We start from the raw sequence: 288358 nt of genomic DNA, 5'->3' as shown, positions 1-288358 counted from the left end.
TATATATACACACACACACACACACACACACACACACATTCACGGATATAAAAACAAAGGTTAAAGTAGTGTTATAGTTAGATAAAAATTTCAGTGACAACTTAAAGGTTTAATTGTACCAAACCGCTGAAATTCAGCAGTTAAAGTTAGCTCTAGTCAATGAAATTCTCATCTAACTATAACGTTACTTTAAACTTTGTTTATTTTCTGTGAATCAATATCAATCACCAGATTATCCCCATTTTAAGACACACTTAAAAGCAGATGAATTCCACAGATTCTTTATTGAAAGAAAACCAGCGTTTTCAGTCAGATGCATTTCCTTGCTTTACGCATTTCAGAGCAGCAGCTCCTTGATCACAGGCATCATGATACAGCGCCGAATAGGTGAAAAGGCTTTCTCTTCTGCATTTCCGTTATTTAATTAGCCCTCAGTGGGCCTCACATGTGAGTTCAACTTAATGTTCCATGCTGGGATCAGTAGTGCACTTTCACAAATTCCTTTCCCCCCAGTAAGTTGGTGATTGGTATATATATATATATACATTATCTACTGGCGGTCGCCAGTAGATCGTTATAGTTAGGACCTATTTTCCATAGGAAATCCGCCACATTCTATTCCCAATAAGTTTGGCGCCGGTTGACGAATCCTCACAAAATGTTCCAAACTTTTGGCCAGCTCCGCTCCGCTCCTACCCTGAATGTTTTGTGGTGATTCGTCAAGGGGGGTCCCAAAACGCGTTTTCCCCATGCAATTTCCCATAGGATCTGTTGTCTCAGCTACAGCCCGAACCGCTGAACGTAATGACACCAAATTTGGCAAAGAGGTAGTCCTCAGTTCAGACTCGTGCCTTTTGCATAAATGGTGTGAATCCGTTAAGTAGTTCCTGAGAAAATTAGAGTTAAAAGTACATAAATATCTATGGCCGGGGAAGATCCGCAGACCCTACACGCACCGTAAGCGAACCCTCCCCGAACCGAGCGCGCACCCTCCCAATCGCGCGCTGGATGCTAATTGGCTGTCGAATGTCTGTCTACATTCGAAACCAGGATCTGTTGGTGGCCATTTTCTGCCTCGGTAGAAGGGAGGCTGAAGAAGCAAGGGGAATAAGTGTGTAAAACATATAAAGGAGGCAGAGTGGAAATACTCTGACCCTCTAGAGGTGCTTAGGGGGTCCCAGAAGGACCCCCTGGGGCCCCCTTTTAAAAAAAATGGCGAAAACCGTGCACGGTTCGCGCATCCTATCGCGTTGGATGCGCGGATCCACAGAATTTTTTTGTTTTAAAAGACAAGAAATCATTGGTTGTATGACTACTTTGTACACTGAAAGGTAGGGTGTATATGTTTGTGTTTTAAAGGTATGATTCTTATTGTTTAACAAAAACAGATTGTAAGGAACATTATATATGATAAGCTGATATGTTGAAAAGTGATGCACACTTCCTCTCTTGTTTAGCAACATTGTGTGCTGAACTTCTGACCTGTGTGCTCAGTGCAGTGTTCCATGACCTGTTTCTATGGTAACAGGCAGAAGGCAGATTGGGGGAAGGGTTGAAATGTATTTCAGTTGGAAAGGGTTGAAATGTTTAACCAATAGAAATGTGTGTTTGCTTTTGAGTTTATGTGTGAAGGATTGTGATTTGATGTTTACATGTATATGTGTGGAAAATGAAGGGGAAATTTTTCCATTCTTTGTTTTTGCTGAAAGGTGCCCAGTGCAGAGATTCTGTAAAAGAAAATATGGTGAGTGACTGATATACTTCTCAATCTACAAAACAAATTGAAAAGGTGAGTTATTTAATTGTGAGGGGATGTATGTAGACTATTTTGATTCTAATCAGACTAATGTATTTCTCCTGCTAAAGTGTAGGGAGTACTTTTTTTTCTCTACAATCTTATTGACAGTGTGTGTGCATGTAGAAACCATTCTGTGATATGCATTTGTGTTTTTCATGTGTTTGCAGACAGATAACTGTGCTGTTTTTATATTTTGGTAGAATTAGAAACCAGTCATTGTTTACAAATTTGTGAAATGAGTTATGTTTCTATACTAAAATGTAGTACTCCTTCTAGATGAAGAAATGTGTTTTGGTATAGTGCAAGGGATAGTGTTGTTTGTCTAGAATCACACAGTGAGTATGTGTGCATTTGAGAACCACTGTGAGAGAAGCATTTGGTAACTTTGTGTATTTGCTGACAGATAAATGTTTTAAAACCTGTATTGTTGTCAAGTTTTAGTAGTGTTAGAAGCAGTCTTTGCTTATGCTTTGATTAAATGAGTCAGGCTTTGACACAAAAGTGCAGTCCTGAAATATGTAGATTGTGTGCAGTTCCCTTACCACTTGCACTGTAGTGAATGAGTTTTGGTAAACTCCTAGGGATAGTGGTGCTTGTCTAGAATCACACTGTGAGTTAGTGTGTATTTGGGATCACTGTGAGAGAAGCATTTGGTAACATCGTGTATTTTCTGACTGATAACTTTTTTAAAACCTGTCATGTTGTCAAGTTTTAGTAGAATTAGAAGCCAGTTTTTGCTTATGCTTTTATTAAATGAGTCAGGCTTTGACAGAAAAGTGCAGTCCTGAAATATGTAGATTGTGTGTAGTTCCCTTATCAGTTCCACAGTAGTGAATTATTTTTGGTAAAGTCCTAGGTATAGTGGTTGTTGTCTAGAATCACACTGTGAGTCTGTGTGCATTTGGGAACCACTGTGAGAGATGCATTTGGTAACATCGTGTATTTTTTAGCAGATAACTCTCTTAAAACCTGTCATGTTGTCAAGTTTTAGTAGCATTAGAAGCCAGTCTTTGGTTATGCATTGATAAAATGATTCTTGCTTTGACACTAAAGTGCAGTACTGAAATATGTAGATTGTGTGCAGTTCCCTTACCACTTGCACTGTAGTGAATGAGTTTTGGTAAACTCCTAGGGATAGTGGTGCTTGTCTAGAATCACACTGTGAGTTAGTGTGTATTTGGGAACCACTGTGAGAGAAGCATTTGGTAACATCATGTATTTGCTGACAGATAACTGTTTTAAAACCTGTCATGTTGTCAAGTTTTAGTAGGATTAGAAGCCAGTCTTTGCTTATGCTTTGATTAAATGAGTCATGCTTTGACACTAATGTGCTGTATTTAAATATGTGAATTGTGTGCAGTACCATTAACTCTTCTAGACTAGTGAATGAGTTTTGGTAAACTGCTAGGGATAGTGTTGCTTGTCTAAAATCACACTGTGAGTCTGTGTACATTTGGGTAAGGATTGTGAGAGAAGTGTTTGGTAACATAGTGTATTTGATGACAGATAACTGTTTTAAAATCAGTCAGGTTTAGAAGCTATTCTTTGCTTATGCATTGATAAAATGAGTCAGGGTTTGACACTAAAGTGCAGTACCATGTACTATTCTATTCACTGTGCCAGAAGTTGAAAATGTAAAAGTTTTACCCAGGCACTAACCTAGTAGTAGTCTGATGATTTAGTCAGTATCCAAGTCCTCATGTTGTGAACCATACATTATCACATAGATTGTTTCAAATGTCCATGCAGTATGCATGCAGTCTTCTAACATACTATACACTTGTCTTTCACATTTTCAATTCGCTAGTCAGTATCCATACACTTCCAGGAAACACCCTGTAACTCCCTTTGCAGTCCTCTAGTGACCCATTCAGCATCATGTACTAATCCATTCACTGTGCGAAAACTCAAACACTTATAAATTCACCAAGATACTATCTTTGCAGTACTCTAATCATTCAGTCAGTGCTTAAGTATTCATGCACTGAGCCAGGCCTTAGCACATGGACTGCTTCAAACCCCTATCCACTATGTATGCAGTCTTCTAACCACCTAGACACTTGTCTTTCACACTTTCAATTCCCTAGTCAGTATTCATACAGTCCAGCAAACATCCTGTCACTGCTTTTGCACTCCTCTAGTGACCCATTCAGTACCAAGTACTAATCCATTCCCTGTGTGAAAAGCCTACCACTTATAAATTCACCTAGGCACTCTCCTTGCTGTACTCTAATCATTCAGTCAGTACCCAAGTAGTCATGCAGTGAGCCAGGCCTTAGCTCATGGACTGCTTTAAATGCCTATGCAGTATGGATGCAGTCCTCTAATCACCTACACAGTTGTGTTTCACACCTTCAATTCTCTAGTTAGTATTCATACACTTCTAGCAAACACCCTGTCACTCACCCAGTGTGTCTCCTTATAGTACTGTAATCATGTAGTCAGTTAGCATGTAATGTTTTAGTGAGGTAGGCTTTAGGGCATGAACTGCTTCAAAGTAGTATGCACTATGCATGTAGTGTTTTAACCATCGTCACACTTGTGGTTCAGGGCTATAGTTTCTTAGTCAGTATTTATATAAAATGTGTTTGTACAGTAATGGAATAGTATACATTTGAAAGTTATTAATATACATTTATTTGTGATTCTTTTTTACAGATACAGAACAGGAGTGTTTCTCATCTGTTTGCACTCTTCTCATGCAAGATGGTTTGGATGAAGGGTCCTTGGGTGTTTCATCATACTTGCTGTGCCGCACGTGAATTTTTTGTTAGGATCCCCTCATAACAGAACTCTTTTGAAAATCTTGCGCATGACAAAGGTGGCATTGGTCTTTGTTTGCCCCTCGAGAAAAGTAGAAAATGTCCACATCACTGAAGGAAAACGTTGTGGGCGTTGTGCATCCTCCAAAAATTCATCTTTAGATTCGGTGAATATTTTAAAGTGACATCATTTACAGTTTTTGTAAGTTAAAGCATGTTGGGTTTTTTTTAACAATCTTTGAGATTGTTTTTTTTTTGCCGCTGTAAAGTGATGAGTATGATTGAAATCACTATTTTTAGTGAAATTTAATATATTCTGAGAACAGCAAAAAAGGCAAAAAATTACTTTGTGGCAATTATGCTGTGTTGTAAAAAACTGTATTATTACATGTTATATTTTTTTTTCCTTTTCTTTCACAGATCCAAATTTTAAAATAAGCAATTTTTATGAATTTAGATTGGAATGAAAATGTGAAAAAAATGTTTACCATTTTTTATTCCTATTACTGTGAAGGTAAGTTTAACTAAGTCTCAATATGCTGACTGAGGAGGTCTGCAAGAAGCTACAAAGTGGAAACATGTTTCTAAAAACACTCTGTTTATACCTATGTTGTTTTGAAATCTGACCATAATCAGATATCATGTGACCTGCAAAAAAAGGGATTTGAGGGGTTCATAATATTTCCTATTTTAGCTATTGAAGGACCGCAATTATTTCAATCATTCTTCTTTGAACATCTTTGCAGACAAAACTCTGTGCTTACCTTTTATCATTTGCAAGGAATTTTAAAAACGGAAATAGGTCACTTTTTGTAACATAGTTATTGTGTAAGATACTCTTTCATATTTACAAAGAGAGGAAAAGGCACTCTGTGCACTTTTTATACTCCATGTAAATACAACCTCATCATGCAGACCACTTTGTTTTGAAAGGGTGTTCTATAAGTGTTGTTGTGCATAATTGCACTGAATACTCATAGAAAAAGACACATGTCTAGATTTATCATAAATCATAAATCTCGATATGTGTGTGAATGGTGCACCATTCTAAAATTGGTGTAGGAAAGCACAACAAGGAGAATTGTTTTCATTTCTCCACATTTTTATATCTTCAATGCATGCTGAAATGTTCAGCATACATTGAAGGAGGAAAATGCATTTTCTCATTGTTTTTGTGCAGAAAGGTGTGTCTTCCTGCAGAAAAACAAACAGCACATGACACAGATATCCTTGCACTATGGTGCAAGTGTGCCTGTGTCACCACATGGCTGCAGTTTAAGCAGCCGTGCAGACAGAAGCATAGATTTGCAACATGTTTATGTACATATGTTGCATCCCTGTGCTTCGCAAGTACTACAGCACACTGCAGTTAAAGAGGTTACTGTGTGATGCTGCAGCACTTCCTCATACTTCTGCACTTATACATTCACCATACGCTACTAATGCATTCATTCAGTCAATTATGTACTACACATACATTCATCTAAACTAACACAAACAAAGAAATTTAGATCTTTTTTTAAACCAGGAAAGTTAGTTCTTACAAGAACTTTTTTTTTCTTCTTTCTTCTTTTATAATCTTTTTGGGGTTTTCTGAACAATTTTGAATTTTTGGGGGTTTTTCTGCAAAAAAACCCAAAAAAACAAAACAGGAGAAACCAAACAATGAACTTCAGGGAACAATAAAAAAAAATAAAAAAAATAGCAAATGTGACTTTCTTGGCGGCGGCAGATCAGATCGATCGACTGCTCACCATGGCACAAAGTCGCATTGCACTTAGTGCAGAGCACTTTTAAAAATTGAAATTGAGGACGGATGTCCAAGGTTTGGGCTGATGGATGCACTCTTGATGTGCTCAGCTGCGATGAGGTGGATGGCGCAGGAGTGTTTCTCATCCGTCGGCAGTCTTCTCGTGCAAGATTGTTTGAATGAAAGGTCCTCATGTGCTTCATCATACTTGCCGTGCCACAAGAGTATTTCTTGTTAGGATCCCCTCGCGACAGGACTCTTTTGCAAATCTTGCACGTGACCAAGGTGGCATTGGTCTTATTCTGCACCTCGGGAAAAGTTAAAAATTTCCACACCACTGAAGAAAAACGTTCTTTGGGTGGTGCATTCACCAAAAATTCATCCTCAGAAGTATGAGGTGATGCAGGTGATGCCTGCTGCCCTGAAGCCATTTTTGGTTGAAAAAAGTTAGAGCTAAGTGTAAACTTAGTCTAAAAAATCTTCTTCTCTCCAAAGAGATGGTGCTCTAAAGAAGGTCAAAGAAGAATGATTGAAATGGGTGGGGTCTTTCAATAGTTAGAAGAGGAAGTGTAATGAACCAATCAAATCTCTTTTTTTGCAGGTCACATGGGATCCGCGCACCCTGCGCTTACGCAGCACGCACCCAGCGCGCATCCGCGAAGTTGAATTTAAAACAATTATAGGATTAGATGTAAAAATATATTAGTTTTAAGACTAGTTTAGAGTTTGTCTTCAATTAATATTCACATGAAATACATATATATATGTTTTTTTAAATGTTAAATATTTTGCGGGATCCGCGCACCTACCACGTCATAGACGCAGATGACGCATCGCGGAAGCGTGTAAACGTCGCATTACGTACATCGAACGTGTCGCGTATATGCTGGGAGTCGCGTACCGGTCGCATTGCGATCGCGCACTAAACACGTACCCAACGCATACCATGAACGGATGCTATCGCGTAGGGATCGGGAACAGTGCGCTTAGGGTGCACGGATCCAAAAACATTGAAAAAAATATATAAAATGAAGTTTTGCACATATAGTTAAAAAAATATTTTGAAAAACCCATTAAGTTCAACTAATATTTTTTAATTTTTAAAAGGATTAATTGAAAAAATAAGTTTAAAAAATGGTGATAAAAATTATTTAAAAAAAAATGTAATTAATGAAATTGACACACTGAATTTGAAAAATATCAGTGATGTCATCAGTGATGTCATTTGAGATGTCATCAGTGATGTCATCAGTGATGTCACTGACCATGTCATGAGTTTTGTAATATGTGACATCATCAGCAGTGCATTGCGGGGGCGCGAGTTATAGTTAGCTGAACTAACTATAACAGGGGGATTTCTAGGGTTTTGTACGAGTGAAATGTCCAGCTAACTATAACACCCCTGAAACCTATGGTTTTTTCAGTGAATTTCTAAGGTTTTTAAAATGCCAAATCCTAACTATAACGCCCCTGAAATCTTTGTTTTTTTCAGTGAATTTCAAAGGTTTTTTAAATGCCAATTCCTAACTATAACATGCATGAAACCTATGTTTTTTTCAGTGAATATATATATATATATACACACACACAAATATACATATATATACATATCATACACACACACCCATATATGATTGCATATGTGTATCCATATGTTTATGCACACAAAGGCATTTATACTTGTGTGCGTGAGAGATGGAGGTGCTTGGTCTCAAGGGGTACCATGGTTATGTTAACATGGGGAACATATTAGATGTATGTGTGAAACAACTTGTGGTGAGTCAATTTGAAGTCTTTGAGGAAACACATGCACAGTATTACTCCTCCATTTAATATATTTTATCTGAATCAACCTATTTTTGAACAACATGAAACTCCAATGAGAGAAGAGCTAAAGGCATGAATACCCTAACTCCACAGTGAAGTGGAATATGATGAAAAATACACTTCCTTACTTAATGCAAGAGCCTGATATTGGAGCGAAGTCCTGCATCATTAACAGAACAGATGCTTTCAGGCAAGAGACCAGCACATGAGATGATGAAGGGGAATGGAAAATTGTTATCTGCTATCAATGTCATTGCTGTGTCCTCTTTGGAAGATATTGTCAGTTTTGTGTCTTTGCAGCTGCCTTCTGTTTTCAATCCTCTTGCCTACCCTTCCCAAGAAAAAGGCCAATATGCTTGGGCTTAGAAGCTACTCAGATGAGGAAAGGCACCACAAAGGTGACAGGAAAAGCAGGTAACATTCAAATCCAACCTGCTGTGACTGACTGACCTTCCAGTTTCACTGTGCCCAGAATGGATTCGGCTAAGGCCACTTTGGTCAATCACCAGAAACCAAAACACTATTTTCTTGATCGTGTCTTGTCCATTCATCTCTTGCACTGATGATTCTCGAACACATAGTACAATGAATGTGGGTCTGAGGCTGGAACCAGACTGTACTGTAAGTAGTGGTGACTATCTGGTAGGAATTCTGGAGCTGACCTCAAGTTGCACAAGCGTGTGTATTGCACTGACACACATTCCAGTACTAGATTTATCTGAGATGTTCTATTTTATCACACATGCTCCACTTTTCAAAATAACCCAAACAAAAGATAACTCTGGTCAGGAACCTTGTTCCAGTAGATTACATCTGAGTCCAATATGAATGGATTGAAGTAGAAATAGTATATTTTTATTCCTTAACAAGTATGGTGGACATCGTGCTGCTTCTTCGGAGCATTCCCTTTTTCTGATGTACCCTGATGTTTTCCAGTGATCTACCCATTTGATGTACAGGGACACATGTTACATTTTCATTGGACCACATTATCCTAACTCTTGGGACATCACCTAAAGCACAGTGCTATGTTTAACAAGAATCAGCAATAAAGTGTTATTTTGTGCATGCAGACAGGGCTGTAATGCAGGCCTACACAGCCCCTGTGGCACAGGAGAGCCCCCTCCCTCCTTCAGGGAACTGGTTTTCAGCCTACGTCCTATAAATATTTGAGAGCTGTGGGAATCTCAGAGTGCCAACCACATTCTGCAGGGGAAGGGGCTGAAGTTTTTATCACACAACTGTATTCAAACCACAGCCAAAAAGAGTTGAAAATAATGTTGAAAATACATCCATTCTAAGCTTCCTCCCATCCACCACCAACAAAGCTGATTTAACAACTGGCAATAGAATAACACAGTGAAAAGACAACCAGCTCTTAAGAGGAGAAAACACTTGTTACATTGAAAGTTCCGCTTTCTTTTCTCTCATGGTTTGGATTCATGAAATGTAAAACAGACATCTCCCATTGGACAAGCTAATCATCAGGGGATAACGTTCTTTTGCAGAGCAGACACTTTATAATATAAGGTGGTTATGTCAAATGCAAGTGCTCCACAGTATGATTATACCACTGAATACAGACACCAACAATATCGTAGCATACTAATATCGAGGACAGACTATTGAGGGACAAAATATCAAAAGGTAATTGCATATAGGGAAGTATGAAGTATTCCTAAGTTCACATCTACGCCCCTTGAAGAGAAATGTACTGTGTAGTTACATATAGGTGGAGTAAGGTTTAGAAAATCTAAACTTACCTACCTGTCAATATATTATTTTTGATATTCTGTCCTCGATAGTCAGTCTCATCGATGTTGTTGATTTGATATAGAGGGGCGCATCCCAAAACATGGAACATCAATGGCACATGCCCTCATGGAAGTTCCAGCAGCTACTCCAGCAGAGCTATGACCAGCCACACCATCAGAATTCTGCTGCTTGGTCTTTTGATGCTTCCTGGTTCTTTATCATGCGGCTTCCATAAAATAAGAATGTGTTAATAAATGATAAATAAATCTACTTGAGATGAGACCATCAAATGGAAAATGTGTGAATTCCAGGGATTACATCCTGAGGGAAAATAGATTCACCATCAGCCTGATACATGAACGAGTAACTATCAATGAAGGCCTTCAAAGGTACCTCTTAATTCAGCCAAACTGCTATGCCCGAACACTATTGACCCGTCTTAGATTTGGCAATTTCTTTCGCATGATTACAGTCCCTGTCTGTAACCTTTGGTCTAATGAAATTTTACTGTGTCCCTGTGACAATATTTCTGTCCAATCAAATATACATTGTATTCTATTTTGTAAATTTTATCAGCTGCCCAGAGGAGCCTTCCTAAAACCGATTTTAAAAGCCTGGGGAATTCGTACCTGCAGACCTGCCATGACTAGGCTCCTACAATTAGAAGATGAATGTGTTACCTCTGCAGTAACCAGTTTTTTAAAGCTGGTCATTAAATTTCGGAACTCAATGCAACCATCCTAAAAACTTTACTATGTCTTTTTAACTTTTTTAACTGTTCTTATCTGTTTTAAACATGTAATGTACTTTTATTCATATGTATGTACGCTTTTATGATTTTACTCTGAAAATCGAATAAAGCTTTCATGACTGACTGACTGACTACATGAACGATTTTCTGGATGACCCCTGATTACATTTACTTTCATTTAGAATCATTTTATGTAATTTTAGTTTATGTGAAAATCAAGCATGGATCCAGCTCTCCTGGACCTTCTTTATACACTCTTTTTACATGTTCTCAGTCTAACTGCAATGAGTTCTGTAGTCCTTCTCCCCATGTAGCACACTTGCAAACATTCCATGTTGAATCTACTTTTCTGAGTTGCTTATAAACTTGCCAAACATAGCTAAACTTTGTGAAGCCTAACTTCCTGGATATTTATGGGATTTCATGTAGACATGCCAGAATTGATATAAAATGACTCCGAAGAGTAGCACTTTTACCTGCAGGGTTCGAAAAGCAGTGCTTCCAAATGGCTTAAATGAAATGATGATACTTCCTACAATGGGAAAGGAAAATGACAGGCGAAGACCACATCCTCTGTTCTAACGTAGACAATGTACTCAAGAAAGTTTAGGAGTAGTGTTGATCCAGGGGATCCAGACACATTACTGATCATCACGGTATTTCCCCGAAAGATTTATTTTCAAACAATTGTTGTGATGCTTACTTACGTTGTCTGTGGCAATCCCAAAAACCTGGCTTGGATATGGCCTTCTTGGAACACTTCCAGACACCGTTGCGATGCACTTTGGAAGTCACACACTAGTCATTTTGCTGCTGAGCCCTTTAGGAAGAACAAGGTTGTGTCAATCTTAAGATGCAGCTTAAGATAAAGTTGTTTTGCCAGACATGTTTTTGAGGCACATGTAATAAGCTACCTCCAATGCTAGCCTTGAGGTTTTTCTCTAAGCTTCATGCTGACTTTTGTCTCTGTTCCTCTTCTGTACCACCATGCAATATGTAGCCACTACCTCTCAGGCACATAGGGCCTCATTCAGAATGCCTCTTTGATGGATGTGATAATCATTGCACCTGATAAAATGCCACACCAAATATTTGGGAATTTAACAGGTGCCATAAATATCATCCATTATGAGATTTGCCAACCAAAATAGCCCATACCATACAGATGTTAGGACTCAGAACACTCAAATCGTTATGCTTAAGTACTAACAGGACATTTTCCACCTAGAAACTTCTGGCAGATTTGACAGTGGTGTAGACTGTATTGCCCCAGGGAAATATCAGTGAGATACACATTGTACCACTTGAGATCCCATTGCAAACAGATGAGGTCAGTGACATCCGTCACTCAGCCCCACCCTGTGGAAATGATGGGCATAGAGCCTGATTGAAGTCTAGCCGTAAGCGCTATAAGACTGAAGCCTAAAGCACAAGGACTTACCTTTATGAGTGACGCTAAAGATTTTAAAAAATTAAGAGAGACCTGGTTATGTCATGTCTCTGAGGCCACGGCTCAGACGTAGTCAGCCCTGGACGATCTGTCTGATGGCTGGTGCAGGCACCTCTTTGTTCCTGCATCAGCCGTTAAACAAATAAATTGATTCAGGATGCCTCTTGACCTTTGCTCACAAATTTGCGATTCTCTATTTTGTGATTGCATTTAAGGAATTGCAAATTGTGATTCCTTAAATGCGATGTAACAAGGACCCAAGTTGTGCGATTTCTCCTTAAGAAATCACAAATTACCAGCAAGTTGGTGGTAATTTGCGATTTTATTGAAAGATGCACTTTTTGGCATTTTTCAAAGTGCCATGTGGCGCACATACATGCCCATAGGGCATGTATGTGCGCCACATGCGCACACATGCTCATTTCAGGGGTGCATCAGGGTGTCTTTATGACACCCTTGCACCCTTGAAATTATTCTCAATTTGCGATTCTCTAATTGCTAATAGCTAATTGAGAATGTCTTCCCATTCATTCCTATGGGCCTCCTGGCCCATAGGAATGAATGGGAAGGTATTCCTTAATTGCGATTCGCAATTTGCTAATCGCAATTAAGGAATGCCAAGGAATCGCTAAAAATTTGCGAATTTTTACTTACATCTCATTTGCTATTCCCAAATAGCGATTCTCAAAAAATCGCTATTTGAGAATCGCAAATAGAGTATTTGATACATATGCCCTCATTTCCAGTAAATGTGTAACTGAAATGTGCCATTCACAATAAAAATGTACCACAAGTGCACACACAACAGAACGCAGGTGGCAAATTTCATAGCCTGCTAAACATAGTCCATGCTATAAATTACTATAACTTTCTAATGTACAAAATAAAAAATACAAACAAAGTTTAACAATTTATAGGTATCACATTTACTATTCCGAATGAAAACTATGCTAGCTTGGAGATAGGGTTATACATTGAGGAAAGTCTAATTTATTACTCCCATTCCAAACTTCACCACATTAGGGAAAATGAACTTTGGGTGGTCAGATTTACACAGAAGAGAGTGTTGGACTTTGTGAGTCCTCACTTGTGCTAATGGTGAGAGCTGAATTGCAATGGGTTTGGCATTGTTTGCGCTTGAATTAAGCCTTTGGGGCATATTTACAAGCCCCTTGTGCAGCCGGTGCTTCACTTTTTCTGACACCCTGGCGGCACATTTTGCTGCCCCATATTTACAAGGAAACGTAAAGCCACCCTGCGTGACTATTTCTGTCCTTGTAAATAAGGCCCCTTTTCAAGCAGCACTTTGTGTGAAAAAGGCGTTCCATGGGTGTTGCTGTGGGTGTTTCCACGCAACACCCATGGATTCTGCCACATTCCCAGATTTATAACCTTTTGTAAACCTCGGAATGCTTCAGAAAACTACACCTCCCCAGGGGAGGCGTATGGAGGCGCAACGAGGAGAAATGTTTTAATTTCTTTTTGTGTTTTTACTCTTTCTATGAGTGCTGCATCCTGCAGCACACATAGAAGAGGAAAACCCCTCTCCTAATTGTTTTTGTACAGGAAGGTGCACCTTCCTGCACAAAAACAATCTACCTGCAATGCAGGCATCTCTTGCATTTGCGCAAGGCAGCCAATTGTGCACCAGCACAGGGCAAAGCACAGGAAAGGGACATATTATTTTAAATGTCACATCCCTGTGCTTTGAAAGTGACTCAGTTTGGCGCAGCCAAATGGCTTGCAGTGCCGCGCTGCGTCACTTTCTTGTAAATGTGTCCCTTTGTGTTTTTTCGTCAGTGAATACGTCTGTCTTTGAACTTCGGTTCATGGATGAATCTATTTCCGGGTTCCTCTTACCGTTTATACAGGCGCACAGTGACCGCTCGCAATGAGAAACTACCAGTCCACGTTGAAAAAACTGCCGCTCGAGTACAAATCTTCTTGAGCGGCAGAAAACGACAGCTTGCACTATGCAAGATGCCGTTTGCAATGATTGCACAGTGCGAACAAGCATCCGGCACTGTGCAATCAGTGCAAACAGCATTTTCCCTACCGCAATACGCAGCTCGCGTAGAAACACGTAGCTTGCGTATTGCGAAGTGCACTTTGCGTAGTGTAGCGCAGCGCTACTATGCAAACTACGCCCAGGGTTAATATTTACATCAATCAATCACACAAGACCCTGACCTCAACAAATTTCTCTCAACATATTAGTAAACATCTTAGTTGCCTTGCTCGACATTTCGAGAAACAATTATTTTAGAGGGAAAGAGAGGATGTTTGCACACTGCCTGATTCTCGTATGGAAATGCAAATGTTTATGCAACTTATGTACTCCTATGTCATATTGTAAAATGTCCCTTCGTGAAGGGTCTCAAAATGTCTGTGAGTGTAGGATTGGGGGGACTGCAAGTGATGGCAGACCTCCAAATCTGGATTTTCATTACTAAACTAGAAAACTGTTTTTTTTAAAAAGAAATGAAAGCACCACTAGTCAATTCAATTCAATTCAATTCAAAGTAGCTTTATTTCGATATCCAATATATTGAAAGCATTTCCATGGTTACACCACTAGTCCTTAAGTGCTACATTTAAAAAATGTGTCCTTTTGGTGACTAAATGGTGCACAATTCACAAAATCAAAACTGTCTCAGTGGGATTGCTTCCACTTTGTTAATCGGTTATCATCTCAACTCAGGGGTCATTAACTGATCAATGATCTGCATTTGCAATGGTGGTCACAAATCATTGGTACATTCCATTGAGAATGGTAAAGATAAGGGGCACCTCTCTCCTACAACCTTCTATTTACAATACGTAATGGAACACAAAAGTCTGTTTATGATTCAAAAATAGTTTTGTGACCTATTAACGATGTTGATACTGTTTTAAAAGTTGATTTACAGTTGCAAGTCCTAGAAAAAATCTTCATTAGACATAAAATGAATAACATATCTTTCTCTCTCTCTTTCCCTGTCTGTCTCTTATGCCTTCTCTCTGTTGTCTCTCTTTCTCTGATCATGTCAGTGTCTTTCTTTCTCTGTCTCTCTCTCTGTATACATAGATATACACGCACACACACACACACGTGAATGCGAATGTGTGTACATATGTATATGTACACATATGCATTTATATATGTGTCTGTGTGTGTATGTGTGTGTGAGAGAACTGATGGTGCATGGAATCAAGGGGTTCCCAGGTTATGCTGGAATTTGGAACATTATTGATGTATGTGTAAAACAATAGACTACACCAAAATCTACAGAGAAGTTCACTGAACAAACTTCAGAGTATGCTGCATACTGCAGCGCAGAGGTGCCTTAATATTCCCAGATTCCAAATGGGATCCCAGGCCATAAGTAAGCTGCATTGCTGCCTACCGAGCAGCATATCGCCTTTAAGGTTCTCTGCAGAGCATTCAAAGCTCTTCATGGAATAGCCTCTTTCTACCTGCAGACTGAAGAGCAAGATGAAATGGTATTCTCAAGAAGATCCTTAAACACCAGCCACTCCAGAAATCTGGTTGTTGCCCATACAAGCAAGTATCCTGGAGAGGCAGGAGTTTTATCAGATGCACTGCTCTGAAATGGAACAGTCTTCCCCAAAATCTAAAGATTGCCACTACTCTCTTGGCTTTCAGAAAGTCATTAAAAATCTGTCTTTTCTCTAACTAACTGGGCCACTCCCACTGATCACAGACAGTACCAAGAGGCCTCTGGGTATACGCGCACCATACAAATCCTATCTATATCCATATCAAGGTGGGGAGAGTCAATTTAAAGGCTTTGGGGAAACACATGCACAGAAAAACTCCTCCATCTAATGTATTTTATCTGAATCAGCAGATTTGTGAACCTCTAGAAACTCAAATGAGGTAAGAGCTAAGGGCATGAATACACTCACTCCACAGTGAAGTGGAGTAAGATCCATGATGAAAAATATACTTCCTTACTTAATGCAAGTGTCTGATACTGGAGAGGAGCCGTGCACTATTAAAAGAACAGATGCTGTAAGGCAAGAGATCAGCACAAGAAATGATAAAAAGGAATGAAAATATGTTATCTGCTATCAAAGTCATTGTCGAGTGATCTTGGGAAGAGATTGTAATTTTTACGTCTTTGCAGATGCCTTCTGTTTGTGATCCTCTTGCCCACACTTTCCAAGAGAAAGGGCAATATGCTGTGACAAAGCAGCTACTCAGATGAGGAATGAACCAAGATGTTCTACAAATGTGGTGGGAAAGGCAAGAAACAAATCCTACCTGCTCTGAGCTGACTGACTTTCCAGTGCCTCAGTGCCAGGAATGGCTTCGGCTGAGGCCTCTTTGGGTGAGCTCCAAAAACCAAAACACTATTTTCTAGATGATGTCTCGTCCACTCCTTTCTAACACTGAAGATTCTCCAACTTACAGTAAAATGAATGTAGCTCTGAGGCAGGAACCACATTTGCAAAGCTTTTTACTGTACGTAGTGGTGACTTTCTGGTGGAAATTCTGGAGCAGGTCACACCAAAAGCCAGTGAAAATCTTGTGAATTGGGATGACTGTATTCACTCTGCCAAAAGCTTTGCTTCTGCCTGTTGGATTGAGGGTTCGTACAATGCACCAGTGCCTGCTCCTGGAAGAGGCAGAAGCAAGTCAGGGAAGCAGGCGACAGATTTAAGAGCTCTTGAGTCATGTGGGAGCCATCCCCCGGTGACATTGTAATGGAGTGAAGGGCTAGAAGGTGAATATTGGAAGGGAGACAAGGGGGGATTTGGGACTGCTATGTACAGAGAAATCTCAAGAGGGAACTCAGTGAAAATTACTTTGTGCATTACTTGAAATGCTGAAATGAATACAGCGAATGCTTGACCATTTGTCCCAGCATTTGTACATGTGCTCAAGTGGGACGTTGTAGTTGTCACTGACTTTGCTGTTGTTCCTGGATGTCTTCTGTTTATTGAAGCTTCCTTGCCATTTGAACATAATTTAATGAGGAACTTGTTCCCCCAGTAAATATTCATACTGTGGGGCTATGGTCCTTTCAGGGTGCAATTTCCCAATAATTTCAGATTTCAAAACTAGAAATTCGGATTTCAAAGCTGTGCTAATATGGCCACGGAAAGGTTCACCCTTGTTGTCTAATTGATGTCACTTAGAACCCATCAGTGAAAAACATGCCTGTTATTCACAGTTATGCTATCTATAATTCTACATCTTGTTTCAAGTTTTCCTTCTGAGCGGCATGGAGTTGAGATTCTGAGATAGTGGCCTGAACTCAAATTGGGCAAGTGTGAGTATTGTACTGACACACATTCCTGTACTGAATTTATCTTAGAAGATCAATTTTATCACACATTCCTCACCTTCCAAAAGACCCCAAATAAAAGATAACTCAGGAGAAGAACCTAGTTCCATTGGATTGTGGGAGAAATAGTATATTTTTATTCCTTAACAAATATGGAGGACACTGTGCTGCTAGGTTTTCTGATGATTTTCCGATGTTTTCCAGTGATCTTCCTGCTTGTTGTACAGTGACACTTTTTACATTGTCATTGGACCCAGTTATCCTAACTCTTGGGATATCATCTAAAGCCCAGAGTTACGTTTATAAGTCACAACAATCAGTAGTAAAATGGTATGTTCTGCATTGAAGCAGGGGTTTAGTGCAGGCCCATACAGCCCATGCAGCTCACCCTCAGGGTGCTCATTTTCAGCTGTTGTGCAGTTCCTACAAATCGAAATAGGATATACGCATTTAGACAACACAAACTAAGGGATCAGTGTCCAGACTGATTTGGGTGTCGATCAGTTGCCAGATCTCTACGGCGTGTCGGTGCAGGGAGCGCACGTTGAGGAGGATGCATGTCAGTGTTTCGGCGGTGCGTGCGTCAGGCGGGCCGTCGGCAGTAGTGGGTGCTTTGTTGATGGTGAAGAATCTGCGGCAATGTCTGCAGGAGAACTGTCTGCGGGTGGTGTTCGGAAGAGATCTTTCGCAGGTGGCGTGTCTTCCGGTATTGAGTGAGTTGAGGGTGGTGGAATCATAGCGGTGTAGTCTTGGGGGACCAGGGTTCCTGGCGCTGGCCGCGGTCGGGTCGCGGACGGGCGCAGACAGGCTTGCCTTAGGTGAACCTTCAGTGCACCAGTGGTGTGCCCGTTGCACACGTCGTGCAGCAGCTGCCATTGAGTAGGGGGAGGTGGGAGGGGCGTGCTGTAGCTGGGAGGCGGGAGCGAGGGCAGAACGGCTGGAAAAAAACAGGGAAATCAGAGGGCACCAGAGTGAACAGGGCACAGGGGGTACATGCGACAAAGTTAAAATAAAATGAAAATCAGGCAGCAAGATAAGGGAGTACAGGTGAAAAGTACTACAAAAAAACACAGGGCAACAAAGCAGTAGAAGACCAACTCAGAAAGCGACAGCTACGGGCACTGGGTCTCAAACCCTACCAGGGTGAGGCTCTTGAACGCCGCGCGGTGGCAGGGCACTGTGGAGCTGCTGGGGAGAAGAGCGGGCCTCAGACCCATTTCATGTAATTTTAGTTCATGGGGATATAGTGAAAATTAAGCATGGATCCAACCCTTCTGGAGCTTCTTTTGAGACTCTTTTTACAGGCTCTTAGTCTGACTGGAATATGTTTTGTAGTTGTTCTCTACATGTAACACACTTGCAAACATTTGATGTTGAATCTTCTTTTTTTTGTTTTGTTTTTCCAATTTGCCAGTGATAGCTAAACTTTGTGAAGCTTAACATCCTGGTTTTTTATGGGATTTCATATAGACGTGCCAGAATTGATGTAAACTGACTCAGAACACTTTCAGCTGCAGGGTTCAAAAAGCAGTGCTTCCAAATGGTTTAAATGAATTTATGACCCTTCCCACGGGGAGTAAGGAAAATGGCAGGGCCACACCACCCCTCCTGCTGTAGTGTAGGCAATGAGCACAAGACATTTTACGAGTAGTTATAATCTAGAAGAACCAGACTCATTCCTGATTATCATGCTATTTCCCCAATAGATGTACTACCAACAAAGCTATGGTGCTCCTGTACATAGTCTGTGGCAATCCTGAAAACATATCTTGGATCTGGCTTTCTTGGAACTATTCTAGACACCGTTGAGATGCATTCTGAAAGTCACACACTAGACGTTTTAGCAAGGCTCTGGAAGAGCCTGCTGAAGCCCATTAGGAAGAACAAGGTTGTGTCAATCTTTAGATGCTGCCTAAGACAGAGTTGTTTTTCCAGACATTTTTTTAGAGGCACATCTAATAAGCTACCTACAATTCCAGCCTTGAGGTTTTTCTCTAAGCTCGATTCTGACTGTCATCTTTATTCCACTTCTGTGCCCACTTGCAATATCTCTCAGGCACATAGCACCTCATTCTGAATGCCCTAGTGCTGGATGCTATAATTATCGCACCTTATAACATGCCAAGTTTTTGGGATCAAGTGCCATAAAAATCTATTATGAGGTTAGCCCACCTAATATAGCATAACATATAGATGTTAGAACTTAGCAAACCCAAATCGACATGTTCAAGTACTTAGTGGACATTTTCCACCTGTTAATTTTCGGCATATTTGACATGCTAACATTTAACAGTGGTGTAGACTTTATTGCCCTAGGGAAATACAAGTGCAATAAACATTGTATCACGTGTGATCCCCCACAAATAGATGAGATCAGTGAGGCCCCTAACTCAGCCCCACCCTGTAATGAGTTTGGACAGGGTGGGTAGATAGCCTGATTGAAGTGTAGCTTTGGGCACTTTAGGGTTGATGCCTAAAGCACCAGGGGTTTCATTTATAGGTGACTCTAAAGCATTTCAAAAGTAGAGAGGGGCCTGGGTATGTCATGACTCTGAAGCCAGGGCTCAGAGTTCATCAACCATTGACAATCAGTTTGATGGCTGGTCCAGGCATCTCTATGCTCCTGCACCATCCGTCAAACAGATGAATTGCTTCAGGCTGCTACTTGACTTTGTTCAGAGTGACTATTGCAATAACTAGCTATTATTCACTAATGATATAATAAAAAATAGAGTCAGAGAACAAGTAGGGTGAAGCCCCGATGTCCATAGTAGGAAATGAGTTTCACATTAGTGTACATTTGTACATTAACCATGCACACAATTCCATCTTTGAAGAAGAGCTACTCAACTTAGAATCTTGGGTCCAATTTACAAAGGGAAAGATCTTCACACATTTAGATTTTCATCTATGCATAGATGGAGTTTTCTGCCAGTTTTGCCTCTCCAATCCTGGGAAGAACTTTACACTTAGTAGTGGAGAAGGGGAACTCTCTATGACTGAAATGATGGAAGGTGGAGATAGGGAGGAGAAATCTAAATGCAAGGGAATAGGGCATGCAATAACACTGCAATCATAAAATTAGAACCAATACCCAAGACTCCTTTGTCTTCTTCTTGAACTACCTCACTAACCGTGTGCCACACAACAGCTAGAGTTTGCAAGATGCAGCCCTCTCCTGTCATGTGGAAGAGGAGATTCACCAAGGATGAGGCATTCCTTGGAGTACCTTTGTAGTTGATCATCACATAGAACAACATGGTCAGCCTTTGTATGCCTTTAGTGGAGGGGAGAAGGCAGCCCTGTGGTAGAAGTTAAAAGACTATCTCAGCACATTGGTTGTGAAGGCGTACACCATAGGGACCTCAATGAAAAGTGGCTGGATGAAGAAGGTTTCAGGAAAAGTTGTCCGGGAACACAGGTGACAAATGGTATTCCCGTTGCGAGATCGGGATCCTGTTTCCATCTCATTCCCCTCAAACCATCATTTACCACACCCTCCTATATTGCCAGTCTGTTCCAGGGAAAATCAGTGTAGGTCCAGTATGAACTCTTTGCTCTTCTCTTGAAACTGGTTCTTTTATCAGCACTTATTCCCCTCCGACCTCCTCCACCATTCACAAGTAGGCAGCCATTACTAGTATGTCCCACATGCACACACCCTTTTTTCTGAAAGTAAATTGTTAAAATTGTTCTCAACCCACTCTACATTTCTGGCACACCATCCCCATATCTAGTGCATTATTAGCAACAGCTGGAGCGGGAGTACAAACGAACTGCCATAGAACGATAAACTGGCCAGCTTGTCTGGTGACTGTGCCAATACCTGCCACAAGCATCTTGATTAACTTGGCGATGCGATGGCAATGGGTTCTTCACTGACCCTCTGAAAAGATGAATTAACCATGTAATGGAGTGCAGCCATTATTTTGGCATTGTCAGGGATGGCTTGGGAGTGCATTGTAGGTGAATTGACCTTCTGCATCTAGTCTGCCAAAGATCACATCAAATATAGTCAAATACAACAAGAGCAACTCAAATGTCCATGCCAACCTGGGTATCTAAGCAAAACGTAGTTCACATGGAACTCATTTGATACATTTTTCAATAATACAGCAATATAATTGAGTTAAATCAGGAGAAGATCAGCATACTTGTAAGATTTCAGTCATCATAATAATATTTATTACATATTGTAGGAATTTCTTTTTAAAAAGAAGCAGTAAGATGTGTATAGTGAACCACAAGTGACTTACCATGATGAAGAAAAACGTGTGACAGTGAATATGGTACATGGTATATTGTTTTAGCAAACAACCAAATAGTGTATTCTTTCTGGGAAATAAAAAGCACTATGATGAGTTAATATAGTGCTGTGATCATCAGTGCTTTATCTGCAAAGGTGTCCATAGTGTTTTGACCCTATTGGAATCTAGAGGGTCACTTCAGGATGGAGAATAACCTAGGGAAACCAACCACGGAGTTGCAAAATTAGGACTGAAACACTACTAAAGTATAGAAATAGGGGGTAAAAATATGTAAAAAGGAAGTAACATACGGTCTCATTGAGGGATAGCAGGAGAAGGTAATGGATTAGAATGGTCCCTGTTAAGACGTGTATGAGCGCCATTGAGTGTACACATCCTCACAGATAATGTATAATTATAGGGCAGTGCCTAGGAATCAGGGATAAATCAAGAAATAACTTTTTGTGATTGTGAACGCACCACTAAAAAGATTATGGGGGTGTCGGAAAAGGTGCTTACCCATAGTAGTTACAATAAGAAGCCCTCCTGGTACCTTCTGGAAGTCCTACGCAGTGGAATTCCTCAGCACTGGTCGAAGGCCCAGCCCCCTTTCTCCACCTCTCTGCAAACGCCACTACTAGTTAAAGAAGCATTTGCAATGTAATAGGTCAATCAATCAATCAATCAATGACGACATTTGTATAGCGAGGTACTCACCCAGAAGGGTCTCAAGGCGCTGGGGGGGAGGGGTACGTTACTGCTCGAACAGCCAGGTCTTGGGCTCCTTCCTGAAGGAGAGATGGTCTTGGGTTAGCCGAAGGTGGATGGGGAGGGAGTTCCAAGTCTTGGCTGCCAGGTAGGAGAAGGATCTTCCTCCGGCGGTGGCTGTGCAGATGCGTGGTACGGTGGCGAGGGCGTGGCTGGTCGATTGTAGCTGGCGGGTGGGCGTGTAGAAGGTCATGCGGTCGTTGAGGTACTTGGGGCCCAGGTCGTGGAGAGCCTTGTGTGCGTGGGTGCGGAGTCTGAACGTGATTCTCTTGCTGACGGGGAGCCAGTGCAGGTTTCTCAGGTGTCCGGTGATGTGGCTTTGTCGGGGGATGTCCAAGATGAGTCGTGCGGAGGCGATCTGGATGTGTTGGAGTCTTTTTTTAAGTTTGGCTGTGGTTCCGAAGTAGAGGGTGTTCCCGTAGTCCAGTCGGCTGGTGACGAGTGCCTGGGTAACGGTCTTCCTGGTTTCTGTGGGGATCCATCTGAAGATCTTGCGGAGCATGCGCAGGGTGTTGAAGCATGATGAGGAGACGGCGTTGACTTGTCTGGTCATCGAGAGGGAGGAGTCCAGGATAAAGCCCAGGTTGCGCGCGTGGTCCGTTGGTTTGGGAGTGGTGCCCAGGGCAGGGGACCACCAGGAATCGTCCCAGGCGGAGGGGGATGATCCCAGGATGAGGACTTCCGTCTTGTCTGAGTTCAGTTTCAGGTGGCTGTTCTTCATCCACTCGGCGACGTCTTTCATCCCTTCGTGTAGGCTGGCTCTGGCGGTGTCGGGGTCGTTGGTGAGGGAGAGGATCAGTTGGGTGTCGTCGGCGTAGGAGATGATGTTGAGGTTGTGTTGGCGTGCGATGGCTGCGAGGGGGCTCATGTAGACGTTGAAGAGGGTTGGGCTGAGTGATGATCCTTGTGGTACGCCGCAGATGACTTTGGTGGCCTCGGATCTGAACGGGGGAAGGCGGACTCTCTGGGTTCTTCCGGCGAGGAACGAGATGATCCACTCCAGTGCCTTCTCTTGGATTCCGATGTTGCTGAGGCGCTGCACTAGGGTGCGGTGGCAGACAGTGTCGAACGCAGCAGAGAGGTCCAGGAGGATGAGGGCCGCTGTTTCCCCGTTGTCGATCAGGGATCTGATGTCGTCGGTGGCTGCGATCAGGGCGGTCTCGGTGCTGTGGTTGGCCCGAAACCCAGACTGCGAGGGGTCGAGGGATCCGTTCGTCTCGAGGAAGGCGGCGAGCTGTCTGTTGACGGTCTTCTCGATGACTTTGGCAGGAAAAGGAAGGAGCGAGATGGGACGGTAGTTCTTGAGGTCGGTGGGGTCCGCCGTTGGTTTCTTCAGGAGGGCGCTAAGCTCGGCGTGCTTCCAGCTCTCCGGGAAGGTGGCGGTGTGGAAGGAGGTGTTGATGATGTCCCAGAGATGGGGTGTGATGATGGCGTCGGCCTTGTTGAAGACGTGGTGGGGGCAGGGGTCGGTGGGGGAACCGAAGTGGATGGTGTTCATCGTGCGGGTGGTGTCTTCGGTGCTGATCAGGGTCCAGTTGCAGAGGGTGTTGGTGGCGGGCGTTGGTTCGGTGGTAGGGTGCGTGGTCTGTGCTTCGAAGCTGTTGTGTATGTCGGCGATCTTGCGGTGGAAGAGCGAGGCGAGTGAGTTGCAGAGGTCTTGCGAGGGAGTGATGTAGTTGTTTAGTGTTGGAGAACTCTTTGACGATGCTGAAGAGTTCCTTGCTGTCGTGGGCGTTGTTGTCCAGTCATTCTTTGAGTGCTGTCTTCTTGGTGGTGCGGATCAGCTGATGGTGTTTGCGGGTGGCGTGCTTGAGGGTGGTCCTGTTGTCTGTGGTCCTGTCGAGCCGCCAGGCTTTCTCGAGGGTGCGGCAGTTCTTCTTGGAGTCCTTGAGTTCGTCGGTGAACCAGAGGGTTTTCTTGCTGCCGGGTCTGCTGGGAGGGTTCTTTAGTGGTGCGAGGTCATCGGCGCAGGCGGTCAGCCACTTGGTGAGGTTGCTGGCTGCTTCGTTGGGGTCCGTTGTGCTGGTGGGAGGGTTCTGGCTGAGGGAGGCGGTGAGCTGCTCGGCGGTGATCTTGCTCCAGCTCCGGCGAGGAACCTGTTGCGGGTGGTGGTGGGTCGTGGTTCTTCTGAAGCTGAAGTGGACGCAGCTGTGGTCAGTCCAGTGGAGTCCGGTGGAGTGGCTGAAGGAGATGTGCTTGCTGGATGAGAAGACGGGGTCAAGTGTGTGGCCGGCGTAGTGGGTGGGGGTGTTCACCAGTTGCTTGAGTCCGAGGTTGGCGAGGTTGTCCAGCAGGGTGGTGGTGTTTCTGTCATTGTTGTTCTCCAGGTGGAAGTTGAGGTCCCCTAGGAGGATGTAGTCAACGGAGGGAAGGGCGTGCGGGCTGATGAAGTCTGTGATGTCTTCGCTGAATTGTGTGCATGGTCCCGGGGGTCAGTAGATGAGGGTGCCTCTGAGGGTGGTCTTCGGGTCGGTGTGTATCTGGAAGTGGAGGTGTTCGGCGGCGGAGAAGGTTTTGATGAATATAGGCCCCAGCTAGGCCCGCAAGACACAAGGGTTCGCTCTCCTGTAACGGAATCTATAAGGAAGTTGGCACGGAAACTGCAAAGTACAAAAACAGCATTTATTAACCCTTAAGGGTGGTCCTACAATCCACACAACACCCTTCAGTATTGCATAGAGTAGCACAAAGAACTTGCGTACATGGTCCCCTTTTATACACAATAGAGGGGCTCATAAGTGGGTGGATACAACATGAGACCGAAGAACATTACCATTTATGGTCATTTTCGATACTGAATCAATACATGGGCGGAGCTAACACACTCCTTGAGCCCGCGAACACATGGTCAAGCAAGGCTAACTGATAACAGATGTGGTCAAGTCTGGGCATGCGCCAGATGGACAAAGAGCTATTTATAGACTGTTACTGGGCAGATTACAAGAGTAACTAACACAGAGGTTGGACTCTTCTCGTGGTGAACACGTGGCAGCAAGACAATACAAAATGGAGTCCAAACTTCGGTCAACATAACGGAGAAAGCATGATCTAAAGGGAAGGGATTAATGTCTTTAGTAAATGCTTAATCACATGGCTGTTTCAATTTACAACAGACGACCCTTTCAGCATTTACTGAAGACATCCGGCTTACCAGGATAATCATCATATATGTCAATTGTCATCATTCCTTCGACTTCTTTAGCTAAACGCTTCTGGTGAGCAACATCGGCAATAGCTTTCTTATCTGGGATGCAGAATGAAACGCATACGGAACAGAGCAATGGACCACATTGAACACAAATACAGAAAAGGAACAGAATTGCTATAATGATACAGAGACCAGTTAAGACCTTCCATCCCCAGGCAGTAACCAACGCCCAAAACCATCCAGAAAAGGACCAAGTGCCGTTTTCTGTGTGGATTTCAGCTGCAATTTTATGTAGCTTATTAATAGCGTTATAAACTGATGGCGTATGATCAGGGATGAACACACAGCAGCTACTTCCAATAATTTTACAAGCTCCACCTCGATCTGCTAACATGACATCTAATACCATACGATTCTGCAATGCAACAATTCTAGTAATTTGCAACTCTTCCGTAAGATTCCCAAGAGCAGCAGCAGTTTGGTTTGTCACAGCTTCTACCACTCTTGTTAATCTTCGGATCTTCCTACTGTTCAAAGCGGCTCCAACAAAGAAAAACAGTCCTAAGTTAAAATCAATATACTGCTGCAAACTGGTATCAGTCTGATCCACATCACCAATCGATAGAGTACGTTTATACCTATTTACAGTCACATTATTCAACAATTTCAAATCTTTATGATAAGATGCGGGTGCTAGGAATACAGGAGGTAATAGGAATGATACATAGCATACCCCAGACCACCCAGCCGGCAAACGGTAATAACCTTTATTTCCACACACAAAGTAGGTATTATGGGACGCTAGGAAGGTACTATTATTCAATCCATCAATGTTCAGGACAGTGATGCAATCACTGACACCAACAGGAATAAAACCTACACTCTGGACACACAGGTCCGCTTGAGCTTGTGCCACTTGGATCACAAATTTGTCCTTCCCCACAGTGTCTCTGGTGTTCGTGAAGATATAGGGAATGGATTCATTGTCTGGCCGGTACTCTTCCCATTCCCAAATTGTCCCATTCGCTTGCGGATACCCATTTTTATCCTGATGACATTCTTTATTGAGTCTGAAAAGCAATCGTCCCACTGTCGGTTTCTGAGTGGCAAACAGCAAAGTGTACCATGCTCTACAAGAGCCATTATGAGAGAAAGGAAGTGGTATGAATGGCGTACCTCCTTTCTTCTGATGGGCTGGCATCATCCCACATATCCAACAGTTCGTAGCGTTCGTAGCAATGTGGGTATGATGCAGCATCTGAATGAAAGTGTTATTCAAATAAGACTGTCGATGCTTCAACTCTTGATACGGTAATGTATAAAAGTAGTGCTCCGCAGGCACCGGGGTCGTCAACACAAGTGTTTTCCGAGCAGGAGTTACCTCCTCCACAAACCATGTGGTTATCCCAACAATAGCTACTGTCAGCATGAACCCCGATGCACAAAGGATTTTCTTCTTCTCCATGTCAAAAAGAACAATACCCTGATATCTTCCTGAAACTAAAAGGTCTGTCAGAACTCTTCCCCTTGGGCAGCGGTCGATTTCTTCACCAGCGGGCCAAGACGGGTGTCACTACACTAATGCAGGGCTGATCCCCCCCCCTTGCCTCATCGGCTCTCCGTTTCACTAACCCAAGGGCCGTTCTGACGGCATGTCCCGGTACTGGAAAACTCACTTCCTTGGTCGAAGATGATATCGCCTTCCTCCAGGAGTCGCGTGGTCCGGAAAGAGCTCCTCAGTGACGTTTGGCTCCGCAGCACGGCCTGTCTCTGCAGCCAGGATTTCTCGCTGATCGGTCAGCACGGGGGGCTCCACCAATCCGGGCGGTACCTTTCGACAGTGCAAAGAATGGATCCAATTCTTTCTGTTCGAGACTCGCACAGCCGTCCTCGTCGCGAGGAGGACCTGCTCAGGGCCCACCCATCTCGGCTCCAAACTGTTCGTTCTGTCGAAGACTTTCACCATGACATGGTCACCAGGCCGGAGACCATGTCCTTCACCGGTAGACCGATCAGGGAGCGCCTCTCGGACCTGTTGATGAATAGAAACCAAGTTATCCGTTAACTGTGCCAGATAATCACCCATCATCACACAAGGTACATCATACACAGCCTTAGGCTTTGGTGGACCCCAAATATTCATTGGGCGTCCGAAGACAATTTCATATGGTGTAAGGCCAGTTCGAGAGTGCGGTACTGATCTAATTGACAGTAATGCCAGTGGCAGAGCGTCTGGCCAAGTCAAAGACGTCGAAGCTTGAATTTTAGCGATCTTCAGCTTCAGTGTACCATTATACTTCTCGACTAGTCCTGCAGACTGAGGGTGAAACACGGCGTGGAACTTCTGAGTGATGCCTAGGCCCTTCAAGACATACTTTATAACATCCGCTACAAAGTGAGGCCCATTATCACTCCACAGAAGTCTACAGACGCCGTATCGAGGGAAAAACTCTTTCAGCAGCAGCTTCGCTGTAGTCATTGCAGTATTGTCTTTCGTAGGGTACGCCTCAACCCATTTACTGAAGGCGCAAACCACTACTAGAACATACTTCAAATTGTTACAGCGCTCAAGCTGGATGTAATCCATCTGCAGAACCTCAAAGGGTGCAGTGGGTGTCACAAATCCTCCCGCTGGAGTTCGAGTACCCTTTCCTGGGTTATACCTCAAGCAGATCATACAGGTCTGCACCACCCTCTTTGCCGTGCTAGCAATCTCTGGATGCTCCCAGACTTGGGTAAGCAATTTCACAATTGCGGAAGCTCCAACATGTGCTAGCCCATGTGCCATCTGAACCATAGGTTGTACAAAAGCCGTAGGTAATTTCCATCTATCCATCTGCTTATTTCTCCAGCAGCCTTCATCATCCAATTCCCCCTCTCTAGCCCATTGCTCCCGCTCTTTGTCAGAAGCGGTCCTTTGCATTTCTCGCACTTCCTCCTTCGCATCACGCCATCTTTCCACCTGTGACTTTACTACATACATGGCAGTAGCACCGGGCTGCATCGCAGTCTCCCGTGCTACTCGGTCTGCTAACGCATTCCCTTCTCCAACTTTATCAACTACTTTCCTATGGGCGCTACACTTAACGATGGCACTTTTCTTTGGGTATGTCAATGCGGTTAAAAGATTGTGAACTAACTCTCCATGCATTATCTGTACCCCATGTGAGGTTAAAAACCCTCTCTCCTTCCAGAGTAGGCCGAAGTCGTGCGCTACTCCGAAGGCATAGCGACTATCTGTATAAACATTCACACACAATCCTGTACTGAGCTCACATGCTCGTGTTAATGCTATCAGTTCCGCTGCTTGAGCTGACTTCTGTGGTATGCGTGCTGTCTCCACTATCGTTTGTAACGTGGTAATTGCATACGCTGCTGAAGTCGTACCATCTGGTAGCTTCAGGCATGATCCGTCTACCCACAGTTCTCCATCTACATCTGGAAAGGGCGTATCCTGGAGATCAATACGACCCTTTGTTTGTTCCTCGGTCACAAGAATACAATCATGCGCTTTCCGCGCCTCAGGCTGGGTCTCGGGGTATGGCAACAATGTGGCCGGGTTTAACGTTACGCACCTTTTCAACGTAATATGAGGAGCCAAGAGCGTCAACTCATATCCCGTTAAACGGGCACTGGTCAAATGCTGCGTCTTTGTTTGATTAAGCAGGGCATCAACAGCATGGGGAACTAACACCAACAGCTTATGGGATAACACAATTCCTTCACTTTGGCGTATTGACACAGCTGTCGCCGCAACCGAGCGAAAACACCCTGGTAATGCTCGGGCGACAGGATCAAGTACAGCCGAAAAGTATGCACAAGGGCGCTGCTTATCGCCATGCATCTGCACTAAAACTGATAATGCACATCCATCTTTCTCATGCACATACAACGAAAAGGGTTTTGCATAATCAGGGGTCCCTAACACTGGTGCTGAACAAAGGGCCTGTCGTAGTTGCTGAAAAGCAGCATCACACTCATCTGACCAAGGGATTGGGATAAGCGTGTCCTTTGTCAAGAGAGCTAGCAATGGCTTAGCTATGTGTGAAAACCCCAATATCCACTGTCTACAAAAAGAAACAAGACCCAAAAATGCACGCACATCCTTCTGCGTGGATGGTCTCGGTGTGTCCAAAATTACTTGAATACGATCCGGTGTGAGTGCACGCCCCTCCTTAGACAAAAGGTGACCCAAATAAGTCACCTTTGGTCTACAGAATTGCAATTTCTTCCTAGATACCTTATGATTGTGGGATGCTAAAAAGGAAAGTAAGGATAACGGGCTTTGTTCACACAACTCCAGGGTGTCAGCCGCCAGCAAGATGTCATCGACATATTGAATGAGGGCGACCCCCTCGAGCAGAACAAAAGAATCCAACTGTCGTTTCAAAGCCTGACTGTAAATACTAGGGCTTTCTGTGTAGCCCTGGGGGATCCTACAAAAACGATAAGATCTATTATTTAAAGTGAACCCAAAAAGATATCGACTATCGGGGTGAATGGGAATGGAAAAGAAGGCATTTTTCAAATCAATCACTGAGAACATGGTCGCCGTAGGCGGGACCAAGGTAAGCAACGTCGTGATATCGGAAACCACTGGGTACTGAGGTATCACGATCTTGTTTACTTCTCTCAAATCAATTATGAACCGATAAACCTTAGCATCCGTGTCCTTTTTCAGAATGGGGAGAATCGGACTGTTACAGATATTATAGGGGACTTCCTCCACTACTCCTACTGCAATCAAATCTTGCACAATCTGTATGAGAGCCTCCTCGCCCTCCTGGGAAATACGGTACTGTGGGAGGCGTGGTAACACCGCCCCCTCCTGGACACTAATGTGGACCGGAGGAATCACCATTTGTCCCACATCTGTGTCCGAAGTTGCCCACAAAGCACGAGGGAGGGTAGCTAACAACGCATCCTCTGATATCGCACACATCCGCTCAGACCGGGGGTAGTTGTCATTTAATATCACCCGCACACCATCAGGGGAGCAGCGGATCGTAGCCCTAAAATGCTTTAACATATCAAGGCCCATAATGTTATCCGGTGTGTACGGGGCAAGCAGAAACGGACAGGGCGCAGAAAGAGAATCAACCTTAAATGTAAGGGGCTGTGAAAGAGGGCTTCGGGAGAGTGTACCGTCAAACCCTACCGATGTAACCATTAAGCCGGATGGGGGAGCCCCCGGAACCAATTGCCTAGACAACGCACTACGTGTCGCTCCTGTATCCACTAGGAACTGATCGGTAGAGCCTAAAACCTCAGCCGATACATAAGGACCCTTCTGATCGACCGGCACCTCAACTGATTCGAACCCCCATCCAACGCATTCCTATGCATGCTGAGAATCATGATATCCCGATCGGTCAATCTCCGACACGTGATACTGATGCTGGCGATCGAAAACATTTGATCTATCTCGGTGCTGCCCAGCAGTGTCGAAACGGACATTATCGTTAGAATTCCCTCTAAAGCTCGAGAAACCCCCTCTACCTCTCGGGCCACCCGGAGTATGCCCCTGACGCGAAGCACGCAACACTGGGCAATCCCTGGCCCAATGGCCCGACTGTTTACAATACGCACACTGGTTCCTATTCAAATCAGATCGGCCCGAAGGGGGACCATAAGATCCTCCCCTTCCTCTATTATTACCCCGTCGGGGCGGGCCATATACTTGCGCCAACATCACCTTGGTTTTTAGATCTTTCGATTTCTTCTCCTCCTGGCCCTTCGCTTCGTGCTCCTGACGCTCATAATACTGAGCGATAGTCAGGAGGGCCGTCGGGGTCGCAGAGGACCAAGAACTCTCACTCGCTTTTAGACGGGCCGCAACTGCCGGCAGCAGATTGGCCACATATTTATCCGCGAAAAGGTGGCGGCCCGTTTCGTCAGTAAGCGACTGGCCACTAAAGTCATGAAACGTTTCCTCAAAGCGCGTAAAGAAGTCTGCAACTGACTCGTCAGCTGTCTGCTTACATGCAGTTAACATATTCCAGTCAATCTTTTTAGGGGGGATAATTGTCTTCAACTTAGCCACAATAGCAGCAGGGAGATCTAAAATACTCTGAGGTGGTTTCTGCGCGGGCTTCCGTTCCCTATCCTCATCCTCAAGGTCAGACCATCGAGCCTTAAAGGCAACTATATCATCTACCTTTCGGACAGATCGCCACGTGTCCGGTGGTAGAATAAGGCCAAAGAACAGGTCTATATCCGCTAAGGTCATAATGCAAGAATTCAAGGCCCCCTCGACTTCTTCGTAGAAGGCCGCTGGATTCTTGCGGGGGTCAGGCAATGCATTCTTTAATGCCATAACATCAGCCCTATGCCACGGAGTATAAACCCAATTATACACAAAATATCCCTTAGCATCGGCGGAGTTAATGTCCGAGCTAGTCCCCGCTCCTTTAGGAGGAACATACAAAGGCGCCGCCTCTCGCATTGGTTTAACATGCACTACGACATCCTTATCTGACTGGGAGGTGGATGGGTGGCCCTCTGCTGTGCACGAATCCGACTGCTTCTCCTCCTCTGCTTGTTGGCGCGCTTTTTCTCTAAGGGCCAGCACCGTGTCCCGCAAGGCGAACAGCCGCCGAGCCGTATCTGGAGCCTTAGAAGAAGAGAAAACACCATTACGCAATGCTTTAGCATCCGAAGACACTTCGTCAGGCTCAAAGACACCAGAAGGTTTCCGGAAAGCATCAATCACTTCATCCGCGAAATGACTCAGAAAATACAACTTATCTCTCTCCTGCCACGACCCCCAAGTATGGAATAATTCCTCTATGGATATCTTGCCCTTAAGTGCACGGAAGGAATATTGCCGAAGCTCAGCCATCTGCTCGGCCGACAGCATGGACCGTGTATCTACCTTACCCGAAGCCGGGTCGGAATCTTGCGGCCGCGGAGCAGATGCGCCAACATAAGGGGGCGGAGAGCGATCTAGTAAATAAAAATCATCATCAAGATTATTAAGGACAGGATAAAGTGGCTGTCGAACAACATATTGACCCAAAACTTGTAGCCTACGCTCTTTCTCTTGTCTGTCCGTCTGCTCTCTGTCCTCCCGACGCTTCGCTTCCTGTGCTCGCACATGATCATTCTTCCGCTGTTCTTTATCAAACAGCGCTTTCTCACGCTTCTCTCGCTCACGCACTTCCTTCACCCATAACCGCACACACTCAAACATATCCTGACGAGCACGTCGCTTACACATACACTGTTCCACATACTCAATCTTACGTATATCAAACGATCCATACAAAGGCCATCGCAACTCAGGATCTTTTTTTGTATATTTCCTCCATACTGTGCTGTACATTATGGAAGAAAGACCATGCTTCACATACATATCCCTATTAGGAGTCCCCTCTGGGGGAGCTGGAGCAGATTCCTCGAGGTTCAACCGGTTTCCAAAGCAGCAACACCACTTACGGAGTGCGCTAAAAGCAGGCATGCTCAGGAATAATGCAAAATATGCAATATTATAAAGAAAATGGCACTTAATCGTTGCGCCGTTCAAAGTTACACAGCTCCGGAGAAATCTCTCCACATTACCTGCCTATATGTGTTGCAACGCATATATTTTCACAAAGACAAACACAGAATATGACTAGTCATCACAAATCAAACTCAAATAGCCAGACCAGGCTTCAAAAACTCGGAAAAAGTACCGTACAACGGTTCTTACCAATCAAGAGTCCAGATTCCAACTGCCAAGCTCCAAAATCGCCCAAACGGCTCTCACGGCAGGACCGACAGAAGAGGTCTCAGTCGATGACCGGCGCCACCCAGACGGTCAGCTCGGAAGGGAAGGAAGAAAAACCTCGGGATGCCAGGGCTAAGACGCCGCTGGCAGTGATCACGTCCCCGGCCAAACTCCTCACCTTCGTCGCGACCAGTCCTTCGAGCATCCGAGTCGCCGATGAGCCCCACGTGACGGGCGCCAATTGATGAATACAGGCCCCAGCTAGGCCCGCAAGACACAAGGGTTCGCTCTCCTGTAACGGAATCTATAAGGAAGTTGGCACGGAAACTGCAAAGTACAAAAACAGCATTTATTAACCCTTAAGGGTGGTCCTACAATCCACACAACACCCTTCAGTATTGCATAGAGTAGCACAAAGAACTTGCGTACATGGTCCCCTTTTATACACAATAGAGGGGCTCATAAGTGGGTGGATACAACATGAGACCGAAGAACATTACCATTTATGGTCATTTTCGATACTGAATCAATACATGGGCGGAGCTAACACACTCCTTGAGCCCGCGAACACATGGTCAAGCAAGGCTAACTGATAACAGATGTGGTCAAGTCTGGGCATGCGCCAGATGGACAAAGAGCTATTTATAGACTGTTACTGGGCAGATTACAAGAGTAACTAACACAGAGGTTGGACTCTTCTCGTGGTGAACACGTGGCAGCAAGACAATACAAAATGGAGTCCAAACTTCGGTCAACATAATGGAGAAAACATGATCTAAAGGGAAGGGATTAATGTCTTTAGTAAATGCTTAATCACATTGCTGTTTCAATTTACAACAGTTTTGTCAGAGTTGGTTGAGATGTGGATGGTGTTCTTGTGTACGATGGCGATGCCTCCTCCCGTCTGGTTGACGCGGTCCCTCCGGATGATCTTGTATCCGTCCGGGATGGCTAGGGCGATGTCGGGCGCTGAGGAGGCGTTCATCCAGGTTTCAGTGAGGAAGGCGACGTCTGGTGCTGTTGCGTCGAGCAGGTTCCAGAGTTCGACGGCGTGCCTGTGGACGGAGCGGGTGTTGAGCAGGATGCACTTGAGGTGGTTGTTGCTGGTGTCTGGCTTGGCGGGAGCGGTGCAGGTCTGGAGGCAGGTGAATTTGCAGTCTTGGCAGGTGAAGGGTCCGTGGGTGCGTATCGGGGTGGCTCGGTAGCTGGCGGGGTTCCGGCCGGCGTTGAGTGCGTTGAGGGTGGTGGGGTCGTATGTCTGTCGTGTTGGCTGGCGTTCTCGGGGGCCAGGGTACTGGCGCTGGGCGCGGTCCAGGTGCGGACGGGTGCAGACGGGCTTGCCTTTGGCGCGCCTTTGGCGCACAATCGGCGCACCCGCTGCACGTCAACGCTGCGCATGGGCGTCATAAGTAAGGAGCCGGGAGGGCGGGTCAGCTGGGTGGCGGGAGTGGGGCGGCGAATGGGCTGGCGGGGGCGGGGCCACAGGGAGGCAGCGGCATGAAAGTCTGGGGCAGGCGGGCGGCTCAGCGGCGGCTGGGTCGCTCGGGAAGTGGCAGGCAGGCAGGCAGGAGAAGGCTGCAAGCGGCGTCAGCAGGAGCAGGAGGGGGCGACCAGGCCTTGTTACAGGCACAGTGGTCGCTCCCAAGTGGTGTTCGCGGTCCCCTTAAGAAAGGAGCCGGGAGGGCGGGTCAGCTGGGTGGTGGGAGCGGGGCGGCGAATGGGCTGGCGGGGGGCGGGGCCGCAGGGAGGCAGCGGCGGGAAAGTCTGGGGCAGGCGGGCGGTTCAGCGGCAGCTGGGACGCTTGGGAAGCGGCAGGCAGGCAGGCAGGAGAAGGCTGCAAGCGGCGTCAGCAGGAGCATGAGGGGGCGACCAGGCCTTGTTACAGGCACAGTGGTCTCGCACTTGTGAAAGTTAGGGCTATTGGCATTGTAAATGTAAAAGTTTTTTATTAATGTTTTTGGAGTGGAGTGGATATACGTTGTGTGTAGTGGAATTATGTGGTATGTTGTGCATGAAATTATGTAGATAGAATGTATGTGGTATTTAGTGTATAGGAATTATGAAGAGTGGCATTATCTGTTATGGAGAGTAAATAAATATGTGGTATGGTAGTCTGTGTTGAGGAGTGGTAACCTCTGGTTGAGTTTTCCTTGTTTCCATAGAACCTAAACTATAAACTCAATGAGACAAAAAAAGAAGGAACCACTGAGGAGCACTTCTGGACCTCATTGGAGGTATGAACAGGGCCACTGGAATTATGTGACTGTTCGGCTGCCCTGATTTTCACATAATTAGACATTTTCCGCATTTTGCCACATAATCTGCTGTTTTGTACAAAAAATCTTGTTTCTACCTCTAACAGCGACTGGAATGGTCACCTGTTACTTATTGCTATAAGTGGGTGTTAAATTGCTACCAATGATGCACAAAACTTGATTCTTTCTGCGCCTCTCTTGCCTCTTTCTGCATTTCTCTTGCTTCTTTGTGCACCTTTCTTCCTTTTTCTGCACTACTCTTGCCTCTTTCTGCACAACTCGGGTACTTTATGCACCTCCCTTCTTTCTCTTGCAATTTTCTGCACCTCTCTCACTTTTTTCTTCTGCACCTCTCTTGCCTCTTTCTGCACCACCATTGCTTCTTTCTGCACTTCTCTTACCTCTTTCTGCACCCTCTTACCTCTTTCTGTAGCTCTGTTACCTCTTTCTGCACGCCTCTTGCCTCTTTCTGCACTTCTCTTGCCCCTTTCTGTACCCCACTTGCAACTTTCTGCAATTCCCTTTCTTCTTTCAGCACCTCTCTTGCTTCTTTCTGCACTCCTTTTACCTCTTTCTGCACCTCTGTTGCTTCTTTTAGCACTTCTCTTGCCTCTTTCTGCACTTTTCTGTCCTGTTTCTGCACCTCTCTTGCCTCTTTCTGTACCTCTCTTGCATTTTTCTGCAGTTCTCTTGCCTCCTTATGCACCCCTGTTGCTTCTTTCAGCTCTTTTTTTGGCTTTTTCTGCACCCCTCTTGCCTGTTTCTGCACCTCACTTGCCTCTTTTTGAACTTCTCATGCCTCTTTCTGCACCTCATTTGCCTCTTTCTGCACTTCTCCTCCTTTCTTCTGCACCTCACTTGCTTCTTTCTTCCCCCCTCAGCAGTTTCTGCACCCCTCTTCCCTATTTATGTACCTCTATTGCCTCTTTCTGCACCCCGTTCCCTCTTTCTGCACCTCGCCCACCTGTTTCTGCACCTCTCTTGCCTGTCTCTGCACCTCTCTTGCCTCTTTCTGCACTTCTCCTGTGTCTTTCTGCACTGCTCTTGCCTCTTTCTGTACCTCTGTTTCTTCTTTCTGCACTTCTCTTGCTTCTTTCTGCACCTGTCTTGCTTTTTTCTGCACCCCTCTTGCCTCTTTCTGCACCCTTCTTCCCTCTTTCTGCACCTCTCTTGCTTCTTTGTGCACCTCTCTTACCTCTTTCTGTAGGTCTATTGCATTTATCAGCACCTCTTTTGCTTCTTTCTGCACTTCTCTTGCCTCTTTCTGTACCCCTCTTACCTCTTTCTGCACCTCTGTTGGTTCTTTCTGCACTGTCTTGCTTTTTTCAGCACCCCTCTTGCCTCTGTGTGTACCTCTCTTGCCTCTCTTGCTTCTGTCGGCACCTCTTTCTGCATTTCTTATGCCTCTTTCTGCAGCTCTGTTGCTTCTTTCTGCACTTCTCTTCCTTTTTTCACATCTCTTGCCCCTTTCTGCAGTTCTCTTGCCTCCTTCTGCACATCTGTTGCTTCTTTCTGCACTTCTCTTGCCTCTTTCTGCTCCTCTCCTGCCTGTTTCTGCATTTCTCTTGACTCTTTCTGCACCCCTCTTGCCTCTTTCATCACTTCTCTTGCTTCTTTATACACCTCTGTTGCCTCTTTCTGCACTTGTCTTGCCTGTTTCTGCACCTCTCTTGCTTCTATCTCCACCTCTCTTGCCTCTTTCTGCACCTCACTTGCTTCTTTCTGTACCCCTCTTGCCTCTTGCTGCACCCCTGTTTGCTCTTTCTGTACCTCCCCTGCCTGTTTCGGCACATCTCTTGCTTTTTTATGCACTTCTCTTGCCTCTTTCTGCACCACTGTTGCTTATTTATGCACTTCATTAGCTTTTTTCTGCACCTATCTTGCTTCTTTCTGTACCACTCTTAATTCTTTCTGCACCCCTCTTGCCTCTTACTATACCCTTTTTCCCTCTTTCTACACACCTCTTGCCTTTCTGTACCCTTCTTCCCTCTTTGTGCACCTCTCTTGCTTCTTTTTGCACCCCTCTTGCATCTTTCTACAGCTCTGTTTCTTCTTTCCGCACCTCTCTTGCTTCTTTATGCACCTCTATTGCTTCCTTGTGCACCTCTATTGCATCTTTCTGCACCTCTCTTGCCTCTGTCTGCACCCCTGTTTCCCCTTTTTACACCTCTTTTGCCTGTTTCTGCAACTCTCTTTCCTCTTTCTGGACTCCTCTTGCCTCTTTCTGCACCTTTGCTGGTTCTTTCTGCACTTCTCTTGCTTTTTTTCTGCACCTCTCTTGCTTCTTTCTGCCCGCCTCTTGACTCTTTCTGCACCCCTATTTCCTCTTTCTGCAACTCTCTTGCCACTTTCTGCAGTTCTCTTGCAACCTTCTGCACCTCTGTTGCTTCTTTCTGCACTTCTCATGCCTCTTTCTGCATCCCTCTTGCCTCTTTCTGCACCTCACTTGCCTCTTTCTGCACCTCTCTTGTCTGTTTCTGCACTTCTCTTGCCTCTTTCTGCACCTCTATTGCTTATTTCTGCACTTCTTTGCTTCTTTCTGTACCTCTCTTGACTCTTTCTGCACCCTTGTCCCCTCTTGCCTCTTTCTGCACATCTCTTGCTTCTTTCATCAGTTCTCTCACCTATTTCTGCACCTCTTTTGCTTCTTTCTGCACTTCTCTTGCCTCTTTCTGTACCGCTCTTGCCTCTTTTTGCACCTCTGTTGGTTCTTTCTACACTGCTCTTACTTCTTTCTGTACCTCTCTTGCCTCTTTCTCCACCCCTTTTAACTCTTGATATACCTCTCTAGCCTCTGTCTGCACCCCGTTCCTTCTTTCTGCACCTCTTTTTGCCTCTTTCTGCAACTCTCTTGCCTCTTTCTGCAGTTCTCTTGCCACCTTCTGCACCTCTATTGCTTCTTTCTGTTCTTCTCTTGCCTCTTTCTTTACCTCTATTGCTTCTCTTTGCACTTCTCTTGCTTCTTTCTGCACCTCTCTTGCTTCTTTCTGCACCCCTTTTTCCTCTTTTTCTACTCATCTTCCCTCTTTCTACACTTCTCTTGTCTCTTTCTGCACCCCTTGCCTCTTTCTGCATTTCTCTTGCCCCTTTCTGCACATTTGTTACTATTTTTGCTCCTCTCTTGTTTTGTCTTGCTTCTTTCTGTACTTCTCTCGCCTCTTGCTGTATTCATTCATTCTTTTTTTTTCATTCAAAATACTTTATTCGGTATAAAAGAAATACCAAAAAAGTACAGGAAAAATACATTGTGATGTAAAAACAAAACAATTCAACAGCTTAAAATAATACATATTCAATCCATCCATAATTAAGAACCCCTCCTCTCATAAAATTCATATTTAAGCCAATAAAAGACTAACATCACGGACCACAGAAATACGGTAGAATACATCTTGATATGAAAACATAACAATTCAACAACTTAAGATAATACATATTCAATCCCTCCACAATTGAGAACCCCTCCCCTCGTCACGTTCACTCTTGGGGCCATTTACAGGCTAACATTACAGACCACATTTGTTCACCTAATGCCTCTTGTATTTATGAGTCTGACCTCTGCCCTTAAAAAGTTTACAGTACAAAATAGGGTTAATGCTTCTGTGGACAATTTGAAAAATAACAGGGCCACCCTTGCATGTTTGAATTTAGCTTTCCTTAAAATACTTTTTAAAAACAAACTCTTGGGTTGTGAATAAAAAGGACATAATAAAACAAAGTGAAGGGTATACTGTGGAGACCGATGGTCGCAGCCACACGGACCCTTCAACTCTATAGACGATGTATATCCTACCGGGTCAGCTAGTATGTGGTGCAGAAGATTAAACCTAAAGCGTGTCATTATAAATCTATCATGGGCATTATGGAAGTAAGATAGGTAAGGCTCAATACCCAGACATGATTTAATCAGGAGACGTTCTCTAACTGACTGCTTGACCAACTCCCTATCTTCCCTGAGTGATATAACATGCTTCTGGAACCGGTCCTTAACCAGGGCCTTAGCCTGCACAGATATTTTTGTAGGCTTATTGAAAAGATCTACACATCCTATGCCTTCTAGAGTTTCCTTCACATACTTAAGCCATGGGATGTGCAGCCCCCGATCACGGGCAAGGCAATATATTATAATCTGCTTGCTAAATGAGGCCTCTGTGTTTGCCCACATTTTTGCCCAGCAGATTAGGGGTTTGACTTCCAACCTATCTCTGACATAACTGATGCCAAGTTCTTCATGGATGATGTTGGAAGGTGTATTCTGAGGCACTTTGAGTAGGCGCCGAAGATACTTATTTTCCTCAGTTTGTAAAAGCTGGGTGTCAATAAAACCCCATACCTCGCTCCTGTAGAGAATTTTTGCACAATACATAGAGCTGTATAGTCTCAGGATTTGCTCCGGGGACCAATGGCCTAGCCTTTGTGCAAAATTCATGATCGACCCAGAGCAACTCGCTAATGTACGGCATTTCTCCTCTAGGAGAGCTTTAAAATTTAGGCGTCCGTCAAATAAAATCCCCAGGTATGAGAAAGAGTGCACCTTTCCCAGGTGGTGAGAACCAATCAAATAATGATATTTTTTGCTCGTTTTTTTCCCCACCTCCATGATGTACGACTTGGATAAATTAGGGGACAAGTCTAAGTTCTCCATAAAGGAAACAAAGCCGTCTATCAAACCCTGAAGCCCTTTGGGTGTACGAGCAAAGAGAAATGCGTCGTCCGCGTAAAGCAGGACATGAACCCTTCTTGAGCCAATCCTCGGTGTGTCAACCTTTAAAGTGCTAAGTGCCTGATCCAAACCATTTATATAAAGATTAAACAGAAATAGGGCCAGGATACACCCCTGTCTAACCCCGCATGAACATGGGAAAGGGTCGGTGATACTTCCCTCCTGGTTGTATCTAACTGTGGCAGTGGTGTTCTGGTGCAAGAATTTTAAAATGTTGATGAGTCCAGGATCCACACCAAGGCCACCCATAATTGCCCATAGTTTCCTACGATTAACTCGGCAAAAGCCGCCATCAAGTCCATGAAAGCCAAGTACACAGTTTCATGACTGGCAAATGGCAATAGTGTACTTGGCTACCAATAAATATAGATTGAGACATTGATCGGTGGTTGACTTTCCTGGCCTGGAGCCATATTGGGTGTCAGTGATAATATGGTGTTCCTCAGCCCAGTCCATTAACCGGGTGAGGATAGCCCTTCCTAAAACTTTCGCTGAGAAATCGGCCTTCAATTCCTGCCTTGATCTTGCCCAGAGAGAAAATTATCTGGCTGATGGACTGCCCCCCCCCCCTTCAGCTTCCAGCTGGGCCTCAGTCAAGCAATGATTATAAAGCCCAGAAAAATGCTCATGCCATGACTCCAGCAGGATATTATTGGCTACCCGGGGTTTATTTGCCTCTTGGAAGCAAGGGTCATTTATAACTTTCCAGAAGGCAGTGGTGTTCTTTAGCTCTATTGCTTCCCTTAGGTTCTCGCAGGCCTGCTGTTGCAAACTGATTTTACAGCGTTATACTGCCAATTTTTTAATTTGCCCTACATAGGGTCACCCTGCTCTTATCTCTTGGGGAGGACTTTAATGCTAATTTCAACTCTCTCAGGGCGAGAGAGCATTGTTGGTCAAACCACTTTGGGTCATTTGTTCTCGCTTTACGAGTTGTGGTTCTGAGCAGACCATCAATTAAGTGGGCAACACCCTCAAATGCCAAGACCAATTCAGCCCCCTCCACATTTGGATTTAGGCAGTCCGCAATGAGCTGTTCGCCATCTTTCACTAATGCTCTGTAGAGAGCTTCGCTGTTAATCTGTGACCATCTGAGCCTTCTCCCTTGGTCTGTGGCACTTACCACCCCCCACCACCCACTCTAGGTGGGTTCTTGCAGAGATTTAACTCCACGAGGGACATAACTGGAGGATTGTGATCACTGAAGGTGCTTAGACATAGTTTAAAACCTGTGACCCATTTTTTGAGTGTTTTGGAAACAAAAATAATATCAATAAAAGACACACTTCCTCTGCCTTTGAATGTGGGGTATACCATTTTATCTTTCTCAACTTCAGCCAAGTCCATGGTGTGTATGAGGGCATGTGTGTTTAATAGCTTGCCTAGCACCCTTCCCTCCTTTGTGTGTTCCATATGCAGGCCCTCTTCCAAAGTACACGATGACCAATCCCCCCCATTTACTTTCAGGTTTGGGCACAAACGGCAATTGAAATCACTGGCTAAAACCAACTGAGGCAACAGCGCCCCTTGCTCCTGTATACGCTCGAGCATACTCTCCAACTCATCCACTCTTGCAGTACTCTGCCCCGGTAAAATCGCATTATAAAAATTAATAAAATTCAACTTGTGGCCCTTGGTATAAAACCTAATCCCCAGCATGAAATCTGAATTCCAACCCAAATCAGTCCATCTGCCCTGTAACTTAAGGTCGACCTATATAATCAGTCCTCCCCTAGCTCTCCCCGATGCTGCCTTACGGGCTGGTACAAAATGGGTTTTGTAACCCTCATGGTGGAAGGTGCTACTTTCTACCTCCTACGTTTCCTGTAGACAGATGACTTGAAAATTCCTAATATAAACTAGCCAATCTTCGTTTTTGAATTTGGCAGATAAGCCTGCTATGTTCCAGGAAATTGTCTTGAAATCTCTCTGGCTGTTTCCGTCTAGGTTGTCTAATATAGGGCGGGATTGAGGACTATGGGGTTCTGTGAGTGAGTGACTATGCTCTTGCGTACCAGGTACCAGGTGCTCTGAATGGGATAGAATTACAGCTTCCGCATTTGGATTTGCCCTAACTATCCCTCCCAAGTCTGTGTATATAAAATAACTCTCAAGACCTTGAGCACCCCTAGTTGCCCCCGACGAGCCCAGTCAGTCAATATCATTTAGATCCCTTGCATTATTAAGGGGTGTGCAGTAGCGGTCTGTGGAGGGAGTTCGGTGGGGCAGTGAGGCGGGGCAGGGGAGGGGCAGAGTGGGGAAATGTAAACACCGTAATATGGATGAAGGGAGGTAAGTACACATTTAAATAAATAAAACAAATTCCTTTGCGCGCGCTGCATTGCAAAATGCAATGCAGCGCGCGCAACGAAATTCGTTTTATAGATGGTAAACATACTTGAAGAGCTGCTGAATGAAGAGTGTGGTAATCCAGACACTAACTGCTCCTCACATTTTTCAAGAACTTTAAAACAAGAGACTAGTGCAGTGTTGAGGACTGCCTGGGGAGCCCCTCCGTGGCCCATGTGAATAGGAAGTCTCCGTAAAGACCCCTGCTGTATTCAAATGGGTAGTGAAAGCTGTCAAGTTTAAAGGTCTGCATGCTCTTGTGACTGAGGTATATGTCTACTGTTATATGTATTCTCACATGTGTTATGCATCTGAAGATGGTAGCTTAAAAAGTGGGTAGCTTCTTCTATAGCTGGTTAAATGTTCTCAGTTCTGCTCTGTCATTCAGTTGCACAGGCAGACATGTCTTATGTATATTGGTGTTATAGAGCCCCTCAAATATACTATTGAATACCCATCTGCCCTGTATTATGAGCATACACAAATACATACTCCTTCTTGAACACAAGTTTACAGGGTGTGCTGTTTGAAACATGGCTATTCATGTATTTGTATGTTTATTTTTATGTAACATGTCACCAGGTAAAAACACAGACACACGCATGCATACCCTCACAAACTTGGTGAGACCTACAGCAGGGATATGGTTAGGATTGCTGTTTTACATTTGGTAGGGCTAACATTCTGAGCAGTCGATGAATAGTGAACCTTCAAGAGAAAAGTGAGGTTTAAGACATCTTGGGAGAAGGATTAGTGATTAGGCTACTTTGTATGTGGAAAGGTACAGTTGAAGTAGGCCTCTTTCTGCACCTCTGTTGGTTCTTTCTGCACTCCTCATGCTTCTTTCTGCACCTTTTATCCTCTTTCAGGACATCTGTTGCCTCTTTCTGCATTTCTCTTGCTTCCTTCTGCACCTTTCTTCCTCTTTCTGTACTTCTCTTGCCTCTTTCTGCACTTCTCTTACTTCTTTCTGCACCTTTCTTCCTCTTTCTGCACCTGTCCTACCTATGTAGGCATAGTTAGAAATTAGTATTTAAAAAACCTTAGAAATTCACTGAAAAGATCAGAAGTTTCAGGGACAGTATAGCTAGGAATTAGCATTTTTTTTAAACTTAGAAAGTAACTGAAAAAACAGAGGTTTCAGGGATGTTATAGTTAGGTATTGGCATTTAAAGAACCTTAGAAATTCACTGAAAAAAACACATATTTCATTTGAGATGTCATCAGTGATGTCATCAGTGATGTCACTGACTATGTCATGAGTGATGTAGTATGTGGCTGAGTGATGTAATATGTGGCGTCATCAGCAATTCATTGCGGAGGCGCGAGTTATAGTTAGCTCAGCTAACTAAAACTGTAAATTTCTCTGGTTTTGTATTAGTGAAAGGTCAGCCTAACTATAACATCCCTGAAACCTGTGTTTTTTTTCAGTGAACATATATATCCAAAAATCTTGCCAGCTTCAAACTCCTTCGTGGAGAATAACAAGTATGGACCGCAATTCTGTGCAAGTACATATTTTTTATTTAACTCTGTCTGCCATAACAAGTTTTGGCCGTTACCAGCCTTGATCACATGACAACACTGGCTTTCCGGATCGCCCGTTTTAAAGCGACAGTGCTCATAAAACCATTAATGGAAAATAACAACAGACTTCCTCTCTGCTCAATTGTATCGTTATAAAAGTATAAATACCATTAAAAATACATTGCATATATATGATCACATACTGTAATTCCATTTTATACAGGCTAATGCCTTATTGATCACAATAAATATTACATGGCTCAAATGCTTATTTCCCCTTTTGATTTCATTCACCTTACACTAATCCTTTTTATTAAACTATGGTGCCCAAAAGCCTTATTTACACACTCCCCAATCATATCCTTCTGTGATTTCTTCGACAGTTTTTTGGCTTTTGTATAAAGTGACTAGTGCTCAATACATTCCTTTTCCGTATATTATTATATACAATCTTATCTGCATATTGCAATTTTGACCTAGATAGGGTAAGAAATGTTTGTATAAATACCATTCTCATAAGTATGCCTCTTACTGTCTAATCATTTCATTATACTTTCATCTTTGTGTGCAAATAACCATTACTGAATAAAGTGACTAAGTGCTCATAAAATCCTTCCCAGCCAGGATTAACTACAGCGCATAATAATAGGAAAAAGTGCTAGGTGCTTGCTGTTGCCGCCGATACCTATTTTAACCTAATGTATTATTGGCTTACTGGCAGCATCTAATAAAGTGCTTGAAGTGCAAAACAAGATGGAGGTCCAATTAATTAAAGTGCACCAATTATAATCCATGAATAAATTCATCTCAGAGTTATCAATAAGTTGCCACTGTACAAGGTTACCTATCAGTTGAAGTGCATTCTTCTAGATAAATACAATCCATCTAAAATTTGTTATAAAATGTCACATAAAACCTAGGAATGTTAAAACCTTATTTTGTTTACAAAATACTGATGCCCTTGATAGTAAAACCACATCCAATTAATGAAATAGAAAATGTGTACACATGTACATATATGCTACGCCTGCTGCCATGTTGCCTGGAGTTCCTGAATACCTAAAACATGTTATCACAAGTATTTATGCAGATCCTCAATAGTGCTCAGGCCTCCTGGTTGCTTCGTATCCAACTCTAGTATGCATCTTGTTTCTAATCGTCTAAGTTTAGCCTCCCTGTTTCCTCCTCTTTTCTGGGCTGGAACTGCATCAATGATAAAATATTTAAGATATTTAAGATTGATGTTATGGAATTCTTTAAAATGCCTTGTGACCGGGTAGCTGGGATCATTGTTTACAATGGCCTGTATGTGCTGGAGGATCCTCTTATATGCTGCTAGCTTGGTACTGCCTACAGACTGGAGGCCACAGCTGCATTCCAATAGATAGACTACGTGATCTGTTTTGCATGTTAAGTGCTTGTCTATCATCTGTATTTTATTTCCAAATGCAGTCTGATAAGAGGTTTTGTCGATGCCATATATACAGGCTTTGCAGCTCGTTAGCCAGATGCCTGATTGTATATCCTCCAGGCTACTCTTACCCAAGGCATTCCTCATTGATGCAGTCTTCCTATTTGTAATGGCTGGTGTTTTCGGTATGAGGTGACCTATAACTGGGTCATCTAGTACGATTGGCCAGTTAAACCTGATTATTCCTCTGAGCTGTTTCTCTTGCCTAGAGTAAGATAAAATCAGTCTAGTCGGTTCATTTTCTTGATCACTGAGATCCTTCTTGTCTATGTCTTTTTGTTTTGTGTTACATTGTAGGATAAGATAAGATAAGATAATTTGTGTTGCACAATTAACTAAAACCATTGCAATAAGAGCACATATACATATGCAGTATAAAATATTATTCCTTATTCTAGAAGATTAAAAGACAGGTGGTTTCAATCAATTTTGCAAAAGTTAGGAAAACGAAAACACAGTTTTGGTTACTATAAGCATAAAAACCTTATACATAGAGCCGCTTTACAAGTTAGAGTTCTATATGGTGGGGGAGTCCAGAAAGGCCCTTATTGCCATCAAATATTTCAGGAATCGGTCCGCCAGTTGCGCTGATTCACCTGTCATGCTCTCAATTAAGGCGGCGTGACATGTTCAAATATTTAAAATACGCCAGATTAGAGGGTGCCAGTATATTCTCAGAGGACGCAGTTTCAGGCAAATGCACAATATATGGATTAGTGATTCCTCCGCTGTTCCGCAAGCTCGGCACTTGGTAACAATAGACTCTTTATACCCTTGCCTGTACTTGTATGCCAACAGTCGGATCAGATGAACCGCAACCTCATTAGTTGATGCTTCAGCATTGGTTTTAAAGGAGAGGACAGGTAATATGGCAAGGACACATTGACATAGAGGGTTGAGGCCCAGCTTCCATGCTTGAAGTTTTTTAATGCTTGCATATCACAGTCGGCAGACAGTAACTTCGCCTGTTTTGTTAAAAGTCTTGAGGCCACTTATGTGGATATTGAGGCTGACCATATATGTAGGAGGTCCGCCCTAGCTCGTTGCCTAGACTTCACTATCGCTGCATCTATAGTCACAGTTTTATAGCCTCTTGCAAAGAAACGTTCCCTACTTTCTTGTTGTTTCATGGCTAAATCTGCCTCATCAATGCAGATCCGTATTATCCTTAACATTTCTCTGTACGGGATACTCTGTATAAAGTGCGCAGGATGCAAGCTAGTCGCATGCAATACTATGTTGCCTGCTGATGGTTTGCGGTGCAAAGACGTAGTAATGTTGTTAAAAATATGATCCTGTACATCTAAAAATGTCACGCTTTCCGCACTGATGATTAAGGTAAAATTCAAATTGACATTATTTATATTGATCTGTGAGATAAACTCAATGCACTCTGTTCAGTTCCACACCATATAATAAATAAATTGTCGATAAACCTTAGCCAGGTAACTACCTTTTCACAAAATATGTGGCCACATTGTTTCTTAAGGACCAGCTCTTTCCACCAGCCCATGAACAAACATGCATAGCTGGGGGAGAGGCCAGCCCCCATTGGCACCCCCTGGATTTGTTTGTACATCAGATTTTTAAACATGAACAAGTTATTTTCAAGACAAAACAGTAGCATGTTAATTAGCATTATATTGTGTTGGGCATATTTCAAAGGCAGACAACATAGAAAGTGCTCCACTGCCCTGATACCATCATTATTTCATATGCTCGTATAGAGCGATGTCACATCAAAGGCTATTAAAAGGTACCCAGGACTCCACTGAATATCTTCGATTTTGCGTAGGTAGGCACTTGTATCCTGTACATAGGATCGTAGATTTTTTCACTTGTTCCTGCAAAAAATAGTCAATGTACCTTGACATATTTTTGAGAGGGCTATCACAAGCAAGCTGCTATATTCGGCCTCCCTGGTGGCTTTAGCATTTCCTTGTGGACTTACGGAATAAAATATATAACCGGAATGGTAGGATGTTCTTTTTTTCAAATATTTATATTCCTCCAGATTAAGTAAGCTCACACTCTTCCATGCTAAAAGCTTGGCAAAATAGTCATACTGGGTACTTTAATTTTTTAAGCGATCTCTTCCAGTAGCATTCTGGATTGATGAGTTGTGAGAATGCTTCCTCCATAAAGGCGTCAAGTGTTCACAAAATGATGTTCCCTCCCTTTTCAGAATTTCTGACCACTACTTGTTTTTCTTTTTGCTATTTCTCAATCAATTGGAGATATTTCCTTTCTTGATTAGTGAGTTTTCTCTTTGTTTTTTGTTAAGACCAATGTTCAATTTTTTAACCTGAGCTAGCACCTGCTAATTAAATGCGTCCAAAGAGTCTCAAGGCATTATCGGGATAAGTTTGGATTTGATTTTGAGGCACCATTTTTATTGGGAGACCTGGGGGAATGCTGGGTGGTAGGAAATTTGTGTCAGCCCGGTGATGCCACAACTTTCCCACACAAAACTGTGTGGAAAAAGTGATTTTTTCAGCTACATTTGAGGTTTGCAGGGGATTTTGGGTGAGAAAACGTGGTGGGATCCATGCAAGCCATACCTCCCTGGATTCCACTGGGTGTCTAGTGTTAATAAATGTATAGGTTTGCTAGGTTTCCCTAGGTGCTGGCAGAACTAGGGTTCCAAATCTACAGCTAGGCACTTTGCAAAAAAAGGGTCAGTTTTGACTGTGAAAATGTGGTGTGTCCACGTTGCGTTTTAGGCTGTTTCCTGTCACGGGCACTAGGCCTACCCACACAACTGAGGTACCATTTTTCTCGGAAGAAACTGGGAAACGCGGGCTGGGTGGAATTTCGTGGATCCACGCAGATTGCAGAACTTTCCACCACAGCAATGTGAGGATTTTTTTTTTAATTTTGAGGTTTGCAAGGGATTTTGGGTAACAGAACCTGGTGAGAGCCAGACAAGTCACCCCATCCAGGATTCCCCTGGGTGTGTAGTTTTACATAATGTATAGGTCTGCCTAGGTGCCGGCAGGGCTAGGGTTCAAAATCTACAGCTAGGCACTTTACAAAAAAAGGGTCCGTTTTCACTGTGAAAATATGGTGTGCCCACGTTGCGTTTTGGGCCGTTTCCTGTCGCGGGCCTTAGGCCTACCCACACAAGTGAGGTACCATTTTTCTCAGAAGACTTTTGGGAATACAGGGTGCGTGGAAGTTTGTGGATACACACAGATTCCAGAACTTTCCAACACAGAAATGTGAGGAAAGTTTGTTTTTTTGGACAAATTGTGAGGTTTGCAAGGGATTCTGGGTAAAAGAACCTGGTGAGAGCCAGTCAAGTCACCCCATCCTGGATTCCCATGGGTGTCTAGTGTTAAAAAAATGTATAGGTTTGCTAGGTTTCCCTAGGTGCTGGCAGAGCTAGGGTTCAAAATCTACAGCTAGGCACTTTGCAAAAAAAGGGTCCGTTTTCACTGTGAAAATGTGGTGTGTCCACGTTGCGTTTTGGGCCGTTTCCTGTCACAGGCACTATGCCTACCCACACAAGTGAGGTACCATTTTTCTCAGAACACTTTGGGGAATGTGGGGTGGGTGGAATTTTGTGGATCCACACAGATTCCAGAACTTTCTACCACAGAAATGTGTGGAAAATGTGGTTTTTTTTTACACATTTTGAGGTTTGCAAGGGATTCTGAGTAACAGAACCTGGTGCGAGCCAGTCAAATCACTCCATCCTGGATTTCCCTGGGTGTCTAGTTTTCAAAAATGTATAGATTTGCTAGGTTCCCCTAGATGCCGGCAGAGCTAGGGTTAAAAATCTACAGCAAGGCTTTTTGCAAAAAAAGGGTCCCTTTTCACCGTGAAAAAGTGGTGTGTGCATGTTGCGTTTTGGGCCGTTTCTTGTCATGGGCACTAGGCCTACCCACACAAGTGAGGTACCGTTTTCTCAAAAGACTTTGGGGAAGGAACGCAAATGGGTGGAATTTTATGGATCCACACAGATTCCAGAACTTTCCACCACAGAAATGTGAGGAAAATGGGTTTTTTTGGACAAATGTGGAGGTTTTTAAGGGATTCTGGGAGACAGAACCTGGTGACAGCCACAGAAGTCACCCCATCCTGGATTCCCCTGGGTGTCTACTTTTCAAAAATGTATAGGTTTGCTAGGTTTCCCTAAGTGCCGGCAGAGCTAGGCTTCAAAAGCTACAGCGAGGCACTTTGTATTTGTATTTGGTATTTATTAAGCGCATATTTCACCCGTAGGTCTCATAGCGCTAACTAATACTCAGACAAAGAAAGCTAGTAAAATGGGTGGAACTGTACTAGAATAGCCAGGTTTTAAGGGATCTATGACATTTCTTGTGGTCAGTTTCCAAACGGAGAGGTAGAGGCAGTTTGTTCGAGGTTTCAGGTGCAATTCTGGAAAAGGATCTGCCACCATTTCTGATAGTGTGGACCTTGGGTACTGTTAGGAGGTGTTTGCTTGTGGACCGAAGGGTTCTTACAAGTCGGTGTATTGTTAGTTTTTTGGCTAGGTATTGTGGTCCTTTGTCATTGAGGGTCTTATGTACCAGACAGCAGAGTTTGAAATGTATCCTCTTTTTGACTGGGAGCCAGTGTAGAGTCTTTAGACTGGCCGCTGAGGGTGATCGCGGGGGCAGGTTTAAGACCAGTCTGGCCGCAGTATTCAGCAGGACCTGGAGCTTGGCAAGATGCTCTTCGTTAATGGAGGCAATAAGTGAGTTTCCATAGTCCCGGCAACTAATAATTAGTCCCTGTACTAGGGGCATGCAGGAGGATAGTGGAATCCACTTGAATATTTTCCTAAGACTGCACATGAGACTGTTGCTGGTGCGGACCAGGTTGCTGATTTGGTCTGACATGGAGAGTTTGCACGGCACTAAGCGCTAAAATCGCCACGCAGCAGCACCTACCTGGTTTTTGGGCTCCAGGGCAGACTTTCCAGGATCTTTATTTCTGCCTCGTCGCTGTTAGTCTCCCCCGCCACCTCTCGCTCCATCGAGGCCGCAGTAGGGGGGGACTACAGCCCCCAGCGTCCATCCTGCGAACCGCCCACTTCCGGCGGACACCGCGCCCGGAGGCGCTACTTTAACAGAGGCTCTCCCGGTGGAGCTTGGGGACCGCGCACGGCACTAAGCGCTAAAATCGCCACGCAGCAGCACCTACCTGGTTTTTGGGCTCCAGGGCAGACTTTCCAGGATCTTTCTGCCTCGTCGCTGTTAGTCTCCCCCGCCGCCTCTCGCTCCATCGAGGCAGCAGTAGGGGAGGACTACAGCCCCCAGCGTCCATCCTGCGAACCGCCCACTTCCGGCGGACACCGCGCCCGGAGGCGCTACTTTAACAGAGGCTCTCCCGATGGAGCTTGGGGACCGCGCACGGCACTAAGCGCTAAAATCGCCACGCAGCAGCACCTACCTGTTTTTTGGGCTCCAGGGCAGACTTTCCAGGATCTTTCTGCCTCGTCGCTGTTAGTCTCCCCCGCCGCCTCTCGCTCTATCAAGGCCGCAGTAGGGGGGGACTACAGCCCCCAGCGTCCATCCTGCGAACCGCCCACTTCCGGCGGACACCGCGCCCGGAGGCGCTACTTTAACAGAGGCTCTCCCGATGGAGCTTGGGGACCGCGCACGGCACTAAGCGCTAAAATCGCCACGCAGCAGCACCTACCTGTTTTTTGGGCTCCAGGGCAGACTTTCCAGGATCTTTCTGCCTCGTCGCTGTTAGTCTCCCCCGCCGCCTCTCGCTCTATCAAGGCCGCAGTAGGGGGGGACTACAGCCCCCAGCGTCCATCCTGCGAACCGCCCACTTCCGGCGGACACCGCGCCCGGAGGCGCTACTTTAACAGAGGCACTCCCCGCGTCGCGGGACGCGCGCGGGCATCGCCTGGCTGAGCCCGGGCAGAGGGCGTGCCGTCTGTGGCCATCATAGGCCGAAGGAGGCCAGGCTGGCCCACATCTCTTGGCCGCGGACACCGGGTTAGTCTGGACTTCTAATCCCCACTGGTCATTAGATTTTTGTTTTTACATGTAGCACTCAGCCATAAGCTGTGCATAGAGTGTTCTATCTTTTGACAAATACTGTTTAGTTTTTAGTTATTCTTTTGTATAGGGGTTCCTTCCTGCAATATACCAGCTTGTTAGGCTGCACCTGAACTATGGGGAAACACTCTAAACCTTCATCGAGTCGCCCTATGACTAGACAACTAGCCAATTCAAATCCGCCACTCCCAAGTCTTACAGCTATATATAAAATGCTGCAGAAAACAAATGGGGTGGTTGCTACAGCCATTGAAAATACGGAAAGACAGCTGTCCATTACCTCTGCATTTACTATGGCACCCCCTTCTGATGGATTGGCTGATTCGTCTTCATATCAGGTGGACATGGAAGCTATGTCATCTATGTTGCCCTCCTTTACCCATCTACCTTGTGCACAGGCGATAGTAGACGAGTCTGAGCAAGCGGAAGTCGGCCCATTATCATCCTCTTTTGTTTCTATAGTGGCCCCCAAGAAGCAGGTAAAGCCAAGGAAAAAAAAACAGAAATCTAAAAAAAGGAGTATATATCCTGCCCCCCCAGCAGCTGGGCCTGCCCTTCCAGTTCTGGCCCAACACCCTCCCATTTCTAACCCACCGGTCTGGGCTTCTAATCTATTAATAGACCTACAGTCGCATATAGACCACTCCCTAAACCTTCTTTTAAAAACCCTGTCTTCTAAAATCGACAAGTTGGTATCCTTAATCAATACCAAAGGTATTGGGAAGAAGCAGCCAAATCACGATCTTCTGCATAACTCTGGTAGTATGGAGGGCGTTGGTACCCAAGCCACGATCAACAATCCTACTCCACAAGGTCAGTCTATTTTCCCCTCGCACCCTATTCCTTCTGTTTTAGCCCAGCCACCTCTGGCGCTGCTAACTGCCCCTCCTCTCCCTGCTGGTCCCCCTATGCCCCCGATCATCCCCCGAGTTTCTATTGTTTCATCAGCATGTGATCAGTCCCACAGTATTAAGGATCATATTCCACGGAGCCCTGGTGAGGGTAGGCTTCCCTCTAATATGGGTGGGAATTCAGCTCCACGGAGCCTGGCTGATTCCTCTCCCCTTGTACAGCTCCCCCCCGAGGCAGCACCCTATGTGATCGTGCTTACAGGAGTTCCTCCACTAACAAATGCTAAGGGGGAAACATACTATGAACTAAAAAACAAAGTTATCCACTGGTTGTCTAAAAATAGACCATTGAATGGAGTTGGTAGAGGGGAGATCCTTTTTGTTCGCAGGGTTAGCTGGGTAGGGACTCGACCAAAGGATATCGGTGGGGATTGTGTCCTGATTAATTTTAGGGACCCTAGAGTAGTCGGACATATATTGGATCCGGGCGGGAAGTTTAAACTAGGATCCATTGACACTTCTCATCTGGGGTATTTTTACCCCCATCCCAATGTTCTGAACCCTGTGGAACTTCCCTACTTCCACCAAGCCTCTCATAATTCCTACTTTAATATCCCGGTTGTCAACCGCTTTGATGTGCTCAGTTCCGTGGATTGACCATCACCCCTGAGGCATAACAAGGGAAGGCACATGCATACGGGGGGGAGTTTGGGCGGGGATGGCTACGGTATGGAGATGGATCTCTCCTTGGCTGTACTTGGTACCGGGAGAGGACCCACTTCCTCCTCTTCTTTGCTTCTGAACAACAGCTCTACGGAAGGGCGCCCTGAGTTGGGCCCCCTTGAGCATATTGCTTCTCACTGTTCCCCCTTCTCTCTCCCCCTGGTGGCCAGCTCCCTCCGCACACATACACGTAGACCTTTAGTAGGGTCTTGGAATGTGGCTGGATTGGAGTCCAAACTCTCTGACCCTGAGTGGGGAGAGTTAATGGACAATTATGATATTTGTCTACTCCAAGAAACATGGCTACGGCACATTCCAGTGAGGGCGGGCTACGCATCTTTTTCTGTTCCTGCGGTCCAAGGTGCCAGGGGCAGACCTTCGGGGGGGTTAGTTGTCTGGGTTGCAACCCATTTAGGTTGCACTGTAAAGCCCATAGATTCAAAGTCCCCTGATATCTTGTGTCTGTTACTTACCTTTCCTGACGGTTATTCGCTGGTAGTACTAAATGTCTACCTGCGTCCCTATCCGGTACAGCTGGGTCTGTCGATTCTGGGTGCCCTAGATGATGTATTACATTCCCTTCCCCCTGCGTCTCATAAATTAATAGGTGCGGATTTTAACTGTCATTTTGAACCCCTCCTTGGGATCCCCTCCCCTACTTGTGATGAGGACGAAAACTATAAAATCCCAGATCCTACCATCTATCCTGCCAAACGTCTCCTCCCACTAGCCCTTGAGATCAACAAGCTTGCCATTGCACATTCCTTGAGGGCTTGCAATGGTAGACTTTGTCCTGATGTACCGGGTTCTTTCACTTTTAATAGACCCAGGAGTTGTTCGACTATCGACTACATTCTGGTGAACGTGGAATTTTGGGGCTATTTAGCAGCTTTTTCTGTTATTCCGCGGGTCGATAGTGATCACAACCTATTGGCACTGGAACTGGTAAATAATATTGGTGGCAGTGGAGTCCCACAGGGCCTAACACCATCAAGTAGCGAGAACTTGGTGCTAGCTGCAGGAGGTAGACGGATTAGGTGGGCAAGGGTTGGGACCGATGAGACAAAGCTTGCAGCATTATATAGCAGTGTCACTCGCTCCCTGGAGGCGGTTTCCCACCTTTTGAGCCCCAATGGGGATATCCGGCAGAACCATCTCCTAGATTTCCAGAATATTCACAAGGAACTCCTCGGTGGTCTGGTTGGCTTTTTCTACAGTTCTACTGTCCCAAGGCCAAGGGCTTCAAGGCCTGAGCATTGGTTCAATGATTCTTGTAGGCTGGCCAAGACTGCCCTGATTAAAGAGGTAAAAAAGGGTACACAGTCCAGTATCCAGGCTGCGAGGGCCTTCTACAAAAATCTGATTAAGGAGGCAAAATCTGAGTGGGAGGATCTAAGGTGGCAAAATATGAAGCAAGCATTAGCAGATCGTGACTCGAGGGCTTTTTGGAACATTGTACGAACTGGTACGGCAGCATGCAGCCCCGCTATTATCCCCAATCTCAGCGAGGAGGTCTGGCTTGCCCATTTTAAACCCCTTTATTCTCCCAGTAACCCTAGGGGAGGTCTTGACCCGGTAACCCCGCCTAATGTTACTGTAATGAATCAAATGGACCAGGAAGATTTAGTGAGCCGATCCTTCTCCCCTCCAGAAATAGAGTTGGCCCTTAGCACCCTATCAGTAGGGAAAGCTCCGGGGCTCAACAGGATCCCTGGTGACCTGTATAGAAGCGAATTAAAAATTTGGGCCCCTTACATTCGGGTATACTTTAATGCCATTCTGCAGGGCCTTGTGATCCCAGATACCTGGTTGGGAGCAGAAATTATACCCATTAATAAAAAATCTTCCCCTTTGGATCCAGCCAATTATCGCCCTATAAGTTTGATTGATGTCCTACAGAAGCTGTTTGCCCAAGTCCTTTTGACAAGACTGCAGACCTGGATGGAGGACCATCAAATCCTAACCTCCCTCCAGGCGGGGTTTCGAGCAAAGGTTTCTACCATTGATCAATTGTTTAGGCTACAGATTCATTGGAAGACAGTCAGCATGGGTGCAGGCAATCTTTACTTGATTTTTGTGGACCTTCGGTCCGCATTTGATATGGTCCAAAGGGAAAAATTATGGGTTTTATTATTAGAGATGGGTGTTCCCCCCTACCTTTGCCATTTATTCAAACGTCTGCATGAAGGCACTTATGCAAGGGTGAGATTTGGGAGATGCGGGGAAATTTCAGGGCCATTTCCGGTTGAAAAGGGTGTGAGGCAGGGCTGTGTCCTGGCCCCCACTCTCTTCTCCCTTTTTATTAATGGGTTGATTGAGCATCTCTTGTGTGCCGCTAATCTGGATTCCCCTAGCCTAGCGGGGCGTAAGATACCGTCCCTAATGTTCGCGGATGACACGCTCCTGTTGTCTAAATCTTACATGGGCATCCAGCGTACATTAGAGGCCTTTTGCTCCTTCTGTAAAAAAAGGGATTTGGAACTGAACCTATCTAAAACAAAATTTATGGTTTTCGGCTCTAATTCAATCAACTGTCCCCACCCTAAGATGGGAGATGTAGAGCTGGATAGGGTGTCCACTTTTGATTATTTGGGGGTGACCCTCAATGACAAAATGAAATGGGGGTCTCACATGGCGAAGGCAAATTTGAAGCTAGCACAATCAGTGGGGGGTATCCTGAAGGTTTTTAATAACACTTTTTCTAAACCTCTGGGCCCCCCCATGGAAATCTACAAATCCCAAGCAAGAGGGGGTGCGCTTTACGGCGCTGAACTCTGGGGATATTGTACTCCTGCTTCCTTATCGTCAATTGAGAATTCTTTTATTAGGCGATTGCTGAAACTACCTGCAAGTACCCCCTTAATTCCCTTGAGATGGGATCTAGGTTTAGTTCCTATAGAAGAGATTGCCCTGAATCGCCCTCTCCTGTTCTGAAGACGACTCTGGTCAACGCCCGAGCTTGCAAGCTATAGGTATGATCTCGGCGATATACTGTCAAGGGGAAAATCGGAAACAATTCCTTGGTTAACATATGTAAAGAACCTCTGTTATTCCATAGGGGTGGGGGACCTATGGTCCGCACCGGAAGAGACAAGCCGCTCACTATCTAAGAAATCATTGCGGGAGGCTTTGCAATTGTATCGGAAGGAAATTTTACTGCATTCCTCTCTGGGTGGGCTTACTGACACCTTTCTGGACATCAAGATTAGTCCCCAGTTCGAAGTTTTCTTGGATGTTATCCAACCACCTCTGGCAAAGAAACTTTACATTCAGTTTAGACACGGTTCGTTACCACTGAGGGCTTTTACATATAGATGGTCTAACTCATCTGATCCCTTAAGCACGTGTCCTGTATGTACTCATATTTGTGAAACAGAGCTGCATGATGTTCTTTTCTGCCCCCTATATAACAAGGCAAGGAAGAAGTGGATCATCCAGCTCTGCAAGTCTAGGGGTCTCAGGGACTATCAGGAGGTGTTTAGAATTCTGAAGTACGACACTACCCCATTGATAGTGTTTGCAATGGCCAAATATCTTCTTTCTATGTGGTTCACCAGGTCCAAAAATATGCTATTAGCCACACAACTCTCTTGATCCTAGTATTGTTATTACTGTTACTATAGAAGCCTGTGGTGTAGTGAGAACATTTTGGGCCTTGGATACAGTTCCAACAATATGTTCTTATGTGGAAAAATTTTGTTCTCATTTGTCCGTGTAATTTTTACTACATACATTTTAATGTTTTGATGGATTTACTCTATGCAATGTCTATTTAATCATGTTTTATTGTATATAATTATTTATGTCTTTTTATGGTATTTTACCGAAATAAAAGCTTTGACTGACTGACTGGCAATCTAATATTACCCCGAGATTGCAAACAGCTGTCTTGGGCGGATGGCAGTGTCCCAGGGAGGATGGCTAACAGTCATTGGTCCATAGTTTAGGTGCGTCCCCAAAGAGCAGAATCTCTGTTTTGCTGGCATTGAGAAGCAGATGGTTTTTTGTCATCTAGTCGTTGATGGCTGTCATACAGTGAATTAACCGTTTTTTGGTATCGGAGACGTCCGGTCCCAAGGTGATTAATAGCTGCATGTTATCCGCGTATGACACTGTTTGGAAACCAAAAGCTTTGATTAGCTTGGTTAGTGGGGACACGTACACGTTAAAAAGCGCTGGGCTTAGGATGGAACCCTGTGGGACACCCTTGTCAATTGGCTGGCTTTTAGAGGAGAAGTCTCCTATTTGGACCGTGGAGGAGCGGTCCGTCAGGTAGCTCTTGAGCCAGTTCAGTGTGGTGCCCTCGACACCAAATTCATATAGGCGGTCCAGGAGGATGCCATGTGAGATGGTGTCGAAAGCCGCCGACAGGTCAAGTAGGACAAGTATGGCTGATTGTCTTGCATCCAGGGAAAGTCTGATGTTATCGACAATCTCTAGTAAGGCCGTTTCTGTGCTATAAAATGCCTGGAATCCTGACTGGGATGTTTCCAGCAGTTTGTTGTTTTCCAGATGGTAAGTAAGTTGATTGTTTACCAAAGACTCCAGGATTTTGCCGAATAAGGGTAGAAGATATTGGTCGGTAGTTAGCTAGCTGTTTGGGGTCCGCTGTTGGTTTTGTCAGGCTGAGTCTGACGATGGCCTCTTTCCAGAGAATGGGTACCTTGGATTGAGACAGTGAGTGGTTGAATAATGTGGTCAGGTTGGAGAGAAAGACAGGGCCGATTTTGGATAGTACTTGGGCGGGGGCGGAGGCGGGGTCAGTCGGTGATCCTGATTTGGTCCGGTTAAATGTGGACAGTACTTCCTCTTCTGAAGACTGCGTGGAACTCTGTGAGGGGGACTATGTGTTGGAGTGGGGAGTCCGTGTGGCTCACTGTCGGCATTGTGTCGGTCGATTGAGGGAAGAGCTTATGGATGTCAATGATCTTATTTACAAAGAAGGTGGAGATGGAATTCACCCACTCCTGTGACGCAATGTGCGGTTGTTGACAGGAGGAGGGGTTGGGGAATTCCTTCACGATTTTGTATAGTTCTTTCTGAGAATCAGCTGCTTGGGTGATTCTGTTTCCTAAATAGTTTTTTTGGGCTGAGGCTAAATGGTTCATATATAGCTGATGGGTTGTTTTGTAGTGCTGTTTGTCGTCGCTATCCTTTGTATGCCTCCATTTACGTTCTGCCTTCCTGACAGCGAGTTTGTCAATGTTAAGTTTAAGGGAGAACCAGGGAGAGAGTTTATTGGGACATTTGGTTTGTTTCTTGGGAGCGATAAGATCTAGAGTGATACAGATAGAGTGTTTAAGGCCTCTGGCTGCTTTGATTGGATTGGCCAGTTCCGAGGGGTAGATGGGTGTGAAATTTGCACTGAAAGGCTCTATATTGATCTTATTCCAGGGTCTACTTAATTTAGATTTTTTCGTCGAAAGTGGTGCGGTTGATATACCCTGTATGCGGAACCTTATCACATAGTGATCCGACCAAAAGACTGGGTATGGTTGGTCAGTCTCTATTAAGAGAGAGTTGGTGATAAGTAGGTCTAAGGTGTGTCCAGCCGTATGGGAGGGGCCCATCACCAGTTGTTTGAGTCCTAAAGTGTTTAAACTGGAGATAAGGTCACTTGAGTGAGGATCGGATAGAAGCTCTGCGTGATAATTAAAGTCCCCTAATAGGAGGAAGTTGTCTGCGGCCAGGGCATGAGGAGCTATAGCCTCTGTTAGGTTGTTGGATACATGGGCTCTGTTGCCGGGGGGTTGATAGATAAGAGCACCTCGCCAGGATTTGTAGCTGGTTCTTTCAATTGTGAAAATACAAATCTCGCCCCATTCAGCCTGGAAGGTCTCTAAGGTATGGACTTTAGTGTTAGCCCTAAAAGCAATGGCAATCCCTCCCCCCATTTGTCCTTTCTGTCCGATCTGGTCAGTTGATACTCTTGTGGGATGGCTACGGCGATATCGGTTGCGAAGTTTCATGGAGCCATGTCTCTGAGATGTACAGAAAATCAGGTTTTTCTGAGTCCAGTAGGGACAAAATTTCTAAGGCGTGCTTGGGGAGGGAACTGGCATTGCAGTATAGTCCTGCCAGATGTTTGTGGTTAGATGTAACAGAGTTTATGTGAGTGGGTTTGGTAACACCACAGGCTTGTGAAGGTTTTCTGCTGAAGAGAGGTTTTCTGGAGGGTGTGTCATCAAAGGTCTGTGGGAAGAGGCTGTCCTCCTTGCCATGAACGAGTGCTTTGTTGAGTGCGTGAAGCTCCTGACTTGTGTATTGTAAAATAGCCATGGAGAATAAATCAGCAAACGGGCAGAGTGGCTGGCGGCTGGCAGCGGTCTGGCGCAGACGGGCTTCCCTTCGGCGCAATGCCTATGCGCCGCTGCGGGCGTCCGCTCAGCGCACCTCCTTTTGTGAGGCAGGAAGTGGGCAGAACCGTGACAGCGAGTGTAGCGCTGACCTCAGGTGTCTGCGTTGGGGAAGTAGGCTGAAAATGGTGGTGCTTAATTCCCTCCGCTCAATCGGCACTTGTCGCGTCGGACCAGAGAAGAACACTTCTGACAAGGTGAGCGGCGCAAATAAAACAAGGTTGGCAGTGGCTTAAAAGTTTTAAAACAAAGTATACAAGCGACAATTTCACAGTCTGACCAGTCGTGAAGGTTTCTATCTGGTAATTAGTGTTCGCTGCACGTGTCCACTCGGTGCACCTCCTTTTGTGAGGCAGGAAGTGGGCGGGACAACGAGAGCGAGTGTATCGCTGACCTCAGGTGTCTGCGTTGGGGAGGTAGGCTGAAAATGGTGGTGCTTAATTCCCTCCGCTCAATCGGCACTTGCCGCGGCTGACCAGGGAAGCACATTTCTGACAAGGTGACCGGCGCAAATAAAACTAGGTTGGCAGTGGCTTAAAAGTTTTAAAACAAAGTATACAAGCGGCAATTTCACTGTCTGGCCAGTCTTAAAGGTTGCTATCTGGTAATTAGTGTTCGCTGCTCACGTCTGCTTGGTGCACCTCCTTTTGTGAAGCAGGAAGTGGGCAGGACCGCAACAGCGAGTGTAGCGCTGACCTCAGGTGTCTGCGTTGGGAGGGTAGGCTGAAAATGGTGGTGCCTAATTCCCTCCGCTCAATCAGCACTTGCTGAGGAAGACCAGGGAAGCACACTTCTGACAAGTTGAGCAGCGCAAATAATACAAGGTTGGCAGTGGCTTCAAAGTTTTAAAACAAAGTATACAATCGACAATTTCAGTCTGACCAGTCTTGCAGGTTTCTATCTGGTAATCAGTGTTCGCTGCGTGCGTCCGGTCGGCGCATCTCCTTTTGTGGGGCAGGAAGTGGGCGGGACCGCGACAGCGAGTGTAGCACTGACCTCAAGTGTCTGCATTGGGGATGTAGGTTGAAAATGGTGGTGCTTAATTCCCTCCGCTCAATCGGCACTTGCCGCGGCGTACCAGGGAAGCATAGTTCTGACAAGGTGAGCGGCGCAAATAAAACAAGGTTGACAGTGGCTTAAAAGTTTTTAAACAAAGTGTACATGCGATAATTTCACAGTCTGACCAGTCTTGAAGGTTTCTATCTGGTAATTAGTGTTCGCTGCGCAAGTCCGCTCGGCGCACCTCCTTTTGTGAGGCAGGAAGTGGGCGAGACCGAGACAGCGAATGTAGCGCTGACCTCAGGTGTCTGTGTTGGGGAGGTAGGCTGAAAATGGTGGTGCTTAATTCCCTGCGCTCAATCGGCACTTGCCGCGGCAGACCAGGGAAGCACACAAGGGGACCGGCGCAAATAAAACAAGGTTGGCAGTGGCTCAAAAGTTTTAAAACAAAGTATACAAGCGACAATTTCACAGTCTGACCAGTCTTGAAGGTTTCTATCTGGCAATTAGTGTTCGCTGCCAAAAAAGGGTCAGTTTTAACTGTAAAAATAAAGTGTGTCCACGTTGCATCTTGGACCGTTTCCTGATGCAGGAACTAGGCCTAGCCACACAAGCAAGGTACCATTTTTATCGGGAGACTTAGGGTAACACAGAATTGCAGTGCAACTTTTATTACCTATTGACTTTAGATGCATTTCTGCCTTCCAAATGAAAGACAATGTGTAAAAAATAAGTCATTTTGAAAAATGACATAGAAGTCTCATGCTGTATGGGTACTCACAATTTTGGAAATGTGCAAATAACTACTGTTTCTAAACTCTATAATTTGTTCCAATTTCAGAAATATATAGGTGTCTTTCATACTGATTTTTCCATGTATATATTTTCCCAAATGAATTGCTATATACCCGGAACATAATGAAAAACCATTGCAAGACGCTGCTCAGTTATTGGCTCTGGGTTCGTCGGGTTCTTGGTAAACCTACAAGTCCTATATATTCCCACAACCAGAACGGTCTAGCAGATGTAACGGTATATTGCTCTCATACAGCTGTCAAGTTAGAAGAAGTTACAGGTGAAAATGTTGGCACAAATGGCTGTTTTTTCAACTAATTTTCAATTTTTCCTATATTTAACTGTTAGTTTCTATGGAGAAACCTTGAAGGATCCATACAAATGACCCCTTGCTAAATTCATAATTTTGTCTACTTTTCCAAAATGTATATATTTCCGGGATCCATTATTGCTTTCATACCCATTTCTACCATTAATTGGAAGGAGGTTGAAAGCACAAAAAAATAGCAAAAATAGGCTATGTCCCAGAAAAAAGCTAAAACTGTGTAAACAATGTTGATTTTCTGACAAAAGTCTGCTTGTCCCTGAAAGCTGGAAATATGGTGATTTCAGCACCACAACCTCTTTGTTGATACCATGTGCAGGGAAAAAAACAGACGCTTTCATCTGTAGCCCTTTTTTCCCATTTTTCTGCCTCAAAAAGAAAATTAACTGTATTTTGGCTAATTTCTGGGTACCTTTTGAATCCCCATGATGTTGGAAAAAAAGGACACAAATTAGGCGTGGATACCTTATGTGGTCAAAAAGTTACAGGAGCCTAAGCGGGAACTACCCCAAATAGCAAAAAAAAGGCTTATCACAGGAGGGGGCGAGGCCTAGCAGCGAAGGGGTTAATAAAGTTATTTATTTTATTGCATCCCAGGGGGGCCTCGTCTCTTGACTCGTAATGCCAGGGCTCCATGGGTGCACACTTCCCCAACGGTGTTGCAGTTACGGCCACCGCTCTGCTGCAACAATCAACCGATGCGGGTCTCGTTCTGCGCTGCCAAGCCTCGCCAAGGCATAATGCTTTCCGTATCTTCAGGGGGCCTCCATAGTCTCCATTGCCGAAATACTTCAATTGTGCTTCCACTTTGCACAGCCTCTGTAGCCAAGGATACTTGCGTCCGCGCTTGCTGGGAGTTTGACTTGCAGTTCCGGCGCCAACTTCAGTATCTCGCGAACTTCAAACTCCTTCGTGGAGAATAACGAGTGTGGACCGCAATGCTGTGCATGTATATATTTTTTATATAACTCTGTCTGCCATAACGCGTTTCTGCCATTGCCAGCCTTGATCACATGTCAACGCCGGCTCTCCAGATCGCCCCTTTGAAAGTGACAGTGCTCATAAAACCATTACTGGAAAATAACAACAGACTTTCTTTCTGCTTAAATGTATCGTTATAAAAGTATAAATACCATTAAAAATACATAGCAGATATATGATCAGATACTGTAATTCCATTTTATACAGGCTAATGCCTTATTGATCATAATAAATATTATATGGCTATATATATATGTATGTATTTGTCAATGTGAGGCAACAGTAGCAGAAGGTTCAATTTGGAGACACTTGCCTTGACTGTGAGTAAGGCTGATTTATCGGTACTTGATTTCCCCTTTTGCCTTGGTTATTTTTGTGTTGTTTTTGCATTATGGCTTATTACGTACTCTCGACAGTGAATGTCAGGGGAGAAACATGATGTACTTTGTCAATTCCCATAACTTTATTGGTCCTAGGTTGGACACACAATTAAATGAGAATACGAGATGTTTAGGCCTGTATTATGAGCCCACATGATGTTACACAATGTGTGAGTTACTGATATTGTGGTAATTTATGCATTTGTCCACCTGGGTACTTTATGTACATTATAACAATGTATATCAATACTATCTGTATATAAAGGAAATGTTTTCACCCGAGGAAATGTTTTCACCCTTTTTCATTTCTTAAAACTTCATGCATTATGCATTTATGCATTTGATTTCTAATTCTCTCATTTTATGCTTTACATAATTGAATACAATGTACTAGCATTATGTACCATAGACATTCAAAAATGGCTGGCACGTTTTCTATGTTGATTCTGTGTAGTCCTTCCTTTATGTTCAAACACTGTATTTAGTGCACGTTGGGTGTACAGCTTCCTACGTGTGAGCAAGGCTGCTAGACAGCCGAAACGCATAACAGAGAAGTTTAATATATCCTAAAGATACAGATTCCTTTACACCCTGAGAGAACATGATTCTGCTTGTGGATTTGGATTGGGTTGATGTTAAGGCCGGGTGCTTCACCGCCGTACACCTTCCACAGGTCTGTGGTCTGAATAGGAGCAAGATTTTGGGAATATATATATACATAGTTATGACCATGTTTCCATAGGAAAAGTTTTTTTTGACTTGCCTATATCGTCGACCCCGTTTGACAAATCTTCACAACATTTACCCAAAAAAAGTTTTGTTGTGCATGTAAAGTTTTTGGGGTAATCCATCAATGGGTTGCCGAGAAATTAGGGAGTCAAAAAAAGGTTTGTTTCCCATGTTTATTCCCATAGGATTTGTCAACTCGCCTAAAGCCTGAACCACTGGACCGAATTACACTAAATTTGGCAGAAAGGTAGATTTGGTAATGCAGATCTCGCTGTTTGTTATTTAGTGTAAATCTGTTCAGTAGTTGTTGAGAAATTTAAGAAAATACAGTTAGTGATATCTGTGACCACAGGTCCATCACCATTAATCACAAAATATGATCTAGCAGGGAAATGCAGAGTTCTGATTGGCTGCCAACACTTCAACCAGCTTGAGACTCTACTTCAGCCAGTCCCCTCAAAAATGTTTTAAAAAAGAAAAGGGGGCAAGGTAGGAATACCCTGACCCCTAAAGTTGGAGCAGGAGCCAAAAAAGCATTTTTTTAAAAAGAATATTGCTGCAAATTCTCAAAATTTGTGAATTTGAAGGAAACGTTTAAAAAATTAAAAAAACATGTGCGAGTTTCTCTCCTAGGGCTTATCGGGGCACTGTCTATAATGTATGCAGGCAGGCCAACTCAGCCTTCCTGCGCCCCGGGGACAGTCACCTCCCGGGGCAAAAGTAATGAAATGAATGTAGGGGGAACGCGTGGCCTTCCTGCAGCCCTGGGGACCACCATCTTCCCGGGACGCTGTTTATGTTTGTGGGTGGTTCCGCCGGGCTTGCCCATGCCCTAGGGACAGCCATCTCCCTGGGGCAAAAGGAATTAAATTAATGCAGGGGGTGCGGGGATCACCACCTTCCAGGAACACTGTGTATAATGTATTCAGGTGGTCCGCTAGGCCCACCCATGCCCTGGGAACCACCAACTTCTTGGGGCAATTGTTTTAAATTAAAGTGGGGAACCACCATTTCCTTGGGGCTGTGTAGCGCAATGGAGGGTTGCTACGCAACCCCCTCCTGGAGCCATAGAGGCTTCACTCCAGATTTACTAAGCCATGCAAAGCCACATAAAGAGACCGTTTTGCCATTAGCTGATGCTGATGAAAACAAGGATTGGTCACGCCATTTACTGCTGAGACCTATTGCCCTTGGCACCGCTTATTAGTTTATGTGAATACAATGATCCCTCGAAATGAAAGCAGCACATTGTCTCATCTACTGCAGCATGTTCCCTGGCAGACAATCCGCGTGGTGTAGGGACAGACAGCAAGGACCGCCCCACGGGGAACCATGAGCCCTAGTTATCCAGGCGCACCATTTTTGTGACTTCCAAAACAATGTGGAAGGTAAAACAAGGGCACTCTGGCCTGTAAAGCTAGACCTTCTATAGCAGAAGAGGAGCATCTGCGCATCATAGAAACAGTCCAATGGGACAGCAGCGGAGGTGCATCTCCTGGACTCAGACATATGCATCCAGGCTACAGAAGGTGAGTGTCTCTCAAGTGACTGCAGAAACATAACGGCAGCAGTAGAGAGGGGCTTCCTTATGAGTATGTGACCTTATGTACTGTCAGTATCAGGGAGCCCTGTCAGTAACCATGGGGATGTGCATTTAGAGAACAGGAGGTGCCTCTTGCTGACCAAAGACCCCCACGGCATGGACATGATGCAGGCAGCACCTTTGCACTCAAAGACAGGGTGCTTCTCTTCACCCCAGAGTAGCTGGATCCCACAGGAGTATTCAGCCCTGCCTCAAATCACTCAATTCCCTGAATCAATCAAGTTATCCTCTCTGGAATGTTAGAGGGAGCAAGTCATTGTGACGGGGCTTCTGCGAAACCAGCCGCGCGCTCTCGAGACCATTTCCCAGAGGCCCCAGGGATGACTTAAATCCACCCGCAGCTCACTGCACCACCTCCCGGTGCCAGGTGCTTCCAGCCGCTGAGCTCTGCCCACAGCAGAGGGCGATGGGCTCCTCCCTCTGGCTCTTGATCTCTGGAATCTGATGCCTCATCCCCTGGCATTCTGCAGCCCACCGACCTTGGAAGTCAAGGTGACGCCGAAGGCAGCGTCACCGAGCCGGGCCACGCCCACTTTCCGAGTGAAAATGGACAGCACTTAAGGAACCAAGACCAGTGAGATCAGCCGCAGAAAGGTCACTGCATAGTTGACATACATCTATGTACATTGTGATTAAATAGTTCATTTAGCATGTATCCCGCTGCTGCACATATGTAGGAAGAAACCCTCGATGGAAACGTGACTTTTGACACATATGGTCTAAAGGGATAGTTTCGGCCATTCTGCAAATATCTGGAAGTCCTCCCAGTTTTCCGCCCGACTTGCATTTATCTTGCGCAAGAAGGGAAAATAACCCATGTAAAACGCAGCTGTAACTTGTAAGTTTAGTTATTTGTTTGTGTAGCAGCAACATTTAAACGTCATATAAAATGAGCGGGAGGGTGAGAGAGGAAGTCAGGGGGTAGAGTGCACCCACACGTGGCTTGTCGTCGGCATTGATCGATAGACGGGACAGCACCCCGGAGCAGTCAGTTTGATGCAATCCAGAGGCTGATTGGAAAAGGTACATTTCCAGCATTTTAATAAATGTCAAATCATATGATTTGACACCGGATGTAGTATCTCATCAGAAATGTTTTGACTGTCAGAGGCTCTCGCTGCGAGTTTGCCGGAATAGGATGGGGATTTGCCAGAAGTGGTAAATACCAATACCCCAGACTGAGGTATGTACTACTGGTGGTAAATACTTCCTATTCCAAATTTTCAATAAGAAAACGAGGCAGTTTTTAACACAAAGGCTAGATTTGCCAAGGTTACACGTCGCCCTTGTGCCACGCAAGAGGGCAGGGGTGGCACAAAACCTAAGTGAGGTGTTTCATGCTGCGCAAGCCCACCTAGCTGACTTGTGTTACTCTGCCCCAGCGAGGTGTTGCATGGGTGGAGCATGGGTGCGCCCATGCATCCACCCATGGATTTTGACACATTCACCAATTTACCATTTGTGGTGGACCTGGTAATGCTTCAAAATGCTGCACCTCCCCAGGTGAGGATAACAAGGAGAATTATCTTTATAGCTCCTCGTTTTTTCCACTTTTATGTCTGCTGCATTCTTCATTACACACAGAAAGAGGAAAAGACCTACGAGGATTGTTCCTGCAGAAAAAACAATCTTACTTACAATGCAGGAATCTTTTTCACCATGAAGCAAGGATTCGTGTGTTGGTGCTAGGCAGCCAAAAGTGCGCCAGTGCTAGGAAAGGACAAAAATGCGCTGTATAAGATTAAATATTTTTGATTCCTGCCCTTTCATGCAGCACAATGCAGCAAAGTGGTGTGCTGCGTTGCACTGCGTGAAAAAAAGTTAAACACCATAAAGATCCACATTTTTTGTCTATTTTCCGAGCCATTTCCCTCTAATACATTTCTGCAGGTATTACGTGTTGGAATTTATCAGGGGGAATGTGAGGATGTGATAATTATGACACAGCTCATACTTCAGATCCCAGGGCAGGCATGTGTTTGCACACTGATTGGAATATAGCCTTGAGCTCGTAATGTGGGCCTCAGACATTTGCATCTTACTGGGGGGGGGGAGACCAGTCTGTCTTGGCTGGCCAAACCATGGTAGCTGGTTGGAAAAATGCAAACATAGCAGGGCTTCTAACCTTCGAGAGACATAGGTGGAAGATGATGTGGGGCGAGTTTATCAGGGTTTGATGCAATCTTCCGTCAATGGGAGATAGCTGCTAAGAGTTGCTTCTCTCTCCCCTCACCTGGCACAGATCTGGCTGCCTTGTGCCACAAATGCACCATTCCGCCATAGTGCAGAGTGTGATCTCTTCTATAGGTTTTTATGGAAAGGCTTCCCTTCCAGTAAAACATACTATACTTAGACATAGTTTAATAATTGTCCAAGGTTGAATGTGGTATTTACGCACACTTGACACAAAGAATCATACAGAACTTATTTGCATTACTTTAGGACTACTTTTCAGGTCAAACCAAGTCTTTCCCTGGAAAGTAAAACCCAATTCTACACTTTACACCGGTCTGCATCACTCTTTTGATGCAATCCTGCCACAAAGATTTCGGAATGTGCCTCAAACTTTGAAATCCATCCCTAATTTGGGAGCCTAGATTATTTTATTTTGATAAATGCCAAAGATGAATTGGAAAGCCAAACGCTAATTTGGAATTTGATACTTGTAAATTTCTGGGCCAAATAACTTAACAGTATTTAAGGTGATTGGTAACCGAAATAAACTATTACATTGATAGATTGTTTGGCTTTAGCCAGTGGAGAGTGGTTTGAGTGGGGAAGGTGTGGGCCGAGTGCATCGGGCAAGTCTTAGGCTCTTTTATTCACTCAAGTGCACTCACTGCCTTTCACAGCAGCAGGAACCGAACCCCTCTGCTAAAACGGATCCCCATCTTGGCACTTCAAAAGGCTTGCAAAGTTTCTAAAAACACTGAGCAACTTCCCAGACTTTCCTGTTTTACACACCCCTGGAGCAGCGGGGGCTCCTACGCTAAGGCGGAGGAGTGTCGCCTCACTGCTCGGCGAGCAGTAGTTAACCCCTTCGGTGCTCATGACGGAACGGTTCCGTCATGAGCCACGATTGAGCTGTGCTCATGACGGAACCGTTCCGTCATGACCACGCCCGCGCAAGATTCCGTCAGCACAGCGGCGGAATCTGCGCAGCATGGAAGGGGTTAAAGGAAAACTAAAATAACCAATGTTATTATCATTGAATTTGCTGTTTCCTGGTGCAGGGCGGGGCTGGCAGAGCAGGGAGCAGGGCAGGAGTGGTTTGCCCACTCCAAGTGTGCATGGATGTTTGGTTGGCCGTCTCGGGCCGGCCAAACTGTCATGTGCACGTTGCATATTCTGCACACGGATTGCATTACAGCCTGAGTGGAGAACATGCCCAGGCTCCCATTCCCCGTCTGAGCGCCGAACCACGGCTCGGGGAGTCTAGGGGAGTCAGGAGCCTTACTGGTTCCTGCTGTTGAGGAGCCGAAGTGGAGCGAGAGGCAGTGGCTGGCCGGACTGCAGGTAAGTGTTTTTATTTAAATCTTTTCATTTACCACCGCCCTGCAACCGCTGTTAATTGCAACCGGCACTGCCCTGAAGTGAAGCAGGAACAGTTCTGACCCATTCGCCTTTGATGGGTGATCACCTGATGGCTCTCAGATTCAAAGGTTGCCCTGATGAGATTATTGTGCCACCATGGGTGTGCTCATCATTTCTCTATTACCCGTGTTGCAGTACCAGTTACCACCCGTTGAAATCGGGTGGTAACAGCAAGCATGAACACCACTCAAATCCACCTTGCACTTGGCTCTAAATTAGCACATAGTTCTGAAAGAGTTATGCAGGATCTCTTGCACTTGTTTTTAATCACCACCTTAATCTTGTTCTAAAGGCGGCCATAGTGCAAAACCCGGGGCCGCCAGCGTGACATTTAACGAACATGAATTAGACATAAACATGCAACGCACATAAACAAATACCATGTAAATGCAAAATAAAAAAATCCAAGCCTAACAGATTCCAACCAAAAAAGTCAGTCTGACATATCCAGAACGCTTTATATTTATTTTAGGAATAACTTCAAGTCCAGGGGCCCGAATCACAGATCCATTTGGACAAGTATGGTGCAAGGTAAGCAGGAAAGGTGACCTTATGCTCATAATGTTCAGAGGATTTTCAGATATTTATTTATCATAATGGTTGATGAAGATTCCAGTGTTTGGTCTCTATAGATTTTGTCCCCATGTTGTTTTCAATAAAAATGTTTAAAATATTGCCAACATTTGCGTTTTCTCTCTCTCAGGGAATGTCTTCAAAAACATCTAAATTCTAAGGTTCTATGGGCCATAGGTACAAAGCTATTTAAGCGCTCGCCTGCAATTTGCTAAATCACAGGATTTGCGACTACCATGTAGCTTGTACAAATGTCCTAAATACATCTAGCAATCCAGTAGCATGTTACCAAATCGCTAAACGGCTTTATTAAATCATAAGGAATTACTATTTGAAAGGGCGTGTTCAGGGCGTTCCTGCCAAACAGCGATTCCTTATGATATGTATTAATGTTTGCGACCATATTCCTGATGGAAAACAGTGATACTTTACCACTAATTAAAAAATTGGTGGTAACCAATTTGCAAAAGGGAAGGGGTACCAATGGACCCATTCCCCTTTGAGATTGTTAAAAAATACTATTTTTTAAGAACAGGCAGTGGTCCCACAGACCACTGCCTGTACTTTAAAAATGAATGTCAAGGTATTTTTTTTTTAAATTAAATATCAGGTTTTTGTTTAAGGAAAACAGGCTACATTTAAAAAAAGATTGCTTTATTTAAAAGCAATCACGGGCATAGTGGCTATCATTCCTAATGGGTTAACTCCCACCTTCCTCATTATTAATTAGGTAGGACAATTGGCGACCCACTGGGAATTGGTAATTTGCACCACCATATATCAATGTGCTCCTAACTCTGCAAACTGTGGCTTTCCAACTCTCTTTAAAGTCAGGGATAGTGACAGGTGTATACTGATGTAAACACTGCTAGCTCTATCAGTACAAACCTTCCGCATGCTGGTCCATCTACCAAAGGGTTCAGTTTCCTGTGATGTTCGGCCTGCCCAATTCAAAGTCCTAAGTAATAATAATTTATCAGAAACAATCATAATTACTTTACAATGCATAGGATCCTGCAATCCCTATAAAAACCCATCTCAAATGTCTATATAATAGGTGACTTGTGATGCACAACTGCAATAACTTAGTAAAATTGAGTTCTGAAGTCACAATGCCTGCTGCCAGCAGACAAGGCAAAAGGTCGTTCAGGTTACTGAGCATAAATAAAGCAAAAATTTAAAAAAACAAAAATACATAATGGCTTTTCTTCCTTCTGCTCGGTTTTTCTATTTGTACAGTGATAAAGCAAAATGAGCCATTTATGGCAATAAGTATATTTTTTGCAATCCTTAGGTAATTATAGCAACATTAGAATTGTTCTGCATGTTTCCACGTGTTCTGAGCTACTACACCTTTAAAATAAATCTGATTGTGGCACCCCTTGCTGCAAAAATAAAAAAGTAGCAGCAAGGTAGTGGGCTCTCCACACTACCAAAAGAAGAAACAAAACTTGGCTGTGGGTGCCTCAGGTGAAACTAGGGAACCCACAAAAAATAAGAAGAAAGAGACTGCTCATGAAATATTCACGTTTCCCTCTGCGAGTGACATATAATGCTCTCTGGGGGTTTTGTTTTTTAAAGTTTTAGTTGTTGTGGTGCCCTCTAACTAGGTCATGGCACCACAAATTATCTTTAAAAGTGTTTGGGTGAGCTGCAGGGAGCACAGCAGTCCCGTAGTAAAATGAAAAAATAAACTGTAATTCAATACCCCAGGAGTGCTTACCATGGTTTCTAAAGCACTCCAGTTGGATATGTATGTTCTTCTGCTGGATTTAGTGAGCTAAAAGTGTTACATATATGCTTTATTTAAAATGTTTTAATGTAATACATTTCTATTTAATATTGTAATGTATATTTATAAGGAATACTTTGGATGTTACTTATTGGTATATTCTTATTGTGATTTTTGGAAAAACAAATAGGTCTGTTTTTTATATTTTGATGTTCTGACCCTCAGACAAATCCTGCAGGCATGCTTTATTTTAAATAACACCCCTTTATATTGTTACTTTTCCTTTAAAAAAATTGCCAATCCACTGATAAAGCCATTTGGCATGCCTTTTATATTTTGGTGCTCTGACCCTTGTATAAAGCAATAGGTCTGCTTTACTTAAAATCACACTGTTTGTAATGTTTCTTTATGTAAATAAAAAACTAAAAAGGATTTTACAAAACAAAGGTTAAAGTGATGTCATAGCTAGGTATGTTAGTAATATATTACTTTAGATTAAATAAAAAACTTTAGACAGTCTCATGACGTTAAATTACATTATTGATGACATATATATATATATTCACTGAAAAAAACATAGGTTTCACACACGTTATAGTTAGGAATTAGCATTTAAAAAACCTTGCAAATTCACTTAAAAACCATAGGTTTCACACATGTTATAGTTAGGTGGAAATTTAACTCGTAAAAAACCAATGAAATTCCCCCATTATAGTTACTTCAGATAACTATAACTCGCGCGACCGCCACTCTATCACAAGGATGATGTCATCAGTGATGTCAAGAGTGATGCCACTGACCATGTCATGAGTGATGTAATATGTGACGTCATGAGCAGAGGATTGCGGGCGCGCGAGTTATAGTTATCTGAAGTAACTATGACGGGGGAATTTCATTGTTTTTTTACGAGTGAAATATCCACCTAACTATAACATGTGTGAAACCTATGGTTTTTTAAGTGAATCTCCAGTATGCGCAAGGGAGCTGCGCTGCAGACAGGTGTTCTGAGGCCAAGCCCCTTTTTACACCTCTCTGCAACGCAGCTGTGTGGCGCTTACTGGAGGTACCTAGTGGTCTAGTTTGACCCTAGGGACCCTTAGGATTCAAGGGGACTTAATCTCTCAACTTAGAACAGCCACAGGGCGCGTTTACACAGTGGTGAAGGGAGGGGACGGGGCCTGAGGTGACGTGTGCAAACACGCACTATGGCACGTTTTAAATTGGGGATATAATTTCCATTCAATACTGAGGGCCCCTGGGGGCTAACTAGCCCACCAAGTGCTTCCAGTAAGTGCCACTGAGCTGCATTGCAGAGAGGTGGTCCAGGCCGTGCCACTTTTTACACCTCTCTGCAATGCAGCTCTGTGGCACTTACTGGAGGTACCTAGTGGGCTAGTTGGACCCTAGGGACCCTCAGGATTCAAAGGAACTTAATCTCCCAACTAAAAACGGACACAGGGCGTGTTTACACAGTGGTGAAGGGAGGGGACGGGGCCTGAGTTAACGTGTGCAAAAACGCCCTGTGGCCTGTTTTAAGAGGTAGTTTTAATCCCCCTGCCCTATTATATACTAGGGGCTTACAGAGGAGGTCATGCTAATCACAGGGGGACCCCAGCGCATAATGTTCCCTAGTGTATGTAGGTGTTTTCACTGTATTCTAAGTGTCTTTTAACATAGCACTGGACCTAGGACTGGTTAGTCAGACTCAGTTACCACCAGTATCCGTCTGAAAAAGTTGAGGGTACAGGATGATTTTGCAACAAGGCTTCTTTCTGCTCTTCTTTTTTCTTTCTGCACGTTATCCTTCTTCCTGCACTTTTCTTCGTCTTTGAGGACTTCTGTTGCTTCTTTCTGCACTTCTTTTTTTTCTTTCTGTGCATTTTTTCTTCTTTCTTCACATGTCCTATCTCTGTAGGCATAGTTAGAAATTAGCATTTAAAAAACCTTTGAAATTCACAGAAAAAAACATAGGTTTCAGGCACGTTATAGTTAGGAATTAGCATTTAAAAAACCTCAGAAATTCACTGAAAAAACCATAGGTTTCAGGGGTGTTATAGTTAGCTGGACTTTTCACTTGTACAAAACCATTGAAATTCCCCCGTTATAGTTAGTTCAGCTAACTATAACTCGCGCGCCCGCAATGCACTGCTGATGACGTCACATATTACATCACTCATGACATGGTCAGTGACATCACTCATGACATCACTGATGACATCTCAAATGACATCACTGATGACATCACTGATGACATCATCCATTGTGATAGAGTGGCAGACCTCCTCTCACCCTAATATAACCTTTGATACACACATTCAAAAATAGAGACTAAAATTTTCAAAACAATGGACATACCAATACCAGTTACAACAACCTCTTCAGTAATTCTAAGATCCACATACACATCCACTCATTCACCAACAGTCCTATACAGTCACTCATACATGTACTCACTCATCATAGGTACTCATACACCTATTCATCCTGTTACACAATGCCACTCATCCATAGAGTTACTCACACACATAGTCACTCATGCTAATAATGAATCAAACATACATTTACTTGCATATACAGTTATACACACACCACCATACTTACTTCTACGGAAACTTACACATACTTAGTCTTTTAAACAACCACTTATAGAAACACATACTTATTCATACAGGAACTCTTTCAATCTCTCACTCTCACATATACTCACTTATTTACACCAATAGTCACATATACTAGTTTAAAACATATGTAGTTACTCATAAAGACACTATTGAGACAGTCATTCACTCCCTAACACCCATACACACACTCATTCACCCATACAGTCCTGCACACATGCTGTCTTCAACACATACAAACAGTGAGTCACTCATTCATGCACCTATGCACTACGTAATGCCCCCCACCGAACCATGCAGACACTCAGACTGATACTCAAAAAACCAACTAATAACCTATATAGACACCCATGTAGCTACTCGCCAACCCATGCAGCCACTTATACACTAAGTGAGAGACTGATACAGATATTTACATATTTAAACATTACTCACTAAGCCATGTATTCACTATGATACACTTAATCAGTCAGTTACACAATCAATTTTTCAAAAACAAATCATCCATTTAGACACTTATATACCCATTTATTCTTCCATCGACCTTGAGATATACATATATAAAACATATTTACTTTTCAGAAAAACACACATTCACTGGATGATGTCATCAGTGATGTCATTTGAGATGTCATCAGTGATGTCATGAGTGATGTCACTGACCATGTCATGAGTGATGTAATATGTGACGTCATCAGCAGTGCAGTGCGGGCGCGCGAGTTATGGTTAGCTGAACTAACTATATCGGGGGAATATCAATGGTTTTGTACAAGTGAAAAGTCCAGCTAACTATAACACCCCTGAAACCTATGGTTTTTTCAGTGAATATATATATATATATATATATATATATATATATATATATATATATATATATATATATATATATATATATATATATATATGACTGAGAAGATGGGTAGTCTGGGTGCATTATGCCTCAAATCACTGAAAACCCACACCTCTCTCACATTTGTAACCCTCAGGTGTCATGCCTGCATTAACATCTCAATGCTCATTTACATCAGCCTGGTCTCCGGAAAAGGCTTTAAATTCAACATCACCAATTCCAACAAAAAATGGCATTCAATGCCCCACTTTTGTCTTGAATACAACATATTAGTGTTCTAATTGTTACTTAGAACTCTGTGTTGATGCTGCTGTTGATTACTAGGGAGTTAACTGACAGACTGCTGCTGGTGTTGGACGTTAATGTTTGACTCTGCATGTCAGAATGTGTTACTGAAATGCAAAAGGAAGATATTTGAGAATTCTTAGAAATTATGATATGATTTTAGCTTTCTAGATCCCAAACCATATTTGTTTTGATAAAAAGGAACACCTATTCTTTTACATTTACTACAATATGCTTTGTGGGAAATGCGTTCAGTTGTACAGCTGTGATTCCATCAAGATGTCAACACCTAGGTGTTCATTAAAACTCTGTAGTCATGCTGCAGCTAATCACAAGGGATTGAACTGACATGCTGCTACTAGTTTTGGAAGAACATGTTTCACTCTGCACAACAGAATATTTTACTGAACTATATGATAAAGATATTGAATAAGTCATAGAAATTGTGTCTTCATTTTATTCATTCTCATAGGAAGTGCTTTAGGTTTTACAGCTTTGAATCCCACATTCCTGTCCTAAATACAGAATGTTAACACTCTAGGTGTTCATCATTGCACTGTGGGAAGCTGCAGAAGATCCCTGGACTGTTAGTTGGTGTTGAAAGTACACATTGTAGTATGTGTGTCAGAATGTTTTACTGACATGGATGCGAAAGATACTTAAGAACTGGGGAATCACCTTAAAGGCTGCTGCTGTTGTTGGAATTTGCCCAGATTATCAGATTTTCTTCTCTCAGAGAAGCTTCACTGTATATGTGGCCCCTGCACAGATAGTATAGTGCTGTGGGTTTATCATAATCAGCCGGGTTCTAGGGAAACATTGCTTCATACACACAGTCTGGGGGAATCGGGTAGACAGCTATTCCTTCTGAGTCAATTGGGGGCACAAAATGCTCAGACAGGTCGGTAACCATCAGTTTCCACCCTTTACACTCCCCTCACTGTCTTGGGCCCTGAAGACTCAGAGCCAGTCCCATGGTGGTAAACACTTTTATTATTCAGGTGTCTAACAGCTAGTTCTTGCAGCAGTGACACCGGGCAGCATTAATAGCTGTGCAGAAAGGCATACAACTTCCAGGTAGTGGTTGAGGCAGTAACTTCTCCTCCCCTGCAGCGATTCTTGCCTGGTATAAGCTCACAAACCGGTGCCTGTAACCTTTTCTGCCAGCTCCATCACTGCTCCTGAGCACATTCAGAGCCCCAGTATTCTGGGGCTCTCAGCAGCATCTCTCTAGCAGTCCCATCAGCACCTGCTGTCTTTTCGGTGATCCTGAGTTAAGTCACCAGGGAACCAACATCATATCCCGTGCTGCAGCCTAGGATAAAGGGTTATGGTTTACCAATTTAATTCAAATCTCACATCAATCAGCAAAGTACATAAGTCGGAGTGTGGCATTTACTTTTCTCCAGTGCAGAAAATATTGGCGAAAACATATTTATTTCACACCATGAGCTGAAAATATTGAGCTTCCTCTACTGTAAAAATATAAATTGATTACATTGTAATAAACAGTGCAATTGAGGTTGAAATCAAATATATTTAAGAACATCAATTACTTTATTTTAATATGTACACTTCACAGATGAAATGCAAAGTAATATGTTTCAAAATAGTTTTTTTTATTTTCAAAAATCAAAACTACTAAGTGATCATTTCTTTTTTAGAATAAAAGCAGTGACCCACTCTCAATGGAAGTTATCCCCCATGGCATGGGTGTCTTTAAAATGCTTTTACTTTCATTTTCTGCTACTTTTTGGATGACTGGCCATTCGTTTGCCCATTCTAAATAGAACTGGCAGAAAATAGGCCACATTTTTGATGTACCTAACTCTGTCATCTCATCAGAGGAGTATAAGGCAAACACAAGAAGATGATGGATGGTGCGCCGAAACTTTTCAGACACTTTTTGAATCCATCATCTTTCTTTAGCTCACTTCACCACCCCAGGGTGGACCTAGCATGGTAGTTCGGTCCGGACCATTCCTATGGGGAAGAGAGTCAAGGCTGATCTGCAAATGGCTGGGTCCAAACTAGAATTGCATGGCGAGCAAAATACCAATAGATTGAACCCAGATGTGTAACTGGGGGTGAATGTTTGACAATGTTCATCATTCCGTCCATCATCATTTTTTTGTGTTGCATTTTCACCCTGAGTGGGAAGGGTATGCCTAGACGGGTGTCCCATGCTCGCTACGCCACTGGTTTCAAGCTAGCCTGACTGATGAGGGGTGATGCCCCAAAAATGGTCCAAGGATGCTTGTTTTTCGGTGCAAGGAGGACCTGGACTAACAGTTTGGGCTGGACTGTTCTCATGGGGAACAGGGTCAAGGCTGACTTGCATATGGCTGAGTCCAAACTAGAATGGCATAGCGAGAAAAATAACAATGGGTTAAACCCAGATCTGTGACTGGGGGTGAATGTTTGACAATGTTCAGCATTCTGTTCATTGTCTTTTTGCGTTGCATCAGAGGGGTATGTCAGCGGTGAAGATAGAGCAGTCTCCGTTGCTGGCATACTTACTATTTGTCCAATTCCTTCTTTTGGTGGAGAGGCTACTCGGTCATCATTGTGAAGGGATAATGTTATATCCTACTTAATTGAATAACATTGTAGTCCAGCACTGCTGCCACTAGCTGCTCAGCCAGAGCGTGAGATGGTCATGGAATGTTGGTGTGCCTGTGATGCATGGAATGCCTGGGTGTCTGAGTGGATGAGTGTTGGCAGTTAGAGATGGGCTGAGCAGCTAGGCAGGCTGCTCCTGGTGGGGCTGGTACCACACTAGGCTGGCTGGGGTCAAGACAGATGTGACCTGTACTGGAGATTGAATAAAGAAGACTTAATAATAACTCCTGGCTTCAGGTGTCTATCTTCATAGATCACAGCATAATTCTGGCGACGAGGATGGGATACGAACCCACGCGTGCAAAGCACAATGGATTAGCAATCCAAGTGGGATCTTTCACAAACTAGAACATGCTTAGGTTAGAGTTTTTTTCGTATTTATGTTTGGTTACTCCCTTTCTTGTTTCGTTTTCTTTGGAGAAAAAGGGATAATGTTATATCCTACTTAATTGAATAACATTGTAGTCCAGCACTGCTGCCACTAGCTGCTCAGCCAGAGCGTGAGATGGTCATGGAATGTTGGTGTGCCTGTGATGCATGGAATGCCTGGGTGTCTGAGTGGATGAGTGTTGGCAGTTAGAGATAGGCTGAGCAGCTAGGCAGGCTGCTCCTGGTGGGGCTGGTACCACAATAGGCTGGCTGGGGTCAAGACAGATGTGACCTGTACTGGAGATTGAATAAAGAAGACTTAATAATAACTCCTGGCTTCAGGTGTCTATCTTCATAGATCACAGCATAATTTTGGTGACGAGCGGACTTGGACCCTTGAGACTCTTGGTACAGCACAGAAACTAAGGAACTACAAAGGAAAAAAAAGAGAAAACAAGAGATCCTACAAGCCACTACATCTACTAAGAAAGAATTCCCAGGCAAGCCAGCGCCAGCCCCACCAGTGTCCTCCCAACGGACAGCCCCACAGAGAAGTGTCATCACCAAAGGACACTACAGCCTGGGAATACTACAGTGACTTAAAGGACTACTGTGAGTTGGAGGAGTAGCTAAGCTACAGCCGCATCTGGTGTTCCAGCCACAACGTTTGTCATATAAAGGATTACAGTGAGTTGGAGGAGTAGCTAAGCTACAGCCGCATTTGGTGTTCCAGCCACAACGTTTGCCACATAAAGGATTACAGTGAGTTGGTGGAGTAGTTGCACTACAGCCACATCTTCCAGCCACGTTGTTACCTTCAAAAAGGTATGGAGAGTTGGATGGGTAGCTTCTCTACCGCCAGTTGTTGGTGTTCCAGCCACAGTCTACAGTTTTTAAGTTAAAGGCACAATGTGATTCCTCGTCAATTAGAGGTCAGAAAAAACAGTTAGTGCGCAGATATAGAGTTGTGGTGTATTGGGACATGTGCAGCATTTTGGGATCTAAAGTAACGTTTGTACCTGCATGCACCACACAGTTACGGTGTGGTATCACAAGATTTGGGCATAGAGGACGTGTGGTATGCTCAATTAAGCTCTCACAAGCAATGGGAGTGTCATAAATGATCTGCGTGCAGTTGTAGCACAGATGGACAATGTGTGATTCCTGACAAGGATTTTAAACCAAGTGCTACGATGCAACAGTATGTTAAAAGGAACAACGGACTTGCCCCGACTTTGCCAACCTTTGGATGTCTACTCTTGGGGCACTCTGGGTCGTGTTGATTTTGGTTCCGGTTTTCATTGGAGCGGAGATCCACTCGGATCGGGACTTGCACTGAAGTTTGCAGGCGCAGTATGGGCAGCGGTGTTGAAGTTGCCGCACAGTTGTGGGAGGACATGGAGTGTGCACACTGCTCTGCGGGTGACACGCAATGCTGCGCTACATTTGGCATTGTCAGTGCCGAGTTGGTGTATCGTATCTTTCTACAGTTTTTTTTTTCAACTTGTTTTGCGGTAAAATACAAAGGAAACTGCCCAATGGCACACTTTTCGGCGTCTTTTTGAGGTGAGCCTTTCATTTATTTTCTGTGTCTGGCAGCGCTTAACGGTTAGTTTAACTGTTCGTTCGTTTGAAATTCAAACTGGGCGCGAGTCACAAACAGCACGCGCAAATTTACCTGATGTTTCCTCGAGGGATCCTGCATGACGTGCTCATCTTCGTAGATCCTCTATGACGGTCAAGTGTCACACAGGACGCTTATGGAGCATTTATGTGCCGGGAGCCACCCGGCGCAACGTAAAAAAACGTGCCGCCACCTTAGGGTTGGTGGTTGCACATAATCATATAACGTTCTGTGCTGCTCTCTGGTTTTCTAGCCAACCACGGTGTTCGTGCTGAATTCAATAAAGCTTTTGTTTGTGAAAGTCAACGTGAGTGCTTATGACTGTAACTTCTTCTGGAATAGTCGTTTCTTGAGAATCTTCGTTTCATGGACGTCGGAGGTATGGTACATGGGTAATTCTTCCCACAGTAGTGTACAAGCCAGCTACTTGTCGCAACCGCGATCCATGCGATGACTTGTCTTTTGTATTCCGGCTACTAGTAATTTTTCTTCCTTCAGTGTTCATCACGCCGGATAGTTGCTGTATTTGGCGGTACTGAGTTACATGCCTGCATCCTCCCACTGTTGACACCGAACACTTATTGGATATGGTGTTGTTCCCAGCTAGCATTTTATTTTGCTATGCTTTGGTCTCACTTCTTCGAGGTAAAGTATTGAAAGATTAACCATTGGGTAGACTCTTTATTCTGTGTTTGTGTGAGCAGACTTTGTTATTTTATGGTTATTTCAGTGCTTGCTATGTTTACTTTAAAGTGTACATCTTATGGTTCTGTGATCGCTCACCGGCGTGGGGCACATGCGCCAGTGCTCTACTGATAATGCAATTATCAGTAGAGTACCTAGGTTAACCCTTACACTAGGTTGGGATTTGGCTTAGTCCATTAATAGTTGCGCGCAGTACTAATGTACATCCCTTCACGGGCGTTTTTATGGGTGACGACCCATATTCATGTTTGTTTACCTTTCTCTTGGGGTTGTAGTTGCAGGGTATGCTACCTTTAGCGCTACTCTAGGTTATTTGGGCATTGGTTTTGTGGGGTCTTTTACCCGTTGCGTTATAGTACATTACGTCACAGTGTATGTTACAAAATGCTACAAATGTATTTCTGGTTTTATAATCTCTTTTTAGGGAAGGGTGGGAGATATTGCCGTTCAAATGTATGCATCTTATCCATTCTTTCTTGCTTTATTGGTTCTTTCTCCTGCGATGTGTTGTCTTTATTTCTGCATCCGTGAGACTTGTACCATTATTCATTTTCCTTGTTGATAGTTCTTGCTTGATGTTATATCACTTGCATTGTCAGGAACCACCATCTTAGCCCTTCCTGACAATGCTTTTTGCGATTCGATACAGTCAGGATGATGGAGCTGTGCACCAAACTGTTTTTCTTTTTTTTTTTAAATGCCAAAGTGCGATTTTCTTTAAAAAAATAAAATACTCTACTTGCCATGGGAATCCTACCTGATGGCGAAGGGAGCATTTTGCAGTTTTCACTTTTGCTTATCACTTGGGTTTTCCTGGTGATAACAGGAAGTAAAAACTGACCTCTAATTTCACCCATCTTAATTTGTTGTGCAGATTTAGAGCTCTACATCAGACAGCCCTTACTCCAAAGTGCCATTGGAGGGGTTTTAAACATGGCAGAGACTAAATAATTTCCTCCGTGGTTACACCTATAGTCCGCACACATCTAAATCTAGTGGGTGGACCATTATGTTGGTCGGCATGCTCCATCACCATTGCAATAGAGTATGTTTACTGCCAACATATATATTGGACCATTAGACCGAGAGAATACTATAAAGTGTGCACTGGATATTTGACTTGTAGCCATCTGTCTTTGAGGAATAGCTTCTGGGTAATGGATGGCTTAATCTTCAAGTAAAAGGATATATCTATACCCTATTTCTGAAAGTAATTAGAGGACTTCCCTTACTGCTCAAAATGCAGTTTGACGAAAGGCATTCTTTGCAGAGCGGCATTAACCCCTTCCATGCTGGACGGATTCCCCTGCTGTGCTGATCTTTTCCTGCGCGGGCGTGGTCATGACGGAACGGTTCCGTCATGAGCACAGCTCAACCGTGGCTCATGACGGAACCGTTCCGTCATGAGCACCGAAGGGGTTAAGGGTTTTATATGGGCTAGTCATTTGGCAAGTGAGACACTCTCTACAGTATTTTCTTTTACATGGGTGAAAATCAAGGGCCAATAGAAATGTTATGCAACTGTCTATCCAGTCTTTTATGGCTTATGAGGAAAAAATAATATGTAAAGAACAATACCTGTTATTGAAAGCTCTAAGAAACTAATCAACAGTAGTTTAGTAGTAGGCTCTGCTGCTATAAAGCAAACCACTATTATTAGGAAATATGGTCCTACTGCTTGGTCTTGTTCAGTTGTGTTGGCATTTGTCCAGGCACACCGTAGAAGTGGGTCTTTCTCTGGGAATTTTGAAGTCTGTGTCTGCCTTCCACGGCTCAGAAGGCAAACCTACTCATAACATAGGTGGACCCTTTTTCCTGTCTTCTCTTTTTTATCTATGGGACTTGGGAGTCTTACATAAAGGACCCTCGAGGTCTTCCTCTGAAAGGGGTTTTTCCAATCAGACTTATGACCAGAAAAGTGGGTGTTTGGAAAGGAATCAACATGAGGAACTTTGGTTCCTATAATCTTGATCATCTGGTGACTCTAGGATTACCTCCTTTTGGGTCTGAAGAGTGAAGGAATTGGAAGTTCATACTCTCTTTGCCGGACAATATTCCTGTATATCCCCAAGTACACACTAAGGGGCATATTTACAAGTATTGCCGCTAAGCAGTTTTGACGTTGCTTAGTGGCAATTTTATTTACCGCTGCCTATCACCAAATCCTAATGCTATGTTTGCTACGTATTTACAAGTTGACGCTACATGGCATCAGAATTAGCTAGCGGCTGGAAAAACTGTCACTAACACTAGCGTCAAGGTGATAGAAAAATACACGTTAGTAGTACAAAAGTGACGGCCAGCCAATTAGCGGCAAAAAAATTCACGTTAGTCAGTCCAACGTCACTTTTCAGCCTCTAGAGACCTCAAAGGAAAAAAATAAATAAAAACACCAGAATACAGAATGTAGCAGCCAGGACCCAGTTCGGCACAGATCAACAACCCACCCAAGCACCCCGACAGCCAGAACAACCAGCCAGAGTCTACGGGTAAGAAGAAATGCTGAATCAGGCCCTCATTTATGAAAAGTGGTACATCTCTGGGGAAAAAATGTGATGCAGCACTTTTCATTGCACCATCCTTGCGACACTATGGCGGCCGATGCCTGGAAGCATGGACAGTCCCTGGGGCCTGGAGAACTTGCTGGGCCTGCATCTGAGACCCAGAGTGGGAGGTGCTAGTGCTATGGAGTTCCTGCAGCCTGATGTTGGAGGCGGGCCATGTAATGCCCAAGCCAGTGGGTGGCAGTGGTATACATTGAGGCGCCGACGATCGCCCTTACCTGTTGGTACAGTCCAGCAGGTCGCATGGAGACACATTACTGACCTATGTGGGAAGACCACCTGGTGCCTCTTGGAGCTGTGATTGGTAGAGGTGCTCCTGCACTCTGACGTGGGGAGGTCAACATTGCATAACACGCGCCACTACTACAGCGGGGTACACAGAGGAGATTGCTGATGGTGGACGGCACCTCTCTGCATCACTGGCTGGAGAAGGCGGCGCTCCATGGATGCTGTAGAGGGTGAGACCTCTGAGCTGTTCCGGACTTGTGTGGTGGGAGCAACACAACTTTGCACCTAAGAGGGCCCTTTTGCAGCACCTACATCGGGAGGTTCCACAGCAGACTTGGAGGTGTACCCATGCTTCTGAAATCTGGCCTGAATGAGGCTCCTGCTGGCTGAGTCACAGATCCGGAGAGAGTGTGGTGGATTGAGCCCCTGTGTTGATGCCCAGGTGACAAGAAGATGGGACGGGGAGTGGAGGAGGCCCAGTGGTTGTGTCAGGCCCAGGCCTAACAACTGTGGGCATTACACACCATGCCCTGAGCAATACCTGCCCTGCAGCAGACCCACATCTCCAAGAACACTGTACAAGACTGGTGGGGGACTCCACTAACTGGCACAAGTCACTTGTATCGACCATTGGTGGCAGCGGGTGCCAGGGGCTAGGGGGTCAGTTTGGGATCTTGCTGCCACTGTTAGATCAGAGGAGTGCACCGGCTGGTGCTACCTTTCTTTGCCCCTGGTTACTGCGCTTTTGGGTGTATGGGGATTTCCTTTGGTGCCGCCTGAATGAAGATTTCTGCTAGCATACACCTGACTGGAGACGAGGGGATGACTGGCTACACTGCACTGCACTGCATGTCATACAGAGTGCCTGGGCGTCTGGCGCAATGATGGGTTGCTTGCACATGGGAGCACCGTCTACACCTGGCTGCCCCTCTGTGTCAGTGGACCAAGTGGCTAGGGGTCGCTGGCTGCTGGGGCTGGTGTCAGCGGACACATTGGACATGAAACTAGACTGTACTCACGGCTGTGGAGAAAATAGGTACCTCCCTCAAACAAATGCACACTTTCCCGAAGGGCAGCATGAACAAAATCTCGGTAAACTTCACCCTGGAGTGCACAGTTCATCACAAGCTGACTGACTAGTTATACGCCATTGAGCAAGACCCAGACCACAGCGTTGGAGGTACAGCAGCTAATTGCTCATGTGAATTCACTAGAAAGAGGAGCAGAGGATGCGAATGGCTGCTCTGGGTGGAACAATGTGTAGTTGGTGGGTCTGCCTGAGGGAGCAGAAGGAGTTGATGCAGTTACGTATACAATGACATGGTTGCATGACCTACTGCCAGCAGGTGCACTCTCTCCATTCCTATTAGTGGAGCAGGCCCATTTAGTTCTGCCTCCTATAGGGATCATAACGCTGTCCCGAGGGAGGTACACAAGCTGGGGGAGGTTAAAGTGGATAACGCCACAGTACCTTTCTTCCCTGACTACGCCATGGGGATGCAGAGGCAGAGGGAGTTGTTTCTAGAGGTTAAGCAGTGCCTCTGAGATTTGGCCATCAAATTCTCCCTCCTCTTCCTAGCAAGGTTATGAGTGGTGTCAGTTGGTAACACGTGATTCTGTGATGCCGCTGAACAGGTCTGGATCTGGCTGAAATCTACTGGTCGCCAGATGCTGCGGACAGAGAGTGAATGGTCAGAGCAACAAGCTGTCATTCACGGAGCTAGTTGTAGTGGGAGCCACAGGAAGAGGAGGTGTCCCCCGCCACAATTACAAGCCACCCACAATCTGCAGCAGGTTATCGAAGAGAGGCGGAAGGTGCTGCATGTGATGACAACAATGCGCAGTTGCACTCAGAATCAGGATCCAAACTCTTCTCCTGAACATTCCCTCCAGCAACGTTGGCTCCACTTTGATGTGGCCATCTGGTGTGGATTCCGAGCGGCCTCAGTTTTGACTCCTCAGATGTCAGTTTACCTAATTTAAGGTTGATTGGTTGTGCGTCTCTTCTTCTTCCATGATTACAGAAAGCTCCGGAGAGTCTCCGGCTTTCTGAGGTTCCCAGTGTCCAGCTTCCTGTTGCTGATTTTCTGGTCTACCAAGGTCAACACTTAGAGGGGATCACGTCCAGTTGTCACCCAAAGGAAAGGGAGCCGCTGTACAGGTGAGTAACGCATAACAGGGGTGGTGGTGGAGATGGTCTCCATGGTGCTCCTAGCTGCAATTGAATGGCAGGAGGTCCATGGCATCGTTGACCTTGGCAAGGATGAATTGTGGGAGTTCATCTATTATCCAAGGGCCTCATTAATGAGGCCCTAGCAGCACTTTTGCACTGCTGGAATGTCACTTATTTGACGTTCTTTGGTGCAATGTGCCACGCCAAAGCCACTTTACATGGATTTTCATTGCCTTATAAATATGTGCCCCTTTCATGCATAAAACTGTGTGAAAGGGGTGTTACTCTGGGCGTTCCCCCCATAACCCATTGAATCTGAAGCATTCCCAGATTTATGAGAAACCGTAAACCTGGAAATATGTCAGAATCTAACACCACCCCAAGGGTGGCATTCAGGAAGTGCAAAGTGGATCACATTTTAATATCTCCTCTTTTTTTCCTTTTTCTATGTGTGCTAAATTCTGGGACACACATCAAAAGAGGAAATTACCTGGATTGATTGATTTTGTACTCCACTACATCAATCAGCTCCACAACGTAGACACCCTTGCACCATGGTGCAAAGGTTCCTGCATTGGCGCATGGCAGCCCTTGTGAACCAACGTAGGGAAAAAAAGACAGGAATCCACCCTATCATATCGATAGGGCGCATTCCTGCCCTTTTGTTTTGTCGCTGGACAGTGCAGCAAGATTCCTTGCGGGGAACAACCTTTACAACGCAACTTTTACAACGCACTACACTTACAACACATTTTTTACAACGCAACATCCACTACGACGCATTCCATTACAACGCAGGACACTACAACGCATTTTTAAAAACTACCTTTACAACGCATTCCATTACAACGCATACTACCTTTACAACGCATACTATTACAACGCATAATATTACATTAAAACCCCTACACTATCCAACACTTGCCCTACTGTTGCACCCCCTGGAGTTAGAATAGTAATTTTTACCCCTATACTATCCAACACTTACCCTACTGTTGCACCCCCTGGAGTTAGAATAGTAATTTTTACCCCTATACTATCCAACACTTGCCCTACTGTTGCACCCCCTGGAGTTATAATAGTAATTTTTACCCCTATACTATCCAACACTTGCCCTACTGTTGCACCCCCTGGAGTTAGAATAGTAATTTTTACCCCTATACTATCCAACACTTGCCCTACTGTTGCACCCCCTGGAGTTAGAATAGTAATTTTTACCCCTATACTATCCAACACTTGCACTACTGTTGCACCCCCTGGAGTTAGAATAGTAATTTTTACCCCTATGCTATCCAACACTTGCCCTACTGTTGCACCCCCTGGAGTTAGAATAGTAATTTTTACCCCTATACTATCCAACACTTGCCCTACTGTTGCACCCCCTGGAGTTAGAATAGTAATTTTTACCCCTATACTATCCAACACTTGCCCTACTGTTGCACCCCCTGGAGTTAGAATAGTAATTTTTACCCCTATACTATCCAACACTTACTCTACTGTTGCACCCCCTGGAGTTAGAATAGTAATTTTTACCCCTATACTATCCAACACTTGCCCTACTGTTGCACCCCCTGGAGTTAGAATAGTAATTTTTACCCCTATACTATCCAACACTTGCCCTACTGTTGCACCCCCTGGAGTTAGAATAGTAATTTTTACCCCTATACTATCCAACACTTACCCTACTGTTGCACCCCCTGGAGTAAGAATAGTAATTTTTACCCCTATACTATCCAATACTTACCTTAAATCCAATGTAATATTATGCGTTGTAATGGTATGCGTTGTAAAGGTAGTATGCGTTGTAATGGAATGCGTTGTAAAGGTAGTTTTTAAAAATGCGTTGTAGTGTCCTGCGTTGTAATGGAATGCGTTGTAGTGGATGTTGCGTTGTAAAAATTGCGTTGTAAGTGCATGCGTTGTAAAAGTGTTCGTTGTAACGACATACATCCTTCCTTGCAGCACTGTCCTGCACTAAAACCTCTCAAATGAGTCCCCAAGTGCGTTTGCACCATTTGTAAGATCAGCTACTTTCTGACTTTAAAAAACGGCCTCTAACAGGACTTGGTGGCAGTTTTTCTCTTATTGCGACATACAAGAAAATCCTTGTAAATATCGCGTTGTGTGTTTTGCTGTATTTTTTATGCTGGAACACCTACCTTGCATCTCATTTTCGGTAAGTCACACTAACAGAAGTGCAACTATGAAAAAATCATGTTAGCGCTAAAAAACTGCAGCTAACTGGACTTTGCGGCAACTTGTAAATATGGCTATAAAGAAAAGCCAACGTAACGTCAAGAAATTAATGCTACCGTGGCGTTAAATCCTTGTAAATATGCCCCTTAATTTGTACAATTTTCAGGGGAAGCATGTGGGTTTGTGAGACACAATATTCTTTGATAACTGATTGGAGACAACCATTATACAGCAGAGATTGTATTGGAACTCTATTGGTTTGAACAATAATTTAGTACTGTGGTTATTTTAAGGTCACCACATCACACCCATCAACTACTAAAACTAATGTCCATTGGTTCCTCTTCTTCTCTTTTCCAACTAGAACAAAATCAGGCTATATGGCCCCAGCCACTACATTCACACGTTTGGGGTCCAGCATGTAGACGGCTAGCTGATTTTCATTCTGGCAGTCACAAAGAACTTTCTGGCTGGAAGGGAGAGACAAACTTTTTGGGAATTTTAAGATGTCAACTGCGTCTATAATGCCTGCTGGTCTCGCTTTCCTGAACATAGTAGTCATTAGATTGGCAAAATGCATTGGCCCTTTCAATTGTAGTAGTTAAACTCAGCCGGTCATGTTGTCAGACCCATTTGTGTATCCCCACAGGCAGAGCATTCACAAACTATTCTAATTATATTTGGACTATTATCTCTTCTTTGGTAGACTCCCTTGGTTTAAGTCACTTCTTCAATAGATGCTGGAATTGTCGGTTGGATATCCCCTCTCTTGTCAAAGGTGTATCTGGTAGGTCTTATTGTCCATTCTGAATCACTCCAAAATAGTTTTGTTTATATCTTGACATGAAGTAATCCCTGCTGAGTTGGCTGGAGGGTAGGCTGTTTGTATATCACCCACCAACGAACATATTTACTCCTTCTGGTGGACAATTAGCGGCTTAAGCAATACATTCAAAGTTAGAGAAAAAATTATGGGGATCCTCTCCTGGGATACATTATTGTAATACCACTCATCATGTATTATTATTACCTCTTTGTGGGAGAATACTTCTACTGGCTTGCTCATCCTGGCAATGTAGCTATCTGTGAATGCCCCACTTGAGTAATCTGTTCAGCATGATGAAGGTTCTCTCTCTCATGACTGGCAGACTTCTAATAGCATTCTATGGTCCACTGTATTTTTTTCTTGACCACCACATCCATGATAGTGTTTTGATAGTGTTTTTTAATCAAAAAAGATCCCAGAGAACAGACCCCACTTCTAACACCACTTATTGGTATGGATAGGGTTTCTCTTTTATAAAAGCATAGGTTGCTCTTTTCACAAATTTTCTGCTGGTTTTATTTTAGAGATTATTTTAAAACATCATGAAGTTGGAGGTGCATTAGCGTGACAGTCCATAAAATCCCTTTAGGGGGCACTCGTACTTTCTTGCTAAGTTGTCTATATTCTCCCAAGACACTGATGTTTCTTCTCTCTTTTTTTCCAGGTGTCATTGTGGAAGTGGTAGGAAACCCCTTCTCAATGGACTCTCAGGAGACCATATTGGTAGTTATCAGTCAAGAGAGGTGAAATTAAAAACAGTTTTTTAAAAATTAAAACTTTTGTTTGTCTGTTTTCTTTGTGATCCTCTATTTTGTATTCATTTCAAACAATGTCTTTCCTTCCTTTCTTCTCCCCAATATACCTCCTATTATCCTCATAGGTTTTGGTATCCTTCTTTTTTCTAATGTTCTGCATTCTCTTCTGTTCTAAGGCTATCACTATTTGCAAAGGTTATTTCTGTCACTCCATTTCTTTGCCAGACTGACCAATTTACTATTGCTATTTTTCCTGCAATTCAACATTTCAATATAAGCAAATTGAATCAGACAAGAACAAGAGAAAGGAAAGACATATCAGTTTTATAATTCAGTTTCTTCTCACTGTTGTTAACTAAATCCTCCTTTCTAATTTTCTTCTGTGACTCAGTTTGATGGTTTTACTAAAGATTAGTTTCTATTCTGTTATCACCCCTGTCTTTAGTATCTTTGTGAGGTTTTCAACAGTGTCAAGACAGTAAAATGACAGAAAAGACATTGAGGTTGTGGCAAGTGTGGAACCTTAGGAGGGGTTCTCTGCCTTGCCTTCTCATCTCATCACACACAGCAGGCAATGAAGCTTTCTGATGCCCTTCGGTGTCCCACTTGTGGTTCCCTGCGGCATCCTTGTTGGCATCTGCTTCTTCCCCTTCATTTGTTTCCTCTCTCCTTCTCCTTTCTATGTGTGGCTATCGCGTGACACAGTTACTAAAGAAAGTATAAAATATTCTAGTCAGGTCAAGAATACATTTTTGGTCCTTAATGGTACAATAGGATCAAAAAGAAATATATATTTATTACACAAATTACTAATGAAAACTAAAACTAATAGTTACAGAATAGCTGAAGTTAATATTAGTAAGTTTTATATGTGGACTCTGATTTAAAGGGATATATTCAAAGGACACCTAGTATTTCCTATGGGAAAGCTACTTCTATTAATGTTATTCAAACTCAGAGTAAGAAGTGGCTGAATACCATGACCATTAACTTTTTTACTTGTGACAAATGTAAAATCTGTGATTTAGAGAAAATAACGCAAACAGTTTGAGTATATTAATTTCAAATGGATTTTAATATTATGGGCCCGATTTAAAGATTGGTGGACGGAGTGGCAGGGATCTTTATTGCTCCCACTCTGGTGGACTGCCAAATACCAAGAACACTCCTGGTGATCTCTGTACCTTAATAGAAACCACTATCATTATGACTCTTGTCAAGGTATACCATTTTTGGTAGATAGCCACTGCCAGTTTTAGCAGGCATCCTCCAAACATTAACAAGATTTTTTTTTTCAAAAACAAACTCCTAAAGTGAAAAAAAATTACTTATGACCTCACCACACCCAGGGAATTATTTTCCCTGGGTGTGGGAATATTATTTTTTTTCTTCTCTTCACCAATAGGTTTTACCTGGCAGTAAAGTGCAGAAGAAAAAATATCCCACTGTCCATTCTAAATAGGGTTGGCAGTGTAATGCCATCCTCTTTTTTTATTTTATTTGCATTTTATATAAAAAAATAAACAACAGAGAGGCAGAGTTCTGTATAATCATTAAAACATTATATCAGCCAATAAATCTTATCATTCAACTAGCCACAATTACGAAGAAAAGCAGATTCACAGTAAAGCAAAACAATGCTGTGGTATTTCCTAATATGGCAGTTTTGAATACAAAGGCCCACTCCAACAGACAAATTCAAATAGAAAAAAGGAATTGTCAGATTTACATTGCATCAATTTGGCTAGATACACTCGTTGGCAGCAATGGTCAGGGAATGTGCGGTGGCCAATACATACATATCAAACAGCGACTATGAAAGGGAAGGAGCTCGGACTACAGGACGCGTCCTGGACACGGCTCCATTCTAGGAGACGGCGAATACCGAAATAAGTACACTGCACTGCCTAAACACGTGGAACATCTCTCCACCACGAGATCTCAAAACCACATCTTAGAACTCTTTTTAAACTCCACTCTTGACCCAGCTACTGAGGATCTAGTTCAAACCATAACCTATTGCCCTGAAGAAGCCCATGTTTTGGGCGAAATGCATTGGCTGGCTCTATCAATCGCATATCAAGCACATCCTAAAATGAAAATAAAAGATCAGAAACAACTCTCTGCTGACGTTTTTATTCATGTACTTTTCTATACCAATTGTTTGTGTTTTATATTGCCTCTCATCCAACCAGTCCATATGTTAAGAATGTTTCCCAAATGTCTATAGGGTGGGAGGTTGGCGGCATTAATTCCCAGGAATGGGCCAGTTGCTCTTGACAGTAGTCAACGTCTCAATACCAGGGCAGAACCTTGGGAGCAAGTTTTCTCCCCAATGCTTAGCTATTTGATGTTTGGAAAGAAAAAAGAGCATGGCCATGAGGCATCTATGATCAGGCAGGATGTCTTTTACATACGGACTAGTGGAGCTGGCAATAGTGAGTGACCACTTATCTGCTGAATAGTATGAGGTATTTCACTCCAATAGTCTCGCGATTTTGGGGCACTCCCAGGGTAAGTGTACGAAGGAGGCCTCGGGCGTTGAGCATCACAAACAGCATGCCTCTGCCAGAAGACCCATACGTTTAATCTGTTTGGGTGTATGATATAGCCTGTGTAGGAATTTGAAACGAATGAGTCTGAGTTTGTAATTGGACGAAAGGGCCCCCAGATATTCACAGAAATAAGTACATGGTGGGGGATTATGTCTGCTGCCTACCTAGCCAAGGTCATGGGGCGGCAGGTGGTTGTTTCAAGCACGGTGGGGCTGTCGTCTCCTCCAGTGCAAATGGGAGAGGAATTGACCATCATCGTACAAATCACCGTACATAAATAGTTTCCTGCTATGTGCCTGTGCTTTAGCTCCATCTTCCTGTAGGCAGCATTGGATTGTGAGCTAAGGGGGTATATAGGCAGTGTAACTGAGCCCGGCAGTGAAGGCCATCCCATGCCCAGCGAACACACGCCACAGTATTAACCTCTGCCTCTGGAGGTTTGAAGGGTTCCTAAAGTGCAGTTGATAAGGGTAGCGGAGAGGCAATGTCCGCCTCCACCCCTACATGCAACTGGAATCATACAAGAAATACCTAAAAATGTAAATATTGGATCTGAGCACAGAGCACGTAAAGTGTCATGTCTGGTGCCTGTAAACCCCCGTGTTTGAGTGGTAATGTGAGGATTTCCCAAGCGATCCTGGGTTGTTTCCGAGCCCATGTCAGTGACATTAGTTTAGAATGAAATTGTCGAGGAAACTGTTTAGGAAGTGGTATGAGGATACTGAGGAAAAAGTACAGAACTTTGGGTAATACCACCATTTTGGCAATAGCCAATCAGTCAGTCAACTATAGGGAGAGATGGTTCCAGATTGGGATTCTGTCCCTTAGCCAAGTATTAACCCTACCATAATTAGCCCACCACAGCTCATCCTTGTTTTGACTAAGTCAGATTCCAATGTATCTCAACAATTCAGTCTCCCATGTCAAGAGGAACACAGTGTCGAAGCGTTGTGTGCCGTCAGTCAGGAAATAAGCAATGGATTTAGCCCAATTACTCTGCATGCCAGACTGCCCCCAAATCTGATAACTTCCCTGATAATGAGGTCCAAATTAGTTTGCGGTCTACGAAAGCAAATTGCAATACATGGAAATCACAACCCATCTCTTTATAAAGTTGAGTCCCCAATGCGCATGATGCTGCCGTAGACGGGCTGCGAGAGGCTCCATCACTATTCCGCATATGATTGGGGCTAAAGGGCATCCCTGCCAGATACCCCGGGAGATTGGAAAGGAGTCTGAAATCGTCCCAATTAAACGCAGCCTAACCATTGGAGAAGTGTACAGCAGTTTAATAAGATGCACATATTTCAGACTCAGGCCAATACCGTTGAAAAGCGTGAATAGGAAAGGCCATTCTGGTGAGTCCAACGCTTTTGTAGCGTAGAGTAGGGCAGCCATCACAGCCAGACTAGGGTCCTCAGTATGCAGGATAGCAAAGAATGTACAAAGGTTATGTGCTGTAGAGCGGCCAGTCACAAACCTCGACTGGTCCAGGAGTACTATGTCAGGTAGTAGGGCCAGGAGCCTATTCGAGATTAACTTAGACAGTATTTTATTGTCAGTATTGATCATCGATAGTGGCCTGGTAGAGTAATATTGATTTGCCAGTTTATCAGGCTTAAATATAGTGAAAAGTGTAATGCTTTCCCTCTGATGTCCTTTACCTCATCGGTCCATGAAAGAGGCATCCTGTTGACGGAGGCAACTGGGGCTCCACTGAAGAAGAGTCTTCCATATTTTTTTATAGTATAATAAATAATTGTTTTCCATTTATGGAGTGTTTTTTTATAATTCAGACATAATGCCTCTCCCCACACAAGTACTGTTTGAAAGAAATGTTGTGTTCAACCAGAATTTTAACTTTTTTGGGGGCACATAAATTTAAGTATCTTATAAAAATAAGTTAACATAGTTGAATTTTTAATGGAAAATTATCTAACCAATGTATAAATAAAACACAACCTTAAAAATATGAAATTCTAAAAAAGTGTCAATTTGAAAATAAATCAATTACACCATAATTATATTTGTTCACACCCCCTAACAAATATCCACCCATTTTCTCAATAAACCCAAGACCTCGTAGCATTTAAATGCTCCTATTTATATAGTCCAAAATAAATAAACCCCAATGTTATAACCAAGTTAAATGTATTATAAATTTAGTTCCAAAAATAACATTGCTAAATTATTCTTAATAACACATGCTAAATAAAATATTACTCATCCTACTCCCAAAATAGCACACAGCTTGAAAAACAAATAAAGATAAGTACAGAACCAAATGTAGAATATAAAAAAGCATTTCAAAACTAATAGTTCATTTAGGAAAAAAATTACATTAAACTAAAGAAATTATAAATAATAAAAAACATATATTTTGCTCCAGTATTTTGTCCCTCAATATTTTTGCAGTTATTGTCTTTTGCCCACAATATCATGTTCAATATTTTGGAGTCTATGTACTACTACTATGTCGAGACCAATAAGTGAGTGTTGAATCTTATCAGTGGATGCTGGTGAAGGACCATCGTACATGAGGAAAGTTACATCTCCCACCTGAGCTCTGATCATTCCTAGACAAAGGAAATGCATGTTAGTTACTGATGGTTGAGACAGAGAAAACACTGTAAGAATGTGTTCATATTCACGGAAGATTAATAGAACAAATGATGGTAGAAGAAAAAAAGGCCCACCATCAAATTGATCTTATTTAGATGGACTTCCAACGATAGGTGCCAGGTTCACTTCCCAAGCATATATCTGTGACACAGCCCTTGAGTACACCTTATAGGAAGATAGGTCTGATTTTCCTTAGGCCTTGATAAGCAAGCATGAAAAACAGAAAGCATGTGGGACCTAACACCATGTGCAACCATATTCCTGTCCTTTAGTTATCCTGAAACTCAATAGCCACAATTAGAAGTAGCACAGTACTGGAGGGTGGTAAATCAGCACCTGTAAAAACTGGTACACTAGAGTAACACCTTCCAGCCCAATACAATTATATGTTTATCCCCAAAGAATGTGGAATAACCATGCAGACCCACTTGTACAAAGCAGAAATCTGCACAGTATTTCTTTTTCAATGGGGATTAAAGCTCACATTTATCATCTCTGAGCAAAGGAAAAAAGGGAAGGCAGGGATGCTGCAGGGTAGGGTAGAGGGAGAGGACAAATGGCATTATGTGGGAGGCAGGGAGACTGTAGTTAGGCAAAGGGAACCATTACATACTACCCTCATACTGCGGCTGAAGGTAAGGTGAGAAATGCAAAACGAACAATTGATGGACAGAATGCTGATCAATGCCAAACATTCACCCCAGTACAGAGATCTGGCCCTAAATCCATTGGGGCAGATTTACAAGAAAGTGACGCATCTGTAGAGATGCGTCATTTTCCCTGCGCCACCCTGAGAAACCCTTGCAGCACCGTGGATGCGCTGTATTTACAATACGGCGCACCATGGCGCAAGGATTGACAGATGTGTGGGAAATTCTGATGCATCCGCTGGCGCAAAAGTCACGCATTGCTGGAGTCGTGTCGCAAGCACAACACAACTCCAGCATTGCATGTTGAGGCCTATCCTCATTGTGCTGCATCACTCCTTACGCCTGCTTCAAGCAGACATAATTGTTGGCGCTGTGGCGTCCTAGAAGTGGGGCAGTGAAATATTGTAGATTTCACTGCGTAACTTTTATGAGGCTTTCCTGCGTGGGAACGCCGACCCTGCATACATTATACCTGACGCAGGTATAATGTGACACAGGGCTTTACAATGTGACGTATCTCCCTAGATGCTTCACGTTGTGAATGGGCCACAATTTTACGCCGCCACTGCGTCACAAATAGTGATGCAACGGCAGCGCAAAAGTTACGCAAATGGCTTGCAAATCTGCCCCCGAGTATTTTTGCTCCCCATGCCATTCCAGTTTCTACCCAGCCATATGCAAATTAGTATTGACCCTGTTCCCCATGGAGACAGTTTGCCCCGAATTGCCAGGCCAGGTTCTCCCTGGACCAGAAATAAGCATCCTAGGACCAGTTTTGTGGTTTCACCCCTCATCAGCCAGGCTAGCTTGGCTCCAGTGGCATGGAAGGCACGGGAACCACGCCTGGGCATACCCATCCAACTCGGGGTGACAAATGCAAAAAGAATAATTGATAGACAGAAGGTTGATCAATGTCAAACATTCACCCCTGTACAGAAATCTGGGCCTAAATCTATAATTTTGTTGCTCCCCATGCCATTTCAGTTTAAACACAGCCATATGCAAGTCAGTCTTGACCCTGTTCCCCATGGGAACAGTCCAGCCTGAACTGTCGGAGCAGGTTCTCTCTGGACAAGAAACAAGCATCGTAGGACTGGTTTCGAGGTTTCGGGGTTTCACCCCTCGTCATCCAGGCTAGCTTAACTCCAGTGGCATGGAGAGCACAGGGCTTACATCTGGAAATTGAAGAACAGAATGCTAATCAATATCAAACGATCTCTCCAGTACAGTAATCTGGGCCTAAATTCATACTTTCTTCGCTCCCCATGCTATTACAGTTTAAACCCAGAAAATTAGTCTTGATCCTGTTCCATATGGAGACAGTCCCTCCCAAACTGCCAAGCCAGGTTCTCCCTGGACCAGAAATAAGCATCCTAGGACCAGTTTTGTGATTTCACCCCTCATCAGCCAGGCTAGCTTGGCTCCAGTGGCATGGAAGGCACGGGACCTACGCCTGGGCATACCCATCCAACTCGGGGTGACAAATGCAAAAAGAACAATTGATAGACAGAATGCTGATCAATGTCACACATTCACCACTGTACAGAGATCTGGGTCTAAATCCATCATTTTATTGCTCCCCATGTCATTCCAGTTTAAACCCAGCCATATGCAAGTCAGTCTTCACCCTGTTCTCCATGGGAACAGCCCAGCCGGAACTGCCAGGCCAGGTTCTCCCTTGACCAGAAACAAGTATCCTAGAGCCGGTTTCAGACTTTCATCCCTCATCAGCCAGTCTAGCTTGACTCCTGTGGCATGGAGACCATGGGTCCCACGTCTAGACATACGTGTCCCACTCGGGGTGACAAATGCAAAAAGAACAATTGATGGACAGAATACTGATCAATGTCAACCATTCACCCCAGTACAGAGATCTGTGCCTAAATCCATCAATTTTTGCTTCCATTGCCGTTACAGTTTAAACCTGGCATGGTGAGCATGGTGAGCAAAAGTAAAATGGATTTAACCCAGATCTCTTGCCTGGAATGAATGTTTGATTTGCTATGCATTCTGTCCATTATCTGTGTGTCTTTTGCTTTCTCACCCGAAGGTAGGGTGGGTGCAGTAATATGGGTCCAGACTGCAATACAGCCCATTCATAAACCGATTTACCCATCACATGTGGGAGCACCTATCCATTTGTATCAGGAGGAGCAGTATCCCACAATGGGATACCGCTCTGCCTAACTCATATTCAGGCCCTATGAGGCCTGAACAATAATACTGCATTCTGTTACCTTTTTTGCTTAATGGGTTAAGCACCTCTTTCATTGTATTTGCAAGAAATCATACCTAGAGTTTCAACATCTTAAACTTGACTGAGACACACATAGACACAATCACACACAAATACACACATGCACATATTACCACACATCAGCAAGGTTTTGCTAGTAGGAAGGCAAATAAACAAAACTATACGTCCTCATTCTGGCACTTAATAACCAATTTGCTGCCTTGTCATATGACTCTGTCTTCCATTGTGCTTTTGCTTCCTTAGATACATATGATCTCAATTTAGAGTGCAAATGAAAGTCTGCCAATCTAGCTTTTTGAGTAATAATCATTATGGAACAAGATACTTGCCTTTTAAATTGATGAATGTATTCCAAATTATGCATTAGGCAGTGGTTCTTCAAGTGGAAGGTGGAACTTATAATATCATTCGGGGCAGGTGGTTCTTGATCAATATGTGTGTTCACAAATGGTACAGCCTAGGCTTAGACATATTTCCTCTCATAATGTTTTCTGACATAATTTTCTTCTCATTCCACAGGATAAATCAATAAAAGAGATGAAGAATAGAAATAACACTAAAGAGTTCATTCTCTTAGGGCTCTCTGACAATCCAGAGCACCAGAAAATACTTTTTGTATTGTTTCTGTTTATGTACATCATCACATTGCTTGCAGATGTGATTATAATAACCCTGATAAAGATAGATCATGAATTACATAGCCCCATGTATTTTTTCCTCAGTCACTTCTCATTTGTTGACATTTGTGTTCTGACCATCACAGTTCCTAAACTTCTGGCCATCCTTCTGTCTGACAAAAAAAGTATATCCTTTTCTGCCTGCATTACACAGATATTTTTCTTTTTTTGTATTGAAAACACAGAGTGCTTCCTTCTGGCATCAATGGCCTATGATCGGTATGTGGCCATTTGTGATCCTTTGCACTATACTTCAAAGGTAAACAAGAGAGTTTGTGTGCAGCTGGTGGCATCTTCATGGGTGATCTCCTCTTTAAATGCATTATTGCACACACTAATGACATCAGAACTGTCTTTCTGCGGATCCAACCAGATCCATCACTTCTTCTGTGATGTGCCTCCCTTACTTAAACTCTCCTGTTCCAGTACATTTATTAATGAGTGGCTTATATTTACAGAGGGAGGGGTCATGCTGCTAGGCCCTTTTCTCTTCATCATAGCTTCTTATGTTGGCATCATCTCTGCCATCCTCAGGATCAGGTCCATGAAGGGGAGAAGCAAGGCCTTCTCCACATGTTCATCACACTTCATTCTGGTGGCTTTATACTACAGCAGCGTCTTCTTCGTGTATTTCAGGCCATCAACTAGTTTTTCTCTGGATTACGATCGAATTGTCAGTGTGGTTTATTCCATCTTTATTCCAATGGCAAATCCTTTTATCTACAGCCTCAGGAACCATGACATAAAAAGGGCTTTTCAAAAGGTTTTTGGATGCAGGAACGTGTCCTGCAGAATGTGAACTACAACAGTTAGTATTGCTCTGAAAATCTTGGAACAATGCAAATATGTTTATTGTGATGTACTGATGTGGCTTCAAACCTTATGCAGCACATGCAAATGAAGGCCAGCATGTTTAACAAGAACTGTTCACTATATAGACCTACTAACCTATTCAAATAACCCAAATTGCATTGCATGGTTTAGGACCTTGTGATTGTTTTTTTTTTTTCTCTGCATATTAGAATGTAGGAAGATCTACTAGCCTTGGCAGCCTATGCCATACAGGAGCATTCAATCTGAACTAGGGTCAGAGTGTAGAGGACAGTGTTCTCAATGTCGATTAGTGGTCTGTAACTCCCTCTCATTTGAGAGTTCAAAGGATTAAAAGATGCTTCTATCTTTGTGTGAATCACTTATTTTGACATGTCAACTCCTGAGTCTTCCCAGCGGTACACTATTAGTCTTGCTTGCAATGTTGTGCATTATTTTATATCATGACATTCTAATTTATGATATATAAGGTTATGTCATTGCATTCCATAAAACACCTTTTATGTTAAGCTGTTCTATTATTGTCAAGCCAAACCTTAAACACTGTACTGATATCCGTGTGGTTTCAGCTACCAAAATATCTGGCATGACACCCTGTCAGTCTTTCCCTTTGAGAGTCAACCTCCACAGAATCAACCTTTTCCAGGCACATAGCCCAGAAATCCCACCCTGCAACGCCAGGCATGGGAGCAGCTCCCATGGAAGTGGAGGTCCGCAGCCCGGCAACTAGCCCACCTGGAAATCCAGGACAGTCCACACAAGTCTTTAAACTGGTGCTGAGTCACACAGGACTGGCGACCAGAGAGGGTCACTCCACCTACACATCAGCTGTCTTATTCCCGTCACAACTCGTCAGAGGTAGGGTTCAACCTCTCAGTGTTAAGAATCCCATGCCAAAGTGGAGGCCCGAGCCATGCCACTAGGCTGGGCCCCCATGCTTCGTGACACCAATAGAGAGCAGTCAGGTTATCTTCTGCTGTTGAAACGACTCACATAACCACTATTGGAGTGAACGCTTTTTAAGCCCTAGCGGCCACAGCTAGATTCCCTCCAGTCCCTTGAAGTGACAACAGCCTGCAACTACTGGGGTTTATGCTCAGGGCTTCTCTGAGCAGTATAGCACCTCCACCAAAAGGAGCCGGGGTTTGCTCATGGCCACAGATCCTTCCCGTTCCAGGCTGCCGTGCAACCCAGAACAGGCCACTCCTCAGAGAACCAAAGCTAAGATGGGTCATGATTGGACATAGGCGAAAATCCAGTCAGTAAATTATCTTTCTCACGGCCTTCCCAGGGAGACACTGCAATTTGGTTCCTTAGAATCATGCTGGGTGAGTGCGGGATTCACCTTGAAAGGCTTTCTGTCACATCAAATCCTTATCATTTCCATCAACCTGGTACCCCCTGTTCCTGGCTCTCACATGGTAGGTCCTTCTTGACGGGGAGCAGTGCCTGCCCCACACTGGGTCCTCACACAGGGAGTCAGCCTACATGGGAAAATATCATACCCTTTGTCTGGGTTCTGCCTGGGAGGCAGTTAAGGTGGGTCCTGGGAATAACATTGAAAGCATAATTTCTTGGTGCATGCTTTTTCTTTGGTTTGACTTGTGCCAATCGAAGAATGCCACTTCTAGGGGCTCAATACAACTGCCTCCAGTGGTCTTTTTTGATTACTTTAATTATTTCAAAATAAACACTTCAGACACCCAAGACACTCTGTAAAGTGTGTCAATGCAGCACCAAGAGGTGGGCGAAGGGACAGGCGGTAGCTTGCCTTGAAGCGGTCCAACAGCTTGATCCCAAGATCTAACTATGAGCTTCTTAACTGCAGCAACTTTAATATGAGATTTTTAAACTGTAATTTCTATGGCTGCTGGCACCAGACCTTCCTTCCAGTTGATCCTTGTTAAAGGATTTAAAGTGTACTCATTCCAATTAAAAGGTACTGTATTGCTAATTTTCCTCACTACCTCCTTGAGTGAGTAATGTGCACACCTGATGCCTTACTTTGATGTGGTAGTGATTTCTCAGGCTTCCTGATTCACCATTACCTGTGGTCACCATGGTAGGCACAGAAAGTACCATCAAAAGTTGATAGGGCAGACATCTGAATGCATCATCACAGTCACAGAGACAATCAATAGCTCCAAGATTATCTAGAGTCATAAAAGCAGTTGTGCAGTCTAGATTGGTCTTGGTTAAATAAATGCCCATATCGTGGAAGGTAAGCACTTATCTGCATGTATTAGGTCTAGAATGCCCACAGTTACCCAAGTAACGAATGAAGTCATGAAAGGAACCATAACTGATTGTACGAGCCATTCGCAGTTTCACTGTACTAGACATGTTTACTTGCATGCATGGTGCAGTCTTTGAGACAAGAACATGCTACCGGCAGGATAGACCAGGTACCTGCATCTGTTGGTAGAAGAAACATGTGCCAGTTCCAGGCTGACCTTCATGCTATTCGGGAGCCTGCATGGTTGGAGGCCCTGCTACCTGCAGGGGCTAGATAGGCTGAGAAATCCCAAGGGCACCAGCAGCCCAGTCTGCTTGTCAACAGTCAAATGGAAAGCCAGGACCAAGGTGTAGTCTGAGTGAGACACAGGTGTTCTGACCTTACTAAAAGTATGAACCAGCGGGAAAAACCTATTGCTCTTCTCCGGAAGGAAGTGGTTGATGAGTGGGAGTACACCGGGGATGGGGAAACAGCAGACCCTGAGGGGAGGTATAAGCCTGGGCAAAGCACTACGCTACGCTCGCGTAGTTTGCGAAGTTTGCGCTACTTCGCACTACGCGAATTGCACGTAGCACAGTGCAAACACGCGTAGCGTAGTGTTGCGTAGTGCAGCAGTCATTTTTTGCTTGCTCGCAGTCCTCAACGTCAAGTTGGCGACCGCGAGCAAGCAAAATGACATCCCGGCGAGACTTTTTCCTCGTTCGCGATCAGCAACATCAAGTTGGCGATCGCGAGCATGGAAAATAAACCTCCCGGAGAGATTCTCAACGCGAGGAGGTCAGGTTTCTCATTGCGAGTGGTCGCGCATGCTCGCGACCGCTCGCGATGAGAAACTACCAGTCCGCGTTGAGAAAGCTGCCGCTCGAGGAAAAATCTACCCGAGCGGCAGAAAACTACAGCTCGCACTGTGCAACATGCCGTTTTCAATGATTGCACAGTGCCTGTTGCTTGTCCGCACTGTGCAATCATTGAAAACGACATCTTGCACAGTGCGAACAGCGTACTACGCAGTAGTGCGAAGTGCACTTTGCGTAGCTTCGCGTAGTGCTATTTCGCTAACTACGCCCAGGGTTAGGGAGGTAGACTGTTGGGTGCAGTCCTGCTGAGTGGTGCATGGATCCTGGTGCTGCTGTAGAGAGCCCTGCACCTCCCTGTCCCCGGCTGAGTTGCATTGATGTTGTTCTTGCATTCTCTAATAAGCCTTAGACATGCATGGGCAATCTTATTGTTTAAATGATATTAAATGTGTAGTATTATCATCTTATGGTGTTTAGTGCTCCTATAATAGAGAGCATAACCCCATCCCTGATCCAGTTTGGGCATATAATAGTAAATCTAAAAAAATGATTCAGTGTTTATTTTGAACTACATTACTAATAGCTGTAATCCCCTGTAATCCAGAGTTTACTCTGTACTGCATTGTTGTAGTTTTGGAACTGCCAATAATCAAAAGTGTTCATTGAACACTCCTTCTGAGCTGTTGCACAAATACATTGCTTGAAGAGCACTAACTCAGGGGGCATGGAAGAAGTTCCCAGGCCTGCGTGTCCCGATCCTGGGCACTTTAAGACATGACGCGCCAGACAATTGAGCTCAGGGCTGAGGGATTCCCCACCAGGGCCAGTTGGTGCTCTGACACAGGGCCTGTTCAAAGGTTCTTAACCCAAGCAAGCAGGGGAGACTGCCGGGGGCCTAGGGGACCCAGTCGCAGGCACTTAGGGACACAGTGGCCCAGTGACTAGAGCCCAGGGCAGGGGGTTTTCATGCCCCCCCCCAAGCTAACCGACGTGCTGACGAGGGGCCCGTCAGAACTGCAAAACCCAGCCAAGCAGGGTAGCCCTACCCAGGTCTGAAGAACCTCATCCTGGGCTTTAAGTAGCAGAGTGAGCCAGATAATGCAGCCCAGGAGTAATAGATATTTATGGTAACAGGTTTGTTTTGTACATACAATAGATTGTTGCAACAAAGGTAGAATCTCTCTGCATGTTTTTACACATTCTGAGCTGCAATCTTTTAATATTATTTACATTTTACAAATTCATGTGCTTTCGCAACCAAACTCTAACCACATTTTCGTGTACTTAAGTTCACTCTACCGATCACCCTATCTCTTTCATATGAAAGACACTAAGGCCCAGATATACTAATCACTTGCATTGTCCTTAAATCATGCAAGTCAGGGAAGCGTTACTTGTGTGGAGCATTGGGGTTGTCATACATGCACCCATGTGTTTTGACACAGACCCAGATTTACTAAAGTCAGTCAACTTGTGTCTGCACCAAAGTGGTGCACCTACCCGACCTTTTCGTAATGACAAGAAATACCTTTATTTCTCCTCATTTCTTTCTCTGTGCATGTGTGCTGCATTCCGCAGCCCACAACCAAGGAAAAATAAACCTCTAAGGAGTGCTTTTGTGCAGGAATGTTTTCCTTCCTGGACCAAAATGATCCTGACCACAACACAGCCACCATTGGCACCATTGCATGTTGCAGCTTGTCTGCCACAATTGTGCCAGTGCAGCAAGAGCATAATTGCACCATATCTTAGCAGATATAACGCACTTCTGCTGTCTCCCCTTCACGCACCACAGCGCCGTGCTGTAAGCTCCCTTCAGTAGTCGGATGATTTCGTCCTGAAAAGACCCCCACATTCATATGAGGTTTAACCATTGACAAACCCCTCCCTCTTGGTTGATACAAAAAGTGAAAAAAGGAGGAATTCCCTTGATCCTACAATATTAAAACATTGAATGCTATATCCAAAATCTATATCAAAAATGGTTTTATTTAGAAAAATATTTTTCTTATCATTTTGAAACAAATAAAATCACATATCATCATCATTCACATAGAAATTATAGTTAAAAAAGCATCATAAAATACATATCAATCAAATACAATTTATGTACAATAACAAAACACAGTTATGACCAGTATAAGAGAGACAGACAAAAATGTAAGACACAGCTACTATTCTTTACAGGTGCACATCACATTGGACTCTAAATTGCAGTTCATTATACATTGATAAATCAGTATTTTAATTTATCTGTATTGGTCCTTTGATTGTGCTTTCAACAGTGTCGACGCATTACGATGACTTTAAATTGATAATGCCATCTTTATCAAGACACAATGATTCTGTCTCCCACCTTTATTAGTCTTATTCCTTGTTGTATAATAAAGTTATTGCGTATTCATCGATTTTATGCTCCTGCTAATTGCGCAACAAAATTATGTGGATTCTCCTGTACCTTTATTGTTTCAATAGTAGAGTACTATCCCTCTCAACAATCTTTTGTCCGTGTCGAAACGACTACGTTCTGTATTGCGTTCTTATACTTCGTTCGTGCAGAGTACCACCACCCTGAGGCCTTAGTTCCTCTTCTTTTTCTGGCGGGTCTCTATTCTTCAAAGTGTCCTCCGCAAAACGGGTGTTCAAATCCAAGTTGATACAAAAAGTGATGCTTACAGTGACTGTGGACTATTTTGCAGCACCCTATGATGAATGATTATAAATCATGTATAAAACCATTTGGAGTTGCACAGTGGCTTATGTCATAAATGTTGTAAATATATATTCACCTTTTGAGCACTGTGTTGTCTGCACTATTACCACTTGTTCACATACTCTACTGTATGACACCAACCAAGGTGGGCACGTTTAGGACAGACTATGCCACCTGGCCTCATTGTCCCAGGGACAGGGCCTGCTAATGGAATTGGCACATCACAATATAGAAGCTTTACATTTTCTAGAGGGAATTTTAGGCAAAACCTACATTTTAGGGGGATCTTGAGGACTTTGAAAGGATTGACCTTGTTTGTGGTTACAAGTTCTCGTTAAAACCTTACTATTTATTTTTCTATCACTCCAGAATAGGTATAGCATCCTTCTTGTCACGGATGACTGGCAAGGCAAAAGTTGTCTCTCTCCTTGATGAGGATGAATTTTTGGAACGTTAGCCTACCACCTAAAAGGGCTGCGGCATGATGCTGTATTTTCATAAATCTATACATGTTAATCTCATTTTGCATGGTCTTTACATTAGTTGTACTGTTTGTTCCTGGATGCAGCAAAGGATGTGTAACTAAACTTTTGAAGTATTGCAGCTAGTCTGCGGGATGCTTGTTGTTATTGCACACATGTACAACTTTTGTGTAAGTAAGGCTCCTGATTTTATGGGGTTTTTTTATATTTCCATCTGTATTTATCTCCATTTCTTTTTGGCCATCCTATTGGTATTTAGCCAAATTTATTTTGTATTTTGAGAATAAATTAAGTTGTAAAATCATATATTTCCACATTTATCTGATAAAAATGTATTCATACTTTGATGCCTATTGTGTTTTAGCAAATTAAGCAGCCATATATAGCACACACCACACCCACGGGCAAATATTAGAATTATACTACATATATATGTTACCATATGCTTGTATTTTGTGAAATCTCATCCTATCTTTTCAACTCCCATCCAGTCTGTCTGCTCAGCTGTGGGCCTGGAATTCATCAAAGACTGCATGAAAAGTCGCTCGAAAAAAGCTCAATGTTTGTATTTGCTCACATTAAAAAACAAATTCAACAGGAAACATTGTTTTCTTTTTGTATTTATGAATGTAAAAGAAAAACGTGGATCCTTATCTATAACGTGTTCTAGATCTTGAAACACACAAAGAGGCATTTATTTAGTATGTCAATAGGAATGAAGCTAGTTTCTGTGTGTAGATAGCATGAAACACATTGAGCTACAAATGTGGGCTCACACCTCTACAGGATATCATCAAATTAAGCTAATTGCCATATGGTGGCGCACTCTCATGGCTACACAATGCAATGCCTCTTCAGAGTGAGCCTGTGTTAGATCTCGCTGTTTCGAAACTATTGTGTGCTATTCCTTTATGTTTCTATACACCAAATAACAAATTGAGGGAAAGAATGCTTCAATCTCAGTCACCACTGATGACTGCACAGGCCTCATTGTAGTGCTTTATTTTTCACAACCATGACACTCTAGACAGACCAGGCATATGCAAATCAGTCTTGGCCCTGCTCCAATTGGAATAGTCCAGCTCAAACTGTACTACAGGACCCCTGAAGGTGGGACTAGGAGTCACCCGAGATCTGTTTTGGCATACTTGAGCCTCACCAGTGAGGTGCAGCTCGGCTGCCCTGCCCTGGAATTCAGCCCTGCACACTCCCCTCTGCATGAGATAAATCCAGAGATTCTTTCCATTAATGTTCTGTTTGCTGCAGTGGACACCCTTGGCGTGATGCCATGTTCAGGTAGGGTTTTGTGCACTCCATGCTATATACTAGTCTTCTCCAGCCCCATATTCAGATGGCCTATGTACACTCTGCGTATAGTTCCTGTATGAAAATCACCAGCCATATTAACTGATGTCTTTGTTCTTTTATTTGAAACTTCATCAGTCTTTTAATTTTCTAAAATAAATGTTGCACGTATCATTTCCACCAATGTTGTAAAAATACCCCACTGCCTTTCATGCTCTTGCTCTTCTTCTGGGGTAATTCTGTAACAATTATAGACAGCAAATCAGAGTGCAATAGGTACTCAGAGTCCAATTGCCCACAGATGAGGGATGTAGAAGGCTTGTGCACTTACACTTCAAAACTCATTATAGCCAACAAACCCATGACAAATATTTTTATATCATGCGAAATAAATCGGACCAAACGTGCAGCCCAATTGTATTTGACAGGCCAGTCTTATTCCCTATCATAGCTGCTTATCTGTGTTTGAAGGGAGAGAAGGATAGCACTTTCTTCCCTACCATGTATGTGGCTCTGTGTATGCTGAGAGGGACTATAACAGGTGAACAGTGTTGTGTATCTCTACCTGAACCACAGGTGGGAGGCTGGGAAGGAAGCCCAATGATCCATCTCTAATACCAATGGATGGATGAGAGAATCAAAGTCTAGTGCTGTGAAAGTCTTGAGTGACTGCAGTGCTGCAGTGTTGTGTTCCGGCAGGAGAGTGACTGGTCAGATTTCTCAGAGAGTTACCTGAGCTCCAGCTGCATAGGAGACTCAGGAGACTCAGCAAGGAGCTCACCTGTACATTCCATGGGATGGCCTGGTGGGCTGTGCTCTGCCAGGTCATACAAACAGTAAAGAAAGCAGAGATTATCCAGGAGAGAAATCAAGCATCTCTGTGGAGGCAGGCCTATGGGGAACAAGCCTAGGTCAGGGGTACTAGTGGGCTTATTCCCAGAATCTACCCCAATCTACCCAAATCAACACCCATAAAAAAGGGTTTATTTTGACAGGTTAAATTGCAGTTTTTATACTGTTGGAGTCAGGCTACAATGGTAGGCCCGATGTCATGTGTGCAGTGCCACTGTAGTGGATGGCACAATAAGTCCACTTCTGGTATTTACTTTAAAATATCTTGGGTACACTTTGTACCATATACTAGTGACCTATAGGCAAGGTAAATACACCAATTAGGAACATGCCAATTCGACCAGGTTTAAAGGGGAGCACTGGCAGCTTACCTTTAGTTAGCAGGTGTAAAGTGCACAGAGTTCTAAAACCAGCAAAAATATAGGGCCACATGTATCAATATTAGGAATAGCGATTACCTAATTGCGATTTTCTGAGAATCAAAATTAGGTAATCGCTATTCCTAATGTATCAAATTCCATGAGTTTCATTTAGCAATTCTCAGGGGGACGTAAATCGACCTACCTCATGAATATTAATGAGGTAAGTCACAATTTGCAACCCTTTTGGAAATGTTAAAATTAGGGGGATGGTGGCCCGCTGGGGTCTGCAGACCACCATGTCTGGTATTGCTTTTAGATCAAGCAATATTTTTTTCTGAATTGCAGCCAATTTTCCTTATTGGACAATTAACTGCTCTTAAAAAATGTTTATATTACCATTCACAAAGCGGAAGGGGTCCCTTGGGGACCCTTTCCCATTTGCAAAGATGGTAAAATGCGAATTGTTTTTGACCACATTTCGGCCCCAAAACATTCTGACATACCACTGCAATTCGGTATTAGGCAGGGACACCTTAAACATGCCCCTTACTAACACCAAATTTCAAACCCTATTAGTGATTCGGAGATAGCTTACAGAATCTCAAATAGGGTTTGGTACTTAGGAAAAGCCTTTTTTCCTGGTACAGCAAAATCCCACCTCGCCCCCCTGCAAGCAACCTTTAATGCAGCAGCCAGAATGGTCACCGGAACTAAGAAATTCGAACACATCGCCCCTGCACTCAGAGAACTTAAATAGCTCCCAATTGAGTTGCGAGCCAGCTTCAGAACAGTCTGCCTCACGCACAAAGCCCTACATACAGGCAAGCCGGAATACCTAGCTGCCAAACTCAAAAGGGCCGGCCAGTCCAGGAACCTCAGGAGCTCCAACACTCTGCTACTCATCCCGCTGAAAACTCACAAACAAAATCCTGCGATCAGATCATTTGCGGGAAACGCCCCCAAAATCTGAAATTCCATACCCCCACATCATAACGATACCCTTGTTTCCAAAATTCAAAAACTTGCTTAAAGTCCTCTTCCTTGACCGCCCTCGAGCGAGCAGATAGGAGCTAAGGAAGTACCTTAGCCGGCACACCATCTAACTTCAACTAGATGACCGGTGTCATTGTCTCTGATCTAGAAAACTTTTCAGATACTCATGTTGTCTGAACAAGAAAACTCTTTGGATACTCGACTTAAGGAATGTGGATTACTATTTTACATAGCTAAGTCACCTCCCATGACACTCTGCATATATTTTCCTGTCTAATATGAAAGAACTGTAATTTGCTCAGACGCTATAGGAGCATTTTGACTGCTACTGGGACAATTGTTTCATGTCTCTGTGAAAGAACGTCTATTGTTTTTGTTGCTTATATGGTCATGTAAAATTAGTTGCCTATTTGTTCTTGTAATGCTGGTCTGACCCCCACCCCCCATGCTCCCTATGCTATTGGTGCGAATCGCTATGTTCTTCTATATTCTCTGTACCGCCTATTTGCACATAAGGTACTTGCTGTGAAGCGCTCTGATACCCTCGGGTCCAGCTAGCGCTATACAAAACTTCTAAAATAATAAATAAAATAAAATAAGTTTGTTCTGTGAAGTGGGTTATTTTACAGTAGATGTACAGCAGGCTCATCATTGAACCATATTCACCAATGACTCTTAACCTGTGGTCTGGAGGACCACTGTTGGTCTGTGAAACCTCCTTTGGAAGCCTGTGATTGCACAAAATGAAATAATATTAACAGATTATTAAAGTGTATATAAATAAAGAAGGAAATGTAAAATTGTAAAATTTTAAATGTTCTGTAAATGTGAAGGAATTTGAGATCATGGTCTAAAAATTAGGTTAATTTCCTCAGATTGATCCGTGGAAGCAGAGCAACTGCATCAAATAAAATATAGTATTGATGATGAGTGGCCTCAATTTAATTTAGAACAGCTTCAACTTTCCCTTCAAAAATTAATTTAGTTTTTTTCGTTTATATTTGTTTGTGAATTAAATATAATATTGCTTCTTTTGTGTTTTTGTTTGATGAATGTTTATTTATGTATTTTTGTGTGGTTCAAATCATCAAAAATGCTGAGGCCAGCTTCCAGTTTTAACTCAGTGGGGTCCCCGGATTCCAATAATGATTAATTGGTGGTCCCCAGGTTCCATTAATCGCTAAGTGGGTGTCCACAGAAGTCACAAGGTTAAAACTTACTAATGTACTCTATGACAGTAGAGCAGTGAACTGACTGACCGCAGACAGCAACATCCAGACAGTAGAAGGCGGGTGTCTTACAAACGTCCATAGCAATTAAAGACTGGCAGCAAGGGGTGAGCTCCTTTATGGCGAGTGATTCTCAGGTGCTGACAGTACTCTACAGTATGTGAGATGAAGAATCGCTTGGCATGGAAATGACCACTTTGGGCCTGATTAAGATGTCGGGCGTTACTGTTGGGGTTTGAAACCACCCTACCTTAGGTCGGTAGTTCCGATTGCATGATTACGGGAGCTTGTGTAGCGGACGGAAAAGGACCGAAGCACAAGCTTGCATTGAAAAATGGATGTTTGTGGACATCCCTGCACCGTGTGGCATGCAATGCATGGTGCCCGCCACACAGTGTAGGGGTGTTTAAAGGGGCACCATAACTGCCCCGAGGTCCCATTGCAGACTGTCGGGGGGAAGGGGGCCCTGCAAGGGACCCCCAGTGTCACTTTCCGACAGCCTTTCCATGTTGGGTGCTGTCATTAAGGGATTATGCCGTCTTTCCGATGCACCAACAGGCTCCTTGAGCCCATTGAAACCACATCAATAATCTTAGTGAGAAAAAAGGGTCTAAGGGAATATAATTTATAGACCTGCCCAAGTACCGCTCCCCTACTACTAAATGATACACAAAAACAACAGGAACTGGGGGTCTTGTAACAGACAGCACAAAAGTGATGAGTGAAAATGGACTGAAGTGCAACAGACCAAATCAAACCTGGCCACGAGCAGAGCATGGATTGCCATCAATCGTGCTCGAAGTACAGAGCAAATGGTGAGAGAAAGGTAGCTCTCATGATCAGTAATATCATTTGGTGATCCAACTATTTGGCAGAGGTGTGTCCCTTGATCGTGGGGACTACCTCGCTAGTATGAAGCTTTGTTGTTATCTCAGGCTGGTAAGTGTTAGCCAGCAAAACATGAAGTGTGAGAGGTTGTGAAGAACAAGGATCGTGATCCTATAGTGTGCAGTGCAAGAGATAGAAACAGTGAGAATTAAAAAAGGTTGTGTAGAGAGGACAAATCTTGATGTACCGAGTACTCCACACACCTTGATTAAAAGGGTGTAACAAGGTTATGGCAGTACTAGCAAGTGACTGCTATGTGAAGGTCAACATGTTTCAGCCATCCGGGTTTGACTCCCCACGGCTTTCGTCAGGACCTATGTTGCACTGAAACAAGCTACTGCAAAAAGTACATTACTAGGCGTGAAAGAGATCACACTTAACTACATATAAGAGGTTGAATAAGATTATGAAAATACAACCTTCATCGCTCAAAATCCTCAGGAGCGTAGAGTGTAATCATCACCTAGAAAATAAAGCACCCGTTGCACAAAGTCCAAAACACACATAACAAAACAAAAGTACTGTCATTTTGAGCAAGAATCTATCTTTGCATTATCAATAAGCATATCAAAATCGCTTACCCCACGTGCTCTAGGATTGTACCTCACCTACCCTGGAACCATGCTCGGGTGTAGGAGGCCCCGCTCTGTAACGTGGGTAACAAAAAAAGCAAAACACAAGCAAAGAGTTTTTCTAAATTTTTCATTGTTTTGTAATTATTTCATTTTTTTGTAATTTTTATAAAACTAAAGAATATTTTAATCAACTATGGTTATTAGTTTCTCTCAGAAGCAATCCCCTAGTGTACCCCTGTGTAGTTCTGGCTTAACATCCAGACTATAAAACACTACACTCTCATTAAAATCAAATCACCCTGAAAAGAATTCAAAACGCCAGATTCACATAAAGCAGATGTTTATGTCAAGGCTGCAATCTCAGCCAAGCGCTATTACCAATAAGCTGACTTCAACTAAGAAACTTAGGACAGGACACAAAGCCCAGTGAGTGCTCTGCAAGAAAACGGAATTCGAATCCATTCTAAAACGATAGGAACGCTTACCTATCCGTCGTTGCCCCAGACCTGATCGAGCTGGGTGGGAGGCAGCGAGAGGACTGAGAAGGGCGCTTAAATAGTGTTATCTGTCTCACCTGGTAACGATCAGCGGTAGCTGCCACGCCCACTGAGGTCACCCATCGCTGTCTGTGAGTGGCGTATGCAAAAGACTACAAAATGACATCATACTGCTTGGGAAATGTAGTTTGTGACTAAAACGCAAGAAAAGGCGGATCATTCGTCCATACTATGCCAATCAAATACGTTATGAGCGATGCTCAATATCAAAGAATGAAATAATGAAATAATGCAAGTTTCAAATCCTGCAGCGACTGTTAGAAGCTGCGATCTGCGGACAGTGTAACATCTAAAATATTTTGAAGTGTCAAGCCCTGAATCAATAGCAGGCCGATAATGGACTGTTGCGCTATATGTCATGGGGCTATATTCTATGCAGACCTCAAGGTCTGGTGGTACATATAAAGCCGTGTGATCACTAATTAGGTGACTACAAAATGACGTCATGCTACTAGGGAAATGTAGTTTATGACTTAAACGCAAAAGAGGGCAAATCATTCGTCCATGTTGTGCCGATCAAAAAACACATAATATGTTATGAGCGATGCTCAATGTCATGGGACGAAAATAAAAAATGATAAAAGGTAAAGAACACAAATGACAATGGCAATCCATGCTCTGCTCGTGGCCAGGTTTGATTTGGTCTGTTGCACTTCAGTCCATTTTCACTCATCACTTTTGTGCTGTCTGTTACAAGACCCCCAGTTCCTGTTGTTTTTGTGTCCCATTGAAACCACATCAGAACCCCCGCAGGTTTAACTCCGGCCTCCATCTTCCTAACATGGCGGTCGGACTGTGAACCTAACATGTTGGGTGGGAATCCTCTGACCTCTGGTCAGAGGCGCTCTGCACGGCATCGTAACGACTCCCTAAGACTTTTGTTGACCACGACATGGACGTGATGAAAACAGCAGAAATAAATTTTAAATATTGAAAAAGGTGTACTTTAGCTTTCCCTTGAATCAATGAAGTTAACCTCTCTGGAGGAAGAAAAAACACAGGACAGTGCAATTGTGGTGGGGATTCTATCGCACCTGCAGTACACTCGCGAGATCATTTCCCAGAAGCCCTCGGGATAACATAAATCTATCAGCAGAACTAGGAGCTCACTGCAGCGTCACCCAGAGCCGGGGGCACTTCCAGCATCTGAACTCTGTCCAAGGAGAGAAGGGCACCGGACTCTTCCCTTTGGCACCTGATCTTTGGGGTCTCATAATCAAGCATTCTTCAATGTACCAGCCCTGGAAGTCAAGCTGTGGACCACAGGCCAGTGACAGTGAATCGGGTCGCACACATTCTCAGGTGAAGGTGGCCAGCGTTTGAGAAACCGGTAAGAACACTCGACAGACAGTATGTAGACTGTCTTATTATAGTTCATGCAGAATGAATGGCGCTACGGCGCATGCGCAGGAAGAAACCCCTGCATGAGCACACACGGGGACAGAGAAGCCACTTACACTGTCGTCTATAAATCAGGAACAAAAACACATGGACTCAAATGATGTTCGCTCTGGGTGTGCTTTGGGTTTCACAACAATTTAAAGGCTTCCTTCATAAATCATAGAAAATAACCCATGCAAATGTAAGTTGTAACTCATTTTTTAATGCATTTATTTTGTGTAGCACTGTGATGGACCGCTTTTCTTTGTGCACATTAGGTGCCACAAAGAGCCCTTCGATGAATCGATATCCGCCTCTCAGGCGTGTCACCGATCAATATATTTAAAAAGCGAGAAGCACATTATGGTCCATGAGTAAAACATAGATTGATTACGTTTCAAACCATAAACGTTTTTTGTTAAAGGTTACAGAGGTTTACAAATTCAAAATCATCAAATTAGAACCAATGAGCGATAAATAAATGCAGTAATCGATACGAAAGTCAAATCAATAAAACTCATATAAGCGAGAGTGCAAAATTGATATAAAGTAGTCTCAAAAGGACTAGTTAAGTGAGTCAGAGCTCCCGTGATGAGAGCGCCCCCCACTCTGCTCTAAGTCGACTCAGAGCGGACCAAAGCGTGTATGTGAGAGGCCCGTGGAGAGGCCTGACAGGTTCTGCAAAGCAACCTGAAGGGTTCGAATTCACTTCTGTAATCACAACTGTAGCATTGGATACATCTACACACGGGTCTCATAAAACTGCCCAATCAGGATGAAGCACGCCAAGGTAAGCAAAGCTCCTTATTGTCTCAGGATGGGTCACAACGAGGCTTGTTCAAACATCCTTCAAAGTTCCAGTTACCTGAAAAATATTGAGATGCATTAAACAGCATGAAGTCCGCCGCTGCACTTGTTGAAATGAATTGAAACATTCTACAGTTATTGCATAAAGGAAAAGATTTCACATGTGAAAGAAAACAAGGACACCTCCCGTTTGTAAATGTGAAACACATATGGTATGACACAAGGTGTTGGACAGATGTTAGCCAGTTCAAACGCAGGCCTATATTAGCTATGGTAAATCAGAGCGTGAATAATACACAGTTAATACAGTTGTGTGTATGTTTGTTAATGTTGGTGTAATGTAAAAAATGTAAAATCAAAATAAGTTCTCTAACGTGTTGCACAAGGTGGGGCGGCTGAAGACATTAAGTGTTGTCTTGTCATTGACATCTGTTCCATAAACAGGACCGTGTCCTAGAGCAGTCTGCGTTGATGTCATCCAAAGGTCTATTAGAAAGGATGCAGTTCCGAGATTTCCCAATTGTCTAAAAATATGATTGACGTTGTGTCTTATCAGGTGGGTGACAAGTCTGTCTTGGGTAGACAAATTAAGGTAGCTGTTGGCAGGATGAAAACATGACAGGGCTTCTGATTCTGAGAGAGAACTGGGCACAGAACATTCGCTCATAAATCACCCACCCGTAGGTTTGAAGCTTAGTTTCTAAATGGATGAACTGAGTCATTTTATTTTGAGCAGTTTTAAAGGTGAATTAAATATCCAATTACCAAAGTATTTTTTAAATCTGGTTTGAAATCTGATACTTTGTGGCTGGGTAATGTAACTTAACATGTGTGTTGTGGTGATGTGTAACCAAAACACGCTATTGAATTAACAGGTTGCTTGTTTGGCGCCAATGGATAGACATCAGCTTGGGGGGGGGTGTGGGGGGTGTCCATGAGGCCAAGTATGAGGCACTTTTCAAACTCCTGTTCACTCTCTGCCCTTCACAGCAGCAGGGATGGATTCTCACTGATAATCGGTCCCTTGTTGAATTGAATTATCATGTGACACTTCGTGAGGCTCACAGAGTTTTGGAAACAGTTTGCACAGTTGCGTCCCCTGATTGTGCAGTTGTGCACAGCCCTGGAGGGAAGCTGGGTACAAGTCCTCCACAGCAGTACCTAGGCCTTGGAGATAGACATCCGGGGCCGGATCGACAAAGATAAATTTCATTTTTGAGTAAGTTTACATTTTTTAGTAAGTTTACGACTTTTCATTATTCACAAACTCTGGGCATGATTTACAAAGTTAAACTTATACCTTTGTGTAAGTTTCCTGCCTTTTTGCTATTCACAAGCTCAGAGTTATTAGTAAGTTTGCGACTGCGGAGGCAGCTCTGATCCATTCACCTTTCCTAGGTGTCAGGCAGATCCTGGTAACCTCATAGTTCCCAGGTTCATTGGCTGCTCTGATGAGCTTATTGTGTGGACATGGAAATGCTCCTTTTTCAGTATTTTACCGAAAAAATGTAGTGATAAGAACAAGCACAAAATCCTAGCAAATTTGCATAACAGAACAGTGACAAGGCCTTGCGCAACTATTTGTTTAATCACCCCAGTGCCTCGTCCATGAACTTGCCACACTGCAAAACAGGCCCTATCAACACCAACATGTGTCTCATCCTTAAAAGCATCTGGTATTGCAAACAAATCACAGAGACACAAAATAAAGTGATCCAGACGAACAGACTCCAGGCAGATCTGATGTATCCATATTTTAGTCATTATTTAAAGACCTGCGGCCTGAGAGACAGAGGCATGGCACGTACATAGGGTAAAGTATTCATGCAAGTGGACCTTGTACTCATAAGGTATTTTACGCAGTGCCGCATGATGGATGGATGGATTAACTGGTTGTTTATTTGGGTTTAAGAGGGTTCCCTCCAGTGGCGGCTTGCACATTGGGGTGGTGGGCTCCATTTGCTCCCCCTTTCACAAAACAGTTTTACTTTGAGATACGTTCTGTGAGCTCTGAGCTTGGATCCGCAAGACAGGTAGGTGTAACAGGCTGCTGAGAATGTGACGTCACTGACACACGGGTTAACGTCCTTAACACCCTACGTGGTCGTAGGAGTTGGTCAGTCACCAGCAGTCATCCCACCCTTTCACACTCATCGCGGGATGATACTGGATTACCAGGCCTCCTTGAGTCTAACCCACCCGAGTGACAAATGGGAAAGGATGTAACAAACTTGGGAAAGGATGTAACAAACTGCACGTTGAAAAACTACAGAGAAAAGGAATGCGCCCCGTCGCTTCAGTCTTCATAATGGATGAGTGCAGTGTTATGGCGCAGGGAGAGCAAGTACTGAGTGACGTAATACTGCTGCCAGTGACGGACCCGGGCAGGCCTGTCCAGCCGAGGACCTGAGCCGCCCCAGCTGGCCTGCATTAGCCCCAGCCACCATGGCAGAGTGCAGTCTGGCCAACAGAGTGGAGGTGTGTTACAGGCCTACCATAGCACAGTTGAGCTCGTAGACGCACCTGCTGACCCCTGACCTTTACGTTTGTCCTCTCCTCTCTTACAATTTCCTTCATTGTCTTTCTAATCTATTCTCTCTCTCGCTTCCTTTTTCTTCTATTCCATTCTTGTCATTTGTCTTTCCTTCAATCTGTGTCTTAACAGCTCTTCTTCTGCCTCCCTTGACTCCCAGCAGTCCTGCTTTTCGCCGCCTGCTCACCTCCTTCGTCTCTCTGTTCCTCTTTCCCCTCCCCCACTCTCCTTATCACAGATCACCACCTGTCCCCTCCATCCTCCCCACCCTTCCCGACTGTTTCCCCCTTACTAGAGGTTTATTAGTGAACTGAAAAGTTAAAATACCCGCTCGGATCTACTCCATTCTCGCCTTTAGTGGCGTGAAGAAGTTACTATTTATAGCAAGAAGTCAACGTGAAAGGCAGCCACCAAAATAACACCTGCTGCATTTCTTTTCCCTCGCACGAGCCTGGTACGTATTGTTCCTTGTATGGTACACGCATGTATACATGTATATATGTATGTTTTATGAGTCGCATACATTTCTGTGCACTTTTGCTTCAGGCGTGTAACCAAGTATGAATGTGTGAGTTGGAACTGTGGATGCACTAAAACATGACCCATGTTCATGATTCTGATGAGCATTGAGGGCTGTTTGGGACAGTCACCCCTAAGCCATCCATGACCTCTCAAGCACCATAGCTTCATTTTACTAGGGCTAGGGGTTTCTGCAGTCTGTCACCCTAAGTGCACGCCTGCCCTTGCTAGGTGCTTCAAATGAGAGATTGCTCTGACTCAAATGATGGCACTTACCCACCTGTAAAGGATGCCATGCTGAGTCTGCCCTACAGTTCAAAACCATAGCCACCAGGACTTCCTATCGGTGCCACTCACATGCGGTCAACTCTTTGCGCCATCCTCCTGAAATATTTATGGGCATATTATCAAGCACGGCGTTAACATTATCACCGCTTTAGCGATAATGGGCTTGATAATATGCCGCATAGAATTCCCATAGAAGCCCATTTTCACACCAGCACATGGGCTTCTATGGGAATTCTCAAGGGCATATTATCAAGCCCATTATCGCCGCTTTAGCGGCAGTTTTCTACCGCTAAAGCGGCGATAATGTTAACGCCGTTTCTTGCTAATATGCCCCTTAGTTTTATTAACTTTTCAGTTCAAGAAATAAGTTTATTGAGGGAATGACAGGTCACAATACAAAATACAATATAACAATAGTCACATGAAACCAATAATAAACTAAAGAACAAGATATTCGGTGATATAGAGCAATCTAGTAGACCGTAAAAGGAGAAAATAATAGATGATTTTATTGTGAATTTTTTTTAGAGCGAAAGGCAACATCCAAAAGCAATGTCTGCGTGCCGAATCCACTTTGGGATTCATCTGCCTTGACAGTGCACCATGAAACTTAGTGGGGCTTAGTGACATGCCCCTTTTGAAAATGTGATTAAGTCTGATTATATCACACCGAAAGCAGAGTTTGGGCAAAACATTTTTCAGATAAAACATGTTGGAATTAAAGGATGCTGAAACCATTGTGCTTTCACTGAACATCTCACCTATGTTTTTCAAACTATGATATTGGTACTAGTTAAATAAAAGGAAATATCTGGGGTATGTCCATAGAATTTCTTTCACTCTTAGTGGATGCCTGCATCTGTCCAAAATAATACCTTATACGAGCCCCCAGTTTTACATTGAGGCCATTCGGTAATATTTACTTACCTAGATGAGGTAAGGCACACATGATGAAGCTAGCCAACATTGTGTGGGCGAGGTGCTTTCTCCTATTTTTTTCACCACCCTGCAGGTTGTCTGGTAGATAAGAAGGTAGGAACTAATCGTCCCTGGGCCCTGGCCTCAAACCTTCTTGTGTATAATTAGCTTTATTTGGTAGGGTGTGAAAAGGACGTAAAAAAATACCCTCTTTCTCGCTCTCTTTTCAAAATAGTAATATAAAATCTGACTTTACCATTAAGTTGGATTTTAAAATAATATTAAAATGACTCATTGAATAATTTTTCTAGCTACTTCCAAACTTGTTAATCATTATAAAGAGTTATAATGTAATCCACTGCTTTCCTATGGGAGAGCCAGTATTGACACAGTGAACAAGCATTTGCAATGCAATCAGTCTTGCCCTTGGGTCCTTATATGTATTTAGCTATGCAGCACATTAGACTGGGTGATGAAACATCTACTGCTCTTTTAGCATGGAGGTAAAGTAAGCACCGAACTGCGTGACATGCCAGGTATGGGAACACATGGAGAAAAATATTGCCTTTAAGCGGGAAATGGTATCATCCAAAGAACTGTTTTTAATATAAAATCAGGGACTTTGGTGGTCATATCACTGAAAATACAAGATTTGAAAAAAATATTGTCTACGGGTGCTGATTGAAGAGATTCTCTATGGACTGGAACCTAGAGAAGGCTAAAGTGATTCTGGCATTTTACTGACCTCTGCTGGTTGTTTTCTATTAAGAAAGTTAAATAGAGGTAGTTGAACAGAAAAAAGTCCCTAAGTGGAAGCAGACAAGTCCCAGGGCTGATCTCCAGAGCCCACAAAGTACATACATATATAAGTATATACTAAAGTATAAAAGTATATCCTAAAGTATATACAAGAGTTCTCAAATGCTCGACCTAAAAACGGCTTCACCCCATCGACTTATAGGCCAATCAGCCTATTAGACAACATGCAAAAAATCTTTGCTAGACAGGTTTTGAATAAATGATCAACTTGGATGGACGACAACGAGATCTTGTCACCCTACCAAGCAGGCTTTCGCACTAAAACTAGTACATGTGATCAGGTGTTTAGGGTTCTCCTACTTATTTGGAAATACGTCGAATGAAAAAAGCAAAAACTGTACGTAGCTTTTGTTGACCTCTGTGCCGCCTTTGACCTGGTATCACGGAAATGCTTTGGTTGGTTTCAAAATGAATGGGAACCCGGAACAACTGGTGAATCTGCTTATAAGGATGCATGAGAACAACTATGCACAGGTTAGATGGGGAAATTTCGGCGAATTAACTACCAAGATCCCAATCCAGCAAGGAGTACGCCAAAGCTGTGTCCTTGAGTCCACACTGTTCTCTCTCTATGTAAATGGGGTGGTCAGCGAACTACAGGATTGTGAAAATGACTCTCCTATGTTAAATGGAGGAAAAGTGGCAATTCTGTTATTTGCAGATGACTCTTTACTTTTGTCCAAGACCACAATGGGACTTCAGAGACTAATTGATGAATCCTTGGGATTCTGTGAGTCCAGGGGCCTGGAACTAAACGCTGAAAAGACAGAATACATGGTATTTGGCAATAACAAAGGTAAATGTAGACAAGTAAAAATAATGGGGAAATCACTTGAGAGAGTGTTTAAATTTGATTATTTGGAAGTAAGGTTAACTGAAACGTTGAGCAGGGATTCACACATAGACGAACGCCAACTAATCCCATGTTATAAGTTCAAATACTTACTGTACTTTCACAAGCAGACATGGTCTTGATCAATTACTCCTGTCTTGAATATTTACCGAATGAAAACCCAAAATGCTGCAGAGTTATGGGGCCATGGCAATTTGCACAAGCTAGCGGTGAGCGAAAATACATTTGCTAGGTGCCTGATACCTGTCCTACCTAGCATTCCATTAAATCCACTTTTATTTGACCTAGGGTTGAAGAGAATTGATGACGTGGCCGCAATTAAACCACTGATTTACTGACTACGCATTTGGTCCACTCCAGAGATAGGCCAATACCGTGAATCTTTAAATGAAGTCTTAAATCTGAGTGGTGCCAAACGGATGCCTTTGCTTCGACATGTAAAATTCTGGTGTAGTGCGCTGGGGTTGATGAGTCTGTGGGAAATCCCGGAATATATTAGTAAGAATGATTCTGTCTTTGTGAAAACTAAGTAATAGGCACTTGTTGAAGAATGGAATGTGTCTAATAGATCAATGGGGTGTCTGACCACTGAGTTGTTAAATATCAAACCCTTTCCTGAGTTTGAGCCTTTCTATGACCAGATCATACGACCTATGGCGAAAAGTCTCCATGTGAGATTTAATTTTGGCTGCTTATCCTTAAAGTCCTTTAGTGTGTGGAAAACAAACATAGATGCAACTGCATGCCCGGCCTGTGGTTACGCTCAGGAGACGGTAGAACACATCCCTTTTTCTGTAATGCATATTATTCCCATCGCAAAAAGTGGATCCGTTCCATTGGTTGCAGATTGGGAATTATACAAAATAAGGTGGCTCTAAGGATACTGAAATCTGGTACTTCACTACTTATTGTTTTTGCTGTAAGCAGAATTCTGTTGAATGTATGGTTCAGGCTGTTTGTGGGGTCCCAGCCTTAACTGAATTGTAAGCGTAGCCATGATTTGTTTTAGTTTATTGTTACCTAGGAACTCCTATAGAGGAATGCTGATGTCCTGAGACACACAGCACCCTATGATAATGAGTTACAGTTGTATGGATCTAACCGATTATTGTGATATTTAATAGTATGGATTGATGGTCATTGAGGCACCCGCTAGTTATAGATTTGATAATGTCATATTGATATGTTTTTATCTATAATATTTTATATTGTCTACACTTTGTATAAACTAATATCAATTATTGTCAACTATTGTCAATCTTGATGTATCTTGACTAAGCTGGCCTGAAACATGAAAATGGAAATTATATTGCGTATACTGATTGATAAGTTGACATTGCTTAAAACAATATATTTTTACTACTGTATATATTAATGGCATTTCAATATGAATATCAATTATGTTTTTTAAATATGTTCTTAATGTATTTATGGTCATATGACTGAATAAAGATAAGTGAAAATTGAATTGACTTTAGAAGCTTTTCACTACTAGGACATGTAAAACATAAAATAAACATGTCTTATTTTTTAAATATCATGCATCCTGCTCTATGGGAATTTATTGCCTAACTTAGGGAAGACTTGCACATATTAAAAAGGAAGGTTGAGGCCTGGCAAAAGATTTTTTGCCAGGTTGAATTGGTAGTTTTAAAGCTGCATGCCCAATCTGCAGGGGCAGGCCTGGAGATATGCGTTGCAGTGTCTCTTTAGTGGTGACATAACATGTGCTGCAGTCAACTAGTGACATTGAATTCACAAGCCCTGTGTGCCCTTTTGTACCACATACTAAGAGCTTCATCTACAAGCTTATTGCACCGCGGAAGAAAATTTGGAAGAAGATTTGGAAAATGAAGTAAGTGTGTGTGAAATATCTTCTGATATTGTAAATGAAAATGAATGGAGAGATGAGTTGGAAATGGATTCAGAGCTGGTGAAAGTCAAAAAGGTAATTCAGGGTGATAAAACAAGTGATGTTTCTTTGGCAAAAATCTGGAGTATGATTGCACATGAATTGTCGGTAGACAATGGAATTTTACTAAGAGGTAATAAATTGATTTTTGAAACGTTACACGGTGCATCACTGTTTTTGACGCACCAGCAGAGCAGTGGGCTTGGGCATAATTGCAAGGCCATGTAAAGTCACCCTGCGTGACATTTTATGGCCTTGTAAATATGGGCCCCTTTAACTCAATACTCTGCGAGGAACGGGTGTTCCATGGGTGTTGCTATGGGTGTTCCTATGAAACATCCATAGAACAGCACACATTCCCGGATTTAGAATGTTTTGTAAAACTGGGAATGCATCAGAATACTCTGCCTCCACAGGGGAGGCATAGGAGTGGTGCAGCGAGGAGAAATACTTTGTTCTCCTTGTTTTTCCCTCTTTCTATGCATGCTGCTATCTGCAGCACACATAGTAAGAGGAATATGCCATCATTGAATGTTTTTGTGCAGAAAGGTGTTCCTTCCTGCACAAAAACAATCATCCCCGCAATACAAGCACCCTTGCAAGATGACGCGAGGGACGCTGCATTGGCGCATGGCATCCTGTTTGTGCACTGGCGCTGGGGAGAAGGACAGGAAAGCACCATATCTTGTAGATACCATGCATTCCTGCCCTTTTATTTTGACGTATGGCAGCGCAACAGAAAGGCTACACTGCAGTGCGTCAAAATATAGTCAATGAGGCCCTAAGTACTTATAGGTAATTTACATATGTCAATCAGGAGTTTAGTCAATTTCAATTTCTTTTAGGGGTCAGAGCACGTGCACCAGGGCCATTTTAGCAGTGACTCACTGTGCAGAGTCAAAAAACCAGCAGCATCAGTCCGAAAAAATGTGAGTGACCATACAAAGAGAGGCATACAAATGGAGGTTTAAGAGCTCATGGGATTCGTGGATCCATAGGTAAGGATGTTAGAAGCTGCTTTCCATTTCAAGACCACTTTTGTTTGGTGGATGGGAGTTGGTTCAGGCACTCAACTAGGCTTTCATGAACATTTTTCAGACATCAAAGCTCTAGATATGCAGATATGGGGATGTTCCAGATTTAAGGTTGGAAAGGTAATGGATAAGAGGCTGTGGGTGTGGATGGGCCATAGATGTAGAGGCTGACACTGAGTGAACAATGTTGGGAAAATGTCAGTGGTTTAAAAGTTTCCTTCTAGTACCTCAAAGATCTGAAATTTACCAAACGCACTGTCCATTGCTTGATGGGTTTAGTTTAGTGTTTGTTTGTTTCAAAGCAAGAAAGGGGGGACAGTGTTTTCAGGGATAGAAAGGATTGAGGAAGTGTTAGAAATGGGGGTCTCTGGTTGGCAGTGGGTGGCCACTGTGCAAGCAGGGACCCTTCTTTCTAAGTCAGAGTGAAGGGCTGCACCCCTTTGACAACCCCTGCTCCACCCTGTGGTAACGTAGCACGAGCAGTTAGGCTAATCTCAGAGGCAGTGCGTTAAGCATCGATGTCCATACACAGTAATACAGTGAGGAACACTACAAAGGGACACAACACTGGTAGGTATCAAAAAATAGTTATCTTTATATATAGGTTTATCACAAGACCAAATAACGAGGAAGCCACAATACTGTACAAACATAATACTCTCTTGATGCTGCAAAAATAGTTCAAATGGGGAATGCAAAGTTCAGTTCAGGGCGGTGGTCTCTGCGACCCTTTTACTGACAGTTCCTGGATGTTGGTATCAATAATCCACAAAATTACACTACGGCGTGATAGCGATGTTTTTCCTCATGCTCGTGGATGCGGCGGCTCGCAACCGGGCCTTAGCGATGGTTTCGAGGCCCGCAAACGTGCGGGCGATGATTTGATCAGCGAGCCCTCAGCGGCAGCCGTGCAACGGGTTTCTTGATGCTCTTCGGCTGCGGTGGCTCGCTAACAGGCCTTAGCGATGATTTCGGGGCCCACAAACGTGCGGGTGATGATTTGATCAGCGAGTGCTCAGCGGCAGCTGTGCGGCGGATTTCTTGATGCTCCTCGGCTGCGGCGGCTCGCTAACAGGCTTTAGCGATGATTTTGGGGCCTGCAAATGTGCGGGTCGAAGATTTGATCAGCAAGCGCTCAGCGGCAGCCGTGCGACGGATTTCTTGACGCTCCTCTGCTGCGGCGGCTCGCTAACCGGCTTTAGCGACAAAATGAAGTCTACTGGGCCTGATACTTCAGTCATGAGGCTAGTTCTCTCTCTAGCCCTTGGGTGATTGCAGGTTCAAAATTAAAATGTTCTCTTACAGCTCCTTTTCCCTCTTCTTTCCAGTCCAATGATAACTACTGCAGGCCAATCCAGGGAACAGCACACATCACAAGGACAGTCCTCTCCTGCAGTTTTTCTTCAGTTCCACGGACAGAGGTTGGTCTTGAGATCCAGGGGCAATACCAATTGTAGGGGTTTCAGCACAGATATTTATACCCCAACAGTCTTTGTTCTCAGATGCTACAAGTCACTGAACCAAGCCAGAACCAGTTCTGCCCTGCCCTGGAGCACTTTGTTTACCAGGCTGCATCCTTCCTTTCAGAAAGAGGGGGTCTGCCATCAGACGTACAGTGGGAGGTGGAGCCAGCATTCACCTTGCCAGGCACAGCCCTATTCAGGTCCAGGAGCTACCCCTCCCCATACTCCAATGCAGATCTCTCTATTCAACCCAGGTCTGACTCAGCCTGCCCTGTCCCTCCAAAACCAGACAGCCAATACACATAACAGCAGAGCACACTGGAAGGCTTAGGCAAGAAAATACCTACTTTCTAAAAGTGGTATTTTCAAACACAGAATATAAAAATAAACTTCACTAAAAGATGTATTTTAATATTCTGAGCTCAGGCATACTAAATTCGTTTTTCTACCATGTTCTATGGGTCAGTTAGGACTATAGAATGTAATAGCCAAACCTCCCATTCTGGCCTGTGGAGAACAGGTAGCCTTACAGTAGTGAAAAACAAAATTGGGTGTAATTCACTACCAGGACATGCTACACACATCAGAGCATGTCCTACCTTACACATACAAAGCACCCTACCAGAGGGGTGGCTTACATGATGCCAAGGGAAGGTTCAGTGGCTGGGAAGTGGGTGCACTTCTCAGCCAAGATGGCAGTTCTAGACTGCACACAGACACTGCAGTGGCAGGTCTGAGACACACTTTACAAGCTGCTTCTGTGGGTGGCACAAACCAGCGCTGCAGGCCCACCAGCAGCATTTGGTTTACCAGCCCTGGGCACACACAGGCCACATTACTAGGGACTATCAGGTAGAACAAATAAGCCAATCAGGGATACATCAATTCATATGTCATCTTTACACTGGGAGCATCCACGCTGCGGCACTGAATGGCAGTGGCGCAGCGCCCAGAGCATCTATCACCAGAAGAAACCGAGGAGGCACAGCGAAAAAATGGAAGGGAGACTCACACCAATGGTGCCAGGTCTAACAGGAAGTGAGGTGGAAAAGGCAGGGCAAACGGACCTTCTCACCAATTGAATTCACAAATAGCGGCTCATGTTCTTTTTCACACTTTCTCCCTAAACCCACATTTCCTGCACTGGGATATGGGTGTGACAAAATTTTGAGAACTGTAATTGACAACATGATAAAAGAACAAAAAAGAATCTGCACTCTTTGGCATGGCTCCTTGTTCTCTCTGTATTAAGGGAGATAAGGCAAATAGTCTTCCATAAGGAGTACACACATGGCTTCAACATAAAGTATTCTAGTTTTAAGGGGATGCGGAGTAGTGGATAACTGAGGATTGGCAGCAGAGAGAAAGAGAGTAGACCAAGATTTGATTCCCAACTCGGGTACCAGTCACTCAATATGAAAATTCCTCTGCCTACCCATCTACTGTACATATCTTGCCCAATGATAATGTGCAGCAAATTGGGTTATTGGTTTATGGGAGTAAACCTACTCAAGCAGTAATCACAATCCTTGTAAGGGTGAAGTCACAAGCAAACCCCCACTTTAACCTCTTGTCAACCCACTGGTAGCTTGGCATAGAGCTCTCAGGCTTAACTTAGAGGTCATGTGAAGTATTTATGCAGCACACAAACTGTAATTGATATGCAAGTAAAGTAAAATCGCACACCAATTTAGAAAAAAATAGAATAAAATGTAATAAATAATTTAAGACAAAAACAACAAGGAATTAATCAGTAGAACTGGAGTTATGCAATTTTAAATGTTTAGGTGAATATAGTACCAAAGAGCACAAAGCTCCAACTGTAGATATCTGGTCGCAACATATCAGGTCAAAGGTACAAGTTCAGGCTGACCACGATGGAGCACAGGCTGGCTACAGAGACCAAGTCAGGCCCGCTTAACAAAGTAACTTAAATCCTGGTTGCTGAGCATTGCAGGTTGCGGTGATTCTTAGGAGATGTGAAGCTGCGATGCAAGGTCCTACGCACACATCGAGGATGCCATTGATGAGGGGCTTGTGATGCAAAGTCCTGCTGGAGATGAACCATGCAGCGGTCCCAATGCAGAGTCTAGAGAGGTAGTGTGCTACACCGTGGCTCCGATGTTGAGTTTCTGGTTGGCGATGGGTCGTGCTGCTGCTATGAAGCGTAGGTTCTGCTGGGACCACGGTTGGACTGGCAGAGCATCTTCAAGCCCACTGCCAAGGGTCCAGGTCACTTGGGAGGGTTGTACTCACAGCAGGCCGAGTCCAGGTTCTGGGTTTGCAGTAGTTGGACCCTACTGTCCCTAGACTCTGGTCAGTAGCCCAACCCTTGTACTCAAGCTGGTAAACCTGGGTTCAAGACGCAGGCCCAGTAGTTTACTAAGGCAACAGGCAGCAGGGCAGCATAGTGACATGCCTCCTTGCAGAACAGCACAGCAGTCTTTCTAACAAGTGATCCAGATGTGTATGGAAGAGATGGGATCTGAGGTCCAATATTTATACTCGGTGGCCACTTTGAAACAGGAGAAGCCTCTAGAGGTTTCCTCGCCCTAAGGTGTGAGGCATCCCCTTCCTCCCAGTCCTGACCCCAGTTTGTCATTGACAAACCCATTGTGAGAGTGCTCAGGCAGAACCTTTGTGATGTGCAAGGGTGGTAGGTGACAGCTCCTCCCCTTCGTTAACTCAGAGTGGCCCACCCTGCAAACATCTCCTTTCTATTAGTCCCATTGTCTAGGAATAATACACAAAGATCAACTGCCAGCTACAACTGGTCATGTGACCCAGGATGAGGCTGCAGGCATCAAATGGTTAGGACAAGAAAACACCAACTTTCTAAAAGTGGCATTTTCAGAATTGTGACTAAAAAGCTGACTTTACCATTAAAGAGGGCTTTTAATTAAAATACTTTAGACAACAAACTCAATCTTTCTACTTCCTCCGAATTGAAGGTTATCACTTATTAAATGTAAACAAGTAACCCAATGTTATCCTATGGAAGATGTAGGCCTTTCAGTAGTGAAAAACGACCAAGACACGTGAAACTTAAAAGTACATTCTACAATGGTGCTCCGAATTTGGCGAATGGTCTGAGGAGGGTGCAGTTGAGGATACTACTCAGAATATAAATAGCAGTGATGAGGAGTTTGAAGGTCAATTGTTCCATTTTGCTACTGGTGCTTTCTGAGCTGGCAGATCATCGAATGTATTCTTCTAAAATGATAGTGATTCTGTCTCTTGATCTCTTTGTCCTATCCTGTCTTTCGATCTTGAATCTGGGAACGACAACTGCCATAGCAATGATGGGGGCAAACGAATGAGCCAACCAGATCTCGAATTTCAGTCCCGTGTTTTGTGAGAATCCATTGTTTAGGAGTATACAACACAGGGTTGGTTGTGGTGTACTGGAGTCAGATGTATCTAGTTGTGTGTGTTGATTTTGTTGGGTATGTTAGGTGCCCAGAGTGTGAGGTATGTGTGGGAGGGTGCAATTGAAATGGCAGGTGGTTAAGGAGTAGGCACTTTCAGTATTGGGTGACGAGGCATAACGGATGCAGAAGATATGACTAGGTTTGGATCAGTGACACAATATTGATCAAACACATATTGAGAAACGCAAAAATTGGAAATTCAATATTGAGAAAATAAATACCGCCCTTATATACATAACTATAAAAATCACTTATATCCAGCATACAAATAGCGTTATTAAAAGTATTGTTTTTTACAGATATCAGGAACAAAAATATCAGAAACTCAAAGATCGTTACCTATAAATAAACATATACCATGTCAAAAATATTGATTACCACAATATTGACTACAAAATTATCATCAACATAACTAATGAATTCAATCAAATAAACACCAAAAAGCCAATTTTCACATGCATGAATCACTTCAAATAAACCAGAAACTTATAATAAACATTTATAATGCATTTAAAACACGTGAAAATGTCTATTATGTTATGATGTATAAAATCTATGTTTTCTATATTTTTATGATTAAAAACATAACTTACTTTATTTACAATAAATAAAAAGTAAAAAAATGTTATTTTTCAATATGTGTGGAATCTATTTAATACATTTGGGGAAAATGTTAAAAACTAAAGGGGTGACATTTTCTATTCCCACTCAAATCTAAATCAACTCAGAGAAGGTGTTGGACACTAAAGGTGTAACACTAACGAATCCCACTCTAATCTAAACCAACTCGGGGAAGGTGTTGGACCCTAAAGGGGTAACACTAATTATTCCCACTCCAATCTATACCAATGCAGGGAAGGTGTTGGACACTAAAAGGGTGACAATTACTGTTCCCTTTCCAATCTAAACCAATTCAGAGAAGGTGTGGGACACTAAAGGGATTATATTTACTATTCCATTCCAATTTAAACCAACTCGGAGTAGGTGTTAGACACTAAATAAGTGACATACTTTTCTCACCCCAATCTAAACCACCTCTGGGAAGGTGGTGGACCCTAAAGGGGTGGCATTTACTATTCCCACTCGAATCATAACCAACTCACGGAAGGCGTGGGACACTAAAGTATTATATTTACTATTCCCATTCCAATTTAAACCAACTCAGAGAAGGTGTTGAACACTAAAGGGGTAATATTTACTATTCCCACTCAAATCTAAACCAATTTTGGGAAGGTGTTGTACAATAAAGGCGTGACATTTACTATTCCCACTCCAACCTTAACCAACATGAGGAGGGGGTTGGACACCAAAATGGTGACATTTACTATTCCCACTACAATTTAAACCAATCTGGAGAAGAAGTTGGACAGTAAAGGGGTGACATTTACTATTTCCACTCCAATCTAAAAAAACTTTGGGAAGGTATGAAAACTTAAAAATACAAATTAAATAATTCCAATTAAAAATATACCTTTTTACCTACAATATTACATATTTGAAACACAAAATACACAATTGATACTACATATGATCAAAAATATAAATCTAAAATTTTATATTATAACACACTAATGTAAACTCCTAATATTTATATTGAAAAGTATATTTAAAAAATAAAATATTTTTATTTACTAATGACATTTTTGAAATTGTAATTAATATTTTCTACATTCTTTAATTTTTAAAAAGTAAAAGCAAATTTTATAAATAATTTAATAACATTTTAAAAATATTTAACATTATAACAATTTGCTAAAAACAATTCATTTTAAATTTGTTTTTAGAAATGTTTAAATATATGTAACAATTTCATACAAAAAATAATAGTTTTAATTGAAACATATAAATAAATATTTTATTAAAATGTCCTAAGTATTTTTAATAATTTAACATTTGTAGTAATTTATTTTAAAAAAAATTAAAGATATCTTATTTCACACTGTTTGTTAAAAAAGATATGATATAATAAAATGCATTTTAAAATTAATAAAACAATTTGCCTATAAAAATAATGATGAACTTAAAAGTCTTCCCATCCTTATCCCCTATTAACCCAAACTCCCGTCACAAAAGAAATTCTATAATTAAAACAATTTATAGTTGCAAATTAATACTATTTTAAAGAAACAATTCTAAAATTAAAACGTATTAAAAAATATAAGCACATAAATAAAAAAGCAATACATTACATACTATTTTACACAAAAATGATATTATTTCCATTGATATTTACTGCAACTATTTTTTTTAATCAATTATCAAAACAACACTTAAAATTATATTTTTGAAATCGTTATTACTGTCCATGATAGATAAGAATTCCTGATATTATTGATGCCATATTTCTACAACACAATATTTTTTAACCAATATTATGTCAAAATACCATATGTTGCAGTTATTTAGTACGTCTCCATATAGCTGTAGGCAAACATGACTGATAGTACAGGCCTCGCTTTTGGTGAAACACAGGGAGACAAATACATGTAGGATTTTTTTGTATTTGAAATCACTTAAAACTTTTTAGACATATTGAACTGCATATGTGCAATCACATGAATAGAAAGCACTGCGTTACAATAATGGAAATGTAACCGGAGGGATACTGTGCACAAGTGCTCGTGAAAGTAGTGACGGCGCAAGTGACACGTGAAGTGGTATGTACAGCGGTGGTGCGGGGCGCAACGAGGAACAAATTGGTAAGACAGATATCATGTATTTAGGACATCCCAGCAGTCAATGTTAAACAAATTCCAAAAGACAGTAAATAGGATGTCCGTAGCATGAGGGCGCCAGAAATTACGCTGTTGGAGTCAATGGCGTTTCGGCCTGTGGTAATCTAGGCCATCATCAGGACTGGTTACATACAATTAAATGCAGTGTTTTGAACGCAAGTGGCAGCGAAGTTGAGACCAGGGGTTCAAACGTGCACAAGGATACGGAGGAATCACGTGTCCCGTGTGGACAGTAGGAGGTGTAAGCAGGCGGGGCTCTGGAACCCAGTTAAAGGGTAGTGATTAGCGGAGCAGGAATGAATCGCAGTACGAGGAGTCCTGGAGTACACCGGGCCAGCGTTAGTCAAGCAGTTCCCGCCTGACTAACGCTGGCCCGGTGTACTCCAGGGACACGTGATTCCTCCGTGTTTAGTGTCGGCCCCCGTTGTGTCACAACATTTGCCCTGTCAGCACTTACCACAGTCACTATACACAATGTAGCTTATTCTGTCTATGTAAGTGATAGGACAGCACTCGGTTTGACGTGCGGGTTGTATGGACTTGGATACTCAACCTGGCTCAACCGAAATATTCTCTTTCTATTTTTGATGGATTGGTTTTGTTTAACTACCTCATAAAGGGCGCATTGGCCTGTTCGACCATGATTCATTGTGACCTTGTCATCTACAGTAGAGACCTTGAGGTTATGATTTTTAGATTTTTTATCACAGTGCATTGATTACCTGTTGCACGTACATGGTAGGAGGAGTTTTATATAGCATAAGAATCTGCACTAGGATTTCACTGAGATTTGTGTGTTTGACTTGCTACGTATTTGTTGATATATGTCTATACATACTATTACAGAGCTGGTAGAGTCGGAACTTGTTAATTTTTTAGTGTAAGGTCTGTAGGAATATCTATACACCCAGGTGTGGAGGTGGTGTACACCAGTGGTTATCCGGTTTGCTATCATGCATACATTTGATACATGCATATTTTTATTATTCTCTTTCAGGGCCACCTGACCCACTAGAGAATCTGGTACCACTGCGCACAGGTGGTCGAGAGTACAGGCCTGAGTATATTTGATATTTTGTATGATTTTGACACACGTTTGCAGCAGAGTGACTGAATATCTTGGTCCTGAAGAAAGCCCGGAACATCTTAGTCACACACCTCATATAGGGTGAACATCCATTACCCTGTTTCACTGTGCTTTTAATCTCTATCCCTCAGGGCATAGGACTAAAGTTGTTTTGCTCCTATTGAGATAGTTTTAACTCAGTGTTTTCCTTTGCACTCTGTCCCTCAGCCTACCCCAGAGGTATTAGGACATAGTTGTGCCACATAAAACACTCCCCCTCCTGTCCTTCTGGAAAGTTGTATCCCACACTGGGTACCTTGCGGTCCTAGTGTGTGGAGGGACCCAATGATGAAACCATTCACCCTTGTGTGAGTGAGGGTTCTCGTCCAAAACACCTGGAGTACCCCCACCATTTACCTGCCTCATATTTTTCATTTATTTTTGTTTTCGCTACCCTATACACTGTGTGAGCCTAATTATATTTACTATTCCCATTCCAATCTAAACCAACTCGGAGAAGGTGTTGGACAATAAAGGGCTGACGTTTACTATTGCCACTCAAATCTTAACTAATTGTGGGAAGGTGTTGTACAGTAGAGGCGTGACATTTACTATTCCCACTCCAACCCTAACCAACTTGAGGAGGGTGTTGGATACTAAGATGGTGACATTTACTATTCCCACTCCAATTTAAACCAATCAGGAGAAGAAGTTGGACAGTAACAGGGTGACATTTACTATTCACACCCAAATCTAAAAAACTTTGGGATGGTATAAAAACTCAAAAATACAAATTAAATAATTCCAATTAAAAATATACCTTTTTACCTACAATATTATCTTTACGAAATACAAAATACACAATTAATATTACACATGATCAAAATATAAATTTTTCTAAAATGTTGTATTATTACACACTAATATAAACTACTAGTATTTATATTGAAAAGTATATTTAAAAAATAAAATATTTTTGATTTACTAATTACATTTTTGAAATTGTAATTAATATTTTCTACCATTCTTACATTTAAAAAAAGTACAACTTTTTAAACATATGTAACAATTTCATTAAAAAAACTTATAAATAAAGACAAATATATTATTTCATTAAAGTATTTTTAATAAGATTTGTAATACTTTATTTTCAAAAAACACACAAAATTACTTATTTCACACTACTTGTTAAAACATATATAATATAATAAAATGCATTTTAAAATTAATAAAACAATTTGCATATAAAAATAATTAATACACTTAAAAGTCTCTGCTGCATGTCAGCACTGCGGACACATTAGGGGCCGATTCGGATCCTGGAAAAACCGGGTACGAACCGTCGGTCGCAGCGTTTTCTCCGTCCGACTCGTACCCGGTCAAAAAACATTACAAAAATGCAAGTACGATTCGTATGGAAACATTATTTCCGTACGAATCGTACAAAACACCGACCGACGAAAATATACATACAAATGTGATCCGGGAAAGCGCCGACGTGACGTCGGGACGCATTCAGGCTGCGTTTCACAAACCAGGAAGTACGATCCGTACCGACGTCACCCCGCACGGATTATATTTTCCGGCTGCCAAAAACTGCCGGGAAATCAGGACGACGCGCACAAGGAGCACCTGTACGCGACGGACAGCCATGGACCCGAACCTACGTGTCATCCCAGCCCTCATAGCAGTCCACCTGCTCTACAGGAACCGACGCAGACGCCGCAGAAGGTCAGAACAACACCCAGGGGCAAAGGGGAGGGCAGGGGCAGGACACATAACCCCCACCCTAGTCACAAATCATAAATGCCCTGGACATACCTGACCTTCAGGGCCTGGTCACTTCGAGGGGGTGGGGGCGTGTCCAGCAACGCATGCGTCCGCCACAACGGAAGTGGATGTTGACGCGAACCGGCAACACAACAATTCCGGTACGTACCGTACCCACGCCTTAAGAGCGTGGGTATGGGTCGTACCACGCCCACCACTACGTCACCCCAACAATGGCGGTACGGCCCGTACCCATATTCTAAAGACCTGGGTATGGGCCGTACCAGCATTGTTGGGGTGACGTAGGGGTACGCGTGGTACGATCCGTACCCACGCTCTGAAGGCCTGGGTACGGTGCGTACCCCTACGGCACCCCATTGGGGGTCCGCACCGTACCCAGGCCATAAGAGCATGGGTACGGGTCGTACCACGCCCACCCCTACGTCACCCCAACAATGGCGGTACGGCCCGTACCCACGTTCTAAAGGCATGGGTACGGTGTGGACCCCCAATGGGGTGCCGTAGGGGTACGCGCCGTACCCAGGCCTTCAGAGCGTGGGTACGGGTCGTACCACGCGTACCCCTACATCACCCCGACAATGGCGGTACGGCCCGTACCCACGTTCCAAAGGCCTGGGTACGGGCCGTACCAGCATTGTTGGGGTGATGTAGGGGTACGCGTGGTACGACCCGTACCCACGCCTTGAAGGCCTGGGTACGATGCGGACCCCTACGGCAACCCAACAATGGGGGTACGCACTGTACCCATGTTCCAAAGGCATGGGTACGGGCCGTACCCAGGCCTGCAGAGCGTGGGTACGGGTATGTACGGAGCGTACCCCCACCCGTGTATGTATGGAGCGGACCCACACCCCACCAGTGTATGTTCGGAGCGTACCCCCACCCGTGCATGTCCCGAGCGTACATAGCCAGACATAGGAGGGTTGGGTGCCTATCACCCCCAGCAGTGCCCAGACACAGGAGGGGTGGGTGCAGAGTCCTCCCAGCAGTGCCCAGACACAGGAGGGGTGGGTGCAGAGTCCTACCAGCAGTGCCCAGACACAGGAGGGGTGGGTGCAGAGTCCTCCCAGCAGTGCCCAGACATAGGAGGGGTGGGTGCAGAGTCCTCCCAGCAGTGCCCAGACATAGGAGGGGTGGGTGCCTATCACTCTCAGCAGTGCCCAGACATAGGAGGGGTGGGTGCAGAGTCCTCCCAGCAGTGCCCAGACATAGGAGGGGTGGGTGCAGAGTCCTCCCAGCAGTGCCCAGACACAGAAGGGGTGGGTGCAGAGTCCTCCCAGCAGTGCCCAGACATAGGAGGGGTGGGTGCAGAGTCCTCCCAGCAGTGCCCAGACACAGGAGGGGTGGGTGCCTATCACTCCCAGCAGTGCCCAGACATAGGAGGGGTGGGTTCCTATCACTCCCAGCAGTGCCCAGACACAGGAGGGGTGGGTGCAGAGTCCTCCCAGCAGTGCCCAGACATAGGAGGGGTGGGTGCAGAGTCCTCCCAGCAGTGCCCAGACACAGGAGGGGTGGGTGTCTATCACTCCCAGCAGTGCCCAGACATAGGAGGGGTGGGTGCCTATCACTCCCAGCAGTGCCCAGACATAGGAGGGGCGGGTGCAGAGTCCTCCCAGCAGTGCCCAGACACAGGAGGGGTGGGTGCAGAGTCCTCCCAGCAGTGCCCAAACATAGGAGGGGTGGGTGCAGAGTCCTCCCAGCAGTGCCCAGACATAGGAGGGGTGGGTGCAGAGTCCTCCCAGCAGTGCCCATGGAAACAAAAGGGTGCAGTACCCACAGATAAAATGCCCACAATTGTCAGTCAGGTGCTCAAAGACCCTGCAGAACACGTAACACATGTGTGTGAGGCTGGGAGTACACACATGCATAGTGTGTAAAAGGGAACATGTCCACATGAAGTCACGTCAATATACTCCATACACAAGTACAGTGACCACCAAGGATGCCACTAATGATGCAGGTGGAGACATTGCCCAGCATGCATGGGCAAAGTTGAATGGATCTGTCACACACCAAGGATATGTAGACACAGCTCAGCACAACATTTAGGAAACATCCTGCAGGGAAGATGTCAGGGTCCACAGAGGAAGGAACACACCTTGGGACAATGTCACCATGCAGTAACTGCTTACATGAACAAAGAAACTGTAGAAAGTTGATTAGTGGCAGTGCACAATTACATAAATTCATGCACAACAAACACAACAAAATCTAAATCATTCAGTCTGCGACTCTGCGTCCAATGCATGGCATCAATCATTACCTGTTCCTTCTCCTCTAAAGTTAACGGGCCGTCTATTTCGCCATCATCATGATGGACGGTGCTGTTGTGTCAATCATACTCATTGCGCAGATTGAGTGAGTCCCCTTCCTGTATTGAATTAAAAGCAATGTATCACCAAGATGCAGGAGAAGTACACATTTCTTATTTGCAAGAAGGGGAAAATTAGTGTGTTCTGTAGAAAGTTGATTAGTGGCAGTGCACAATTACATAAATTCATGCGCAACAAACACAACAAAATCTAAATCATTCAGTCTGCGACTCTGCGTCCAATGCATGGCATCAATCATTACCTGTTCCATCTTATTTTCAGTTAATGGCCAGTCTCTCTCGGCTCTGAAAGGAGGATAGCTATAGTAGTCATCTGATTCATGGTCCACTTGTTTTGGAAGGACGAGGAAAGTTTGAATTTGTTGTTACCATCATCCAATCATCATTCATGAGGGAAATGGAATTGAGCAGGAGATTCAGTATGATCGAGCGGAGGAGCTGGATTCGGAGGACTGTACTGTCAAATGGCAGACACCTGAAACTTGTATATTAAATTAGAAGAGTAGAAGACGGTGATAATGGATTTGTTGCGATTCACAAGTTTATAACCGGAACGACAGACACATAAACAAAGGGGGAAAAAAGGAAGGAAGACAGTAAGTGCGAGCCTAATTGTCAGGGAAGTATAGCTCGTCCTCAAACTCTGGGGGTTCTTCCAGTAGTAGGTAATCATCTGACACAATACTTCCGTCACCTGAGCCGCTGTCCTCATCTTCCTCTGTTGATTCATGCATTGTGTAATTCGGTGGTATGAAGTGCTGATTCATTTTGATCATTGTTAACCTCTCCACGTTTTTTGGAGATAGACTGGTCCTTCTCAATGTTACAATGGAACCAGCAGCACTGAAAACACGTTCGGAAGAGACACTTGCGACAGGGCAAGCCAGATAGCTTGTCGCCAGCCTGCTGAGCTGTGGCCATTCAGACCTTTTCCTAAACCAATACTGCAATGGGTTTTGATCAACGTACACCTCTGTTGGGTCGTCCAGATAGGCCTGGACCATCCGCTCAATGTTCAGGGTTGCTGATGGTAAGCTTTTGTGCTGTTTTTTCTGTGCATCAGCACTGTGCTTACAATAGCCCATCTTTACATACCAATCCTGTAATGATGATGATTGTACTCGGCCTAATGATCCAGTTTTTGTTTCTGTAGTCGATAGTGATGGTGAGTGTTGTGATTGTGAGCCAACCGCACTGCCCTCAGCCGACGAAGTTGCACTTGATTCTGCATGGCCTACTTCAGTATCAGTACTTGTTGTGGGTTGATGTGGCGGGCTTTTAATTAGCAGCCCTTCGTTTTCAAACTTAATGACTGCTTCAGATATACAACTTTTGTAGCGGGCAACATCATTGTCGGAAAAAGCAAGGAATAGTCCTAATTTTGCACGTGGATCCAGAATTGTGGCACAAATGTAATGTTCTTGTGACAAAATTTTATTTTGTATCCTTACATTTTTAGTTAAGCGCCTGGATAAGCTCTCCGCCAAGTCATGGGCTTGCCTTCTGTCCTCTACACCTTTGTAGGATTCAGACACATTATTCAGCTCATGCTCTAGCATTTGCAACAATGGGATAGCTTGGCCCATTGTACAGTCCTCCTTGCTGACTTCACGTGTGAAGACCTCAAAAGGAGACAGCATCTCAGTCAGGCATTTAATTAGGGTCCATTGCTCCCTCTGAAGGGTCATGCCTTTAACACTAGCATCACTGCTTCTGTACCAGACATATTCATGGAGGGACCTGTGCTGTTCGTACAGACGATCAAGCATGTAATACGTTGAGTTCCAACGTGTTGCCACCTCCTGGATGAGTGCCTTGACTGGCATCCTAAATTCACGTTGGATGATCCTCAGCTGCTTCCGAGCTTTAAAAGAATGGCTGAAATGAGTGCATATTCTTCGGCAGATGGCCAGTAAATTGCTGACTATGGGTTCTTTTTTCAGAAAGTCTTGCACTATAATGTTTATGCAGTGTGCCAAACACGGAACCCTGAAATAGGAACCAAGTTCCATGTCCTTAAGTACATTACTGCCATTGTCTGTGGCAACAAAACCAATACCAAGCCCTCTGGGCCGCAGCCATTCCAAAACCTTGGTGCAAAACTCTTCTAAAATGTTTTCAGCCGTATGAGATTTCTCCATGGCGAACATGGCTACAGTTGCATGTTTCCGAATACCTTCAAAAACCGCAGCTGTGTCAACAACACCTCGTGCAGATAGTTTATCTCTAACCCCCACAAAAGAGATCCAGTGTGCAGTGATGCACATGTAATCTGTGGCTTGGCAACTGCTCCACATGTCTGTTGTCAGGTGGATATTGTGCACGGCACTCTTCTCCAAAGCTTGTCCAACCAATTCCAGCACATCATGATGTAGTGCCGGAACAGCAATTCTTGCGAAATAGGTCCGGCTGGGAACTTTCCATTTCGGGCAGATGGCATACACAAATTCAAGGAAACCCACCCCTTCCACAAATGAAAAAGGAAGAAGGTCCAGTGCTAACATTTTAGCCAGCTTCGCATTGTACAATCGTGCCGCTGGGTGGTTGCGTTGGAACTGCCCCTCCAACCTAAACATGCTCTCAATGGTAGGCTGGCTTACTTTCCTTAGTGGTGCTGTTTTCATTAACCCACTAAGGCTCAACGACACAGATTGTCTCATTGAGGTACTCGCCAGTCGCCTTGGTGTCTCACCCACACTCTGAGTATGGCTCTTACTGCGGTGCCACTCTGATGTTACTGAGGAGGATGTGGGCGTTACCACTGCAGTGACTGCACTACTGGAGACAGGGCTAGAAATGCCTCCCTGTTCTTCACCTGCCACCACAATAATATCGCTCCCTGATTCTGCATCCTGAGCAACTTCAAACGGTTTAGTTTTTCTACTTTCTTTTAACTTAAGTAGGTGATCCTCCCACACGATAGTGTGGTGTATTCTGAGATGACTTGCTTGTCCTCCGGTACCATAGTTTGTACCAAGCTTACCACGCCGAACACCTTGCCAACAAATTGAGCATATAGCAACGTTCTCCTCCTTGGCGCTAACAGAAAAGAAGTCCCAAACTGGGGAGGAGAACTTTCTGGCACTGCTGGATGTGCCATTTTCAACACCAGATGAACTTGAGGGGGTGCTTGAAAATATGTGACCCTGTCCACCTACACTGTGACTTTTACTACCACTTCCTACTGAGATGGTTGAGCTGGATGTAGGTTTCTGCCGGGCCTTGGAAAATATGGCAGCTGGAGGTAGTGGTGGTGTAACCTGTGTTGGTGAGATCCATGCTACATCCCGCTCAGTAGCAGCCTTTCTGGATAGGGTGAGAATGTCGGTCTCCAATCCCTTTGGGGCGGGAGTAATGTGCGTGATGACTGGCTCGTCTTCATCAACATCATCATCCCCCTCTTCTACATCTACCTCCATAACTCTAAGTTTTTCTGGGACCTTCCTTTTCAGAAGCATTGTCTTGTGGCGTATATCAATCTCAGACCGAGCTGGTGGGACCCAAGTGTCATCACGATCATCAGAAGCGGGGCTTGAAGAAGAAGATGATGGACTAAGCCTCCTTTTCCTTGCTGGTGGTCTGGAAGACAATAGATCTTCTGAAACAGTGGTTTGACTTTGCTCCACTTTGTCTGCAGGAAGCTCAATTTCCTGAAATGCCCCTACGTCAGGAGCAACAACTACTATGGTGGGCTGTTGCGGCAGCTGCTGCTGTTCTTGTTGCGGCGGCTGCTGCTGTTCTTGTTGCGGCGGCTGCTGCTGTTCTTGGTGCGGCGGCTGCTGCTGTTCTTGGTGCGGCGGCTGCTTCTGTTCTTGTTGCGGCGGCTGCTTATGTTCTTGTTGCGGCGGCTGCTTCTGTTCTTGTTGCGGCGGCTGCTTCTGTTCTTGTTGCGGCGGCTGCACATTGATCTGCTGAGTTTGCGCCTGCGTTGAACTTGATTGTGTACTACTTTGCGGTAATGACATTTCTTCAACATCGCTGCTCGTTAGTAGACTGGCTACCTCTGCGACACTAAAGCCCTTGGGCCTAGGTTGGTGGGGTTGGACTGCTGTGCTGCTCTCAGCTTGGTTCCCGGACAACGCTTTGGTGCCAAAAAAAACATTGGCCGGCACACCACCAGTCGTGGTTAATGGCACTTCCTTTTTCTGTTCCTTCTTCTCAACGGCAACTTTCTTGGTACTGGACCTGGTACCTTTCTTTGGGGCCATCTTCTTCAGACGTCAGGCAGGATGCAGATGCACAACAAGTTCTGGTCACACGTGGACGTGATGCGCAGCAGGACTTCTGTCTGGCTGGCAGTACAACAGGTAGCCGGATGATGCTGATGACACCTCCTACTCTGTCTTTTGTGCACCTAAAAGCAAATAAGACAGGAGAAGAACATCAGTGAAATGTTGCATTTGTTGTTGTGGTTCAGTTACTTAGTACTGTACTAGTGCAAACAAAAGATAGTCTATTATGACTTTTTTTTTAACTAGAGCTATGTTATACTACTGTGTACAGCCACACACTACACTCTCAGGAAGGATAGGAAAGTTAATAATAACCACCAAAATAAAAATGTAATGAAAGTGGGGTGGACCATTAAATTATTTGAGCATCTCAGCATCCATGGAGCTGCTGCTGGCAAAGGGGGAGGATGGATGGAAGCAGTAAGCCAAATAGCCAATAGAAAAACCATGCAGGCCTATGGCAAAAGCAGGACACTAATAACTCACAGTCCAAACACCAAAAAAGGCCACCACCCACATGGACACTCACAAATCACAAACAAGCCGGGGGCCTCGGAAACACCAGGAGCTGACAAAAGGCCTATAAAAGCCAGGTAAAAGATGCATGCTAAAGTACACTGCTCTGCCTTTTTAATGCAACAAAATGGAAATACGAACATTCACAGGCCCCAAAAAGGTCTGCAGGGTGCATGCATTGCACACCAACACACCAGACACATACAACAAAAGCATGTCTTTAAGACAACCAACATCAGAAAGGCCACCCCAAAAAACACACTTCCCCAACTCAATCCAATGCCATCCATGCCCTAAATAATGTCTAATTCAACAGATCACACAGAAAACACTTGATTAATAAAGCTGTGGCTACCTGCTCTGATCCTAGTGGATGAAAAAGCAGGCCTGTTGGCAGACAAGGCCAGGCAAGCTTGCAGGCCTAGGCCTCAAAATGGCCACCAGCCACATGGCCAGGCCCAACAACATCACAAAGGCCACCCCCAAAAAACACACTTCCCCAACTCAATCCAATGCCATCCATGCCCTAAATGATGTCTAAATTCAACAGATCACACAGAAAACACTTGATTAATAAAGCTGTGGCTACCTGCTCTGATCCTAGTGGATGAAAAAGCAGGCCTGTTGGCAGACAAGGCCAGGCAAGCTTGCAGGCCTAGGCCTCAAAATGGCCACCAGCGACATGGCCAGGCCCAACAACATCACAAAGGCCACCCCCCAAAAACACACTTCCCCAACTCAATCCAATGCCATCCATGCCCTAAATGATGTCTAAATTCAACAGATCACACAGAAAACACTTGATTAATAAAGCTGTGGCTACCTGCTCTGATCCTAGTGGATGAAAAAGCAGGCCTGTTGGCAGACAAGGCCAGGCAAGCTTGCAGGCCTAGGCTTCAAAATGGCCACCAGCCACATGGCCAGGCCCAACAACATCACAAAGGCCACCCCCAAAAAACACACTTCCCCAACTCAATCCAATGCCATCCATGCCCTAAATGATGTCTAAATTCAACAGATCACACAGAAAACACTTGATTAATAAAGCTGTGGCTACCTGCTCTGATCCTAGTGGATGAAAAAGCAGGCCTGTTGGCAGACAAGGCCAGGCAAGCTTGCAGGCCTAGGCCTCAAAATGGCCACCAGCCACATGGCCAGGCCCAACAACATCACAAAGGCCACCCCCAAAAAACACACTTCCCCAACTCAATCCAATGCCATCCATGCCCTAAATGATGTCTAAATTCAACGGATCACACAGAAAACACTTGATTAATAAAGCTGTGGCTACCTGCTCTGATCCTAGTGGATGAAAAAGCAGGCCTGTTGGCAGACAAGGCCAGGCAAGCTTGCAGGCCTAGGCATCAAAATGGCCACCAGCCACATGGCCAGGCCCAACAACATCACAAAGGCCACCCCAAAAAACACACTTCCCCAACTCAATCCAATGCCACCCATGCCCTAAATGATGTCTAAATTCAACAGATCACACAGAAAACACTTGATTAATAAAGCTGTGGCTACCTGTTCTGATCCTAGTGGATGAAAAAGCAGGCCTGTTGGCAGACAAGGCAAGGCAAGCTTGCAGGCCTAGGCCTCAAAATGGCCACCAGCCACATGGCCAGGCTCAACAACATCACAAAGGCCACCCCCAAAAAACACACTTCCCCAACTCAATCCAATGCCATCCATGCCCTAAATGATGTCTAAATTCAACAGATCACACAGAAAACACTTGATTAATAAAGCTGTGGCTACCTGCTCTGATCCTAGTGGATGAAAAAGCAAGCCTGTTGGCAGACAAGGCCAGGCAAGCTTGCAGGCCTAGGCTTCAAAATGGCCACCAGCCACATGGCCAGGCCCAACAACATCACAAAGCCCACCCCCACAAAACACACTTCCCCAACTCAATCCAATGCCATCCATGCCCTAAATGTGCTTGAAAATGAAATACATTCAAAAAACAACAAAAGGAACAGTTGCTTCATTATGCACACACACACCCATGAGATCATGCCCATGGCTAGCTCGGGCCTACTACTACTACCCACAAAATAAAAAAAATAAAAAAAGGAATGATGATAATTAATTATCAAAAATAAATTGTAGTTACAATCAAACAAACACAACAACCACTTACTTGTAAAATATCCTATTCCAAAAATCCTCAAATCCAATTGCAATGATGCAGCAGACAAAAAGACTGATCTTTCCAGCTCCAAATCCAAAGGCAGAGTGAGCAGGAGATGGACAAAGCACTGGGAGGAGCCTGCTGGACAGGAACAGGAAGATGGAGATTCTGTGTCACTTCCTCCATCTCTCCACCTTTTAAAAAAATGACTCCTTGCACAAAAAAGGAAAGCCAAATGTCAATGTAAGGAGTTCTTTTCATCCAAAATCAGCATTTGCAGATGGTTTCATGCCGATATTCCTCTCCAAATTGAAAATTTTATGTTGTTGAGTTCTCGAGCTTCACATTACTTCCGCCGGCGTGTCGAAAACAACATGATCGCGTTCTCTTCTTTGTCCCTGTCGCGTTGGATATGACGTGTTCGGGGTCTCTTTCTCCTGTTCGCGTTCGATTAGACGTGCCTGCGTCCTCATCCTCTGGCTCGCGATGTAGAATGACATGTTCGAGATCTCAATCTTATCATACTCGCGCGGTGCATGATCGCGAGAAGAAAGACGTGATCGCGCGACAAATTACGTGATCGCGCGACAAATGACGTTAATGCGGCTGCGAACTGTCGCGAGACAGCGCAAAATGGCTACCAAAATCCAACATCTCGTGGAGAACGCGACCGGGTTGGGAAAACTTGTCGGCGAACGCGGGGTTTCAGGTAAGGCGATCGCGCAAACGCGAGAATGTATTTCTTTACAGCGCGAGCAAGAAACAAATTATCGCTAAGCTGCGGAATGCGGAAATTTTGACATTTTCGCGCTTTCCGCGGAGCGCGAAAATGCCAAAATATCGCAATTTCCGCGAACGGAACGGAATTTTGGCCCAGGCCTAGTGATTTCACATGTCTGTGCTCGTTTTCCAGGATCAGCACACGATGCCTACATCATGAGGCGTAGCAGGGTGCCTGAAATGATGCTGCAGGTGTGCAACGAACGAGCATGTATTGTTGGTGGGTATACTCTGTCAGTCCTGTATTTAGCATTATTTTACAGAACAAGGGAACCCAAAGGAATTAAGACAGGGACCTTGGGCAATTTCATGTTATAGAGAACAGTGGTCCCTATTCAGGAGGAATACAGTGTGATAGATAACCATACACTTAGAATAGAATGTATGTCTTTTGTCCAACCGGACAAGAATTTATTTTCATAGTATTTTTCAAAAGTAGTATCAAATAAAACATTCAAATGACAAGTGGGCACAGCCGTGACCAAAAGAACACAAGACAGAACAATGAACACAGAATTGGCCAAAAGGCAAGCCAAAATGGGTCTGTACAGTTGTTCTCAGTATAGACAGACACAAATTAATCATTTAACACCGTTGCACAATGTATTATAGCTTGAGTCTAGTGCATAGGGTGTTTGGGTGTCGACGACGTTTCGATGCCACATTAAATATAGGGCATCATCTTCAGGACAAACAAATAATGCACTGCTGTCTTGATAATATATCACAACTTTTTTACAATTCTAAGGTGGCAGAGAGTCAACGGTTCATTATAGGCGCAGGAGCGCTCAACATCTGGGCTTTGGGGGTTGCTGACACCAGCGGGATCAATTCTGTTTGCTTTATGGCAGAAAGTCCTGTTGGGTGCTGTCTGCCAGCTGTTGGAGAATGCACGATCGCATTACTTCAGTGAGCGTGGGCAGTATCGCCGCATCTGCTTCGGAGTTTCAATGGAGTCTCCATTGAAACTCCGAAGCAGATGCGGCGATACTGCCCACGCTCACTGAAGTAATGCGATCGTGCATTCTCCAACAGCTGGCAGACAGCACCCAACAGGACTTTCTGCCATAAAGCAAACAGAATTGATCCCGCTGGTGTCAGCAACCCCCAAAGCCCAGATGTTGAGCGCTCCTGCGCCTATAATGAACCGTTGACTCTCTGCCACCTTAGAATTGTAAAAAAGTTGTGATATATTATCAAGACAGCAGTGCATTATTTGTTTGTCCTGAAGATGATGCCCTATATTTAATGTGGCATCGAAACGTCGTCGACACCCAAACACCCTATGCACTAGACTCAAGCTATAATACATTGTGCAACGGTGTTAAATGATTAATTTGTGTCTGTCTATACTGAGAACAACTGTACAGACCCATTTTGGCTTGCCTTTTGGCCAATTCTGTGTTCATTGTTCTGTCTTGTGTTCTTTTGGTCACGGCTGTGCCCACTTGTCATTTGAATGTTTTATTTGATACTACTTTTGAAAAATACTATGAAAATAAATTCTTGTCCGGTTGGACAAAAGACATACATTCTATTCTAAGTGTATGGTTATCTATCACACTGTATTCCTCCTGAATAGGGACCACAGTCCTGTATTTAGCGTCATCTTCCTGTCTTACTGCTTCTCCTGACCCACTTTTGTCCATGATGTTTCCATGTAGGGGACGCTGGCTATCCCAACATGCCATGGCTGATCATGCCTCTCCGCAACCCCAGCACGGCTGCCGAGCACCGCTACAACAACGCCCATGGGCGGACCAGGCGAGTGATAGAGAGGACGTTTGGCCTCCTGAAGAGCCGATTCCGTTGCCTCCACAAGACCGGTGGCGCACTCCCATATGCACCGGTGAAGGTCTGCAAGATCTTCCTCGTGTGCTGCATGCTGCACAACATGGCAGTGGAGAAAGCTGAGCCACTCATCCTGGATCCGGATGAGCAGGACCATCCACCCGTGGAGGATGAAGTGGCTTGGTCACGAGGCAAGTGATGTGGAGGAGGAGGAGGCGGTAGAGGACATCCGGAGTCGGCTCATACGCAACCTCTTTGCTTAGTGGTGAGTTCCAGTGTCTGAGTGTGCGCGCATTGGGCCGTGTATGGCATGTGTTGCAATGTGTGTGTCCATCTGCATGTCTGCCAGGTGAGTCAGAGGTGTGTTTGGATGTGTCACTCGAGTGATGGTGCAATAGAAGAATGTTTTTCCAGAGTCATCATTGTCACCTAGCATGTTGACAACCTTATACGTGTCGAGTACATGCACATGCATGCGGATGTGCTTCTTTTGGCTGACTTCTGGTGTGTCTCTCATCCACAGGTACTTGCGCATGCTGTCTGCTGGTGGCATTGTTGTGCTCCTGCTATTCCTCATGAACACAGCAACATGTGCTGAATCAGCGTTACATGCACGGACAAGTTTGAAAATCTCCTTAGGGTAAGGGATGCAGCACAGCTTTTTGGGTGTGGTATTTGTTTTGAATGTGTGTGCACTGCTCCTGTTCATGTTTGGATACTTTGCATACATGTAGAATCACCATGGGGCACATGACATGGAGCTGAATTCACCAGAATTGATGGTCAGACTTGGTGACAGTCATCTGTAATGGGATTGTGGATTGTGATGAAGCCATCAATGTGTGTAACACTGCCCTCGGAAACATACGGGTTGCACCGGGTTGACATGGTGTGTGAATTCCCCATTGGAGGCTCAATGGTGTATAGCAGCCTCTCCGTGAGCAGCAGGGGGTGTTTAGCTGTAACCCGTCACTTGTGTGCCAGTTCTATGGATTTCCAGCATCTGTGGTGCAAAGGGGGTGCCAGTGTCGGTCCCACATGTTCATCCACATGACCTGTGTATGTGTTGACAGAGTTGCATTAGCATTCCGACACACATGACTAATAAAGGTGTCCCTCTGCCTCCAAGGTGCCTCATCTCTGTCAATGGTGGTCTGTTGCCACTGTGATTGCGGCATGTCTGGCATAGTTATCAAAGATAGTGCATATGAGTCTATGTGTAGAGTAGCAAGATGCAAGCTGTTTGTCAGTGATTAGAATCTGTATTGTGCATGATGTCCATGGCTGTGTAGGTATTTTGGCATGTCAGTCTCCACGACGGCCACTGTGCTGCATGTGCATCCATTGTGTGTGTGTGTGCCATGTTGAACCAGACATTCCTTCCTTGACATACACCTTTTGCATAGTTCCTTCCTGAGATCCTTGTTTTTGTGTGCAACTTGTGGCATTGTTTTCTTGACATGGCGCATGCTGCTGCAGGCCCTGCAGCAAGGGCACCCAGTGTCCACGCAAACGAGCTGGTGTTCATCATGGATTGCTTGCTGACATGTGCTATGCTGATCAGCAGCATCTGTGCCTCATGCTGCAGCACACTCTGCATTATGCACAAGATCCCCAGTTCCATCCACTTCAGGGCAAGAGAGACCATCCCCCAGGTCAACTACGACATCCGTGTCTAATCCTACCCTGCACTCTACGGACATGTGCGTTACAACTCCCATGATACTTGTCCACATCCAGGGTGCATCTGCACAGCTCTGCTTCTACATCCGGCGACCAGGTCACATCAACATCCAACAGAGATGGGGGGAGTGGATCACTGCCAGCTGCAGGATGACCTTCTCAATCCACGCACACACTCAGGATGCAGCCCACAACCTTGTGGCACTGTGATCCAAGACCCCATTGTGCCATCTCCATGCATCCAACCTTGGCCGGCCCACCATTCTCCACATCCACCTGACTCAAGCATGCAGGCCATGGTTCTGCCACCTGTCTACACATACCTGGGAGTAGCACCCCACAACACTCCACATGATCCCTGACCACTGCTCATGACTGTTGCTCTTCTAAATAGGTATGTAGGCACAGTTGTGCGGGCACCCCCTCAGCTGGTGGGCCCATCATGGGTGAGTATGGTGCTCCATGTCTGTATTGGATGATACATTGTGACCCATGTGTGTCCTGTGCCAGACTCAGACCCCAGGGTATGGATGGTTGGAGTTACTTCTGAAATCAGGCATGGTTTGACTTTACAACACACACATGTAGTGGAATAATGCAAAATGACGGCATCATCTCGTGATTGTGATGATTTTTATTTGTGGTGGGGTACGTGTTTGGGGGATGACAAGAGGTGCTTGGCGGGAGTGTAGAATCCAAAGTTCACTGGGGGAGTTGGTATCCTTGCCATTGGAAGTCATCAGAGTCTATGCCACAGTCTTTGTCAACATTGGTCAGACAGTGACCAGCAAGTCCATGTGCCAGAGAATGTCATGTGATGATGTGCTGCTGTTGGGCCAGAGGGCCAGGTGCCAGGCCAGGTGACCTGGGAGATGGTGATGTTCCTCTGACTCTCACGGTCTTTTGCGTGGACGACCCACCTTCCTGCGGGGACCCTCAGAAGCAGACCGCGACGATGCTTGTGATGCTCTGTCGGATGAATCCTCCTCCTCCTGATCCCTTCCTGTGGGTGGTGATGTTCTTCGCCTGGTGGCACAGGGAGGGTTGCCCATGTTTTCGGCATTCCGACGGAGTACACGGGTCATGTCCGTTTGCACCGCCACGAGCTCAGCCAGTCTTGCCTCCATCCGTCCTTGGTGTCGCTGTTGACTGGCATGTTGCTCGGCCTGCAGGGTCTTCATCTCCTCGAGGGTGGACACAACCTGGCTGATGCCCCTGGTGTCACGCCGGTATGAGTCGAGGATGTTGCTGATGTCTGACATTACCGGTTCCTGAGCCAACTGGTCAGGTTCGCGCCTCCGCCGTCCTCCACTCCCACCACCCCTGCCCACTTGCGCCTGGCCTGCCATTGTGGGCACATCGGGTCTCCGGGACCCCTGAGGGATGGCATTTGCGGTGTCGCCTGCCTCCTCCTGGGTGACCGGAGAACCTTGTCCCTCCTGGACAGACTGGCTGTGCTGTTGTGTCGGGCAGGGCTCCTGGGTGTCTCCTGGGATGTGGCAGGAATGGGGGTGGTGGTTGGCACAGTTGTACCTGACGCAGGTGCTGCAGGTGGTTGGACACCAGAGGGGCCAGGTTGGTCTGGGTCATCCACGGAGTGGTGAGAGTCGTCGCTGCTGGTGGGGTCCTCTTCACGCAGAGCCTGGTCCTGTGAGTCTTCCCCCCCAGTGTTGGGGGGAGATCGACGACATTGACCTATGTGTGAGAGAGACAATGTTAATTGTGTTACATGCGACATCCATGTTTCATTCATTTTTGAGTTGGCACAGTTCCTCTGGGTGGTTGGATATGGCTTGCATTCCTCTCGCAGTGCACTTGTGCATGGGTATGTCCCTTGGCCACAGCTTTCGACACTTTACCTATGTGTGACACAATCTTAGTTGATGCGTCTTTTTGGAACGCAGTCAGCAGTGTAGTGAGCGGGCGTAGCAAGCCATGCAAAGGCGCCTTACGTGTTGCACTGTACGTGGCCAAATGGTGTTTTTTCCATTCTATTTGAGAATGCAGGTAGGTAACTTAAGCATTTGTGACAGGGTTCTAACAAACACAGTGGGTAGGTATACTGGGTGTAAGGTTAGGTTTGTGCCTGCAGCACGGATGTACTCGTGCACAGATTGACACATGGCCCAGTGTTTATCAAAGGAAAAAGGGGGGGTTCACGCACTGCCAAACCTTGTCTACATGCACACAGTCCAACTGCTGACGAGCGGACATGGCCACACCACCCAAGGGTGATTTGGTCTCCCTCTGTCTCCCTTTCTCCCTCCCTCTGTCACCCTCCTCCCTCTGTCCGTCTCCCTCTGTAACCTCCTCCCTCTGTCCATCTCCCTCTGTCTCCCTTTCTCCCTCCCTCTGTCAGCCTCCTCCCTCTGTCCGTCTCCCTCTGTCTCCCTTTCTCCCTCCCTCTGTCACCCTCCTCCCTCTGTCCGTCTCCCTCTGTCTCCCTTTCTCCCTCCCTCTGCCAGCCTCCTCCCTCTGTCCGTCTCCCTCTGTCAGCCTCCTCCCTCTGTCCGTCTCCCTCTGTCTCCCTTTCTCCCTACCTCTGTCAGCCTCCTCCCTCTGTCCGTCTCCCTCTGTCTCCCTTTCTCCCTCCCTCTGTCAGCCTCCTCCCTCTGTCTGTCTCCCTCTGTCTCCCTTTCTCCCTCCCTCTGTCACCCTCCTCCCTCCCTCTGTCTGTCTCCCTGTGTCCCCCTCTGTCTACCTCCCTCTCTGTCACCCTCTCCCTCCCTCTGTGTGTCACCCTCTGTCACCTCAGCCCAGCTTCCTGGGCCCACACAGTTTGCAGGTCTTTCAAAGGCCATTGGCTTGTTCATGTGGGTTTGTTTCTAATCTCCGGGCACCCATTGGGCGGAGTGTCTGAGTCTGCGCTGCTGCTGTGGCGGTGTGTGCTGACACTCTTTCAGAGTGATGCGTCTTCATTAGCTGCTGTTATGTGCAAATTGTGCCTTCATACCCATGTCATCCTGCAACGCGGCCACCATTTGCAGGCAACACAGTACTGTGTGGGGACACACTGTTTGTATGGCTGTGCCCTAGGCCATATGGGCTGAGGGCATTGTTGTGTGCTTCAGAGTTGCTCTATGTTAGTTTTGAGCCAACCCTCCCGGCATCGGGGACATCCTGTCTTGTGTTGGTGTTTTGTGTGGCCTGTGACTTGGCATGGCCTTGCTTGGTGCATGGGGCATGGAGGCGCTAGTGGCATGTGTGTGTTTTTGGAGTGTGGTTGTGTCCGGTGCTGGCTTTGGGGGGTTGCGTGCATGATTGGGATTTTGGTTGTGTTTGGCGTTCCCCACATGTGAGGTGAGTTGTTTGTGTACTCACCAGGGTCTGGGACTCCTTGTACTCCGTCTACTCCCACCGGCGGCAGCGTGGCCATCACCTTCTCCTCCCAGGGATGGTAGTGTACCAGTCTGCGGGGCGGCCCTCCTCCAGTGATATTCCCCTGGTTGTGATTGTCCATCATTTTGCAGCGGACCGTCCTCCGCAGATCGTACCACCTGGCTTGGCACTCATGCCTGGTCCTTCTGGTGGCCCCAACAGCATTCACAGCATTGACAATCCTCTGCCACATGGCTGATTTTTGGATATGCTGGTCCGTCTGACCAATGTTCCAAAGAGCTGTGGCTCGGCTCTGACGATTTCGTCGACAAGGACCTCCAGCTCCTCCTTTGTGAACTTTGGATTCTTGTTAGTGGGCATGGTGTGGGGTGTGGGTGTGGATGGTTGTGGGGGTGTTGGTGTGGATGGTTGTGGGTGTGTGAGTGTGGTTGTGAAGGTGTGTGTGTGTGAATGTGATGAGGGGGTGTTTGTGATGGTGGTTGTGTGAAGGAGTGCAAGTGTAAGATGTATTGATGGATGTAGTATGGTGCAGTGCGTTGTCTCTGTGGTCTGGCAGTAGTGGATCTGTTGCAAAGGATCATGGTTTGTGTGTGTTGAGCCTTTTTATTGGTCCATTTGTGGGTGTGGCTGTGTTTGAACTTTGGGTGGGTGTGTTATAAGGAGTGGTTGTGTTTTGGGCCTCTGTTTAGCTGTTTGGCAGTTGCAGGTCAGTGTATAGGATGTATTTGGGCTTGTTGGACATGTTTTGTGGTGTTGTGTGAATCGAATGGACTCTCCTTGTGTTGTTTTGGTTTGTCCTGGTTCAGTACTAGTGTTTTTGGCGTCTGTACGGTGCGTACATGGGCCATGTTGTTGTACAGTGCTGTCCTTTGCTATGGCTTAGTACGACTCGTACATGCGCGATGTTGGGTGAGGGTGCTGGTGTAGGGGCCTGGGGTAGGGTGCGTACAGACACAGGCAGGGTGTTGGTCCGCACCGTCCATCGGTGGTGGTGTTTCGCAGCGTACATACAGGGGGGGCAGGGTGTACGCTCCATACATACATGGGTGGGGGTACGCTCACATACACTGGTGGGGTGTTGGTACGCTCCATGCATACACGGGTGTGGGTACGCTCCATACATACATGGGTGGGGGTACGCTCTGTATATACACTGGTGGGGGTACGCTCTGTACATACACTGGTGGGGTGTTGGTACGCTCCATGCATACACGAGTGGGGGTACGCTCCGTCCATACACGGGGGGGGGTACGCTCCATTCATACACGGGTGGGGGTATGCTCCGTACATACACGGGTGGGGGTACGCTCCGTACATACACTGGTGGGGTGTTGGTACGCTCCGTACATACACTGGTGGGGTGTTGGTGGTACGCTCCGTACATACACGGGTGGGGGTACGCTCTGTACATACACTGGTGGGGTGTTGGTACGCACCATACATACACAGGTGGGGGTACGCTCCGTACATACACTGGTGGGGTGTTGGTACGCTCCATGCATACACGGGTGGGGGTACGCTCCGTACATACACGGGTGGGGGTACGCTCCATACATACACGGGTGGGGGTACGCTCCGTACATACACGGGTGGGGGTACGCTCCATTAATACACAGGTGGGGGTACGCTCCGTACATACACTGGCGGGGTGTTGGTACGCTCCATTCATACATGGGTGGGGGTACGCTCCATACATACACGGGTGGGGGTACGCTCTGTACATACACTGGTGGGGGTTCACCGCGTACATCCGCGGCCGGGGGGGGCGTTTGGCGTGTACATACGGGGGCTGGGGGGGTGTTCGGCGTGTACATATGAGGGCTGGGGGGGTGTTCTGCGCGTACATACGGGGTCTGAGGTGGGGTGTTCGGCGCATATGTGGGCACATGTCTCCATGGTTGCTATAGGAGTTCGGTCCGTACGGTGTTTTTTCCATACGGTTGTGAAATCGGGAGGACGGGACGGATCGTACTTGCGCGGTCGGACTTCATTTTTACGATTCGTACGGTAAATCGTCCGGGGATGTGTCAGACACATTTTCCGACCCGAGGACGTGTGGGGAAATTTTCCCAATGCGATTCGTATGGACTTTTTCCCATACGAATCGTACTTGGCAGTTTGTACGCTACTTGTACGATTGGTACGGTAAAAAATCCGGATACGATTCGTACGGGGAAAATCTTTCCAGGATCGGAATCGGCACCTAAGTGAAGACAGTTTTGTGGGAAACCAGTGATGTCACTTCTTCTCCAGATGGATGATTAGAAGTTTAGTGATGTCACTTCCTGGATGTTGAGAATTCCAGTGAAGTCACTCTCCACGTAGATGGATGATGGGAATACCAGTGATGTCACTTCCTGTACAGATGGATAGAATGCTAAAATATACTCTATTAAAAAACATAATTTGATGAGGGCTGAGATTTACAATTTTAACTCCAGGTCTGCAAATACTCTGGAAAGTGGTGTGAAAATGCATAAATTTGGGTTTCTGAACAGTTTAACTCATGTAAAAAAAAACATTATAACTGCATGAATCAAGGGGACAGCAGTTAGTACTCTCATTCCAATGCAGCTAAACTTGGGGAAAATGCGTGAAGCAAAGGGGTAAGATTTATTAGTCTAACTCCAGTCCAACAATATTTGGAGAAAGTGCAGAAATCAAAGGGGTGAGATTTACTATTCCAACTCCATTCCAAATAAAATTGGGGAAAGGTTAAAAATTAAAGGGCTGAGCTATACTATTCTAATTCCGATAAAAATAAAATTAATTAAAGTGCATAAATGAAAGGTGTAAGATTAACAATTATATGATAAATCCAGTCCTACAAATATTGTGTAATGTGAGGAAATTAGGTGATTGAAACTTATTCTCACCAAAGTCCAATTAATGCAAGAAAAAGCCCTTTGTTAAATGGGGTGACATTTAGGGCCCGATTCCAATCTCGTTCGGAAAACATGCCGATCAAATCGGTTTCGGAATGCTTTCCATACAACTTGGACCAGGGGAGTCTGACTGAACAAATACGATGCATCCATATGCATCTGGATACGATTCGGTCAGACCCCATTGACTTCAATAGGAGCCTGTGTTCTGAACGAGAACACAGGCTTCCATTAAAGAAAGTGGTGGCTGGGAAAACCCTGCACCCTGTAGTCTGCACCCCATGGTGCCTGCCATATTGTGCATGGCTGGAAAGGGAGGGTCCCTGGGGAACCCTCACTGGCCCGATTCGAAGGGCCCCATGTGAAGGGGATCCTGCTATGGGCCCCCAAAGACCGATTTCAGCAGCCTTTTCGTTCCAGGCAAACCGAATCAGAAAGGCTGTCCGAATCGGTCATCGTACTTGCTCGTTCGGAAACCAAGTCCATAGAACTGTACGAATCAACTCTGGAAAGGCTTGACCTCTCCGAATGCCTTTCAGAACCGATTCGGTCAGCCCTAATGGTTTCCAGGCATCATACTTGGTTATTCGGAACTGGAAACGAGTTGGTCAGAAACAAGGGCTCCAGATTGGTTTTGGCAAACCCGAATCCGATTCGCTGTCCTTCCGACCGACATCGGGATCGCCCCCTTATTGTTCTAACTCCAATATAATAATAGTTGATAAAGGGCATTTAGGCCCAGATTTACATTGAATTGATGCATCACAGTGCAGCAAGTAAAGTTGTCGCCCTGTGTTGTGTGAAAGGGAGAGAGAAGGACAGCACCATATCCACTAAAATGTACTGCAGCTCTGGTCTCTCCCTACACTGACCTACTTTTGGCTGCCATGCTCCATTGCAGACTCCTTGCATAGGTTACTGCATTATAGGAAGCATAGGTTTTGTGCTGGAAGCCTGCCTATACATTTTGCACTTTGTTGAGCGTTATAGAATGTAGCATGCATGCAAACTTGGAAAATGAGGAGAAATTAAAACATATCTCCGTATTAAGTCTTGCAGATATGCATTTCCAAGGAAACCCAATAGTGGATTCTAAGTTATTGCCATTCACCACCCATGGAAATACACTCTTGACCCAAAGTAAAACATGGCAGACCATTGCACCACTTTGTGATGCAATGTCTTACAATCCAATGTAAATCACAATTTAGGTTCAACTGTAAATCCCACAACAACACATTGCATTGGGGTCCCATTAAAAATGTAGCACAACTTGATGCAAAGTATTTGTACAGCTTGGCCCTACTGTAACTCCAGTCTAACTAGAATTTGAGAATGTGTTTACATAAAGTAGGTGAGGTTTGGAATGTTAACTCCAATTGAATAATATATGGAAAAGTGGATATATTTAGGGTCTGACATTTACTATATAAACACCATTTAAAAAATAAGTTTAGAAAGTATGTAAGTTATAGATGGTGAGATTTACTAATTTTTGCAATGATTCTGTATTCAAATTTGAAAGTAAGCGTTATAAAAGGTATACAGGACACATATGATACCACCAAACAATGTTTCCTTGTAGTAAGTCACAACTAATAAATAAAACATTCCAGGAAGATCTGTACATGAGTATAACATTTCAAACCCAACAACATATTCACCCTCTAATGGACCATGGATGAGAGCCTGATAGGACGACCAGTTAGGTAATTAAGAGAATATTATGGGTGAAAAATCGGGGAGGACAAGAACTTGAGAGAATGGAAAAGTAAGGATAATTCACTGGCCCACCAGCCTGCAAAGAAGGGGTTGGATTCACGTAGCCTGGAATAGACATGTGAGTGTTAGTGGAAGGCCAGCAAACATTAAAATCCATAAAATGAGTTAAAACATACTTTTAGTTAAAATTACTGTACTCTATTCATCACTTGGTCCCATGGGTGCATATGCATTAATATTTAGACTACGGTCCAACTTATGTACAACTCCTCATTATACTAAAAAATTTCATAAAGGCCTATATGCCCTCTAGGTGAAGCATAGGATATTTACTGGAAACATCCATTACAATGCAGTCATTACATTGCACTGCTTTTACAACGCAACTGTTACAACGCAACTGCTTATCGTAACTTGTCTTATCAAGAGGAGATCCTAAAAAGAAATACTCTTTTAGTATTTTCACTATGATCAGGCACGTTAAAGGAGTACATCCTGTGGCTTTTGCTCGAGCTGCTAGAGACAACCCTCCAGCAGCTCAGCCGAGCACATCCGCAGCAGCTCAGCCGAGCACATCATCGGCAGCTCAGCCGAGCACTTCATCTGCGGCGGCAGCTTCACCTGCTTCTGTTCCTCTGGATATACACCCTCTGTTCAAGAGGGTGCATATACGGTGCAATGCGTGCAATGCTCTTCTCTCTTCTGGTGACACCAGCATTCCCCTAATAGAGAGCAAGATACAGCAGCACACATGCGGCACCCCATAATTTTTTTCATTTTTTTGTTCCTCTGTTCCTCAATTAACACAACGTCTTTTTAGAGCCACCTAACATCTAAACACTTAAATTTGATTTTTAATTCTATTTTTTTAATGATTTTTTTCCGCCGTGCGCGCGGTGCGCGCACCTCGCAATCTATTTAAAAAAAAATTAAATGTTTTTTTCACCCTTCGGGGTCCTTCAGGGACCCCCTGACAAAAGGTAAGGGGTCAGGAACTCTGCACCCTGCCCCCTTTTCACGTTCTCCACCTTTCTTTTTGACTGTCACACACAAAATGGCGGACAACACTTCCTGATTTCGACCGATTCGAATGTTGACTGACATGTAACCACCAATCACAATTACGCTCGCGCACGGTGCGCGCATATAGATATTTATGTACTTTTAACTGCAATTTTCTCAGGAACTACTGAACAGATTGACACCATACATGCAAAAGGCACATCCCTGACCTGAGGACTACCTCTTTGCCAAATTTCAAGTAATTCTGTTCAGCCGTTCGGGCTGTACCTTCGACTAAAGGTCCTATGGGAAAATGCATGGGGAAAACGTGTTTTGGGACCCCCCTTTTTTCTCAGCCCCCGCTTGACGAATCACCCCGAGACTTCCAGGGTAGGAGCTGAGCGGAGCGCCCCATTAGTTTTGAAAATTTCGCGAGGATCCATCAACCGGCGCCAAAGTTATTCAAAATAGAATTTTCAGATTTCCAATGGAAACACGGTCCTAACTATAACCATCTACTGGCGACCGCCAGTAAGATAGATAGATAGATAGATAGATAGATAGATAGATAGATAGATAGATAGATAGATAGATAGATAGATAGATAGATAGATAGATAGATAGATAGATAGATAGATAGATAGATAGATAGATAGATAGATAGATAGATAGATAGATAGATAGATAGATAGATATACTATTAGAAGTTGGCATTTTTGGTGCCTGAAACAATGTCACATGACCAGGTGTAGCTGTCAATTGGTCTTTGTATATTTCTCACAGACAGTGAGACAAAGGGGGAAATGGTGTACTAGGAAGGGTAATCTCTGTCAGGATGAGTGGAGAAGCTGCCAACTCAGACATCAAAAAGGCACTGCCTAGCTCACTCACAAAGGGATTTGATACTTGTCTATTGTGCCCCCAGGCCAGCAGGGTCAAGGGCAGGGAAGAAGGAATTTCCAAACACCTCTGGGGATGGGAGCCCCAGAACCTTCCTGTACGCTGGCACCAGGAATCAAAAATGGACTCTCAGACCCAACTCTTCACATCTGGACCTGTGGAATACTCTGAAGGACTGCTGTGCTGCTCTGCTACAAGGAGGACTGTTACTCTGCAGCCCTGCAGCCCTCCTGCTTGGACCTGCAGTTTGAGCTCAAGACCACTTGAGTTACTCCAAGGATTAGTCAGCTAGCCTCCTCAGCAGAGCTTCAGGGACAGAAAAGGCTCCAGCCTACTTCAACCCTGCACCTGGGCTAGGCCTGATGTGAGTCTTGCTCTCAAAGTGTTACCACCCTAATATTGCACCTTTGGAAATGGGCCTGTAGGTACTCTACCAGCTCAGCTGTGCTCCCAGCAGAACTGGTGAAGCATGATGCATTGCCTCTCAGCCATGCTGTGGTATTCATCCCAGGCACAAGACCTCCGCAGCTCATCTGAACCACCCCCACAGAATGCCAGGCTTTGCATTACAGCCTTACAGCTTCTCAGGACTGCCACTGCCCGATAGATTCTCGACACAGGACTTCCCATTGCATCCCCGCAGTTCCTTGTAACCTCTGTGTCACATGGTTAGGATAGGTCCGGAAAGGAACACCACTATTTTACATGTCCATGTTTCTTAAGTTGCCTTCTTTCTTACAAAATGACTTTTGACATACATTTGTTTGGAGTGTTTGTGCAGGATAATATTCTTTGAAACTGCATTGCTAACATTTCCACATCATAGGTACACTATCACGACACCTTGAACATTCAATACAAGAAACAAATCTCATTTGCATAAATGTTACTGTTAGTTGTTATCCATAAAGTGAAAATGCTATCACACTAGAATAAACAATTGTGGCTTAACTAAGACTGTGACATGGCCATATGGGTGTTGTTTATTATATAAAAACTACCACTTCCTCGTTTAGATTAGAGGAGCACTCCACTGACACTGTGAGTTTGGTCTCATGTGAGGGATGCTGTCCAACTCTACACCAAGATGGGCAGCTTGCTGATACATACCCACAGGTAATGGGGGGGTTAGATCACCCGACAGGGATTTGTCAGACCACCCGCCATCGGCAGAACTAGGTTAGGCAGCGCTGTGTAAGAGTTTAATGTAGCACAGTATGTATATGCCCTCATAAATACACAGTTTTTGCACCATGGTGGAATTGTTTATCTTTTTCACTATTCTCATAATGCTAACTACGCCGGTCGGTTGCCATCTATTGATTATCATAGCACACAGATTTTACTCTAGAATCACAATGCTTCAATAAATATTGAAACGCCTTGCAGAATATTTCTTGTGTACTTCTTTGGGTAACCTAAGTAACTGAGAAAAAGTGATCTAGATCTGTTACCATGATTTCCTTGGGAGTCAGGGTTAACATGTTCTGAGGTTGCATAATCCATATGTTACCTGACTAGGTTTTGGGGCACAGATGGTGCACTGTGGGCTTGCAGGACTCTAAGCAAACATATCCTGAGGGTGTGCCTGGATTCAGTTTGGAAAAATCCTGATGTTTATGTTTTCCAGCAAAAGCAGTTTTGCCAGGAACGTACAAGCCGAATGAGATCCGCTGCACAATGCATCCTCAACACTGAATTCTTCACCGTGGCCCTCAACCCATTGGAACTGCAGGTTTACGACGCATCCTCGATGCAAGATCTCGTGATGCTCCACAACCAGGATATAAGACACTTTGCTCAGCAGGCCTAACTTCATCCCTTTCCCTGGCCCGCGCTCTATCGTGGTTGGCCTGAACTTGTGACTTCCTCCCAGTCCACAGCCACCAGATAACCACAGCTGCCAGTTTGTGCTTTTTTCGTATTATTTTCACTTAAATCTTTAAAGACACATATCTCTGGTTCTACTGATTCGATTTTTGTGTTTTGTTACTAAGCTATGTATTCAATGTTACCCTATTTTTCTAAGATGGTGTGGGATATTTCTTATGTTGTGGTTTCACGTTATTTGTGTTTGTGTGCTGTATAAATACTTTACTCATTGCTTCTAAGTTAAGCCTGACTGTGTTTTATGCAAGTAACCAGAGGGTTAAACACAGGTTAACTTAAGATTTGCGTGTGACTTTGCTCTAACAGGGATTTTGGTTGCTGCATGAGTAGGGTTTCATCCCTCTGAGTATCGCACTAATTGGTAAAATACCTGAGCATTTCCGATATCACCGAGCCTTGAGGACACTCTCCGGAATTGGAGCAGTGGCACAGAATCCAATGGGAGCCCAGAATCTTTAGATACCTAAGTATTAGGGTATACCATGCATTTTTGGATGTGATAGAAGGAAATCTAAGTGGCACAATCGATGGGCTGAGGGGCAGCATTACATTTTGGTGGAAACTCCAGTTACCTATAATGGCAAGGATAGCGTTAACTAAAATGATCATGCTACAGAGGAGCTACGCAAGCTTGGGGAAGAGTTCCTTCATCTTGATCATATCTGCAAGATGTGGTATCCCGAAGAGCAGAGAGGAGATGTGTTGATTTCTCCGATGCAAGTAAGTGGGTCCACGTCCAGTGAACCAAGCACAAGAGCAGGTGTTGATATCCCTGAGTCTCAAGCAACAAGAGGCAAGTCAACAATGCCTTGGAGATCATGTAATTTACAAGGCAGAGTCCAGCCCTTCCCAGTAAGGTCAGATAGCAGCAGACAGCAGGGAAGCACAGCCGAAAAGCAAGCCTTCCAGGTTATCAGTCCAGCAGAGTGTCAGTCTTTGATGCACCACAGCATTTCTTCTGACAGAGTCCATTTGTAGGTCCAGAAGTGCCTGATTTGGTGGGGTCAGAGACCCAGCACTTATACCCAGCTGTGCCATTGAAGTGAGATTGATTTAAAGGAAGCGTCATTGAAGTGCACAAAGGTCCTTTCTACCCAGCCCTGGCTCCAGACTATCAGTAGGGGTTAACAAGCCCTTTGTGTGGGGACAGGGCACTGAATATTCCAGTGCAAGTGTCAGCCCCTCCCTTTCTGCCCAGGAAGAGCAATCAGAATGCAGATGAGTGCTCAGACACATCTAACCTTCCTAAGTTTGTTGCTGTCTATTGGGAATGTAGCTCTCAACCACTTCAGACTTGTATTGGAGAAAGGGATCAGGCACACAGAGCTGTAGGAGCAGAGAAATGTCCGCTTTCTAAAAGTGACATTTCCAAAATAGTAATGTTAAATCCAACTTTACCAGTAAATAAGATATGAAACATGACATAGCTATTCCTTTCTAATCAGGAATTACAGCTAAAAGGGTATGACGGGGAGGTACTACAGTTGAACCATCATTTGTCCCAGAATCATTCCAATTGGTGTTTTCTGATAATTTATTCAATCTTCAGGGAAATTCAAACCTCTATTGATGCAATGCGTCACAAAGTGCGGGACCCTGATGGCATTCTTTGGAATTTTTCCTACATGAAAGGGACAGCTGAGCTGAATACATTGGATGACTTTCTAATGCCATAACTTGTGGTGCTCTATTCCCGGGTCTTGACTGGAGGCTGAGGCAATATCGATTTCTAAGAAGGGTGACAGGAATATCCCAATGAACTATAGGCACATCAGTCTCGTTGACTCATCGAGAAGGTCTCCTCCCACGCTGTGCTGTTAAAAATACAGGACTGCATAGATGAGCATTGTATATTGTCACCCCTCCAAGCTGGCTGTAGGCGTTGGATAGCACTATTGACCAGCAGCCTCATGCATCAAGCCAAAATCCAGTCGGTAAAATACCGATTCTTTATTAGCTCCCGGTAGCGAGTTCCAAATACCCAATCCCAATGCATCAACCCAAAACGCGAGCAAATAACAAATCGCTAAATAAATATACGCTAACATACCGAATCGGTAATACCAAAAATGCTAAGTTACCGAATCGCTAAATACCGAATTAGCAGTTACCGAAATCACTATTAGCTCCCAGAAAGTGCCAATAGCAAATAACGAATCGCACCCCAATGCAACAAAACTCGCTAATAACGAATCAAGAGCTAAATAAGGGGAATTTAATAAAATTTTCTACATGTGCAAATGATTGAGGCAATCACTAAACCCTTAAATGTGGCCCAGGAGACCCTGTTGGCTCCCACAAAATGGCTGCCCTCTACGTGCTTGCAAGGAGGATGCGGATCAATGCAGCAGGACAGCGCAGGAGAAGGGTCCAGGAGCGAGTTTTCAGACTGCGCATAACCTTGCTCGGGCAGAATGAGGACGAGGTGTACCAGAAGTATCGCCTCAATCGCGCTATGATCATGCGCCTGATTGCAGACCTGGAACCATTACTGCAGCACCAGACACACCGGACAAATGCAATCCCTGCGCACGTTCAGGTCCTATGCAGCCTGCACCTACTGGCCTCAGGGAGTTTCCAGGGGTAATTGCGGTGGCCGGAGGTGTTTCGCAAAGCGCACTGTCACGCTTCTTCAAGAAATTCCTAGATGCCATGCTGACAATGCTCCACACACACATCAGCTTCCCCACAACCCCACAGCAGTTGGACCGCACCAAACAGGCTTTCTACCAGGTGGCACAATTCCCACATGTGATTGGATGCATCGACTGCACGCATATCCCCATATGTCCTCCCGCAGCAAATGAGTACATATTCCGGAACCGCAAGTCATACCACTCCATCAACGTGCAGGTTGTGTGCGATGCCAATAACATCATAACGGACCTAGTGGCACAATTCCCAGGGAGCACACACGACTCATACATCTTCCGCAACAGTGGAATGCACAGGCGACTAATCAACGGAGAATTTGGAGAGGGACTCCTGCTAGGTACGTAGAAATACGCTTCCCCACACCAACACCACACATGTATGTACATCACCAATGCTAAGTCTATGCTTCTATCTTCTAGGTGACAGTGCTTACGCCCTGCGGGAATACATTCTCACCCCATACTTAAATCCAGCAACCCCGCAGGAACATCGCTACAACGCTGCACACATCAGCACGAGGAATGTGATAGAGAGGACTTTTGGGATTCTCAAGAGCCGCTTCCGTATCCTCCACAAGACTGGCGGCGCCATGCTATACCAACCTGAAACATGCTGTCGGATAATTGCTGTATGTGCAATGCTGCACAACATTGCCACCAGAAGGGGGATACCCATAGAGGTGGACAGGGATGACGACCACCGGGCTGACCAACCACCCGCCCAACAATGACAGGCACACATCCCAAACACAGCAGAGGGCCATAGGAGGCGGACATACATAATGCAAAATCATTTTTGATACATGGGAAAATGAGACATTACAAGTTGGTTTGGGGTGCAACTGTTTAATGCACAGTAGCACTGAGGATTGTGCAACAAAACTAGCATTGTAAATCATGCTCCAATTGCATTATTGTAAATAAAAGGTGCCTTAAAGTCACGCCTCTGCATACACAGTGATTGGATGGCCATGGTTGCCCCACCATGGTCCTGCATGCATGTCCAACTGTCTAGTGGCGCTATCCCACGTACCCCAAGCCTCCGCTCAGGTGTATCCAATGCCTCACCACGGCCTGTCCCCGCGGAGGCACGTGAACTGCGGCGCCTGGTGCTGGCCTCTGCCAGTGACACGCTGCTGACACTGGAGGCAGCCTCACTTGTGTCATCCCCTCCCAATGCAGCAGCACTGCATGTGCTGCTCTGAAGGTGTTCCACAGCAGTGGTGATGTGTCCTAGTGACTTTGCGACATCCCCGCAGAAGTGCCCAAGGTCCACCTGCAGGGCGACTGAGCGGCGTGCCAACACAGCGGTGCTGTTGCTGTGCCGTGTGATGGCCTTGGTAGCGGCGGCGGAACGCAACATTTGCTGCCGGTGACTCCTCTTATGGCACTCATGGCCCTCCCTCGTGGCACGGGTGAGCTCATGTACCTCCTCCCTGAGCTGAGCATTGCCCTCTGCAACCGCTGTGGTCATGTCCCTGACCGCCTTGCTCATGTCCGTGACTGCTGCAGTCATGGCGCGCATCTCCCTAGCAAGGCGCACGATATTGCAGCTAATGTTAGCCACATGTCGCCCCTGCATGCGCTGTGTACGCAGCATCCTCTCCTCGATTGCAGAGGTTGTTGGGACATCCTGTTCGGCTGAGGAGACGGAACTGCGATGAGCCCTGTGCCTCCGTGCGTGTCTAGCACCTCCAGGTGGTGCATCAGGTGGTGTGTATGTGCGCTGCCTGGGTGCCAATTGCGAGGTGGGTGTTTCCATCTCCTGCAAGGGCGCAACTTGGGACCTGCGCCTCTGCGCTATTGTGGCTGTAGTAGCTGCAGCCTGTTTGGCTGGTGCCGTTGCTTGTGGCGCTGGTGCTGGTGCCGTAGCTTGTGGCGCTGGTGGAGGTGCCGTAGCTTGTGGCGCTGGTGGAGGTGGTGCTGTTGGGGTGGCAGGTGTTGGCGATGCATGCGCGTCCTGCGCTGTCTCCTGGTCTGACTCGACGGGTGTTTCCGAGATGATCAGCTGGCTGCTGTCGTCCGAATCCCCAGGTGATGCATCTGTGTGTGAAACAGTGCATGGTTAGTGGGATAATTACAACTACATAGTGTTGTACACATGAATGTCCCTCTGTGGTCCACTAAATGAACAGTCTCCATCCATGTTCAACTGATGTGGTGTATGGTCATTGGATTTACGCCTGTACATGCACACTGGGCTGACTAGACTACAACTCCCAATATGCACTGGTGTCATGTGTAAAGCTGTCTGTGCCAGAGCTGCAGACACACTGAGATCGGGCTGGGGGCATGGAAATGGCTTTACGCAATGCTGGGTGTGGGCACAGGCATGCATCTTACCTTGGGCACTTGTGGCTGCGCCGGACGTGTCCATCTGGGTCACCCCCACGACGGCTTCCCGCTCTATCGTCCCTTCCACAAGGTCCTCCAGGGCTGTGTTGGCTGGTGCTGTGGATGGTCCGCCTCCAGTCCTGCTCGCCTCCCGGAGCCTCTCCGCAATCCTCTCTTTGGCACGCTTCCGCAGGTCGTACCACCTTTTTTTGAGGTCGTCGATGCTGCGGGTCGTGACGCCAACTGCATTCACCCTCTCACGGATGCGCAGCCATATGTGCCGCTTCTCCTGCTCAGGCACCTTGAGGGACAGCTTGCCAAAGAGGCGGTCGTGTTTGCTGGAGACTCCCTCGATAAGGTACTCGAGCTCCCTGTCAGAAAAGTTCCGCTTTCGCTTGCGTGCTGACTCTGCGCTGGATGGCACTTCCTGCGCCATTATGTGTGTGTCTTTGGATTTGCAGAGTCGGTGTGGCCTCACTCTGCACAGGCAGTCTTCCTTCCCAGCTCCTGTCTGCTCCTCTGTCGAGGCTATGTGGGTGGGGCTGCAGTATTTCCTGGTTGGTGATGTCATCTGCACGTTCCCGGAGCGACGCAGCAAATTGCGATTTCTCTAATACCGATTCGGTAATAGCTAACTCGGTATTACCGAACTCGCTATTAGCTAATTCGGTATTACCGAACTCGCTATTTGCTAATGGGAGTTTGCATGCCCCGCTATGTAGAAATCGGTAAATTTAGCGATTTTTAAGGAATCGCTAAATTTTACCGAATCTGTTGATGCATGCCATGTACCGATTCCTTAATGGCGATTCCTTATTTTTCGCTATTAAGGAATCGGTATTCGTTTGGTTGATGCATATGCCCACAGGTCTTTTGTTTCCTCTTATTATTTTGGAAAGTAGTGTTTATTGGAAGAAGGTGCCTCTATGTTGCTTTCCTTGATTTGAAATTGGCATTTGACTTAGTCCCAAGAGCTAACCTTTGGTTTATGCTGAGTGACATGGGTATGCCCGTGGAGTTCTTATCTGTTGCGATTCATCTCCATGAAGGTAAATCTGCTAGAGTCAGATGGCATAACCAAGGCAAACTAACAGAACCACTCAATGTGTTCAAGGGTGTGTTTTGGCCCTGACTCTTGTTTCTCTTTACCTGAATGATGTTGTCCGGTTTCTTGCCACTAAACCCACAAATGCCCCTATGTTAAATAAGGAGAAAATCACAATACTCCTTTTCTCTGATTACACACTTGGGACGTAAAAAACCCTGGGTGGTCTGCAATTGTTTTTGAATCAGTTGGAAGTTTTTTGTGCAATAAGGGGCCTTGAGATAAATACTTCAAAAACCAAGTATATGGCAATCAAGCCTTATAAAACACACAGGAGGGAGGCCCACCTTGGGTGGGGTTACCCTAGAGAGGGTTTATATGGTTCAGTATTTGGGCATTATGTTGTCGGATAGGATGTCTTGAAAACTTCACATCACCAAGATGTCTCTCAAACTCAGGCAATTAGTCAGGGCTCTTCTTAAAGAATGCCAAACCTCAACTAGCAAGCATGTTGTTCCAGCCCTCCAAATCTATGATCCAAAAGCATTGAGAGGTGCAATTTATGGAGAAACAAGGAATCGTCATTATCCAAAGCAGAAAGCCACATGTACAAGGGTCGGTAGCCCCATATTAAAAGTACTTCAATATAGTGGCGCAAGTTATCTCTTTCATGCTGGCAATATGGGAATCACCAACTCCTCGTTGGTGGATGTACTTTAGAGCACTGTGTTAGAGTGAAATGGAGCTGCAGGGTCAGAGCTCTCCCTTCCTCAGTAGACAGCATCAGTGGAAGCTGGTTTTCAACAATGTAAAGACCTCTTACAATTTACCTGTGTAAATTCTAATTCTAAACTGGGACCTGCGAATAATAATGAGAATGTTCTTACTTCTTCAAAGGGATTTTCTTTGCCTATGGATGACTGTATTTCCCCCACCCTGGTAGGCTCTGTGCCCTGCAAGCGTTTGGGCTTTGTTGGCCAAAATTTAGGTGGAAAGGCTAAAGCAGGCTTGAAACCTGCAAATTCGCTGATATGTATGGAAGATAAAGAAAGCCCGGAGTCTGGCATGGTAAATTGCAGTATGGAGCCGAGCAGTGTTAGGGGGGCACAGTGCCACAGCGAAAGCTCGAAGTCTAGATCAGAGGTTATGATTGGTGTTGTAATTGGACCAAAGTTACTGAGAACCCTCTTAAGGTGACACCCCAGGGCTCCTTCCCATGGGAGGATGAGGTCATGGATAAAGAGGGGCTCCCTAAGAAGAAGCAGGTCAAAGTAAAGATTGGGAAAATCTGCCATGGCGCTAGGAAAACCCAAGAAGCTCGCTGTCCTGATTCCAGATCCTTAGCTCTATGCTCAACGTGGGGCATAAGGAAAGCCCCCTCTGAAAGTGGGTTACTTCTAAGGGAGAGGTGAAGGCCTTGATCTCAAGGCTATCCAAAAGGGGGCCGGCCCTCCAGTCCCACTCATCTCCACTAGGGGTGAGGCATAACCATTCACTGACACTAGTTCTAATGCGGATGTATGATATTACAAAGTGGGTTTTTACCACGCGTGCAGTTACATCGCATGCGTTACAACGCATGCGATGTTACAACGCTATGCCATTAGAACGCAAGTCTTTACATCGACTTGCGCTAGATGGCGTGCTGACATTAAAAAAGTGTAATTTACTATTCCAACTCCAGTCCCCTTAACAGTAGGGAAGGTGTTGGGATAGTAAACTACACTATTTGTAATGTTAGCACGCCATCTAGCGCAAGTCGATGTACAGACTTGCGTTCTAATGGCATAGCGTTGTAACATCGCATGCGTTGTAACGCATGCGATGGAACTGCACAGCGTGGTAATAACCGTGTTGTAATGGCTGTTCCCCTTCTAATGCTAGTGTAACTCTGAGTCCTGCAATTAGACTCAGATATGTGGCTGATGGTCCCTTGGATTCTTCAAGTTGCTCATTAAATGACATTAAATGACATTCTACTTAAGCAGGCAGATAAGGAGAATATAAGGGATGCAAAGGAGCCCTTATTATCAACTATCCTTCAGCTCTTATAGATTCAAAGAGCTGAGGCTTTGGAGCATTTTACTCATGTTAACAAGGATAATAAGGCTATGCAGCAAGCTTTAACGGAAGTAACCAGCAAAATGGCTAGTTTAACTTTGGGTATGGCTGAGCTTCAACAAAGAGTAGCAGGAGAAGAGGAAGTCAGTACAGCAACAACCAAGGCAATCACAGGGCATGAGCATTAACTCACATGTGTTCATGTTATTCGGCTTACTAGAAGGAAAAAAAAGCAATGACCCCCGGGCCTTTGATGTCAGTCGATTGCAGAAAGCTCTTTCGGATCTGGCAGATTGGGATATGGATTCTCCTAGTCAGTGTGGAATATCAGAGATATATGAAGCACATTCTTTTAGAATATATACTAAACAATAAAGGTACAGCCTTGATTGCAACTGTCTGGGACTGCATGAATAGCATATATATGGGAGGTGATGCTTCGTTTTTTTTTTACTCAAAATAGTGGCAGACAGCAATAGGAGGCCGAAATTCGACAGGAATGATTGGATTTGGGAAAAAAACACTCTCAGACGATTTGCTTAAAAGACCCGCAGGAGCAGTCATTATATCTAACGCTAATTGAGAGATGACAAATGCTCAATAGGGTGCTAAGGGAGAGGGTTGCTGCCATTTATCATCTTCCAATATGAGTATGGGGAAAAAGTGGGGTGTCTGCTGGCTCACCAGACCTCTTATAGAACAATACTATACGTTGGATTATAGGGGAAAGTCACATAGTATTCATAAACTCACAATCGATTATGGAACAGTTTGCTATGTTTTATCAAAAGTTGTATCATGGATCTGATAGTAACAATCATCAGGCTGCCGGCAAGTACCTGCAGGAGTGTAGCATGTCCTGACTCGATCCCCAACAGCAAAAGGTACTGCAGGGCAAAATTAACCTCAGGGAGGTTGAGGTAGCTGTAAGTGTTTTACCCTCAGGGAAAGCAGCTGGGGAAGATTCAATACTGTTGGAATTCTATAAATTCTTTATAGATATTCTTGCACCAGAGTTTTTCAATTTGGTAACTGCTATTAGTAATGGAGAGGCGGGAAACAGCCTGAACAACGAATCCTTAAACAACAAAACCGTAACCACGATCTTTTAACAAAGTAGGTCGCACACTGCTCGTCATACCCGCAAATAGCCCCATAGAACTCTGGATAATGTAGTAGCAACGGTGAGTACGCCTATGCCACGAGTATGTCACTATAATGCCATCCCTGGACACGTGTTTCGAGGTAATTGCCTCTCGTCAGCAGGGAGCAGGTAGGTATGTGGGGTGCCAAGTAGACTACCAAAATATTAAAGGTAAAATACCTCTACCGGCGCGCAGGTGCGGAACCAAGGCTCATCAGCCCAAATCGCTCGAAGGAGCTTAAATACATTAACAAAGTAGGTCGCACACTGCTCGTCATACCCGCAAATAGCCCCATAGAACTCTGGATAATGTAGTAGCAACGGTGAGTACGCCTATGCCACGAGTATGTCACTATAATGCCATCCCTGGACACGTGTTTCGAGGTAATTGCCTCTCGTCAGCAGGGAGCAGGTAGGTATGTGGGGTGCCAAGTAGACTGCCAAAATATTAAAGGTAAAATACCTCTACCGGCGCGCAGGTGCGGAACCAAGGCTCGTCAGCCCAAATCGCTCGAAGGAGCTTAAATACATTAACAAAGTAGGTCGCACACTGCTCGTCATACCCGCAAATAGCCCCATAGAACTCTGGATAATGTAGTCGCAACGGTGAGTACGCCTATGCCACGAGTATGTCACTATAATGCCATCCCTGGACACGTGTTTTGAGGTAATTGCCTCTCGTCAGCAGGGAGCAGGTAGGTATGTGGGGTGCCAAGTAGACTGCCAAAATATTAAAGGTAAAATACCTCTACCGGCGCGCAGGTGCGGAACCAAGGCTCGTCAGCCCAAATCGCTCGAAGGAGCTTAAATACATTAACAAAGTAGGTCGCACACTGCTCGTCATACCCGCAAATAGCCCCATAGAACTCTGGATAATGTAGTAGCAACGGTGAGTACGCCTATGCCACGAGTATGTCACTATAATGCCATCCCTGGACACGTGTTTCGAGGTAATTGCCTCTCCTCAGCAGGGAGCAGGTAGGTATGTGGGGTGCCAAGTAGACTGCCAAAATATTAAAGGGAAAATACCTCTACCGGCGCGCAGGTGCGGAACCAAGGCTCGTCAGCCCAAATCGCTCGAAGGAGCTTAAATACATTAACAAAGTAGGTTGCACACTGCTCGTCATACCCGCAAATAGCCCCATAGAACTCTGGATAATGTAGTAGCAACGGTGAGTATGCCTATGCCACGAGTATGTCACTATAATGCCATCCCTGGACACGTGTTTCGAGGTAATTGCCTCTCGTCAGCAGGGAGCAGGTAGGTATGTGGGGTGCCAAGTAGACTGCCAAAATATTAAAGGTAAAATACCTCTACCGGCGCGCAGGTGCGGAACCAAGGCTCGTCAGCCCAAATCGCTCGAAGGAGCTTAAATACATTAACAAAGTAGGTCGCACACTGCTCATCATACCCGCAAATAGCCCCATAGAACTCTGGATAATGTAGTAGCAACGGTGAGTACGCCTATGCCACGAGTATGTCACTATAATGCCATCCCTGGACGCGTGTTTCGAGGTAATTGCCTCTCATCAGCAGGGAGCAGGTAGGTATGTGGGGTGCCAAGTAGACTGCCAAAATATTAAAGGTAAAATACCTCTACCGGCGCGCAGGTGCGGAACCAAGGCTCGTCAGCCCAAATCGCTCGAAGGAGCTTAAATACATTAACAAAGTAGGTCGCACACTGCTCGTCATACCCGCAAATAGCCCCATAGAACTCTGGATAATGTAGTAGCAACGGTGAGTACGCCTATGCCACGAGTATGTCACTATAATGCCATCCCTGGACACGTGTTTCGAGGTAATTGCCTCTCGTCAGCAGGGAGCAGGTAGGTATGTGGGGTGCCAAGTAGACTGCCAAAATATTAAAGGTAAAATACCTCTACCGGCGCGCAGGTGCGGAACCAAGGCTCGTCAGCCCAAATCGCTCGAAGGAGCTTAAATACATTAACAAAGTAGGTCGCACACTGCTCGTTGTTAGAAATGGGATTTCTTGTTGGCTAAGGCTTGCGCCAAAGTCAGGCAGAACCACCACTCTAGTCAGGGCAAGGAAGTTACACGCCAAAGATAACCCCTGCTCACCCCCTTGGTAGCTTGGCACGAGCAGACAGGCTTATCCCTGAGGCGATGTGTAAAGCGTTTGCGCGCGCACCCAGCAACAACACCCAAGGCCCACCACAAAGGAAACTCCACACAAGGTATTCTATAAAAATAGCCTTTGTATTATACACAACACATCAGATAAAAACACACACTTTACAATGTGCCAACAGGCACGGGCAGAATTTACAAGGGATTATATGTACAGGGGACAGGGCCACATGGACCACTGTCCGAAATTAGCACTCTTAGAAGTTAGGAATAATACTTTAGAACATAGCACACAATAACATATATAACACACAATCAGTAACTCCTGATAACCAGAAAGTACCACCTACGCAACCCTAACCACCTTAGGAAAATACTGCGCAGGGAATCAGGACCTCACTAGTACCACCTGTACTATGAGAAAACAAACAACCACCTAAGTATCACAATACCTGTAGAGGTAAACGCACATTACACATGATGCATCACATTCAGGTGTGTAGGGAGGGAAAACACATGATGCATAAAATACATTCAGCGGTGTAAAACAAGGCACATGACGCATAAAAACATTCAGAGGTGCAGGTTAAGAACAAATAGCGCAAAACTCACATTAGCCACCACTTGCGGCAGTCCCTAGGCCAACTGGCCTTGTCGGGGCTCAAACACCCTGTGTCCAACAAAGTCAGGGCGCGACTGCGCAGGCTGCGCAGACCAGGGCGCGCGAGGCACAACCTACACGTTGCAGCTGCCCACTAAGTGCTGGGCAGCTGGGAAAGGAGCGTGGGCACCACTGTGCCCTTGGAACACAAATATCGCAGTTACGGGGGGCCTCTCTGGGCTCTACCCCCAAGAAATTCCCCCTAGAGCCTTTGTGGCTCTAAACAAACAATGCGCCGTCGTTGGAGTCCCTCTGGACTCTGAACTACTGATGGCCCCGTTGGAGCCTCGGGGCTCTAGAGTAATGATGCCCGGTAACGTGGGAGCCCCTCTGGGCTCTAAAACCAATGTAGCCCCCGTCGTTGGAGCGCACTAGCGCTCTGAAACAAGTGATGCCCCCAAAAGTGCTGCCGCTGCCCCCCTGTCAGGCGGGGCAGCGGGAAGGAGGGATGAGCCCTGCGCCCGCAGTACCCGATTTACTCACGGGGCGGGCACCGAAAATCATGCCCCGACACACCCTTACATGGAGCGCCACTCACCCTGCAGATTGGGGACCTTGGAGGCTGCTTCAGTTGACGCTGCGTCTTCGCACGGAGCCCGCGAGGCTCCGGTCGGTGGAGACTGCACCGGGCTCTGGGTTCTTTGGCTGGAGCCCTGCCTCCGCGATCTCACCTCCGCTTCCTGGTTCCGGCACGGCTCTCCTTGCGGCCAGTGCAGGAGCGCAGGGTAGGCTCCCGTCGCTTCCTGCTTCTAAGTCCCGCCCACGTCACAACACGCGTTGCCTGACTTCCCCAGGCCCGCGGCGGTGACTTCTACTACGGCGGCAACGAGGGGTAGGCTCCCTCTTGATAGTGGATATACGGCGGGGTGGGCACCCGCCGTAAAATAAACAAATTAGCGGGGTGGGCACCCGTGAGCACACCACAATGCGGGGTGGGCACCCGCCAATTTAAATAACACGAGGGGGGGATCCCTACGCCGGGGATTCCCTCGTTTGGAAAGAGGCGACACAGGAGCGCTCTAAACGCGCTGGGGCATCAAATAAAGCGCTCCTAGCGCTATATGTAAAATAAAGGCGCCTCCAGGCACTTGGAGCAAGTACAGCCACAAAGTCCTGGCAAAGTATGTAGGAAGGTAGGCAGGGGGCAAGGCTGGGCCAGGGGCCAGCTCACTGGGCCCTCCAGGGCAGGAAGGCAGTCCCACGTGGCGGTTCCTCCTGGCCTCCAGCAGCAGCAGCCCCCCTCAGTTAGGATCCTGGAAGAGAACCCCTTGTAAGGGGACACAGCCCCTTCTTATACTGTAAAACCCTTTGTCTCAAGGTGCAGGGAAGGGGCGAACCAGTTACAACTGGTTCCTGAGCACTTTGTTTTGCTCAGCCCCTCTCCCTATTCAGTGGACAGGCCAGAGTCATCAGTCGCACCACAGGGGGCGGAGCCAGCATTGTGTGGGGAAAACCCTGCCCTATTCAGGACCCAGGTGTACTCCTCCCACCCATCTAGCTGCTGATCTCCCCATTCACCACTGGGTGACTCATCCTGACTCTGGGGATTTTCCTAGCCCGTCACATGACCTCAACCAGCCAATCGCCAGACAAGGCACACATTTCATACTGCACACTGAAGTGCCCACTTCTAGAAGTGGCACTTCCACACTAGGTACATTCACGCTGCACACATCATCGCGCAGCATTCACTCACACGAGTCCGCACATACCAAACTCGGGCCTGCACACCCCACGCATCAGGAACTACTAGGGACACATACATTCCCCATGCATTCCTATGGGAGGGCAGGCCTATCTCGCCACCTGCACTCAGAGTGCACACGCACTTTACCCTGGGACACAGGGAAAGTGCGCAGAAACCAAAAATCACCACACCAAGTCACCAATAAAAAGCAAAAAAGTTCAGGGGTGAACCTGCCAGAAGGGCCAAGTCCAACACAACCCCCTTCCAGCCAAAACGCAGGGCAGCCCAATCACCACCGTGATGGACTTCCCTGCTTGGGGTGATAGAACACGGACGCGGGCCCGCAACTGCAGGGACACCCTCCGGTTCTGCGCCACGGTGAACCCATGGAATTCTTTCTAACACCACTGTCTGGACCAACTGGGCTACCCCACTGGTACTCCCAAGCTGTCCGCGGCCAAGACCAGGCCCTAGGCCACCCAGGTGCCACCGGTCCTTGCCTAACCACAGAGTGGGGGGTAGTAACCCCTGGCACATAGCGGCCATTCTCCACTCTTCCTCTCTGCAAGACAGAACTAGACTGCCACTGGTTCTCCAGCCTAGGGTCTACACCCTCAGGCGGACCAGGAGTCTCAGGGAAGGCTCTCCTCCCCCTACCTCTTCTCCTAGGGTTCCTCCTCCTCGGGCGAGGGGTACACCTAGAACGCCATTCCAACCCAGGGTTTAACCCCTCAGGTTGTACCGGGGCCAGAGGTGGGCTCTCCCACCCTCTGCACCCCCTTCCAGAACCCTGCTCCCTACCAACTGGGGCGGTACCTCTGGAAGAAGAACCGGTCGGGACGCTGATCATAGACGTCCCACCCTTCAGGTCAGGCTGATCCCGAACCTGGCCTTTCAACCTCCGGCCTAGAACCTTTGGTGGAATAATCGCCTGGCACTCCAGGACTTTGGGGGATTTACACTCCATCCCCCTGAGGCTATCAAATGACACATATGTCGAGCGACTGTCTGTCTGGCGCTGATCTCCCGTCTCCTGTCCACCTGACAGTGCGCGGAGATCCCCCAGAACAGAAGTGGTGTCACCCTGGTCACTACACGGGATCCTAGCCCAACTGGGTAGTCCCTGACCCACAGGCCCTTCCACTGGGGAACTCATCCCCCAATCACTCCTCACGCTGGACTCCTGTACCCTCCCTACCGGAGTGGTACTGCCAGACTCTAGAACCACAGGAGCCCTGTTTACAGGCGCTCCAGGTCCTCTACTCACTAAGAGATCTTCCTCAAGTGGACTAACAGGACAGCCTAGGTCCCCAACTTGGTGTTCCCTCATGAAACCATCCAAGTCTTGAGGCAGGGTTTCGGGCATCTGGGGACCCTCGGTCACCCCCTCACTCCTGCTCCACTGAGCCAGGCAGTGAGCCCCTACACCCTCCTCGCTATCCTGGGACCTAGCTGGGCTACACTGAGCCTCCTCCACCACGCTGGGCTGGAGGATCTCTGACCCACTATTGTTGGAATCACTCACTAATGACACTAGAGGATCTCTAGCACTTTCCCAATGGTCTGCTTTTTCTGCAAGCTTAAATGGCTCAGACAATCCACACCCCAACAGGTGTTGGCGCAACCCCGGCACACAACAACTGAGCAGGTGTTCTTTGAGAACCAGATCATACAGGTCGTCATAAGTACGTTCCGAGTTCTGATCCACCCAATCGGACAGTGCCTCATTACATCCCTCCAAAAACTCCTCCCAAGACTGGTGAGACAGTTTCCTACTGCCCCTGAATTTCAACCTATACTCCTCCTCTTGGGAAACAGGTACCATGCTCGGGGAACTGGGAATGGGGCTCTCTGTACTGCAGTCTATATCGCTGCCACAACTGGACTCCACCCTCACTGGGGAATCCAGAAAACTACCACTGTGCTCAGGGGACAGGGAAAGGGATGAGGTACTATCTCCTACGCTGGACCCAGCAAGGGACTCCCTACCCACGGGGTCCTCACTCTCTACTGGCGTCCAGGTACTGTCATCTTCTTCTGAATCTTCAGGGCTCCCCACAGACCCACCACCCTCCAGGTGTGAGGCCCGGGCCCTTTCTTCCTCACTGCGCTCACGTTTCCATTCACCTGCTTGCCATCCAATCATGTGGTTCCTCAGTTCGTACACAGTGTCTGACTCTCTCACCCCTATGTTTCTCTCTCTACAGAACCTTTCCAACTCCTGCATACTGTAATAAACTAGATCACTGGGATCAAAAGCAGGCTCCATTCTGGCAGACGTTCTAGAGAAAAGATCACACAGGGAACCTAGGGGTCTGCGTTTAACACAGGAGTACACAATTCACAAAGGATTCAGCAAGCTCTCTATCCCAGAGAACTCACACTCACTTGCCTAGTGCCACACACCATTCATCCACACACACACCCTCCCCTCGGACTGGTAAGGCAGTTTCTACCACCCCTGATTCCTCAACCTGACCACCACGTGACACAGGTACCAACTCTGGGCGCAGGGCAGGGGACAAATGTACAGGACACTATTACGCTGCCACCACTGGATCCCACCCTCTGGTGAATCCAGAAACACAATGCACTTGGGGGGATGATCTACCGTCCCGAGCTAGGGACACCTAACTCACAGTGCACAAAAACACATTTCCAAAGAAATACCAATTAAAAACAAACTTAGAACAATAATCCCTATACCATGTGATTTATCTAAATGCAGAGTTTTGTAGTGCGGCCAGTTGCCGCTGCGGTACAGCACAAACGCAAGTCCAAATCCCACCGCTGATCACCAATGTTAGAAATGGGATTTCTGGTTGGCTAAGGCTTGCGCCAAAGTCAGGCAGAAACCACCACTCTAGTCAGGGCAAGGAAGTTACACGCCAAAGATAACCCCTGCTCACCCCCTTGGTAGCTTGGCACGAGCAGACAGGCTTATCCCTGAGGCGATGTGTAAAGCGTTTGCGCGCGCACCCAGCAACAACACCCAAGGCCCACCACAAAGGAAACTCCACACAAGGTATTCTATAAAAATAGCCTTTGTATTATACACAACACATCAGATAAAAACACACACTTTACAATGTGCCAACAGGCACGGGCAGAATTTACAAGGGATTATATGTACAGGGGACAGGGCCACATGGACCACTGTCCGAAATTAGCACTCTTAGAACTTAGGAATAATACTTTAGAACATAGCACAAAATAACATATATAACACACAATCAGTAACTCCTGATAACCAGAAAGTACCACCTACGCAACCCTAACCACCTTAGGAAAATACTGCGCAGGGAATCAGGACCTCACTAGTACCCCCTGTACTATGAGAAAACAAACAACCACCTAAGTATCACAATACCTGTAGAGGTAAACGCACATTACACATGATGCATCACATTCAGGTATGTAGGGAAGGAAAACACATGATGCATAAAATACATTCAGCGGTGTAAAACAAGGCACATGACGCATAAAAACATTCAGAGGTGCAGGTTAAGAACAAATAGCGCAAAACTCACATTAGCCACCACTTGCGGCAGTCCCTAGGCCAACTGGCCTTGTCGGGGCTCAAACACCCTGTGTCCAACAAAGTCAGGGCGCGACTGCGCAGGCTGCGCAGACCAGGGCGCGCGAGGCACAACCTACATGTTGCAGCTGCCCACTAAGTGCTGGGCAGCTGGGAAAGGAGCGTGGGCACCACTGTGCCCTTGGAACACAAATATCGCAGTTACGGGGGGCCTCTCTGGGCTCTACCCCCAAGAAATGCCCCCTAGAGCCTTCGTGGCTCTAAACAAGCAATGCGCCGTCGTTGGAGTCCCTCTGGACTTTGAACTACTGATGGCCCCGTTGGAGCCTCGGGGCTCTAGAGTAATGATGCCCGGTAACGTGGGAGCCCCTCTGGGCTCTAAAACCAATGTAGCCCCTGTCGTTGGAGCGCACTAGCGCTCTGAAACAAGTGATGCCCCCAAAAGTGCTGCCGCTGCCCCCCTGTCAGGCGGGGCAGCGGGAAGGAGGGATGAGCCCTGCGCCCGCAGTACCTGATTTACTCACGGGGCGGGCACCGAAAATCATGCCCCAACACACCCTTACATGGAGCGCCACTCACCCTGCAGATTGGGGACCTTGGAGGCTGCTTCAGTTGACGCTGCGTCTTGGCACGGAGCCCGCGAGGCTCCGGTCGGTGGAGACTGCACCGGGCTCTGGGTTCTTTGGCTGGAGCCCTGCCTCCGCGATCTCACCTCCGCTTCCTGATTCCGGCACGGCTCTCCTTGCGGCCAGTGCAGGAGCGCAAGGTAGGCTCCCGTCGCTTCCTGCTTCTAAGTCCCGCCCACGTCACAACACGCGTTGCCTGACTTCCTGACTTCCCCAGGCCCGCGGCGGTGACTTTTACTATGGCGGCAACGAGGGGTAGGCTCCCTCTTGATAGTGGATATACGGCGGGGTGGGCACCCGCCGTAAAATAAACAAATTAGCGGGGTGGGCACCCGCGAGCACACCACAATGCGGGGTGGGCACCCGCCAATTTAAATAACACGAGGGGGGGATCCCTACGCCGGGGATTCCCTCGTTTGGAAAGAGGCGACACAGGAGCGCTCTAAACGCGCTGGGTCATCAAATAAAGCGCTCCTAGCGCTATATGTAAAATAAAGGCGCCTCCAGGCACTTGGAGCAAGTCCAGCCACAAAGTCCTGGCAAAGTATGTAGGAAGGTAGGCAGGGGGCAAGGCTGGGCCAGGGGCCAGCTCACTGGGCCCTCCAGGGCAGGAAGGCAGTCCCACGTGGCGGTTCCTCCTGGCCTCCAGCAGCAGCAGCCCCCCTCAGTTAGGATCCTGGAAGAGAACCCCTTGTAAGGGGACACAGCCCCTTCTTATACTGTAAAACCCTTTGTCTCAAGGTGCAGGGAAGGGGCGAACCAGTTACAACTGGTTCCTGAGCACTTTGTTTTGCTCAGCCCCTCTCCCTATTCAGTGGACAGGCCAGAGTCATCAGTCGCACCACAGGGGGCGGAGCCAGCATTGTGTGGGGAAAACCCTGCCCTATTCAGGACCCAGGTGTACTCCTCCCACCCATCTAGCTGCTGATCTCCCCATTCACCACTGGGTGACTCATCCTGACTCTGGGGATTTCCCTAGCCCGTCACATGACCTCAACCAGCCAATCGCCAGACAAGGCACACATTTCATACTGCACACTGAAGTGCCCACTTCTAGAAGTGGCACTTCCACACTAGGTACATTCACGCCGCACACATCATCGCGCAGCATTCACTCACACGAGTCCGCACATACCAAACTCGGGCCTGCACACCCCACGCATCAGGAACTACTAGGGACACATACATTCCCCATGCATTCCTATGGGAGGGCAGGCCTATCTCACCACCTGCACTCAGAGTGCGCACGCACTTTACCCTGGGACACAGGGAAAGTGCGCAGAAACCAAAAATCACCACATCAAGTCACCAATAAAAAGCAAAAAAGTTCAGGGGTGAACCTGCCAGAAGGGCCAAGTCCAACACAACCCCCTTCCAGCCAAAACGCAGGGCACCCCAATCACCACCGTGATGGACTTCCCTGCTTGGGGCGATAGAACACGGACGCGGGCCCGCAACTGCAGGGACACCCTCCGGTTCTATGCCACGGTGAACCCATGGAATTCTTTCTAACACCACTGTCTGGACCAACTGGGCTACCCCACTGGTACTCCCAAGCTGTCCGCGGCCAAGACCAGGCCCTAGGCCACCCAGGTGCCACCGGTCCTTACCTAACCACAGAGTGGGGGGTAGAAACCCCTGGCACATAGCGGCCATTCTCCACTCTTCCTCTCTGCAAGACAGGACTAGACTGACACTGGTTCTCCAGCCTAGGGTCTACACCCTCAGGCGGACCAGGAGTCTCAGGGAAGGCTCTCCTCCCCCTACCTCTTCTCCTAGGGTTCCTCCTCCTCTGGCGAGGGGTACACCTAGAACGCCCTTCCAACCCAGGGTTTAACCCCTCAGGTTGTACCGGGGCCAGAGGTGGGCTCTCCCACCCTCTGCACCCCCTTCCAGAACCCTGCTCCCTACCAACTGGGGCGGTACCTCTGGAAGAAGAACCGGTCGGGACGCTGATCATAGACGTCCCACCCTTCAGGTCAGGCTGATCCCGAACCTGGCCTTCCAACCTCCGGCCTAGAACCTTTGGTGGAATAATCGCCTGGCACTCCAGGGCTTTGGGGGATTTACACTCCATCCCCCTGAGGCTATCAAATGACACATATGTCGAGTGACTGTCTGTCTGGCGCTGATCTCCTGTCCCCTGTCCACCTGACAGTGCGCGGAGATCCCCCAGAACAGAAGTGGTGTCACCCTGGTCACTACACGGGATCCTAGCCCAACTGGGTAGTCCCTGACCCACAGGCCCTTCCACTGGGGAACTCATCCCCCAATCACTCCTCACGCTGGACTCCTGTACCCTCCCTACTGGAGTGGTACTGCCAGACTCTAGAACCACAGGAGCCCTGTTTACAGGCGCTCCAGGTCCTCTACTCACTAAGAGATCTTCCTTAAGTGGACTAACAGGAAAGCCTAGGTCCCCAACTTGGTGTTCCCTCATGAAACCATCCAAGTCCTGAGGCAGGGTTTCGGGCATCTGGGGACCCTCGGTCACCCCCTCACTCCTGCTCCACTGAGCCAGGCAGTGAGCCCCTACACCCTCCTCGCTATCCTGGGACCTAGCTGGGCTACACTGAGCCTCCTCCACCACGCTGGGCTGGAGGATCTCTGACCCACTATTGTTGGAATCATTCACTAATGACACTAGAGGACCTCTAGCACTTTCCCAATGGTCTGCTTTTTCTGCAAGCTCAAATGGCTCCGACAATCCACACCCCAACAGGTGTTGGCGCAACCCCGGCACACAACAACTGAGCAGGTGTTCTTTGAGAACCAGATCATACAGGTCGTCATAAGTACGTTCCGAGTTCCGATCCACCCAATCGGACAGTGCCTCATTACATCCCTCCAAAAACTCCTCCCAAGACTGGTGAGACAGTTTCCTACTGCCCCTGAATTTCAACCTATACTCCTCCTCTTGGGAAACAGGTACCATACTCGGGGAACTGGGAATGGGACTCTCTGTACTGCACTCTATATCGCTGCCACCACTGGACTCCACCCTCACTGGGGAATCCAGAAAACTACCATTGTGCTCAGGGGACAGGGAAAGGGATGAGGCACTATCTCCTACGCTGGACCCAGCAAGGGACTCCCTACCCACGGGGTCCTCACTCTCTACTGGCGTCCAGGTACTGTCATCTTCTTCTGAATCTTCAGGGCTCCCCACAGACCCACCACCCTCCAGGTGTGAGGCCCGGGCCCTTTCTTCCTCACTGCGCTCACGTTTCCATTCACCTGTTTGCCATCCAATCATGTGGTTCCTCAGTTCGTACACAGTGTCTGACTCTCTCACCTCTATGTTTCTCTCTCTACAGAACCTTTCCAACTCCTGCATACTGTAATAAACTAGATCACTGGGATCAAAAGCAGGCTCCATTCTGGCAGACGTTCTAGAGAAAAGATCACACAGGGAACCTAGGGGACTGCGTTTAACACAGGAGTACACAATTCACAAAGGATTCAGCAAGCTCTCTATCCCAGAGAACTCACACTCACTTGCCTAGTGCCACACACCATTCATCCACACACACAACCCTCCCCTCGGACTGGTAAGGCAGTTTCTACCACCTCTGATTCCTCAACCTGACCACCACGTGACACAGGTACCAACTCTGGGCGCAGGGCGGGGGACAAATGTACAGGACACTATTACGCTGCCACCACTGGATCCCACCCTCTGGTGAATCCAGAAACACAATGCACTTGGGGGGATGATCTACCCTCCCAAGCTAGGGACACCTAACTCACAGTGCACAAAAACACATTTCCAAAGAAATACCAATTAAAAACAAACTTAGAACAATAATCCCTATACCATGTGATTTATCTAAATGCAGAGTTTTGTAGTGCGGCCAGTTGCCGCTGCGGTACAGCGCAAACGCAAGTCCAAATCCCACCGCTGATCACCAATGTTAGAAATGGGATTTCTGGTTGGCTAAGGCTTGCGCCAAAGTCAGGCAGAAACCACCACTCTAGTCAGGGCAAGGAAGTTACACGCCAAAGATAACCCCTGCTCACCCCCTTGGTAGCTTGGCACGAGCAGACAGGCTTATCCCTGAGGCGATGTGTAAAGCGTTTGCGCGCGCACCCAGCAACAACACCCAAGGCCCACCACAAAGGAAACTCCACACAAGGTATTCTATAAAAATAGCCTTTGTATTATACACAACACATCAGATAAAAACACACACTTTACAATGTGCCAACAGGCACGGGCAGAATTTACAAGGGATTATATGTACAGGGGACAGGGCCACATGGACCACTGTCCGAAATTAGCACTCTTAGAACTTAGGAATAATACTTTAGAACATAGCACACATTAACATATATAACACACAATCAGTAACTCCTGATAACCAGAAAGTACCACCTACGCAACCCTAACCACCTTAGGAAAATACTGCACAGGGAATCAGGACCTCACTAGTACCACCTGTACTATGAGAAAACAAACAACCACCTAAGTATCACAATACCTGTAGAGGTAAACGCACATTACACATGATGCATCACATTCAGGTGTGTAGGGAAGGAAAACACATGATGCATAAAATACATTCAGCGGTGTAAAACAAGGCACATGACGCATAAAAACATTCAGAGGTGCAGGTTAAGAACAAATAGCGCAAAACTCACATTAGCCACCACTTGCGGCAGTCCCTAGGCCAACTGGCCTTGTCGGGGCTCAAACACCCTGTGTCCAACAAAGTCAGGGCGCGACTGCGCAGACTGCGCAGACCAGGGCGCGCGAGGCACAACCTACACGTTGCAGCTGCCCACTAAGTGCTGGGCAGCTGGGAAAGGAGCGTGGGCACCACTGTGCCCTTGGAACACAAATATCGCAGTTACGGGGGACCTCTCTGGGCTCTACCCCCAAGAAATGCCCCCTAGAGCCTTCGTGGCTCTAAACAAACAATGCGCCGTCATTGGAGACCCTCTGGACTCTGAACTACTGATGGCCCCGTTGGAGCCTCGGGGCTCTAGAGTAATGATGCCCGGTAACGTGGGAGCCCCTCTGGGCTCTAAAACCAATGTAGCCCCCGTCGTTGGAGCGCACTAGCGCTCTGAAACAAGTGATGCCCCCAAAAGTGCTGCCGCTGCCCCCCTGTCAGGCGGGGCAGCGGGAAGGAAGGATGAGCCCTGCGCCCACAGTACCTGATTTACTCACGGGGCGGGCACCGAAAATCATGCCCCGACGCACCCTTACATGGAGCGCCACTCACCCTGCAGATTGGGGACCTTGGAGGCTGCTTCAGTTGACGCTGCGTCTTCGCACGGAGCCCGCAAGGCTCCGGTCGGTGGAGACTGCACCGGGCTCTGGGTTCTTTGGCTGGAGCCCTGCCTCCGCGATCTCACCTCCGCTTCCTGGTTCCGGCACGGCTCTCCTTGCGGCCAGTGCAGGAGCGCGGGGTAGGCTCCCGTCACTTCCTGCTTCTAAGTCCCGCCCACATCACAACACGCGTTGCCTGACTTCCTGACTTCCCCAGGCCCGCGGCGGTGACTTTTACTACGGCGGCAACGAGGGGTAGGCTCCCTCTTGATAGTGGATATACGGCGGGGTGGGCACCCGCCGTAAAATAAACAAATTAGCGGGGTGGGCACCCGCGAGCACACCACAATGCGGGGTGGGCACCCGCCAATTTAAATAACACGAGGGGGGGGGATCCCTACGCCGGGGATTCCCTCGTTTTGAAAGAGGCGACACAGGAGCGCTCTAAACGCGCTGGGGCATCAAATAAAGCGCTCCTAGCGCTATATGTAAAATAAAGGCGCCTCCAGGCACTTGGAGCAAGTCCAGCCACAAAGTCCTGGCAAAGTATGTAGGAAGGTAGGCAGGGGGCAAGGCTGGGCCAGGGGCTAGCTCACTGGGCCCTCCAGGGCAGGAAGGCAGTCCCACGTGGCGGTTCCTCCTGGCCTCCAGCAGCAGCAGCCCCCCTCAGTTAGGATCCTGGAAGAGAACCCCTTGTAAGGGGACACAGCCCCTTCTTATACTGTAAAACCCTTTGTCTCAAGGTGCAGGGAAGGGGCGAACCAGTTACAACTGGTTCCTGAGCACTTTGTTTTGCTCAGCCCCTCTCCCTATTCAGTGGACAGGCCAGAGTCATCAGTCGCACCACAGGGGGCGGAGCCAGCATTGTGTGGGGAAAACCCTGCCCTATTCAGGACCCAGGTGTACTCCTCCCACCCATCTAGCTGCTGATCTCCCCATTCACCACTGGGTGACTCATCCTGACTCTGGGGATTTCCCTAGCCCGTCACATGACCTCAACCAGCCAATCGCCAGACAAGGCACACATTTCATACTGCACACTGAAGTGCCCACTTCTAGAAGTGGCACTTCCACACTAGGTACATGCACGCCGCACACATCATCGCGCAGCATTCACTCAGACAAGTCCGCACATACCAAACTCGGGCCTGCACACCCCACACATCAGGAACTACTAGGGACACATACATTCCCCATGCATTCCTATGGGAGGGCAGGCCTATATCACCACCTGCACTCAGAGTGCGCACGCACTTTACCCTGGGACACAGGGAAAGTGCGCAGAAACCAAAAATCACCACACCAAGTCACCAATAAAAAGCAAAAAAGTTCAGGGGTGAACCTGCCAGAAGGGCCAAGTCCAACACTCGCCATACCCGTAAATAGCCCCATAGAACTCTGGATAATGTATTAGCAACGGTGAGTACGCCTATGCCACGAGTATGTCACTATAATGCCATCCCTGGACACGTGTTTCAAGGTAATTGCCTCTCGTCAGCAGGGAGCAGGTAGGTACGTGGGGTGCCAAGTAGACTGCCAAAATATTAAAGGTAAAATACCTCTACCGACGCGCAGGTGCGGAACCAAGGCTCGTCAGCCCAAATCGCTCGAAGGAGCTTAAATACATTAACAAAGTAGGTCGCACACTGCTCGTCATACCCGCAAATAGCCCCATAGAACTCTGGATAATGTAGTAGCAACGGTGAGTACGCCTATGCCACGAGTCTGTCACTATAATGCCATCCCTGGACACGTGTTTCGAGGTAATTGCCTCTCGTCAGCAGCTCCCTGCTGACGAGAGGCAATTACCATTTGTGCATTACCTGATTTTATTTACGATATAGAAATATTAGAATTTGTTTTAATTTGGCGTGTTAGGCCAGTAGATGGAAGTGTTGGTTTGTTTTACAGTGATGTGATTAAGATCAGTGCTCAAAGGGACTGTTCTCTCTGGTTGTCAAAGTTGAAATAGATACAAAACGGTGGATGGCCGTTTTTTCTATGTTTCATTTACGTGAATTATTTTGACAAATAAGAAATATGTACAGCAATCCATTTAAAAAAAATCATTTTCTGTGAGACCTTTTTGTGGAATACCCGTTGGAGTAATTAAAATATTTTTCTATCCTATATTGCTCCTAACAATACATGTTTTCTGTTGCTCCTAATAATACATTTACCCACCGGCAGTTCAATTAGGAGTTTAGAACTGTTTCTTTATTAAATATGATTATATAGCGTCCCCTAGATCTGATGTTTAAAGACTTAAACCAGTTTATAAACGCTCCTGACGTAACATAACTGGGTTCGAATCACTTGGCCACACGACTAATAATCGTTATTGCTCTCTTTGAGGGAGACGTTTTTTGAATGCTTCGCATCGCCTGACTGACCTTTAGAACAATCACTTGGTGGGGGCACGCCCACACGAACAGCACTTAAGCACTTGTAATAAACGATTATTAGATTGATAATTTAAAAATTATTGAAATAAAACATTTTAAATTAAAAGTACTGTTTAATTTAATTACATTTTTTCTGTGTCTCAAACATGCAATTTTTTAAACATAGTGGTAGATTCCAGTAATATAAAAAATAAATAATTTTCATGGTTTAGTAATTCGTGGTACAGAAGGTAGTGGTTTGACTTTGGTAGTGGTTTAGCCTCCGTGGTTTAGGAATTTGTTGTTTAAGTGGTAGTTGTTTAGTCATACATCCAGGGAGGTTGCTCCATTATCATAGGGACAGACTAACATTGTGGTCTTCCTCAAAAAAGACAAACCTCCTGAGGAACGGAGCTCTTATCGACCTATTTCCCTGATAAAGGTGGACGTGAAGGTCTTCTCTAATATCTTAGCTCTTTGTCTCGCTCCAGTTATTACTAATGTGGTTTCCAACAGCAACACGGGTTCATCCCTGGTAAAGATAATATGGCACATATTATTACTGTGATTGTGGCATTTAACGTGGCTGGTAAAGCTAAGGAGAACATGCTGGATGCAGAGAAGGCTTTCGATCAGGTTACATGGGAAGCGCTCTGGATAATAATGGATATATGTGGGTTCGGCAATCATGTTATAACTCTAGTACAGATGCTCTAAAAGAACCCGGTCGCTAAGGTCCTGATCGGCGACCATTCTTTTTTTTCTTTTCCAATAGGGTGGGACACACGTTAGGGGTGCCCACTTTCTCCTTTGTTGTTTGCCTATTATATCAAACCTTATTTAAGACACCTCAACTTGAACAAGGGCATTCAAGCTGTCCGGTTAAATGGTATCAATCTTAAAATAATGGCCTATGCTGATGATGTAGCAGTCTTTGCCGATGGCAAGAACCAACTGTCTGATGGCCCAACGAATGGCACCCTGGAATGAAGCAGACATAACAACACTGAGCTACTTACTCTGAAGGCTCCTTGGACAAGCTTGTGGAGCTTGTGATGGGGAGGAGCCTCTGGGAAGGCCTATTCCTGGTCTATGGAGCAGTTGTATCGTCACTGTGTGAACTGCTCCAGGTTGCGGACCCAGAACCCCCAACCGATGATCTTTTGCAAACAGTGATGACTTTGGACGCTTTAGTCTTGTAATCTCCTAGGTTATACTATGATGAGAGATACACTGCTGAACTTCCTGACTAAGGGGGGATTACGATCTCGTTAGGAAACTCTTCCAACCGAATCGGTTTTGGAATAGTTTCCGAACGAATCAGGTTTTGCGAGTCTGACCGACGGATTACGATGCATCCCGATGCTGTCAGATACGATTCGGTCGGACTCCCATTGACTTATGCTCCCTCTAGTATAAAAATATTAATTACATTTTAGAAAACAGTGTGGGTGAGGTTGAGGTTCAAATAAAATATATTTATTGCAATCAATTAACCCCTTCGCTGCCAGGCCTTTTCCCCTCCTGTGCCACGCCCTTTTTTGGCTATTTGGGGTAGTGCGCGCTGAGGCCTCTGTAACTTTTTGACCACATAAGGTATCCACGCTAAATTTGCGTCCTTTTCTTCCAACACCATGGGGATTTTGAAGGTACTCAGGGTTTGTGGATTCCCCTGGAAGGGTCACAGAAATGACCCAAAATACAGCAAAATGTAGGTTTTTTGGGGGAATATGGGAAAATCGTGATGCAAATGAAAGTATCATGGAATTTTCACTGCAAATGTTATCAAAAAAGGGTTTTTGGGGCTGAAATCACCATTTTCCCAGATTTTAGGGGATACCGGACTTTTGTCAGAAACCCAACATTTTTTACACAGTCTTGCCATTTTTCTGGGACATAGCCTATTTTTGCTATTTTTTGTGCTTTCAACCTCCTTCCAGTTAATGGTAGAAATGGGTACAAAAGTAATAATGGATACTGGAAAGCTATACATTTTAAAGAAGTAGACAACATTCTGAATTCAGCAAGGGGTCATTTGTGTAGATCCATCAAGGTTTCTTTATAGAAACTAACAGTTAAATATAGGATAAATTGAAATTTTTTTGAAAAAAAGCGCCTTTTGTGTCAACTTTTTCACCTGTAACTTCTTCTAATTTTGACAGCTTTTTGACAGCAATATACCGTTACATCCGCTGGACATTACTGGTTGTGGGGATATATAGGACTTGCAGTTTCACCAAGAACCCGACGAACCCAGAGCCAAAAACTGAGCAGCAACTTGCAATGGTTTTTTATTATGTACCGGGTATATAGTAATTATTCTGCAAAAATGTGTACATGGAAAAATCGGTATGAAAGACACCTATGTATTTCTGAAATGGGAACAAAATATAGAGTTTAGAAACAGTAGATATTTGCACATTTCCAAAATTGGGATACTCATACTAGCATGAAAATGATCAGTCATTTTTTAGAATGACTTCTTTTTTACACAATGTCTTTCATTTGGAAGGCAGAAATGCATCAAAAGTCAATAGGTAATATACAAATCTGAATTACCCTAAGTCTCCCGATAAAAATGGTACCTCACTTGTAGGGGTAGGCCTAGTGCCCACGACAGGAAATAGCGCAAAACGTAACGTGAACACACCTCAATTTTGTAGCGAAAAATTACCCTTTTTAGGCAAAGTGCCTAGCTGTAGTTTTTGAACCATAGCTCTGCCGGCACCTAGGGAAACCTAGCAAACCTATACATTTTTGACAACTAGACACCCTGGGGAATCCAGGATGGGGTGACTTGACTGCCTCCCACCAGGTTCTGTTACCCAGAATCCCTTGCAAACCCAAAACATTGCCAAAAAAAAAACATTTTCCCCACATTTCTCTGGTGGAAAGTTCTGGAATCTGCGTGGATTCACAAATTTCCTCCCATCCTGCGTTCCCCAAAGTCTTCCTAGAAAAATGGTACCTCACTTGTGTGGGTCGGCCTAGTGACCGCGACAGGATACGGCGCAAAACGTAACGTGGACACACCTCAATTTCACAGCGAAAAATGACCCTTTTTTGGCACAGTGCCTAGCTGTAGTTTTTGAACCATAGCTCTGCCGGCACCTAGGGAAACCTAGCAAACCTATGCATTTTTGAAAACTAGACACCCAGGGGAATCCAGGATGGGGTGACTTGACTGCCTCCCACCAGGTTCTGCTACCCAAAATGCAAATCTAAAAAATTGCCACAAAAAAAACACATTTTCCCCACATTTCTGTGGTGGAAAGTTCTGGAATCTGCGTGGATCCACAAATTTCCACCCACCCCGTGTTCCCCAAAGTCTTCCGATAAAAATGGTACCTCACTTGTGTGGGTTAGCCTAGTGCCCGCGACAGGAAACGGCGCAAAACGCATCGTGGACACACCTCAATTTTGCAGTGAAAAATGAACCTTTTTTGGCAAAGTGCCTAGCTGTAGTTTTTGAACCCTAGCTCTGCCGGCACCTAGGGAAACCTACCAAACCCACACATTTCTGAAAACTAGACACCCGGGGGATTCCAGGGAGGTATGGCTTGTGTGGATCCCCCAACGTTTACTTACCCAGAATGCCCTGTAAACCTCAAATTTAGCTGAAAAAAACACATTTTTCACACATTTTTGTGTTGGAAAGTTGTGGCATCACCGGGCTGACACAAATTTCCTACCACCCAGCGTTCCCCCGGGTCTCCCGATAAAAACGGTGCCTCACTCGTGTGGGAGGCCCAAGTACCCGCGACAGGCAAGGGCCCAAAATGTATTGAGGCGACAAGAAAATTGCCTACCTCAAAACGACCTGGTTTTGCAAGGGTGTCACCTGGGTTTTTGGCCCGGTGCTCGGTGGCCACCTAGGGGAACCTACCAAACCCACACATTTCTGAAAACTAGACACCCGGGGGATTCCAGGGAGGTATGGCTTGCGCGGATCCCCCAACGTTTCCTTACCCAGAATGCCCTGCAAACCTCAAATTTAGCTGAAAAACCCCAATTTTTCACACTTTTTTGTGTGGGAAATTTGTCGCATCACCGGGCTGACACAAATTTCCTACCACCCAGCGTTCCCCCGGGTCTCCTGATAAAAACGGTGCCTCACTCGTGTGGGAGGCCCAAGTACCCGCGACAGGCAAGGGCCCAAAATGTATTGAGGCGACAAGAAAATTGCCTACCTCAAAACGATCTGGTTTTGCAAGGGGGGTAACCTGGGTTTTTGGTCCGGTGCTCGTCGGCCACCTAGGGGAACCTACCAAACCCACACATTTCTGAAAACCAAACACCCGAGGAATTCCAGGGAGGTATGGCTTGCGTGGATCCCCCAATGTTTCCCTACCCAGAATGCCCTGCAAACCTCAAATTTAGCTGAAAAGATCACCTTTTTCACACATTTTTGTGTGGGAAAGTTGTGGCATCAACGGGCTGACACAAATTTCCTACCACCCAGCGTTCCCCCAGGTCTCCTGATAAAACGGTGCCTCACTCGTGTGGGAGGCCTAAGGACCCACCACTGGCAAGGGCCCAAAACTTAGTGAGGCGCACTACGTTTAGGACCCTTGCCTGTTGAGGCGCAATACGTTTTGCTGGTGCCTAGTGAGCTTTCTGCCCCCCCAGGGGGCAGATTAGGGGCCACTACCACCATCTGCTCTCCCGGGGGGCAGAAAGACTGTGATAATTGGGGGGTGGGGTGGGGGCATGGGCCTGTCCGTTTTGGGCAGCCCCCACCCCTATTTTTTTTTCCAATTCCCTGGTGTCTAGTGGTCTTTTTGCCCCCCGGGGGGTGCAGATTGGGGGCCAATGCCCCATCTGCCCCCCACGGGGGGCAGAAAGGCTGTAATGGTGGTGGGTGGGTGGGGGAATTGGCATGCCCATTTCGGGCAGCCCCCACCCAAAAAAAAGATGAAAAGAAATCACTAGTGTATAGTGGGCTGTCTGCCCCCCCCGAAGGGGCAGATTAGGGGCCAATGTCCCATCTGCCCCCCGGGGGGGGCAAAAAGCCTGTGATAATTGGGGGGTGGGATGGGGGCATGGGCCTGCCCGTTTTGGGCAGCCCCCACCCCTATTTTTATTTTGTTTACAAATTCCCTGGTGTCTAGTGGGATTTTTGCACCCCTGGGGGGGCATATTGGGGGCTACTGCCCCCATCTGCCCCCCAGGGGGGCAAAAAGACTAAATGAAGCCAAAATCATGTGGGGGAGCAAAGGCCCTTGCCCAAGGGGCCGCTCCCCCCTCCCTGGTGTCTAGTGGGTGGATCCCTGCTTGGGGATCGCCTTCCTGTGGCGATCCCCAAGAAGGGATCCACTGGGGAGGGGTACCATTGGAAAGGGGAGATTCTCCCCTTTCCAACGATACCTCTCCCGTCTTTCTACGTGCTCAGGGGGCTGAGATAGCCCCCTGAGCACGTACAAAGTGAAACTGAAATGAGCCTCTTGGCTCATTTCAGTTTCATTTTCAGTGTAATGACGTCGGCGCGATGTGCGCGCCGATCGTCATTACACTGAAAGCAGGGGGGGTGCCTCGGGAGCTGGGGAAGCTCTTCCCCAGCTCCCAAGGCTATTTTGGTTAAAAGGGGACCAGAGGGATTCCCCGGGGAATGCCTCATGACGAGCTGGACTCGTCATGGGCACAGCGCGACTGTGCTCCATGACGAGTCCAGCTCGTCATGGGCACAGAAGGGGTTAATACATGTTTATGTATAGAGTGTAGAGAATGTAATGCAATATGTATGTGATGGAATAGCCACGCGTAAAGTGCTCTAATACCAAAAATGTGCCCTGATGCTGACAAGACTAGAGATGAAAATGTAAATTCAGTTGGGAAATAGCTGGAAATAAATAAAATTATGTAATTTTAAAGCCAACATCCTTAATATCTTAAGCAGTACAATACATACACCATAAACCAAAAGACATACATTAACATAAAAATGTATATTCTTCAAATTGAAAAATATCAATGCAGCAAATAAACATGCACTGTTTAAAAAAATATGATCACAAGCAAAAGCTCAAAACAATAAAGTAAAACATCTTTGCAATTATTACAATCAAACACCTTCAAAATATAACCCACGCAAGCTTTAAGTAAGCCTCTTAACCATAATTTAATCATAAAAAGTCAATTTAAAGACAGAAACCCACCATTAAAAATATATTACTTTTTTAAACATACATTTGTCCAGTTGTAACCAATAAGGATCTTATCAAAATATTTGAAAAGTTAGTTTTTAATGATCTAGCATGCCATCTATCTAAATAAAGACCTAAGTCTCATATTTGCACTAGATAGCAAGGTACTGATTCAAAATCGATGAAGGATGACACTAACATCATAATCAAGCCATTAGATAAGGGAGGTAATGTTGTTACCTCGGACAATGATCAACATTTGTAAGAAGCTCAATGCCAGCTTAATGTTGTGACATCTTTTCTGAGAGGTTATCCCACTGCGAAGTGGATGCAAAATCTTGAAAATGTGCTGATTAGATTGTGTGATGCCGATGGTTTATCTTTTATTTTCAGTTTCCTAAATTAGCCATTGAGTGATCCCTACTTCCTATTGTGCAAAGATCCATAGTTAAAACGCTGAATCATTTTATATAAGAACGGCCAACTGACCCGATGGAATACTTTTGCAGCGTCAAAATTCATTAATGCTAGTGGGATCTCGTACGTTCTCGTCATGTCTATTGCCCAAATTAGATTGTGCATAAATTCATAAAGCTGCCTCCTTTTCATAAAACATTCAGCGTTTTATTTAGGGGAAACTGTCTTAGCAGAGTTAAGGCCCTCTATAAAAACCCATCTGCTAAGGTCCTTGTTAACGGTAATCTTACAAGGTCACTAAAAATAGGCAGGGGGACTAGACAGGGCTGCCCTCTTTCCCCTCTCCTTTTCAATATATATTTAACCCTTAGCATGCAAATTAAGAGCTTGCCTTTTATTTGTAATGGTAGGGAAAAGAAAATCTGGCTATATGCCAATGATCTTATGATTCTGACAGGTGATTTAGAGCAGTCACTTCCTACTATTTGGGAGCAGCTGGAGAGTTTTGGGATGGAGTCCGGATACCTGATCAACCAACAAAAAACTGAGTTAATGAAATGGAATACTCAGTATAGAAGTAACCTCACAAAGAGAGAAATTAGATAGCTAGGCATCCAAATAGTCAATAACATTGAGATGATAGCACAGGTTAACTTTGATAAAGTTACAAATATGGGGGGTTCTTCCATTTTCTTTTTTGGGTAAATCGAACCTTCTAAAAATGTCAATTCTCCTTAAATTTACTTTTGTGTTTAATACTATCCCGTTAGAGTTTCCAAAGATTTGGTTCAAGAAAGTACAAGGAGCTTTTTCTAGTTTTCTTTGGGGAAACAAGAAATCAAGAATATGCTTGAAGAAATTTAGAAGAAAGTGCTCATGGAGGCATCGCTACCCCAGATTTATACCTGTATTATTGTGCCATCCATCTAAAGAACTTTCGGCAACTACTGATGGGTAGTTCAGCTTTCTCCCAGCTCTTTAAGGCTCTTACTGCCAGTGTACCTCACCAGGCAGAGTTTTTTCTTCTAAAATGTGGTCATCCTAAATTGTTTAGGAAGGTGAGATTGAAGGTTCTTGTGGCTGCAGTTAAGCTTTGGTCTCAGGTGAGACGATTCCTAAAAATTCCCTACCATAGCGACACAGCACCTATCTGGGGCTCTCCAGGTACTCCGGCCTGTTTGTTGGACGCCCTCTCCATTCCGCTTCGATTCAGTGGCATCAGCATGTGGGGGCAGCTCATTGTGGATTCTGAATTAATCTCATGGCACCACTTCTCTGTGGTTTGTGAGAACTTGGTCTCCAAATTCAAATTTTATCAATTGTCAAGGTGGGTAACATCTTTGGGGAAGGAGCTTGAAGGGAAAGGGGACTTGGTGTTAAAGATCTGCATACGTCCCACAATTCGTAAAGAGGTCGCAGAATGGTACTGGTTGCTAACTCAAAGTGGAGAAGATACGCAAGACCCATTTACAGAGATCTGGAAGAGGGACCTGCCGGGTGGAGACCTTGAAAATTTAGGGCAAGTATCTATGTCTATTTAATGCTCTTATGTGAAATCTGCATCGTTAAAAAAGAACCATCTTTTCACAGTCCGCAAGGCATAATGGACGCCACAGAAAATCTCAAAAATGAGTCGAGAGATTAGGAAATGCCCGAAATGCGTAGAAGACAACGCAAATGAGGTCAATATGTTCTCGCGGTGTCCCTCAATCCAGTCCTTTTGGCAGAAAGTGGGTAAGACCATATCAAATATTATGGGTCAAGGGATTAAGTTGACTATACCCTCTGTGATTATTGGGGTGTTTCCAGGGGGGGTAGTTAACCGAACCCTAACTAAAAATCATAAAGCACTTTCATTTGCTCTGATCCTTCTTGCCTGGAGGGAATTGTGTCTAAAATGGATTCTTCCCTGTCCCCCCACGGAGGATGAATGGATTCATTCCATTCAAAAGGTGTCCTGACTTTCCCGCTCAAGTAAGCAGGCAAAGAAAACTAAATTTTGAGAAATCTGGGATGGTTGGGTTAAGACTTTTGTCTCTAACGCATCTCACTTGGGGCCATATGTAGGTAGCTAAATACCGGTCGGTAACGGCCGAAATTCGGTAAATATCCCGTTACCGACCGGTTTTTAGGCAATTGAGATGTAGGAGTCCAAAAAGAAGGATTCGGTAAATATGAATCGGTAAATACCGATTCATCTGTACCGAATCCAAATATACCGATTCATAATTACCGAATTCATATTTACCGATTCGGTACATATGAAATGGTAAAACGATACATGAGATGTAGGTAAACTCGGTATTTACGAATTCCATGAAATTCGGTATTTAAGAGTCGGTAATTAACACAGATTGAAATCAGGTGGTAAACAGCCACAGTGAATATAAGCAATCCCAAAATGCAACAGCGTGAACACCATGGCCGCTCTGTATGTGATTGCAAGGCGCCTACGTCTACAGGCAGCAGGTCTGAGGATTTGGAGACGGGAGGAACGCATTTACAGACAGCGCATCACACTCTTCCAACAGACTGAGGCTGAGATACATGAAAGGTACAGGCTACACCCCCAAACCATCATGGACCTGATAAGGGACCTGCACCCACTCCTGGACCAGCCAACAACAAGGGCGCATGCCATACCACCACATGTGCAGGTGCTCTGTAGCCTACATCTACTAGCATCTGGCAGTTACCAGGGGGTGATAGCTGCGGTAGGCGAGGTATCCCAGAGTTGCCTGTCCCGTTTCTTCAGGAAGTTCCTGGATGCCATGATGCAGAGAATGCAACACTACATTAGCTTCCCAAACACACAGGCTGAACTGCAGAAAACAAAGACAGACTTTTACCAGATGGCACACTTCCCGCATGTCATAGGCTGTATTGATGGCACACACATTCCAATCTGCCCACCAGCAGCCACTGAGCACATCTACAGTAACAGAAAGTCCACCCACTCCATAAATGTGCAGGTAATCTGCGATGCAGGCAACATAATCACTGATATCGTAGCTAAGTTCCCTGGGAGCACCCACGACTCCTTCATCTTCCAGAACAGTGGGATCTACACACGACTGGTTGCCGGAGAGTTTGGAGAAGGATACCTGCTAGGTAAATCACTGTGACACTCCCTAATACTTATCGCAAATGAATGTGTATTGAGGCATGTGACTAATGCTACTCTCTTACTCACCTAGGCGATAGTGCATATGCCGTGCGGTCATTCATCCTCACTCCCTACCTACACCCATCAACCCTGAGTGAAAGACGATATAATGTGGCACACAAATCAACACGCAACATGGTGGAGCGCACGTTTGGACTTTTGAAAAGCAGGTTCCGCTGCCTCCACAAAAGCGGAGGCGCACGCCAGTACACACCCATCATCTGCTGCAAGATCATTGCCACTTGTGCAATGCTGCACAACCTTGCCACGAAGACAGGTACAGAGGTGGAAATCACAGATTTTGAGGACAATGACGATGAGTCTGCACAGCCAGAGCCCAACGCAGCAGGAGTGGCAACAGCAACAGATGGGAGAGAGAGACGGGCAGAGATCACATGCAACTATTTCTAAGTAAGTAAGGGGACACAGCCAGTAGTTGTATGCCATGACGTAGTTTTAATCATGCGGCACTACGCCACAACACAACACCAAAAATGGCCCTATCAATCATGTGAAAACAAGAGTTTGAAGTCAAGGGTTACTTCACCCAACTGTGTCCTTCAATTGTGTGCAGCATCAGTGTCTGCGCCCACGCACTACAGTGCGGGATGCCAGGGATTGAGTCTCCTCACTGGCTGTGGTACCAGTGGCAGCCCCATGCCGTCTGTTGCTCCTCCGTGTGCATGTGACAGGGGGGTAATGCTGCTCCTACTGGTGGTGTCTTCGCTGTCCCCAGCATCCACAGCATCAGTTGTGGCCGACTGGCTTGTTAGCAGCACCTCAAGTGCACTGGTCACCCTCACCATCCCCCTTGACACATCATTGCTGCAGTGCACAAGCCCCTCCTGCATTGCCACGGAGCGCCTGCAGAGCAGCGAAGTGGCAGTTGCCAGGCGGTTCACTGCCCTTGTGTGGTGATCTTTCTTTTGCCTCTCCCTGTGCCGTGCAGTTCTGTCCTCATCCATCTTCGTGCACAGCAGCATGATGGACTGGGACATGTCCCGCATGCCCGCAGCCATCTCCCTCATGCCCTCAGCCATTGCGCTTATGCCCCTGTCAATATTGCCCATGGTGTCATTGAGGCCCTTCATTTGGTGCTGGACTAACAAGATTGCCTTTCCTTGTAGGCGCTGTACCTTGACCATGGTGGCCTCCAGCCCTAAGAACACCCCATGGCTCTCACCCTGTGGAGGTGGACTGCCCACCCGAGCCCTGCGGCGACGTCTGGCACCTGTGTGTGCTCCATCAGAGGCGGAGTGCACACTGGCATGGCAACCATCCAGTGGCACAGTGGATGTTTCCGCAGCCCTCAAGTCTTCTGATGAGGACTCTGAGACATGTAATCTTGCAACAGCACGCCTCCTAGACCTGAACAATGCAGGTGGTGTCGATGCGGGTGAGGCCAGCTGGAGTGGCGATGCAGGATGTGGTGGCGAGGCTGGCTGTGGTGGCGTGGCTGGCTGTGGTGGTGCGGCTGGCTGTGGTGCTGTTGTCTGGCCAGAACTCGTGGTGGTCTTCTCTGAGCTGTCCTTCCGGGGTGCCCTCTCTCCCTTCTCCTGTGCAGTCCTGCGCGAAGTATCGCCTGTGGACAGAAATTCAACATCAGCTCAGTGTACCTACAGCCCTGCATTGCTAATACATTTCTGTACCACTCTCTTATTGTCCTATGCCTGCTTCTCGCTAATGTGTGTAACATGCCTAGTTGTCCTGTGCAATTTTTGTCATGTTTGGGGTTTCACAGACTACATCTCCCATAATGCATTGCTGGTATGCACTAACACCTGTACCGGAGTGGGATTCTCATTGCCCAATTGGGGATTTGGGATAGGCGTAGGGGGGGCACAATGCTGTGCATGCGTCTTACCTTGTTTTGTGGCGGCTCTGGACGAGCTGTCTGCATCCCCAATCCCCACGACACTTTCAGGCTCAATTGTTGACTCCACGAGCTCCTCAAGTTCTGTCAGGGCAGGTGCCCTGTTCCTTCTCCTCCTGTCCGGCTGGCCTCTTTCTTCAGTTCCGCCATCTTCCTCTTTGTGATGATACGGATGTCGTACCATCGCTTCTTGAGGACATCAATGTCCCGGGGGGTCACTCCCATGGAATTCACCTGCGCCTGGATTCCCAGCCAGATCTTCCTTTTCTCCCATTCAGCCACTTGCAGTGACTGTTTTCCGAACAGCTTATGGTGCTGCTTTACCACCTCCTCCACAAGTACCTGCAGTTCCTTTTGGCTGAGTTTAAGTTTTCTCTTCCTTTCCCCTTCATCTCTCTCTGTGTCCTGGCTGGCCATTGTGTCAGTTTCCTGTGCTGAATCAGGCACTGGCTCTGTTCCTCTCCTCTGCACTCCCAGCCTCTCCAGAGTCTGCTGATTGTGTGCACCTACCTGGGTGTGGCCACTTCCTGGTTGGGTGGGGTTGGGTTTGCACAGGATTGGCTGATTCCTCAAATGATGTGTATTTGAATTTCCGATTCGCTAAATACCGATTCGGTATTTACCGAATCGGTAAATACCAATTCGGTATTTCCCGATTCGGTAAATACTGATTCGAAACTCCGGTCGGTATTGTGGATTCGGTATTCAATTACCGAATTTTACCTATTCAGTAATTTTTACCGAACTATTTGGTACATAGCAAATACCGATTTCTAAATACCGATTCGGTAAAATTCGGTATTTAGGAATCGGTATTTCTGGCCTACCTACATATGGCCCTAAGTATTATTTTTACAAACTCTGCATCTTGCTTTCTCTTCACCTGTTTTCGGATTAAAGGTCCTTTGTTTTTCTCCTTTTATTCTCTTGAATCTAATTTCTTGGTTATTCAAGATACACTGTTGTTATTTGTGTTCTATGGTCCAATGATTAACAGTATGCCATACAGGTTGCTTTAGTGGCGGGGCCACTTTTAGCTATAGCACCTTCCTATATGGTAGATTCCAGTAATATGAAAAATGAATAATTTTCGTGGTTTAGTAATTCGTTGTACAGAAGGTAGTGGTTTGACTTTGGTAGTGGTTTAGCCTCCGTGGTTTAGAAATTTGTTGTTTAAGAGGTAGTTGTTTAGTCATACATCCAGGGAGGTTGCTCCATTATCATAGGGACAGACTAACATTGTGGTCTTCCTCAAAAAAGACAAACCTCCTGAGGAACAGAGCTCTTATCGACCTATTTCCCTGATAAAGGTGGACGTGAAGGTCTTCTCTAATATCTTAGCTCTTTGTCTCGTTCCAGTTATTACTAATGTGGTTTCCAACAGCAACACGGGTTCATCCCTGGTAAAGATAATATGGCACATATTAATACTGTTATTGTGGCATTTAACGTGGCTGGTAAAACTAAGGAGAATATGCTGGATGCAGAGAAGGCTTTCAATCAGGTTACATGGAAAGCGCTCTGGATAATAATGGATATATGTGGGTTCGGCAATCATGTTATAACTCTAGTACAGATGCTCTATAAGAACCCGGTCGCTAAGGTCCTGATTGGCGACCATTCTTCTTTTTCTTTTCCAATAGGGCGGGGCACACGTTAGGGGTGCGCACTTTCTCCTTTGTTGTTTGCCTATTATATCAAACCTTATTTAAGACACCTCAACTTGAACAAGGTCACACAACCTGTCCGGTTAAATGGTATCAATCTTAAAATAATGACCTATGCTGATGATGTAGCAGTCTTTGCCGATACCATGAACCGGCTGTCTGATGGCTCAACAAATGGCAACCTGGAATGAAGCAGACATAACAACACTGAGCTACTTACTCTGAAGGGTCCTTGGACAAGCTTGTGGAGCTTGTGATGGGGAGCGGCCTCAGGGAAGGCCTATTCCTGGTCTATGGAGCAGTTGTATCATCACTGTGTGAACTGCTCCAGGTTGCGGACCCAGAACCCCCAACCGATGATCTTTTGCAAACAGTGATGACTTTGGACGCTTTAGTCTTTTAATCTCCTGGGTTATACTATGATGGGAGATACACTGCTGAACCTCCTGACTAAGGGGGGATTACGATCTCGTTAGGAAACTCTTCCAACCAAATCAGTTTTGGAATCGTTTCCGAACGAATCAGGTTTTGCGAGTCTGACCGACGGATTACGATGCATCCCGATGCTGCCAGATACGATTCGGTCGGACTCCCATTGATTTATGCTCCCTCTAGTATAAAAATATTAATTACATTTTAGAAAACAGTGTGGGTGAGGTTGAGGTTCAAATAAAATATATTTATTGCAATCAATTAATACATTTTTAAGTATAGAGTGTAGAGAATGTAATGTAATACGTATGTGATGGAATAGCCACCTGTAAAGTGCTCTAATACCAAAAATGTGCCCTGACGCTGACAAGACTAGAGATTAAAATGTAAATTCAGTTGGGAAATAGCTGGAAATAAATAAAATAATGTAAATTTAAAGCCAACATCCTTAATATCTTAAGCAGTACAATACATACACCATAAATCAAAAGACATACATTGACATAAAAATGTATATTCTTCAAATTGAAAAATATCAATGCAGCAAATAAACATGCACTGTTTAAAAAAATATGATCACAAGCAAAAGCTCAAAACAATAACGTAAAACATCTTTGCAATTATTACAATCAAACACCTTCAAAATATAACCCACGCAAGCTTTAAGTAAGCCTCTTAACCATAATTTAATCATAAAAAGTAAATTTAAAGACAGAAACCCACCATTAAAAACATATTACTTTTTTAAACATACATTTGTCCAGTTGTAACCAATAAGGATCTTATCAAAATATTTGAAAAGTTCGTTTTTAATGATCTAGCATGCCACCTATCTAAATACAGACCTAAATCTCATATTTGCACTAGATATCAAGGTGCTGATTCAACATCGATGAAGGATGACACTAACATCATAATCAAGCCATTAGATAAGGGAGGTAATGTTGTTACCTCGGACAATGATCAACATTTGTAAGAAGCTCAATGCCAGCTTAATGTTGTGACATCTTTTCTGAGAGGTTATCCCACTGCGAAGTGGATGCAAAATCTTGAAAATGTGCTGATTAGATTGTGTGATGCCGATGGTTTATCTTTTATTTTCAGTTTCCTAAAGTAGCCATTGAGTGATCCCTACTTCCTATTGTGCAAAGGTCTATAGTTAAAACGCTGAATCATTTTATATAAGAACGGCCAACTGACCCGATGGAATGCTTTTGCAGCGTCAAAATTCATTAATGCTAGTGGGATCTCGTACGTTCTCGTCATGTCTATTGCCCAAATTAGATTGTGCGTTGATTCATAAAGCTGCCTCCTTTTCATAAAACATTCAGCGTTTTATTTAGGGGAAACTTTCTTAGCAGAATTAAGGCCCTCTATAAAAACCCATCTGCTAAGGTCCTTGTTAACGGTAATCTTACAAGGTCACTAAAAATAGGCAGGGGGACTAGACAGGGATGCCCTCTTTCCCCTCTCATTTTCAATATATATTTAACCCTTAGCATGCAAATTAAGAGCTTGCCTTTTATTTGTAATGGTTGGGAAAAGAAAATCGGGCTATATGCCAATGATCTTATGATTCTGACAGGTGATTTAGAGCAGTCACTTCCTACTATTTGGGAGCAGCTGGAGAGTATTGGGATGGAGTCCGGATACCTGATCAACCAACAAAAAACTGAGTTAATGAAATGGAATACTCAGTATAGAAGAAACCTCACAAAGAGAGAAATTAGATAGCTAAGCATCCAAATAGTCAATAACATTGATATGATAGCACAGGTCAACTTTGATAAAGTAACTACGATTGTCAAATCACAGTTACAAATATGGGGGGCTCTTCCATTTTCTTTTTTGGGTAAATCGAACCTTCTAAAAATGTCAATTCTCCCTAAATTTACTTTTGTGTTTAATACTATCCCGTTAGAGTTTCCAAAGATTTGGTTCAATCAATCAATCAATCAATCATGACATTTGTATAGCACGCTACTCACCCGGAAGGGTCTCAAGGCGCTCGGGGAGAGGGGTCCGTTACTGCTCGAAAAGCCAGGTCTTGAGTTGCTTCCTGAAGGAGAGGTGGTCCTGGGTTAGCCGAAGGTGGATGGGGAGGGAGTTCCATGTCTTGGCTGCCAGGTAGGAGAAGGATCTTCCTCCGGCGGTGGCTCTGCGGATGCGTGGGACGGCGGCGAGGGCGAGGCTGGTCGACCGTAGCTGGCGGGTGGGCGTGTAGAAGGTCAGGCGGCTGTTGAGGTACTTGGGGCCCAAGTCGTGGAGAGCCTTGTGTGCATGGGTGAGGAGTCTGAACGTGATCCTCTTGCTGACGGGGAGCCAGTGCAGGTCTCTCAGGTGGCCGGTTTTGTGGCTGTGTCGGGGGATGTCCAGGACGAGTCGTGCGGAGGCGTTCTAGATGCGTTGGAGTCTTTTCTGAAGTTTGGCTGTATTTCCGGCGTAGAGGGTGTTTCCGTAGTCCAGTCGGCTGGTGACGAGTGCCTGGGTAACCGTCTTCCTGGTTTCGGTGGGGATCCATCGGAAAATCTTTCGGAGCATGCGCAGGGTGTTGAAGCACGATGATGAGACGGCGTTGACTTGTCTGGTCATCGAGAGGGAGGAGTCCAGGATGAAGCCTAGGTTACGTGCGTGGTCCGTTGGCTTGGGGGTGGTGCCCAGGGCAGGGGACCACCAGGAGTCGTCCCAGGTGGAGGGCGATGATCCCAGGATGAGGACTTCCGTCTTGTCTGAGTTCAGTTTCAGGCGGCTGTTCTTCATCCACTCGGCGATGTCTTTCATCCCTTCGTTCAAGAAAGTACAAGGAGCTTTTTCTAGTTTTATTTGGGGAAACAAAAAACCAAGAATATGCTTGAAGAAATTTAGAAGAAAGTGCTCATGGAGGCATCGCTACCCCAGATTTATACCTGTATTATTGTGCCATCCATCTAAAGAACTTTCGGCAACTACTGATGGGTAGTTCAGCTTTCTCCCAGCTCTTTAAGGCTCTTCCTGCCAGTGTACCTCACCAGGCAGAGTTTTTTCTTCTAAAATGTGGTCATCCTAAATTTTTTAGGAAGGTGAGATTGAAGGTTCTTGTGGCTGCAGTTAAGCTTTGGTCTCAGGTGAGACGATTCCTAAAAATTCCCTACCATAGCGACACAGCACCTATCTGGGACTCTCCAGGTACTCCGGCGTGTTTGTTGGACGCCCTCTCCATTCCGCTTCGATTCAGTGGCATCAGCATGTGGGGCAGCTCATTGTGGATTCTGAATTAATCTCATGGCACCACTTCTCTGTGGTTTGTGAGAACTTGGTCTCCAAATTCAAATATTATCAATTGTCAAGGTGGGTAACATCTTTGGGGAAGGAGCTTGAAGGGAAAGGGGACTTGGTGTCAAAGATCTGCATACGTCCCACAATTCGAAAAGAGGTCGCAGAATGGTACTGGTTGCTAACTCAAAGTGGAGAAGATACGCAAGACCCATTTACAGAGATCTGGAAGAGGGACCTGGCGGGTGGAGACCTTGAAAAATTAGGGCAAGTATCTATGTCTATTTTATGGTCTTATGTGAAATCTGCATTGTTAAAAAAGACCCATCTTTTCACAGTCCACAAGGCATAATGGACGCCACAGAAAATCTCAAAAATGAATCGAGAGATTAGGAAATGCCCGAAATGCGTAGAAGACAACACAAATGAGGTCCATATGTTCTCGCGGTGTCCCACAATCCAGTCTTTTTGTCAGAAAGTGGGTAAGACCATATCAAATATTATGGGTTAAGGGATTAATTTGACTATACCCTCTGTGATTTTTGGGGTGTTTCCAGGGGGGGTAGTTAACCGAACCCTAACTAAAAATTAGGCCTGGGCGAAAATGTAATTCCGTTCGCGGAAATTGCGATAATTTGACATTTTCGCGTTCCGCGGAGAGCGCGAAAATGTCAAAATTTCCGCTTTCCGCAGCTTGGCGATAATTTGTTTCTTGCTCGCGCTGTAAAATAATACATTCTCGCACACGCTCGATTGCCTTCCCTGGACAGGAAAAAGCATTCTAGGACCGGTTTCGTGCTTTCAGCCCTCACCACGTCTGGGCATACCCGTCCCACTCAGGGTGACAAATGCAAAAAGAACAATTGACGGACAGAATGCAGAACAATGTCATACATTCACCCCAGTACAGAGATCTGGGCCTAAATCCATCGTTTTTTTGCTCACCATGGCATGCCATTCCAGCACAGAAAGGACCAAGGGGTAGCTACTATACGGATTTTGTCACATATTTAAACTGTATTTGTCCCTGCACTGTAATCGCTTGAAATGCTACAGGGTTCTCATTGTTTTTAGTAGGGCGAGGCTAGGTTTGAGAGTGCCAATTAGAGAAAATCAGTGCTCTAGATGTGTCTGGGAGCCTATTGAATCAAGCTTGATGAGCGGACGCTCAAGGAGCGTTCAGCTCTATGAGAGAAGATCCTGCCATTTAGAATAGGGCTTAAAATCCATGAGCTGTATTGTGATTCCTTTTTATTTATTGGTCAATGAGTTATACTGACTTGATTTTTGGATGTTTATATTGTATTTGCACCTGTACTCTATTTGTTTTAAATGTTTCAGGGTTTCTCACTGTTTTTAGTAGGCCGAGGCTCAGTTTGGGAGCCCCATTTTGAGAGGGTCAGCACTCTAGATGTGCCTGGGAAATAATTTAAGCAAGCTCGATGCATGGACACGCCCCTGGATCACTAAAGGCAAGCCCGTCTACGTCCATCTGCAGCTGTCCCAGACAGGACCAGGGGTCAGCAATTATATTGATTGTGTCACATATTCCACAGAGCAATTTCAAGCCTTGGAACAGGTAACGTTGTCACTAGCAACAATTCAGAACAATGGGATGGTGAATCGGAATGGGAAAGGGGTAGTGCTGTCACACACAAGACCTTCAAAAACTAAAAACATAACTGACTGAATTTTATAAACCTGAATACTAGGTCACTGGTGAAGGGCAGTATAGAGATCTCTGAAATATTGCACTCTGGATAGCCAGATATGTTTTTAGTAACTTAGCATTGGCTAACTGATACCTTGGTGCCTTCTCTGTTAGAGGTCATTCCCCAAGGCTACTTTATATTAAATGTGAACCGGCAAAAGGACATCACAGGAGGGGAGTTGCTGCTATTAATAAACAATCACTTGTGGCCACCAAACTTGTAATTGACCCAATAGTGGACTCAGACCTTCTTCTGGCCAAACTAGAAACTGGCAGTGCATCAGCTATCACCCACAGCATTATATGCTTAGGTTTATGATATTATGTGCTTGCTTGTGATTAAATATAACAAGTTATTGATAGTTGGAGATTGTAACTATTGAGCAGATGAGCCTAATGTATGCCTAGAAAGCAAACAGTTCTTTGAATTAGTAAAATGCCTCGACTTGATTCAACACTTAAATTAATCAATGCATTGTAAAGGGCATACCCCTGACCTGGTTGGTCCAAAAAATATGTGACTGTCAACTACAATATTGAACCTTGTGGGTACTCAAATCATATGATGATTTATATTTTGGTTAACACACATTGGGGGAATGAAAGACAACCACCATCTCATAAAGAAATGGTGCAAAAATGAGGGAAAGTGCACAAGGTTTGTCTACAAGAGAAACTGGATATTAAAAAACAAACTTTCAGCAATAATTCCAATGTGGCTGTCCAGGAATTTAACAACTGGTCTGATGCATTCAGGCTCCAATGTGCTCCCAAAAAATCAAGGGGCGGATTTACAAGCCCCTTGCGGCACTTTTACACTGCCGTGGCGTCACTTTTGTGAGGTAGCGGCAGTGTAAACAATGCGCCACTATGCGACATATATCTTCAACGTGACGCATCTAGTGAGATGAGTCACGTTGTAAAGCCCTGCGCTACATTATACCTGCGTCAGGTATAATGTATGCAGGGTGGGCGTTCCGTCGGAAGGAAGCCCCATAAAAGTGACGAAGTGAAATCTACAAGATTTCACTCAGTCACTTTTGTGTCCACGCTGCGTCAAAAACGTATGCCTGCTTGTGGCAGGCGTAAGGAGTGACGCAGCACAGCAAGTATAGGGCGCCCCTGAGCAGTGCTGGAGTTGCGTCACGCTTGCAGCACAACTCCAGCACTGCATTACCTTTACGCTGACAGATGCGTCATGCATCTGTCTATCCTTGAGCCACGGTGCGCCGCATTATAAATACGACGCATCCATGGTGGCGCAAGGGGTTTCAACCGTCACGCAAAATAACTGGCGCATCCCTGCTGATATGCAGAGATGCGCCAGTTATTGTAAATCTGCCGCCAAATGTCTAATCCAAAGACCACTCCCTAAACCACTAAAGAGCTTAGGGAAAGTAAAGTTACAACTTAGACGTCTTCAATGGAATTGGAGGAGAAACTATGATGACTATTCTTAAAAAGAGCTAAGCCTAAATATAGGAAAATGATTGTGCAGGCAAAAACAAGCTTCTTCACAAATCGATTAAGTATGACTGATAATCCGCAGAAAGAGCTATTTGATATTGTGCATAGCGTCTCTAGAATTAGTCAGCATTTGAATCAATCAAATCAATCAATCAGGGGTTTTGTACAGCGCGAAAAATTCACCCGGAACAGGTCTCTAGGCACTGAGGGAGAAGGGGGCATAGGGAGTATCCGCAGACCCAGGAGGATCACTGAGCTCTGTTGAAGAGCCAGTTCTTGAGGTCCTTTAGGAACTTGGGAAGCGATGCAGGTATTTTGAAGAAAGTTTTTAAGAAAAATAGAATTTTTTATGGAAAAAAGTTAGACTTATCAACTTGGCAACAGCGAGTTGCCCTATTCCGTACTGTGACTGGTGGGAAAGAGAGGAAAATAACCACAAGCTATACAAGTATACTGAATTGGGATGAGAGGATGTGCACCGTTGTGGAAACACCTTTTCTTTCAAATAGAATCCATCTTGTCTTCTCTTGTCCTGTTGTACTCAATGATGACAAGGCCTGCAAAACATGTGCGGAGGTTGGATGACCTCAGATAAACTAATTTATCCTGCTGAACAACTTCTTTTGCAAGGCTTGCTCAAGGAGACCTCATGTGACATACATTTCCTCGCTTGCACAGCAATATTCACCCCTTTTTGTGTCCACATATAGCTAAGGCCAAGTGCCTGCATCTGATTGGGCAGGTATTGTGGAAATACTGGTTGTTGACGCACTAGAAGTCCTAATGGTCCTAGTCGTTGGGCATGTGGATATCACACTTGCGGCCATCTTGTATCACGCCTGTATTGCAAGATGTTATTTTTCTCTGATTAAAACTTGGGGGACGATTATGATGTCGGTCAGAGTTGCCTCCGTCCAACATAATCGCAGAATCAGGACCGACCGACCTCCGGTCAGTGCTCCTGACTGCTTAATTATGATGGGACCGCAGTCACATACTCACATTTCTCTATGGGAGCTTGTGCTGCGGCCGTAAACTGGCCGTAGCACAGATTCCCATATGAAAATAGGAGGTTGTGTTCATCCCTGTGTCAGGCACCTCATGTCAGGCACCTCAGGGGGCCTGCCACACAGTGCAGGGATCAGCAGGGGACACCATAGATGCCCCCTTGGCACTCAACAGGAGGGTGCAAAGAGAGGGGGCCTGCTAGGGGTCGCTAAACTCACTTTCTGACAAGTTTTCCATGTCTGGAGGCCCTGCATGGAAAGCTGTCAGAAACCGAGCATCACAATCCCAAAAACGCTGTTCATTGGTTTACGGGCCGGCCTTCCCTGGCCGAAAGGCTCTTTGAGCCCGTCAGAATCTAGCTGGAAGGACTGGCTGGTTTCAATTCTGACTGCCTAGATTGTAATTAGGCAGTTGGAATTGAAAATGACGATCTCCATCAGAAAGCCTGCATCCTCAGGTCCAAGATCGTGATAGGCCCCACAATGTTTGTTTAATTCTTGCACCTTCTGATCAACAACTCACCATGTATTTGTTCATAATAGTGAATAAATCACCTTTCTCTTTTTCATGATTGGATATGTATCTACATGCCTTTTTTGTTGTTTGTGCATAAATAACCTGGTGAAAGTTTCACAAATTGGACATTCTGCTATTTTGCTCATGATCCACAACTTACTTATAAAGCTGCTTATGAAATTTGACAAATATCTGTGTTTCTTTAATTCAGATTCCACACAGCAGCTGAATAAAGTTAAACCTAGATCACCAGGCAACTGTTGCCCTTCCCCTTAAAGTATTCCAGTGGAAGGCTGCCTCCATTGTAGACACACTCACCAGTCTCCTTAATTCTTCCTTTAAGACTGATGAAGTACACGTTTAATGCAAAACAACAATAGCTATTCCAATATTGCAAAAACCTAGCAACAATCCAAATATTTTGAAAACGTTCCCTCCTATCTCGTTCCTGCCATATTGTAGTTAAGTTTTGAAAGACCTCATAGCGAAGGAGGTGAGCTCCTTTTTTCCAATTCTAACTATATTGTTCCATTTCATGCTGGGTATACAACCACAACAATGCACTGAAGCTGTGATTACCTTCGTCATGGATGATTTCATAAGAGATCTAGATGACAGGCATGTCCCTGCACTGATATTGTTAGAGCAGTCTGCAGCCTTTGTTACTGTTGACCACAGGATTCTCCTGGATTGACTATAGTTGACGGGCTTCAGGGGGAATCCTTTAAATTAGCTAACCTCTTTTCTGGAGAATAGGACTCAGGCAGTCCAGCTAAACCCTTCAAGGCACCAGACCTTAAGATTGAGTTTGGGGTTAAAAAAGGGTCCACATTTTTAACATCTACATTCAGTCCCTCATGGAGGAACTAGTGGAAAAAGGGCGCTTGATATTTAATTATGCATATGGTTCCCAGATCTTACCTGAGCTTGACACCTTGGAACATCTACAAGATCAGTTCAGGAATATGATGCATTTTATTAGCAGCTGAATAAGACAATATCACTGGTTGGAAAGTGGTTTATTAAAAGGTGTAGGTAGGTGGCTACCACTATTAACATGAATTGGGTGGGGCGTCATTACGCCCCAAAACCAGTCGCACTGCAACATGCACAAGTCCACAAATGTTTAAGTTAAATCCGTGTTTAGGTAATTATTCATTAAATTATCTGCTTCAACTCGACTCCACTTGATCCACACTAAGAACATCATTCAATTTCCCAGGTTTCCTATGTATCTGATGAGACCATCCGGACTTCTGTCAAAAACACGATAAACGCATGATTCATCCCAGGCATGTTCTTTTTATTAAAACCCAATGCATTTCGGACTACGTGAGTCCTTCGTCAGGGGTAACTACAAATAAAATATATCGTAATTAATAATCAATAATCAGCATGTACATGTAATATGATGCATATCTTCAACAATAAACTATTATCTATCAATCATCTTGTTGTACTCCATACATTATTGTGCACAAATGTGAAAACGAAAAAATGAATGAATAAATGAAATATACACACATCCCCCTCATTATCATACCCAGCCCCCGTGAACACCCCCTTCTGCTTGATGCTGCGGAGTTTCTTAACTGACTACCAACATGCCCCATGTATATTTGAATGAAAGACCTTCAAAGAACAGCCGCTCGCTCAAAACTGGTGTGGGTCTCCCCTATCTAGCGCCCTTCTGCCTAATGCTACAGAGTTTCTTAACTAACTATCGACATGGCCCGTGTATATTTAATGAAAAACCCTTCAAAAAACAGCCACTCGCTTTGAACTGATGTAGGTTTCCCCTATCCATCGCGCTCTGTTTCTAAAGCATCAGTGATTAACTCTTGTGAATGATTTGCCACCACGTAATGAGACATTCCACCCGTTAAATCCGATACACCTCCCTCTATTTACCCAGTTTAAAACGGTCCTGCCCGCATGCATTCTGCTGAATACAAACGTACCTGCCCTGGGATATCGCAAACTCTCCATCTTCCTCTCGGAAACAAAATGTTAACCCGCCTTCAAAAACGCTCGGTTTTTAAACCTCGCGTGAAACTTGAAATCCCTCTCTGGTGTGTGCGTGTACTAATTATTCACCTGGTCAGAGCCTTTGCTACTCCGCAATTAATTGAAACTACAATCCCCAAAGTGCTTTGCTTGTTCGTATTTTCAATGCCTAAACAAACATAGAAGTGCTTAAATGATGATTTCCAACATAAAGCTGTTCTTAATTGAATGAACATGCACGGAACAAATGCTATTTACAAAATGCTGCTTTCCCTCTTTGTTGAAATGACAGCTTAACTTGTATCCCCCAATTAAAAAAGAACGTGATATTAAAGCCTTTGTGTGAAACGAGCTTCCAACTCCATTTCGTCTTTTCTCCTGCTTCACGTACTGGGTGCAAACCATAATTAGGGCAATAAATCATGATTCGTGAATGAAAGTAATGGGATGCACACCAAAGTTCAGTTCTGATTCCAATGTTTGTCAAAAGTCATCCAAGAGTGCGTGCAAAACTGGTGTAGTGCCTTGCCCTGATGGCACTTGATATACTATGAATTGGGTGGGGCGTCATTACGCCCCAAAACCAGTCGCACTGCAACATGCACAAGTCCACAAATGTTTAAGTTAAATCCGTGTTTAGGTAATTATTCATTAAATTTTCTGCTTCAACTCGACTCCACTTGATCCACACTAAGAACATCATGCAATTTCCCACTTTCCTATGTATCTGATGAGACCATCCGGACTTCTGTCAAAAACACGATAAACGCATGATTCATCCCAGATACATAGTATATCAAGTGCCATCAGGGCAAGGCACTACACCAGTTTTGCACGCACTCTTGGATGACTTTTGACAAACATTGGAATCAGAACTGAACTTTGGTGTGCGTCCCATTACTTTCATTCACGAATCATGATTTATTGCCCTAATTATGGTTTGCACCCAGTACGTGAAGCAGGAGAAAAGACGAAATGGAGTTGGAAGCTCGTTTCACACAAAGGCTTTAATATCACGTTCTTTTTTAATTGGGGGATACAAGTTAAGCTGTCATTTCAACAAAGAGGGAAAGCAGCATTTTGTAAATAGCATTTGTTCCGTGCATGTTCATTCAATTAAGAACAGCTTTATGTTGGAAATCATCATTTAAGCACTTCTATGTTTGTTTAGGCATTGAAAATACGAACAAGCAAAGCACTTTGGGGATTGTAGTTTCAATTAATTGCGGAGTAGCAAAGGCTCTGACCAGGTGAATAATTAGTACACGCACACACCAGAGAGGGATTTCAAGTTTCACGCGAGGTTTAAAAACCGAGCGTTTTTGAAGGCGGGTTAACATTTTGTTTCCGAGAGGAAGATGGAGAGTTTGCGATATCCCAGGGCAGGTACGTTTGTATTCAGCAGAATGCATGCGGGCAGGACCGTTTTAAACTGGGTAAATAGAGGGAGGTGTATCGGATTTAACGGGTGGAATGTCTCATTACGTGGTGGCAAATCATTCACAAGAGTTAATCACTGATGCTTTAGAAACAGAGCGCGATGGATAGGGGAAACCTACATCAGTTCAAAGCGAGTGGCTGTTTTTTGAAGGGTTTTTCATTAAATATACACGGGCCATGTCGATAGTTAGTTAAGAAACTCTGTAGCATTAGGCAGAAGGGCGCTAGATAGGGGAGACCCACACCAGTTTTGAGCGAGCGGCTGTTCTTTGAAGGTCTTTCATTCAAATATACATGGGGCATGTTGGTAGTCAGTTAAGAAACTCCGCAGCATCAAGCAGAAGGGGGTGTTCACGGGGGCTGGGTATGATAATGAGGGGGATGTGTGTATATTTCATTTATTCATTCATTTTTTCGTTTTCACATTTGTGCACAATAATGTATGGAGTACAACAAGATGATTGATAGATAATAGTTTATTGTTGAAGATATGCATCATATTACATGTACATGCTGATTATTGATTATTAATTACGATATATTTTATTTGTAGTTACCCCTGACGAAGGACTCACGTAGTCCGAAATGCATTGGGTTTTAATAAAAAGAACATGCCTGGGATGAATCATGCGTTTATCGTGTTTTTGACAGAAGTCCGGATGGTCTCATCAGATACATAGGAAACCTGGGAAATTGCATGATGTTCTTAGTGTGGATCAAGTGGAGTCGAGTTGAAGCAGAAAATTTAATGAATAATTACCTAAACACGGATTTAACTTAAACATTTGTGGACTTGTGCATGTTGCAGTGCGACTGGTTTTGGGGCGTAATGACGCCCCACCCAATTCATAGTATATCAAGTGCCATCAGGGCAAGGCACTACACCAGTTTTGCACGCACTCTTGGATGACTTTTGACAAACATTGGAATCAGAACTGAACTTTGGTGTGCATCCCATTACTTTCATTCACGTACCACTATTAACATGGCCACAATCACAATATAATATCCAGTCAAGGTCTCAATAAATTATTCCCTTGCTCAACCCATGGTGGCTGGCTGCAAGCAGGCAGGCTTGACTTAGCGACAGGTGTGTAAAGAATTTAAAAACACCAGTACATGAAATAAGTAAGACACAACACACAATAAAAAAAAACATCAATTTATAAAAAAAAATATTTTTATGATTAATGTTATGATTAAAATGACACCAAAATGACAAAATTCAATGTAGGGAAACAGAGATATGAATTTGTAAAGATTAAAAGTAAAACTTGAGGTTAGAAGTAAATAGTGCGCAAAAGGTTAAAGAAGGTTGCACTGGACCAGGACATTGATGCAGGAAAGTGTCCACAGCACAAATTCGAGGTTCCAGAAGCTCTGAGTTGCTCTTTGGGATGTTGAGACTACATTTGCTGGAATGCACCAGGCCAAATCCTTAAAAGTCTCCTGGATGCCGTCCAGCTGACTGCTTTTTGGTGAAGATGATGCAGGTGGAGTTCTTTTAAACTGTTGCTTTCAGGGAGTCCACTCCTTCCAATTTTGAAGCAAGGCAAAGTCCTAAGGGCTGTAGTCCCAAGTGGGCAGCACATGCAGTCATCCAGAGTGCAATCCCTTGGGTGCCGGCCAGGGTTCGATCAGGGCAGACATTTTTCTTCTCTAGTGTTAGGCAGGAAACTCTTGAAGCTCTTTTATACCTGTTGCTTTCCGTAAGTCCCTCCTTAATCCTTTTTAAGCAAGGCAAAATCCTTAGTTCCAAAGTGTGCAGTATGTGACGTCCTTGTGTGTGTAGTCCACATGGAGTGCAGACCAGTTATTCCAGCAGGGCCGTCCTTCTTCTCTTGATCAATCCAGGCAGGGATCTGAGTTGCTAAACAGCTTGTCCATTGTTATCCTTTGTTCCTGGGCAACAAGCAGGGGGCACCCCTGACCAACGGGGTGCAGGGCGCCCCCCTCAGGTATAACCACTTGCTCTAAAGTGTGGCACATTCTTGACCCAGAAAGCACTATTCCAAAATCCAAAATCGAGAAACTCGCCACTAACCCCTAACAACCCCTTCCAGCCTCTCTGCTAAACTAATTACTGTTTGACTGAGGGTTCAGGATGTGGGGGTGCACCTGTGCTGCCTTAAACTGTCATTCCCTCTTTGAAGACGCGTTTGACTACTTCACCCCCATCCTGCCTTTTGGTCTGCAGCTTGCAGTTCTCCTCCCCCTGGAAATTCTTTGTCTCTTGTTAGGCCACTTCACTCCTCATTAGGACAGCTTTGCTCAGACTGGCAGAGGCAGATCAATCAGAATGGCTACTGGAAGGATGGAATTTGGCTTACAGAAAAGAAAGTTCAATAACTTCTTTTCCATGATAGCTATAATAAATCTAACAGTGGCAAGTTATTGGACTCATTCTGTCATTTTGATACTTTGTAATACATTTGTAGCTCCTTTCTTTTAATAGTTATACTTAAAATATTTCCATGATAGCCTAAGATGTCATTGGGCTGCAATGGAGAAAAACGAAATTGGTATATAAAAAATCTTTTATAATGTCCCTGCTTATAATTACAAGGCACCTTACCCCTGGATCACCTAGGGGAGACCTTAGGGTGACTTATACGTCTAAGTAAGGTAGTTTTCTACTTTGGATTACCTTTAATTCCAAAGTTAAATTTGCATATAATTTCAGTTTGAGAGCAGCCTGCAAGGCAGGGCTTGTTTTTAAAACAAAATGGCAGCAGGCACCACATTAGTGCACACTTAAGTGCATTAAATCTACTGAACCTCTAAACCTAGATTCCCTACCACATACTAGGTAGTTACAGGTACTTGTCAGTACCATTTGTAATTATACATAATTACAGTGTATTTTTAATCAGAGCACAGGCCCTAGGTCTGGTTAGAGGAGCCCAGGGCACATTCAGATTCAGAAAACCAGCATCTAGTAGTCAAAATGGGTGTAGAAAGTGGGAGCATTGCAAACAGATTGTGGTTTCTCACACCACCTTAAATGCAGAAAAAAATGAAATGTTGATGCTAGGCAAAAACTGTTTGCTATGGTCTTCTGGCCTCCTTATGTGAATGTTTCCTGTCTCCAAACATGGTAAAATGTAGTGCGGTCTGCGCTGGCCAAAATTTATCTTTTAGGCGGCCTATTAGTGAAGTGACTTTTAAATGTGTGTCTTTGTTAAGAACACTTAGGAAGATTTAATCTTTCCTAACTATAAATGTAATTAAGTATATTATGGTACTAGATTAGGCTATGCCAACAGCATATATCTTGTTCTACCTTACAGTGAACTCAGGAGATTACAGTTGATTCAGAATGCGGTGGCCAGACCGATCTTCAGATTATCTCGAAGTACACACATTACCCCCATTTGAAGAGCCTTCACTGGCTGCCAATCAAACAGCATATTACATTCAAAGTCTGCTGTATAGTCTTTAAGTCCCTTAAGGCACTGGCTTAAAGTTCCTGAAATATCTATTTGTAATATAGTCTCCTAAAGGATTCTTTGTTCTGCTTCACAGACCTTTTGGTGTTCCCTAGATTCAATAAAGCTAGGGCGGGAGGATGAGGTTTTTCTGTACTTGTCCTTAAGGAGTAGAATGCTGTTCCTATACAAATTTGCTCTATCACTGAATTGGCTCCCTTCAGGAAAGCATTAAAGTCATGGCATTTAAGCAGACGTTTGAGCAGACAGCTTTTATGCTGGGCACTTTCCCACTTGCTACTCCTATCATCTGGTGCATCAAAAATACCCTTGGTTGACTGATGCAATTTAAAAATACCACATAGGGGGGCGTGGTCTCGCCGCGGACGATGTGAGTCGCACATCGCTGAGGCTCCGGGCCGCCGCCGAGGAAAACAGGCTTTAAAGCAGGGCAGTGGCTGCGGAGACGACCTAGCTGGGGGGGACCGGCTGGCCACTGGGAGCGGGCAGCTACTGGGCGCCTTGGAGACCCCGGGCTCGAGCTGTGGCGAGTCGACGCGACACCTGAGACGAGATACCGGCGGGAGAGAGTGCGACCGCCATCTTTGATGCCCTGACCCGCCGCGCTGCGGTGGGACTGTGCCTGGCTGACCCGGGAAGATTGTCGCCGGAGAAGCAACGCGGACGGGTGGCGGAGCAGCGGCAGAGCCGCGACGTGCGGGGCCGACGACGGGTAAGATCGGGCTTTGTGGGTGGGGACGGTCGCGGCCGCCATCTTGTGGTCCGCGGCTGGCCCTGGCCCGTAGCTTCGGCTGCCTGCCTGGTAGTGCCACAGAGGAGGTAGGCCACACTGAGGCCTCGGACTGGGAGCGGACTGCTGAGGCTGCCTTGGGAGCATCCGGCGGCATACACTACACCCCGCTGCACGCGTGGAGCTACTGTCGCGTGGCGGCGCTGCTGGCCCTGCTGCGGGTGTCCGGGGACCCTGGTTTGGCCCGGCTGGGCCTGGACCGGAGCACCGTACCGCTGGCTGGTGAAGAGACTGTGCCTGGGGGCGCCGGCCACCTGCGGAGTGCGGAGGCGGAGAGCCACCGGGAGGCCACGAGCAGTGCAGCGGACGACGCCTGCAACGCCCAGAGCTGGTAGGCCGGGACCTCCCGGACGAGCTGTGTGACCGCTGGGGACCGGATCGGAGGCGGGGGCCCGAAGGTGGCGGCGAACGACGCGGAGTGTGCGTGTGGCTGTGGCCTGGCGGGCGCGGGCGGTGCCGGGGGCTGAGAGGAGCTGGCTGCCACCTTGATTAACCACGTGGGAGAGGCCTGACCCGCACGGCGACTGGACGGGGAAGGCGATTGTGAGAGAAACGCACTCGGGGGGCGACTGGCCCCAGCGACCTGATGCCTGTGTCCTTCTGCTTGCACCCCCGGACCTAGAGGTGGTGGACTAGCGCTGGGCTGGGTGAGGGCCGTTGCCGCGCCTTGGCCTGGGAGCCTGCTGGTGGCGCGCGTTGCCGGCGCGACGGCCATTCCTCACGCTGGGAGTCGCCTCTGGGGTTGCATCGCGGCCCTCGCCGGGGTCCTGGACGGCGTGAGAGCTTGAACCTGGAGTTGGCGGTGGATCTCGTGGAGGGGTGCAGTTTAGCGGCCGCATCGCTTCGTGGTGCTGTGCCTGGAGAACCTTCTACACTGCGGCGCCCTGCACCGCGACCCTGTCGTCTGCGCTCATCCTTGCGCCCCTGTGTTTCCGAGACTGGAAGGTCGGAGCTGGGCGTCCGCCATACGACTGCGGGGCTTTGAGCTGCTGGGGGCTGCTACTCCCATACACTGAGAGGCCGATCCCAGGTGCGGCCACATCATGACCCGCACGAAGCCAGGGAAAGAGCCGCCGGCGACCCCCAAGGACGCCTCTGTCAAGGACTTGTGGAACAAGCCTAACACAGCATCGCAGAGCGCGGAGCCATCGGGGGTAGGTGTCTCGGCGGCCCCCGTCACGTAATCCTTCATGACGGCGTTCATGCAGGAACTTAAGTCAGAAATTGGGTCCCTCCGCACAGAAGTCCAGGCATGCGTAAAGGACCTTCGGAAGGACGTGGGGGAGTTGGGAGGCCGAGTGGATGACTTAGAAAAGACCCTGGATGCGCGTACAGAAGACCAAGAGCACCTATGGCAAAGATTGGCGACCTTGGAAGAGCAACATGTTGAGCTCCAGATCAAACAGGAGAATTTGGAAAATAGGGGGCGCCGGAACAACATACGCATCCGGGGGGTGCCGCCTGGGGCAGAAGGGGCAGATATTATGTCCTTCGTGGCGGACTTACTCATGACATTCGTGGGGATGAAGATACTGCGCCGCCCACCTTGGACCGCGCCCATAGGGTTTCAGGGCCGATGGGGAGGCCGGGTCTCATCCCTGATATCTTGACACGGGTTCATTTCTTTGTTGAAAAGGAAGCCATTCTAAAGGCGGCCAGAGGCAAGTCCGAAATCCTCTGCGGGGGAAAGCCCATCCAATTGTTTCAAGACTTGGCCTCCACCACTCTCCGGCGACGTCGGGACTTCAAACCCATCACGGACAAATTGAGGGAGCTCAACATCCGCTACCAATGGGCCCACCCCTTCGCCCTCATGTTTCAGTGGGAGTCCAAACGGCGGGTGCTGCGCTCATACCGGGAGGCGGCTCAATTACTGCAGATTTCCGATTCACCACCGGCCAGCCCCTCGCGGCGCCCCCCCAAACTTAGAGTCCCGGTGAAGCCACAGTGGTCCACAGTGCGACGCCCTCGACACCCATCGTCGCCGGAGGGCAGCAGGGCCTCCCGGGACAAGCAGGACATTATTGAACATATAAAATCCCTGGAGGGCTCCTCCTCGCTGCTGGGCTCACAGGCCTCTGCCCTTAAATGACCACTACCATTGCGGATCATCCCACCAGACTGCAGCTTTACAACTGAGACAACTGAGACGACTGGAGGTGCGGCCGGCTGTGGGCTGCATTTCCCCCCCATTACTCGACGCCTTGGACGCCTCACTCGGAGGCGCACCGCCGTCTCTTCTACGGGGCGCTGCCCCCCCGGCTTGGGCGGCGGCCCAGCACGGACTCACGACGCCATAGCTTAGCAGTTCAGCGATGGCGCACCCCGCCTCCTATTTCTGGGAGAGTGTCATCTCCGAGACAGCCTGTGCCGTGGTGCCTGGCTACTCTCTTGACTGGAATAGGCTCTTCCGGCCCTGTTGGCCGACGACAGGTTTCCATGGTTGTACTTGTTTTTATTTGTTTCCCTCAGTACCCCCTTTCATCCATTCCCCTTGGCGGGGGGGACATGTGTATGGGTGGGATGTTCATGCGGGAGGTGCCCTACTAGGGATTTTACGACAATGAATACCACCTCTCCCTGGAAGATTCTCTCTCTCAATGTGAAAGGGCTCAACTCTCCCAACAAACGACGCCTAATCTGGCGCTACCTGCTCCTACAGAATCCCGATATCATCCTCCTCCAAGAGACACACCTCCTCAAGTCGGATGTGGGCCGGATGGCGCACCCGCGCTTCCCCCTTCAGTTCTGGTCCTCGGCTCCCTCGAAGACGGCGGGAGTGGCGATCCTGTGCAGGGCGGGGATATCCCGGGGGGACGCCAAAGTACATAGGGATACTGAGGGGCGGTTTCTGCGGGTGGGGGTCCGGCGGGGCGCCCGCGCTCTGACACTGTGTAATTTGTATGCCCCCAATCAGGGTCAGGATCTCTTCTTGCGTAGGATAATCAGGGAACACCTTGAGCCAGTGACCACTGACCTCATAGTCGGAGGGGACTTCAATTGGGTGTGGGACGCGGAGCTCGATTGCTGTGGGGGCGCTTTCCACGGGGTGGGAGCCATGTCTGCGGCGGTGAAACGCTCCCTAACCGCCTTAAACTTAGTAAATGTCTGGAGGTATCACTCCCCGGGGCTCCGAGACTACACCTTTTACTCCCATGTCCACCGCACTTACTCCCGCATTGACCTCCTCCTCGTATCGCACTCATTGCTCAAGGACTCCGTCTCGGTGTCCCATTCCACCATCTCGGTCTCAGATCACGCCCATGTTGAGCTGCTCCTACGGGAGGGTCCTCCCCACCCACTACGGCCGCGCCGCTGGCGATTCCCGGATCACGTCCTTCGTGACCCAGTAGATAGAGAGGAAATCCAGACAGCCATCCTGGCATATTTCGAAGACAATGACTTGCCGGGGACCCCTCTCCCCCTTCTCTGGGACGCCTTCAAAGCCACTATACGGGGCACTCTCACAGCCTTGGCGGTCGCTCGAGCGCGAGAGGCCCAGCTTTACGAGACAAAACTTACGAGGGAGCTACAGGTGCTCGAGCAGATGGACAAGGAGCGCCCGCTGGCGACGCACAAGTGCCGCTTGGCCGTCCTTCGGGGGCAGCTCCGCGCGCACAGGGTCAACAAGGCTGAGCGCGCTCTGCTTGCACTCAAACAGCGCTACTATGCGGGGGGCGACAAGGTGGGCACTGTTCTGGCGCGACGTTTGCGGACGCGGGCAGCTACGGCGCATGTCGCGAAACTACAGAAGGCGGACGGGTCCTGGGCCGTTGCGGAACCGGCGAAGCTCCAAACGTTTCATGACTACTATGCAGCCCTCTATACTGGCGACCCCCCTGCGGCGGAGCTGATTGCGGAGGCCTTAGACTCTTGCCACTGGGACCCGTTGAGTGAGCATCAGTCCGGGCTTCTGGAGGACTCTATTACTCCGGCAGAGCTGGCTGGCGCCCTGCGCGACCTCCCGCTTGGCAAAGCGCCCGGCCCGGACGGGCTCCCGGTGTCGTTCTTCCGCGCCTTTTTGCCACAATTGCAGCCGTACCTTTTGCGCCTCTTTAATTCCTTTGAGGAGTCTGTAGGGCCCTCGGCAGACATGGCAGTGGCCGACATAACCCTCATCCCGAAACCCGGGAAGGACCATACGCTGTGCTCCTCTTACCGGCCCATCGCCCTGCTGAACACCGATTTAAAACTTTACACCAAAATCCTGGCTAAGCGACTTAGCCCTCACCTACCTAATCTCATTGAGCCCGACCAGGTGGGGTTCATCCATCAACGCCAGGGCGCGGATAATGTACGGCGTATTGCGCATATCGTGGGGAAGGCTAAACACTGGAGGATCCCGGCCTGCCTGTTGTCGCTTGACGCGGAAAAAGCGTTCGACCGGGTGGACTGGACTTTTCTTCGAGCAGTGCTGCGGAAAGTGGGCCTGGGCCCTAAGATGGTGGCGCGCATTATGGCCCCGTATATTTCGCCGGTTGCCAGGGTACGAGTCAACGGCCAGCTCACGCAACCCTTCCCCATCTGTAGAGGCACCCGGCAGGGCTGTCCTCTGTCGCCCCTGCTGTTCGCCCTGGTGGTGGAGCCCCTGGCCATTATGATTCGGCGGTCCCCTGATATCTGCGGTATACCTCTTCGCGGAGTGCAGCACAAGATCGCTCTCTTTGCAGACGATCTCCTTCTCACCCTTTCCGAGCCCCTACGCTCACTGCCGACGGTGCACTCGCTACTCCCAACCTACGAACGCGCCTCTGGGCTCAAAATTAACCATGCCAAGTCCTGGGCCCTCAATATTTCGATCCCGGCCGGAGAGCTTCCGGCGATCCGAGCTTCGGCCCCATACCAGTGGGCGGACGCGTCAGTGCGATACCTGGGTCTTAACTTGACTCCAGACCTGGCCACTTGGACGCAGGCCAACTGGCAGGAATACAAAATCTCTGTCCTAGCTGATCTACGGACGTGGAGGGCCTTGCCGCTCTCTTGGCTGGGCCGACTCAACACAGTGAAGATGTCGATATTGCCAAAGGTCCTCTATCTCTTTCAAACACTGCCAACTCCGATTCCGGAGCATCAAATACAGGGGCTCCAACGCGAGCTCAACGCATTTGTTTGGGGGGGGAAAAAGCCGCGGTTTTCGAATAGAAACTTGAGCCTCCCCCGGGATAGGTGTGGCCTGGCCTGCCCTAACCTTCTCGAATACTACTGGGCGTCGCATCTCCGCTGTGTCCTGGAGTGGGGGGCGTGGGAGAGTGAGAAGGTGTGGTTCCACATGGATAGGGCAGTCACCTGTCGCCCGCTGTGGGACCATGCCTGGCTTCCCCGAGCGGCCCGACATCGCAGCGCCTACATGGCCGTCCCTACCAAAACGGTCCTGGAGATCTGGGATAAAGTGGCGGTGAGTAGGGGCCTGACCACCTTTCCATCCCCGCACACCCCGATTGCGCGAAATCCGCAATTCCTGCCGGCATGTCGACCACCCCACTTCGCGAACTGGACGGAGTCGGGATGCAGGACGATACGGGACCTATTTCTCGGTGACTCTCTCAAAACCTTTGCTCAGTGCAAGCAGGAGTTCGGGCTCCTGGACGGTGACAAATACCAGTATATACAACTGCGTCACTGGATACAGGGCTCGTCCCTGACGCCGGCGGCCACGCGACCCTACACGCAGTTTGAACAGCTAGCGCGCGACTTCGGCAACTACAAGGGGCTAATATCTCGCATATACAAGGTGCTGCAGCGCTCGCGCCGGCTGGACCCCCACCCATACCAAACGAGATGGCAACCCTCTACTGGCTCAGGCGTTACCCCTGCCCAATGGGCCCGGCTCTGGGGCGACATCCCTAAAATCCTGCGTAGCATTCCCCAACAGGAATCGGCTTACAAAGTAATGACCCAATGGTACTACACCCCCGCCAGACTTCACAAAATGTTTCCCAATTCATCCCCCCTGTGCTGGCGATGCACCCAGGCACAGGGAGACTTCATACATATTTGGTGGACATGCCCGCTTTTGAAAATCTTTTGGAAAGAGGTCCTCAGCCATGTAAAAAAGGTACTCGGGTTCCCCCTTCCGGAGGATCCGCTGGTGGTCCTTCTGGGCATTAGACCAGCAACCCTGAGAGCCATGACTGGCCGCAATCGGCACCTTAGCCTCCACATGCTGGGCGCTGCAAAACAAACAGTAGCCCTTTACTGGAAGAAGCCAGAGTCGCCCTCCGTAAACGTGTGGTTTACTCGTCTGTGGCATGTGGTGGCGATGGAGTCTCTCACGGCGCGTCTGCAGCTCCGAGACGCCAAATATAAGAAGCTCTGGAAGCCTTTGGTTGACTACCTGGGGCGGCTAGAACATGCTCGTCTGCAGCCGCCACGGCTTCGAGCCCTGAAGCTCTTTGATGACGTGCTAGATCCCACGGACCCGGGGGGGTTCTGGAAACCCGCGGGGGGTGTATAACATAAGTCCCTAGTGAAAGTGTGCCTGGAAGGGAGGAGACCTTGCTGTTAGCGGACTAAATCCCGTAGGTCCCCCACCTGAAGATGACAATGGAGCGCACACCCCTTCCTCCCCGCCACGATTGTTGCCCTTTGCGCTGGTTCCCACCCCCTCCCTTTTCCCTTGTTCTGTCCCCCTGGTTGATTGGTTGCCGCATTGGCAATCTTTGATGCAGGGACTGGGGCGGTATCTCGGCCCTGGCATGGCTGCTGGATATTGGGGGTGGAGTGTTCAATCCCTAGTTGCTCTTGCAGTGGAAGTCCTGCCGGACGCCGACTTGCATAATGCCCTGTACATCATTGATGAAAGTTACTGGACTTATACAGCGCCTCTTCTAGGCGATATTCGCTATAATAAGTTATGACTGTTGCATTGCACGAATGGGGCGCCATTGCAGTCTTGCCCTAACGCTACCTGCCTGGCTGGCCCGTGACGATTGTGATATGCTATTAGCCATGAGTTCCTGCCCTCTATGAACTGTTTATGCAGGGTTGCTGGGCGGGAGGTTTACTGAGGGCTCGACGCCGCTAAGGCGGGAGCCTCTGTGAGTAAATGTCTTTGTGGGGGCCGGATTCTGGGCTATAGGTGATGTTACTTGTGCTCTTTTATGTGCCTTTGCTCCTGACAATGAGTAGTCACTCGCTGCCGGCCGTTATGGTTGTAGGCGAATAAGCTGTGTATGGACTTTTGCACGACCGTTAAAATGAATAAAAGTTGGTTAACAAAAATACCACATATAACATCACATAAAATAGCGTAACATAACATAACATGACATCTCTTATTATATAACCCAAATTAAACAAACTCCAATCTTAGAACCAATATGAACATATTTCAAATGTAATAAATAAAATAACATACTTAAATTACTTTAAATGTAACATTTTGAATACAATGCTACTCACCCCACCCTCAAAGTAATGCAGAGCCTGAAAAAAGACCAAACCAAATATAGAATAACAAAAACATATTGAAACAAATATGTAAGTAAAAACATTACTATTGAACTTAAAACATTATAAATAACTGTATTAAATGCCAGAATATATTAGTAAACTAAATTTTAAAAACCTGAGCATTGACTCTCATCAGTGGGTGCTGGTGAAGGACCACCCTGCACTCTGAGGTTTGCTCATTCTTGGACAAATCAAGGTTGCTGGATGAGGCTGCGACAATAAACATAGGAACGTGTTCATTTAACAAAATTCATAAGATAAATTCTGGTAGAAGAAAATGTCCACCATTGAATTTACATGATTTAGGTATGCTTTCATGAATGGGTGGCAGGTACAATGTGGCATTTTTGCACACTGTACTGCATATCTTTTTGATGTGTTTTTATTGTTATTTATTATTGATGTGTCTGTCTTTACATGACTATATTGCGGAACAAAAGTATTTTGACGGACTGACTGACAGGTGTCAGGTTCAATCTGCAAGTGTTTATTTCTGTGACACGGTCCTTGGGTCCACCTTGGAGGGAGACAGATCATGATTTTTCTGAAGCCCTGGTTAGCAAATATAAATAACAAGAAGGATTTGGGGCCCAACACCATGTACAGACTCATTACTGCCCTTCAGTTAAACATAATCTCTATTGCTCCAGTTGCAAGCTGCATGTTATTGGGGGGGGGGGGGTCATCCGCATTAGGCATTGGTTTGTTAAATGAAAGGGTGCAGGTGGTTCTTGGTCAATACAAAGTGTGTTCACATATGATACAGCTTAGTCCTAGGCAGATATGCTCCAATTTCTGACATGATGTCATGTTTTTTCCACAGGATAAATCAATAAAAGAGATGAAGAATAGAAATCACACTACAGAGTTCATTCTCTTGGGCCTCTCTGACCATCCAGCGCATCAGAAAATACTTTTTGGAGTGTTTTTGTTTACATACATTATAACGTTGCTCGCAGATGTGACTATAATAACCCTGATACAGATAAATCACGAATTGGATAGCCCTGTGTATTTTTTTCTCAGCCATTTCTCATTTGTTGACATCTGTGTTCTGACCATCACTGTTCCAAAACTCCTGGCCAATCTTTTGTCTGACCAAAAAAGTATATCCTTCTCAGCCTGCATTACACAATTGTATTTCTTTCTTCATATTGAAAATATGGAGTTTTTCCTCCTGGCTTCAATGGCTTATGACCGGTATGTGGCCATTTGCCACCCTTTGCACTACACCACAAAGGTAAACAAGAGAGTCTGTGTGCAGCTTGTAGCTTCTTCATGGGTGATCACCGCTGGACATGCATTACTGCACACACTAATGACTTCACAACTGTCTTTCTGTGGATCCAACCAGATTCACCACTTCTTCTGTGATGTACCTCCCTTACTTAAACTCTCTTGTTCCAGTACCTCCATTAATGAGTTGGTTATATTTATAGAGGGAGGAATCATGCTGCTTTGCCCTTTTCTGTTCATTGTAGCATCTTATGTTGGAATTATCTCTGCCATCCTTAAGATCAGGTCAACGAATGGGAGAAGCAAAACTTTCTCCACATGTTCATCACACTTCACTCTGGTGGCATTATTTTACGGCAGTATCGTCTTCATGTACTTCAGACCATCAACCAATTCTTCTCTGGAATATGATCGAGTTGTAAGTGTAGTTTATTCTATCTTTATTCCAATGGCAAATCCTTTTATCTACAGCCTCAGGAACAAGGACATAAAAAGAGCTCTCCAAAAGGTGGTACGGTCCAGGAGGATGTCAAGCAGAATGTGAACTATGCAACATCACACACCAGTATGTATTGATGTCAAAATGCAAACGTGTTTGTTGTGCCGTACTGATGTGGCTTCATACATTTTGCGGCACACAAATGTAGTGCAGTTTTTTCTATCTGAAATGTCTGCTGTTTAGTCCTACAAATCGATTAAAGAAACCCAAAGTATACTGCATTGTTTAGAAATGTCAGCTTGGGTTTATATCTGTGGGTATCAGGATGTAGGGAGCTGTGACTGTCCAGGAAGTTTATTCCATACAGGAGCATTCAATCTGTACTAGGGGTCACAGGATAGGGGACATTGTTCTCAATGCTAATCAAAGATCTGTTACTTCCTCTCATTTGAGAATTCAATGGATCAAATCTGATTCTAATCCTTGTGTGACTCACCTATTTCTACATCCCCTGAGTCTTCATAGCTGCACTATTCTAGCAAAGCTTGCAAATGTATATATTATTTTACTGCATGATATGTCATGTTAGAGTACATAAAGTTATCTCACTGTATGCTATGATATGCCTTGTTATGTTATGTTATTCTATTATGATGCTTTCCAACTTTCAACTACGAAATGATTTGGTGCTGCTTAGCTACCAAAATGATTGCAACGCAACTGCTTTGGGGTACATGGAAAAAGGATACCCTATGTGCTCTTTTAACATGTCAAATTTTCCAATAATTCTTTCAGCTGAAAAATCAAGTTATTCCATAATCTAAGTGTTTGGACTCATACGCACAGACATTTGTTCTTAGGGATCACCAATTCATGGGGTCAGACTATCTCAATGAGCTGAAGGAAGAATAATGGGGAATATTACTAAATATTACCTTTTGTCCCCTTTCTTTCAAATTAGGTGAACCCCGTAGCAACAGGCAGCCTGAGCCAACACAGGGTATGTCCCATCAGACGCCTGGCAGCAGTGGTTTGGAGTCATGGAAGTCTGTCAATCCCAGATTTGGGAAGGCCTACATTGACACTACTACATTTACATAGTCCGTGTCAGACAATAGTTAGATGGGCCTTGTAGCTCAATGATAACAACATAAAAATATGCTCCAAAAGTATTTTAACTAAAAAAGCACTTATTTAATACATTTTTGGTAAATTACTCAGGCAAAATATAAAAATCAGCATATACATTGAGTACAGCATGTATCAAAATGCGAATGGAGCCACATTATTACATCATTACCTCGCTTTTCAGACAGCTTTGAAAGTACAGTAACAATATGAGGGATATCTGACCATTAATGCTTCCAAGTCTCTGCACGTCTTTTTATATCCTACATCATTTACATATTAATTATCTGCCCATCTGATTCTCCTGAACCAGGAGAGGTATTCCCCTCTTGCGACCCAGCATTCGCTCCTTTTTCTCTTGCAAGGTATGCCTTGAGAGGGTCCCATATATACTTAGGACTAGAGGTGGGGGGTAGCAGTTAGAGATCCAGGACCTCAACTCCCGCCTCTTAAATGGCAGGATCAGTTTACCCCAGATTATCTTAGGTTTCCTCCCCGCCGTAGCAGTCTGGTGAGTTGTGCCTTGAATATGTGAAAGAATGGTTCATGTGGAGGGATTGGAGAATTCATAAAAAGATAAAGAAACTTAGCCAGTATAATCATCTTCACTATCTCTATACAACCCAGAAAAGACAGCTGAAGTTTAATCCAGGAGTCTACCTGCTGCTTGAGTTGTTTGATACCAAGGCCAGGATTCAACCAGATCAACTCCTCAGGCTCCCTGTGAAGTATCATCCCAAGAAACCAAACCAAGTCCTCAACCCAGTGGTCTGGAAATTTCAACTCTAGTTTCTGAACAGAGGGGTTAGGTCCTGCCAGGGTCACTAACAAGCAACAAGATACCATGTGCAAGCATCAAATGCAGCAACCCACCTGCACAGTAATAAAAACCTCTGTGCATGTGGCATTCCCGCAGATTCCAGAACAGCAGGTCTTTGACCAAGACGTAAAGCAAAGGTGAAAGTAGGCAGCCTTGACTAGTACCCCTGGAAATCAAAAACACATCAGATGTTAGACCATTGGCCTTGACCCTAGCCACAGAATGTGTATGAGGAAGCATCAGCAGTTTTAAGTAGTAACCAGAGATACCACATCACACCAATGAAGCTTCCAGAAAAGACCACTTCAAAAAGTTGAACACTTTCTCTGCGTCCAGCAGGGCCACAGCGGCCACCATTTCAGGATCAGTTGATGGAAAATCGAGATCACTACTTGAGGATTGATTACAGTCAATGTGTGGGGCATGAAATCAGACTTTTTAAGGGACATCAGTTCTTCCATCGATAGGGAGAGGCAATTTCCCAGTGTCTTGAGTAATATACCATTGTTCACATTTAACACTAACAGGGGTATGTTTGAATAACACCTGCTCAAATCTTTGCCCTGTTTTGGCAAAACTGTAATACTAGCTGCGCACGTCATGGCTGGTAGCTTTCCTATTCTGTATGCCTCCTCATGTACCTTCCTTGTACAATTCAGCTAGCAACCTATCAGACCCAGGGGCGTTGCCTCCCCCAAACTTTAAATCGCTTCAGTAACCTCCTGTGCTGTGATGGACTCATTTAAGAACAACATATGAAATATATCTAGCCAAACTAGTGCTACATCATTTAATTAGCCCTCAATGTGCTCAGGGTACACCGACAAATGCAAAAAGAACAACTGATGGATAGAATGCTGCACAATGTCAAAGATTCACCCAAGCACAGAGATCGGGGCCTAAATCCATCGTTGTTTTGCTCTCCATGCCATTCCAGTTCAAAACCAGCTATATGTAAATCAGTCTTCACCCTGTGAAGCATCCTGGGACCGGTTTCGGGACATCACCCTTCATCAGCCAGGCTTGCTTGACTTCAGTGGCATGGAGAGCACGGGACCCACGTACGGGCATAACAGTCCCACTCAGGGTGACAAATTCAAAAAGAACAATTGATGGACAGAATGCTGCACAATGTCAAACATTCACCCAGTACAGAGATCTGGACCTAAATCCATTGTTTTTTGCTTCCCGTGCCATTCCAGTTCTGACACAGCCATATGCAAATCAGTCTTGATTCTGTTCCCCGTGGGACCAGTCCAGCCCGAACTGCCAGGTCAGGTCCTCCCTGGACTGGAAACAAGCATCCTGGGACAGGTTTCGGAGCATCACCCCTCATCAGCCAGGCTAGCTTGACTCCAGTGGCATGGTGAGAATGGGACCCACACCTGGGCTTCCCCGTCCCACTTTGCAGAATGTCAAACACTCCACTACAAAGATCTGGGCTTATATCCATAGTGATTTTGCTCATCCATGCCATCCCAGTTCAGGGAACTATGACATGCAGGAAATATACAGGCATTCATATTAAGACACAATTCCCCCACAATCGTTTCACTAGTCATAACCATCCCGCTGTTCTCACTAGCAAGTTGTAATCTGTGACTATGTTGGTTATATCGCTTCAGCAACTAAGCCAGCATCCTATCCGGTCTCTCCCTCTCCCTGTATTGTCGACCTCTGGTATACTTGCCCAAATAGACCACCTCCCTTTCCACCAGTTCTCTGTATTTCCACAGTACACTATGGGGTATATTTTCAAGAACACGTGATAACTACCGCATGATAGCATAACGCAACTTTCAATACTGCAGCCCATCGCGGGAAAATAACCCCATCTCAACGCGGAATTCACAACATGGCGGAACCATGCGATAGACACCAGATAACACAGAAAATGTCTGCGTCAAAATCAACGCCATGCCGCATAAATGCGATATGCGAACTAAAAAAACATGCGATGAGGCCAACCGCGGTACAAAAAGTAGCGATAACCAGCCACAGGCCTGCAAATCCCACGTGTCTGGCAGAACTATGCCCTATAAAAACCACAGAAAAAAGACATCAAAAACAATCCAAAGTGCGTAGCAACATGGATGCACCCTGACACAGCGCAAGGGCTAACCCGAACCTCACAACCCCCACAGACTACCAGCAAGGAACAACGGGGTCGAGGAACTCCAAGGAGAAGAGGGAGAGGAAGACGGGGTGCAGACCGCAGGAAAACTAGACCAGCGCCACAGAAGTGACAGAACACAGAGTGCCCAGGAAACCAATCCAGGAGGCCAATAGGTACCAGCATGACGTGACTACCTAAATCAGGCACAAACCCGCTACCAACAGAAAGGCAGCAACGGCAACAGGAGGTGGCAGTTCAGCACCACCGGAGGAGCTGATGGAAACCCAGGCCACAGTCATCAGTGTGGAGATGGTGCAAGGAGTAGGTAGTATGGACACAGCTCGAGAGGACCTGACACAACATAAACAGGGAATGGGGGGACGGGGGGACTGGGCACAATGGCATACAGGCACAATGAGTTGTAGCATACTGCACACCCACAATCACCCAGGTCTGTGTGCCGGATCCCCTTGGCACACTGCAGCACACACACATAGCACGAACAGCACACTCACATTGACGACAACGAGGAACAACGCGCATAGCCGACACTGCAGAACAGAGGACACAAATGGCTCCACACTAGGGGTGGGCGACAATTTCCGTTCCGCTCGCGGAAATTGTGACAATTCGACATTTTCGCGGAACGTGCGGAACGCGAAAATGTCGACTTGTCGCAATTTCCGCGAGGGAACGGAAATTGTCGCCTTGAGTCCTTCCTTTCCTGTCACAAAAATTAAACCTCAACAGGAAGCACTTACAGATATAAATAAAGCAGGGGCCCGAGTTGGAGCTCAAATTCAGTAACGCATTAATCAGCACAAAACATTCGGGAGCTAGGTCGAGGCTGGGCAGGTGTGCTTTTCTCCCCATATCTACCGTCAAAAATTACCTGTGATCTTTGGTGGAGCTCTGTGCAGCCATGACTTTCTCGAGCGCAATCCCCTTGAAGTTCCTGACACCAGGAGGTTCTGTCTCCTCGTCTGCTGCTCTGATCGGTCTCTGGCCCTTTATAAACAAGAGGCATGTGAACTGCATGGAAGCCCCGCCCCACACACCATCAGTGGCCAACGTCTTCCCGCCCTTTCCCCCACTATGATGGACAGCTGACTCGAGGGACCCCAGGGCCGTCGGCTCCGGTGGCAAAGTTAGCACTTACTGATTAGCCAGTAGAAAGTACTCGAGTAGAGGTATTGCACAAAACGGTGGCATCTTCTTGTGTAAATATGCAGGGCAGGAATCATTCTGGCACGATGCTCCTGTAACAAAAAAATGAAACCCCAACCGGAAGCACTAATCTCCGCGATCACGCGAAATATCGCGTGATCGCGGAGATTTTGTGCCGTTTCGCGATATTTGGCGAAAGGCACTTCCGCTAATTCCGCCAACCCCTACTCCACACATGCACAGAATCATGCCTACTACATCTGACGAAGCGGGAAACTGTGAAATGGAAATGTACGTGTACGACATCAAATCTGTCATGTAGACCAAATCTACACTGTCCCGCAGAAGAATCCAGCACCCCAAACAGTCACAATGTACATTGCCATACAGTCTTCATGCAAACCTGTACAATGCGCCAACATATATGTCAACGCAAAGTCAACACGCACCTCCCCATCACATCACAGAGGGGTACACAACACCTTCAGCAGAGCACAGTATACAACACATCAATGATGCCGGAGAGGACCACCACACTGTCGACACCGACGCCCTACAACAGCACATGGATATCCCATTCAACCCTCCACCAGGACCCGGACAGCCAAGCTACTCAAAGGAGAACACCCAGTCTACAACAGCCCACACAGAAGGAAGCACAGCCGGCTCACGACACTTCACCCACCAACACATCACACCCCAATGCCATGTTCCTGCACGCCAAAAGGAGGTGGCCCAACAGGTGTGGGTGGGGGCCGAACCCATGGAATGCAAACCAAGACACATACATAGGTGTCTATCACCCTTCAAGGGCCACAAACACCCTACTAAGGAGATCCACACTGCCATAGAGACACATGCAGATGCACATTCACAGTACAAAACCACAGGTACCTCCAGTCTGCATTCCTGCCTTGTGAATGTTGCCTCCTGCCCTCCCATTATCTGTGCCATCCACCGTCTGCACACTTGACACATCTTTCTCATCATAGTCCCACATCTTCCCCAGTGCATAAAGTGACATTGCTGTGCAACCACTCCACAGCACAAATGTCAATCGGTAACGGACAATGGCTTGTGGTGCATTGAGTCACTGGCACCTGGAGTGCTGAGCAGGGTCTGAGGCCGATGATGGCATCCACAACAGGTCTGAGCAACTCTGTAAGTCTGTCAGGACCACCGTGTTGACTGTGGCAGATGGCTGTGGGAGGTGTTCCTTGCGGTGGTGGGGTGTGCCTCCTGCTGTGATGACACATCCAGGACGGTCAGGACTCGATTTGGTGTGTGAGCCCTGGTGGAACATCCAATTTCTCAGAAGAAGGGGTCCTGGACCTGACTAGTACAGAGTTAGTTGCCCCGGATGCACAGCGGCCGGCACAGGCACCCCGCCACGGGACGGTGACTTGCAGTACAGTCAGAAGGGCCATGCGACCCGAGCGGGTCACCATCAATGTCCGAGGTGTATGTTGCAGAGGGTTTTGAGGAACAGTGGAAGATGTCCTCCAGGGCATGAAGCCGAAAGGTTTGATTTAATCCGGAAGCAGTAAATGGAGGAGTGGAATGCAACAGCCTCGTTGACACCACCAATTCGGTATCAGCTACATGAGGATGAAAACTGCCCCCTGGTCCAGAGACTCAGACGCTACCAAAGTTAGACCAGAGAGTGTCAATGATTGTCGTGGAACAGACTTAGTGGCACCGGGGCTGAGAGGGGATGCAGTCTGCGATGATGCCGGTACGCTGATAAGAATGCAGCCAATGCAAAATGAAGAGTCTGTGACCTACTGGACCGCAGTGTAGACTGGAGGCAGCGGTCAGCACGGGCCATTCACCGAGTGTTGCCGGCATAGGTTGGTAGCCTCACTGGCCTGTTTAGTAGTTCAGGTTCCGCGGCACCACATGTTTGCTCATCTCCGTGACTGTGACCCGGCTTTCGTCCGGACTGAGCCGCATCTTCCTCTTATTCCTCTCTGTGCGACCACTGGTGTGGATTCTGCCATTCGTGATTAGCACCAAGATGCTGGATGTGAGACCTACTGGTCCACATGGTAGTCTTGGTCCCTCATCCATGTGTTGCAGACTCGCGTTGAACAGGGTTAGTGGCACCACGTGTCGCAGGCTGGTGTTGAACAGGGTAAGTGGCACCACGTGTCGCTGGCTGGCGTTGAACAGGGTTAATGGCACCACGTGTCGCTGGCTGGCGTTGAACAGGGTTAGTGGCACCACGTGTCACTGGCTGGCATTGGACAGGTTTAGTGGCACCACGTGTCACAAATCGCCCATATGGAACTATGCCTCACAACCTCGGGGTTAGTCTGGTGCTGTGGCCAATGGCCGGGAATTTGGGGTCACTGCCTTTCATGAATCTGGACACATTTTCGCACATGTGACCAACTGGGCCGAAGAGTAGTCCGAAGGGGGCAGTAGAGTACATCAACAAGAAAGGAGTAAAGCGGGCCTGTGTCGTGGAGGTCGTGATGGACTGAGGAGGCTGCCATGGTCGCGGCCCTCGGGCTTGGAGTTAGCGCTGGCACGTGGTGGCCCCTCCTTTACACACGCCGGTGTCTGCAGGTGATCAGTGTGGCCTGACTGTGCATGGGCAGGCCTGACAGGTTTGAGGTCCAGCATGCTGGGGTCCAGCAGGCGCACGGCATCGCAGGCAACTCCGCTCACGAGGGCGGCCTCAGCCTCGTGGTGGGGTGAGAAGTGCTGCCCTGGCAGAGACGTTGTGCTTTATGGAAGAGGACCACGCCCATGGCTATGTGCTTTTTATTCACACCCCTTCGCCAGCGTGGCGTACGCCGGGCCATCCCACTCCGGTGACACTTAGGGGGGATGTAACAGGCAAGATTTCCTTGAGGTCCCCAACTGGCTGTGGTGACATGGTTGTGTCCACTGTCCACTACACTCCATTCACCAGAGGTGTATGTCGTCATGGATGTGGGTGTGTGCTGCATACTGTGACCTGTCCAGCGCATCTCTGCCACACTTGCCATTGTGTACTTTCCCAATCATGGTACTACTCCATCCTTCACACATGCCTATTTGCCACAGTCTCCCCATATTCGGCTGTTGTGTGGCTGAAGTGCCATGCCATTGATGGCTCATGTTCACGGCTTGGCTAGGTGACCATTGTGAGTTGTTCTGTCGTGTCTGGTGGGTGGGCATGTTGTTGTGCATGTTGGTTGTGATTTTGTGACGTGTGCATTGCCAGAGTTGTGATTTGCATGGTTGTGGAGTTGAGGTGACTGGGGTGTTCATTTGGAACTTGCCAAGGGGCTGTGCATTTCCTTTGGTGCCATCCTGGGGACGCTGGTTGCTGATGGACTGTCGGAGGATGGAGGAATCATGCACACTGGCTGTGTATTTGAAGGCGACATTGTTGGCGGTTTCACGGTGTTCTGTTGTTGCCTGCACATTGGGGTGGGACGTGTGCTTTCTGTTGTGGTGATTGTGTGTTGTGTCACCAGGGGGCACAGGTGGGACAGGTGTGCTGTGGATTGCCCCCAACACGTGTGTGCATCCTGCTATGGCGTATGATCCTTGCTTGGTTTCCAGCGTTACCTGCGCATTGTGTTTGACGTATGGGGACTGGGGTACCAGTGTGATGGTGATGTCCAGGACACGTGTGAGGGACTTGGATGTGGCTGACTGGGAGACTCCTCAGACTCTGGCAGGTGTTGGCTGGGGGTGCCAGGGGCCAACAGGTGCAGCCAAGCCCTCAGTTTGGTGTGGGGTGGGATGTTGGTTGTCCGCTGTGTTGGTGCCGTAGGCCATTTGGGCGATGATGGTCAGGATGCATGGGATGGTTGTCCCTTTCAGCCTGTGGTGGACGGTGACATTGTCAGAGGTTGGGTCTGGGCGGCTGGTACACTTCCTGGGGTTCTGCTGTCTTCGCTGCCTCTGTGGTTGTCTGGGTGGGGGGGGTTCCGGGTGTGGGGTGGGGTCCTAGGGTGGTGTCGGTGGGTGTTGTGGCCCTCTTGGGTGTCTGGGCCGCATGATGGGTGGCTCCATGACAGTTGCCCTTCCGATCTGGCCCTGGGCTGGTCTCCCTTTTGTGGCGCTGGTTGCCGTCAGACTTAACACCAGGTCAGAGCAGGTGCAGATTTCCTGGTGCTAACGCGCCTTATCGCCTGTTTTGTGTTTTTATCTCTGATCTGTCTGCTCGTTGAGAATGGTGAGGAATGGTGCGCTCATGGCTTTTGGCACGGGAACGCCCACTCTGCATCTCATTAACGATAGTTGTGGGGGTCCTCTGTGGCGATGTTTTTTGTGGATGCTATCACATGTAAACTGGTGATAATGGCTGTTAGCACAAGCTTGTAAATGGGGTGGTAAATTTATCACGACTTTGGCTACGATAAAGTGCGGTTAATTCGGCGATAGCTCCTTGTGAATATGGCGCGATGTGTTCCCTTAAGAAATGCAGCAGGTGGAATGATGGAGCTCTGGCTTTCTAACTTTTTTTAAAGGTCAGATTGTAAGTGCTCTCACTGTGTACGCACATCACCTAAAATGCCTGAATGTTTAGAGATTGTTATGCCCCTAACATGGCTGTGGAAAAGGTGTGGCGCAGCGGCCAGGGTGCCTAACTCTGGACCATGGGGTTCACGATTCTATCCCTGGCGCTGGCTGCAGGTCAGCCCAAAACCATGTGAATCTGGGCAATAGCTCGCTTAATCTTCCGGAGAGCTCCAAGCGCCAGGAAACTACTTCAGAGGTAGCTGTGTACTTTACAAATTCAAGGTTATTATTATAGGCCTTAAATGCATCCCAGAGGGTCGCCACACTAGCCACTGACCCCTCATTAAGTGTGAAGTATTCTTCAGTGTCAGCTCTTATTTCCACACTGACTGATCAATGCCTCAGCCTGGAACCTCCCTGCACATTACATACCTGAATTGTGGGAGTACAAGTGTTAGGAGCACTGGTGAGTGGTCCAACAAAATATGTGGTTGGTAAGCAATGTTTGCCAACCAAGAGCCTGCATTTACTATATCAGCCAATTGACTCTGCAATACATTGTATTGTGTTAGGTGAAAATAAAATGTGAATTCCTGCCCATGGAGTTGTGCTGCCACCATATATCCATGAGGCCTAACATGGTAATAATGTTCTGCAGTGCCACTATAGAAAGCAACTAATGGTTACTCACTCCACTGGAGCAATCTAAATTAGGGTCAAGGGTGAGATTAAAATCCCCTCCACAAACCAGTACCTCAGCCTCTGATCTCCTCAGTAGGGCATGGACTTCTCAGATGAAGTCTGGGTTATCCATATTCAGAGCGCACATGTAGACTAATGTCAACTTTTTATTGTATAACGTTCCTTCCCAAATTATGTACCGCTCACCTGTTCATAAATGATCTGTGTAGCCCGCATCTCAAATTAGGATACACACTCAACAGGAATAGGCAATATAAGATCAGTAGTATATGTGCATGTCCCACCTTCTATACAATTTACCCTCAACAGTGATGCACGATGTTCCTGCAGCATTGTCAGGTCAATATATGCTTATCTAATTATGCCATGATTCTGCTAATCTTTTCTGGATTGTTCAGCCCTCTAACGTTTCATGAGAAGATTTTCAATGTCCAATTAATCTGAAAAGCTAATTATACCAGACTGCTCCGTCAGCACTTTCCCTGTGTCCGGGTACTGTCTACTCCGCTCGCCATGTCAGTTCTCATCATCATGCCCAGTTCCATTGTGTCTCTTTGGTGATTTTTCTTCCTCGAAAAAGCTGCCATAGTGCTTGGATACCCTATGCTGCCAAAGTAAAAAACATGGACCCTGTCCCTCAATTTGACGTGAAGCCTGGCAGGGTCGAGCATTGCAAAGTTGGTGCTGTGTGCATGAAAGCAGTGTTTTAGTGCAGTAAATTAATACCATTATAAGCACTGCTGCCAATGTAAAATCTGGGTATATAAAGATGCTCGAGACCCAATACTTCAAAGGACCCTGCTATGGGTCTGCCATCCTGGTCTTGGAAATTGAGTATCATGGCTATCAGGCTTTGGCGTGTGCTGAGTGGTGGCGTCGGTCCCATGAATCTGTGCACCTCTTCCACCAGAAAACTGTCTCAGAAAGCAGCTTTATTGAAAAGTGTCAGCAACAGTTTCTCTACAAAAAGATCCAGATGCCCCATTTTGGTCAACTGGGTCACTCCCATAATCCTGGTGCTATCATACCAGGAGCAGTCTGCCATGTCTTCATTTTCCTCAGCTATAACATTGACCAGCTTCTCCATCTTTTCTAGCTTTTTTCTGGTCTCCAAATACAAAATCTTCCTTTCTTTCCCATCCAGTTGTATGGTCTGGCGAGCTGTTCTCTCTCTTAATCCATAGAGCCATGTAGTCACAGAGTCAAGCTTATGGTAATTCAAAGTGAGACTAGCATTAAGGCTCATTCAAAAGGTGTCTGTGGTAGAGGGGGTAGCCAGACTCCAACTGCTGAAAAGCGAGCAGTGTGTGGTTGGCAAGTCCTGAGTCCATATTATAAATTGTGCCCTGGTTGTGCAACGGGCATGTGCGCCAGCTTTGTGCACCCTGGGCACAATGGTATTACTGAATGGGCGACAGACAAATGTGCAGCCTTTTCTGTAATACTGATAGTGCTGGCGCAAATCTAGCACCAGCGCTATCACAAGAGGGTGTTCCCACATTTGCATGGGGTGTGGCCCCATGCAAATGAGGGAGTCACTTTGTCTCTGTGACTGCGTTGTATTATAGACGTGGGCACAGAGGCAAACATGCCTTTAGACACTGTACTGAAAGTGCACCACAAAAAGGTGGAATACTTTTGGTGAGCCTCCTAAAGGAATTCCTCTGGGAGAGAAGAAAGGGGTTTCAAATTATGGAAACCCCCAGTCATCCCCTGCAGGGGGTGCACTTACTGCACCTGCCTGCAAGTGGTATCTCTGCCTTCTTGAAAGTGCAGGTGGGATGCGCCTGCACTGTGAAACACGGAGCAGCTTTGAATCAGTGGTTCTGTATTTCATTTAAATGTGCTTCCCCCCAGGACTGCATGAGTTCGCTGCTGCTCTGGTGACAGTTCATTATTGTTGATAGGGTGCACTTTACCTGTTTGCACCCAGTCCCCCTTTTGAAAAGTGAACCATAGCAGAAACGGGAAAAATGTGGCTGCATATAATACTGCCCCTGATGTTCACAAGCCGTGCGTTTAAATACTGATATGGTCCTCTGCACTGAGCGCTGAGTCGCAGTGTCGGGGTCAGTTCAAAATGATGGTATGGCCCAATGGAATTTCGTTGCGTGCAATGCATCCCCATATGCGATGCAGTGCACGCAACAAAATTCATTTTATTCATGTATATGTTAACTTACCTGTAAACCTCCGTAATCCATAGTTTACTACCCCCTCCCCACGTCACCGCCCTGCAGTTACTCCTACTACCGACCGCAGCTGTGTTTCACAGTGTAGAAACCACGTGATTTCAGTTTGCTTTAGTGGACTCAGCTTGCTGCAGTTTTTGCCCTTGAACATTAGAATGGAATGTGCTCCTCTTCCCTACCAACTTTCAATGAAAGGGCTTTGTTAATAAATCACGCCCTCCTGTTTCCGTCTCTTCGACCTTCACTATGTTGCATATTTTTGTAGCCTGTTTAAACGTGGAGAGAAGAGCACACATTTTTTTTTCATAATCACAAGACTAAAATGTTAACAGTAACATGCCTGAATAATGACGTATCCAGTCAGCCCTTGGGGAGATGATGTGTCTTGAAGTTCTGATTGTATCAGCTATGAGGACCGAGCACGTGAACTCTTGCTTGAAATATGGCTTGCAAGTGGGAGGAGTGCCTCTTTTTGCTCATTTTTTCTGAGGGCCAGGCCCAGTTTCTGTGCTGGACACAGAGACGGGGAGGAGAAGGAAGGAGGGTCTGCATCTGTGGGGGCTATTTTGCAGCACGAGAGAGAGAGACACAGACTAGCACAGCGAGGCAGAGAGAAAGAGTTGCAAGGATCAGAACAGATTTAGATTTTAGGTTCTAAACTTTAAATTTCATGCTTTAACTAACTGCTTTTGAAAAGATGTATTTGTCCTATGCATTTATTTCTCTTTATGGGAGATTTTTGCCATTATTAATTATTGACTAACCTTGTTAGACTTACTCTTTTTCTTAGAAACTCTTTAAGAGTTTGACTGACAATTTGGGCCACATTTCCCTTCCTATATGTGATGCTTATATGCAGACTGTAATATGTTCTGTATTAATGCTATTTTTCCTATTTTTCAATTCTGTAACCTGATTGATATTTGACTAATGAATAAAGAGTCAGAGAACCTTAACTTTTGACTTAAAATAAAACCCTTTAAAATAACTCACCACTCTCATTATTGCCTTAAATATATTGTTTGCATTTAATTTTCGTATTTATGTAAAGTCTCCTGTTTGGTGAAACACGGTCATCAAAAGGTCCATGATTTCACCCTTTACAGCGGTAAACAATAGGTAATGAGGTTTTGAATAGGGAAATTGCCAGGTAATTACCGCTGGATCAGTTTTTGTTAGCAGAGTTAAGGTTAGTGCCATCACCAAAAGGAGCATAGTTAGTTTAATGCCTAGTGCTAGAAAATATTTGCCCAAATTAGATGAAAGTCCTGATTCCCGATTCCTGTGCTCAGAAAATGAGGATTAGCAAAGCAGTACTGGAAATCTTATGCAAGAAGGAGATTGCTGGAGTGGTGTGAGTATTAATAGGGTTGTGAATTGCTGTTAATGTGCTTGCAGGTATGTTTTTATGGCGTTGACAAATAGTAAGGGTTTTGACTGTGGATGAAAGTTTGATCATTTTGATTTGATGTTTTTTATTTTGTTTTATTGATTAAATTGGTAATTTCATAGGACAGATTTATTGATTATTGATTTTATGTTTAACACTTTATGTTGAGTTTGGGTTGCGTTTTTTGTTGTCAATTGTTTTAAAGACTTCCGGGAAGTAGGAAGTTGGTTTCCCTGTATGCAGGCAGGGGGAAATGTGTGGCAAGTGAAGTCACACAGTGCATTGTCTGATTTCAAAGTGGTAACATCGTCGTGTGTTATCTTTAGGGACTTTTCTGTGTGTAAGTGGTGTATGGATAGCGAAGGCCACCTGTGAAATTTCAGCCTGAAGAACAGGAGCCGATTGTGAGCTCTGATTACTCTTATCCCTGGAAAGGTAACAGGTTATGTTATGTTATGTTATGACAATTTATTAAGCGCACTACTACCCGAAGGTGTTTAGGCGCTCACGGTCTCCATAACTAAGTAAAAGAACTAATTACTAAAAAGCCATGTTTTAAGCGATTTCCTGAACACTAACAAGGAGGAGGACTTCCTGAGGGGGAGCGGGAGAGCATTCCACTCCTTGATGGTGTTGTAACTGAAACTCCTTCCCCCCCAACTAATCCTTTTAATTCTGGGGGTGAGCATCAGGAAAGCATTTGCTGAGCGAAGCGCTCTATTAGGAGAGTACCACTGAAACAGATCCATCAAAAAACGTGGTCCTTGTCCCTGCAGGGCTTTAAAGGCCGTGCAAAGCGCTTTGAATTTGATACTCTGGCCAACTGGAAGCCAATGTAGTTTCTCAATGCCTGTACTAATAGACTGAAATTTAGGGATATCAAGGACCAGCCTGGCTGCAGCGTTCTGTACTGCCTGCAGCCTTCTAAGTAAATTGGATTGGATATTAATGTATAATCCATTACAGTAATCCAATTTAGACAGCACCAGGGAAGTCATCACAATTTTTCTGGTGTTCGTCGGAATGAAAGGCAGAATTTTACGAACCATTTTCATAGTAAGGAATGCGGACGAAACCACCTTAGAAACCTGGGAGTTCATATTCAGTTTGTCATCAACGATAATCCCTTAGGTTCTTAGCCTTAGCCACCGGTATGGGAGTTATGCCCAGCGTATGTGGCCACCAGGCAGGTGACCACTGAGGGGAGAGATTCCCAAAAAGCACCACCTCCGTGTTGCTTGAGTTCAGCTTGAGGCAGTGCCTACCCATCCAGACATTTAGTGAGACCATACAATCATGGAGTTTAGTGGAATAGTTAATATCTTTATCCACTGCTGAGATTACCAACTGGTCTTCCCTAAGCTTGTAAGAAGGGTAAAGTAGAGGGAAGTGCTACTTTATCGGTGAAACTGAATAATTCTGTGGAAGGGTAGGTGTAAGCGCTGCCTACTGGAAACAAAGAATTCTTGTGTAAATGGACTATATTTTTCGTATGAATGTGTGTAAGTGAAATAGCACTCGGTTTTCTCGTGAAACTCTGGCCTTAATTCTCAGGAGCATTGTAGTCTCCACATGTGTTTTATCACCAGAGAAACGGTTAGCCTTTGCTTGTTAGAAGGGTAAAGTAGAGGGAAGTGCTACTTTATCGGCGAAACGGAACAATTCTGTGGTAGGGTAGAGGTAAGCGCTGCCTACTGGAAATACAGAATTCTTGTGTAAAAGGTCAAAACTATTTCTTTGGTTTAGCGAAACAGGCAATGGTGATGATTTATGTTGTTACTAACAGATTTTGAATAAAAGAAACGTAAGAAAAGTTTGCCAATAACATTTTGTAAAGGGAGGGCTAGTAGCAGGAGGAAAACTGACGTCCCAAAGGACCGCGCTTGCACTGGACGAGACAGTGGGTGTGTAGTGAGCCCTGTCCGTAGCAGGAGTTAAACGGACTAAAACTGTCAATTGTGGCAGGATTGGAGAAAATAAATTGCATTAAAATATTATAGAAATGGAATTGTTTAAAGGTTTAAAGAAGCTATTAGGAGGTAAAGTGAAAAATTCGTTTTTTATTGGTGTTGCTCCTGAAGGAACACCTGTGCATTTTATGTCTACCAATTTGGGACAACATTCATGTATATGGGTTCACCAATGGTGCAAGATTACTAAAAAAGAGGGTCCTTTGAGTTTTCCAAAAGATGGTACCTTTGAATTGCAAGTTATTGACAAATGAAGGGACGTGTTATGTGAAATAAAGAAACCATCTAGAGCTGCACAATTTGAGGCCTTAAGCATGTGGGAAAAGACAGCAAGAGACAAAGCAAGTGAGGATAAAAAGGTAACGCACCAGATGCAGGAGAAGGGAATTAATGATGATAAAAAGCTTCAAATAAATAATGATTCAGGAACTGAAATACTGGATGCATTATTAACTGTGTGTCGGCCACCTTACATGGTGCCCACTGAAAATACTGATAATAGTGTACCAGTAAGTACTACATTGGCTACTGCTTCTGTTGAACAGAGAGAAATACAGAATGAGTGAAATGTGCAGACATTTCAGATTGACCCCCTACCTGTTGATTCATCACTGACAGTGATACCTCCAGGTGTTACTGCTTTAAATTTGACTAATTCCGTGAAAAAACTACAAGCTGCAGATGCACAGACAGTGCCTAGACAAATTGTGACTGTCCAAATTAATATGGGCCCTACCTACTAAAAAGGTTCAAAGAGTTGTAGAAGGAGTAAATATGTCCGGGTTTATTTCAGAAACTCAGAATTCACAGATTATTGAACAGAAACTACCCCAGACAGTCCAAGCATTGAAAGATGGGGAAAAAATGGTGATTACAGCACCCACAGCCCAGGATAAAATAAATATACTTGGAGATGGAATTTTTCAAACCTGCTTTGAGGAAGCAGTAGTAATTAAAAAGATTGAAAGCATGGGGGAACAAATTAACACAGACACTGAAAAAGAGAAACAGCTTAGTGTTTTAAATTCAACATTTGAGCATGAAGAAATTAACAGTCCTTGCTATTTAAATCCGGAAAATGTGAACCAGTGTCAGGAAAAAGAATTAATTTCCCTGAGTAAGGACCCAAATACATGTGCAGTAACTACACATGCTAGACTGACTGATTTGGCTCAAAAATATGAAATTAATGTTTCAGGAAGATTTCCATTTCAGAAAAATTTCAGGGTACATGTGGATGATGAGGCAAATGAGACAATGTATTCTTCAGGAATGCAATTGCACATTGCAGAAACGAAATATATTTTTTAATGCAATGGGTTTGATAAATTAGGAAACAAGTGCATAAGAAAACATGAGAAGAAAAAGAAACCACCAGATTTAGTTGAGGAAAATAATAAGCAGAATGAGGGAGAAGCTTTTGCTTGCTCATTGAGAGAAATGGTGGGAGAAGTGCATGTTCATGTGCCACGGAACAAAAGAGAACTTTCAGAATTTCTGAACACATTCCCGAAATTTAGAGACAAACTTATGCTGTGGTACCAACAAATTGATGGATTTATCCAACTTTTAAAAGAGCTGTGTATTAATTTGGAAATGATTTTTGACACTGCCATGCAAACTGAATTATGGTTTGAATCTAAAGTTGCGGTGCAAAGGCCAAGTGAGGAGACAGTGAAAAATGTTTGCATGAATGCACCATCATTTTCTCTTGTTGTTGAGAAAGATGAAGCAGTGATTACGTTTCTGAAGGGCAGAGTGCCAGAAAAATATGTTAATTGGGTACAGATTAAAAAAACAAAACAAGAACTAAAATTGGTTCATGAGTTTTGTAAAAGTGTATGTTTAATGTTTCAGCAACACAGTGGTAGAGTATGTCCTGATGCCACTAGCATAAGATTCTTTGCGACTCAGTTGGTTATTGGTTTAATATTTTCTGATCAGATCAGTGTGCACATACAGCAAAAGCTGATAGAATGGCATATGAAGGATGAAAGTTACTGTTGTGCTGGACAGGGAATGAAGCCAAAAGAGTTTGAAGAAAAACCTATCATGGTACAGAGAAGGTTTGCACAGAAAGGTTTTCAGAATAAGCTGTTTGCATAGAATACAATTGTGGTACAGGGTGATGTTTCACAACCAGAGGTAAAAAGTGCTCAAGGAAGATTTGGTGTTCCACAGGATGGAAATAAATGTGTTTTGGTTTGTGCAAATTCAGGTATGGATGTTGTACTGCTGGAAAAAGTGTCTTTTTGCCATCTTTGTGACAGATTTGAGCATTGGAAGAAGAAATTTAAATTTAAACATGATGCAGCAGTAGGAAATGTGCAAAAGCAGAGAGAAATGCAGGTGCAAGAGGTGCCAGTTAAACAAATGCAAATGTCAGTTCAGAAACAGGAACCAATGGCAGGACTTTTTCAAGCACAAATGGTCCCACAAAATATGGAAAATGCTCAAATTAATTTAAGTCTGTTGGCCAGAGCAAATGTGAATTATTTCCAGAAACAAAATCAGAACCCAGGTCCACAGGATACTGTATTTGAAAATGAGAGTTTTAACCCTAACAATTCTGAATTTGCCAATTCCATTGTGAAAGCAGTGGAAGGTCGAAACTTAGTTGGAGTTTTAAACAATGAAATTACAAACCCAATTTTAGAAGAATTTGTACCACAAATAGGCCCATTTGAGGAAAGTTATCAATGTATTGTTTGTGACTCAGGCCTGACAGGAAAACAATTGTTTTGCAAATTAAACAGCACAGATTACTGTACACCAGGTAATGTTCATTTTCAGATTCCTGATGAGGATGTACATTTTAAAATGGCCCAACAAGAGACAGCTGTAGCATTGTTTTCTGAAAAGACAGTTGAAAAATTACCTTCTGATTTGAAAGCAATAATAAAAACAAAAATAAGAGAGTTTACAGAGAAGGATGTCAGATTAATAAAATGTGCAGAGCATGTCTTATTCAAATTAGAATTAGATGACATGTAATCAAGAACAGCATCAGTTGCAGGAATTTTACCAATAAAAGGATTTTTGATGGAATTGATTGGAAGTTTATGTATCTTTCTGATCACAGGTTTGCAGAAACTAAATGAAAAGAACAAATTGAAGCAGGAGATTAATAGCATAATTTTTCCATGTTGTCCTATGATACCGAATCCAGCCAATATGTTTTTTCACATTCCATGTGCTGAAGAATGGCTTACTGTTATTGATTTTTGCAAAGTTCATGTCACAGTGCCATTGCATGAAGCTAGTGAGGAGTACTGTCAGAAAGAAAATGAATGTCTGGGACACATAATTGGAAAGGGAGCTAGAAAGGTGTCACCAGAGAGAGTGGAAATAATTTACCAGACGAATCCACCTCAAATTCAGAAAGAAGTCAGGAAGTTTTTGGGAATGGTTAGCTGCTGTAGAGAGTGGATGCTAAACCTTTCCCTAGTGGCTAAGCCTTTACTGAGGCCGACACACAAGGATGTGTCTGATCCGCTTCCATTGGACAACAATTGCACAAAAACATTCCTAGAGTTGAAAGGGAAAAGGTGTTGCGCCCCGGCACTAGGAATGAAAGTTTATTTGAAAGTAAATACACCGATGTGCAGTGAGAGGGAGGGCTGCGCTTTCTCAATGCCTGTTCAAAAACATGAATGCGTTCAAAGGTCTCTGACGTATTTCTCAATGACCCTTGACCCCAATGTCACAGAAATGCCCAGCTGCCTTAATTTAGTAGCTGTGGTAGATGTCAGTCATAAAAAGAGTGAGTTTATAATAATGGTATTTCCAATTATTGTAATGGTTGCTTTCTTTGTGGAGTTGTTTTGGGTACATACTGTGACCAGGAAATGTCTAAATTCAGATATATTTAGCTTACTGCCAGCAAATGAAATTGCTTGTGATCAAAATGAACCTAAATGTTTAAAAATCATGAATTTCTGCCTGAAACCAAAGTTAGACTTTAATGATGAACGTCTGATTCAGCTCAACCATTTTGTAGATGGCCCATATTTGGAAGGTAACAATGACATATTAAGAGCAGCACATGCTGTGCTTCCTATACATTATGTTGTCAAAGTTTCATGGCTGTCAGCGGTTACCTCAGTCCAAAATTTGAGATTGATTACCCTTACCATAACATGCAATATAATTTCTTAATTGGGAGTCACTGTTTTCCTGGGAAAGAGAAATGCTAATTCAGTTGCACACTATTGTATCCCGTTAGTCTCAAATGTGTTATTACAAAAGCTGATGCCCAGGTATAGATTGCCAGTTTCTCTGAAATCAGATCATAATGAGGTCTCAAAGATGATGAGTGCAGAACCACAGACTGGACAAGGAGTGGATTGTAGCTATCTGCCTGAAGTTTCAAGCATAATAAAGCAACACAAAGGCAGCACAGAGTTACACTTTGCAAAAGACTGTGTTTCAGCATCACCAAAGTGGTTTGAGTATTTACATGCACATGCATTTGTGAAAACAACTAATGAAAAGACTAGCCATTGCTGTGAAGGTCTGACTGATGTGGAGCGTTCAGTTTCTCACCAGATTGCAGCTGCTACACAAGATCTACATAATGAATGGTGCCAAAACTTTGATCTGAGAGATGCTGTGAAATGGAAACGCCTGTCTGTACCAAATGATCTTGGCAAAGACTGTTGTGAAATGTGGTGGCCTTCCAAATTGGGTGCATGCCTCTCGCACACGTATGGTCCTGTGTCCCCCTGATAAAACAGCTCCTCTTCAAGAAAAGATGCCAGCAGTGGTCAAAAGTCCACAGAAGAGGGGCAGTCAAGCTGTAAGGGAACACACAGAGTTTGAAGCAGCACTAGAGAAAACTGAGGTGGCACTGGACAAGCAAAAAGTGGAAACTGACTCTGATGAATGTGGGGTCCAAAAGGTGAAAGAGTCAGATGGAGCCTCTGAAGAAGATATTAGTGCTGTGGGCCTATGAGTGGAGGTAGGAAAAAGCTGGCAGAAAGGGAATCCAAAAGGTTTGCAGTGGTCCTTTAAAAAATCATTTGCACCCATAGCTGAAACATCTGAATCTGATCAAAGTGAAAATAAAAGTGAAAGGCTTGGATTGGAAAAGTGCAAGGAATTAATGATGCTCTGTCAGAGTTTTTCAGCACCTGAGTGGTCAAAATGCATGGAAAAAGTACAGTTTGCCACACTGTATGAGCCACCTTGATGACAAGTAGGTGACAAGGAGCCACAAATTTGCTGAAACAATAAATGAGAACTTTCAAACTGTTCCAAGAAGCTACTTACAGAAATCTGCACTACAACTTTTGAACTTGGCCATATATGATCTGCTTCCAGACCAAATTTGTGTGGCCTTAGAAATAGAGGTAACATTGTTATATGCTCAGCTTTTGTAATAAACAGTGATAAAGTACATACTAATTTAGTAGGGTTTTCTTTTAGATACCTGTGTGAATTAAGTGTGCTAATGAACACTAAAGATGAGTAGTAATATTTAGGTAGAGAAAAACATATATTTAACTCAACTAATGGTGTGTTTTATTTAAACAACTGTAACATGTGAAATTAAATAAGTGTGATAAATTTAGAAATCATTTGAGGTACAATGATTTGTTATTTATCAAAAGGGTGAATTGATGGAGCTTAGATTTTACCTATAAAATGTATGCATTATTATATGACAAAAAGCTGCAGACATGATTTCTAAAATGGCACGCAGATTGTGGCGCAAGCAAGATGAAAACATAAGGCCTGATCAGAATGTTTCAGTTTGGAGGTGCTTTCATGTGAAAACATGCTCAATTAGTTGAACAGCAATGTTTATATGTGATTAATCAATATGTAATCTCACTATAGAATGCACATTAATTTAGAAAATGCATTTGTACTTTCAAAATGGCATCATGTATTTTTGCAAGAGTAGAAATGTGCTGAATTGTGTTTCACATTGTAGAAAACCACGACATTTCAGTTTGCTTTAGTGGACTCAGCTTGCTGCAGTTTTTGCCCTTGAACATTAGAATGGAATGTGCTCCTCTTCCCTACCAACTTTCAATGAAAGGGCTTTGTTAATAAATCACGGCCTCCTGTTTCCGTCTCTTCGACCTTCACTATGTTGCATAGTTTTGTAGCATGTTTAAATCTGGAGAGAAGAGCACACATTTTTTTTTTCATAATCACAAGACTAAAATGTTAACAGGAACACGCCTGAATAAATATGTATCCAGTCAGCCCATGGGGAGATGATGTGTATTGAAGTTCTGATTGTATCAGCTATGAGGACCGAGCACGTGAACTTTTGCTTGAAATATGGCTTGCAAGTGGGAGGAGTGCCTCTTTTTGCTCATTTTTTCTGAGGGCCAGGCCCAGTTTCTGTGCTGGACACAGAGACGGGGAGGAGAAGGAAGGAGGGGCTGCATCTCTGGGGGCTATTTTTCAGTCCCAAACAGAGACACAGGCTAGCACAGCGAGGCAGAGAGAAAGAGTTGAAAGGATCCGAACAGATTTAGATTTTAGGTGCTAAACTTTAAATTTCATGCTTTAACTAACTGCTTTTGAAAAGATGTATTTGTCCTATGCATTTATGTCTCTTTATGGGAGATTTTTGCCATTATTAATTATTGATTAACCTTGTAAGGCCTATGAAGCAGCACACCCTAGAGCAACAGTGACTCTGTCACTGAGGTCATAGGGCCCTTGAGGCCAGTTTGCCCCACCGATTGGTATCTCCATTGGCCTTGTTTCAGCAGTAGTAGGGCAACTCACCAGTGATTGGCAATGCAGGATTTGAATGTACACCAAACTAAGTTTGCAAACTTCATGGTCTTTCTGCTTCATGCACAAGCACCTTAACGTGTGCTGCCTGCTTTTGGGCCACTGGTATTATGCAGCAATGGAGGACACAATTATGTTGCAGTGTTGACTAAATTATGCAGAAAAAAATGCTACAGCATTATGCGGTACATTTTCTAATAATTTATTATTTAGAAATGTTTACACATACTAGCAGTCTCTGCAAACATTATGCCTAATTAGTACCAGTGTCACATACAAATGCAGCAGTAAGAAAGGTGACCAGTCAACCTTTGCAAACGACCCTCCATTTTGCAGGAACACAAGTCACATTTTTTCTAACTTTTGATCCGTTTGAGCAACAAACAGCTTTTTAGTTAAAATCATCCAGATTATGCAGCAGATGATGTATTATGTGAAAAATATGGCAGAGCGATAATTATGTGGAAAACACTTTTGCAAAGTAGGATATTTTGCCATTCATGTCTGAACTGCTCTTGTGGAAAAAGGGAGAAGTGCCAATGACCGAAACTGCATGGCTCGAACACAAATAGCTTGTGATTTCACTTTTAAGCATATTTGGGACACTCTGTGATTGGAAACATGTCCCACTGTGTGAATGCATTTTAACGTCAATAACTCATATTAAACCTTAAATAAACATGTGTATCTATTGGTTGAATTAAATAACGTAATATGCTGTAACTGGTCAGTGAAATGCCAAACACATACTAAAAGTTGGGATGTTTTGCACTCTCTGGCTACACCTCTGACTCTGCCCACTGACCCAGTCCTGGGGTTATTCCCGCTCTCTGATTCTTGGCTCACAGTTTCCCTATTTTTTTCCCCAATTCAACCACTGATTCCTACTCATAACCACCACCCTGTTTCCATATTTACCGCTACACAATATGCACGCTATGTTAGTTTTACATGCAGTGCCATACTTACCAAGTAACACCGATGTCACGTGTGGCAAATTGAGCCTTTCCATACTTTTAAGCCATCATCTTGTTGCAATCCTTCAATTGATTCCCTTTTCCTCTTAATTATGTGAAACTACAGAAGCCAGCATGCCAAAAAAACTAGGACTGGATGATGGTGTCACATGTGAAATATGGTCACTGGGCAGTAATGAAATAATTTGGTTCTAGTTAGGTTTGTATCAGTGATCAGCAATAGCTGATTTAAATGCTGTCCATTTTGCCCCCATTAGGTGGACGTGGAGAATGTTGGTGCACAGGGCAAAGGATTGTATTGAAGTACATTCATCTCTTTATCCTTTCATTATTAATTCGCTGTACAGATACCTAAGTTTCCTATGGAAAAAAAACTACCATAAAAGAATTGTGGTGAACATCCTTAGGACACTGATCAAAATTATTATACCATCTACAGAATTGGTGTTGAATGAGTAAATAGCATAGGTCCTCTCCACAAAAACCAACTCCAACCATATCTTGGTTCCCCTTCTTTGAATAGGATGGCCACTCCTAGTGCAGTCTAGAGAGCACCAAGTAATACACTTTTTCCTTGTTCTATATCCCTAAGGCAGTTCAATGCCAAAGATTGACCCATGGCCTTCTGACTATTGGAGAGAAGGTTGGATTTGCTTCTCTAGTGATCATTTACCTGTTTCTGAAAGTTAGAATTTCAGAAGAGGGCAATTGTGGTGATGGGGTGCCATTCTTTGGCTAGACCCTCAAAGAGTGAGTATCCTTAGTTTTAAAGGCACAACAGGTGCTTCTTGAGAAATGTTACAGCAACTTTGATTGAAACCTCAGCTGAAGGGCTATCACTTCCCCATGTTTCCAAACTATAGCATTGCAGTACTATTTCCAGCATGAGAACTTGTGACCACCTTATTGTGGTGTAAACTCTTCTGTAATGTAAAAGTTTGAGATTTAATAGTTCATGGTCTTTATCTTCGGTGCCATTTCAAAGGATTTGCTTCCCATAGAAGCTGGACCCTTTTGTCTTTTGGACATCCTATTTCTAATGTTGAAAATAATTTCTAGTTTCACTCTAATGTAAGTACATTTTGTGAATGTATGCCACACGGATGTGACACACTTACACCACACACCACACAATTCCACCCCAAACAATTCCACAACTAACAATCTCAATTCAACCCACATAATTCCACTCCAAACCACATAAACCCACTCCACTCCAAACCTAAACACATGGGTAGAAGACATTGTCATTTACAATGCCAATAACTTTAACTCTCACAAATGCGAGAACGATTGCATGGCAAAGGCTTGTTTTATATTTGCCGGCAACAGTCCCTGGTCGAGGTCGCGATAAATGTTATGGGTTAGAAACTCATTACACAATGCCAATTGTTATCTTATTTCTCATAAAACACCTGCTACTGCATATTGTGCCATGTAAAAATTGCAAATGTTATTCCTCCACAACACCTAGTGACCCTTTAGCAATCTGGAAAACAAGAAAGGTGGAGACAGTCCTCTCAGAACTGATGCAAGTTTCATTAGAATAACACACTGAACTTAGCGGTTGGCTCGCTGAGCTCCCTCGCAAGTGCCTAGACTGGGGTCAACTAGGGTCATGATTAATTAATGGAGAGAGGTCCCTTCAAGCCTGATTAATATTTAGTAAGACTGGTCAAAATGTAACTATGCCTGCGTAATTTATGGAATCTTGTTAATCTCAATTTATGCTTATAAACCGAAATTAAAAAAATTGAGACATTACACCACAGTGCATAATGACATGCCGTCTGGAGTAAACTTTTACTACAAGAAAGTGGGTAAAATGTGAATGGTCAGAATGCGAATGTCTGTTTCCTGTGTAGCTCATCTCTTTTTGCTATTTCTTTACTGCAAAATATGTCCTTGCATCAAAAATTGATGTGAGAACTCATTTTGCGAGAGCATTAGTTACAAATCTGCATTTTGTGTGGATTAAAGAAGGGAAATGGGGAACTGTTTCTTCTTCTTCTGAAATGTTTTTGTAACATGAAGAAGGGATAAGTAGAAACTAGAAAGGAGATATTTAGGGTAACATGTTTTGGTTTTTTCCATGCTATGGGTCATTACTGGATAGATAGAATCTTCACTTGCTTCTACATAATCTGAGCTTCAGCATTTTTTAAAAAGTTAAAAGGTTCAGAGGAAGAACAGCAATTGTATCTAATAGTTTTCTATAGACTGCGTCACCTGTGAAGGTATGAGGGTACTTAAAATCCAACAACAAATACAAAAGAATTTAACTAGCAACAGTAAACTGTAAGAGATATTCGCAGAAAATGCCTGCAAACATGAGTCAACAGAAGCGACAAGTTATGTCTAACAATGCTTCTCTGGCAATGACAGAAGGGTGGTGTCATTGTGCATAGATGGACAAGAGTATGGCATGATTGACAGGACAGCAGTGCTGTGAGTGATACAATCCTGCATGGAAGGGACTGCTGAGAATGAGAATGTCTGGCCATTTCAAGAGACTTGCATGAGCTTTAGCCTCTGCTGAGACTAAGCCTGCTGTCAATAGGTCAGCCGTGAGTGGCCTCTGTGCAGTTAAGCACATCATTGTAGTAAGGCAGCAGAGAAGACATTTTTAGGGAGGATTCTGGAATGAGTAGGGACTCCCTCCTGGAGGACTGACCTGGGCCTATAGTTTGGCCATCTAGCACAAGGCTAGTCAGAGCCCTGATAGGTGTGAGGTTCAGAAGCTATTGAGAAGTCAATGATTTCTGCATTGGCAATCAAGGTATGGCATGCTTGAGTCACCCCTGCATGGCACCAACCCAGGTGGGCATGTCTTAAGATGAGATTTGGCTTCACTGCCCAGGATTTTACTAAAGAATATTGAATATGGACATACAAGAATATCATGGACAGAATATCGAGGGACAAATAATTGAAAGGTAACTGAATAGAGGGAAGCAAAGATTTATCATTCCTAACTCCAGATATATGCACCTTCAAGATATATGTACCATGAAGGGACATATGTGTGGAGTTAGGTATAGAAAATCTCTTATTTACCTGTCCTTTTTTTTTTTTAAATGTGACCCTCAGTATTTAGTACCCTCAATATTCTGACTTCGATATTTAGTATGCACATCACTGCCCAGGGGACAGAGCCTTCGAATGGCATTGGCACTCCACATGACAAGCTTCCTGCTTCCTGGAAGGGAATTCTAGGCACGACTTGCATTTTATAGGGGTTCTAGGAGTCTAGAAAGCATTGACATCATTCCTGGTGACATGTTCTCATTGTCGCCTTATCATGTATTGTTCACTCACTGCAGAGAGGACATAGGACACCTCTTGTCTATGGATGGGCAGTCAGGGAGGATTTGCCTCTCTAATTGAGGAGGATGGGTGCTTGGGATGTTAACCTGCCTGTGAAAGGCAGTGAGCTTCAAGGGGCAATGCATGGGGTGCAGCATGATCTTGGGTTTTCCTGACAAAATGTGTACATGTTTATTTCGCTTTGGATCAACTTTCCATCACTTGTACTGCCTGTGCCTCGATGCGGCAAGAGATGCGTAAATACACTTTACTGTTGCAACTAATCTATTATATTATTGTTGTTATTGCACACATGTATGACTTGTATATAAGGTGTTCTGTATCTTGAAACACAGAACGAGGCACTCATCAGTTTAATATGAACAAAGCTGGTTTATGCGTGTAGCATGCATGAAACATACAGATACAGACATGTGGGAAACTCCTCTACAGCTTATCATCAGCTCAAGACAATTGGCATGAGGAAGTGTACTCCCATGACTATAAAATAATCCAATGCCACTTTAGCTGGAACAACTGTGTCGAAGTTATTGTTTGCTGGTTCCTTTATGTTTCTAGACAACAACAAAAAAAGTGATGGAAGGAATGCATCAATCTCAGTCACTGATTACTGTTCAGGCTACATCGCAGATTTTCATTTTTTATGACTGTGCCCCTCTTGACAGACCAGGCTTATGATTATGCTTGACTCAGTTCCAATAGAAATAGTCTAGCCAGTGCTTAATTTGAGCCAATGTTTCCGGTGGTAAGCTTAGCCATTCAATTGTCAACACCAGCAATTATGTCAGCTGCTACATGGTGACGGTGTTTATCTAATTTAGAGATGAGCAGAGCAGCAATTGTTTATTAACACCTTTGCTGTGGTGCGATTTCCGCCGCGGCGCTGGGGGGGGGGTGCGGGGTGAGTGCGGCGCCGCCATGCTCATGACGGAACCACGCCGTCATGAGTCACGGGCGAGCTGTGCTCATGACGGCGTGGTTCCGTCACGACACCGCCATCTCTCTATTTCGCCCGCACAGGCGGGGAATCAGTACCGCGTGGGAGGAGCGGCCGCAGCATGACGAACCACGCCGTCATGAGCACACGCCGCCCGTGGCTCATGACGGCGTGGTTCCGTCATGAGCACGCAAGGGGTTAATTCAGCATTCATTAAATACAATGAATACCTGCCAACCAAGCCATTTTTAAAGGCTGTGGTGCCTGAAATCATCTGGATTGTCTCACTGGTAGCAGAGTGCTGCTTAGTAGTTATGTAGTCTCTGTGATTGGAAATGCTGACAGTGGCAATGGGTGGTGCAAGCTGTGGTTGCCTCCTGACGAGGGCCTTGGCACTTATTGTTTTACAAATTAAGCATTGAGTCTGGCTCACACTGTCCTACAGGACCCCTGAAGTTGTGAATGGGATTAACCCCAGATCAGGTTTGGCTTACTTGAGCCTCGTCAGTGAGGTGCAGCGCGGCTATATTGTCCTGGAATTTGGCTCTGAGCAATCACCAGTGGATGAGAATACTTCAAAAATTCTTTCCATTACTTCTCTGTTTGCGGCAGGAGACACCCTTGGTGGGACAGCGATGCTCAAAGATGGTTTTGTGCTCTCTGTGCTATTCTCTACTATTATCCAATCCCACACCCAGCTAGCCCATATACAACCAGCTGTTAAAAAATGGAACAGCACTTCCTCAGTTTGTTATGCTGTTAGCAATGTTGTATTACGAATATTCTTAACCCAGTTTTCCACAAGTTAATTTATGAAATTCAATAAGACATAATAATGTATTTGGTCTTTTATTCAATCAATGTATCAGTCTTTTCATTTTCTAAAAAAAATGCACACCAGAGGTGGGAGCATGGACCTCATTTAGGGGTCGTCAGAGGTTTCAACTGTGACTCCTGGCTTGCTCCGGGCGACCCCTGGCAGCGCCTTTGCGACCCCTGGCCTGAGTGGTGGCAAAGGCAATGCCAAGAATGAAAGGCAAATAAAGAAGGGGTTGGGACAATGTATTGTCAGCAGGGATAGGCCACTATTAAATATGAAACTCGCAAACAAACCAGTGCTGACATTACTTTACCACAACAGTGTTTGTCAATCCTGGACAGGGATGTTGGATGTTGTTTGTTGCTCCAATGTTTATGACCGGGTCAGCAAAAATCACAAAAGTATTATGAAAAATAAGTTACAAATAAAATGTGATCACACTAACTGAGTTTCATGACCACGATTGACAATAAATGTGTGGTAAAGTCATGTCAGTACTAGTTTGTTTGCAAGTTTTTAAAAAAAGAATGGAAGGCAAACATTTCTTTACTTCCATCAGGTTTGTTTGAGATGCTAAGACTTAATAACTCATGTGGCAGTCAGAGTTGCAGAAACACAGTAACACAAGTCTGAGCTTCATTAAACAAATAAATACAGCAGTACAAAGTATGCTCTTCTGAATAAAATAATGAAATAAAATAACAACACATTTTTAAACAAGATCTTGCCTATTTTTAATATTATGAACAAAAGGAAAAATATGTTTAAATAAAAGCCATACCTGTGTGCTTTGGCGGATGATACTAAACTAAATGGATTAATGAAGCTAAGGAATAATTGATGCCAATGGACTAGTTCACACAAAATATATGTTCCACAACAAGAAATACAAATAGGCAAACCCACTATTATTATTACATCTTTTAGTTCATCTTCTACATTTTATGATTGGGGTATACACTAGAGAAAACCTTAAATCCTGACAGTTTGTTTTGTGTTTTTGTTGTGCGATATTCTCCTCTTCCCACAAATACATATTTTTTCATGCAATAATAAAGAGAAAGGTACAATGTTCCCATCATGTCAGTATCCTATTTAAATTGGAGGTGGTATATAAAATATACACTTAACTGCATTAGTAAATGTTGTGTTATTTTATAATTGTGCGCTTAAGGGGCTCTTAACTTCAGCAATGGATTAAGGTCCTATGATATCCCTGTCCAAAAAGATTCAGGTGCCGATCACGATCCGGCAAAAACCGGGTACGAACCGTCGGACGGAGCACAATCTCCGCCCGACGCGTACCCGGTCGTCAATTTTTACAAACAAGGAATTACGATTCGCACGGGTACACCATTACCGTACGAATCGTAAAAAAGCCCGACCGAACAAAAAAACACCTACCAATGCGATCCGGGAAAGCGCCGACCTGACGTCGGGACGCTCGCAGCCAGCCATTCACGACCCAGGAATCACGATTCGCACCGACGTCACCCCGCACGGTGAATATTTTGCGGCAGCCAAAAACTGCCGGGAAATCAGGACGACGCGAACAAGGACCACCAGTACGCGATGGACAGACGACGACGCGAACAAGGAGGACCAGTACGTGACGGACACACAGGACGACGCCACCAAGGAGGACCCATACGCGACAGGACGACGCGATCAAGGAGGACCCGTACGCGACAGGACGACGCGATTGGAGTACCAGTACGCGACGGACAGACATGGACCCGAACCTACGAGTCATCCCTGCCCTCATAGCAGTACACCTCCTCTACAGGTTACGACGCAGACGCCGCAGAAGGTCAGAATAACTAAGGGAGGGGGGAAAGTGGGGTGGGGTGGGGGTGGCACGACCAGGGCAGGCCACAAAACAACCACATAAGTCACACACCACACATGGCCTGGACATACCTGACTCCCATGCCCTGGTCACCACGAGGGGGTGGGGGCGTGTCCTGATAAGCCAGCGACCGCCACAACGGAAGTCCGTCACCACGCGAACCGGCAACACAACCAGACAGGTACGTCCCGTACCCACGCCTGAAGAGCGTGGGTACGAGTCGTACCACGCCCACACACACGTCACCCCAACAATGGCGGGACGGATCGTACCCACGTGGCAAAGGCCTGGGTACGGGCCGCACAAGCATCACATAGCGTGGGGACGGATATGTACGGACCCTACCCCCACCCCGTATGCATGGAGCGTACCCCCCATGCCAACAGTGTAAGTACGACTCGAACCCTCACCCGCGGACCTATGGACCGTACCCCCACCAGTGTAAGTACGACTCCTACCCCCACCCGCGGACTCACGGACCGTACCCCCACCACACCAGTGTAAGTACGACTCGAACCCTCACCCGTGTATGCAAGGAGCGTACCCCCCACCCCAACAGTGTAAGTACGACCCGTACCCTCACCCGCGTATGCATGGAGCGTACCCCCCACCCCAACAGTGTAAGTACGAATCGAACCCTCACCCGCGGACGTACGGACCGTACCCCCACCCCCACCAGTGTAAGTACGACTCCTACCCCCACCCGCGGACTCACGGACCGTACCCCCACCCCAACAGTGTAAGTACGACCCGTACCCTCACCCGCGTATGCATGGAGCGTACCCCCACCCCAACAGTGTAAGTACGACCCGTACCCCCACCCGCGTATGCATGGAGCGTACCCCCCACCCCAACAGTGTAAGTACGACTCGAACCCTCACCCGCGGACGTACGGACCGTACCCCCACCCCAACAGTGTAAGTACGACCCGTACCCTCACCTCGAATGCATGGAGCGCACCCACACCGTGTATGTTCCAAGCGTACATATCCAGAAATAGGAGGTGTGTGTGCAGAGTCCACCCAGCAGTGCCCAGAGACAGGAGGGGTGTGTGCAGAATCCTCCCAGCAGTGCCCTGAGACAGGAGGGGTGGGTGTGGAGTCCTCCCAGCAGTGCCCTGAGACAGGAGGGGTGGGGCCCTATCACTAACAGCAGTGCCCTGAGACAGGAGGGGTGGGTGTGGAGTCCTCCCAGCAGTGCCCTGAGACAGGAGGGGTGGGTGTGGAGTCCTCCCAGCAGTGCCCTGAGACAGGAGGGGTGGGGCCCTATCACTAACAGCAGTGCCCTGAGACAGGAGGGGTGGGTGTGGAGTCCTCCCAGCAGTGCCCTGAGACAGGAGGGGTGGGTGTGGAGTCCTCCCAGCAGTGCCCTGAGACAGGAGGGGTGGGTGTGGAGTCCTCCCAGCAGTGCCCTGAGACAGGAGGGGTGGGTGCAGAGTCCTCCCAGCAGTGCCCTGAGACAGGAGGGGTGTAACACATGTGTGTGAGGCCGGAATTACCCACATCCATACTGCCTACAAGGGAACATGTCCCCATGAACTCATGTCAACAGACTCCACACACAAGTACAGTGAACACCAAGGATGCCACGATTGTTGCAGGTGGAGACATGGCCATGCATGCATGGCCAAAGTAGAAGGGCTCCGTCACACACACAGCTCATGTACACACAGCTCTGCGCTAAACATTGTGAACACCCTGCAGGGAAGAAATCTGGGTACACAGAGGAAGGAATACACCCTGGGACAATTGAACCATGCAGTAACTGCTGACATGACCTAAGGAAGTTAGCCAACACCTTGTGATGGCACACAGATCCCAGGGTCGCCCCAATGAGCAGAACACTACTACAAATCCCACACACCCAAAGCCTTAAACACCACCCAAAACAATGTAGCAGCCCCACCAACACCAATACCACCATAGCAGGAGTGTGATAATGAAAACAAAATTAAGCTTTATTCAGCATGAGCACAATGTCCGTGGATCGCAGGCAGTTCAATTTTTACAAAGGCCATAGGGCAGTCAATGATTCCCAGCTGGATGGGGGACACAGTGGGATGTGTGTCCCCTACCTTGCCTGCACAGTCAAATGGCATCGTCTTCCATACTGGTGAGGGCATCAGGGGGGGGGGAAGCAACAGGCACCGCAGGGACATCAGGGCAAAGGGGCGGCGTTGTGGGTGCAGGGATGGAGGACTCAACCACAGGGGGTGTGTCATGGCCAAAGGCGGAGGCCAGGATGGCACTACACACCTTAGCAAGGTCCTCCAGGGAGTCCCCTGCACCCAAAGTGACCTCAGGCCCCAAGGAGGGGGGGGGGTCAGAGGGATGGGTTGCAGCGCCACCGGGGGAGGGTGGAGACAGGGGGGGAGATTCAACCACCCTGACCGAGGACTTCCTTGACCGCTTGCGTGGTGGTGGAACTGTGGGGCTCAGGGACAGAGCGGCCATGAAGGAGTCCTTGGGGGAGATGTGGCCAGGAGAGCTGAGGGGAGGGGATTTGGAGGGAGTGGATTGTGTTGAATGCGGACTCCCACTCTGGCTGCGTGTCACACATTTGCCCCCCGACCCGGTGGGTGTGCCTATCTCACCCTGTGTGTGCGTGTCAGGAGGAGTGCGGTGGACCTTCCCTGCTGGTGTGGTGCCTGTGTCTGTTGTGGTGGGTGCATGCCGACGTCTGGGTGTACGTGGGACAGGCATGGAAGTGGGAAGTGTGGATGGGGCAGGGGTAGGTGGGGGGAGGTCGCGCTGCAGGAGACCCACTGCTGCAGTCAGTGTGGAGTCTATGGACCTCAGCAAGTTGCGTTGGTCAGCCTGCGATGAATGAATGCCCTCCAAGAAAGCCTCGATGTTGGTGAGGGTTTTCCCGTGGGCATGGAGGACATTAAGGATCGCAGTCTGACCAATCTGCAGTTGCCGCTGGATGTCCACAGACTCAGCATTGGCGGCAGCAGTGGAGACAGGGGCAGGGGGTGCGGTGCCTGGCAGGAAGGAGACATGCGGTGACCGGGCACGCTGGGAAGGGACACGAGCAAGTGGGAGGCGGCTGATGGGAACTGAGGGGGCGGTGCAAGGTGTTGTTCCGCTGTCAGCTGCTGGTGCAGCCACCGCCCACTCGGAGAACTCCTCTTCGGACCTGTCAGCTTCGTATTCTGACGTGCCAGTCGACAGGTCCTCGGCAGCACTATCCTCCACCTCTGTCCCACTCGATGTACCAGCCCCGATGTCACGGCTGGCACTGGTGCTCGGTCCCTCCGCCTTGCCTGTGTCCATGTCTCCCTCTGTGTCCCCCGACGATGCTGTGGGCAGGGTGGAGAGACAGAAATTAATCAGACAGCTGTACACATCAGTCACATGAGTCCAATCGACATAGGTAACATTGCATAGCCTGAAAAGGAAGATCCCTAACATCTTCAAAACAAGGTACCGATGTAGGGCATGAAACACACAGTTGGTTGAGCCACCATGCCACTGAAATACCATGGAGAGCATGAGACAATAGCTAAAGACAGGAAACGGAGTCTGACATAGCACCCAGGCCCTGGGGACAATCCAGCACTGCATCTGCACCACACAGCATTGGCGAAAATACCGATGACCAGGGACCATATCCATGAACTTGAGACACATGCTGCATAGGTAATGCTGAAAACATGCCCAACATGACTCGGTCACTGCACCTTGCGTGTGTGTCCAGTAACATCACACACTGGCCAGACCCAGCAAGTAGAAATCCGGATTTGACACATAGGCATTGCCCGCCCCAACAAACCCCCACACGAGGCAAAATGTTGAGACACAGGTGGCACCAACATCTCAGAGTCTGGGTGATAAACAGAGGGGCAGGCAAAAAGCAAGATTGGACGCCAAACAGCCAAGGTGCGCCTGTACAAATAATGAGGTACCAGTGCACATCCTCAGATGAGTATAACAAGACACACAGGCACTGGCAACTGTGAGTATGAAGAAGGACAATCAGGTCAGGCTGCACAGTGGACACCTGTACATAATAGCACGTCTATATACATGGTGACAGGGGACAATGGCACAGAGCACAACCTACGCTGTAGACAGTGAGAGTGTCCACGTTGATGATGACACAAACAACACTGAGGATAAGGTGCCCCAGGGGACAGTAGTGGGCACGCAACTACATGCTACTGAATGGTAATGACTGCTACACACGTCACCATCCCTGCACTATGCGTATCGCACACTCATGCACATCATGTCACAGGCCACTACATAGGACATGCGCGCTGTGAGGCATGACACATGAGAGACCAACTCCCATGTCTGGAGTCAGCATCAGTGCCAACTGACATGGAACCCACATGCAGTGAACTTGACAGTGCACAGGCAAGGTCCCACAACCTGTTACACACCACCCCCACACATGATGCTACAGTCATTGTTCTCGTGGACAAAGCGCCAGCCTACATTACCTTGTGAAGGAGTGACTACACACAGACCAGGGAACACATTGCAAGGAGGGGAAGGGTGGCAGGGGCGCAGCGCTATACTGGGGCAAACTGGATCCGCACAGCACCTTTAAACCCTGCCAGTGAATTCATGCCACTGTGCCCTTACAAATGCCGGTGACACACAACAAACGCACATGTACCTACCTCCTTCCGGCTGCTGCATCGCCTGTAAGCGCCTCTCCAGGTCTGGAAAGACCACCGGCAGCACACGCCTGTGGAGGTGGCTCAGACGGCGGCGGCCGCGGTTCTTGTGGCTGTCAGGTGAGTCCCCCAGCAGGAGCCGTGCAATCCTCCGCGTCCAGCACCGGATATCCTGCCAGCGTTTCCTCACCTGGGACAGGCTCCGCCTCCGACCATCCACACGCCTCACGGCACTGACGGCGGTCAGCCAGATCTGCTCCTTGGCAGTGGCGCCTACCTGTGAGGAAGAACAAGTGACACCACATCAATACACCAGCCACATGTCACAGAGAGACATATGAGAACAAATTAGCTGGTTACAACAAGGCATGTCATGCAGCCAACGCATTGCACCTTTGTCATAGGGACATCATCCTCTGGTGAGGGAAAAGGCAGTACGTGCCATAGTGGGTACACAGGTGGAATGATGGCAATGTCACAATCAATGATCAAGGCTCACACTGTGCATCACACCCACCCCTCCAGTCTCAGGGCACTGCTGTGAGGACTCCACACCCACCCCTCCTGTCTCAGGGCACTGCTGGGAGGACTCCACACCCACCCCTCCTGTCTCAGGGCACTGCTTGGAGGACTCCACACCCACCCCTCCTGTCTCAGTGCACTGCTGTGAGGACTCCACACCCACCCCTCCTGTCTCAGGGCACTGCTGGGAGGACTCCACACCCACCCCTCCTGTCTCAGGGCACTGCTGTGAGGACTCCACACCCACCCCTTCTGTCTCAGGGCACTGCTGGAAGGACTCCACACCCACCCCTCCTGTCTCAGGGCACTGCTGGGAGGACTCCACACCCACCCCTCCTGTCTCAGGGCACTGCTGTGAGGACTCCACACCCACCCCTCCTGTCTCAGGGCACTGCTGTGAGGACTCCACACCCACCCCTCCTGTCTCAGGGCACTGCTGGGAGGACTCCACACCCACCCCTCCTGTCTCAGGGCACTGCTGGGAGGACTCCACACCCAACCCTCCTGTCTCAGGGCACTGCTGGGAGGACTCCACACCCACCCCTCCTGTCTCAGGGCACTGCTGGGAGGACTCCACACCCACCCCTCCTGTCTCAGGGCACTGCTGGGAGGACTCCACACCCACCCCTCCTGTCTCAGGGCACTGCTGGGAGGACTCCACACCCACCCCTCCTGTCTCAGGACACTGCTGGGAGGACTCCACACCCACCCCTCCTGTCTCAGGGCACTGCTGGGAGGACTCCACACCCACCCCTCCTGTCTCAGGGCACTGCTGGGAGACATCAGGCACCCCCCCCCCTGGTACCCCCCCGACAGTACATGGCATGTGTGTCACACCAGGACACAATGCCTGAAGTCACAGTCACAACATAGGGACAGTCTGTGGCAGTGGCCTATGCACTCACCTGATACCCTGGTCGCCCATACAGCATGGGGTACTGTGGGAGGATCACATCCAGCAGAGCCATGTTCTCCTCCAGGGTGAATGGCTGTGTCCTCTCCACAGCCCTTGACATGGTTCCAGGGAATCAGTAGCAGCAGCTTGGTCGACAAATGCAAAGATGTGCAGGCAAGTACTCCCTCATGGGACCTGGCTGCCTTATATGTGCCCTTCTGCCCAGTCTCATGCACAGGAGTACAGAGTGATTGGTCACTCACATTTGCATCCTATGTTTCCACCAATCCCTTCAAACCTAGCAGTCTGTGGGTTCTCTATCGGTTTCATTCTCCTGCATGATGTCAGCCCCACAAACACATTGCAACAAAGTAGAAGAATTCCAACTGACTTCTGCTGTGCACCTTCCAGAACAATTTCGAAATTTGAACTTGGTCTCCATGACAACCAGCATGCATGTAGGCCTTAATACTTGTCCCCTATGTAATTTGGAGAATCACACACAGGTACGGTGCGTTTCCGGGCCCTAGGGCACCCCAAATGCATGGCAACGGCCCGTACATGCATGCCTACGTTCACTATCACTATGGGTCTGCACGCGTATGCGTACCCGTAGTGGTACGGGCCGTACACACGCATGTACGCTCACTATCACTATGGGTCTGCACGCGTATGAGTACCCGTAGTGGTACGGACCGTACACACGCATGTACGCTCACTATCACTATGGGTCTGCACGCGTATGCGTACCCGTAGTGGTACGGACCGTACACACGCATGTACGCTCACTATCACTATGGGTCTGCACGCGTATGCGTACTCGTAGTGATAGTGAGCGTACATGCGAGTGTACGGTCCGTACCACTACGGGTACGCATACGCGTGCAGACCCATAGTGATAGTGAGCGTACATGCGTGTGTACGGCCCGTACCACTACGGGTACGCATACGCGTGCAGACCCATAGTGATAGTGAGCGTACATGCGTGTGTACGGCCCGTACCACTACGGGTACGCATACGCGTGCAGACCCATAGTGATAGTGAGCGTACATGCGTGTGTACGGCCCGTTCACTATGGGTCTGCACGCGTATGCGTACTCGTAGTGCTACGGACCGTACAAATGCCTGTACGCTCGCCATCACGATGGGTACACATACGGCAGCACTCCCACAGTGATTTGGGAACATACACAGGCCCTCTTAGCAGCAGTACGGCGGTTTTTACACATCACTGTGGTGATAGGCGACACACAGGTAGGAATAGGGCGGACATACTTGTCCATGGATGGACATACTTGTCCAGGAATGGACATCAAGGCATCGTCTGTGCATTACTACATGTGTGGGGCACAGGTGTCACAGGCTGTGATGTGGAACATGCCTCCTGAGTGGAGAAGGCACCAGATGTATGATGAGATGTGTACAGGTGTACTGTGTGAGGGTGCAATGTGTGCCAGGCATGCCCTTGACTCCTTTGACATGTGTGCATGTCGGACTGCGCACTTGGGGTGAGCGTCACTGGCATGGCACGGACAACAACACACGGAAGTGTCCCATGATGCCCGGAACAGGGGTCATGACACATGACTTGTCACTACCCACAGTGCACAATGTGACTATGTCATATATGTGTCCGGGATTTACATCAGGTTGATGTTGTAGCACCCTCAAAAGCTGCAGCTGTTGCAGCAACCAACATGTGTCTGTGTGTAGATTGTCATTGCACACTGTTCCGCACACCATGCCACATGTGTTATCGGATGTGAGGTGCACATGTATGCATGGGACACGGAGTAGCGTGACAAGGCCATGTCAGCATCCTCACAAGGAATGTGTGGTGAGTCATGACATGTGCACCTTCATGGCAAGGTGTGTGGGCTGGACTAGTGTAATGTCATGTGACCTGTGGCTCCAGTGTTCCGCTACCAGTCTCTGCAATCGGCATCCCACTTCTGCTGATGTGTGGGTGTATGTCACTCCTGTCTTGCGTCGGGCTGTTCACTTGCACTGGGACACAGCCATTCCCATGGCGTGGCATGGGGAGGTTCTCAATCACCGTGTGTAGCTGGGTCTTGGAAGGAGTGTCACCTTGCATCCATACGTGTCCTGGGCATGTAGCACATACCTCACTCCCTATGTAGCATGTGTGTATTGCCAGATTTACATGTGCTCAGTAGACATGAGTTGTTGTCGTAGTGCACTCACTCTTCCTTGTCACTTCCTCATTACTGCAGAGCACCGCCTCTTGCCCGGATAATTCCAGACTTGGCTGCCATGCAGGAGAATGACAGCATCCGGCTCTACCGCTTCACCCAACCGTTGATTCTGGAGTTGACGGCGAGACTGACACCACACCTGCAACCGCTGCACAGGTATCCCACGGCACTGACACCCCAGCTGAAGGTAATGGCTGCCCTACATTTCCTTGCCACGGGTACCTTTCAATATACCATAGCTCATGTTGGTGGCATGTCCCAGAGCATGTTCAGCGGTGTGCTGCATGATTTCTTAGAGGCCATGTTGATTCACCTGGATGACTTCATCAAGTTCCCAAACCCTGAACAGATGACAGAGGTCAAGCGTGGATTCTATGCCCTGGGAGGGATGCCCCATGTCATTGGGTCCATTGATGGGACACATTTAGCTTTGGTACCACCACACGCACGGGAGGTGGCGTACCGAAATCGGAAGCACTACCACTCCATCAATGCCCTTGTGGTGTGTCTGTCCAACATGGTGATTTCACATGTCTGTGCTCGTTTCCCAGGATCAGCACACGATGCCTACATCATGAGGCGTAGCGGGATGCCTGATATGATGATGCAGCTGCGCAACGAACGGGCATGTGTTGTTGGTGGGTACAGTCTGTCTGTCCTGTATTCTGTATAGCCGAGCAGCACGACCGCTTCGCCAGTTCTAACGATATCCATGTGCTTTCCATGTAGGGGACGCTGGCTATCCCAACATGCCTTGGCTGCTGACACCTCTCCGCAACCCCATCACGCCGGCCCAGCTCCGCTACAACACCGCCCATGGCCGGACAAGGCGAGTGATAGAGAGGACGTTTGGCATGCTGAAGAGCCGATTCCGGTGCCTCCACAAGACCGGCGGCGCACTCCCATATGCCCCGGCGAAGGTTTGCAAGATCTTCATGGTCTGCTGCATGCTGCACAACATGGCAGTTGAAAGAGCTGTGCCACTCATCCTGAATCAACATGACGAGGACCATCCACCCGTGGAGGACGAAGGGCTTGGCAATGGGGCTAGTGATGTGGAGGATGTGGAGCCGCAAGAGGACATCCGGACTCGGCTCATACGCGACTTCTTTGCTTAGTGGTGAGTACCAGTGTCTGAGTGTGCACGCCTTGGTCCCCGTGTGGCATGTGTTGTGATGTGTGTCTCCACCTGCATGTATGGCACGTGAGTCAGAGGTGTGTGTGGGTGTGTCACTGGAGTGATGGTGGCAGTGATGGTAGTATTTCCCCACTCATAATTGTGACCTAGCATGTTGTCATCCATACATGTGTCGAGTCAATGCACATGCAAGTGGCTGTGCTTTTTGTGGCTGACTTCTTGTGTGTCCATCTTCCCCAGGTACCTGTGCATGCCATCTTCTGGTTGCATTGTTGTGGCACTGCTATTCCTCATGGACATGGCATCGTGGGCTGACTCAGCGTTACAGGCACGGACACGTTTGGAAGTCTCCATGGGGTAAGGGATGCATCTGGGGTGTATTGGGTGTGGCAGTTGTTCACGATGTGTGCACACTGCCCCGGTCGGGGTTTGTTTACTCTGCAGACATGTGGCATCCCCATGGGACACGACATGCAGCTGGGTACACCTGAATAGATGGGCTGCCTGGTTGTCAGTCATCAGTGATGGGATAGTGGATTGTGATGATGGCATCAATGTGTGTGACACTGCCCTCGGACACATACGGTTAACATTGGCTTGACATGGCGTGGGACTTCCACATCAGCGGATCTATGGTGTATGTCAGGCTCTCCGTGTGCAGCTGTGGGTATTTAGCTGTTAGCCGACACTTGTGTGCCAGTTCCATGGCTATCACGCATTTGTGCTGCAGAAGGGGGGTGCCAGTGTTGGACCCACATGTTACTCCACATGATGTGTTCATGTGTACTTCAAGTTGCCTCTGCAATCCCAAAAACATGACTAATAAAGGTGTCCCTATGCCTCCAAGGTGCCTCTTCTCAGTCAATGCTGGTGTGTTGGCACGGTGCATCCTGCATGTCTGGCATGGTATTCCCTGATTGTGGCTATGTGTCAATGTGTCGAGTGGCAAGATGCAAGCTGTGTGTGTGTGCTGAGACTGTGTATTGGGCATGATGTCCATGACTGTGTGGGTATTGTGACATGTGCCATCCCCATGCATCCAACGTTGTCCATGACCCCATTCTCTGCATCCACCGGACTCAAGCTTGCAGGACATGGTTCTGCCACCTGTCTACACATACCTGGGTGCCCCCCAGGACACTGGCCAGGATCCCTGACCTCTGCGCATGACTGTTGCTGTACTCAATGTGTCTGTCAGCACGGTTGTTCGGCCACCCCCTCAGCTGGTTGTGCCCATCACGGGTGTGTATGGTGCTCCATGTCTGTTTTGCCTAATAAACTGTGACCCATGTGTCCTGTGCCAGACTCAGGCCCCAGGGTGTGGATGGTTGAAGAGAACAGATGACTCAGGCATGTTTAGACTTTACAAGACACATGTTAGGTAATAATGCTACCAGCAGGCATCTACTCTTAATAGTGTGATTTATTATTGGGGGGGGGGGGCAAAGTGAGGTGCTTTCCGGGATTAGGGAATCCAAAGTTCAGTAGGGGAGTTGGTGTCCTTGCCATTGGAAATCCTCAGAGTCCATGCCACAGTCTTTGTCAACATTGGTCAGCCAGTGACCAGCAGGGCCATGTGGCAGAGAATGTCTCTTGATGCTGTGATGCTGTTGCTCCAGTGGGCCAGGTGCCAGGCCAGGTGTCCTGGGAGATGGTGATGTAGCAGCCACCCTGACGGTCCTTTCCGTGGACGACCCGGCCTCCTGCGGGGAACATCACCAGCAGGCCGTGACGACGTCTGGGATGCTCCGTCGGATGTTTCCTCCTCCTCCTCCTGATCCCTCCCTGTGGGTGGTGATGTTCTCCGCCTTCTGGCACAGGGAGGGTCGGCCATGGTATCGGCCATCTGACGGAGTGTAGCGTGAATCCCCTGGAACGCCGTCACTTGCTCAGCCTGTCTGTCCTCCATCCTCCGTTGGTGTACCAGTAGACAGGCTATTAGGTCCGCATGTTGCTGGGCCTGCTGGGTCTTGATCCCCTCGAGGACGGACACAACCTGGGCCATGCCCGTGGTGTCCTGCCGGTATGAGTCCAGGATGTTACGGACATGGGAAAATACCGGATCCCCAGCCAACTGGTCAGGCTCGCGCCTCCGCTGTCCTCCACTCCCACCACCCCTGCCCACTTGCGCCTGGCCTGCACTTGTGGGCACATCGGGTCTCCGGGTCCCCTGAGGGGTGGCATTGGCGTTGTCGGCTGCCTCCTCCTGGGTGCCCGGGACACCGTGTCCCTCCTGGCGAGCCTGGCTGCATTGTGGTGTTGGGGCAGGGATCCTGGGTGTCTCCTGGGATGTGGCAGGAGTGGGGGTGGTGGTTGGCACGGTTGTACCTGACGCAGGTGCTGCAGGTGGTTGGACACCAGAGGGGCCAGGTCGGTCGGGGTCGTCCGCAGAGTGGTGAGAGTGGTCGCTGCCGGTGGGATCGGTCTCCTGCAGATCCGGGTCCTGTGAGTGTTCCCCCCCAGTGTTGGGGGGTGCAGCACGACGTTGACCTGTGTGTGAGAGAGACAATGTTAATTTTGGTCCATGCAACATCCATGTTTCATCCGTTTCAAACTTGGCACATTTCCTCTTGGAATTAGGATCTGTCTTGCATTCCACTCACAGTGCACTTGTGCATGGGTGTGTCCCTTGGGCACCAATTTGGCCCCTTTAACTATGTGTGGCACAGTCTTACTTGCTGCGTCACGTGTGACTGCAGTCAGCAGTGGAGTGTGCAGGTGTGGCGATCCATGCATTTGCGCCTTCCTTGTAGCACTGTACATGTGCACATGGAGTGGATCCACACACTTATATGATGCAGGTAGCTGTCCTTGTGCTCGTGTACAGGTTGTGACATGGCCCTGCGTTTTGCCATGATGAAGAGGGGGGGTTCTGGCACTGGCCACCCTTGTCTACATGCACGCAGTCCACCTGCTGACGAGCAGACATTCTCACACACCAAAGGACTGATTTGCTCTCCCTGTGTCTCCCTCCTTCTCTGTCCCCCTCTCCCTCCCTCTCTGTCCCCCTCTCCCTCCCTCTCTGTCCCCCTCTCCCTCCCTCTGTGTGTCAGCCTCCTCCCTCTGTCCGTCTCCCTCCCTCTCTGTCCCCCTCTCCCTCCCTCTCTGTCCCCCTCTCCCTCCCTCTGTGTGTCCCCCTCTGTCACCTCGGCCCAGCTTCCTGGGCACAGACTGTTAGCAGATCTTTGAATGGCCCTTGGCTTGTTGATGTGAGTTTGTTTCTGATCTCCAGGCACCCATTGGGTGTAGTGTCTGTGTCTGCGCTGCTGCTGTGGTGGTGTGTGCTGCCACTCTTTCACAATGTTGGCTGTTCATTAGCTGCCGTCATGTGCAAACCAGTGCCTTCACCCCCATGTTTTAATGCAAGGCGTCCGCCATTTGCTGGCAAGTCATTCCTGTATTGGGACACACTGTTTGTCTGGCTGTGACCTAGGCCATATGGGCAGAGGGCATTGTTGTCTGCTTTGGAGTCGCACTATGTGATTTTTGGTGCCCAGCCTCCCGCCATCCGGGTTACCGTGTCATGTGTTGTTGTCTTCTGTGGCCTGTGACTTGACATTGTCCAGCTGGGTGCATGGGGCATGGTGGCAGCAGTGGCATGTGCCTGCTCATGGAGTGTGGTTGAGTCATGCGATGGCTTGTGGTGGTTGCGTGCCTGTTAGTAATTTTGGTTGTGGTTGCAGTTCCCCCCATGTGAGGTGCGTTGTTTGTGTACTCACCCGGGTCTCGGAGTCCTTCTAATCCTTCAACTGCCTCCACCGGCAGTATGGCCATCACCCTCTCCTCCCAGGGATGGTACTGTACGGGTCTGCGGGAGGGCCCTCCTCCGGTGGCGTTGGCCTGGTCGTGTTCCTCCTGCCTCTTGGCTCTGACCCTCCTCCGCAGATCGTACCACCTGTTCTGGCAATCCTGCTTGGTCCTCCTGGTGTCCGCAACGGCATTCACAGCATCGACGATGGTCTGCCACATGGCTGTTTTGGCTGCCAGGCTGGTGCTTCTGACCAATGTTCCAAAGATCTGTGGCTCGACTCTGAGGATTTGATCAACAAGGACCTTCAACTCTCGGTGACTGAACTTTGGATTCTTGGTAGTGGGCATGGTGAGGGGTGTGGGTGGGGATGGTGTGGGTGTGGGGGGTGTGTGGATGTTGGGGGGGGGGTGTGGATGGTTGTGTGTGTGTGTGAATGTGATGAGAGGGTGTTTGTGAGGGTGGTCGTGTGAAGGTGTGCAAGTGTAAGGTGTGGTGTAGCTTGTTGTCTGGTTCTGTGGTGTCTGGCAGCAGTGAGTCTGTTGCAAAGGCTCATGGTTTGTGTGTGTGGGCCCTTTTTATTGGTCCATGGGTGGGTGTGGCAGTGTTTGAAGTTTGGGTGGGTGTGTTATAAGGAGTGGTGTTGTATTGGGCCTCTGTTTGTTTTTGGCAGTTGCAGGGCAGTGATTGTGTTATTTTAGTGGTTGTTGGCCATGTTTAGTGGCTTTGTGCCTTTCGAATGGTGTATTCTTGTGTTGTTTTGTTTTGTCCTGGTTGTGTACGTGCGTTTTGAGCGTGTGTACGGTGTGTACAGGGGGCATTTGGTTGTACGATGATGTCCTTGTGTGTGGCTTTGTACGACTCGTACATGCGGTTGTGATGTTGGGGCATGGGGTGCGCTCCGTACTTAGGAGGTTGTGTTGGGGGTGCGCCAGGAACTACTGGGGTGTACATAGACGGTGGTACGACACGTACAGGGGTGGGGGTGGGGCTCGAACGTACTGGTGTGTAGGTACACGGGGGCTATGACACGTACTGGGGTGGGGGTACGACTGGAACGTACTGGGGTGTAGGTAGACGGGGCTATGACACGTACTGGGGTGGGGGTACGACTGGAACGTACTGGTGTGTAGGTACACGGGGGATATGACACGTACTGGGGTGGGGGTGGGGCTCGAACGTACTGGGGTGTAGGTACACGGGGGGTACGACACGTACTGGGGTGGGGGTACGACTGGAACGTACTGGGGTGTAGGTACACGGGGGGGTACGACACGTACTGGGGTGGGGGTACGACTGGAACGTACTGGTGTGTAGGTACACGGGGGCTATGACACGTACTGGGGTGGGGGTACGACTGGAACGTACTGGGGTGTAGGTACACGGGGGGTACGACACGTACTGGGGTGGGGGTACGACTGGAACGTACTGGTGTGTAGGTACACGGGGGCTATGACACGTACTGGGGTGGGGGTACGACTGGAACGTACTGGGGTGTAGGTACACGGGGGGTACGACACGTACTGGGGTGGGGGTACGACTGGAACGTACTGGTGTGTAGGTACACGGGGGCTATGACACGTACTGGGGTGGGGGTATGACTGGAACGTACTGGTGTGTAGGTACACGGGGGCTATGACACGTACTGGGGTGGGGGTACGACTGGAACGTACTGGTGTGTAGGTACACGGGGGATATGACACGTACTGGGGTGGGGGTGGGGCTCGAACGTACTGGGGTGTAGGTTCACGGTGGTATGACACGTACTGGGATGGGGGTACGACTGGAACGTACTGGGGTGTAGGTACACGGGGGGTATGACACGTACTGGGGTGGGGGTACGACTGGAATGTACTGGGGTGTACATTGATGGTGGTACGACACGTACTGGGGTGGGGGTACGACTGGAACGTACTGGGGTGTACCTAAACGGGTGGGGGTATACATATACGGGGGGTATGTGTCGGACGTACGGGGGCTGGGGGGTGTGTTGGGCGCGTATGCGGGCACATGTCTCCATGGTTGCTATCGGTGTTCGGTGCGGACGGTGTTTTTTCCATACGGTTGTACGCTCGGACGCACGGGATGGATCGTGATTCCTCGGTCGGACTTGGCTTTTCACGTTTGTAAGGTAAATCGTCCGAGGACGTGTCGGACACATTTTCCGACCCGAGGACGTGTGGGGAATGATTCCCAGTGCGGTTCGTATGGACTTTTTACCATGCGAATCGTGATTGCCAGTTCGTACGGCACTTGTACGATTCGTACGGTAAAAAGACCAGATACGAGTCGCACGGGGGAATTTTTTACAGGATCGTGATCGGCACCTCAGTGTCAAAGATCATGTGATGTCACTTCCAGTGATGTCACTGGTTTAAAGAGTGGGTATGTGATGTCACCTTCGCTACCCGTAGCATCTGCCTTGATTGATAGTGACGGCAGTGTTGTGTTCCTGCAGGGGTGTAGCTGGTCCGAGGTTTCAGAGAGTTGGTTGGGGTGTAGCTGGTCCGAGGTTTCAGAGAGTTGGTTGGGGTGTAGCTGCTCCGGGGTTTCAGAGAGTTGGCTGGGTTCCAGTTTCAGAAGAGTCTTAACAAGAAGCCCACATGCGTTCTTTATTTTGGGAGGTGGACCAGACCCTATGTGACCCGAGGACTGGCCCATGTGGGGCAATCCCAGGTCAGACTTTTACCAGAGTGCAGATTCCCAGATCCACCCACATCAAAGCCGTCCTCAAGAGGCAGGTGATGCAGGCGATCAATGGGCGTGGGCAGTACCCGGACCCACTGATACCTTTGCAGGCAGTAAGTGGGCAACACTCCAGAAGCCACCACTAAAGGACCATTAATTCAGGTGGGTTTGGTTGAAGCTGATGCCGGGCTCCTATTTCTCTGCCCAGGTTAGAATCCCACCTGGATGCACCGGAGGGAGGACCTAGAAATGACATAGGTCTGTAGTCAACCCAGCAACTTCATACTCACAGTTTTAAAGGAACATTTGGAATTTGACCTCACACCTGTGTGTAACCACCTCACCTTTTATTGTGGCCCACTCCAGAACAGGTGTTGCCTAAGGACGGAGGAGGTACTCTTGACAGGGTTAGGACAGATTTCAGGAATGTACCTTCTGTGTGTGTACATCTGTGGCACAATGTCCCTCAGACACCATTAAGGATTAAGGAATCCTACACACAGACAGCACAAGGGAGTCTTCTTGCTGCCCGGTTAGAGATATAGGGCCTCATGTAGGTAGCCAAATACCGGTCGGTAACGGCCGATTTTCGGTAATTATACCGTTACCGACCGGTATTTTGGCTTTTGAGATGTAGGGGGAGAATTTCTGTATTCGGAATTTACCGAATCGGTAAAATTACCGATTTGGTAAAAATACCGATTCGGTAAAATTACCGATTCGGTAATTTTACCGATTCGGTAAATTCCGAATACAGAAATGACATGTAGGGGGACTGTGTGGTGTGTGTGGGGATTCGTTATTTACCACCAACTAATAGTTGGTGGTAAATGACGAATATGTGTGTAAATGCAATATTTGGCCCGTAGATGTGTGCAATGTGGCAGACACACATGCCCTCAGGGCATGTATGTGTGCCACATGTGCACACATGCAGGAATCAGGGGTGCAACAGGGTGTCAATGTGACACCCTGCCACCCTTGCATGTGCTCCCCCATTACCGAATCGGTATTTACTGATTCGGTAATGAGGCATACCTTCCCATCAATGGGAAGGTATGCCTCATTACCGAATCGGTAAATACCGATTTGGTAATTACCGAATTTTTCCGAATCGGTAATATTTACCGACCAATTACCTACATAGCATTTACCTCTTCATAAATACCGAATCGGTATGATTCGGTATTTATGAAGTGGTAAATGTTAGCCTACCTACATGAGGCCCATAGTCTTTTGCTTGATTGTCACTTTACATGGATAGATTTTTTCCTGCAGATAAAAACGTGGTTCTCTGCACATGAGAGAAAATCCTCCATCTGGGAATCATGGATTCCTGACTGGAAATGCAATCACTCTAGACTAAACCTCAGTCTAGCTGGCAGACGTTTCCATTTGAGAAGGTTCATCAAATCAGAGATAAACTGTGAGCCATGGGGTAGAAAATAGAGAGCGGCCTTACAACACTTCTGGAAAATCCGACTACCACTTTGTGTGACTCAAAGGTGTTGTAAAGATAAACCATTTTAATGTGTGTGAACATTTGCAGTGTGAGAAATGGGAAGGGGTTGTCTCTAAAATTAGGGGCGGGGGTGTGTACGGAACGATTTTTTTCTAACAAGGAAACATAATGTTGTCTCTGGGTAAAAACAGGAGAACATGCACTGTTCCACCTAAGTCCACCCCAGGCTGGGTGTTCACTGGCAGGCAGCCCTCTTGATGCAAAGATGGGAAAGACCCATATATGGAAAGCATGAATCCTAGCTATCCAGGTGCATCTTTTTGCGAATTCCAAAACTAATAGGATATGAGCTCTGAAAAATCTGTTTGTTCTGTGATGTTGGGCATTTTACATCAGGATATGGATACCTGCCTCTTGAAGGATCTATGTACACTATGACAGCAGAGACGTCCCCGTTTTCCCAGGACGGTCCCCGTTTTTGGAGAAGTGTCCCCGTGTCCCGACACTTTTCTCCAAGTGACTCAAATGTCCCTGTTTTCAAACAGTGTCCCCGTTAAACACAGAAACGTCCCTGTTTTTCATTGTTCCAGTTGAGCATGCGCGCGCATGCTCTCTTTGCACTGTTTAGGGCATGTGTCGTCACTGAGGTGAGCGCTGTAGCAAGAAGGGAAATCCTTTGAGGAGAGACATTTTACACGCAGCGCCACCTACGTCATCGTGTTTCTACTTTGGATAAAACAATATTTCTTCGTCCTGTAGTTTGTATTCATAGCCATCCAAACTTTTCAGTAGCCCTTATGCATACTGTGCAAGGATCAATGCATTGCTCATTGCATGTTTTATTCCTAACCAATTGATGCATCTGTGTTCTCCATATCAAAGCGATGACTTGACCTTTTGACTGACCTTTCAGATCACGGCAAACTGTTTAGCTGGAAAGGACTTAAAGGAGCAGGGTTAACGCCTGTGGGAGAGGCGAGCAGCGCTGCTCGAGCTTTTTGCTCAGGTCTTCACACTATTGCACTATGAGATGATACCAATGGCTAGAGTGCACTATAAATACCCCAGTAAGGTAACATGACATCGCAGCAGTGACCACGCAAATGTGGGAGGACTGTGTGGTCGGCCAGCCTTTGCGACCCTTAAGACCCTAAGGCAGTAATACCTGGAGAGAAGTGTTTTTTTTACATTGGTCCATGGCTGCCATTTGGCAATTTAGCATTCCGCAGTTTACGTCCCATGCTTTTCTGTCATGAGCAACTAAGCAACATTGGTGAGTTGTACTTTACGTGGTGCTGACGCAGCAGCTATAGAAATGAGCATTGATAAAGCTAGTAAATCTGGCGTTTGCTAGCCTGTGATGTTTTATTGATTTTTGGCAAATATATGCTATAGTCCTTAAAAGTGTAAATGTAATAAAAAGTACTAATGCTGCTGTGTAAAGGAGAGGGGTGCCAATAAAAGACCGCGTATTTGTTGTCTGTAATGCTTCATCTCGTACTGTGGAGGGAGCTGTCATTGTAGTCCTTTTTCTATGTCTATGACAGCTGTCAAATAGTCCTACTTTTATGTCGATGGTTGCTACAAACCGTAGTCCTACTTCTATGTCTATGACCTGTCCCCGTTTTTTAGGTCTCGGCTAGCGATGGCTGCGCTTGCGCAGTCTCGCTCGCGAGACATAATGACTTGGGTGAAGAGGGGCTTGAACCCGCCCCTCTTCTTCCCTGTTCTCCATTGGCTGGCCTAGTAAATGCTGGCCAGCCATTGGAGAAGAGGTCCCGTCACTCTAATCCTGCCCCGTCCTTTTCGGATCGGGGGGCGTGTTTTTTGCGAGAAGTCTCAGGGAGGAGACAACAGCAAAACACGCCCCCCAATCCGAAAAGGACACTCCCTTTCTCCGAGGCATTTTCTGCTGTGCCTCGGAGAAAGGCGGTGGTGTCCCGGCGTTGCTTCCTCACCTGATCTCCTTGTTTTAATTATCGTATGTGTTTTTAAACGACCATGGACTTTGTTTGCTCGGTACAAATGGCGGTGGGCTGTGTTAACCTGTTGGGTAGCAGAGACATGGAAGATTTGGTTGGTGTAGTTGGTAAGGTTCGAGTCTCGCCGTTGTTTTAAGTCGAATGTGGCCATTTTGCTGCCATTTTCACCAGCGTGTCTGCCATAAAGAAGGACTGAGCGCATTTCTCAATGTTTAATACACGCCTCGTTTAAAAGTTTTCGGTGAGCAACTCACGAGTGTCCATATTTTGCACACAACGTCATGTATATATTTGTTCACACATAAAATGCAACAGAAAATTATGAGTCAAGCAAAAAGGGGATTAAAAAAAAATCTGTACAGGGTTGCCTGCCCCTTCCATTTTATTTTATGTACTTGCATTATTTTATCCTTTAAAGCAAATAATGCGCTCGTTTTGTGCCTTTCTTTTGAGGCATTTTTATTGAGAACAATTGCTTTCCAGTTGTTATTGTTCCATTCAGATCACGTTTGTGTGTGCAAGAGAAGCTCAGCGAACAAGTCCCTACATGTCAGAAAAGAATCAAATGAAACGAGGGGTGCAGAAACCGCGACTTCAAACACTGTGCTGATGAGCGGCGCATTCACATCTGACGGCTATTTGATAGCCGCCTTCCTATACTCTATACGCATTGAAACACGATCTAGTGACTGGAGGTCGGGTGTAATATATCCTTCCCACGGCCCTTTAGCACACAAAGAGGGTGCTGTAGCGCGAGCTACAAGGTGTGAGTGCGCGTCCCTTTGTGAAACGCCCCTTGTCATTCATCCACCACCCTGTGGTGATCTGATCTGCGGCGCCCCGCTGACTGACGATTGCTGAAACGCATAAGATGTGACTGCGTGAAATGGTGTCTGCCGGTAACACCCTCATTCTTGTGCTACAGTTTACACATTGTTTCGACTCTGTGAATGATTTCAAACCGAGGCTTGGCACGCAAGAGAGGCGTCACTGAACATACAGGAGCCATAGAGTTCCCTGCGGTGGTTTTCTGCTCCTTGTGAATCCATGGCGGGAATCCCACCAGATTCATGGCAACCACCCACCGTGGTGTTAGAAACCAGGTGAGATTAGCACCACCCTGCTGTTTAACGCCATGAAATACCCATGAGTAGAGTGACCACCCTTTCTCCTGAACGCAACCATGTCATAGGGAGAGGATGTGGTCCGTCGGCTGCGCTGCCGCCTCCTGGTGCAGGAAACCAGGGTTCGAGCCTCGAGGTCGCGTCCACATCCTGTGATTCTGGGCAAATCACTTAATCTCCCCGTGCCTGAATGTGTAATGTAAATACGGTGCTATGTAAAGCGCTCCAAAACCTTCGGGTCGAGTTCGCGCTATATAAAGATGCAAAAAAAAATGTCGTGTTTTAGTGGTATCTGACTAGATAGTATAGATTTCAAAAGGAAAGCCAGGACTGCTTTAGACACTCATTTGCTAACCATACCCACGTAGGATGTTTAGGACAGAAACAGCAGCAGTCGCGTTTGAGTTGTATTGTTCACATTTGGTTGGCTTTATTGTAAGTATAATTTGGTGCTTCCGATTAGATATCTTTACTTCCTTTTCGTGTACTTGTTCCTTCCAGAGCAGTTTCTTTACCATCCTTTTAATTGGAGAACTTTAATTCCACTAGTTATTTTCAGGCGATTTATGATTATGTCACATTTTTCTCAAAGCGGCAATTTATTATTTGCATGGTTAAGAGTAGAGTTGCAAAATAGTATTTGTATGAACCAGTATTTTTTGGGGGCACAAAATCGAATATCCGGTCTTAGTAACTTATCGCACCATACACCTATAAATAACGGGTGTAATACATATCTTGTACAGAAGATATATACATTGGTATAGAGTCACTGTGTGTGTAGCATATTAATTGTATCAGTATGAGACTATATGAAAGAATAAACGTGTGGGTGATTTACAGTCACGCTTCGAGCACTACTTTAGAAATGTTCTCATTTTTACTTTTTAAATTAATAGATCACAAAAATTGCAGAAGAAACTGCACTGAGCAAGGCTATTTCTAAAGCTTCTCAAATGTTAGGTTTATCTTTGGCACAGCAGCACCAACATCTGCAGGTTTCACACTGCTGATTTGGTGCATGCTGCGTTATTCCACCCCCCCCCCCCACCCCGACTCCTTTTTCCTTAGTTGTGTATTGAAATTGAGGCTCGAGAGAACTCCATCATTTCCACGTTCCTCCCCCTCCTCCATCACACCGGGCTTCTTCGTCGAGGTTCATTGTCTTGCTGTGTTGTTTTTTTGCAACATACACCCCTGTATTTTTTTCCTCTTGTCAGCCTGCTCCCCTTTTTTAATCCCAGTCACTTTCTCCTGGCCGTCATTCTGCTAGTCTGGATTCCTCCTCTCCTTCTTAATTTACTATCCCTCCTTCTGGAATCGCTCTCACTTTCCCTTCCTGCCACTTCATTTACCTGCCACACTCCTGCAGTGCTGCGTCCAAACCCAATGTGCACTCACACGGAGCGAGGTCCTGTCAGGAAGTTGTTCGTATCATCTTGGAATACTGATTCTACCACTAGTGATTTAATATACATACCTGGATTATGTAACCACATAGTCTGCGAGTAACAAAATATAAATTAAAATAAAAAAAAGGATTTCTGCCCTCAGCTTGTCCACCCAGTTTTAACTCTTCAGATCTTGAGTGGTGAGGTCCTTTTTCAGGGATTGTCTATCCATCATTTGGCTTCAGAATTTGTTTTTTGATCGAGTTGAAACGTTGCAGATGTTAAGTACAGCCTACATTTTGAAGAGGCTTCCACAACTATTGTCGCTGTTCAATGTCTATTTGATTTGTTTATGATAAAGGCTCTCTCTTTCACTACCTCAATCTTTCTCTATCTCACTACCTCACAACATCACTCACTGTTTCTATCTTACTACATCAGAAAATACCTCTCACTCACTAACTCACTCTTTCACTAACTCACTCTCTATCTACCTCACTCTCTCTCACTACATAACTCTCTATACATCACTACTCCCCTCTATCTATATCACTACCTCACTATCTCACTACTTCTCTCTCTAAAAAGATCACTACCTCACTCTCCCACTACCTCACTCTCTATATCACAACTTCACTCTCTCTCTAACTCACTACATCACTCACTCTCTATCTCTCTACCTCACTCTTTCTATCTCACTAACTCACTTTCACTGTGGTGGCTCTGTCTGTGTGTGGGTAACTGTGTGTGTGTGTAGGTGGCTCTGTGGGTGGCTCTATTTGTGTGTGGGTTGCTCTGTGTGGGTGGCTCTGTGTGTGTGGGTGGCTTTGTGTGTGTGGCTCTGTGTGTGGGTGCAAATGCAATAGGTCTCGCATTTGAGAGTGATTAAGCTATTGACATTGTAAATAACAATGCCGTTTCTTTAAATGTTTTAAAAACAAAAACATAAAAATAATGTCATGAGCAATGCCAATAGCTCGAACTTTAACAATGCCGAGACCATTGCATTGTAAATGCTTGTTGTTTTGAGAATCTGGTCACCCTAAGCAGAGGGAGTGCACCGACTGACCACAGACGCATCCATCCAGGCAGCAGAAAGTGGGTATCTTGCAAAAGACCATAGTTTTTAGGTACTGACTGGACTAACAGCAGGGGGGGTGAAAATGTACAGTTAGGAAACAACAGGGGCTTCTTGAAGTCCAAGAAATGCCACTGCGTTGACACGATGCAAACAACACAAATATGTTTAAAATATTGAAGAAGGTGTTAGCTTTGTTTCAAATCACTCGGTTACCTGGATTAATCAAGATCATCTCTCTCAAAGACACAGAAGCACAATGCAATTGTGGCGGGGATTCAACCGCACGTGCACTACTCCCTCGAGATCATGTCCCAGAAGCCCTCGGGATACTATAAATCTATCGGCAGAACCTGGAGCTCAGTTCTGCATCGCCAGAGCCAAGGGGCACTTCAGGACTCTGACCTCTGTCCAAGGTCGTGCACGCGACCTTTAGATTTCCTCACACTCTGCAAACCACCAGTGGTGGAACTTCAGCGGACCAGCCACACTGAACCGGCCCGCGCGCACGTTCCAAAGTGAAGACGGACAACATTCGAGAAGCCGGGACCTCTGCGGTCACGTGACAGAAGGAGCAGTGAATAGGTTACATACATCTATATATATTGCCCTTTTATAGTTCATGCAGCATGTTTGTCGCCAGTGCACATATTTGTTGAATATATATTACTCATTTACCAATGGGGTCTGAAGGGATGGTTTAGAGGTTAGACCATTGTGCTAAAAAATCAGTAACAAAACTCACTGACTCAAATTACATTTGATCCGAGTGTGCTCCGTGTTTTATAACGGCCGTGTATTATAATTAATATTTTTTAAATAAAGGTGTAGAATAACCCAAGAAAATATAGATTGTACCTCTACTATCAGTGTGTGTTGCGTGTTAGTGTGTGGGCGTGTGTGTACTTATTTATTTATTTACCCTGAGTCGGTCAGTGGACAACATTTCTGATCCATTCCCCTTCATTTGTGTCGAGAATTCATGATAACCGGACGGTTCCCAGATTCATTGCTTGTTCTGATGAGATTATCACATGATTATGGGTGTGTTTATTTCACTATTTCCACGTTCTGCACTAGCGTTTGCCACCAGACGAAATCTGGGGAACCTGGCGGTTAAATCAAGCATGAAAACCAAGCAAGTGCCAACGCGCGCTCAGTTTTAAATTAGCAGCAGTGCACTGGCAGTTAAAGCCTCTGCACCCCTGTTCAGCCACCGCTAGTGTCTCATTCAGAAACTTGCTGTAACGTGAACCCAGGCGCAAGAAATATGTATTGCCCATATAATTCAAAGAGTCTGAGATTGTAAATATATATTTTACAGATGAAAAATAAAACGATCCTAATCAACCTCAATCCACCCTGAGCTGAGAGTCTAAGAGACCCAGAACCATCTTAATTTATTTAGGAATTACTTAAAGTGCTATTTGCATATGCACAGTGCAAGGCAAGAGGAGAGGGGACCGTGTACTTATACATTATTTGACTCGAACCATATGTACAGTATTAACTCACAATGGTGTAATATTTTGCCTTTGAGCTAAGCCCACTTAGAACCTAAAAATGAGTCAGGCAGAGCATAAATTCCATATAAAATTCCGCCCCGCCTGTTTGAACGCATGTTGTTCCCGCACCCACTTTTTCAGGGTGCTGGAACACCAGACCCGATTTTACTGGGTGGTAATCCACCAACAAAAATCCCACGACACAATGGTTGCAGCAGAAGTCAAACTTCACTCCATATTTTCTTTTTCTGGCTGGGTGAAGCATACAATAATCCCCTTTTCCATAACTTTGTTTACGCCTCCCCCTGCTACACAGACCCCTCTCTCCACTCCATCTTACACAGAATCCTCTGCATACCTTTACCACCCGCTTAGAGCAGAGCTAAATGTATTCAGTAAACTACATGACATTTTGTGGTTTCTTGACCGATAAATCCGGTCCCACAAGGAGTTTTCCCATTCCATAGGGTATAACTTAAAATACATGGAACTGACATGGTGTTACTACAAGGCAACACGACTCTTGAATGCGAATTTACGAATACTAAGTAACTCTTAATCAAGACCTAGATGCCAAATAGACAGACAGACAGACAGACAGATATAGATAGATAGATAGATAGGTAGATAGGTAGATAGATAGATAGATAGATAGATAGATAGATAGATAGATAGATAGATAGATAGATAGATAGATAGATAGATAGATAGATAGATAGATAGATAGATAGATAGATAGATAGATAGATAGATAGATAGATAGATAGATAGATAGATAGATAGATAGATAGATAGATAGATAGATAGATAGATAGATAGATAGATAGATAGATAGATAGATAGATAGATAGATAGATAGATAGATAGATAGATAGATAGATAGATAGATAGATAGATAGATAGATAGATAGATAGCACCTGTCCTGATCTGGTTCTCTGTATGCTTGTGATGTGTGCGAGTAGGAGTCCTTTGGAGTGGAGGTGCTTGGGTGGTTGGTGGAAGGAGATGCGATTTTTCATGTAGGCGGGGCTAAGATTGTAGTGCCTTGAATATGTGTGGGGCTGAAATGGGCGCGTTTGTGTATGAAGAGCCAGTGGAGCTTCCTGATATGTGGTGTGATGTAGCATCATTGTGAGAGTTTGGGGATGAGTCTGGCTCTCAAATTCTGGGTGGGTTATAGTCTTATAGTGAGTTGCTTGGCGTTTACAGTATAGCGGGTGTTCCCAAAGTTCAACTGGCTGGTGACTAGCGCATGAGGGAGTTAGATAGATAGATAGATAGATAGATAGATAGATAGATAGATAGATAGATAGATAGATAGATAGATAGATAGATAGATAGATAGATAGATAGATAGACAGACAGATAGATAGTGAAATAAATTGAATTGTTTGGTAAAGGAGAAGACAACCCTCTTCAAATAATTATGACAATTAAGCTTTCCCTTAAACCTGTGGTAGCTGTTCACAAAGGAGTCAGGCCTTACTTAAAGGCAATGTGCAAAATATTTATGCAGTACTTAAACACTCATAAAGTGAAAACAAAAATCACAAGTTAGAGTAAATTGCTATAGGAATTTTTAAAGTTTAAATAAATCTTAGCACTGAAAAGCTCAAAGCACAAACTGAGGGATCACGGTCTGATACACAAACAAGGTTTGTCCTGCTGGCAACATTACCTTGGCATCTAAAAATGTTTATGGTGAAAGTGGTCATCGGGGAGCAAGGTGTAATCTGGATGAGAAGCTAGACTGGAAGATGGCAGGTTACTGTAGGGTGAAGTGTCAGTGCTGTCATCGTTGTCATTTTGAAACATTCGATCCACAGCGTTGGTGGCAGGAAGTCTCTGGTCTTCTTCACTGGTGAAGAAAGAGGAAGTTAGGTGTTCGGGACCAGGTAGGTCTTAATGTTGGTTGGCTTCATCTAGGTGTTGTGCTTGGATTGCTGATTACCTGCGGCTCGACGTCGTAGTCATCAATGGCAGAAAAGCTTTGATTGGTGGCAATGGTGAGAAACTCGAGCTTGGTGGCATTGTCGACATAAAAGAATGAAATCTCAACTCTTAAAGTTTGGAGACAGGAGGAGTACACTCTGACACCAGCGAAGGGTCCTGGATCTGGAGGCCACCACCTGGGGGGTTGTAACTCACTCCAACAGAGTCCCACAGCAGGGTACATGGCAGGCTCAGCTGGTACTGGTCAGCTGGGCATTTGAAGGGTTGAGAGGCCTCTGGAAGCTGGATGTGTCTCAGTAGCTCAAACCGGAAGTGAGCCAGCTGACCTTGGAGTCAATTCTGAGGTCCTGGCTTCAAGGCAAGCAGGTCTTGTCTTCCTTTACGCTTCCACAGACAGCATGGCAGTCATTCTTCTCACTCTTCTCAAACGTCCCAGGTCCACAATAGTTTTAAGGAGAGGTCTCTGGGATCCACTTTAGTGTACAATGCCAGCTCGTGGGTGGAGAGAAAGTGTTTGTCTGCCCTTAAACCAGTTCTGGTTAGACCTTCCTCTCCCTCTGGGTTTGGAGCAAACTAGGCTAGAGTGATACAAGTGTGGCTGGCCTCGAGATGGGCTTTATCTGTCAGTAAAACCATAGGCATCCTTTTGAGCTTAGACCAGGGAGGAGTGACCCTTCCCACACACAGAGCCTTTTATCTCTTGTCTGGGAGCAATATACATCTCTCCCTAGGGAAGCTAAGAGAAGGAACTGCCAGGATGACATACAGTAATGCTCTGAAGATCCTGGGCAGAAAAAGGGCAACTTTCTAAAAATGTCCTTAATAAAATTGACAAAGTCGTACTTCAGAATTATATTGGATTTTGAATGCTTATTAAAATGAGTCTTTGAACCATTTTCCGTGCTGCTCTCAAACTGAATTTAGAACTAATTAAATGTGTAAAACAATGTTATTATATGGGAGAGCCAACCTTGCGTCAGTGAAAAGATGACTTTGGAGGTTTACACTGCCAAGACATATAAAACATTAAATAAACATGTCCAATTTTTAAAATACCTGGCACCCTACCCTATAGGCATGTACGACATAACTAAGGGGTGACCTGTAAGTATTAAAAACAAAGGTTTAAGCCTGGCAAAAGAGTGGTTTTGGCAGGTTGAAATGGCGGTTTAAAACTATACACCCAGAATGCAGTGGCAAGTCTGGAGACATGTATTTCATTCCTACATTAATAGGTGGCAGACTGAGTGGTGCAGACCACCAAAAGCATTTTATCTACATGCCCTGGGAACAGGTAGTACTATATATTAGGGACTTATAAATAGATTAAAAATACAAATTAGGTATAGGCCAATTATATTATTTGTGAAAAGAGAGTGCACAAGCTCTTTACCAATAGTTAGCAGGGATAAAGTGTACAGAGTTCTAATGCCAACCAAAATGGGTTCAGCAACAGAAGGCAAAGATCTGTAGGAATACCATAGATAAGCAGTTTCTCCAAGTGCAGAATAATTTACTTTGGCGAAAAAAGGGAAAGGAAAGGCCATGGAATTTTACCAATCATATTTGTTTAACATATACAAATACATATGTGGAAATGTCTCCAGATTGCTGAAAATAGAGAATCAAAAAATGTTAATACAGGCATGCTTGGACAACTGTAGCTGACATAGCTTTCAAGTATATTGCTTTTACAAGACTGATTTGCATAATGTTGGTCTGTGTGTAGAATCCCACAATGGGTGAAAAATAATGGCATGTAATGTGGCCACAAGAGATCCACAAGAGAGCCCCAACAGCTGAGATTAATTCAAGCATTCCCTCCATCAACTTCTTTTTTTTTGCCATAGATGCCCTGACTGTGACGGGTATGCCCCAGCACAAGTCCTGTGCTCACTGTGTCAAAGGATCTAAGCTATACCTCTCTGATGAGACTTAAGTCAGTCAAAACACACCTGAAGTGGATCTGGCATGGCAGTTCAGCTAGGATTGTTATTGTTATGAGTAGGATGAAGACAGGTTTGCATAAGGCAGGACTTTGTCTAGTTGTCTAGAACACCGTTTTGGTGAAAAGAGATGGTCTGGACTGCAGGCATTCATCCCAGACTTTTTTTTTTGAACACTTGAAAATGAAGAATCATTGGTACCATTGGTGTGTCTTATTAAGTATACTGGCTGTTCCCATTCGTTTTTATCATCATTACCGATTTCGTGGGGTTTACCTATTCAAAGACGGATTTGTCTGAAGGTGTAGTCACAAGCAGTCAACTTTTCAGATTGTTTGGACGTTTACTTACAACATTGATAGATACCTTCATAGCATGTTCTGAGCGCTGGCAACTTTTGCCAATATTTATCAAAAGTGCCCTGATGAAGTTCCGTCTGTGGAGCGAAACGCGTTGGCTGAGGCTGATGTCCAATTTTTACTGACGACAATAAAGATACTTTCTATATACCTTTGGAGAAAGTTGACTTTTCCTTGGTGCACCTTCCCAACTGTACAAAAATCATCCCAGACTAGTTCAGAACCTGGCAGTACAGGCTGGGCTGTTCCTATTGGACCAGCACCAAAACTGATTTGCATAAGTCTCTGTCTAAAATGTCACAGTCTGGAACGATGGTCTGGAATGCGGCCACAAGAAATTGGGGCTGAGATTAATTCAATCATTCCTTCCATCACCTTGTTGTTTTTTTGCAGTAGGTGCCCTGAGTGCAATTGTATGTCCTGACATGGGTCCTGTGCATACTTTGCTTTATGACACAAGCTATACTTCGCTGAAAAGGCCTAAGTGGGTTAAAACCAGTCTGGTTTTGCTTGTGTTCCCATTTGGAGCGGATTACCTGACCTGGCAGTTCAGGCTGAACTGTTTCTGTTGGAGCAGGAACAAGACTGATTTGCAGAAGGCGGTTCTCTGTCTAGAATTGCACAGTGGGTGAAAAACAATGGTCTGGAATTAGGCCCCGAGTGATTCCCAGTGGGCGAGCTTAATTATGGCATTCCTTCCATCACCTTGTTGTTTTTTGCAGTTTAAAAAACAATGGCACAAGAAATAAAGTAACCCATACATCTATGAATAGGCAACACCAGTAGCGGCTCGTATAGGGTGTGCTGCGCGGTGGTGGGGCGGGGGAGGGGCAGGGTGGGGGGAGTAGCAAACACGGACATTCAACGGAACGGAGGAAAGTAATAATTACTTTCCTCCATTCCGTCCTATGTCCGTGTTTGCTATCCCCCCACCCTGCCCTCCCCTGCCCCGCCCACCGCCCCACAGCACGACCTATACGAGCCTCTACTGGGCAACACATCAGGAAAAAAATGGGTAACTTTAATTTGTCACATTACTGTGCTGTACAGACGGACCCTTAGACAGAGGAACATTATATAAAATAGCATAAAAATAAACACTCAGCATGCCCACTCTCTGTTATGTAGATAAAATGGGATGCAGGTAGGGGTGGGCGGAATTAGCGGAAGTGCCTTTCGCCAAATATCGCGAAACGGCACAAAATCTCCGTGATCACGCGAAATATCGCGTGATTGCGGAGATTTGTGCTTCCGGTTGGGGTTTCATTTTTGTTACAGGAGCATCGTGCCAGAATGATTCCTGCCCTGCATATTTACCCAAGAAGATGCCACCGTTTTGTGCAATACCTCTACTGCCAGGATAACATACAGTAATGCTCTGAAGATCCTGGGCAGAAAAAGGGCAACTTTCTAAAAATGTCCTTAATAAAATTGACAAAGTCGTACTTCAGAATTATATTGGATTTTGAATGCTTATTAAAATGAGTCTTTGAACCATTTTCCGTGCTGCTCTCAAACTGAATTTAGAACTAATTAAATGTGTAAAACAATGTTATTATATGGGAGAGCCAACCTTGCGTCAGTGAAAAGATGACTTTGGAGGTTTACACTGCCAAGACATATAAAACATTAAATAAACATGTCCAATTTTTAAAATACCTGGCACCCTACCCTATAGGCATGTACGACATAACTAAGGGGTGACCTGTAAGTATTAAAAACAAAGGTTTAAGCCTGGCAAAAGAGTGGTTTTGGCAGGTTGAAATGGCGGTTTAAAACTATACACCCAGAATGCAGTGGCAAGTCTGGAGACATGTATTTCATTCCTACATTAATAGGTGGCAGACTGAGTGGTGCAGACCACCAAAAGCATTTTATCTACATGCCCTGGGAACAGGTAGTACTATATATTAGGGACTTATAAATAGATTAAAAATACAAATTAGGTATAGGCCAATTATATTATTTGTGAAAAGAGAGTGCACAAGCTCTTTACCAATAGTTAGCAGGGATAAAGTGTACAGAGTTCTAATGCCAACCAAAATGGGTTCAGCAACAGAAGGCAAAGATCTGTAGGAATACCATAGATAAGCAGTTTCTCCAAGTGCAGAATAATTTACTTTGGCGAAAAAAGGGAAAGGAAAGGCCATGGAATTTTACCAATCATATTTGTTTAACATATACAAATACATATGTGGAAATGTCTCCAGATTGCTGAAAATAGAGAATCAAAAAATGTTAATACAGGCATGCTTGGACAACTGTAGCTGACATAGCTTTCAAGTATATTGCTTTTACAAGACTGATTTGCATAATGTTGGTCTGTGTGTAGAATCCCACAATGGGTGAAAAATAATGGCATGTAATGTGGCCACAAGAGATCCACAAGAGAGCCCCAACAGCTGAGATTAATTCAAGCATTCCCTCCATCAACTTCTTTTTTTTTGCCATAGATGCCCTGACTGTGACGGGTATGCCCCAGCACAAGTCCTGTGCTCACTGTGTCAAAGGATCTAAGCTATACCTCTCTGATGAGACTTAAGTCAGTCAAAACCCACCTGAAGTGGATCTGGCATGGCAGTTCAGCTAGGATTGTTATTGTTATGAGTAGGATGAAGACAGGTTTGCATAAGGCAGGACTTTGTCTAGTTGTCTAGAACACCGTTTTGGTGAAAAGAGATGGTCTGGACTGCAGGCATTCATCCCAGACTTTTTTTTTTGAACACTTGAAAATGAAGAATCATTGGTACCGTTGGTGTGTCTTATTAAGTATACTGGCTGTTCCCATTCGTTTTTATCATCATTACCGATTTCGTGGGGTTTACCTATTCAAAGACGGATTTGTCTGAAGGTGTAGTCACAAGCAGTCAACTTTTCAGATTGTTTGGACGTTTACTTACAACATTGATAGATACCTTCATAGCATGTTCTGAGCGCTGGCAACTTTTGCCATTATTTATCAAAAGTGCCCTGATGAAGTTCCGTCTGTGGAGCGAAACGCGTTGGCTGAGGCTGATGTCCAATTTTTACTGACGACAATAAAGATACTTTCTATATACCTTTGGAGAAAGTTGACTTTTCCTTGGTGCACCTTCCCAACTGTACAAAAATCATCCCAGACTAGTTCAGAACCTGGCAGTACAGGCTGGGCTGTTCCTATTGGACCAGCACCAAAACTGATTTGCATAAGTCTCTGTCTAAAATGTCACAGTCTGGAACGATGGTCTGGAATGCGGCCACAAGAAATTGGGGCTGAGATTAATTCAATCATTCCTTCCATCACCTTGTTGTTTTTTTGCAGTAGGTGCCCTGAGTGCAATTGTATGTCCTGACATGGGTCCTGTGCATACTTTGCTTTATGACACAAGCTATACTTCGCTGAAAAGGCCTAAGTGGGTTAAAACCAGTCTGGTTTTGCTTGTGTTCCCATTTGGAGCGGATTACCTGACCTGGCAGTTCAGGCTGAACTGTTTCTGTTGGAGCAGGAACAAGACTGATTTGCAGAAGGCGGTTCTCTGTCTAGAATTGCACAGTGGGTGAAAAACAATGGTCTGGAATTAGGCCCCGAGTGATTCCCAGTGGGCGAGCTTAATTATGGCATTCCTTCCATCACCTTGTTGTTTTTTGCAGTTTAAAAAACAATGGCACAAGAAATAAAGTAACCCATACATCTATGAATAGGCAACACCAGTAGCGGCTCGTATAGGGCGTGCTGCGCGGTGGTGGGGCGGGGGAGGGGCAGGGTGGGGGGAGTAGCAAACACGGACATTCAACGGAACGGAGGAAAGTAATAATTACTTTCCTCCATTCCGTCCTATGTCCGTGTTTGCTATCCCCCCACCCTGCCCTCCCCTGCCCCGCCCACCGCCCCACAGCACGACCTATACGAGCCTCTACTGGGCAACACATCAGGAAAAAAATGGGTAACTTTAATTTGTCACATTACTGTGCTGTACAGACGGACCCTTAGACAGAGGAACATTATATAAAATAGCATAAAAATAAACACTCAGCATGCCCACTCTCTGTTGTGTAGATAAAATGGGATGCAGGTAGGGGTGGGCGGAATTAGCGGAAGTGCCTTTCGCCAAATATCGCGAAACGGCACAAAATCTCCGTGATCGCGTGATTGCGGAGATTTGTGCTTCCGGTTGGGGTTTCATTTTTGTTACAGGAGCATCGTGCCAGAATGATTCCTGCCCTGCATATTTACCCAAGAAGATGCCACCGTTTTGTGCAATACCTCTACTCGAGTACTTTCTACTGGCTAATCAGTAAGTGCTAACTTTGCCACGGCGCCGACGTCCCTGGGGTCCCTCGAGTCAGCTGTCCATCATAGTGGGGGAAAGGGCGGGAAGACGTTGCCCACCGCTGGTGTGTGGGGCGGGTCTTCCATGCAGTTCAGATGCCTCTTGTTTATAGAGGGCCAGAGACCGATCAGAGCAGCAGACGAGGAGACAGAACCTCCTGGTGTCAGGAACTACAAGGGGATTGTGCTCGAGAAAGTCATGGCTGCACAGAGCTCCACCAAAGATCACAGGTAATTTTTGACGGTAGATATGGGGAGAAAAGCACACCTGCCCAGCCTCAACCTAGCTCCCGAATGTTTTGTGCTGATTAATGCGTTACTGAATTTGAGCTTCAACTCGGGCCCCTGCTTTATTTATATCTGTAAGAGCTTCCTGTTGAGGTTTAATTTTTGTGACAGGAAAGGAAGGACTCAAGGCGACAATTTCTGTTCCCTCGCGGAAATTGCGACAATTCGACATTTTCGCGTTCCGCGTGGAACGCGAAAATGTCGAATTGTCGCAATTTCCGCGAGCGGAACGGAAATTGTCGCCCACCCCTAGATGCAGGTGTCAAAGGAAAGTGTATTTCATGATGCAGTTTTACGTTTGTTCACCATGATCTTCTGTCTTTAGTAGACAGTGTTGCACTGGTATCTTCCAGTAGAGTTTGTGTCATTGAGATCAATGCTGAGGATTGGGATTGGAAGATAGGGAACATGGACTAGGACTTAATAACTACAACTTCAGTAACTGCTCTATGACGAATGCAACTGCTTGACAGGGCTGCATGGAAAATTGCTCATATTTACTTTTTCGCTCTTCCAGCGGATATGTCCTAGAGCTCAAGGCTTCTAAGCACACAGAGTAATTCAAACAAAGATAATATCTGATCTAATATATTTGGCTACATTGGAGTTTTTATGTATATTGTCCCTACACCAAACATATTTTCCAAGATTTGGGATTTTGATTGTTTTCTATATTATTCTTTCAACATTAAAGTTCTTCTGAGATTCCCAAATTTGGTGTGCGGTTACTGGGGGATGGAATTTCCAATTCTGGCTTGTATTTCTACACCAAACTGCAACTATCACATGTTTTTGCCTTGTTCTCTCTTTGCAGGTGGGAAAGTTCTTGGAAAAAGACTATGATGATTGTGGCTTGAGGTAGGGTTACCTGGGGGTCAGGGCAGACATTTGTGTGTATGTGGACAATGTTGTCTGCTCCCCTGCATTGCTGCAAAGGTTGGTCATAGACAAGGTAGTGACGATGTCAACAGTTCTGCAGCATTAAAAAGTCCTGTGTCTCCAGGAACGGAACTGTTTAGTTTGAAATTGACAGATGCGATCATTTAGGGCCCACAGAGACTTGGAATTGATTGTTGTGGAATTTCACCAAGAGCTATACATCCAGGTGAAATTCCACCAGTTGTAATGAGGGCCTAAGTATTTGAGACATTGTGATTTCAACATTACAAATCACATCTTAGACAAATATGCTTACTCAATTGTTATATCCTGTTAAATTAATTTCATGAGGATGTCCAAGATGATCAATTGTTTTTTCATATTTGTTTTGAGCGCAAGGCATAAAAGAAGGTATCAAATATATTTAATCAGAGTAGACTGATCACTAACTAAATATTAACATCCAATTTGTCAGGCAGATTCACAAATATGCAGTGACTCCCCTAAAATAGATATCATATTAATGTGTAGATATTTTACTATTTGGTGGGTCTTTGTAAGCAGAGTCAGGGCCTCATTCATAGTTTGGTAGATTGGGAGGACTCATAAATCGGAGGTAGTCGCACCCTGCCAGACCCACAGTTTCCTGCTATCGTTAGATTTGGAATAGCACCAGGTTTATCCCATTGCAGCTTCCTCTGGATCTGCCAGTTTGTATCTTTGACCTGGTGGTCCATACACCACGACACAGACAAGTCAGAGTGATGGTAGTCCTGCACTGCCTCATGGTAGATATTGGTGTTAATAATGCAGAATGATGTCCATGTACAGACTGTCAGAACCTATATAAGCCTCCTAGTACTGAATGTTCAATGTAATGGTTTATCTAACAAATCATAATTTCCATAAATCTCTGCATTCGGTGAAAGTGAATGGGTTTTTGTCTTGGGTTGTTCTGTATGTAGGTTCCCATGTGGAACTTGTGCTACAGTGTCGCCAAGGACATTCTGGGAGAGCGGTCTGTGAAGATGGCTTGTCTTCACTTGGGTGAGATGTTTGAATGGCGGTATGCTGCCCTCTGTAATAAACTGCATCAACTTTCCTCAGAACACCTGCCTCGTGTTGTTCTTCACATCACTTTTTAGCCATGATCAGCTCGAGCCCGTGCCTCAGGTGCGACAGAAATGTTTGGGAGCACGTTTTAGAGTTCACCATTGGGGTTCCAGGCCCAGTGTGTGTGAGAGGACTGCCACAAGCCTTTTTGAAGATC

The 288358-nt window shown here is 45.8% G+C and overlaps 2 protein-coding genes and 2 long non-coding RNA genes across 7 annotated transcripts; 2 read left to right on the top strand and 2 right to left on the bottom strand.

The window, feature by feature from the left end:
* Positions 1-75985: 75985 nt before the first annotated feature.
* On the bottom strand, positions 75986-111606 carry LOC146796951 (uncharacterized). Its single transcript, XR_014969964.1, has 3 exons — positions 111572-111606; positions 111093-111157; positions 75986-76315 (listed from the first exon to the last, which is right to left on the bottom strand). It is a non-coding gene; the product is annotated as an uncharacterized LOC146796951 (long non-coding RNA).
* On the top strand, positions 97684-100561 carry LOC146796952 (olfactory receptor 1f45-like). Its single transcript, XM_085630070.1, has 2 exons — positions 97684-98586; positions 100469-100561. The coding sequence occupies exons 1-2, from the start codon at positions 97684-97686 to the stop codon at positions 100559-100561; spliced, it is 996 nt and encodes a 331-aa protein (XP_085486196.1).
* A 967-nt stretch (positions 111607-112573) lies between the features above and the next one.
* Positions 112574-224742, top strand: LOC146796949 (olfactory receptor 1468-like). Of its 4 annotated transcripts, XM_085629581.1 has the most exons (3): positions 208852-208938; positions 221507-222484; positions 223320-224742. In XM_085629581.1, exon 2 carries the CDS (start codon positions 221525-221527, stop codon positions 222461-222463), a length of 939 nt encoding a protein of 312 aa, XP_085485707.1. In that variant the 5' UTR covers positions 208852-208938; positions 221507-221524; the 3' UTR covers positions 222464-222484; positions 223320-224742. The 4 variants fall into 4 exon arrangements, 3 of the variants coding, with proteins under 3 accessions (XP_085485708.1, XP_085485707.1, XP_085485706.1); XM_085629582.1 differs by lacking the exons at positions 208852-208938; positions 223320-224742 and adding an exon at positions 112574-112973 and having other exon boundaries at positions 221507-222979; XM_085629580.1 differs by lacking the exon at positions 223320-224742 and having other exon boundaries at positions 221507-222979.
* On the bottom strand, positions 206549-207595 carry LOC146796950 (uncharacterized). Its single transcript, XR_014969963.1, has 2 exons — positions 207507-207595; positions 206549-206899 (listed from the first exon to the last, which is right to left on the bottom strand). It is a non-coding gene; the product is annotated as an uncharacterized LOC146796950 (long non-coding RNA).
* Positions 224743-288358: the final 63616 nt, after the last annotated feature.

The sequence above is a fragment of the Triturus cristatus genome, chromosome 10 (assembly GCF_964204655.1).
Source record: "Triturus cristatus chromosome 10, aTriCri1.1, whole genome shotgun sequence".
Taxonomy (NCBI): Eukaryota; Metazoa; Chordata; class Amphibia; order Caudata; family Salamandridae; genus Triturus; species Triturus cristatus.
Note: the sequence above shows the minus strand (reverse complement) of the source record. Positions and strands in the feature narration are given on the sequence as shown.

Coding starts and splice junctions, on each gene's coding strand:
- LOC146796949 (XM_085629581.1), top strand. CDS start 221,525: ATGAAGAATAGAAATCACACTACAGAGTTCATTCTCTTGGGCCTCTCT.
- LOC146796952 (XM_085630070.1), top strand. CDS start 97,684: ATGAAGAATAGAAATAACACTAAAGAGTTCATTCTCTTAGGGCTCTCT. Junction 98,587..100,468: donor TAAAAAGGGCTTTTCAAAAG/GTTTTTGGATGC, acceptor TCTAACTATGAG/CTTCTTAACTGCAGCAACTT.